General features: G+C 43.5%; 1 protein-coding gene across 2 annotated transcripts; it reads left to right on the top strand.

Moving 5' to 3' along the window:
- The first annotated feature begins 14,271 nt into the window (after window positions 1-14,271).
- Window positions 14,272-205,607, top strand: ADAMTS17 (ADAM metallopeptidase with thrombospondin type 1 motif 17). Of its 2 annotated transcripts, XM_075100680.1 has the most exons (24): window positions 14,295-14,444; window positions 15,115-15,479; window positions 25,486-25,651; window positions 41,646-41,818; window positions 53,176-53,259; window positions 53,820-53,977; window positions 60,260-60,303; window positions 89,305-89,410; window positions 109,366-109,506; window positions 110,826-110,976; window positions 125,256-125,357; window positions 127,075-127,220; window positions 132,284-132,450; window positions 135,045-135,172; window positions 145,787-145,907; window positions 148,422-148,496; window positions 153,964-154,044; window positions 161,832-161,989; window positions 166,115-166,274; window positions 168,273-168,408; window positions 181,360-181,564; window positions 185,987-186,139; window positions 201,914-202,091; window positions 205,280-205,607. In XM_075100680.1, the coding sequence occupies exons 1-24, from the start codon at window positions 14,375-14,377 to the stop codon at window positions 205,429-205,431; spliced, it is 3,420 nt and encodes a 1,139-aa protein (XP_074956781.1). In that variant the 5' UTR covers window positions 14,295-14,374; the 3' UTR covers window positions 205,432-205,607. The 2 variants fall into 2 exon arrangements, with proteins under 2 accessions (XP_074956780.1, XP_074956781.1); XM_075100679.1 differs by lacking the exon at window positions 148,422-148,496 and having other exon boundaries at window positions 14,272-14,444.
- The last annotated feature ends 15,010 nt before the right edge of the window (window positions 205,608-220,617 follow it).

The raw sequence follows: 220,617 nt of genomic DNA, 5'->3' as shown, positions 1-220,617 counted from the left end.
GTTCCTTATTCTTTCCATTTCTGCCTCCCTAGTCGGGAAGAGCACAGAGGCTCCGAATCTTCCCATGGGCAAACAAACATACTGGAAGGTGTTTCAGCCCAAATAATGAACTGTAGCAGAATTCCTTGGTTTTATTATAGGAATTCTTTTTTTTTAAGCTTATGAGTAAGAATAAAGTAGATGGAAAACAAATCGAACAGGGATATGAGAGTTTTGGCTACAAACAACTTGCAAACTGTGAAGAAAAAAAAATCTTGCTGATTTAGAAAGAAAAACACCATCTCTGCAGGCGCTTCCCCCAGCTGTGGGTTTGAAGAACAGCAGATCATCAGTGGGCAGAAATGAAAGTCCATGCTGAGAATAAGAACATAGCCTGGTTGTGAAAATGCCATAGAGCGGGTTTGGTGGCTCTTAGCTGCTGGGGAGCCGTTCTGTATGGAGCAGAAAATCAACCAAGAACGTACCTGTGAGCTGATTTCATTGGTCGTGTTCAAAATCACTGAAAATGTCTGTTCCCATTTCCCAGTCAGTTTTGTGGGCTCTCTCCAGCTCGGTCTGTGCCACATGCAGCCAGGGTTCTGTTCCTTGCCTATAGAGTTTGAGTTTTGGCTGCCCAGGGTGCGGACCTTGAGGAGGATGAACACTGGGGACTTGTGGAAGGTCGCACAGGACATCCGTATTCCCACTGAGAATGTGATTTCTGCTTGAGAAATTTATGAAATCTACCTGATGCCCATGCTTTAGAGACAGAGAGTAACTGATGTATGTCAGACAGCAAGGGGGCATTGTGAGTGACCAGCATCACGGAGAGGGAGCTGACCTTTCCTGAGCAGTTTCACGAATCATAAGAAGACAAGTCAGCAGAGGGCTTGGCCAACTCATTGCACAGGTTTTTTTATGGACATATGTGTGAAAGGCTCATTTACAGGCTGCTTTCTCCAGCTCTTTAGTGGGGAACGTTTTCTTGCGCTGTGTCCACATTTCTGCATGATGTTACTTGGTTTATAGAAGTTGCAAAATAAGGTCAGAGCAGTCATTGCTCACTCCAAGAGTAGCCAGCACCAAAAGCTTGAGAGGTGGACACCAAACCAGCAGCCCAGGGTAATCCCTCTCCCACTCCGATATGACGCAGAGGTAGGTTCGTGTCTGAAACACGCTTTGGGGGAGGAAGGGTGTTCCCACGAACAGTTGCAGCTCCAGATGTTCTTGCCACTCGTGTACAGCAACCAGCTGCTCTGTGCTGCTGGGGTTGGGCACACCTTGAGTGAGGAACTTAGTTCAACCTTCGGTTCATTTCTTTGAATTCCCGTTGCCCAGCTCGTGTTTGCCATCCTGCCACTCAGGTTTTTGCTCGCCTGCATTGCTACTTAACCTCATCAGCAGAGGGTTCTCCATGCCCCACCTCTGTTCCGACCTGTAGAAGCAGCAGCGTTTGCACGTACTGCTAAGGGAGCACGCTGACCTACTGAAGCGTGAGCCATTTGGTGTATCACACAGGAAAGGGGAAACTTCACAAAGTACTGGAACATAATGGGGAAAGAGGAAATAATTGGCCAGAAAACTAGGACTTCTGCCAGAAAAAAAATAGTTTCACTTTCTGTCCTGTCATCCACATGTATTAAGATCTTAGGCAGCAGAAAGAAGGTAAAGCCCTGGCATTAATCCCTTGTCAAAGAATGGGATTCCCAGTCAAGAAACTGGAGCTGATCAAAGCAATGTAATCTTCACCCTAACTGACTACAGAGACGTTCAAGTAGGGCTCTGAGAGTTTATTTAACTGAAGTACCCTCTGTGGGATTTCTTCAAGTTTCTAGCGTAATAGAAGACAAGACTGAAGGCACAGGTCTAAACTTCAACATACAACTCCGCAAATACAAAGTCATAACAACCCATGTAGGATAATGTTGTTGATGTTCCAACAGTCCGAAGATTTATGAAAATATCTTCTATTTACTCAGCTGGAAAGAGCCCTGTTCTTCTGGAGTTCTGTTACCCCATAAAGCATTCAGAGGAGACCCCATAATCATTTCAAAGTCAGAAACATTAAGTGGAATAACAAGTATAAACCCTATCCAGAGTGACTTTGAAGTGCAAGAAGCATGTCCTTGTAGCCATAGAATATTACTCTGCTTTGAGCCAGGGTGGGAACAAACAGCTCCCATGCAGTTGGTTCAGGTGCTGAAAAGGCCATACTTTTTCCTACCACAAAAGAAGCTGGTCTAAAAATGTTAAAGTTGAACAGTGACAGGAATTATTAAATTGCCACTGAAATTCACAGGAGCTTTTCCCATGATGCTGATAGGAACTGGATTCAGACACCAAGCGACCAGATAAAATGATAAAGGCAACATGGCACTGTGTTTTCCAGCCATCAAGAGCTGGGCACAGCCCCAGTGTTTCCTCCTCCTGTATACCAGGGCAAAATGCTTCCCAGAAAACGAGACTTTCTGTCTGCAGGACACTCACATGAATACAGTTCTGCCTTTGCCTCTGCCCAAACTGGGCACGTGTCTCTTGAAAGACATCCCAGGGAAAGCAGCCCCTCCCCTTTCAAGCCAGAAACTTCACTTTCAGCAATGAGTCTGCCTCCTGCGCTGCTCAAAATCTCAGCAAAGACTGGGCTCCTGATGCTAAAGCCTGAGATCCAAGGCTAAATTTACCAGGAGGAGGCAACTGACGAGCTGTGGTTATCACAACCACCTTAGCGTGTGAGAGCGCTGCTGAGCTAAAGGAGAAAAGGGAGCAGAGAGAAACTGGAGCAAAACGGCTGGGGCAAGCAACCATTTAAACACAGAACTGACATCACCAAGAATCATAAAGCAAAGCAGTTACAAGGCTAGGAAGAAAAAAAAAAGCCCCAAGAGAGTAAGGAGGAGGAAAAAGACAGTAGTTCAGTAATACTGGGGATCAGCCCTTTCCAAGCAGCAGAAGCCAGCTTTGCCTGGACTCTGAGATTAACTCTGTAGCCAGGACAACTCCTTTTCCCTGAGCACCAGCGGTTTCGGACTGAGCCCAGCCGATGAGTTCCTAAGGCAGGAGCAAAGGCAGCAGGATCTGGGAAACACTCCTTTAGAAAGTTCCCAGTATGTGAGTGAGGGGGCAGGGAGGGAGTCAGCTGGGGCTGGGCCAGGGTAGCCACAAGGCAGAGGCCAGCAGCCCTGCAGCTGTGGCAACAGCCCCATGGTTCACCTCTGTTTGCTGGACAAGCCTGACTCCCCACTGAATCTCAGCATTGGTTTTGTGCTTTTCCTGGCTGACTGAGGCTCCTGAGAGTCCTCGAAGAGCTCCTAGAAGATTTGTGTGCTTGCTTGCTGCAACAAAGAGCAGAAGAAAGCTGCTAAAAGGCCTTTCCAGTGCTTGCCTGTATGGGCAGGTTTTGTGGTTATGTCCTGTGCTGCATACAATGCCGGAGAAGCCCTAGTATTTCAGAAGTATCTGTGGGAAGCAGGAGCTAAATCTTATCAGGTTGTGCTAAATCTTATCAGGCTGTGCAAATCCTACCTAGTTCCTTTGCTATTTTAAAGGAGGAATTATTCAGCAACCAAAGAATGTTTCATACATCTCCCTATTGCAAAGGCTAGTGAGGTCAGGTGGCAGTTGCATGTTTGGAGCTTTTTTTGACCCCTTCTAATCTTTTGGATCCTGAAAGGATAGCACTTAAGCAGAGAACACGACACTGTAGCAATAGCCCTTTTGCCTGAAGTGAGGGCTATTCTAGAGCCCATGCTGTACTGCAACGCATGCACGCATTTATTGAACTTGGAAATTGCCCCACACACCCACTTCTGTGCTGCTTTGAGTTTTCTCTCCTGCACCCAGTTGTGATTCTGTTCTGGCATAAAATCAGGCAAGAGGGAAGCCGGCATGCCTACCCCTTCCCCTGCTCTGGCGCACGTGGCCGACATGACGGAGGCTAAACCAGCACCACCACGTCCCTACGCTGTGGATTGCAAACATGGCTGCTCCATCTCTTGTGGGCAATGATTTATTTTTTTTTAAACATTTAGGGATTTATCCAACGCAAACGTTGGAGTTCAGCCATGGCTTGTGACGTTAGCCTCATGCCTGATGGACGCAGGATCCCAGCAGCTCCACAAGGCAGTGGAGCGGCCACCCTGCAGCTGAGCACCCTCCTTCTGGGCCACGGAAGGGCCACACTTCTTTCACTGAATGTCAGTGAGAGCAAGACAAATTCCTGCTAACAGACTGTTGAGACCAGAGAAACCTCTATATTTCTTCATTTTACACATCAGAGAGGATTTTAGTGCCTGCCAAGGGAACAGATGCTCCTCTGTCCTCTTCCATGATACAACCGTAGGTGCCAGTGCGAAACGCGCAGCAAATAGTGCTGCTGGTCTCCGGGCCAAGGCAGCCGGTGCCGGGCATGGAGGAAATGTCTCACGTCTGGGAAGTAAACATACTCGGGCCTTCCCCCCGGTTCTGGCTGAGAGGTCCCTTGGGAAGGCCCAGAGCAGCACTGCTGGTCTGTGCGTGCTGCATGCAGCGGTGAGAAAGCTCCGGCACCTGTGCCATGAGCAACCGCGTGTACCGGTTACCTGGTTATTGCTGCAGGGGCCCACGAGGTGGCAATAGCAGGACACTGCTCCCCGCTCGGACACGGCTCCCAAGTAGTATTTTTGTCCATCTTTTTGCCCTTTAAAAACAAAGAGAGTCTACTGAAAATTGGGGTGCAAAAGTGTTTCTTGCAACTGGTTGTTTCCACTTGGTGGGTCTCTAACAGCGAAACGAGTGTCTGGTACATCGCCAGTGAAAAAGCTACAAATTTTGCTGAGAGCGAATGTTTGGCACCAGCCCAGAGGACCCATGTGTCGGTGTCCTGAGGGCTGGCATCTCGCTGGATGTCACCAGCGACCCTGTCCCCGGAGGTGCAGCACTCTCCTGCTGACTCCCCTGGTGCCAGAGCTGTACCTGCCACGTCTGGGGCAAGGGCTGGGGAAGAAAGGATGTTAAATCTTCTCTGCTTTACTGCTTGTACTTTTTTGTATTGTCTATTTACACTATGTATTTGTCAAGCCACAGAATCTGCAGGTGCTAGTAAGTGAAGCCCCATTCTCATCTGGATCTTTAATGTCTGTAATGCAACTAAGGATGATAAAACTGTCAGAATAATGAGGGTTACACTGCCCTTCCACCATAGGAGACACACTCTCCACCCCAAGCATAGGAGGTGCTCTGTGTTTTGCACTATTGCCAACAATAAAGCAAAGCTCTAAGGGTAGAAGGGTTTGGGCCAGGCTCGGTGTGTGCATGTGCAAGGGAGGGAGCAGTGGGATGGCACCTTCCAAACACAAAAGGAGGTGGAGGCTGAGGAACAGCTGCATCTTGAATCCCTTAAATTCAACGGGGGCTGAGTATTACAGCCAGATCAACCCAAGGCTTTAGGAATGCAAAAAAGTGACTTTGGGTAAGAAAACAAACTGTGGCCACAAATGAGGAGGGCACCCTGCCCCATGCACTAACCCCAGCGGTGCTCAGCCTGCCTGGTGCTGTTATCAAGACAGGATGGGAGCCTTCTGAGGGCAGCTGGTCCCCAGAACACAGTCCATCACCTTACTGCTGAGTAGATCAATCAGAGGGGGGGAACACCTGCGTTTGTGGGCTGAGGGCTGTGAACAGCCTTCAGCTGGCAACATTCAACAGAAAACATCACCTGGCAGCATCCCCACACCAACAACTTTTACAAGGGCAGAAGGATGAATCAACTGTGTGCTGGCTGGGTGCCAGAGAAGGCAAGGTACAAGACAAACTGCTCAGTGAACAGGGCTGTGTCACCCTGACAGGTATGACGTGCAGCGGCACAGACTGAGCTTTTGGTTTGTGCTCCAAGAACATTGCCCTAAAACACCTCCAAAACCACCACAGCGTGCTGGCAGGAGGCACCACTGAAAAGTGCTCCCTATTGAAACCTGTTCCCAAACTTCTTTAATGCAAATTAGTGGTCACTGCAGCCCCAGGTTGAAGCACTCATTAAGCAGTGTCAAACGCTGGACAAACTGGGCTTTTTATAAATGCAGAGCAGAGACAAACAATTAAGACCAAGATCTAGCAGTTCTAGGAATTTTCCACCGAGGACATCCCAGGGGCTGGGGTGGGGAGGGGGGCACAGTGCATACCTCCTCCTGTGCTGCTGCTGTGGCTGGTTCCTACCAGGAGGAAGTTCTGGGCTTGGGCTCTGTGAAAGGCACGCTGAGGAACCCAGCGGCTCCGTAGCTGTGCCAACCCCTGGATGGAACAGCCCACCAAGCCAAGCAAACAGCCTCCGTGCTCCCACGCTCCCCTCGAGCCTCAGCGGGGAAAAGGGATCTGTTGGTATAAACCAGCTTCCTTAATGCCATCTGGCACAACCCTCGTGGTCAGGCTGCACTCAGCTATGACTGTGCAGAGAGCTGGGAACTGATTTTCTCTGATAGTGGGATGAAGTGTTTCCTTGTGCTCTCTCCATGCATGGCTGTGGATGAACAGGAGGCGCTCAGCAGCTGTAGACTGTGGGTGGCAGCCCCCACAGCTCCCATCTGACCCCAGATCTTCTCTAGGTTTCTTTTTCAGAGCCAGGAGGCAGCTGGATTTGACTTGACTGTCCCAGCAGAGATTGACGCTTCGAGGCTGCCTGTCTGGCACCCGCTGTGCGTGGGGTTTGCCATGGGCTGGTACCCAGCTGTTGGCACAGTTTCCTCCATCACAGCTCGCAGACGGTGCCGGTGGGACTCCTTACTGCCAGCAGGTTAACTGAAACGCATCTCCTCTCATTCCTTGTGGGTGTCCAGCCCAGAAAGCCTGAAAGCAAGCAGTTATAAGAGTCCTAGAGTGACGCTAATATTTTGCTTTTATGAACAAATACTTGCAACCAAGCCAAAGTCAATTGCCAGCTCTGTTGGGAGAGAGGATCTAGCATCAGAGGAGGATCCCAATTCTGTTCTTGGTTCACTGTACAACCTTGCAAATAACGACAATATTGGCCCCAAATGGACTGGGATGAGGTATTGGTGGCTGTTGTTGATTAAAGAGCAGGATGTGTTTCAGACTCCAGAAGGGTTGCTCCCTCCAGACCTCGCACTGGCCCTCCATCTGGCCGGTTCTTACCTAGTGACTCCGAGCAGACTTTGCTGACGTGGGCAGGCGGGTTGCCTTGCTCGCAGTGAAGGGAAAGGCAGCCCTTGCTGTGGCTTAGAAGAGTGTGACTCGCACAAACTCTATCAAAGTGCACAGCGTTACGGATGTGGCCGTGCAGCGGTCGCAGTACATCCTCCCTTGCCCTGCTCCTTTCTCCCCTGAGAACAAAGATGCTTTTGCTGCTTCAGGTCAGCTCAAGAGCCCAAAATGTGGGGCTCTTTCCCCACGTAGGTTCTCTAAGTGACCCCTAGGCTAGACAACTAACATAGATATGTGACATCAGTTGACCAAACATCCCAGTTTGCATCTTCAGGCTGGAGAGCTCATACTAAAGGCTGTGGGACAGCATGTGCTGGAGGCTGAGTGCCCACAGCTCCTTCCCTGCTGGGGGTGTTTGTCCTCCCGGGATAGCGCTGGGGAATTTGCTGACTCAGTTGGGGGTGAAGGGGAGGGAGCGCAAAGACTGAGTGGTCCAGAGTGGGGGGAACTGCAGAGGAGCCAAGTCTGGGGAGAAGGCTAGCAAAACTGTATTATTAATTTTTAAAAGCTCCAGGCAGTCAGAGTTTTTGGGCTGTGAACTCTGCACTGCTTCTGACAGTGGCGTTACAGCAATGCTTCTGCACAGCTCTCATCCAACGTGGGAGCAACTGGGAAAATTTGCACAAACTTGTGTAAAGGATTGGTCCTGTGGGGAAAAGTAACTCTGAATGCTCTTGCACTGTTGATTCTATCACTGCTCGTGGATAAAAAGTGGAGGTTTTTGATTGACGAATTTGTGTAAAAATTAGTTCAAATGGTTTAACAGAGCTTTGCAGGCCGCTTGGGAGCAGCTTGAATATGAGACAAAAAGAAGGGTTAGACAACAGAAGTCCAGAGCAGCGCTAACCTGAGCACATGGGCTTGGGGCTCTTTCACTTCCTCAAGAGAACAGGGGTGTTTTGCTGGCCCAGGCTGGGGGGCCGGTGCAGCTGAGGGGCCTCGGGGTGCAGTCCTTCCTCAGCTCTGTGCCACCATCCAGCGGTGCTTGTGCCTGGAGGACAGCCCTTTCCACCTCGGCGTATCCCCCCCAGTCATGGCCCTGCAGCCCCAGCGGGCTGTGAGGAGGGGCACCCCAGCCCTGCAGTGCCTGGTTGTGGGCCCCCCTCTCCGGGGACGCGAAAGTGCCTTGCTGGCTGGAGGAGAGCAGGCTCCTGTGCCGTGACCCACCTCAGAGCCCCTGCCACAGCTCTTGATGAGGGCCCCTGACCCCCGGTAATCCCTGCTCATGGGGATATTGAGTTTTCTGTTTGCTTTGCAAGTGTAATTGGCCAAGACGCTGTGAAGGGAGGAGAGAGTCCTCAAGGGAGAGGTGTTAAAGAAATAGGAAAACATTATTAAGAGTGTTTTAAGTCGGCAGTTTCCCTTATTAGTACTTTCATGATGGAAAGAAGCCACTTTAGGTCTGTGCAGTTCCACTGGGCCACCACGTCCAGGCCCCTGTGGACATCCACGCCATGGGCTGTGCTGTCTTGTGCATCCCCTTGGCATCACCTCTATCTCTCTTCCAAGCCATGCACCACCTTCTCGGCTTACAAATCTCCTCTGACTTCTTGTGCCCTGCTGCAAGGAATATGCAGAAAAGGAGGAGCCTTATATGAAATATTCAGTTTGGGGGGGTGTGTGATCCTCATCCAAGGCAGGAGTTGGATACAAAGAGAGATGTTTGAGATGAGAAGGGGAACACCAGCTGAAGGACAGTGCCAGGGAAAGAGAGAGGTGTTGCCTGCATGAAGGGCTCTGCTGTTGTCAACACGGAGCATTCAGAAAATCTGCCTCCACACCAAAAAAAGTCGATGGCATTTTTTTTTGAGACAGGATTATTTTAAACAATCCTATGATTGGGGACCTCTTCATGTTCTCCTGGGCAATAAGCCTCTAGGCTTCTCGCAGCTCACATTTCCCAGCCTGTCATGGGGTCAAACATGGAGTGATGCAGTTAAATGAGAAATCAGTCTCATGATTGCAGGAGCCAAGGCCTGGAGAGGGAAAACCCAAACAAACCATAAAACAGAACAAAAGAAAGTGCCAGCTATTCCCAGGTTCCTGATAACATCATCAGAGGTGGCAACACTGGACTTCATAAAAAGCCTCGCTGAACTTTAGGGTCAGCCTCAAACAACGACAGCTCTTTCCTTTGTCCATTTGTTCCTGCATGCCTGGGGAGTGACGTGTGGCTGATTATTATTGCCTGGGCGATGGCTATCTATGTGCAGCTCTCAGATACCAAAGAGACCCTGGACTAGCCTTGTCTGTGTTTAAAAATCCCAGCATGGTCTGGATGGAGGTGGTGGTACACTTTCATTTCCGACCTCTCTACACAAAGCGCTGCCTGCACCGGAGGGAGCAGATTCTCCTGGCACCCTGCAGCTGCGTTACTCAATTGGGTGCATGTTCTTTTATATTCCTGGCTTTCCTCACCCACAGTGGCACGTGTGCGATGTCATTCTCTGCTCCCGACAGTGTTGTACCCTGGTCTCTCCAAACATCTGCGCCAAGGTAGTGAGATACCCTGGGAGGTTTCGTGCAGACAGCAGTGGCACCAGTGCGGGGATGTAGCCATCTCATGGGGGCAGGTGTGAAGCAACTCAGAATTTCAGGAGTCCATTCCTCAGCCCCCATCTCACAGGAGGATTTTTCCTCTCTTTTCTCTGTATTCCATGGAAGTAGGATGTTTTTTCCCCATTGCAGCTGAGTGAAGCTGTGAGGCCTCTGGAGACAGGCAGAGGGGAAGTGTTTGCAGAGAAGATCTCCAGGGAAAAACTCAGACAACACACTTGCTGTTTGTGAGACAGATGCATCTCAACCCAAAGCAAACTCCCTCTGACAAAAGGGGACCCTTGTCAGCCCATGAATAAAGCTTCCTCCTAGGGGAAAGAAAGTGGTGGGTCTCCTGCCAGGGACTTACCTTAACTAAAGTAGGCTGCCTGCTCCCATGGGGACACAGGTGCTGGTGGCTTGGCTCTGTCCCTGGACACCGCCAGGATCACAGTCACTTTATGCTCCTTATCCCCAGGAGCTCAGGAACAGGCTGTCCATTTTCAGCCAGACTTGACAGAGGTGTCCCAGAGGGAGTTTTCCTCTCGCAGGGTCTGGACAATTCAGGCTGCTGGGAGGAAAAACCTCATAAGTGCCTCTGCTGAGAGCTGCCTCAACGGTACTAGACATTGGAGACTCCACATAGAATCATAGAATCATTTAGGTTGGAAAAGACCTTTAAGATCATCGAGTTCAGCCATAAGAAGCGAGTCCAACACGAAGCAGCACAGCTTTAAACACCCTCTGCCTAGGGAAGGAGCTTTTGTCAAACCTCTGGCTCACTGTGAGAAACTGATCTGTAGGAAACGCACCGCTGGCACCTATAGAACTACTTGTATTTATTTGGTTGAATCTTTTAAATGACAAAAGAGCTTTCCTTCGTCCCTACTTCTCATTAAACGTCTCTGGCTTCTTTGCAGGGGCATTTGCAAGGGTAAGAGCAGCACCCAGCCAGCCTGGCCAAACCTTGCAGCGTGAGGGCTGGGGCAGCCCCAGGCGGGGAGGAAACCCTCGCTGCCCAAAGACCCCCGCGAGGTGAGGAGCTGCGGGGAGGGCAGGGAAGGCACCGCAGTGTCCTGGGCGGGAGAGCATCACCCATGACGTTGGGGCTGCCTGTGTGGGACTGGGACAAGAAGGGCTTGGAGAGGGGTGGCTGTAGAGAAGGGAGAAGGCTGAGTAATGGCCAAGTTAACCCTTCGCACGCTGGCATTTTCCAGGCGGCAAGCCAAATGACTGCTCGGGAAGATGTATATAACACATGTCTGCAGTCTCCAAAGGGTTATTAACTGTACAATAATGGCCATGGAACTTGGCTTCCTCGACGTACATTTAAAATTGCAAAAAAATAAAACACGGGTTTCAGAGGGGGAGAGGGCTTGTTTCCTAGAACTACGGGGCCAAATCTGCTCTCTGTGAACGTGAGAGGAGGAGAAACACCCCCTCCACTCCCCCCCACTCCCGGGCTGGGGACAGGGGAGAAATGCAATCACAGGAGGACCACAGCCCCTTCCCACCACACGCGTTATCCTTCATCAGTAACAATTTCAAGACATTTCTGAAAAGCCCATGGTGTTAAATTAATAAAAAAAGTCTGTGTCTCACTAGAGCTTTGGGATTTGGATTCAATAAAAACACTGCTGCTCCTAAGACAGTTTCCTCTTTTGTTGTGTGGGTACCTCTGCGGGGGCTTGTCCCTTGCTCCTGGCTCCAGCCCTTGCCAGCACCAAGGCCTGCCTGTGATGTTGCCCCTGTTGCGGGGCGTCGCAGCGTCTTGGGCCCCTGCCCAGACACTCTGCAACTCCGTGATGCTCAGCAGGGACGAGCCCTACCCCAGTGCGGTCTGTGCCAGCCAGCCCAGCCACTGCACGAGTCCTTCCATGCGGTAAGTTACAGACTTCTCTTTATTAGTGGCCCACTTTCCCCACACTGTTAAATGTATTCTTTCTCTGTATTGTTATTATTTTTTGGCAGAGGACTTTGGAAGGTGAAAGGATCTACTAAAAAGTTAAGCAAATCTAAACCCCCTCGTCAAACCCTTTTGAGGGAAGAGATGAGGCACCAGCTTCAGTCTCTTAGCAAACGAAGACGGCTGGTGGTCTGGGTTTAAACATGACTGTTCGGGGCTCAGGCCAGGTTTGGCAGCTCACAAATCAAACTGCCTCTTGGTTCTCAGGAGTGGAGGCTTGCCACGGGTGGAAGAGCTGTGGGGGAGCTGCTGCCCAGAGCTGCTGTGCCAGCCGGGGCCCTGGCCTTGGAAAAAAGGCGCTGAAATTGTTGGTTCACAATGGGTCAGGAGAGAAATTCAGGGTCTGAGGTTTTGTTTAAACCATGTTATATTACACTACTCGTATACAGCAAGGCCGTCCCAAACTGAGTTTTTGTCTCGCTTGAATGGGTCCTGAGCCAGTCCTTTTGATTTGGTGACTTCTTGTTAGAGTGCAGACTGAGCTTTGAAAGAGACAGGAAAAAAACAGAGCTATTAAATCTCACCTGATCTCATGTTAAGAAAGTGAATTTGAGCCATAGGTCTTGGCTTTGCTTAGATTTTGTCTGCTGGGAGATGGTTGCAGGTCCTCAGTTTTGCTCTTGCTGCTGACTGCTGGTAACAATCTCCACGTGCCACCACACTGGAGAAAGGAGGAGCTCCCCCGAGACCGCAGCAGGAGGTGGGACGCGTGCGTGCACTTGTGCCCGTATGGCGCTGCAGAGGCCCTGCGCTGGGTAGGTCTTGCCGAGGTGCTACGCCGGCCCGGCGCGTGTCGCAGGGTGTCCCTCGGTGCCCGGGAAAAGCACAGCTGGTGGGGCTGGGAAGGGCTGGAGGCAGCTCTAGGATTCTGGCTCTCAGACAGGCTCTCTACTTGTCACAGGAGCAGATCTCAAGTAAAACATGGTTCTTGTTGCCTGTCCAATGCCTGAAAGAGAAAAAAATGGTCTTAACCTGCTCAGCTCTCTTACCAGTCCTTTGCCTGGATTCAAACGGCCCTTTTCTTAGCACTGCCCCAGTCACCTGCTCTCACAGGGGTGAGCATCCAAATCCAATTCCCCTTGCCTGTGACTCAGAGCCATTACCGCTGTCAGTACAACTCTGGACAATTCTGGTGTAAGTGCTGCACTGCGATCTGCCAGAGTCATTCACACTCTTTTATGGGTCTTCCTTTGAATTCTTCTGCAATTTCAGTAACAAAGTCACAGATTTTTGCAGAGGTTTAAACTCTAGGACACCGCTCTGCTGGGCCACAGCAGTTTAAAGCTGCTAACATATTGGGTCTTTACAGCTTTCCACCACTCAGCCATGCCAGGAGAACAGGATCCGATCCAAAGCCCAACAAATGCAGCAAGAAATCTTTCTGCTCTTGGAAATCACCCTACTGCTTTCAACAGCCCCTGGACCAAGCTGACTTCTCCTGACCCCTGGGCAGCCGAGGACACACAGGATGTGGCCCAACTATCAGGTAGGAAGGAGCTCTTGTGGCTGCAGGATCCCAGTGAAATGGGAATTGGTTGCACCTGGGTGAGGATGTGACTGTCCCCCGCAGGTGGAGTGGCAGGGAAAGGGAGCTGGCAGGTCGCTTCCTCCTCATCTTCCTCTCCCAAGCAGCCCTCTTAACTAGCTGGAACAACCTGTCCTCCCTGACTGAAATTAGTGTCCCCTTCTTGTCTACCATTGTAAAAATAAATTTTTATATTTCCTGAGCTTTATGGGCTTTTTTCTTATTTTCATCCATGTGATGAGCGCTTCCAGGAGTATGTAAGATCATTGCCTAAAATCTTTGTGCACTCATGTATGTTGCCAACCTAATTTTTTCCCCTGATCTTCAGAATGCTGGGATCAATACTTCAGACGGCAGCGGAAAAGGCTGCAGGTAACGAGAAAATGAGAAAAATCTCCTTTCCCATGCGGGTGCCAGAGCAGGGGCACGGGCTGCCCAGAGAGGCTGTGGGGTCCCTTCCCTGGAGACATTCACCCCCCGCCTGGACGCGGCCCTGTGCCCCTGCTTTGGGGGTGCCTGCTCCAGCAGGGGTGGGACGGGGTGAGCTCCAGAGGTTTCCTTCCAGCCCCTACCGTTCTGTGATTCTGTGAAATGAAGGAATGGGTGAGTTTTTCAGGAAAGCTTCTGTGGCAGCACCTAAATTCTTTCAGTAATGGAGGAAAGGAGAAAGAAACGCAGAAACGCGATGGAGGCACCCCCCAGCCGGCTGCTTTCTGTCAGACCTGCCATGCCCCTTGCTAGAGAATGTCCAAGGGCTTCATGGGCACCAAAGCCTCGGAGAACTGGCTGCAGAGATGCCCACGGGGCATTTCATGGGCACGGGGCGGGGCGGGGGGGCGCGGGCCCGCGCGGGGGGGCGCGGGCCCGCGCGGGGGGGCGGGGCAGGAGAGGGCGCCCCCTGCCGGCCGCCCCCCCACCCACGTGCACCCCTCCCCTCACAGCCCGGCCCTCCGCCCAGCGCCTTCAGCTCGGCAGCCAATGGGAGGGTGAGGGGCGTGGCCGGGTGGGCGCCGGCGCCAATGAGGGCGCGGGGCGGTGGGGAGGGGCGTGGCCGGGCGCCCACCACGCCGGGGCTGTCGGCGGCGCCGATTACTTTTTCCGAGGGCGGGGAGGGCTCACTCCGGGCCGGGCTCCCGCCGCCGCCGCTGCTCCGCGCTGGGCCCTGCCGCTGCCATAAAATGTTTGACGGCTGCCTCCTGCCTCTCGTGTTTCCCTGCCTGCTGCTGTGGGGACTGGACGCCGGCACAGGTAGTGCTTTCCCTTCCCCTGGCTCCCGGCGCCGGGCGTCCCCTTCCCCGGCGGCGCTGACAGACCTCGCCGCCGGTCCGGTGGTGGCGGTGGGGCGGGCGGTGGGCGCCGGCCCCAGGCGGCAGCGTGCGGGCGCAGACCGCGGGGCACGCACCGGATCCCCTGCGTGGCCGCGGTCCCAGTCTGCAGGATGAATTGCTCCGGGCTTTTGTATTTTCTTTTCCTGTCCTCTCGCTGCTGCTGTAACGTTTCATGTGGAAAGCTGCTGACTGTCCTTGGCTGCGCCTTCGGCTTGCTCTGCTTTTCCCCTTCTCCCTGCAGATTTTTATTGGGGTTGGTGAAACGCGATGCTCGTGTCTGAGCTATATATTTTTTTTTAATGATACAAGTAGCTTTAGCGTTTGCTTTATTCCTCTCTTCCCCGCACGTTTTTGTCTCTAATACATGTGTGTATATATACGGAGAGGGAGAAATAAGCCCCTTTCCTCCGCTGGCTCCATTGTCTCTGCAGCCCGTTCGCCGCTCCCCGTGCATGAGCATCCGCGGGCTGCCCTTGCCCCGGCAGGACGGGGCGTCCCCGCGGGGAGGGTGGGGGGCCTGGCGGGACACCGAGACCCCGGCCGCCCCGTCGGGCCGCGGGCGCCTGAGCCTCTCTCCTTCTCGCCTGCAGCTGGCGGAGCGGAGCTGGAAGTGGTGATCCCGGAGCGAGTGGCGCTGGAGAAGATCCACCTGCTGCCGCCCGCCCTGCGAGGGGATCGCGGCGGCCCCCGGCGCCGGCGGGCGCTGCCGCGGCAGCGGGCGGCGGCGGAGGCCCTGCTGCTCCGCCTGCCCGCCGCCGGCGCCGAGCTCTACCTGCACCTCCGCCGCGACCTGCGCTTCCTCGCCCGTGGCTTCGTGGTGGAGCAGCGGTTCGGGGAGGCGCGGCGGGCGCCCAGCCCCCGGCGGCGGCCCCCGGAGGAGCGGCTCTGCTTCTACACGGGACACGTACTGAACCGCAGCGACTCCTTCGCCTCCCTCAGCACCTGCGCCGGGCTGGTACTGCCACCGCGACCCGCCTCCCCTCAGCGCGGGCCGCCGCCCCGACCGCCCCGCTCCCCGACCGGGAGCTGCCCGACCCCCCCGCCCCGCTCCCAGCCCGGCGGAGGCGGGAAGCGCCCGTTGTCCGTGCCCGCACCTCACCTCAGCGCGGGGCTCCTCCTGCCCGCCGTCCTGCCCGCCCCCCTGCCTCCCCTCGCCCTGGCGAGCGTCGCCGCGTCCCCCCCCCGACTTTCCTGTCAGCCGCCCTGCCCCGGGGAGGCGGGAAGCGCCCGTTGGGCCGTGCCCGCTCCTCACCTCACCTCAGTGCTCCTCCTGCCCGCTGTCCCCTGGCCTCCCCGGGCACTGCCGAGCGTCGCCGCTGTCCCCCTGTGGGTTTTCTGTCTGTCCCGGCTCTCTGCTGTGGGAGCTGCCCCAGCCTCAGCCCTCAGCCCACAGCATGCCCGCCCTGGGTGGGCGGTGGGGCCCGAGGACGCTGTAGAGGAGCGTGCAGGCTGATGGACACTCCTCCTGTCACTGTGCCCATGCCATTTGGCTGGTGGCTGGGTCCCACTGTGAGGAGTTGATCGCCTGCCTGTCTGTCTCCGTCCTCTTGCAGCTGTCATGGCCTCAGCAGTACAGCCTGGGGCTTCTTGGGTCTTCGGCTGGCCCTTTCCATCCAGCTCGTGCAATTGGTGTTGGTGGCTAAGGGCGTTTCATGGAAGCTGTGGTGTAGGGACACCTCTAGCATGGTCGGAGGAACCATCCCACTTGGGGATGCTTTTCCACCTCGGGTATCAGGATTTCTCCACCGATGTTGTAGCGTTTTCAGGTGGCTCCACAGGGCCTGGGATCTCCTCCGAGGGCCCTGATAAGAAGGGGTGATCCTTCATGGGACAGCCTTTGTGTTTCTCAGTGGTGAAAACTTAGATGCAAAAGATGATGGCGAATTAGTAATTATTCTTGATAACTTGAAAGTACTTCGGAAAGTCACCAGGGCATTCAGCGTAGACTCCCAGTGCATAGTCCTGGGATGTGTGCTTAACTTCTTGGTACAGTCCTGTTGATAGAGCTTTCGTCTTCAACTTTGCAGTAAGAAGCCCTTTATGTGCTACGCACTTGGGGCTTGGGCCTTCATTCCCAAACCATTTGAGGGCGCTGTGCCTCAGGTTTAAAATAAAAAAAAAACAGTGGCTCTGAGATGCTTCGTATTTGAGTGGCACTGTAAACTGAGCTGTGTACCACCGAGGGTTTTCTCAGAGTTTAAACTGGTATCTTTAGGTCAAGCTTTAAATCACTAACAGCTCTATGCTTTTGTCACTAGGCAGATTTTGTTAATCCCGTTCATGAAGTGCTGGGCTTCCAAAGATACCTACTCCGGCAGAGCTGAAAAGCACAAACAGGCAGAGAAGGAACCTTTTTAAAAAGAGGAATGTAGTTGTAGGCACAGTATTAACTGCCTGAGATCAGGGAATGGAGGAGGGGGAGTGAAAAAGATTGGCGATATTCCCAGTAGAAAAGCTGGAAAAGAAACAAGACTAGTTAGTCTTTGTTCATTACTCTGCAAATATGAGCGACAATACTGCAATATCTGTTTGTATCGTATGAATTCTAAGCGATGACTAAATGGACGTAACTGAGCTAGGTGAACTTGGGATCAAAAAGTGGCCAGTTGCAAAGCTGCTCGTTTGTGGCACCTCTGGGGGACCAAAGCCAGTACCAGCACATGTGTAAGAGGCAGTGTTGGCGAAGCACTGCTCGCCTTTGCCTGTGGATCTGGTCCTGGGAGTGCTGAGAGTGGTGTGGGCAGATGTCTTGAGAGAGATGTGTTTCTGCGTGTTGGGATACTCCTTTCCTGTTAAAGGAATCTGTTCATTTAATCTTCATTCAGATAATCACCAGGAAAGGGAAAAGGGGTCAAAGCAGACACACGCTACATATGAGTGAGTTAAGGTTTATAACACCCTTGTGAACAGAAAACTAGAGAACAGAAAAGTGTCTTTAGGACAAACCTAAACTTAACATGAACCTCATTAAAACCATTTTGAAACTGCTTTGCTAAATTGATCCACATCACCGTGTAGGCAGACCTTATTTTACCTAAATTGACCTTTTGGCTTAAGTCTATTCTTAAACATGAAACGTATTGGATTCTAGCCTGCTTTCAATGTTTATGCAGCCTTTTGCAGTGGCCACGCTAAATCAGCATACCTGTAGTGAAAACTATGCAAATTAGTGGTAAGATGTTTTCTGGGATCAGAGGGATTAAGAGTGTGCCTCAAATGATGTAGGAAGTCTTGAATCTGCCATGAATGGAACTGAAATCAGGTGACTGGAGCCCCAGTTTTTTGCCTCCTAGTCTGGCAATTTAAAATACCAAGACCAGCACTACAGCAGGTTTTGAATTTTCCAGTTGCTTCCTTAAGCTCTGTTTGCAGCAGAAAGAACAAGGCTTTGCCCTCATCAGCAGCACAGCTTCACAGGTGGGGTACGGACAAGGCCTGCATGCTGGGCTGGAAGGAAGACCTTGGTAGTGGACACCTTGCAGCCCACCTGTCCTTGTGCTTGTCTCCTGAGCAGTGCTACCACTGTCGTGGGAGATTTCCTGAAAACTGTAGTGTGGGAATGCTTGTTGGACTCAAACTGGATGATCAGGACATCTCATTCAGAAAAGCTGGTTGCTAAGAAGTAGAGTAGGTAATAATGCTGTATCCTGATCTCCAGCTGGCTCAGGCTTTGTTGTAACCGTATTCCTCAACCATGCCATAAATCACACAAAAAGTGATAAAAAATGATCAATGCAAGTGGAGTTCTAATTAAAACAATCCGTGCTGCAGCAGAATGAAAACTGAGCTACAATCAGACCGAGCAACTGCTTCCTGGTAACGATACCAGATTCCCAGTGTGGCATCTAAAGGTTGTATTTTGGTTTTTACACTCTGCTTGCAGATGCTGCTGTTAACCAGTGTGTGGTCTGTTGTAGTCTCCTGCTAGAGCTTGCAATTCCATCAGGAAGGGTAGCGACACTCCTGTAGCTATGTCAGGGTGTAGCACGTTTAGGACTGATGCACCTAAGGTCTCATCTGCACAGTTAAAGTACCGCACGTGAGGATACTCCAGCCCTCCTGTCCCTCTTGACAGGCTGGGAATTGCACTGTAGAGGAGAGGTACTACGTTCCTGAAAAGCGCTATGGCCTTCAGCTTGGCAGGACTGTATCCAGTCTGGAGAATGAAGTTGTGTAAACGCTTGGCTTCTGACCACACCACAGGCCTGAACTGTCCCGTGCTGGGCAGACTTAGGCCGGAGCAAAGTTCTGCAACTCGTCTGACCAGCACTAGAAGACAGTAGGCTGTGCAGGGGGTTGCCTCTTTTGGAAGGTTCCAGCTTTGTAAGGCCCCAGTGTGTGTGTCACCTTGAGTTATGTAGTGGGCTAAGGTCTCTGCTTCGAAGTCTGAGATCAATTCCTAGATGACATATGTTAGGTCTCCCTCCAGCAGGGAAGTTCCAGTTTCATCAGCACATCCCAGAACTACTCACCCCTTGCTTTCAGGTGCAATTTCACAGTCAGTGTTTTGACTGTTGCTCTTAGTGTGCCAGCCTTATTCTCTCTAGCAAAGTTTGGCAGAGCAGTGCTACCTTCTGTAAAGCTTTTTCGATTGAAGCCTGAGGAGCACAGTAAAGGCGGCCCTTTCAGCACCATGATTTGGGCTGTGACTGCAACAACACTTTCTCTGAGTCCTAGCAGGGCTTATCAGTCCTGTGGACCCAAGATAAGGGAGAAAGGCAGAGTCCTGTGCCCTTTGGGGAGGCTTCTTCCGCACTTGTACATTGCAGAATACTGCCTCAAGCAAAATGTGGGATTCCCAAAGACCTCCTTTGATGTATTAATTTTATACTTTCTTTTTTAATACTAGAGTCACTTTCACATGCTGAAGTGCTGGACTGCTATGCAGTATGTTGGACTGCAACCTCAGTACCTAACAGCTGGTGTAGGCTTTTCATGTTTCTTGCACCTCAGTTTTTGAAACAGTTACAGTTTTAAGAGGGTCACGGGTTCATGTTAAAATGAGCATTAGGTTTTGACTTAGAAATGAACTTGAAAAATCTTGCCTGTTCAGGAGCCTTATCTGAAAAAATCACTGGGATGTGTTTAGAGGCAGAGATTTAACTCTAAGTAACATCTCTTTTTCGTTTTGAAATCTGGAACCTCTGACTTTCGGTTCAGGACTGCTCTTTGGTCCATCTCTAGTTAAAGTGGATTGTCCTTCTCAGGTGAGCTAAGAGGAGAGGTTGTGGCCCCCTCCTGTTCAGGCTCATTCATTTAACTTTTTCACACCACATTTTCATCTCCTTTGAATTCAGTGAGACTCCAAGTGGATGATGTGCATTACAAGGGCTTATGGAATGAGGACAGTCATTTTCTCATCATAGGATGGAATAGACTAATTGAAGCTACACCCTAAGAAATACATGCTGGGAGCTGGGAAACCTTAAACGTTTTGCAATATTGTCTCATACAATCAACACAGAGAAGAAAAGGGCTTATTTTCTTCCAAGCTTCATGTACATTTACCTTTGCTGAACCTCCTGCATCTCCTGGTGAGCCTGTTGAGGTGTTTCTGAGTGGTGGCTCCTCGTTCTGGTGTGTCCCCTGCACTTCCCAGTTTGGTACCATCCATAGATCTTGTGAGGGTGTAGATGTAGACAAGCTTTGGCAAGTGTGGGAAAGAAGAGATGATAGAGCATCCCCTGGGACTTTGTGTCAGCCAGGTGTTTTCTTTTTGGGCAGAGGTGCTGTAAGTCTGGTGGAGGTGATAAGGGGAAATACTTCTTACAAAGTCATGACTGTGCATGTGGGTACTAAACAAGGTGGAATGCCAGAAATGTATTTTCCGGTTAGCTGCAGTTCCTGGGGAATTCTGCCCCTGCTCTTGCCCACAATGCTGTTCACCAGTGATGTTGTGGGACAGACACAAATGCTGTTTGGATGCATAGCTTCCTCTAGGGTCTCTGAACTCCCGCTGCTTTCCAGGTGGATGTAAGTGCCTACGCAGGAACTGGATGTTTCAGTGTGGTTTTGGATCTAATGTGGAAGGTCAGTCAGGGCAAAGGGAACTGAGTGGGTTGGACCGTGGGCTCCAGGGAACGAGCAACAACTCAGAGGACTCCTAGTGAAAGATTAAATCATATGTATCCTTGTGAAAAAGAGGAATAATACAGAAGAGGTCACAATTTGTTGCTTTTAAGTCTGACTCTGGTTGTAAACGGGAGAGAAAGCAAGAAAGATGGACCCTTCCAAAGAGTACTTCCCTCTGACGGTTTGTCCTGTTCCTTAGGTACTGTAGGATGGTGAATGGTGCCTTTGGAGGTGTTTGCCTTTCCTCATTGACTGTGGAGGGAGATGATGCCTGTTTCAGAGCAGACATCTGAAGCTCTGAGCTCAGTCCCTGTCCAGTGGTAGTGAGTGTTTTCTGCATGCAACAGGGTGGTGCTGCCCTTCAGGTGACTGCAAAAGCTCTGCTGCTGTGGGAAGCAAGGCAGTGCAGGCATGCTAGGATTATAAGACGATATGATTTCCCCCGAGGAAACCTTCAGCTCTGCTGAATTCTCTTGCCTGGGAGAGGAGCTGTCTGGCTTTCATCCATAGCTGGTCCTTGAGCTGAAAACTTAAACCTCTTAAAATGAACGTGCTGGGTTTTAGTGCTGGGATTTTCCTTCCCCTTCCACAGTGGTCAAAAGGGAGAGCACGCTGTGGTTTCGTTTAGGAGATTCAGAGGCCAAGGCAGGCTGGAACAGAGGTGCAGTTAGATATTCTTGGGCATGATCTGCTCTCATAACTGAGTGTAAACCTGAAGCGACACTGGAGCAATACCTAATTTAATGCTCTTGTTTTAAACTTGCTTGAATTGCACTTAAATAATAGCTAATGTAAAGATGAAGCTTGGTTAATAAGGACAGGACTAAAGGCCATATGAGGTTTATTAAACTGTGTGTATGTTGTTTTTTGTTCTTCACTTTAAATATTAACTTTCTTTGAACTTTGAGGAAATGGTTAAACTACGATTTACAGTGTAACAGTTGAGAAATTGAGAAGGGGTTGGAATTTGTCAGATGTTTAAAATGGTCCTCTTTTCAGCGTGTTCATATGTATGTAACTAATGAACACTTAGGAGCAAAAGAAAAATCTGTTAAAGATTCAGCATTTCACAGATCTCGTTCAAAGATGTTGTGAAAATAAAAAGGGCTGGAAAAACAGTGTAACTGTTGGAGAGTATTAATGTGTGGGAAGGTCCAGAACCACGTGCAGAGAACATTGAAGATTTGGGCTCCTGTCCTGAGTTAGCCCTTGAGCGGTTGTAGCTCCACCAGTACTGCCAGGGGACAGAGACAGAAGAGTGAAGCCAGCGAAGCAGGACAATGTGATTACAAATGCTATTGTGAGTGCCAGCAGTACCAGTCCCGATGTTACCATTGTAATTTAGTGATATGGTGTGAGGGCCTTCCTCCTTCCCCTGCTGTCACTTAGCCTGAGAAAAGCTCCCGTGGCAAGGGGCATAAGGTGCAGAAGAAGAGCGAACTACTGGTGGTACAAGTGTAGGTGGGGGAGTGAGCAGATTGCTCGAGTGACCAACGTATATATAAAACTTTGGATAAGAGCACGTGAAAATATTTTGGTCGTTTGGAGAACAGGGCCTTTTTTTGCTAGTGAGCATTGTTGAGCTGACTTTTAAAATCAGGAAATGAAATATCCTTAATATGAAAGATATGGCCACTGTTAAGCACAGTGGTGAGTGGGGCTGTAGTGGGAAGTGTGGACTGTTTATTTTAATCAACTTGTCAGTTTGGTTGCCTGCCCTTTTGAGGCTGAAACCATTCCAGCCTTTCCTGTTAGCTGAGCTATGTGATTCTGTCAGCTACATGGCCCTGTCATACTAACTGTAAAATCCAGGTTAGATTAATAATGCAGATGACAACGAGCTTCTACGCCCCTCTGAATTTTTGGGCTCCTGTTGACTCCTTTGTCTCAGGTGCTCTGGGCTGGTGGGGCTGGGCAGCAGCTGCTTTCCTGGGCACAAAGCAGTGCTGGGGTCTGGCACAGTGGCAGGTCCTGCTCCTATGGGCTCTCACAGTGAAAGAAGGATGACAGGGAGTATCCCAGCTTTTGATATCCATCTCCCCAGGCAAATGTGAATTGGCAGATTCAAAGCACTTTGTTTAATTGGAATGATTTCCAGAGATGTGGGAAAAATAGCTCTGACAGTTACATGGTCTTCTGTTTTACTTTATCTTCAAAATCCAGCTTTCTGCTGTCCCTGAACATCATACAGGCTAGAGAAGAAAAGCATAGAGGATTGGTCTAGTGCTGATGTCTGATACCTCATGCTGAGATTAGCACAGTATAGTATCTGGTAGGGATATCTAGAGGCAACACGAGGAATGCATTTCTTACAGAAACAGCAAAATAATGACCAGAGTATTCAAGTTACCAGGTCCAAAACATCTCATCTGGGCCAACAGGTTTGAGGACCCTTTAGACCCCAACTGGCAAGTTTAGGGAAAATTTTAACTCCCTAGGAGTATTTTACAAGCCCGATCCTGCAAATCCTTGCTGCTTGAAACTCTACTTGGCTTGTCAGATTAAACTTGAGATTGCTTCTTAACCTGTTCCAGGGTGAAGACGCATGGCTCTTTCCCTCCATAGGTTTCACAATTCCAAAGCAAATGTGAAACATAAGTCCTTTCCAATGGTTTAAATTATTTTCGCACTTGATGCCAGAAAGTTGGGATAATGTCGGGTGGTGATGAAACTGACTTCTTACATATTTTTGGCACCAACAAAAATGGTTGGCAGTGTTTCAGGAGCTCTGGTGTGGCTTTTAGTACCATGGCACCAGATTTACAACCCTGCTTCTAAATAATTAAAACCTATATTAAAAAGGGGGCTGGGGCTACCTCCCAGCTGGAAGATTGGAACAAGGAGGGGAAGTAGCGGAGAGCATCATAAAGGAGGCTGGAAGAATAAGTCACTAGAGCCTTGCTGTCTCTGAAACAGTTCTAACAAAGCCCAACTTTTAATTTAAATGAAGAGGCAGCCCTTTTGGAAACTCCAGGGCAGAGTGGGTCTTGTAAACTGGCATGCATTCTGTAGGGCCAAGAAATAATGTCAATTTTTCTTTGTAAATGGGAGCCCTTCTGGGAGGTGTCAAGGCATTTTATACTTAATCAGTGACCTTGAAAGACCTCAAAAGAGGAGTCCCTTTTGAGACAGGGGACTAATTGTTAACACTGTGCTTTGCAGCCATGGCAGAGACACTGATTTTTATTTTTTTTTCCAAGTGCACTTTTGAAATCAGTGACCATTTCTGAGAGATCCTGGTTTCCCCTGAATGCTGTTTAGTTAGTACGCTGTCAAAAGAGGAGAGCTCTCATTTCTGTTAGCAGAAATTCCTCTTGCTGGAAATACTAGGCCAAAGGGATTTCCTGGGTGTACGTGAGGACTGAATTTGGCAGGGAGGTGTGGAAATGTACAATATACAGTATGTATGTAATGTATATTATAAATCATATTAATACAGTCAGCTGTTGAATATATAGTATTTGCATGTACGTGCAGAGCATTTATTTGGATGGTTGCCTGGCTGGCACAGAATGCAGTGCGGGGGGGGGGGGGGGGGCGGGTAAAAAAATTTCTGGTCTCTCTTTATATGTATAGGATGGGTGTTACAGGTATGCAGCCTAGCAGGACCCCTTTGTAAGCTCCTGCACCTATAAGGTGTACCATAGGCACAATTTGATGCCTCCTGGTAGGCCAGGTGAGGCCTTCTGTTTGCTAGCAGAAGTTGGATCAGACCTAGAGAGCTCTCCCAAGGGGGAATATGGCAAAGAGCTGTATTTCAAGACTCCTAATTGCAATACAAACAATCATTGGATTAGTACAATGAAAAGTAAGAAAGAAACCCTCATTGTACATATTCGCTTTCTCCGGTGTGTTACAATCTGAGAGTTGATTACTAAACCTGGAAGCTTTGTTAAGTTTTAAGATGATATCTTTGCTTTCGCTCTCTTCCTTTTATGCCAGGTGAGGAGTGGAAAAGGCATAAAAGAACCTTAAAAACTTTGGATTGCAAGCAAAGGAGGGCTCTCCTGGGGCAGAAGCTGCCTTCCAAGGATGTTCTTGCCAACCCTGGTGTAAGGTCTGGATTTGGTGCAAGAAAGGCAGGAGTTTAGTGTGATGACCTGTAGCCTATGGAGCCTACTGTTAATTAGGCAGGGTCTCTGCCATCCTTGTGTTACTTATTCCAGAGATGGTGGAAAGGCTCGTAACTGGGAGGATACAACAGTGCATTCCTGGCTTGATGCCTGAAACCCAGCCCATGGCTTGCAGGGAGAGCAGCGCTTGCTATGTGGCCCCTGTTGTACTCAAGAAGAGGTATTTGGTCCCCATATAAAAAAACGTGGGTGGCTCTGCAAGTTATACTTACGACATCACTTCTCTTAGCATTGTCCACAAGAGTGATGTACATAGGCGGTCTCCTGTTTGCAGGCAATCTCACCTCTTCGCTCTACTGAGATAGTAAATGCCATTTAATCACAACGGAATTCTAGCTGCCAATTGGAAAGGCGATCATGAAAGGATTTCTGTTAATAGGATTTATTTGTCCTCCCGTGAGCTTAGCATCTCATAAGACATACATGTTTATGCTCTGGTGCTCTGGCTGGAGGGAGAGGAAGAAGGGAAAGGAAAGGTGTTGACAAGAACCCCCCACCTTTTTTTTTTTGTACATGTGCAGTGCCTTGCACAATGATATTTCTAAATAGCGCTCAGTGACATAAAAAATAAATGAGAAGCAGATGAAGTTATTTAGTCTGTATTATGCAGACTGAACACGATCATAATCACTTTTCATTTCCTCACACTGTAAATAATGATTGCAGTGAAATGGTCTAGGTTCAGAGTTGGGTTGATAGACAAGGTTAGGATACCAAACTGTCTGATGGGGTTTTTTTGTTCTCTTTTGTGGACAGGTTGGCTATATCCAAATTGGATCAGAGCACATGCTCATACAACCAGTGAATACATCAGAGACCTCATTTAGTGGAAAAGAACACTTCATCAGGCGCAGACGATCCACAAAATCAAGCCATCCCATGAAGGCGCACATTCCTGACGAGCACTGCAAGGTTGTAGCAGGTGAGCTTGAAGTGGCTCAGGAGAGTGGCCATGAGTATGCAATTACATTTTTAACTGTTGTTCTGCCAGATATGTCTGTATTTTGTAATTCAAGTGTTCGGGCAGCTGGAGCTAGTGAAAAACGGCATGCGTTAATGAATCCTTCTGCTACTTCAGGCAGAAGGAGCCACAACACAAATATAAAAATTGTTAGGACATATGCTGTAGCATTCAGTTTGTGACGGGTCAGAGTAAACTCTTTTAACCGTGCGATGCGACTGCTGCTTAGGAAGGTGTTAACAATGTATTTAGCAAAGGTCTGAATTTTGAAACTGAAGTCCGTGGTGAGGGGCACTTTTTTGTCTCACCCTTCCACTAGAGTTGTGCCAAGTTGGCACGGATAGACTGGTGATCCTCGCAATTCAGAATGCGGAAAGTGTCGCTTCAGATACTGTCATACAATTTTGTCAGAAGTATCATCTGTGGAGTCCAGCTCTAGGGATCCAGCTCATAACAGGATGAAAAGATATCTGGAGAGGGGAAGAGACTTCTCTAAAACAATCTACTTTCTTTTTCAGCTTCTTACATGTCACCTTTTTTTACTTCTGCCTAGCAGAGCACCCCATCCATAGCAGAGTATATCAGGGTACATGATCAACTGGGCAGGCTTCCTTTTTGGTGTGTGGTTTGGTTTTTTTCCCCTTGCTTTTGTATAGGCTTAGGTCCATTTGAAACTGCCAGATGTAGTTGAGCAAGGTAATTTTTTTTTAACTAGGAACTTGATTTAGTTTTTTCTTTCTGGTGTTTGAATCATCAAACTTGTCCTATAGCATAAAAGCTAGAGGTTTTTTTGTTTATTCGAGTGGCAACTTTTAAATTGTTTTGCTTTAAGGTTTTGTGAGATAAATTGAACTTTTTTTTTAACCCCCCTCTTGCTTTGTGTCAGAGGCAATGAGCTTATAGAAATAGCAAAGAAACTTTTAAGGTCTTAAGCTTTCCTTGGAGATCTGTGAACTCAAGTTTGAGGTCTGAGAGTCCAGAATGTGTTGTCAAGTCATATAGATAACCCCAGGCTAACTTAAGTCTAGTTAGATTGGATATTGAAGGAGCTGCAGCTGTGACAGCAGGAAACCCGTGTGAGTTAGGTGGTGGAGTGCTTGAGCAGTTTTTGTCTGCCATCCTGGTATCCTGGCTGTGGATAGAGTAGCAGCTGAAATGCAGATGTGCCTTGTGTGTGTGAAGCTGCTCTGGGCCAAACAACGACCTCTCAAGCAATCTGCTTAAATAGTTTAGCAATATGAGGCATATTGCTTCAATGGGGTTTCTGTAGTATAACAAGAGTTGGGAGGTGAACCAGCTTCCTGAGAAATGGCAATGGTTTAGACAGTAATCGTGTGTCTGGCAGTTAGTGGTAGACATTCTGCTATGCTCTGCATTCAGTTTCCAGTGTCACGCTGACACACCTTGCTGGTGTTAGGATCCTGGGCTTAAATCCTATAGGTCTCTGTGGGTGTGTGAGGTGCTGATGGCATGTTCCAAACTGTCAGTCTTCAGCTGTGACCCAGCGTGGCAATGTTAATGTTGTTTGGGTTTTTTTTAAATTAAAAGTTACAATTGTGGATCTGATTTTAAGCCCTGGAGTCTCCATTGGAATGGGGGACTAATAGTAAGGAGATCCAGTTCTTTGGTGACAGTCTTCCTGTCAATATTTTTTCTCCTGTCTTATATTCCTTCAGTCAAGGGACTACAGAAGGTCAGTAGCATTACTGTATTTTTGCAGTTAAAGAGTGTGTGCCTGTGAGCTGCTGCAAACCTTGCTGGTGTTCTAATGCTTAGCAGCTGAAACCTTGAAAAAATGCAGCTGTCTCGCACCCTTTTCATTTTGGGGTGGGTTTTTTGTTTGGTGTTAATAATAAAACAGCTGTTGACATTACTATTTCCTATCTTTTTTTTTTTTTCAAGAGAAAATGTACAACTATATTCACTGCTCATATCCTGTCTTCTCCCATTTTTAAAGCCAAACAGTCAGATTGTCAGCTAGTATAAACTGGTCTAGTTTTTGGCTTCTTTGGAGCAACTGAATTTTATCCTTTCTGTAAATCTGTCTGGGTGGGTTGCATAGAGGGTATTTTTTATGAACTCTGCGAAATCTCTTCTTTAGGTTTCAGTGTGCCTGTATATTCTGTTCCTTTTATTCCTCTCCTGCCCTATTACACCACCAATATTCCAGCTTCTGATTTCTCGTGGATGGACTGCGTGCTAAATGGAGGCAGCAGGTCAAGGCATCTATGCTGTATTCCTCTGGGCTGCCAAAGGGACAAAATGGGAAGCGGAACTGGCAGGTTTAACGGGTACAAGAGTAAGACCCACAAGTAAGGGAACACTTGAGTGGGCAGGAACAAGCGCTGCTGTTGGACATAAGAGGCCATGGCAGCAGCCGGAGGCACAAAAGGCTTCCTTATTGGGAACAGCAGTGGAAGCAGAGGTCTGAAGGAACTGACTGTGGTAGGCAGCCATGAACTTAAATGTTGGCCTGTATCTCTTGGTTTTTGTGTTTAACTGAGCCGGTGTAGCAGCAGAGATGACCTTTGCTTGCTCATAAAGTTGCCTCCTAGCTGGCACTGCTTGTTGGTAAATCCTATAGCCAGGAACTTTTTTTCTTGTGTGGACTTTGAACTCTTAGTAGTTCAGCGGGTTTATCATTCTCATGGGTTTAGGCTAAGCCAATCTTCTTTTTGATTCTGGGAGTACGAAATCTTGGTTCTGGTTAGAGTTACAGATCCCCTATGTCTCTTTTTAGAGGAAACCTCAGAATTCAGCACCACTCTGATTTCCTAGCCAAGTACTGTAGGTGCTGCAGCACTGTGTTTGTAGAAAATGCATTACAGAATTGTTACACTGTAAAATAAGGCAGCCGTTAGTTAAAAGCTGAGATGAACCAAAATCAGTCCAGGAAATCTGCTGCATCCTTTTGCCACTGAACCTTCTGACCTTCTGTCTAGAAGCAGGGTGCTGCTTGTCCTTGGCAGAACTGAAACTCCCTCCCTGAGAAGAGGGACTAGAGGAAAGGAAATGGGGGAGACACTGGGTAATTACATGGGATCACAAATGGAAAGGGGATGTGAGTGAATACCAAGGTATCAGAACTGTAAAAATAAGACATTACAAGGTGAGACTGAAAAAAGTGTTCCCAGTAGCACCTGCTTCTTCCTGATGGCTTCTGGGGACCCACTACCTTCTGCTCTTCTCTGCTTTGTCAGGAAGGGAATATGACTAGACCTCACAGCTGCTGAGATCTTCCCTGCAAGCTTTGTCCTCCTCAGGTTGGCCCAGAGGTGATTGACAGGCAGGTCCTGAGCTTGGGGGACCTCATGGCAAGGGCTAGGTGGACCCTTGGTCTGACACTATGTGATTGCACTTAACTCTGTCAGCAAAATTAATTACATATCTGTTGGGTTCCTAATCTGTGGACAGCTTGAGGAATGAGAATTCCCTACTGCAAGCAAAGTTGTTGAAGTTCTTTGTATTTGTTGGGTTAAGAGCACACACGTGCATACGTGCACGCACTGCAGCTGTAGCTCAGCTCATGCAAAGGTGGTGGCCAGGCCTCAGGGGCTGAGCGTGTATCTGAGGCAGACTGATAGTCTGATGTAAAATTTATTTAAGGCTATGGATCTTGTTCTCTGACTGGCTTTTTTTTTTTCCTACCTGATGCTAATTGAGGGGCTAAGCTATGACTGGGTTTGGGGAGAGCAAAGCACCTGACTGCTGCACGGTGGGGAGTGCTGCTTGCTCGTGCAAACAGCCACTGCTTCAAGTAGCCCTGTCATAAAATAATGAAATTGCTCATGGGCTTTGCTACTTAATGGCAGACTCCTGAATGTTTTTCATTGTTGCGGGAAAGAAATGTAAGTCATGGCTGTTAATAGGCTTAGCACATTAACGACCTAATTGACTCCTGTCTGGTTTGGATTAACTTTTGTGCACAAGGAGTTCAGAAACAAAAAAATTAATCCTCTCTGACACACAAAAGGTCCATTCCTAATGAAATTGTGTGGAAATGATGATCTAGGGGTATGCTTCCAGAGTTTCTCCTGGGAAAAGGTGTCTTTACTATGGTATTCCACCAACATTGGCAGGGTGAAGGACCGATCAGATTTGTAATAGAGGTTGTTTCAAACTGGCTTGTAATTTGGCTCACCTGGGCAAAAAATTGGCTGGAAAGAATGGAGGTTGTAAATACCTAGGAAATATTCACATGCTAGACATTTAATATACACATCCTGTATTGTGGAACAACATAGAAAAATAAATGTTTGTGTAAATACAATATAAACTGAGTATTTTTCGAAGCCACAGAATTGCCACGCTTGGGTGTTTTCCAGTCCTTTGCTGTTCTTGTATTTTCTGACCAGACAAGAATCGCTTCTAAAGATATTTTCTCTTTAAAATTTTGTAATTCAGTAGCACCTGGCATGATCTGGAGCTATCTGAGATTAAAAAAATACAAAGTATCAGATGCTGAACTTTTCATGTTAGTTATTGATCATGTGGTAAGAATTTAAACAGGGCTAAATTGTTCAATGGCAAATTTGTATTTGCAGCAATGGTCCTGTGATATATGACCTTAACTGATTGTAATGACTTGTGTGAGTGTTTGTAGGGGGAGGAGGAACGCATTTCAAGAAAGCAAAATTAACTTAATGGGGAAGTGCCATGTGTCAGCGCTACTGAGGGGATAGAGAGCACAGCTTTCCAAGAGCATTCTTCTTGTGTTCCACCCAGAAGTGTGGTCCTTTCCTCACAGACCCCAGGGAAACCGAGCTGAACAGTTCCTTGGGGCTAGGTAATGCTAGCAGCCTGGTTTGATAAGTGGTTGTTAAAACATCAAAAACAACTTCTTTAGTCTAAGTGGTGTAACATGTCCTACAGCACTTGAAATTATTTTTAGAGCTGCAGGAGAACTTTGTGGGAGCCAAATTTCTCCTGGAATAATCTGTATAAGAGGATTAATCTGGCTGTAGTCAGGAGTAGGAAAGTACTTAGGGTCTTGCATGACTGGATCTTTGAGATTTAAATCTGAAAGTGCCTATGAATAGGTTAAAAAAAAAAAATCCCAGGTCTGTGCATTCAGGGCTGATGTTTTAATTCCTTTGTTTAAATTCTGAAGTGCTCCAGCAGCAAAGGACAGATCCCATCACCATGGGCCAGGTGCTATTGTTAGTTATATGATATGTGTGTACGTATTATTTTTATCACCTGTCATCCAGCAGGAGAAAGAGTTCAAGTCACAATGCACATTTCTGCGCAGGAATGAACACGAGCCCCTGTGAGGCAAACAGAAAACCTATTAAAAGCTTTCCAGGTGCATATTCTGTGAGGGGAAGGAAGGAAAGGTTGGGTTTCATTTGCTCTGAAGCATGGTGTCGTTAGGAACATGGGAAATAGCTTCACACCAGTGATGTGAAACACTTCTTCAGTTCTCATCTCTAGACACTGGGCTCCATCTGGGGTACAAACCTGCTATCACACACTGTTCTGATTTTAAAGAATTAGTTTGACTACTTTCTTGTCAAAGGTCCTGGACTAGTGGTCTTTCTGGAGAGAGAATGAAGTCATAGGGAGTTTTGTTAATATACGTAAGTAGGAATTTCTCTACAGGTGAGCCAAGTGGAGAGAGGAAGATCTCTCTTAATGCATCCTACATGATTTTTGCAGTGCCTTCAGGTTTGGCCTAGACATCCATGAATAGACTCCTCAATGTATTTGTGGGGACAAGAGGTAGTTGCAGGGCTAATCTGTGCTTTGATAGTATCTGCGATTCCCACCAATCTCTGACCCTGTAAGAAGAGCTCTTGACAGAGGGGAAACGGGCAGACCAGAGGGGATTATGGGGGAGCTGTATTGTCTCCTTTATTAAACCCCTGGGGCTAAGAAGGGGGGCAGAAAACACCTGAGATAGGGCTTCTTTCATTGTCTTGTCTCTCTGCGGTCTTATAACATATACAATAAAGCTGTTTCCACGTGACGATATCCACCACACCCTCAGCTGCAGTAAATGGAAATACTTAACGTTAACTATCATGAAACAGCAGTAGTTTAACTAATTTGCTGAGATCTGGTTGCATATTTTGTGTTTTCTATGATATCAAAGTGTATGGATAGGAAAAGTTTTTCAGTTTTCCTTGGTGAGAGAAAGTATCAGTGTTAAAGACAGAAACAAACCATGTTATGAAAGCATAAGAATCTCCCCTAACCATGTCATAAAACTTCCTATTTCTTTGGGAAAAGTAAGTTCTGTTATAACTTTTCCAAAGGTCTCCAGTGATGTATTAAAGTCCCCTTACATAGAAGGGATTTGATATAAAATACAGTCCAGGAGCATGAGAGAGAGCAGCTTGTCTTTGGAGGGAAGGTTGTTATTTCATGTTTATGGTATAGACCTCATAAATTACTCTTAAACGTGGTTTTGCTTTAAACCCTTTTGTAAATTTAAGTGAACCAGTTTTCATTTAATGCAAATGTGCTGCACAGAGAGATGCATACAGTGAAAAACCAGGAAGATCAACGTTTTAATTCGCAAAATAACAATGCGTTGCTTCTCTGTATAGTTACTTCTCAACCCATTTTAACAATTGATCAAAGCTGGTAGTGATTTAAGTAAGTGCTAGTATGCAGGTATCAAATGTAGGGAACGCTCTCCCCGAACAGGTATAAATCCTAAACACATGTTACTGCTACGTTGCATTTCCCCATCTTTAATCATTGTCTCTTAGCTGTGCTTTCTCTGCAGGTTTGACTTGGCTTGCAATTGCAGTTGTTATGGCCAAAACCCACGTGCACTAAAAATAGAGAGATGTAATGCAACCTGTATTAGTCCATATTTGGAAGCATCTGTTGAAGAATTAAAGCAAGGATTTCAACAATGGGCTATACAGAAGATGTAATGTGATTAAGTGTTTGCAAGCATAGAAGTATTTTCTGTATCAGAAATTCAGCACTTCGCCCATGGGAGTGTGTCTCACTTGTGTGGATAAATCCCTCGGTTTTTCCAGGTCCCTGGTCTTCCAAACAGGGAGTCTGGGTTTTTCCTGTAAGTGTGTGATTGTTTCCTTATGGCTGATAACCAGCAGCCTTTTGGAGCCACTTACCATTCAGAAGTGTCCTTTTCCATCACAAATGAAGTTTTATTGCCAGTCTGTTCTGGATGAAGCCCTCAGCATGCAGGCAGCATGGATAATGTGGAGCAGGAGGGACTCTGGTTTCTTCTTCCGGTACTGTCAAGGTGCAAAAGAGGCAAAAAAAAAAAGAGGACATGCAAATATGCACTGTGTAGGATCTCTTCCCCTTCCAGACCAGCCGCGCACAGTAGAGCTGTACTGCTTCTTCGCTTGGTTTCTAATAAAACTTAGTGCTAGTTTCCACTGGAACCTAATGAAATCTAAACTGGCAGGTGGTAGTGAGCTAGGTTGTCTAGTGTGCACCATCCTCGTCTTGGGATGTTCACAGGTATTCCAGTGGTCATTCTGGCTAGAAGGGCAGAACGGTGGCTCTGGGGAGACTAAGGTACATTGCTTACCTTTTAGCTGTCTTTGTTTTTTTTCATATTATCAGAAATCATAGCTCAGGGTTAGAGCCAAGAGTTGGGAATTGGGACTCCTTTGGCCTTGATTCCTAATGTTGTTTGACTTTTGACCTTCAGCAGATCCCCTGTGATCTCAGCTATAAAAGTTCCCAAGAGTTGGGCACCTACATGTTTGTGTGGCCAAGATGGGAACATTTTGGGGCCAGTCTGCCTCTGTTTAAAAGCTCTACGCTTTCTAAGCCATACATGTCCCAAACTGTGAACCCAAGACTGAACACACAGAAAATTTGAGGTCATTTAGACTATCGCCTCAAGCGGTTTATTTGTAAATTAGGGCTAGTAACACTAGGCTGCAATGGTACCAAGAGCCTTTGGATCTGAAAGTTGCTCTGTAAACCGACAGTTTCTTCCTCAGCTGATTTGTTCCCTGGGTAGTTTGACATATCTGTATACATTAGAGATTAAAAATAGTTGTTACGTTACTTTTTACTTCACTTTGACCTGCTGAGCCAACACCATTACGGGAGATGAATCTGTATTATTTCCTGGCTTTTGCAAATCGCCAGAAGTAAATTGCTCGGGCTTTCAAGGAGGTCTGTGCCACCTCTTTCAAGGTATAGTTGTAATGGTGAGGCCAGGCTGAGGTCTGGAGCCCCTGGTTTGGTGAGTCCCTGAGCTCTTCCAGCCTCAGCAGAAGTGATTGGCGTTCAGCTGCCAAAGCCCAGGATGGGTTGGTAAGGCTGGCAGTTGTAAAAACATTTTTTGGAAACTAAGCACATTCACTAAAGACTCATTAAAATAAACCTGGAGGCCAATGATGCCATTTTTTCACAGTATGACTGCAGCCAGGCAATTTGTAGTCTCTAAAGCTCTGAAGTGGATTAGGACTGTGCTTTGTGATTGGTCTCAGATCTGCTGAGTTTGTGACCAAACCTGAGGAGTCTGAGTTCAGAGTCTTATGTACATCACTCGGTATCACTAGGACCTAATTATATTTGTGTTACAGGATCTTTCCCCATGGCCCCAAGCAAGCTGGGGCCTTTGTGTGTCTGTCATAAAGTAAATCAATTCGGCTTCAGAGAGTTTACAGTTAGTAACAGAGCAAATCAAATACAGGATGAGAAACTGAGGCACAGAGGTTGAGGGAGTGGCAGAGCAGGTATTTCCATTCCTGCTTTAATAGTCTTAACATTAAAGCAGGCACAGTGAACATGGCTTCATGTACCATTATGTTGTCTTATCTGACTGTCTTACACGGGTGAGTCCTTGTTTCTAGCTGGATGGAAAGCCTACCATGAAGGTGTCCTTTTAAAAGGGATGAGTCCACGTAGTTTGGGGGGGGGCAATCTTTGAAATCCTGCTGACAAACTGAACCAGGGAGCATACAGAGATCATAGCACTTATCCTGTGCTGCCTTACAGGCCTGCCATTAAAGACAAAGTCCTGATGCCTTATGTTGATGACCCAGTATATTTTGCAGAAGAATAAGGTTTTAATCAATGTGTCCAAGCCACAGACTAACTTGGATAACAATCCTTGCAATAAAATCTCCGTGGTGTTTTGAGATGCAGCACTGAGTTCATGACTTCTGACTTAAATTCTTGTTTGCTGCTGTGCCAGACGAATAGTCATGAACTTGTTATTTGGTATGAAAATGGCTCTGTGTGTAAAAACAAAAAAAAAAAACCAAACAAACAAAAAAATCCAAACCAAACAAAAAAAACCCCAAAACAACACACAACAACAACAAAAAAACCACCAAGCCCCAACAAAAATCAAACCAAAAAAACTCACCCCAAAACAAAGCACATTTTTGGGAGGTAGATTAGAGAGCAATCGATCATTCTGCTGTGCAGAGATTTCTCCTGCCATTTGATGCATGAGTTTGGCTGCCATTCAATCAGAAAGAAATTGGAGGTGAATAACCATTTTGTAGGACAAGGCATTAGAAATGAGAGGACAACTGTCAGTCTGTAATCAGCAGTGATTTGCATGAGCAACCATTTTTAATTCCTGAACTTCAGGCTACCCACTGGCATTAGCTAGGTCTGGTAAATCTGAAATTCTAAGCTTTTAATGGAGGCATAAAAGACCAGTGCACAGGGACAATATTGTGCTGTGTCCTGACAGAGGTGAAGGGGCTCCATGTTCCCATGGCTGGAGATATATTGGGGAGTGCCAGCAGTGGCAGCAACTCCAACAGCATCTGTTCTTCTTGGCTTTCTTCTTCAGTCCTTGCTTGTGTCTACTCCAAGGTGAATGCCACAGGAAAGGTCGAGGAAGCAACTGTGGAGCAAAGTCCCTGGAGCTGAAGTGTGGTTTCTTTCCCCACACAGACGCCCCCTCCACCCCCCTGCCTTCAGGATGTCAGTGTTTTGAAAAGAACCTCTCTGTTGCCGCATGGATGAAAACTGCAGCTGCAAGGTAGCCAATGCACAGAGCTTTGGACATAAAGCCCCCAGGAGGCAACGAAGGGATGTTTCTGGTGGTGTCCATGAATTTTGAACTGGCCCCCTTTATGGTGATCTCATAGCTCTGAGCGTCCCATGATCTGTGGTTGCTCTTTTAGGTCAGGCTGTGTTAGCACGTATCCTTCAGTGAGCTGACTCCTGCAGCAAATGTTTTGTCATCCTGGAACTCTCAGAGCTCTAAACCCATTCAGATTTGTCTTGCTTCTAACCATGAGCAGCTTAATCCCCAGGCCAAGCAAACAAGGATGCTGACTTGTACATCTTGTGGGCATACACCATGGTGATGCTGTGCAGTCAGTCTTTTGAAGTAGCTGTTCAATAAATGGCTTGGGAGCAGCTCTGCTGTCGGATCCAAACATGAGGAGTAGATTGATTTAACTGTATCATACTTATCTTGGTGTGTTTTTAAATAATAAACACTTCTCTGTGTTTCAACACACCACTCCTTGATCTTAATTTAAACTAAGAAGGAAGCCTGCCTGTATTCTGCTTAGTTTTTCCTTTTACTCTAGTCCTGGGATGCAAATGCTGCTGCTAACTTCCACTTTGTGTTTCACTTCCTTCCTGGGCTCCACCTTGCCGCCTTGATTTGAAATGAAATCAAGTCACTGGGCTAGATTTGAAAATTTCTTTGAGATTAGGGCAGCTTCTAGATTAAATAGCAATGTCTAAGAGACATAGATGCAGTATAATGATAATTTAAACACAGAATTGGTAGCCTTTTGAGAGGTGTTTGTATCCTAGTACTGGTACCAGAGAACTCTGCGGCATCCTGTTCCTCTGATAATTGAGCAAACTTGCCCTTTCTCTGATTGACATATGGTTTTAGGTTAACTAGTAAGCACATACCTCAAGAACTTCTTTAATTTCTGGACTTGGTTTGTGTGCAGGATCTCCTTTTACTTTCTCCTTTGCTTGGAGAGGTGATGATTTTTACTTTTAAGTGAAACTAATAAAACCTGCCTAATGTCAGTACCAGTGAAAGATTCTCTAGAAACTCCTAGGGCACAGGAAAAACTAATATTTAGCTGGTTGCCCCACTTGCATACTCTGTCCTTCTTTTTATGCTGCTGAAGTAACAGCATAAAGGAAAACAGAGCTAGCTGTCCATGTGAGGACATATAGAGATGTTAAAGGGGTCTTGGGTAGAGGGAAGTTAGCAGAGGGCTTCCTGAGGAAGAACTGGAAAGGATTTTTAAGGCAGCAATAGAAAAAGGCTTCTAGGGAGAAATCTGGCCTTGCAGAAAGGACTCTGCAATTTTGCTTTTAGTTGTGGCTTTTGTTGAACTGCATCCAGAAACTTTCAGGAGGTTTAACTAGAATGAGGTAGCTAAAATTACAAAGGGGATGATTAGGCAGACAGAAAGTGGAAGGCTATAGGAGAAGAGGTTGCTTTTCAGATGAGTCTGGGAAATACTGTTGGAAGGGAGACAGGAAGAGCAGGAAGGCACTCTGCAGTTATGGCAAGAATGTGCCAAAAACCAGACAGTGCTAGACAGGTGTTTTGGTGTGTAATAGGAAAAGGTCATTTGGGGTGGTTGCTTCAGAATTGTACGTCTGATGGGTTGCCATAAAAAGCACTGAACATAAGGAGTTATCTATGGATGCTTCAGAAGAGCTCTCTTGTGCTTCTGACTGCAGTAGGGACTATGTTTTTTTGCCATTCTGAGGAAGATTTCAGAGACTGTTGGACTGCAGAATGTGATACGATCATGTTGCTTTGCAGGTGACTAGCCAAGGAAAGTTAAGAGCCTGTAAATAAAAGCCAGCTAATGAGCTTTTGCAGTGTTACATCCATTTCCTACTGAGGATCTGTGGGTGTACTGCCCTTCTCCCATCACCTAACACTCCTGAATTTGATGGAATTTTTGTCCAGGTAGACTGTAACACACTGTCAAAGCGACTGGCAAAAGAATAACGTCCCTTGTGTCTAGTCACCCGCAGCATATACATGCTGTGTTGTAGATTGACTGTTTCAGCTCATATTTCACATGAAATTGTCTGACCTCTTAAGCGGGGAACACCTGACTCCTAAAATAGCGTGCAGTTTGGTTATGTGTGCTCCCTGCAATGTAAACTCCTCTGACAGGCTCCTGCCCATGTTTTATGGCCTCTCATGCCTTCACACTAACACTTAACATCTGCACCACAAAATTTGTAACATCAGTTTGTTCAAATAAAGAATCCACCAAGCATTTAATCCTTGTTTTAATGGCTGATGTTTATTTTAGTTTGGGGTTTCATGTACTCGTGGAGGGATTCTCTGCCCATAGTCCATAAATCACATGGGGCAGGAGCAAGACTTCTCTGTGCTGGCCTGTTTCCAAAGTGAGGCTCTAGAGATGGGGGGTTTTTTTTTGATACCTCCATAAAGTTGACTCACCTCGGGTATGAGTTGCAGATGCGTTTAATGAGGATTTTTACTATTGGTTTTGGATCTTTTTCTCCTCTTCATCAAACGTCTGCGATATAGGATATGTGTATTTCTTTTGTTCTGTTTGTGATGGTTCATCCATGCAAATGATAGTTGTGTTTTTCTGCATGTGCTTGATTATGCTGGAAAATTGTTTGCATGTGTGGTAGGCAGGAAGATGCAAAAAGAGACCACTCTGAAAGTAGCCCTCTGCAAGGAGAAAAAGAATAAAGAAAAGTTACGGTATAGAGGAGCTACAAACTTTAAAAAAAAAGGGGGGGGGAACAAGACACGTGACACCTCTGTTCAAGTAGTTTGTGTTGCTTTGCCTTACCTCTTCTGTAGTGTGTCGTTGGTGACCACCTGAGCTCTTTGTAGGCTCCCTTGAGTCCATTACATGTTGCCTGTTTTAAGTGCTCCGTAAGGTTATGCTTGGAGAATGTGAGGGAGAGGATGAGAGTCAGAGCCCAGATTCTCTAAGTTAGGTCACCTTGGCTGTGTTTCCAGGCGAGCCTGTGGAGTGGTAGTTTTCCACACACAATCTCTAATCCCTACCACCCAGTGGAAAGCAGCCAATCCACAGCTTCAAGTAAAACTCATGGAGGAATGGGGGCCAGAGGTTTTGTGTGAACCAAAACTACCCAGCAATTTGCCAGGAGACCCTTTATGCTGCTGCTCTCCAGAAATCACACCTTCCAGAGTTTTGTACAGCTGCCTTCTGCAAAGAGGTGCCGAGTGGAATCGGCAAAGCCTCGCCAATTCCTTCATCTGCTTCTGGAGGAAGGACTGTGCTGGGCAATCCTATGGCAAACGACCATGGCATGACCTCTTCTCCCTGGAGTGCAAGCTGCAGTCTAGCGTAGTGGGTTTCTCCTCTGACACAAGTGGCTTCTTTTCCACCAAAAAGGAGATTTTTTTGAAGTGAAAACACAGAGTACTCTGAATTTGTTTTCTTCCCCTTAAGCCTTTTTACACAGCTCATTCAATGCCAGGCCCAGACATTTGAGTTTAGGCCTAGCCCCCCATAATAGCTACTTCTTTCTAGGTAGGAGATTTATACCAGCTGAAAACTTTTAATTTATTAGGGATTTACCAAAATAAGAAATTGATGGGGTGTTACTGCATGTGGGGTGTAAGTGCTGTTCTTTCCAGGAAGGTTCTGATTGCTAGCAGCAAGACCCAAAAGGTCAATGTTCTTACTGGAATAATTGGCCTTCTCTTCCTTTTTCTCTGATTTCTTACCTGGTATTTAAATGATAACCTTGAAAGTACTGCAGCTAAAGATGCGTGGCTGTGCAGAGGGAGAGATGGATGGATGAATGGAATGGAATGAATAAACAAACAAACAAACAAACGTGGGAGCTTGTTCGCAGAAGTTTGGTGAAGTCAGCTCGATTTCAGGGTTGGCAAACCAAAGGTGCATTTGTCTTTTCTTCTTTCCGATATAGTCACTCCATTTTATTTTACTGGCTTTCTAAAGCACTTAGAAACATTCAGAACCCCTGATCTGTGGCAGCTTTGTCATGATTGTGCATTTTTCTGTAGCTGTCCTGCAGTCCATGTGAAAACAAGCCTCAAGTTGGTTACTTTCATCTCTGCTGCTGGTATGTAGCTTCCATTATTTACGAGCACGCCGAGTTTTCATCTTTTGCTTGTCCATGGGCTCCTGTCTGTCTTTTTAGACCCAGGGGGATATTTCCAAACTCTTTTTAAAAAGATTCAAATCAAATTTCATGGTTGTTTTCTCAGTTTAAAATATGTACCAAGTGATGACAGTTGATGCCTTGGGCAGAAAAGCACGTGCAGAGCTCTGCTGGATGACTGCTAGACAACTCAGGATAGGGATATGGGATGGACATGTGCAAATGTGCATGTTGACAGGACAGAAAATGTGTGAATGAGCAGAAGGCAGGGAGTCCATTTCAGGTGCGCTTTGGGGGGGCTTACAGCTGGTGGAGTTTATCACCCTGAATACAAGAGGGTCAGTCAGGGAAGACTGATGGTCTGGATGTGAGTGCATTTACCACCCTGGGAAGGAAGGGAAATTCAAGCTGAATTCTGTAAGGGGGCTGGTAAACAGGCTGTGGGAAAACAGGATCGGTGAACGCTAACTCCCACCTGCCTGCTGCAGAATGGTGCTTTGCTGAGAGAGGGTTAAATCTACAGAAAATTAAAAAATGATTCTCTGCTCTGGGAAATGAGCAGCATGTGTAGTGTGACATAAGAGGTATCTGTCTGATCATCCGTTATGGTCTATCCCTGGTCACTTTTGCATTGAATGTTGTGTTTATGCTGTTTCAGGACCTGTTTTGTGTTCTGCTCTCTTCTTCATTGGAAGAAATCAGCATTAATACCAGATTCAGTATCTTACCCATAGTATATTGCAGGCTGGGCAGTGAGAATATGTAATTTCAGTGAATCTTGGCAGTTTGTTTCTTGTTGCAAAATAAATTTGTTTTAATGACTTCATTTGTGTTTTTTTCCCTTTTACAATTGAAAATACAAACAATTTTTTTGTGACTGCAGTGAAGCGAGTAGATTCAATTTCAGATCTGAACTTAATTTCTCCTTTGTTCATGCCTCAGCTGCTTTGCACAACTGCCTTTGAGCTGTTAAACACATTTCACCTTTCAGTTTAGAAGAGGACAAATTACAAATACATTAGCCCCTTAGATTGGAGGAAGGGAGGTTTAATTTCTGTGTTTTAATTTTTGTGTTGACAGTAGCTGAACACTGCTTTCTAGTCCTTAGAAGGGGTCCTTTTCACAGGCTCTTGTAACTTAAGTATCAGCTGAGCTAGGGAGTCCTCTGCTTTTGGTACACATGCTGCAATAAAGAGGCGTGTGAGCTCTGCATGTAGGTGGCCGGCGACTACAGCTGCTGGTGCTGACACTTATGCCAATAGCAATAAATGAGCAAAGAAAGCTTGAGAAGGTCTTATCTATCCTGACCTTCTGCACTTCTGGGTTTCATCCAGAGACTTCTGCAGTTGGCCAATAATGCATGTTCCAAAACAATCTGACCTAATTTAAAATTTTTAAGACTCTAGCTTGTGTTCTGTTACGTTGCTCTAGTAATGCTGGTAGCAAGTTAAAATGCAACTGATGGAAATATTGACTCCAGGAATATCTTACAACTTCCATGCCTAAAGAGAATGTGCAGAGTCTAGAGTGAATATTGCATCCCAAAGCACAGTCTCCTATCTTGAAGTTTTCTTTAACAGATTTTTCCAAGCAAGATTTCCAATTTCTGAAATTTTTGCAGGAGCATGACTCCTTGGTTTGAATTACCATTAATCTTTTGCTTTTCTGGACTTCTCTTTTTCCCATCCTCTTTCCTATTTGTGTGTAATCTAGTGGTCTGATACAAATCTGCACACAGAGGTACAGATGTACTTGCAATGGAACCTCTTGGTTGCTTCTTTTAATCAGCAAAGAACACTAATTAAAGGTCATTACAGTCTGAATGCACAGAAGAATGTTTGTTGAAAAGGGTACAAATGTTTCATTATGATCTGCCAGCCTTAATAAGTGTTTTAACTTTTAGAAAAGAAGAGACAAAAGAAAATTAAATCAACCAGTGACTGGAGGGAGAGAAGAAATGCCATTCGACTTACCAACGAGTACACAGTAGAAACTCTGGTGGTGGCAGACGCTGATATGGTCCAATACCATGGTGCAGAGGCTGCCCAAAGATTCATCCTCACAGTTATGAATATGGTAAGTAGGCACTTTACTCTCAAAAGAAGAAGTAAGAGTAAACAAATCGTATCCAGGGTAGGTTAAAGCTGGCTTCCTTGACAGCTGAAATGGGTAACTGTTTTGACCTTGAGGTATGAGGAAGGGTTTTGGTTTTCTTGTGTTATGTGCCTCTTCTCCCCCATCTGTATGATTCCAGGTGTTTGCCTAAGGACATTGCAATAAAATACTTTTTTGAAACTGAAATAGCAACTTTTCAGTTAGGAAATATTCCATAATTATTCAGGAGTGGTGTTTTTCGACCATGTTTTTTTGTACTGCTATGGTTTACCTTGGAAGGGAGTATCCCAGTGTGGATAGATGGTCTTGTCTGACATGATGTTTCTTGGATTCCTGAAGATTTCCGTGGCACACCTGTTTCCTAAGAGATATTTCTCTGTGGGTCATTGTCATGGAAGTCAAAGTGTTAATGAAGACAACAGTCATGTTAATTTCCAGCAGAAAGACTGGTCAGTTAGAAACACTTTTTATCTCTGTTTTTAACATAACACAATGAAAATGGCTGCCTCCCTTGCTGTAGAAAACATGACAAACTTATCACCGAATGACCAGCTGATCCCATTGTCTTTACCTCAGGACTTCTTGTGCTACATGAAGTGGCACCGATCATACCTCTGAATAGTTGATGGAGTTGGGCTTTAGAAGCATTCTAGAAATTCTGCAGAGAATCTGCCAGGAGTGAGGAGAGCCTTCTGAAATTGCAAGCTCATATGAAGCGTGGGTGTTAATTTGTTAGCTGTCCTGATAGTTAAGCTTTCCCTCTCAGCTGATAAGGGGACACAAAGCCTCTCACCAGGAGTGCTCCTTCGCTCGCTTGCTGGCAGTGCCAATAAAGAGATAATGGCTAAATTGGATGTGGACACTGAAAACTGCTCAGAGGCGGCAGGGGTCCTTCCAGAGGCATTTGCGCAAGGAAGTCTTGGAGGAAACTTGTATTTCCCTGTGCCCATGCTATTGTGGCATCCAGTTTTCCTGACTACTGCTCTGTTGTAGTTCACGAACAGCAAATTGGCTTGCAAAAAAATAACACTTCTTAATGGTAATTGACTGGTCATGCTTCCCAGTGAAGAGCTGAGTGATGCATGCTCAGTGCATAATCCGGCTATGGGACAACAGCTTTTTAAGAGGTCTTGTATTCCTTTATCAAGCACTGGTGTGAGGGAGCCCTCCGGTAGTGAAATGCTTTGCTGATTAAGTAGGGAGTTGTTTAACAAGTCTTTTCCATTAACAAACTGCTTTTCTGTGTCCCTTCCTCTGCCTTTTATTTTGCCTTCTAGCATTCTCTGATAATAGTCACTTAGTAGGGCTTCATTGTGTCTCTACATTTATGTGGATGTGTTTGTAGGAAATGTCTGCATGCAACAAATCCATTCATGCCGCCATCACTTCAGGGTCTACTTACTGGCTTTCTTGCATTTAAGGATGTGTTTGCTGGGGGCACAAGAGCCTTGTTCTTCGCAAAGGTCCTCCACCTTTAAATTCACATACCAGCTTTGCAGCGAGCAGGCAGAATGTAAGTCATATTCAGCTCTGAACAAATCTGCGTCTCAAGTCCCTTTTTGAACTAACAGAAATACACATTCAGATGTAACGTATGTGTCAAGGTGGAGTTTCTTTCTTATGTCAGATGCTTGGGACCTCGAGAGGGGGATGGATGCCTTTTGTTTGCAGTGGCAGCCCAGGGTCCTCCTAAAATCTGTTCTGCACTGATTCCTCAGTGAGATAATAAAAATCTGCCATTGTGCCCCACAGTTCTGCTGGGGCTGGGACAGGGCATTATGGCTGTGAGAACTTTTAAAACACTTGTCTAATCTTTCGTCTTGATGATCCAAGTGCCAAAAGGTCAATTATTTCAGTGTAGCCACTAGTGCATCTCTGAGTTGTGTAGCTTTATCAGCCTGTGAAAATTGGTAGGGTTGAATACACTGATATACCAAGGCCTAAACAAAAGATGGCCATGAATACTGTTGTCTCTCCAGGCTGAGGAGTGCTGCAGAACATCTCAGCAACATCAGCTTGCCAGGTGTGAATATATATGTATGGAGAGGTGCTGATAGATGGGTTGGGTTCTCTAAACCCATTTACTAAATAAATATTGAAGCTTAGTTTCCAATGGATTTGGCTGATGGACTTTTAAGCTAGGTTCTGATGCCGTAGTGTGAGCTCACCCCTTTATTAGACACTAGAGAATGCACATGGAAGAGGAGTCTTGGCTGAGGAACGCATTTATCTGACATCTCCCAAGGTGCAAAGTCCAGCTGAAATGCTTCCCACTGTTAAGTCATTGCTCCTAGGGTCTCACCCGTGTGGTTTTTCTGATGTCTGGTAGGATCTGAATTTGCGTTTCAGCTTTTCAGCCTTCAGAGGAGCACCGACAGAATCTCCCTCCTTTGTCAGGCCACCTACATTCCCACACTTGCAGGAACATAAGATCTTTCAGGCCTCTACCTCCTGAGGAAATTGGTTGTGAGTGGCTGGCAAGATCAGAAGATACTGAGGAATAATAATAGGCAAGCACATAGATGTCATCATTGCATAAATCCTTTATTCTGAGGCTATAAAACAAGGTGAAATCAAAGGGGGTTTTAACATTCCGTTTACTCTGATGAAAGCTGATCTTCATCCCAGTGAAAGAGGCTGAAGAATAACTCAGAAAATATGTTGCAGGAAGAAAGGAAGGATAGTCATGTGGTTTAGGTAGGCCTTAGCTGAACTCTTCACTCAGCCGCACTTTTTGGTTAGCGCTGAAGTAGCCATGGTGAATCTTTGTGTGGTGGTTTCTCATCCGTAAAACTGTGATACGAGGAACCGCACAACCCTAACTCCTAGGGCAGCATCTGTTAGATCCTCCTCTGGTGCAGGATCAGTTGTGCTCTATGTAACCACGCAAATGAAGGGCCCCCTGGCTGCTTGGGAACTTTGGTTGCTGCCTGCCTTGATACGACTTCTGTCAGCCTTCTGTGACTGTTAGTTCGAGGACAGGATTCGCCCCATGATATTAGGCAGTGCTTATTCAGCTATGCTGCAGGATGGCGGGCTGCCTCTAAAAGAAACCAGAATGTTAATTTTGGCTTGGATGCTCGCATTTAAGCAAATAGAACATTACTGGTCAGGGGTATATTAACTTAACTCCTCGCTGTAAGCCATTACGTTTACTGTCAAACCACAAAACAAGCATTAAGAGGTCTTATTAATGCATTTTATATTTATAGACATTTTAAATAAAGTGATCTGCCTTAAAGTATTTAATAACTATTTATGTTACAAGAATTTCTGAAGGGAAAAAAGTCAGCATTACAAAATACTGTTTTATTGCTCCTTTGGTAAATGAGAATCTTAGGGAAAAAAAAACCCACCACCCTCCTCTAGAATAACAGCTAAAAGCACAGCAAACCCTTTTTGCAAACCAGAAATAACAGGTAGTACTTTGTATAGCAAATGCTGTGTTTTTAATGATATTCTGTAGTTCTGACCATCCCCTGAACAGAGAAGAGATTCACATCAAAGGCACTTGGGGTTTTTTGACTGTCGTTGGAGACGTGCAAGTGCTTCCATTTACTAAACTAATATTTGAAGTTGTAAGACAGATTTTTCCAAGATCACGGAAGAATTTCTCTCTAAGGTACTCTCTAATGCATGAGTAGGGACAAGCATGGCTCCAGGGCTTTGAGTTGACTTTTTTTTTTAAGTCACCACCTCTAAAATGGAATCTTTTCTTGCTTTCTGGCAAGGTATTTGATTCAGCACGATTTTGCTAATGGGTGATTCCTGATGGCTTTGTGATAATGTTAAAAACAAACAAACAAACAAACAAACAAAAAGCCGATAAAGAAGTTGTCAAATGCCACCATGTACATCTGCAGCCTTAGTGAGGCAAGGAGTTTATGAGCATGCTCAATGTAAGGACGTGGACAGCGAGAGATATAAGCAGAATTATAGAAATGCAAATCCAGCTTCTTAAATATAGGTATTGATTTATTTTTCTAAGTTAAACTCCCTTGTTATTCAGCTTTTGCATGGTGTTGCAGTGTTTGCATTTCAGTTCTTGTCTCCCGTTTGCATCCTTTGGCTTGAGTGCATCTCCCGTTCATGACCTTCTTCAGTAGCCACCAGTTTTTAAAACTTCAGCTAAGTTCCAAAGCAAAGTGCCTTTGTGGTAAAGCATGCTTGTTTTGCTCACCCATTGTGTTAGTCTGCATCTGGCAACTCTAATTTCTCATTGCATTTCGTCCCTGCGGAGGCTGTTTGGATGAATGTTCTGTTTCTTATGAAGTCCTCTGTTGCTCTTGCGATACTTCAGGGTTCATCTAAACTGAACTTCAAGTTTTTCAGCCGGCAACCAGAAGACCAGAACATTGGCTTTCTCTTTTCCTCATCCCTGCATTTGTGCGTATAGCTGCCCTTTTGGACTCTGTTCAGGAGCAGGTTCCGAAGCATGAGGCGTGCACTGCTTTCCTGCAGGAGTTTTATGCTTTTGCTTCCTCTGTGTTTTCTTTTCATCTGAGAGAAATGGCCAATAAGATAAAAAGGAGATTCTCTGTCCGCATAGACAGACAGACGGGACTGGCCTCTATTGTAGCTGGTCTTCATGACTTATGCTTTCAGCTTCCTGGAGAAAACTCCGATTCAGATGCTTCTGAAGCACATGATAGATGAGGTATGAGACCCTTTGTAAAGTTCTCTCCGTGGTCATAGTGTTTTTAATGATGAGGAGTGACTGGTTTCAGCTCGTACGTGAACAGCAAGTTACGAATGTTGGCTCCTTGCAGTTGTGCAGAGCTTACTTTGCAAACCAAGTCCCACTCAGACAGACCCTCTGAGCAATTAGGGACAGAGATGTCTGAACTTCCAAGACCGCAACATAGCAATTTAAAAGCTGCTTTCTATGGATTTGAAAACCTAAAAAAAAGCTGTTGTTTTTTTTTTCCCACCTAAGTGCATTTTGGGGGATTTTGGAAGAAATTAGAACTGTGGCTTAGTTTTGAGCTTGCCTTTTTCTGAGAAAACATACAATGAAGGGGTAAGTTACTGTAGTATGTGTTAGTTCTGCAGCTGTTGCTAAGCCATGCGATTAGTGTGGAAGCTCTTTGCAGCAGCAAGCAGTAACTTGAAGTTAGTGATCTTTTGGATGTCATTAAGAGGGAACATTTTTATGTTGTTCTTTAGTTATAATACTGGTTTACTCTCTGAAGCCTTATTTTACACTCTGCAGATCGTTTTTCATTTTGGATTTCCCCTGTGAGTTTTTTGCTATGTTAAAGAAGCAGATAAAATCATTTTTATCATGCATGCCTTGATGGATTTATATCTCTGTGCTCTTGGGGGCTGGCACATAAAGGTTCCAGAACTGCCACTGATAATCTGCTCCCTTACCCTGATCTGGAATTTTCATGATGGGAACATGGACATAAGGGAAAAGGATATAAGTGTTTGATCACTGCCTACAGATTTCTCTTTTTGCTCCAGCAGCCCCGGGAGAAAGAGTTATGTCAACTGTATCTTATAAAGAGCCATGAATATGTTCTTTTTCGTAATGTTTAATGGGGTAATTTGAAAGCTTGGCTTTAGGTGGGTGTTAGAAATCCTATAGCACTTTTCAAAACAAGTGAAAGACAACCTCGGTAACCTGACTAATGCTTCTGCTGTCCAAACGTTGTCCAGCAGCCAAGGCAATGGGGAGGCTCTCGCCTGAGTGCAATGCTTAAGGAAGAAAAAAGAAAAAAGTCAATTTACCCTCAGGGTTGCTGTTCTGAACTCTAAAACATCTGAGACACACACGTCTCCCTCCCACCATCCACCTGCAGAGGAAGCTCTTGAGAATTAAAAAAAAAAATTAAACCGATGTAGTTTGGTTCCTCTCTTAGCCTAATTCCTCATGTCTAGGTTGTGCTTTGTGCGTGCTGGAGCAGGCCTGGACAGCTCATGCCAAAGCTGCATTGATTCTGTCCTTTCCATGTCAAAGCTATAAGGAGAAAGAAAGGCAGGAGGAATGCAAACGGAGGAGGAGGAGGAGGAGAAGGATGGTTCAGGCTTTAAGCTTTTCTGTTTCTTCTAGGTCATTCTGTGCACTAAAGCTCTGTCAGGGAGATGTCAGATTGGCTTTATTCCTTTTCTTGTTCTTCTGTGCTTCTCCTTCTATTTTTCTCTGTTTTGTGTGACTCTCTACCATACCTCTTTCTGTTTCCAAAGCGCACTCTCTCTACTTTTGATGACTTCTCACAGAATGGAAGTCAATACAGTGTAGAAGTTCACCTGCAACAGGGCAAGCAGTGATCATGACCACACTTCAGCCACATTGACAACTTTTGGCATTCCTTCCCTTCAGCCTAGAACCTCCATTGCTCTTCCAGCCAAGCTACTTTCTGACACTGTGGTGATGTCCTAGAACAGTAACCTTTGCATTTTGTTCCATGGCGGTGTGTTGGCAGGCTTCATGCAACTGATGCTTGTCTTCCCAGCTGCCTTATTTTATTAAAAGGTCCTAAAATACCCCAAATAGTTTTACTTTTCCCCTGTTGGAAGTGGTCACAGCAGCCTCAAGGGTGTGATGCAATTGCAGGCTTGAGGGAGGGTGGCCCAGGGTACTGCGAGTGGGAAGGGAGGTGTCTGTGAGTCAGTCTCTTTATTAATGCATGTTATCCGTGCAGCAGGAAATCTTGAGAACATCTGCACTAGGAAATCCCATTCCTCCTCCCCTGGTACCAATTATCTTGGCCACCTCACTTGGCACTGTTAGCTCGTGTGCTGATGATAGCCAGTTGGGCGTGGGGTCTGAACAGCTTTGACTCGCCAAGTCTGTGGGTGATGGTTTCCTTGTTGGCTGGGTGAGAAGAGCAGAAGGTGGTCTCTGCCATGACAGAATCCAATTCCTAGCAGGAAAGACCTATGGATTTGGATTCTTTTATTTTAAAGACACCTGCATTCCATGACAATGCTTCCTTTGGGCACAACCTACCTCATGCGGTCTGGTTTAACATCGGCTGTGTGCTGCCAAAACGGCTGTAAATAACCTGTGCTGAACCCAGCCTCATATTTTCTCATCAAGTCATTTAAGGTCTGGTTGTCTTCTCACTGGGGCTCCTTCTAGCCTTAAAGACAGTGATTTGAGACCGTTTGGGTTTTCATTTAAAAGGATAGTGTGTTGGGCGCAGCTGGCGGTGGGGGCTGCAGGGGCCTGTCTAAGGAGAGACCCCGGGGCTGCCCCGTGCGGACACAGCCTGGAACTGGCTCTGCAATGCCCACACAGCTGTAATGCTCTGCAGCGGCCCCACCGCAGGACACAGTGGAGCCCATCAGCAAAGCTGTTGGGGCCTCTGTGAAAACATATTCAAGAACGGGCAAAAGGCTGCATAGGCAGCGAGGGAAAAAAGTGTGAGGAAAATCCATGTGAGCAGCCAGGACAGAGCAGAAGGAGGGGCAGGAGGTGTTCCAGATGCTGGAGCAGAGGATGCCCTGCAGCCTGTGGAGAGACCATGCTGGGACAGGTGGGTATTCCCTGAAGAATATTGTGGCCTGTGGAGAGGAGCCTGCGCTGGAGCAGATTCTCCTGCCAGGAACTGCAGCCCATGGAGAGGCCCCATGCTGCAGCACGGGAAAAGTGTGAGGAGGAAGGAGCTGTTACGGGCTCACCACAATTCCCCATCCCCCTGAGCAGTTTGGAGTAAGGGGGAAGGAGGCGGAGGAGTCAGGAATGGAGGAGTGAAGTCGAGCCTAGGAAAAAGTGGTGGGATGAGGTGAGGGAATCGAGTTGTTTTAAATCCTCTTTGTTTCTCTCAATATAAATTATTTTAATTGGCAATAAATTAAATTTTCCCCAAGTCAAGTGTGTTTTGCATGTAACGGTAACTGATAAGTGATCTCCGTCTTTTTATCTCAAGCCACGAGCTTTTTCATCTTATTTTGTCCTCCTGTCCTGTTGAGGAAGGGCTGTGAGAGAGGGGCTGGGTGGCATCTGGCAGGCATCTAGTCAGAGAAGCTCAAGTGCCATGTGGCTGGTTGTTTCTCAGTCTCAAACTCCGTGTCTCCATTTCACAGCCCTAGTCTGGGCTAAATTGCTAAAGTGTAAATGGTCTTGCACTGTTTTAATTGAGAAGGTCCTCTCAGTATAGCGATGGAGCCTATACATCCCATACTCAGTCGGTTAATGAATAAGAGCTATTTGGGTGGTGATGTTTGCTTGTGCAGACCAATTTGCAGGCACACTTTTAGGTCTGTTTTCTGGCTAATTTGCCTGCAGATCTTAGCTCATTTTGAAAGACAACTTTATTTGTGGGTGGAGTGTGAACAGTTCCCAGCTAAATCTATGTAGACCCTTCTGTATAAAACTTTACAGGGGACTTTTTGCTAACTGGAAAAGAAATAGAAGAATCAGCAAAGGCAGATGAAGCTGGAGATGTTTCCCTGCTCTTGAGCTTGGTTCATGAAAGAAGATTGGAAATTATAAATGTGATATTTTGACAGTGTCCTGTGGCTCTGGAACGGGACCATCTTAAATCACAGTGCTAATATCCCCTTCAGCTGAGCTTATTATGATCACACTTTAAATCCTAAGAAACTGTGCAGAGTTGTATGAAACAACACCAACAAAAACGATTATTCTTCTTCTGGCAACTGTCTATCCATCTCTGAGGAATTCTAAAACTTCATTAAAACATTATTTACCCCAACGTGTGGGTATTGTTAGCTATCATACTTTCTTACCTTTTAACAGTAATAAATCATCTACTTAGAGATTTGTCCTTGTGGTTAAACAACTCATAAGCATGGCCAGAATATGCACTGCCACTTCTGTTTGCACCACATCTTCAGAATTCCACACACTGTCTGTCCTAAAACATCAGGGGAAACACTTCTTGCTGATACACCTGGGTTTGTGCCACAGTGATAATCGGCATCCTGTCATTATCAGAGCCTGGCAGGCCAGCGCGCCGTGGTGTCAGGCAAGTTACAGGATGTTTACCTGTACACATGTTGAAGTACTGATTGCAGGGCAAAGGAACCAGTCCGACTGCATTGAAGCAAGCATCTCCCTTTTAATCCAGTCAGAGCTCATGGACTGAAAAGCCTAGTTCAGCCTCCAAGGCATTCAGAGTGGGGGATGGAAGCAGAGCTAGCTGGAGCAGAGCTCTGATGAGAAAGGGTCTGTCTTCTCCAGGTGGATTGTGATGGAATGCTTTAGTTGTGCTGAAGTACAACAGCCGCTTGTGCCAGTCATGCTTATTTAGCAGAGGGAGAGGTTATTTTTCCTACTGAGCAACACAAACTACCATCAATCTGGGGCTTCTTTGGACTCGGTTTAAAAGAATAAGCAAACAAAGCTTGAATAAACAAAGAAAGTAAAGCCTCTTTTGCATGCCTGGTGTCTTTTTGGTTTAGTATCCAATTGTTGCTGCGGCTGGCTAGGTTGGGCTCTTCTGAGATCAGTGATGGATGCAAATACAAATGCAGTCAAAGTTATCCTTAGGACAGAGCTTGCGGGAGAAAAGGAAGAGGGGCTTCAAAATGACATGCTGAACTCTCCAGCAGCTGGTTAAGCTATGCATGTTTTGCTAACGAAAACTACCTTTTTGAAGTTTGGATCTCTGCACTGGGTCTGGAGGTGGGCAGCTTGCCTGCTCTGATGGAAAGGCAAGCACCAGCATCCATTCGGCTTGATTATAAGAACCTGTTTGCTGTACTCTCATTTTATGAGTAGAAGCTTTATGGGATGGTCAGAGCTAGCAGTGAGCTAGGCAAATCAAAGGTGTCCATCACATGCAAATGTTTGTTAGTCTCTGTAGTGGTATATGAGAGATTGACTTGATCGGGATGATGCCCCACTGACCCTCTCAGCTGAACGTCCAGGTCTCCGTTTACACATAGGTCAACTGTCAGAGCCCTTTTTTGCAAGTGTCAAGTTTGTCCCTGCAGGTCTGTAGTGAGAGGCCTTAGCTACTCTACCAACAGACCCCTGAGCTAAGTAAATAGTACCAGCACTTGTATGTGTTTGTATACCAGCCGCAGGGAAGATAAATGGCTTATTGTGCTCGTACTGAAGGTCAGTGGGTCAAATACTGAGTAGCGTCTGTCTTGCAATCTGCATCTAAATTATAGGAAACATTTACGTGTGTGCTTAAATCCAACCCCAAACACTAAAGAGCTTAAGAACACTCTTACACTGAGTACATTCCTGAGTATTTGCACAAATAGGAAAAATACCAAGCATTGAAAACATAACATCCGACATGTGTTCATGTCTTGGGTTTGTTGTAGGAAGTTAGCTGAGCCTGGGTGATATTTCTAGCCAAACGAGATATGAGTAAGGAATATAGCTTACCTGAGGCCAAATCCTGCCTCCCATTAGTCAAGAGTCTGTCTTCAGTGGTCTTGATTTTGGTTTTTTGACTGAGTAGGGAATACACTATTCATCCAAAGGTTATTATGGGGTATTTTAAACCTTTTTAAAATAAACCCTTCCCTCACCTTTTTTGATTATAGTCTAGTTAAAGCATTTGTACATGGAGAAATGGGTGGAATAAAATTCTGGCATCAATTAAGATCTTATGTTCTAACCTATAAAAATGAGGTGAAGTATCTGAGCTGGAATGCAAAATCTGGAGAAAGTAGTAAGGTAGTTTCCGGTGCTATTTTTGTATTTCCTGAGGCTTGTGTCATTATGTGCTGCCTTATTACTATTCTCTTATATAAGATATGAAAATAACAGAGGGAAATTGCTTTTCCATTCTATTTCCTGAAGTCTAAAACACACCATTATTTCATCTTGCATTCAGATATCTCTGATATTTAAATGCTGAAGATCCATATTAGTTGGATGCTTCGTAACGTATGTCCGTGTTCCTGAGACTTTGGGTTATGTTTAGAGTTCCTTGGGAATATGTCTTTCCCTTGTTGCTCAGCAACCCTTTTCTCTTGTTTATTCCAGTTAAAAGTATTTTTCTTTCTGTAATTAGCTTGTGTATTTTTGGTTTGTGGTTTTTTTTAATGTTTTTTTGTCCTCGAATGCTGAATCTTGCTCAGATTAGTCTGTGACAAATTGGTCAGGTGGTGAAGTCAAATGCAGTATGGTAGGAGCAAATCTACTGTGGTTTTGCAAGCCTTTTAGCTGCACTGTAATATGTGGAGCTGTTAGAGTGGTAACACAGTAGTTCTTAAAAATTCTTTGTTTTGTTGAATGTAGTAGCACAACCATTTGGGTTTGGTTTGGGTCAGCTTTTTGAGGGACAAATGTCTAATTTTAGTCACAGTTAGTTCCTTCAACTATTGCTAAGTCTTGGTATTGTTACTGATATACTGTGGATGTTTTCTTTGCATTTTAACAGGTGTACAACATGTTTCAACATCAAAGTCTTGGAATTAAAGTCAGCATTCGAGTGACCAAACTAGTCCTGCTCCGCAACCGTCCTGTGAGTTCTAACTCATTTTTACCCTGCTGCTATAACTGTACTGTGGTGGTCTCACAGGCAGAGCAGGAACCTTGTGCTGGGGGGAAATGGGGCGCGTCTGGCCACGTGATTGCAAATCTTAAGTAGTGCCTGCCACACTGCACCAGGCAGTATTAAAGGTGGGAATTACAGGGGGCTGTGGGAGTTTATTTATCCTTCCTGGTAAATCTTTGTCCACTTACATCTGCGAACCAGTCTCAGGAGTTAACGGTTACAAAGATTAAAAATTATATGGCTTTTGTATCGAATGTATAACTTCCACACTTACGAGACTTTTGAACGTAGTGCTGTATTAGAAGCTTATGACTGCTGCCAGCGGATGGAGTTTGTTCTGTAGATCAGATGACAGAAGTCAGTGTGGATCCCAAAGTCCCTAGTTCACCTCTCAGATGAAGCTGGTTTCGCACATTCATTCTATCGCGTCTGTCTCTTTGAGCCTCTGATATTTCATCAGAGGTCTAATGCTTTATGTAAAAACTGCGACTGATGTTCCTTCTTTTGCATCCCTTTCTTTCCAAAAGGCGAAGTTGTCTATTGGGCATCATGGAGAGAGGTCTCTGGAGAGCTTTTGTCAATGGCAAAATGAAGAATATGGTGGGGCAAAATATCTCGGTAACAACCAGGTTCCTGGCGCAAGGGATGACACCCCTCCTGTGGATGCTGCTGTTTTTGTAACCAGGTATAGTGAGGTTTGGTTTATCCATTTACTTCAACCAATAATGGCCCGTAGTCAACAATGGGGTTATCTGGTCTAGCAGTAATCCAAGAAAAAGATCTCCTGATGATGATATATTTGCTACCTATGTGCTGTTTGGGTGGCTCAGATGAAAGTGATTTGTCTTGTTTCTGTGTATACTTAACAAGGTTGTGCAAAAGCATCTCCTCCTGAACCAGAGCGCTGTTGTAGCCAGGATACAGGCAAGACACAGCTGTAACACAGGTGATACTTTTTTTTTCCCCTCACACCAGCTGGTATAAGTGATAAAAATGCGAAAGGTTTTGGAGCATAAGCCCTTCCTAGAGAAAGAAGCTATGGACGTGAGAACACAGCTGAGAACAAGTGCTCTGTGTGTGATTAGGTATGAATCAACTGAACTGTCTGAGAGGAGAGAGGGTACTGACAGTGTGTCAGTAGTGGAGAGGTGGGGAGGGAGTGATCTCCTGGAGAAAGTGAGAGATGAATACCATAAACTAAATTAATTTCTCTCTCTTTGCCCTAGGTAATAACCATTTTAACACCTCTCCTGTATCACAGCTGAGATAGAGGAGGGGTGTCATTCTTAATTTGTATGTTTGATCACTGCTGCATTTATTTCAGACATGAAATAATCGGTGTATGAATACTTGTGCAAAACTCCGTGCAGCCTGCAGCTCTATACCTACTGATGTATCGAACGCATCAGGATATGACCCAGATAATAGGGACCACACCCTTTTTGCTTACTTTAACCTGTAGGCTTCTTTCCTCTAACTTGACTATGAGAGCTCAACCTCACAATACAGTGCAAGTCCCGTGTTCCTCACCGTCGCCATAAATTCTGAGTAGCAAATCCATTGTCTCTTAAGCTGATTGCATACTTTAAGACATAAATCAAGAATGCATTGTTATAGAAATGATTTCTGAATAATTTAAGTGAGCCTAAAAATATAGTGGAAGATGGATGCTCTATGTGCTAGAAAAACTCAGCCTCCCATCCGCTTCTTCCCCAGTTTGAGACAGGAAATGTCTGTACTGCAGTTCGATATTATTTACTTCTTTCACCTTTTTTTCCTCAGGCAACAATTTAAGTAAAAATACATGTTTTTGCATAAACTGTCATTCTGATTGTAATAATCTCTGTGTTAATAGTCACACTGCAAACTATCCATGGGATTTTGGTGAGTGTTCAGTAAAATAGCTGCCGAGCAGGGCGTGGGGCCAGCAAAGTTCCTAAGAATGTCACAGACGTGTGCAGCTCCCCCAAATCCTCTCTCCTCTGTATTCAGTGTAGTCCAACCAAGCACTTAAACAGATACTTAACATTTTAGACAGGGTGAATAGTTCCTTTGAAGTCAATGGGCTGCACATCCTGGTTATAGTTAAGCATGTGCTTCATTGGATCAGGGCCTAAATAAATAACTAACATTTTTGTTAAACTCATCTGGGCATCCAGTTGTCCTGCATGACAAGTGAGGCATACAGAATCACTTCTGATGTGCTCTAAGCACGGGGTGGAGGGAATGAGCGGAGCATTTAATCTGTGCAGCCTCTCTGCAGCTTATAAAATTGAATGCATAATGTCAGGCTAAATGAGTTGGACTCAGGCATCTGAGGAAGAATTATAGAAGGAATTTGTGCAAAGAATTGTTCAATAGATTTTCAGGGTTTTGCAGTCAGGTTCTGTTGGGTTAAAAACTAGATTCAGATTTTGTGAGAAAGTTCAGGCCAGGGAGCACATGGCTGTGCATAAGAACAGCATTTTTCTTTTTTGATAGGCCAGCAGTGCGTACTTGTAGTCTTTCTCCTTCCTTCTTGCTGTGTCTTGTCATCCTTAACCCATCCTGCTTCTTGCCGCATAGAGGATGCTGCATAGAGGATGCTGCATTGTTTGGAAGAATTCTGGCCCAGCAGCCTGATTCCCGCATCAGGGAAATGAGGTTTTCTACTCTTGGCTTTGGAATTGTGTGTGTGTGTGTCCCTGGACCCTCCCCAGACTATACAGATGGACCAGTGGTAGAGGATATGGGAGCAACAGCATGTCCAGCACAAACAATTGCGCCAGAAAAAGCAGAAGCTGAATTTTCAGCAGCTGCAGCTGCTTTAGGACTAGAAACAGATTCTTTGGGGTCAGCGTCTGAAGAAATCCCTCTGGTTCCAGTCTGGCTGTGTTCAGTTGAAACACCAAGGCATGCTTGCCTTTTGAAACTTCACCTCTAACTGATGTTCCCCATATACCCATTTGTATGCAGAAGTAGATTATGTAGGTGGCAAATATACCTCCTGTGGGATTTTAATAGTATCCACCTGATTGAGTTCCAGGTAGGAGGCATCCTATGTCTGTGAAATAAGGTGTGCCGTTGTCCAGTTCAGTAAATAAATGAGACTAGTGGGAATAACCTGTTATAGCCCTGAAGGTCTGAGTGTAGTGTTGTGGTCTCTATAATCATCAGACCTTTCTTGTTTAAATTCTGGTTTTGAACTTGCAGGAATTCAGATTTCTGGCACCTAGGGATAGTGTACTTAATATATTTAATGGGCAGCTGACCAGAATAACTTCTGTCTGCAGAATCTGTATCTTAGTGACCTTTCAATGAGGCATGTCTCATTTGAAACACATTGTCTGTCTTGATCTTGTGTCTTCTGCATTCCTTAGGAAATCTTCAGACATTCTGATGTCCTCTGTGCCTCCTGTAGGTGTGTGGGTCCCTTATTAGACTATAGGTGATATGATAGCAGAGGGAAGAATGGCACAAAACTGATAGGAACAGAATTCAGTGCTGTCATTTAGCAAACCAAAGACTTGGTTTTTTCCTGACATACTGGTGTAGTTTTTCCATTTGCAGCCTGCTCCTCCCTTCCACATCTCTCCAGCCCTTTGCCTTCCCATTAAATGGGCAAATGAAGCAATACCACGTGCATCGAGGAGGCGGGGCACATAGTGCTACTAAATGTATATATGGATGTGCAAAGTTTTTTTTGGCAGGTTTTTGACTGTACCAGTTTCCTCTGTCCTTTAGCTTGATGACCTTGCAGGGTTACACTGGTCAAAATATGTCATTTGAAGGACACTGGGAAGTGGCCATTAAACAGAATACTTCTTATTCGTGTTGCACAGTTCAACTACTGTCCTTCTTTCTTACAGGAAGGACTTGAACTGCAGAATTTAACTTAGCACAGTTAGGTATTTTTTTCCAGTTCGTGTGAGCCAGATGGAAGAGTGACTATAGGAGGAGTTCTGAGCTCTTCCTTTCTGGCTATTTTTATTGAACAAAACAACTGACTTGTTGTCATTTTTTTAGAAGGATTATTTAAGCCTGCTAATGGAAACACTCTGCACAGTACCACAAGTGATAATGACTGAGAATTTCACAGGTCCCTAGAAGATGAGAACACATGGCCTGCTTCATTCAGTCAGCGGCTAAAAGTGAAGAGTAAAGTTGCCTCACAGCCACAGAGTGTGATTTCAATATATTATCCAAGACTTAGTGTGATAAGGTCAGATCTTGGATTTGAACTGCAGCTCCTGGAGTAAGAGTTTTTTTCCAAAATAGCTCTATAAAAGATTCTGCTAACAGAACTATGCCTCTGTGATAAGAAACCCCTGCACGTGCAATGAATATTAGGATATCTTTTTTCATATCCTTGGAGTATCATTACAGTGTCATTCATGTCAAGCTCACAAGCACTTCAAAAAATATCAAAGCAGTCAAGTGGTAAGAGACACCTGTGATTGAAACCTTTTAAAAGCAGATCAGGTTCGGTGCCATGACAGGGCTGTCTTACCTCACAGGTGTGATGAACCACAGGTGAGTCAGATCTTTTTAAGGGCTTTTCAGTCTGGCTCCCCTCTAATTGTCAGGAAAGGACTGTAGGACTTAGAGTGTACAGGTTTTGTGGTGGGGTGACTGCTTGCCTTTGGAAGAAGACCGAGACCCACTGAGCTCATTTGTGACTGAAGGTTTGGATGTGCTTTTCTGTTTGGCCACAGAGCTTTGGGGTAAAATGTTTAAGATGATTTAAAGCCCAGCATTTTGGTACAAGATCTCTGAATAAAAGGGTGGTGTCTCTTGGACTTGTGTTTATGACAGTTTAAAGGATGGGCTGAGGAGGTTTCATACTTGCAGGCCCACATGCAGTGAATTGGGCAGCTACATTCAGTTCTTTGTGCTGACCTGTTTCAAGTCCTTCCCTGAGCAGACAGCATCACAGCACTCTTTTTACAGACAGGGACTGTTCCACCTCTGTAGGAGAGTCTGCAAGTTGTGCTGGATCATTTACGAGACCCCTCATTTTATGGCATGGTGGTAATTTCTCCAGGGAGCTGCCTGAAAGCGCCAGACACCTTTCTGTGTAGAACACAGAGTGCAAGGAGCAAAATTGCTGTGCTTTATTTGCAGAGCTGGCCAGCCCCTGAAGAGAGATGCTTTTCTAGCAATGGCCTCCTGCCATCTACTAATAGTTCAGCTATCTGTTGTCACAAGAAAAGCATCTGTTTGATTTACCAGTTTATATAACATAATAAGTCCTTAAATAAACCTCCGTCAAGTTGGCTCTGAGAACTCAGGCAGGCGTGCTTGTGCCAGCTCCGTCAGGAGACTGTCATTACTCTACTTTGGAAAGGCTGGAATGCCAAGGTGTCGAGACACAGTAAGGCTGTGGTGAAAAATGAAAGCTGGGGCCAGCGTGTGGTCGCAGCTTCCGATTTTTGCTTTGTTCCTATCTGATTTTTTAACACTTTGATGGTTGTTACTGTTTTTCTGCATTGAGGCATTGTTAGTTTTCAATGTCTAGTTAATGAGAGCTGGTAATAGCTGTTGTTTCTCTGCCTCCAAGCCCCTGACAACTTGATTTGTGACTTGCAAAGGTATTCGGTGTGAAGGGTTTGGGTTCATCAGTCACAGTCCTAGGCGTTAGATCCCTTTTCCTATAAACTCTAGTTTCATATTTTTCTTCAAGAAAATTTGATTTTTAATATTACTCTATTTTTGTCTTAAGTATTTTCTTTTTTCTAAGTATTCCTCTAAGTATTATCTTTCCCTAAGTGTTTTTAATCTTCCCCCTGCCAAACTCTTAAACTCAAAATCCCACCGGGGACTCAGGCATTTCAAATGACACACTCCAAATGTACTAATAGGATTCTCTCACTAGCCTCCCCACAGGGTGAGGAAAGCCATAATGACAGAGATTACGGTTCCTCAGCTTCCCTTGGGTTAAGGAGCTTCTGAAATGTTTTAGCACATGTGATGCTTTTCTCAAGCTCCTCTTTGTAGCGGATAGCACTGCAAAGCAGGTCTGGTTGAAGATAGCTCCTAAAGTTTAGGTCTAAGTGCTTATTGAAGTGTATTCAAACCATTAATTTAGTTATAAAATACTTTTCCTCCCACACTTTGTTTTTCTGTCCTGAGGAATCTCATTTACAAAATCTTCTCACGAGAAGTGTCGTCACTTAGATGGTGAGCTTCAAGGCTTTTTTTTCTGTGTCCCTGGTTGATTTGTGGGTGCCAGTGGCATACATAGTATCTCTTCCTGCCTTGATGAGATCTGGGGAGACTGGATGAGATGTGGGGGAGTAACAGAGACCAACTGAAGTCTCTTGAACCTCTCTCTGTTGGATTCAAATCATAAAATGGCAGATCTGACTGTAAGACGTTTATCGGAAGCCAATTCGCCTAGCTGTTACCTGGCAAATCCTGAAATTCTCTTTCTTTTTTCTTGTCTACATCCATCTCTCTCTGTTTAGTCCTGCTTCTTTCTTGTCCTTTTCTATTCCAGTGGAAGAAAAAGAAAAACTGAAGAACTGAGACTTTCTGGGTACACACGATCAGTTCTCTGTCTCCAGGCAGTGCCCCCCCATATCTCCTCCTCCCACTTTTGATGGTGCTGTTGCATCACAGGGTGTCTGCCTCTTTTTTCTTTTTTTTTTTTTTTTTCCAGTTCTCCTGTAAAAATAAGAGGTTCAATTTTAATCCAGTTGCTGAAGAAGTCTGACATCATAGAGTGAGGCAGTACTCTTCTATATGCTAAATCTTAAATCTATTAAATTGGACAGTGGTGTATGGAGCTGATTCACATAATTGCTTGTAATCTCGCAGTAGCAATCAATGCTGCTATCTCTGTTGTCATCGTGTAGACTGCACAGCAGTTTTTAAAAAAAGCAAACCTCAACACCCATGATGTATGAGTCATGCATCACTGCTTTTTCCTAGCCTGAAGTCTGGAGGCACAGACTACATTTCACTTCTGTTCTGTTTTTCTTTCTAGGACAGATTTCTGCGTACACAAAGACGAGCCTTGTGACACTGTGGGTAAGTCAAAGAAGTAGGGGAGGGTATTTTGATAGCCACCGCTATGCTAATAGGGGCTTTCGGGGCAATCTTTCATTCTTTGGTTTGCTGTCAAGTTGCTTTTGCTATTCTGTATATCTTTGTGATGCAAATATAGATTAGTTGAGCAAGGTATGAACTATAAATAAGCCATTAAAGATTAACCCCTTCTAAGCACTGGAGGTGCTGAGTTCAGGAAATAATGGAGCGGATGTAGAATCAGATAATTGGAGATTAGGAAACTGTCTTTTGGTGTGTCTGTATAATGCTCCTTTCAGTGCTCTCTCACCTAAAACAAGAACTTGCTAACTAATGAATGTATTTCCAATTGTAAGAACCTGTGTAACACTCCAGATCAAACTGGCACTCAGGCACCACAGAAGAATACCTCATTGTAGGAAAGCCAAGTTAAATCTTCTTTTCTGCCTCCCGCTCCTCCTACTTCCTAACTGCCTTTAATCTTATCCAAACCCTGGATACACAGGGTCCTTACATCCCACACATTAAATACTGTATTTATTTCTTTATTTAACTTTGGTAGCAGGAGCCTCTACTGTATCTCTTCTCCTGGTATTTTTTTTAATCACCACAGTAGCAGCAGTGTTTGGAGGCATAGCTCAACATCCTCTCCAAGACGATTCCATGATTTTTTTTAGACTTGCCCCAAAGTCAAGCAGCCCCTTATCCTACATTCTATGTAAACTTGGAATGGACCCTGATTTTCAGCTGATCTTACACTCCAGCGTTCAGAGAGACACTCGCAGACTAGGAATCGCTATGCTGACAATAGCGGGTGATGAAGAGCATGGGGGAAAGTGCGTTCAGCAGGAGCTCAGAAACTACCTACAGAAGTCTCATCTCAGAATGCTGGTCCTTCCCTCTCTGGGTTGTGGACACTGATCAGGTGAAAGGGGGAAATACAGAGCTGAAAAATACATGAATTTTCTTTTCAAACACGAGCAAAAACTGGCCTCTACATCCGACTTTTCTTTCTGGTCAGAATCCCTTACAATGCATTTATTCTACGTCCAGTGGAAGACACGCTTCCACTGAGGAAGGTTTTTATACTGTGTACCTGCACCTGGAGATGGCTGTGGTGAGAGACTACAAAGAAGTTTTTAAAAAAAAAAAAAAAAAAGAGAGAGAGAGAGAGAAGCTGATGGAAGACACATGCTGACTAAGGTCAGAGCTCTTTCCATTTTTAAAGACAGTATTGTTGAAGATCTCTATTCAGGGAATTATATTACCATAGACAGCATGACTAAGGAAATATTTTTATGACTTCTTTTCTGTTCTTACACTACCCAAGTACTTTCTTGTGCTGCAACTTGCTGCAGGCTGTGGTTGTAGTGGAGAAAATGGAAGATGAGAGCAATAGAGATGAAACTCATTTATTGCTCTTTCCAGCATAGTTTTTCCAAGATATTTAGAAGGTGAATGTGTCTGGGACAAAACCAGTCTGGCCTCTTTGATTTCTTCAATCCTACTTTTCCTTCCTTCTCCCCTGACAGTTTCATTGTGTGGCAGCAAAACACTAGCATCTTCGCTAATGCATTTTCTGTGCCCCACTGTTTCTGTTGTCTGAACCCAGAGGCAGTGTGCCTTATCCCTGAGTACGGATGAAATCCTCCATCGTGTGATACCGTCTTTTCTTAAATGCTGTTGAAATAAGTAAATACTTTGGTAACATCAATTTGCAAGCATTATTGCTTGTACCCAAACTGGTAAGTTACTGCAGTCGCTTCAGATCGTCTATAGTTTAGGCCCTTATCTCTGTGTTGTATATACTGGCAGCGTATTTTGAAAGTCATCTTCAAAACCGTAAAATGAGGAACTATTCTGGTAGGGCTGCAATTTGAATGAAGTCTGCCCAAGTTATACCACACTGATATCTCATCTGTCCCTGCCTTGAGGAATAGTTCTTATGCTTAGTGGCTGGAGGTAGAGCCTGAAGAAGATAACCAATTCCTCTGGTCATCAGCTAGCTAAGGTGTAATTCAATGGCACAGTATGAAATTGGAATGCTGGTTTTTGATGCATTCCTATCCATAAAACAGACACTTCATGTTTCTGTGTCCTTATGTGTGTCCTAAACCCGTAGGATAGTATCTGATAATTATGGACAATGTGTCTGATGCCCTGAATATATTATATCCTTGTGATTCATATACCGATCGTCGTCTCTGCCTTCTGTGGATGGATATAGCACTGTATTACCTTCATTCACCTTGCTCTGCCAAAGGTATTGTATTGGTGATATAACTATGTGATTTTTCTTTACTGATGAAAGTTAGCCCACATGTAATCGTTTGTATTACAGATGTGAGACCAGAAGGGAATTTGGCCTTGTTCTGTCATTTGCATGTGTGTCGCAGCAAAGGAAGGATAAATTAAGGAATGTACTTCTGTGGCATACAACTGGTTTGAGAAAGTGGTTAGTGTTGGCGGTATTAAATTTCAACTGTGTGAAATATTCTCCAGTTTTCCTGTTTTGTCAGAATAGGGAAAAATAGGTGTCAGTTGTAGAGAAGTAGGTTTTTAATAGCCACCATTCCGTGCCCTGTATATACACATGGGTTACGTAAGTAGCAACGTAGCATGGCATTTACTGGGGCTTAATGTGAGTGCAACAATTAAAGTAGGCTGATGCCCATTGGTATACTCTACTGGCTTATGAGGAATTATGTTGATATTTCAGCCATCTCTATTGTTGCCACATTCCTGTTCTTCACTCCAGCTCCCAGATCATCCCCTCCAATCAGCAAGACTGCCTGCAAAAGCAAGAAGCTAGTCCAAAGTGTGACTTTGCATTTGGTGTTGATGGTGGTGCTGAGGTGGTAGCACTCCTCAAAGTTCTCTAGAACAGCAACTTGCTTTCATTTCTTGCCTTGTGCTTTGCTTTTATATATGAAGAACAGGGTATCAGCAGATGCATATGTGTTTCTATACCTGCTTAGGGATGACATTGGCCATTGCAGTGTGGTACATTGCCGTCCTGTAAAGAAAGGAACATCTTTCTGGTGAGCAGGCAGTCTCCTAAACTAGGAGACTGAGGCTACTGCTCTATGTAAGGCAGAGAATCTGGACTCTAGACTCATGATTTCTGTTCCCAGCTCTGGCATTTACTCATTGTGTGACATTTGGCAAGCTGCTTACATTCTGAATGCTTCTGTCTACCTCTGAAATGAGGATTTTGAGTGCAAAGCTACAGGAGATTGCATGGCTTAAGCGGTTCTCATATAAAGCAGTGTGATGTCCTTGAGTATATGATACAAGTCCAGAATCTAATGTTGCTTAGTCATGTTTAAGAAACTGTAAAGAATTTATTAGATTATGTGTACCAAAATAAAAGGACTCAGAGTGCTATAAGGAACGGGTTTTTCAGTGACAGTGCCTTGATTTTCTTTACATTGTGAGAAATATGGAAGCAAAACTTTCCCTGGTGGAAGTACTGAGGCCCAGCTGTTGTTCGGAAGTGGGATTATGAAGTTTAAATGGCTTATAAGAGGTGTTCATTTGTGCTCAAAAAGATCCATACTGAAAAACCTGTCTGGAATCTTTGCCTGCCATGCAGACACAGAGAGAAAACAGCAGCAGGAGGTTTGTATTTGTATTCTGGCAGGGGCCCCTCACTGAAACCAGTTGCTCTGGGGACTTCGTTCAAGTTTTCTTGGCCCAGCTGCCAAGGTAGTGTGGAAGGTTACATAATGGCTGAAACAAGTTCAAAAATGGTGAAAATATGTAGGTATGTCTTTGTGGGGTGATACCCCACTGGCTGCGTCAAGAAACAGAACCGCATTTGTTTAAGAAATAGTTTGTTAATGCTCATTACCCCACTTGGTTGTGTAAATCAGCTCTAAGAACGAATGAATTCACAAGGAGGTGGACAGAGGAAAACAATATGCCTGTGTGCAATACATTTGCAACAATTGTGTTTCAGCAGCCTGAGTTGCGGGACCTCTGATGTGCTCTGCTGTCTGAGCAGGGGCGGTTCACTTCGTGCGACGCAGCTTGTCACACACCAGTCAAAAAGTTTGCAGTCTGCTGCTGCTTCAGACTCATCTCTCGTGATGTGACTCTAACCAGATCTGCCGTTTCCTGCAGAAAAATCTTTGTTCCAATTGAGCTGCCTCTAAGCCAGCCAAATTGAGAGTTTAATGTCTAGCTATTAATATCAGGCTGCAGCTTGGAGCCTTGCACGTTGTCAGAATCCAACCTTTCTGTGACATAAGCAGATTGAGAATGCCCCTTTCGTTCAATATTTCCACTGCTAGTGCCAAATAAGCAGCTTTACGGTTAGTTAGGAATGATCCTGCATATTTCAAGGCAAAGCTTGGCCTTGATTCCTCAGTGTACATGTTACCCCCGATCCAAGCTGAAGCTTCCCTGTATTCAGCTAATAATAAAAGTGGGGGCAGTGTGGAACTGGGAAATGGAAAATGAGAATGTGTCTTAAATATCCTTAAATTGCCCTGGTTAAAAATGTCTTTGCCTCTGCTGCAGTCACATATGCTTTTCTGTGGCTTGATGTTGGGGAAAAGAAAGCAGAGTATAGTGTATATACTGCAGATGGGCAGGTTTAGTTGAAGGAATGGCTGCCTGGAGAAAACCGAGCATCAGAGCGGAGGTGATTGAGAAACACAGTTTTCCAGACTGTTTCCACAAGTGAATCAATGTTTTGTGAAAAACATTCCCATCTCCTGGCTGGCTTTAATTAAAGGGCTCAAAGATAACTTAGAGTCCTGAAGATTATAAATGCTTTCATAATTTGTGTCCTTTTTCTTGAGTCTCCCAAACACAGATAAGGGATTGGGGAAACCGGGATTTGGTTTTTGCACCGCTGGGTGACTGCACAGATGACATCCTTCTGCTGTACCAGTGTGTTCGTATCCTCGTCCTTTCCTTCTTTCAAAAGGGTGTAGAGAGCTAAGGGTGAAAAGTGCTATCACAGAGAGCTGCATACTATGGTGCTGTTAGCCAACTTCCCTCCCTTTGTAGCTACACCCTGCTTTCTTCCTACTGAGTTTATCACAGTAAAGTGTTTCAAAATATGATCAGGTTTTTCAAATGAGACATTTGGTCTATGTCTCCAAGTAGATTTCATGCTTTTCTTTTTTTTTATTCCATGTAAAACACACGAATAAAGGACCGCACATTTTTACCTTTTCCTTGGCCGTTTCCTTGTGTAGTCGGTGGCCTCCTGTCCACAGCAAGTAACAGTTCTGGTCGGTCCTGCCTGTACTGCGTACCGTTCCATTAAATCTTCCTCCCTATGTAATATTGATTCCAGTCCCTTAACAGTGTCACAACAGAGAATTAATCCCCAAGGAAAGGGAAAAGACTAGCTGGTTTGCTGTGAGTGGAAAAGAAAAGGAATTCTCACATTAAAAACATTTTCCATAGTGGTTCGTGTTGAATGTTTCTGTATATTCCAGGGCGGGTTTTTATTTGATGCCAGAATAAATAGAAATACCTGCTGCTTAAAACAATTCATTAGAGAAGCAGTGCCTGGCTTTAGCAAAACCCTTGCTGGGACTGTCCTTCGGACCAAAATCAAACACGCTTTAATGCATTAAAATGAACATACTGTAGGTTAAAATGTCCCTTAAAGAAACACTGTCAAGTTGATTTGGCGGTTGTGAAAGGAAGGGACCTCACAGCATTGCAAATTTTTATGTCACTTGTGGCTGCGTAGGGCAGTGCAGAGTCAGGCTGCTGGCTTTATGAAACCAAAGGGAGCCACGGTACGGTGCAGTGGAAGACTTTTTCCCTTGCCTTTTGGTTGCTAGGGAATAAATGCTCAGCTGCACAACCCAGACAGTGCCGAACTGTGCTATTGGGCATATTCATCACTACCATCTCTCAGGCCCCACCCTACCCACAGCGGCCTTCCAATTTCTTTTCACCAGCTAGCAATCTCTCCTCTTCCAAATTCCCACTAAAAATTTGTGTGCCAAGTGAGTGTAATATAAGATTGCATAAATTTTAATAGAAGCACTGGGATGAGCAAAGCCAGTCAAGTAATCAGGAATTCCTGCTGCCGTAACCCTTGCTCTTTCCCTCTTCAGTGTCCTGTGTGCGCTTTTCCTTCTTTCTTGTTTCAGGGACACAGCTTCAGCCAGGCTGCTTCGCATGTGCACAGCTGTTCGCAGGCTCACAGCTAAAGACCAGGGGAAAATCCTGCTTACACTGGACTCCGTGAGAGTTTTGTTAGTGATTTCAGTGGGGTCAGGATCCTGGTCCTGTTCTTACATGTTGTCTGAGACATGCAGCCCTCCTTTGGACCTCTGTCAAAAAACTGGCTGAGGCTTTTTTGTAGAGAGACTAGTTGGTTTGGGGTACCCGAGATATCTTTGGAAAGCCTGGTGTCCTGAGGATGGTCCTTTGTACTTTCTGAAAATCAGTTGACATGTCTATTAAGCTGTCTGTTTGAGCATTCAAAAATCACGGAAATATTTAAAAATCTTGCAAAGAAACAATAGTCTGTGAGAGCCAGAAAGTAAAACTCAGCAGAAACCACAGTGAAGCTGACCAGTCTGCTTTTGGAAAGACAAGGAAAACAGAAAATACAAACAAAGGCCATATATACACAATCTATTTCCCTCCATCCAGTCTGTAAAAGATAAAAAAGCTGGGCATGCCAGTTTTAACAGACTTCATATTTATTGTTAAATACATCAACTCTCTCATTGATTTATATGAAAACTTAAAATGTGTGCAATGTAGTCGGTTGAGTGAAGTGCTGATATTATTTTATAGAGACTTATTTTCTGGTTTTATTGTTACGGAAAGCAGAACATTTGAATTTCATTTGCCTTTGGATTTGTTTTGCCGCTCAGTAGTTGTCTTTAGGTTTGTCTTTATTCATTCCATATACTAAAGGCAGTGGTGGATTCTTGGTCTCCCTGGCTGAAAAATTACTGTCTTTCAGGAAGAAACACAGTAGCCAAACACAAGATACTGTCCTTAGTTTGGAGCTTATATGGTCCCGGTGTAAGGTCTTTTTGTAGAAAAAAGCTGATTGATCAGTCTGTTCTGTTTTTAAAATTATTTATCTGTGAGCGCTATCGAGTTATTTTCTAGTTATCTCAACTTTTTTCTTCATCTTCTCTCTGTTGTTTCATGTCTTGGGAGCAAGAATTAACTTGTGTAATTAAAATAAATGAAAGTGTTTAGTGGAGAGAGGGTTAGTGACAGATTTTCTGTACGTTTGTCATTATTCCCTCTTCCATGTGTTTCCTAGCTCTGAAGTATCACAGACCCTCAGCTGCTCTCATGATTAACCCCCTTCGCTTGCCTTTTTGCCAGGGGTCTATTTCTCTTTGGTAGTAGTTCGGAGCTCTTACAAGCTCTTGCTCAATTTTGTTCCTTCATGTTCTCTTTGTTCAGCTGGGCCTGGACACCGAGAGGCTGCTCTCCCTGGAGAGGCCTGGATGGTCTGTCTTCCATCACGCTAACCGCATGGCTTGCCCACTGAGGTCGTGGCATTTCCCTGCCTTTACTACACTTTGTTCTTTATAAACCTCCAGCAGTTCCTTATTAGTTCTCCTCCATACATCATTCTCCTTTTGTGGCCCCAAAATGTGTTTCAAGCACTTTTATTTTCCAATTATTTATCTGTCTGTCTTCTTAGGAAGCACCCATCCCACAAGATAAAACAATAGGCCTCACAGTGGTGTCGTAAGTTTGAAGCGAGTTTGTTTTCATTAATTTGGAACTAAACACAGTCAGTGGGGAGAGGAATAACACGCTTCCTGCTCTGTACCTGACCTTTCATTTCCTCCATCATCAAACTGCTATTGATAATTAATGCTCATAGATATTTAAGCTGGCTTGCTGAAATACATACATATTCTTTGTCGACTGGAAGGCAGCATGTCCAAACTCTTCTCCTCAGCTTACCACCCTGCTTTTGTTTGTTAGCGTACGTTCACTGATCTTAAATTTTGCTTTTTTGTTGCTCACTCAAACTCTTCAGTCAGGCTTTATGCCAGAGCTTTTGTCCTCCTTACTATGACTGGCCCCAAAGGTGGTGCAGGATGTTTAAGCTTATCTTAGCTTGAAAACTTTACCTTCTCCCATGGTTTTATTAAAGGTTCATGGTAACGTGTTTTGATAAATACAAGAGAAGGACCGTCTAAAATTCTGTGGAAAAGAACCATAGTATTCCTTTATCAGGCAGCCTATTTCTGAGTAAATATCCTTCAGGCCACCACATCCTGTCGTTGTACAAGGTGGGCGCTGATCACTGTTTGAGTGAAAGATATCTTTGGAAAACTCACTGGCTGCAAGAATTGGGTTACGGTACTTTCTCATCAGGCACCTAGGAGTCCAAACCAAATCCTAGTCTAATGTCAAATCGGTGTGTAACTAAGCTCCTTTCTGTTGCCTTTAGTAACAGAAGAATGTCATGAGGGAAAATACTTGCCAGGACTTTGTTGATATTTATTCGGATACTCTGACTTTATTCTTTCATTTCAGCTCCATGTCGTAACTCACTCTATGCGCTAAATCATTGTGCAGTTTGAGCGGTACGGGTGCAAACATGTACTGCATTCCACTCCAGGGCCATTTATGTCTGTATGAAATTATATAGACATGTACAGAAAGCACCTGGGAATTTCAGTCTCCTAGCTTAAAGGCCAGATACCTGCATAAGATACTCCCTTCCTCATCTTTTTACCCCTCACCCCCCTCCTATGTCTGGGGCTTTGACAGGCAATCATTGTGGGGAAAAAGACTTGTTATTACTGTTTTAACTAACAGTTCCCAATGAATTTATGTGGTAGTGCCCTTCAGAAGCAATTAGGTGAATTTTCCTGCTAGCATGGAGTAAAAAGCAATCAGAAAAGTAATTTTTTAATGTTGCTTTTTCTTTTGTGCGATAAGTACTTCTTATGTTTTTGCTTCACCTGAATATACTAAGCTAGAACTTCTGAATTATAGTTTTATCTCCTAGACAGTTTTCTGCCTTGATTATTTTCTAAATTAGAGATGATTTGGGGGAAACTGCCTAAGAACCGAGGCTTTGCTTATGGCTAAATACCATTTAATCACGATTTAAAGAAATCTCTACTGTTTATCTCTGAAAGTGGTCGTTGTGTTTGCAAACAGACAAGCTGAAGGCAGAAGCCTAATTGATGTCCAGCTAAGCACACGCCGCCAAACAACTGTCAAGAAAAGCTCTGGAACTGCTTCTTGCTACTGTGTGTGTGAAGCTGAGAAGCCTTTGAGGCAAACATGAGCAGAACAGTCTCATTATATTAGGTCTGTGGACAGACCATTTCTGTCTTCTGGGGTTTATAGTATTTCTGCTGCTGTCTCTCCCCTCATCCATGTAAATGGAGGCTTGCAGATTGGAGATTTTACATGCTTTCTGCACTGCTTCACCAGCTTCACACCCCAGCTCCATCACTTCCCCTTGCTGAGGATTTGTTCTCTGGGGATTCTCGCAAGGATGAACATAAAACAAAAAATCATCTCTTCTGCTTTCATAGCTCATCCTGCTTCCGCCTTTCTCTTTTATAATATGAAGCTGTGGAAAGAGAAATGATGTTTGTTTTCTCCAGTGTCAAACCTGCTGTCGGTACACTATAAATAACCTGTCGCTTGCTTTTATCTGTGCTAGAAATGCCGACCTAAGATTCTCTGCAGCAGAAAGCAGGATTTGCTGCTATGACATGCTTTGGACCAGGTGGACAGGGAAAACATGAGAGTTATAAAAGCATTTGCTCATTGTTTCTTATCCAAGGGCAGAGAACAGGTTTTTCACATCCCAACTTCCAATCCGGTGCCTTACCCGTTAATTCCCGGTGCGTCCCTGATAGACCCGTGCCATTAAACAATACATTGAGGGTTTTTTGCATTTTATTTTATGTGTAAAAAAGGAATTTCTTGAGAGGAGAAGGAAATGAATTTGTAAACAGGGCTTTTCCTCAGTAAAATTCAAAGCTCTTTACCAAAGAGATCAGAACTGTTATCCCCGTTGTACTGAGTGAGGAAATGAAACCTAGAGATGTGAAGGGACAAGCCAAAGGACAGAGCTGGCTGGGGGCTAAGCCACAGCTCTTGAGTCTCAGTCCAGGCCCCTCAGCTGGAGGCAATGCTACCTCTTCTCAGGCCTTCCCAGTGGAAGCTCAGCTTCTCTGGGCAGCAGCCAGTTCTTCAGGTCAGTAAAATAATGGTTCAACCCTTCATCAGGCCAAAGGTTTGTGTTTCAGTTTTCCACTGCCTGGGTCTTTGTCTTTACCTCTGTTGACACGTTCCAGCCTGGTCAGTTTGCCGCAGATTGCAGCCACATATTTTTTAGGAAAACTGACGCATTTATAATTGAGAAACCTCTGAGGTTTTTCTTCTCCTCCTGTCAGACATAGATGGCTTTTATCCAGTTGACTGCTTTACAGTGCCTTTATCCTTTTCTGGCTTGAAAACATTTCAGATAGTTTCTATTGTTTTATAGACCCCGTAGCTAAAAAACCAAGCTGTGTAAAAACATCTGTACATAGCTGTGCAATAGGCTACAGACATGCAGGGTAATAAGGCATGATTGCATTCATTGTAGCATTTGCTCCACTGGATAATCAAATAGAAGCATTCCAGTTGCACACAGGATATGTAAGAGTAAAGGAAGGAAATGAAGGACAGTTGCCTACTGTACTTTTACATTTCTTTTGTCTTGCAGCTGCCAAGACTAAATGCAATTTTGAGATCAAGTTTGGAATAACATAGAGATAAGATTTTAATAGTGATAACCAAGAAAACAGCACTGGGAAGTGTGCATAAAACTTCCCCCTTCCCGTCCCCAAGAAGGAAGTGTGATTTGCACTGATTTTCATTTGGGTTTTTTTCAACTTTGGTTAACCATCTGGTAGCATGACCTAGTATAATACCTAGCTTATTTTGCAGGGTCTCTGGTCCTGGAAGGATTTTGCTACACCAAGTGCACTCAATAGATTGAAAGTCAGTTTAATTCCTTGGAATGTTGTTGGTTTTCTTCCATTTCCACTGCCTCCGTGCGAGCTCCAAGCCTTTCAGCAGTGATTGTGCTACACATAATGCAAATAGGAATTGGGCATGTAACAGGACTTTGCACCACTGAAAGTCTTCCTTGTGTTTACCAGCGTGCTGAAAAGGCAATAGGAAGTGTGTTCTAGCTATGATCCAGTACAAGCACACTTCAGGACTGTAAACGTTAATAGCAGGTGCTGTGGGAGAAGTGATGAAATTTTGGGCTGACCCAAGAACGCACAGACCATGGTTTGCCATCATGTCTGAGAGAGCAGCACCTCCACTTTGTTGACAAAGTCAGTATTTTACAGGGACAACTCCCTTCATGGTTAAATCTGCGCTGTATTCACAGCTCAGCAAAACTGAGGGGCTGAAGATGACTGCTTCATGATCTGTGGTCGCAGCTGTAATTAAGCATCTGAAAACACAGTCTTATTTTAAGAGGTTCTATCCCACGCTTAAGTAACAGTTACAATGCAACAAACTCTTAAGTGATATAATTGTATTTAATAGTTTCCTGTCTGGAAGCTGATCAGCTGTGACAGTTTTGTGCTATAGTTGTAAATGAAAAAGAGTAAATATCACCTACTCAGAGGTCTCAGCTAGGCTGTTAGAAGTGGTGTAAATGCTCTCTTGCCCATAGTGGAAGTGAATTTAAACTTTAAAAGCAAATTTATCTGGATCCCCTACACCAGAAAAATTATGCCATGTAAATAAAATTCCAACATATTTCAGCATGCTCTCTTTTAATGCTTTATATTTGACTGTCAGACAAGGATTCTGTATGTCAACACTGTGAATCCTGTCGTTTATTAAATGGTAGATCATAAAAAGTGAGTGATCAAGGAGCTAAACTTCCTTCAGTGGTTGTTGCTTGTGGAACTAGAAGAGACATTTAGAGAAGCACCCAGGAAGCTGAGAAAGAGGATGAAGCAGTTATAGAAGACTAAGATGATTTACCATATAATTTTGCATTAACGTGTAGGATTGTGAACTGCGGCAGTTCAGGGGGACACAGGATGCACTTGCATTACAGGGATGGCAAATGTCAGGGCCCTGGGTGCTTCCCCAGCCCTCCTGGGAATTTGGCTGCCTGGGCCACCTTAGGTAGTGGCTCGGGTGTCTGCCTTTGAGGGAAGAACTTCAAGGATGCTTTGCTAAGAACCTCTCTGCTCACCTGGCTTGGGTGCAGCGGGACTGCGCCTTTGTCTGTGAGGCCACTGCCTCTCCCTGCCTTATTTATGCTCGACTTCAGCTTCCCTTCCCTCCTGGAGCAGCGCCTGCCCTAGCTGCTCCCTGAGAGCAGACTCTAGAGAGGGACAGTGCTGAAAACAGGCAGTAATTGTGTCAGCCATCCCAGATGATCCTTTTACTCCACAGGGGAGCGTGGATGGTAACTTCATAATTTGCTCAGAACTGATGCCTTTGGGATAATTCTGGTCATCTTTTGACCTCACCTTGGAACATCTGGTGTGGGGATAATGCTCAGCTAAGGAATGGCCTGCTGAATCAGCAAATTCGCATTTCTCTGTTCAATGTCCAGAAATTCCAGAAGTATTCTTTTAACCTCATTTCTTGGGAAAGTTTAAACGGGTAGAGGTGAGCAGAGAGGTGAGCAAACAGGCCTAACAGATAAAAAGAGATAAAACAAAGCCAACATTCTAGGAAAGGAAGCGAGATCATGGCTCATCTTGTTCAGTGACTTGTTAGAATTCTTGAAGACTCTTCCTGCCAGAACAGACGAGGGGAAGGGGGAGGTGCAGTGGGCTTCACATTCCTAGCTTTTTCCAAAAGCTTATGGTGGAGTTTCATTGCAGTAGTTAGTGTCTGACGTTTGTGGTCATGGAGCATGAGAAATAACTGGTGTCAGTCGGAAAAAAGTACTGATAAAAGGTCCGTTACACTTCTGCCAATTCAAAATTTTTAGTCAGATGCTGCAGGGAGCAAAGGTTGCCTCTGGACTTGTGCTTTTTGAGAAATGGATAGGCTGATAAGGTCAAAAATATGATTTTTGCATTTTTGCACATTCTAGGGAGGGAAGAGGCATTAATAATCAACAGCACTGGTATTCAGTGAACGATTTCGGTTTTGTAGGATCTTTTGGCTCTTCAGCTGTCTTGCAGATTGCGTGGGTTTCTAGATGGGAAATTACACCAATCTTCATTAATCCTGAGTGGATGCAATGTGGCCCTTGTGATCAGTGGCTCTGATAGGCTTAACTTTTAGTTTTCTGCTTCCTGTGAGCAATTACCTATTTTGAAGAGGTATAATGATTCACTGGGTTGGGATACAGGCTAGAGAGAAATTGGTCCTCATTCTCTGTTTATTTTTGCTTTCCGGTTAGATCAGTGCAAAAATATGTGAATTTATCTGTGTGTGTGTGTTTGCATTTCTGTATCCAGTTACGTGAGCTTATGTCTTTTGTGATAATGGCCATTCTGGAAAAAAATTGCTGTCTCTAAATGCGTGGCAAAGGACTTTGAATTTTACAAACCTGAATTTGCCCATGTCTTCCATGTAGAAAATACTGGGGTTTCCTTGTCAAGTTCTTGCCAATTTATATAGAAAGATGACTGTGTGAGATGGTAAAATTTTAGCCTAATTCTCACTGAGGTGTGTGTATTTATATGCAAGTATGTGGATATATAAACCGTCCTTTGAACCCCTGGAATTTTATTTGGACACAGGGGCTCTGTTGTATACACTTTTAAATTTCAGGTTCAGAATCCTATAATCTGCAAGGTGTTTGTCTGAATTAGTTTGACAAGTCTTTTTTAGATCAGCCGATAGAGATATGTTGAACTTATTAAAATAAAAAATTTAAAACCCATCCTACACCCAACCCATCAAATCTTTCTCCTTCTGTACTCTTTCAGCATGATCTGTAGAATGCTGAGGATTTCTGTGTTTGCTTAGCTTGGAATTAGCCTTGTATTTCTACTTTAGTTAGTAGTCATGAGCAGTCAGCAGGTTGAAGATATTTGTTGGTTTTGTGTAGTTGTCATGCATTTTTGTGTAGCCATTTTGCCTGATCTGTTTGCATTAAGGCTCTGCCTGACCATAATTAGACTGCTGGGTACACATTAATGTTCTGCTGGGATCTACTTGTTGGTTTTAATAATGTCATCCATCAAGCTCTAGCATGTACAGCAATATTTGTGCTGTAGTAGACAAACAGAGAAAACACTGCAGTTATTTATAAGAAGACTGGTCAGTAAGTTAGGTCACTCTGTGTGGATGTTTTTATTTATTGGAAAGTTAAACTGATGCTCTAAAATGCGTCCATCCATCTAATCAGACTTTGTTGTTCTTGAAATGAGAGAAAAGTAAAAGATTGAAGTAGATTTCTATTTAGAATTTATATTTTATGTCTCTGTTTAAGAAACCTGTAGACTCATGTTTCCTATCTCCTATGCCCTAGTTCATCTGCTTTTCTAGCTATGCCTGTTAGGTGGAGACAGCACTTTCTCTCTTAGTCTTGTCTGGGTCCAGGTATGGATTAAATTCTTGACTACACCTCTCTCGCCCTATGTCTTGACTCCTGATCAGTCTGGGAAGTACTGGTGCTCCTTCTAATCCCTTTGCTGACCTCTTACAAGTGCCTGTTGCCTTGGACTTCAGAAAAGCAGCATTGTTCACTGGAGTTGCTCTGTCCTTCCGGATGGTTTTCCCTGTGGTTCTTGCCTGACCTTCTGTATCTGGACAAATACTTAAGCAGCATCTGAAGTGGAGATGCTTTCCTGAACCTGGGCCTCAGATCCTGCATTACAAGAATATTGCTTAGGACTACTGACGTCCTCAGTTTTGCAATTTTCTTTGAGATGTCAGCTGCTCCTGTCTAATAACTTAATTATGTTTCCGTTTCGTGTCTCTTCCTCCCTGTGTCTCACTTCCTTCTCCCATAGTGTTCTCTGATTTGCCCCAGATTTCTTTCTACGTGTTTATCTGTCTCCCTTGGATCTTCCCATTTCCCTTCTCCCTCTGTGGAGCAAAGCGAGAAAAGGTTCTTGGCACAGCCCTCTCACACGTTCGCATTCTCTGCGATGTCTCTCTGAAACTGAGGAATGCAGAAGGGTGCGACGGTCTCGGCTCAGAGCAAAGGGCCTTTCCACGATGGGCCCCAACTCTTGACTGCTGTGGTTTGTGTTGTGGTGCAGAGGTGTGTTTGCTATGATTGTTCGATCCTTGGGATTTTCTTGTCTGAATGACAGATCTAAAAGTGATAACTTTTGACTGAGTGTCTCAGAACAATCCCTCTCTTTTCCATTTTTATCTGTTGCTTGTTGCATTTTCAAACATGGGAAAACTGTAGTCCATATTCATTCAATGAACTAGTGCGTTTACTCCTGCACCGGTGTCTGTGAGCTACAACGTGGTCTAAATGCTGAACTAAATAAAGCTTTTTGGCTTTACGCTGAAGTAAAAAAGACAAAGACTGGCCTTCTGGGGGTGGGAACTAAGTAAAGCCATGAAATGGCTTAATGCACCTTCTCCAAAGCCAGTGGTAATACTTCTATTGATTTCAGTAAGATTTTGGTGAAGCCCATGGTGATTATGATAGCTGGTACATTTAGATCGGATGTAATACATATTCAACTTGTTTTCTGTGAATGCCATGAAGCTGTTTATGCTATCATTAATCAGGTGGCTTTGTTAGGAAATGCATCTCATTACATGGCAGCTGACGGGAGGCTGCTGCCACTGGGCACCAAAGCAGGGTTGTGCAGAAATATCCTGTCTGCGTAGCTGGGAAGTACAGCTGTTACTGTTGGAAATTCTCTCCACCAGCCGCTTACCGAGTGGGGCTTGACAGCTGAGAAAAGCCCTACACGCCGTGGTGCAGACTCAGCACGTAGTTTTCGGTCAGGGACACACAGATTTGATTCAGACCTGGAAGTGTCGCCCAGACAGAGTACAAGCATGTAGGAGCTCCTGCACTTCCCAGGGGTGTTTTATTTAGAAGCACATGAGACTAGAAGAGGCAGTTCTCCCCTTGTTGGTCCTGATACTTTAGCACAAAGACCTAGAGCAACACCATGAACACGCGTGCATGGAAACGTCCCACTGGCTTCTGCAGGATACTGTGACAGTAAGTTTCTTTAGTGCTGCCTGCAGCTGCAGTCTCCTGGTGAGCCTCACGTGCTGTCATTTCTGAATTCGGACTATAAAGGCCTCAGGAGTGGGACTGTGCCTTAACTTGTGTCTGTGAGGCACCAGGGACTCTTGGGGCTGCTGTCAGTCATCGCAAGGAGCTCAGCAGTATTCATCCAAATTTGTGTTTTCTTTCACAGGAGCTCAAGTCTGAACACGAGAGATTTCTTTTTTATTAAGTGTGAGAAAAGCTCATGCTAGTCTTTTGCTTAGTGAAAATCTCTCTCTAGCTTGTGTTACTTAAAAGGTGACATTTTATTTTTGAGTAATGTAGAGAACAATGTACTAAAGAAAGTAGATTCAGGACATATTAAAAATATCTCTAGCTACATTACCTCTGAAATCAGCCATTACTTCTCTTCAGTCAGGCTGGAGCTGCGATGTGTTTGTCTGCGCAAAGTACCGTGCGGGCCTTTCCCTTCCTGTGGGGTAGAAGTCGGAGCTGACAGCTCTATTTGGGAACCCAGAGGAGGGCCCTTTAGGGTAATAGTAATTTTAACCTGATTTGGGGAGTGTGCGTATACAATGTGTGTGCTTTGTGCTTATGTCTGTCGACCCCAATGATGGTCTTTCCCTAACAGCTTTTAAACCCATTGGTCAATTGGAGTAAAATTTGAGGATATGGATCTCAGAAATATTAGGCTTTTGGAAGTTTTCTGAAAACTAGGAAACTAGGTAGAGAGGAAAGCTCTCTCCCTTTGATGCTGCCATTGAAGGAAATATTGCATCACCCGCATTTATGTGGGCAAGTGCAAACGTGTAGGAAATCAAGCCATTAATTTTGCTGTAAGTTTAGGGGTTTTTTTTAATTGTCACCAGAACAAATGTGCTGACTGCGGTACCACGTGAGGAGCGAAGCAGAGCCATGGCACTGCCTTAGTCTCCTCTTCCTGCCCACCGACGTGGAAGGATCATTTTCATTCCCTACCCCTGGCAGCAGAGGTGCTGAGGCTGAGGCATCAGGGACCAGCTTCATTCTCTTGCATGGTACAAGCTTTTCAGCCTGAGTTCTGACTCCAGCAGAGTAACTCAGCCCTATTAACATTATCAGGCACAAACCCCAGGTTTGTCAGTTTTCTCAAGTCAGGCAGGCTGTGAGGTTAAATCAGCACTCAGCAAAGAATTAAAACAGAAGGGCTGAACCAAGAATTGCTAAATAAGTTGATCAGTGCGTGTGTTGGCTGGCAGCTTGACAAAGCGAAGCCAGGAGCTTAGACAAGCCCTGTAAGTCAGGATGTAGGAGCTGTAATTGAGAAGTATCACAGAAGCAATTTGGAAGAGCATCTGTTCAAAGTTTGATTACTGTGAATCATCCCGTTCTGCTGGCCTGCTCTGCTAGTTGCCTGAGCGGCTTTTGTTTTGCCAAGAGAACAGCTTGACACGCATACAGCGCCTAAAAATAAAATATACTTTATACTTTTGAAACATGTTAATATTTAAATTCATTCACTTTTTGAGAGTAACAATTGCTTAGTCATTCTTTCAGAGCATGGAAAGAATTTAATTGAGAGCCGTGGAAGAATGCCATTCATCAGCAGCACAGGTGTTCGGCCATCTCTAAAACTGTCCCATTCGGCAGAAACTCTCCAGACACTGAAACATTGTTCACGATACGCTGGTGAATATTGTTGAACGATTTCAGGACTGATCCTTGCTTGTGAACCCAACCCCGTTGAACCGGCTGAGATAGGCATGCCTCAGTAAAGCTCCTGAAACTGTTAGAAGTATCTTTTAATTTATTTGAATAGCTTCATGAGTTTCTCAGTGTTTGCAATTATGAGAAAGAACAACTGGAACTGAATGCTGGACCCTGACTGTTAGCTCTTAAAGCAGATGCTGTTTTGTACAGAGACTCCAAATATTTTTTCTGATTTATTGCCAAGTCTGACCTTGTCTCTTCATTCTGGAAGGGAGATACTGAGGAATTTGAAGGCTCCAAGATCCCTGCTGCTGAATTCCATGTTCCTCTTTGTTTAGCAGTCTCATTAAAAGCTCTGATTTGATCTTTTTCGTGATTCCCCTTCATCGTCTCTGCACTCAGGCCCTCTGTTGAAGCAGATGGCTCAGATGAGTTGCAGGGACAAACTGACAAATTCAAAACCAGAAGTCACAGAACTCATCTGAAAGAGCGAGATTAAAATATCCTCAAAGCTGGTTTTGGAACCCTGCACAGTTTGCAAAGCTGCAGCTATCGCAGGCAATGCCAGGGTTGTTTTTCCATTTCTTGAAAGTTTATAAGCTTCAGATGGGAGCCCGTCCTGAGAACAGGAGGGGTGTTGGCGGACTAACATAGGCATGTGGCAGAGTGCTGAGCATGGGGCCCGGTAGCCCTCGAGCACTTTGCTTTCTGATGGCAGAGTTGTTTTTTTTTTCTTCTGGCAAGTTATTTATTCCTGAAAGATGCAGCTTAGGGGACACTGAAACAATTCTTGAGTTCAGGCCTGTTCCACTGAACAGGACAGGCCAAAATGAAAATATAGAAATGTTGCAATAATTTTGATTTTTTTAATAACATTTGAGAAAGCGAAGGATGAGATTTGTGAAGGCTGTTTAGAGAAGGAACAGGTGGAGCACTCTCCTCTTGTCAAGCAATCCAGCAGGTGAGAGGTGTGGACTCATTTCTATTCTGCATCTCCCTGCTTCAGCTATTGAAGTGAGAGGCATTCACACAGCTCCACAAATGCTGAATCCAATGCTGAGTCCTCCTGTTGCCTTGGCAGGTTGCCTGTATTTTGTGTATTATCATGCTAATATTTGCATGCGTGTGAGAAGGGAAGATTCAGAATCACAGCATTATGATCGTGCTTAATTCTACAGTGGACAGGACCAGCAGGCTCATCTCTGCAGTGCAGTCTGCATCCAGTTAACAAAATGCGGCCAACAGAAGGCATTAGAATCCAAATACCTTTGAGCCCCAGGCAGGGGTGACCTTCAAGGGCCAGAAGCCAAATCCTGATTTAGAGTTTGGTTTCACAGTTGTTGGTGATTTTTTTTTTTTTCAGTTCACAGTTACATGTTCCTGTAGTCTTTCAAAAGCATCAGATCTCTCCCGTCTTCTGCTGGATCTGATTCCTTTTCGGTATAAGATATGCTTGAACAACCACGTCCCCTGTGCCTGTCTCTCTTTCTTTCAAGAGTTTGTATCCCACTGATTTCCACTGCTTGTTTCTAGACCAGTTCTAAAGCTGTCCCTTCCTTATGCTACGTGCCCTTTTTTTGCTCACACTAAGGCACAGGCCTCCCTGCCTGAACACTTCAATGCCCTCATCAGGCCTTGTTGCAGTCCAGCTCTTAGCTTTCCTCAAGTGAACCCATGATGCCAGAAACATATGACCCAGGACTGTAGATCCATTTTTTCTCCAGCACTAAGTACACACAGAAGTCCTCAGAGAACTCATCTTCCCTCTGATCTTATCTCCTGCCCTCCTTGACCCCTGCCTCCCACAGAAGGGACTCCCTGTTGCTTATGAGATCAAAGTCATGTTTCTTGAAGACTTCTGGCAAACCCATATTATCTTCGTTTGCTACATTTCTGTCCCAGTCTCCTCTCAATCCCCAATCTCTTCCCATCTGTCTTTCCCCCTTGTTCACTATATTTGAATTATGCCAGGCTTCTGTATACTTCCCAGCACTATGTGTTGATTCATCCAATCGATCAGTCCCTCCCCAGCTGGAGCGCTTCCCTTGGATCCACCTACCTACCTCTTCCTCTGCGTTTCCTCTTAACAGGAGTACAGCTGTTGTAATATATCTTACTTTGGGTAATTAAGCCCATGTATTTCTACGTGTGTGCATGAGCATGGAGAGTTTCAGCACTGTGTAATGCTGTCTATAAACAGGTGGTGAATTAGCTGTCAGGGTTTGGGAATCTACATTTGGGAATGGTGGTTTGATTTGGACTAAATATCCAAAACTTCATATTTAATTAGAAAAACAGGAATGCAGACAGGAACTGTGTTTTTGCCTGTTTGAGATCTGTATTCAGCAGCAGCCGGGGCTCCTGTCGATGGGGAGTGTGCGGGAGAAGCTCTCTGGAATGTGGCTGTTAGCATATCAAAGTAGAGTAAACATGTAGATGATACCCTGCTTCCTCGCTCCAGTTAATTAAGCCACTCCTCATGTCATGTTAGATGGAGAGGATTTATTAATGTGCTGTCGTCTAGGGAAGCAATGGTTTGCTCAAAGGGAGGAGCCATGTTAATGGCACAGAGGATGTCATGCTTTACAAAGAGCAGATGTCAAATAAACAGGGTATTTCTTTTTATCTCCTTTGCTGAGGTCTTAGATCCCAGTGCTTTATTGTAAAAGCTTAGAAAATTAGGTCTAGAAGGGGCTTCAGGTGGTCTTTTAATGCATTCCTTTGCTCCAAGGCAAGATCAGCGATACCCGTGTCACTCCTGATGGATATCTGCTCTATGAGGCTAACCAGTACGCTTGTTTCCAGCTTTCCTCGAATTACTGTGAATGCCGTACCTCTCCTCAGGTATGGTCAGTGTGGTGAATATTCATGCTTGTGATCACAAATCCTTGTTGAATGGCATTGGGAAGGAATGTGGCTTTTAAAGATGTCCGTGCCAACCTCTGGGGGTTGCCAAAGGTTTTCTGCTCTTTGCTGGTATAATGCAGTGTTAATAGCCTGTCTGGCATGTTTTTGAAGGCCTTACTTAAAGCCTCTTCTAGGCCAAAAGGGTGTTAGAACATCTCTCAGCTTTCTTCATCTCAACGGATTTTGTACCCCAAGTGACTTTTTACTAGCTTGGGTGAGGACAGTTATCCCTAAAGTCATGAGAGGTCTCGATCTCTAGGGCTTTCCAACTGCCTTGGCAGCCCCTTGCACACTGGGAGAGGCTCTGCTTAAATCAGTGAATTAGCATAGTGTAAATCCAATGCAAGTAGCCTTAGAATAAGGCTCTTGACATCTTGGGGAATGTCTGTGTGTGGGCAAGTTAGTAAAGGAGCAGATAAATTATTCACCCACTAAATTTAGAAAACCACAGGAGGATTCCCAGGAAACAACAGAGCCCCACAGAAAGACTGAAGGCTAAGGCTGAGAGTTGGCCATGCTGGGAAGGGATTCCACATGCTCCATTAATTGCCGTCCCGCAGGGTAATTAAACAAAAGGAAAAATAAGATAGCAAAAGTGCTCCTTTAAGGTCTAATATTTGCAGAATCTTGCCTTGTTTGCAGGTTGACAGACATGAAGAGGTCTAGCCCCACAAAGGCCTTTTTATCAGAAAGGTATAGATTAGGGCAACTTCCATAGACAAACCCTGGATAGATGTCAGCTAATCTGTTTGAAAATGGGGGTAGCACATTCCTGCACAGAGTTCAGTGTGGGCTGAAAGAGTCAACTGAGAAGGTCTGTTGAGCTTCAGCGTGCCATGGCTAAGATTTGGGTGTACCTGCGTGAATTGCAGCCATTTCACAAAGGCTAAGGCACACATTTGAACCTGTCTCTCACAGTTAAAGTCCTTCCTGGTCTTGTGAAATGTTATCCAGGGCCAGTTGCTAGACCTTTGGGTGCCGTAGCAGTATTTAAGTACCAAATATCTTTAAGTATTCCCAGTAGTCAGAAAAGTATCCCCTGTAAAAGGTATTGTGTATTTCATTCATTTGTGCTATTAGGACTTTTTGTTCTGAGGAGTATTACATTGTCAGCTGTAGAAAAATCACAGCGAGTGTTGTATCAGGGAGAGATTTTATTTGTTAGTCTTTCAGGGTGTGTGTAATGAAAATCAAGAGATTCAGAAAGTAACTATGCTCTGTGTTTCAGCTATTTATTTTTCTTGCTGGGCTTTTGGGATTCTGACAGCAGTTGTGTATACTGGAAGTGACAGTGTTTTCAGAGTTACAAGGAAGACGAGATTTTATTGGTCACTACAGGACAACAGTCATTCCCATAGGGGAGGTGTCCAGGCACAGAGTACACTGAGTTCTGGGAAAGCATTCTGCATCTCTGCAGGTCGTGCTGGTTTGGAGGCAAGGAACAGAGTTTTATAGAAGTCATGCTGAAATTTGGGATAAGGTAGAGTCTCCAAAGTAAGGAGAGGATTCTCTGATGATGGGCACATTTGCAACAAGTTGGCTAGGTACAGAAAGTCAGGGTCTGATGTGTGTTCTCAGAAGTAGTGGTGACTTCTTGTGTGATCTTACCAGTTATTTGAATGTTGTTTCTTAGCTCACTTTTCTATAAAGTTGGTGTAGTACTTGCCAGATTCTTAGTGAGATGGGGGAATATATATGGGGACCTGGATATCAGTTTGAAAACCGTGTATGAAAACAAATGTGTGCTGTAGAGTCAGAGGAGTGAACCTCACGTGCCCTTAGCTAGAGGTCCCTTTGGATTCCCAGGAATCCAGATCATCATCAGCCTGCAGAAATGGCATGGGCTTACCAATGCTCAAAAAAATTAGTGCTGGAAACTACTTCCTCCACTACTTTCCTCCACCAACAAGAAGTAGGGGAGTTGTATACACGGTACAACTGCCTGGATGGTATTCTAGCTTAAATTCTGCAGAATTACAAACCCCTTCTGAGGACTTTGACTATTCCCTTGTTATCTGAGTGCCTACCCAGTCCTGTGTAGAGTTTTGTTTGCCTTGTTTCCTCAATATGGTTCAACCACCTCCCACCCTGGAGGGAATTTAAGCTCTCAACAGGGAGTGGATGTTCTGCTACTCAGCAAGGCCAAGTGAATTTAACTAATTTCTCCCCTAGGCTCATTTTTGTCTCTTGTATGGCACTTGTATGAGAATCAGACAGACAATGGGTCATATTATCTGTCCTTTAAGTACCAACTGAGGAAAAATGGCATCCATATTGTCAGTGTAGATTTCTTTCTCAGGCACATTCCGGTTGAGCTTATTTCGTATTTCACGTTCCCTTGAAGAATAAAGCCATACTCACGGGGAGACCCATTTGAAATAGGCTATGGCCGAGTTCTTGCAGTGTCTGGGAGCCTGTTCCATCGGACAGTCCATGGCATCAGAAACTCTTCCTTTATAAATACTTGAGTTCAAAATATTGTGACTTGCATTGGGTACAGCACTTGGCATGATTGCTAACCTGTTTTCGTACCTGATTGTAGCTGTCTGCCATGCACTGGATGGCTGTACTATAATTCCTGTACTTGTGGTTCATAATGAGTGTATTGTTTCCAGTGTGGGTTTCATTAAATATAATGACAATGAAAATTATTGTGAAGGAAAACAGTTTCCATACGTGACTATTAAACTCTAATGGAAACCATGTTGTTACTGCAAGATTAACAGAAATTGGCATCTAGATGACTATCCAGCATTAAGCCAAATTAATCTGTGCCACTAAAATTGCGTGTGTGGCTTTGAATTAGCACATTCTCATAAAACGAAGGAACAGCTCAGCCTGTTAGCTTCTTCTGGATGATCGCTGTAAACCAAACTTGGAGCTGGAGGCTCAGTAGAACAGCGATGGTAAAAACCTTAGCCTCTCTGCGTTGTACATGCTGGAGAGGGTCCTTCCATGGACACCGTTCTTTTTTCGCCTGGATACTGCTGGCTTCTTGGGACCTCTGTTTATTCAGCTGTAGAACAGGGATTCTGTTATTACCTATCTTGGAGGCAGTTTAGTGGGTACTTATTCTTTAATGCTTTTAAATTTTGGAACTTTTTATATGTAGGCTTTATAGAAAGGGAAAGTATTTTTCATTTTTAACTATCATAAGCACTGAAAGATTCCCTTGGTGACTGACTTGATGTGTAAATACAGGCAGGGCATCTCTGTCAAACATATCATTGCAATTGAACGGAAAACAGAGCATGAATCACTTCTAGGGTTTCCTGATTTTACTTATGTAGGATGTTAAGAGTGGCTACAGGAGTGTAATTGATGGCAATGTGTGAGCTGCACAAATTGAAAATCGTAGGAGGATGAGAAAAACATCAGCTCGACACCGAACTAGTAATGGTGAGGAATGGGAGGTTTGCTCTGTGCATGTGGATATGCAGTGAGTCTCCATGTGTGCCAAGCAGACTTCAGGACTTCAAGTTTGGCTCCCTTCCCAACAGCAAATACATTGAGAAGAGGAAAGCTAGCCAAGTTTTAATCAAGTAAAAGTTCTGTATCCAGAGGTGGCTGGCAAAAGAAGAGATTAAAGTATTAGGAGTGCAATGAAAACAAGACATTAGAGAGTTGAAAGCTGGAGTACCTGGATAAACCACTTGCTGAGTGAATATTCCACAGCCATCAGAAGGAAGCCCCGGGTGTTTCGCATAGGATGAAATGTGAACCCACGCACCAGAACTTGTCTTCTTCCAGCTTTGGCTATCACTGTGGCAAGTATGTAATATCCTAATGCCTAGCTGAGCTGGTAGGATAAATGTAATCATTCCCCTTAGAGATATTGCTAGCAGAGGGCTCATTAGCTGGCAGAAAGGCCAACAGCTGCAAACTGTTTATGTATGACAACTTTTTGGATAAATCTGAGTTTACACAGTTGCCTGTGTCCTAAGGTTTGCTGTGGAAGTGTAGATAGCTTTGCATGTTCAAACCCAAGCACAGAAGTTATGGGCTGTAATTAGACAATTTCTTGTGAGAGAAAGGAAAAAATCGTCACACTTGCTAATAGTAAAAATAGTAACTGGCTTTCCTTTCCCTCTACCACTGAATCTCCTGCCTGACCTTTTTTGATATTAAAAATAGATTTGTGGTAATTGCTGGCTGTTAGTAGTGTATCTGGAAAGATAAGGACTTTTTCCCCCTGAAGAAAGCCACTGTCTGTGTATTTGCATAAGCACAGAAGTGTGCTTTTTAAATAATAAAAAAACCACACCAAAACAACAACAAAACCAATTCAACTTTCATCCCTATTTTTCATTTTCACACACTTGTCTCCCAGACAGAGCCAGAAGCAAAATTACCAAAAAAGAGAACTTCCTCTTATATTATTCCCAGCCTGGGAGAACCACAACATGCCAGGATTTTCATTAACATACCTGAATTCATGAAGTTTCTCTCCGGTTCTGCAGACTTGAAAGGCTCAGATAAAAATCTGGAATTTTAAGAGGCAAACAACGGTTGCCATTCATCCCAATGAAGAAAATAAATCATATTAATGCAGCTACCAGGACATTGTAATACTGACAATGATAGTTAAAGATGTATTTTTCTCTGTGTACCAATTATATGGATCATTGTATTGGGTTACAAAAAAGTTGTATGGTGGTAATGGTTCAGATATATTTGCTAAAGAACTGTATTATGTTTGCAGATCAATAGCATATTTCCTATTCACATTCTAATGAAAGAATTAATAGTAAAATATATTGGTCCAAAAGAAAATTATTGTCTTAGGAAATAGTTTGATAGAAAATATATATTTCAAAAACATTTTTGAGGCAAGCTTTTTCAGGCTTAAAATGTTATAACAATTTGTTATAACTGACTTGCTGTTCCAGAATGACTCTTGCTAATAAGCACTCAGCAGTTCGTGAGCTGGACTTCTTACCAAGTTCGTTTCATGTACTGCAAAGTTTTCTGCTGTCTGTTCCTCTAGGATCAGGAGTTTCCCTGCCCAGTCCACTTCTGTTCCTGCATTGCCTGATCCCTGGGCTCTGCTGCAACAGAAGTCTGTAATAGTTGTAATAATACACTACTTTTAGATGTCTGCATTTTTTAATTGGTCGTTGCAAGTATTACCAATTGGCTGCAGAGGTCTCACATTAAGCATTGAAAGTAACTAATAAAAATAAGGTGACTAAAGGTCTATAACTGAGCCACAGTCACTTTTTCAGTCACTGATGGATGTACAAGCCCTCAGTCATCAGTTTTCCACCTTTGAATGATGAGACTTTTAGCACAGAGCAGTGTTACTGCCAGTCAGTTTCAGTGGGGATTAGAGACACTAAACGAAGACTTCAGAAGAATTACTATTTGAGGTAATGTATTTGACATTTTAATTTACATTTAACCTTTTTTAATATATTGACAGAACTCCAGACTATTCTGCTACACCACATCTCCCAAACAGGGAAATATTGCCCCCTTCCATCTCTAAGTGACAGCAAACATTGACTCAGCTTCATTTTATGAAATTTATCAGAAGGAAATTAGCATGGATCGTTTCAAGCTAAACTGGCTTGCCTGATTGACCACGGAGCTTGAGATGCAACACCGTTTTATTGTTTCTCAGTTAAAACGTCACGTGTCAGATAGCGTTGAGATATATATTGGCACTGGTTAAATGGAAGATAAAGGCCGAATAATCAGGTTTAGCAGTAGAAATTAAACACTTCCAGTGAGAATCCTGTGCTGGTCATTGCTGGCGGCTCTACCTAAAATTGCTGAAAGGTAATCAAAATACCCCTCCCTATTTAGTAAAAGTGTATTTCAGCTGACTTGGGTCAGTTTATTACGAGCTATGTTTGCCTCATCCCCAAAAGGCAGAAGGATCTCCAGGAGCAACTTTTGAGAAGCTGGTAGTTGTGCCCCAGGGTCACAGCACACCGCCGTGGGAAGAGCCTGGCCGGTGCAAGCCGATGAGTGGCGGCAGACTCAGCAGCCCTCACCCGTTTTCCTCTCTCACAGCTGCGGATCAGGATTACCAGCAGCTGATGGGCCATCACAGGTTTGTCTCCTGTGACAACACAGTGTGCTCCAGCAGAGAGGCAGCTATGGAGTGGATTAGCAATTTGGCATGATGCATCCTTCCTCCTAAGTAACCTGTTTGTGTATGAATGCTGGGAGAGGATTTAAGAAATCAAAAATGCACAAAGGCACAAATTTAAAGAAGCAGAGGATTGGCGGAGTCACCTAATTGTTCCTTTTCCTCTTCTCTGACTCAAATATTCAATTTTTGCTTCCTTTTAATCTCAGACCTTCTGCTATTGGCTTTACAATAAACTAACATTTTGCCAAACAGTGTTTTCCTTCTGCCAAAAGTATTCTCAGAAATTTCTGATCCCAAGTAGGGTTGGAAGCAAAAGGCTGTTATTGGTGAGGGTATTATTATTTGTAAGTCACCATAAGGGCGCACGGTAGCAGATATAAATCAGGAGAAATATTTACTTCCTTTCCAGAAATCAACCAGAAATATTTTGTGATCCTTAAAAGAAACAGAAGGCATGTTTATAGCCCAAGACACGCTGCAGACACCTACAGCTGAGGTTCTGTTCTATGACCTGCTCATTAGGCCATCGGGTGTGTGCACTGAGGTTGCAATCTCTTTCTTGAAGTAATATTACTTCCTGAGCAATTCTTGACATCCTTATGACTATTCTGTGAGTAAAAAACAAGTCAATTTAGGAAGAGACCTGAAAGCCAGCCTTCGATGGTCATTGATTTAAAAAGATTATATCTTGATTTCAGTTTTTGCATGTGGTATGAATCTGGCCTTCCACAGTCAGCACTTTTAAAGTAAGCAAATGTTAGTGTCTGATTTCTGCACTGCCTTCACTCTGCTAGTCCTGAATGAAAAGGCTATTGCCCATCCCTTCATTCCATGCAGAATCCCCCTGGAAACAAATTTTCCTATCCATATTGTTGTCAAATCTCATAAAAACAGAAACGGACTTATGTTTACGCTGTTTGCATCCTGATAGGCACAGCTTTGTCAACTCTGACAGAAGAAAAAAAACCCAAAAGGGAGATCATGTCTCCACTGCATGGTTGTGGTCTGCTTGTTAAAGGCAGCGAGATCCTAGCTACTCCTCTGTGAGAGCAGTGTTGCAGTGAGGAGATAGATTCCCTGCTTTCTGTTAAATATAAGCAAATATATCTGCTGTGAAAACATTGAAAGGCATTTGAGGAAGGTCTTTACACTTCCCCTTCGTCCAGCATGGCAGAGGATGTGTGAAGAGGCAGGATGAGCTCAGCATTTAGGTTGCTGCACACTGTCTGGAAACCTCGTTTTGTTTGCACACCTGAACTGTTTGTGGCTTTTGACATGTGCCTGTTTAGCAGTGGATGACTTGTATAAATAGAGGTGTCCTGAGGCTCTGGCTCTGTCTTTAATTTTTGTGCATAATTCCCAGTGGCTTAACTGTGGTTTCTGATGGCAGACGAAACAAAATCTCATCAGCACATTGTCCTGCGCGTGGCCTGTGATGCCATCGCAACGTTTCCAAGTACTGTGGCACTTTCTGCGGGGGACAGTCTGGATGCAGGAAGGGCATATGAGGACTATTGTTTTTCCATAGCAGAAGTTTAATTCCTTTTTGACTTCAGCCTACAACCGTTTCTGGTGCCCACACAAACAGACCTGTACTGTGCAATTGTCCATGGGATCAAATCCTAAATTCCACTAAGTCATAGGAGACTTCTGCCACCTACTTTGGCTTTGTGACTCACCGTCAGCGGTTTGCCAGCTTTTCTGACTCTGCTGCTCTTGCTTTCTTTAAGGATGAAAGTAAAGGAAAATGTAAGAACTTTTCAGAGTCTCTGTTTTTATTGTTTTATTCTTTCTCCCCAGTTTTATTCTGAAAATCGGGAGAACACTATTTAAATACTTGTTAAGGCTGCTTCACTGCATCTTCTAACATTGTAGTAGGGGGCATTAATAGACAAGCTTAGATGATTTTTTTGTGCCTGTATGGACAGTGAAATAGATTTTCCAATGAGAGCAGGGAAGGTGAGTGTGTTTAACTTGTTTCCTGTCTGACAAAATTCTAGACAGATTTTTCAGTAGGATGGTGAACTAAATACTCAGATGATTTTATGTGCAAACTCTTCTAATATTTTTCATACTGGGCACGTTTTTTATCATTTTGGTTGAATTAGTGCTGTATGTTTTGAGTGAACAAGCTGTTTCGCTGATTCTGATGGGAACATTCTCTGTGTTTCTGTTGCAGGAATTGCTTACCTGGGAGGTGTCTGCAGTGCCAAGAGAAAGTGTGTTCTTGCTGAAGACAATGGTCTCAATCTGGCATTTACCATTGCACATGAACTTGGGCACAAGTAAGAACTTGTCCTTGTCTGTCTTTCTTTCTGGTGCTCCTGTAGCATACTTTTATTTAATGCCACACAAATGAAATTACTAGTGTGGTATGCTTGTTATGATTTCGTAAATCTAGCAGATTGATAAATAACTTAATTTTTAGGAGGCTTATGTAAATATTCAGTTCAGTACACATAAATCTTTCTATTTGATCCTCCGCTATTTTCTACTCTGTTTTGATTTTGAGTAGCACAAAGAGGCCTCATTCTCTTAAATGATTTATGGTAGTAGTTAGAGACAAATTCTGCTTCTGTTTATGCTGTAGTGTAGGTCCACAAAACCAACATCAACTTCAAAATCTTTGAACTTGCTATATTTTCTCTGAAGTTCAGGTATTTATGTCAAGGATTTTAATAGTTAAATACTTTGGTAATGGTTTCATCCCCTCATGTGAATTAATCTATTGTGGCTGAAGTTGTAAACATCAGTACTTTGGAAATGCCCTCAAGCAGTATTATTTGATCAACAGAAAGAAATCCTATAACTTATCAGCCTAGTCACAGCTAACTAACACACTTTGAACAATGACTGGAAAAAACAGCACGAACATGATAATTCCTAGTCAGACAGGAATTTGCAGAATGAGATTACTGGGTACTTCCTGCAGGTGACTTTGAAGGCTTTTTAAAGCTGCCTGTAAGTATCCCATGGACAGAAGAAAACAAAACTGACGGGAAGAGTCACCTGCATCATCTTAGTGCAGTTAATGACTTAACCCAAAGGTCAGCATCCACATTAACTGCTTTCCCATGTAACATACACTTACTCATTATACTTATGACCTTTTTTCCCTTTCCATTGACATCTCTCTGGTTGCACTGTGTCACAGTTAGACTGTGTAAGTTACACCTTTACAGATTTTTATATATATATACACAAACCCCTATGCTGACTTAGACCAGGAACAAATTTATACAGGGGCAAGGTCTGTACCTATGAGATTTTCAAGTACTCCTTCCTTTAGCCTCTCTGGATGGAAGGTGGGAAAACCCACCATTGTTCCTTTAGTAAGAAGCTGTGCATAAGTGTTGTCTGCACCCTTCTGTCTGTTGTATCCTCCTTTCTTCCAGTAACAAGTATTCGACAGCTAAGTCAGAGCCAATGTATCATGTTCAAATTCTGGCCAGTCTCATTCCGTGACAAATAATTATTTTATGGCAATGTATTTCAAAGTTGCATGGAGGATATTTAGGTTACTACCAAAAATGACAAGACGAAAATGAATCTTCTGTTCACCCTCCAGTGACACCAAAGGCAGCTGAGCCAAACCAAGGGTGGTTTCAGCAGAAATGAAGGACATTTGGTTTTGGTTTTATTTAAATTGCATGCCAAGATGTTAAACTGAGCCTAAACGTAATAACAAATTAACCTGTGGGTAATGTTAAGGGAAATTCAGCACTCATCTTTGGATGGGCCAAGAGCAGGAGGGAAAAATACTTGAGCTGCAGAAAATCCAGCTGTGTAAGAGTGAGACTGGTCTGCCCTGGTGTTTGCCAAGTTTCCCAGCAGAGCTGTCAAGCTTCTTTCTAATAATGTCTTGCAAAAAAAATCCACAACATAAATAGGGGATGTAATGCTTTTGGATACAGCTCTCCATCCCTGCAGAAAATAGCAAACTCCATTTTCTTTTCTGAGTGCAATTTTGGTGGTAAGACCATAAAGTCCTTTCTCTGCTGGTTTTCTTCCTTTGCCTCCATCTTGGAAAACTGCTTCAAGAGGTGGGAATTAGATGTCTAAAGGGGTTGATAAAAGGTGGCTTACGTTCAGTACTCTGGAGGATTTGGATGGTGAGTGTGGTATTGTGCAGAGAATCTTCTGCTTCAGGAGAGGCATAGGTGCAATTGTGGGGAGAGATGGAGAGCTTAAATGAAGAGTGCAGGTGAAGAAGGACAGATGATACAGGAGACTGCATTTTCTAACAGAGCTGTCTCATGAGCCACTTTACTGAGAGGGAAAGAGACTGGAACAGGCTCAGGCAAGAGAGACTGGGAAAGTAGTTGAGTACTGGAGGCACTTGGGGGGGGTCTGTAAGAAACAGACTTCTCTGAGAAGGCAAGTGGGCTGGTAAGTCTCCAACTGAAGGAGCTAGCTGGGTTAGGTTAGAGAAGCTGCTGGCAGGAATCTGCTGCCACAGGTGTTTGGGGTAGATGTTCCAGGTTAGCCTGTTTCACAATGAGTTGCAATTCTCTATCACACACTGGAGCAAGCCCTCCAGCCCTTCTGCCCCCTCTTCCCTTGCTTAAGCCCAGCCGTAAGCATGCATAATCAAACCCCAGCGTGCCAAATCAAAACAGAGGGGAAAAAATGCTGTCTATCTCTCATCACCCAACCTGAGCATCAAATCATCCTTCTATACTGTCATCCACCAGTGGCCTAGTTAATTATTTCAAAGTCTGGCCAATTTACTGGTGTCTTTCTGGCCCCGAAGTCAACAGGAGTCTTTTTGTTGACCTTACTAGGTGTCAGGCCTCTCCTTATTTGTCTGGTTTTGAACTGCAACAGGATGCTCTGACCCTTCCTGTTTCAGCATGTCTTGCGCAAATGGAAGGATTCTTTGCACACTTTACCTACAAACTTGTAGTTTTTCAGTGACTGTGAAATGTAAGGAAACACATTGCAGAGATCGTGACAAAGAAGCTGGCACGAGCTTCAGGTTTAAAAATGAAAACAAAGGAAAACTAGGTGTAAGTTTCTTAATTAAAAAAAAATCCTATCAATTACATAAATATTGGCGAAAATATAAATTTTGGAGAGTCGTCATTGTGAGCTTTACTGAAGGCTGATTTCCTTATGACCATAAAAAGCTGAGATTTATTACTTCTTGCTCTAAGACTAACAAATGTTTGTGGAGATGACAAGACCAGCTTGGCATTCACAGATAGTTTCTGATGTAGACTTTGGAAAAAGTGAATGGATTACAAATTGATGTGTCAGATTCCTAATCTGCCACTAATGTCATTTGGACTCACTGCAAAAAACACTATTATGGACAGCTGCACTGTGAAAACATGGAGACATCATTAAATAGGTCCGTTAGGGTGATGCTTATAGGTCCTATAAAAGTTCATCTTCAGGTTTAACCTGTAGAGTGGTTGTTGCTTGATGATGGGGTGAATGATTTAACTTTTATCTGTTGTACTTATATCTTCAAATCTGGAGCGATAACGTTGGTCCGTGGATGCAAAGGGAGCATCCTACAAAGAGTCCAGGAGAAGAATTGTGCTGTTACAAAAGGGTGACAGGCAGTGTAGAGATCACTGAATATGTGGTGAGGCGGCAAATCATAAACTTCTTACCATACAAGACAGGACCCTCAGCAAGCCTCGTTCCTGCATTTGGCATGGTCAAATGTGGATGTCTTTTAGAAAAACACACTTTAATGTAACTACAGTTAGTTGGTTTTTATCCGGGGATTGCTGGGTGGAGTACTGTGTTCTGACCTTCACAAAAGGGAAAACACAGAGATCACTTTTGTCTCTGAAGTCTTAAATAAGTCCCAAGTTTTCACATTACAAACAGCTTAATATGCTGAACACTTTCTTAGTCTTATCTTTCCTCAGACTAGCAGGGTGACTCCATCAGTAAGAGCTTGAAAATACCCTACTGTTAACGGGATCCTGAATGGTGTTTCCCTCCTGCTCCATGAACTGGACCAGTGTGAAGCTGATCTGAGATTCATACCCCAAAGACCACCCTGAACAACTGTGACTTTTAGAAAAATAGTGCCACTTCCCCCACCCCTGGTTCTCTTTTTTGCCTACAGCATTGACATTGTTACCATTTTCAAGCCATTCTCCAAAGAAAAAGGCAAATAAGTTTTTTAAACAAAAGCTGGGATTCATCCTTATATCCGTTATACCCTAAATGAAGCGGGTGGGCTGTAGCCAGTGGTTTTTCAGAACAACAATGCCAGCTTTGTTGCCATTCCTGTTTCTTTCAACAGCCTCAGCTTTCCTGTTGTGGGGTGGGGGCAGGCTTGGGTGAGGAGGGAAGATTCCCATTCATGAGCTAGCGGAACCTGGCACTGCCTAGATGGTGAGAGAATAGCCGGAGGTGGTATGGCTGGAAGCCACGCCGTGTCAGATGCCCTTAAGAAAGTGAATCAAAATCAACTGACAATAAGCAAGATGCAGTCTCTTGCCAACAGTCTGAAACCGCATGGCCTCAAACTTGAAGCTAAAACAGATGAGGACAAAAATGAGTCCAAAGGTAAAAAGCCTATAGTGCACAAATCAAAAGGCTCTGGATTTGGAAGCAGGCAAGAGAAGAGTTTAGAACCGTCAGGTTTCTGTCAAGTATGATGTTTTGCTTTAAATGTAAAGTACTGATAGATGTAGCTTGGTTAAAATTGCTTTAGGGTGCATAATTATTTGCTGCATAATTACATATGGCCTTGGCGGTGTCTCTCAAGCAATAGTGGTGTTGCAGGTGAGGGAAAAGCACTCTCACAGTGTTCCCTTTCTGGCCTGATATTTATGCTAATAGACTTGTGAATAAACTTACCTCCCTGCTGTGTCTAGTGCAGCACCCAGCAGAGAGATCCTGTCATGCAAACAGTTGTAAGGTAGAATTCGAAAATACTGCAGAATGAAAGGGAATGTGTCTTGAGCAGATCCAAAAGGTACAGAATAATGCCCTCTGACAACACATACTAGCAAAGCCAGGTCAGTGGGGTGCAAGCATACAAGCTTAATTCCTAAGAACCAAACAGGAAATTAACAGTCCCCCTTCTCCCCCGCCCTGCAATTTATAAGCTTTGGTCATAATGCATTTTAAAAATGAAAAGTTTCACGTGGAAGCCGAGGACCACCACAGTAAATGGGACACAGATCTGAGCAGTCAGATAGTGCTGCAGGGTTCACACTGTACTGATATAAAACTGTTTCTTGCTCTTAAGCAGTCTGTTCCTTGATTCCAGTCAGCGCAGTGCTGGAAGCAATGGAGCCAGCCAGCCAAATCATGGCGGAGGTGCAAGAGGAGTGGTTCTGGAAACAATATAAACATGGAGGGAACTTTGCTACAAATGCTCTCATTTTATCCTGGGATTATAACATTTAGGTGCAGGATGTGGGTGCTGAGAAGATGTATTGAAAGAAAAAAACCAACCCTCTGTCTGTTTTTAGAGCCGCTCACCATAGCCTAGCCTTGAATGCACAGCTCTCCCGATGTAGGCAGCTGAGTGTAGGTTCTAGCCTGGCTGACTTTAACCCTGTTTTTCAAAAAAGTTCCCATCTGAGCTGCTGCTTCTGTTCTCTGTTGCTCTTTTGACCGTCTCCATTGTAACGATGGCAAATGTAAGGTTTTCTTCACAGCATTTGTGAAGAGCTGTTTTTTAGAAGTATGAGCAAAGCAACCAGTAGGATCCTTGAGTGTTGTGGTGCTGACAGAGATCAGTCATAGAAAAGAAGGCAGACCTTGCAACTGCTGTTTGATGTGTAGCAGAGGCCTGAGTTAGTCTCGCGTTTATCAGGCAGGTTCTGCCTGACCTGAATTTCTGTGGAATGTTTTTCATTGCTGTTGCAAAAGTACAGCAATTAATTGCCAGGAAGCAATCTGTCCCCAGATTACCTCTTACCTCCCAAAAGGCATTAAAACCAACCTTGCTAAAGTTGCAGAATCAAACATGTAGAAGCACCGAAGTCTCAGTTTCAGGGTTATCTGGACAACTTCAATTTTAACTCTAGTCCCTCTGTCCTGTGAACGAGACCAAACTTCTAAGCGTAGGGTAGTATTTCAGCATGTAGTTAAAGACTTTATCTCAACACATGCCCACAGGTGTCTTATTCACTTCTGTGCGTGAACATTTTACCAGAGAGAGACCTTGCAAAGAGGTGCCCATCTTGTGGGCCTGTAGGGCAGTATCCACTTATGTGATGGCTCAGGGATGCAGCTTGTGGCTGACAGGATCTGGCTTGTGACTGGATAAACCTCTCCAATGACACTGCTGGCAGCTTGGATGTAGAGGCCGTCTTGTGGTGGAGAGCTGTGGCGTGGTTCTCTCTGTGCCTTTGTAAAACCCTCTGTGGCTGTTTTGACCATGCTGCAAAAGACAATGTGTTGGAACTCACATGTCTGCATTTGTAGGGGTTGAAAATCAAGGTCGGTTGGATCCCAAGGCAGACGGGAGCCAGAAGCAATCCCATGCAAGCTTTACACTAGCAAGCTCAGGTACTAGTCACTGCATTGTTGCACCAAGGCTTCCTGAGTAGCTGGGTAGTTTGATTCATGCAGTTACTGCCCCAGCTGTATTCTACCAGTGCCAGCACTCTCCATTTTAAATCTCACAGGAGTATGTCACTGTTCCAGTGTATTGCAGTCTCAGGATTACTGGGAGTGACTGACTGCCATGTAGACATACCCTGAGGCTAGCCAAAAATGCTGGCAAAAGTCCGTACCCACCCTGGAGTTGCTAATTTTATTTTCTGCCATTTGTGTTGTAAATCTGTTGTGGAATGTCTCTCTCTGTTCCCAGGCTCCCTTTCCTTGTTCCCCTCCTCCCAGGTTTCATTCTTCTCCCACAGATAATTGCAAGCACATTTTCACAGCTAAGTTGCCCTTCTCTGTACAACTCCGAAAGGACATAATGGAACACTGCCTATTTCATCATATATGTTTGTACATCAGAATCGGTGTGATCCAGTAAAAGCAATTATTTAATAACATATTCTGGTTTTGAGAGAGAACTAGGTATAGCCTAAAATTTCAGGACATGCTTGTTCCACTTTCTGTAATGTACTGAGGAGTCTGTTTTAGACAAAATAAATTATTATGTACCTAAATAGCTTGATATTAGTAGCTTGATAATAGCTTTCTGAAAGTTGTGGCCTAAGTTAGTCAAAAGGAAGCAGAAATCAAACACAGATATAGATCTAAACATGTAAAAAAAAATATCAGTGGAGACTTCTGCAAGCACTGATGGTTTGACCTGAGGAAGAGATAGTGATGGAGCCACCACTAAACAGAAGGTATGTTTGCCCAGCGTAATACAGTACATGGTACCTGGGTAAGTTAATTTGAATCCCAGAAGTAGAATATCCCTGTTGTATTAACCTCATCTGGGCAAGTTTTTTTTGCAGTGACAGTAGGATATCACATAGAGGAAAATGACATACGGAAATCGCATACAGAAAAAGAAGATTGGGAAGGGAAATGGAGAGGTTCGAGTAGCATCATGTTCCAGACTCTGAATAATAGGCCTGGTTTTAGGTGGGTTCTTTTAGTTTTGTGTAAAACTGCAAGGTGTTACAGGTGTGGTGACTGAACCTGCTGATCCTAGCATGGTGATGGAGTACTTTCCTTCTATCGTGGAGATCTTTTCTCACCTTTGTGTCTTCCAAGGTTGATAGTGTATTTACAGTATTGGGATGTAACCATATTGGAACTGGGTGTGGGAATGTCCACCTCCCATTGCTTTCTGGACTCTTGTGGCAATCATTAGTGTGGTTCTGGGCAAGGGTTTCTATGGTTTTACTCTACGCTTTGTGAAGGATGTCTGTGTAATCCCTAGTGAAGCAATTATCTTGCAGTCCCTCTAATTTCTTTCCTTTTGGGCATCTTGTACAACTTTACTTAACATAATAAAACTGCACCAAACAGGCAAACGGCAGTCATTTAGAAACTCCCAGACAACACAATTTTTGTTTAATCAATAGCTTTGTGGCTTTGCCAGCTATGTCTTTCTTTTTGAAGGCTATTCTGCTGAGTAAGCCAAGGCCATGTTAAATAGCTGGGCCGTAATGATTTGGCAAATCTTGCATATGCTTTCTGCTACAAGGGCTCTGGTTTCATACTTCATTGGCTTTGCTGGCAGCAGCCTTGTGCACCCAGTGACCCAAAACATAGGGACAGTACAAGTCCCCATTGTGCAACGTCTACAGTACACACCAACGCAGGAAACATTAGGTTTGCAAGTGCCATTTACCAAATAATCATTTGTTTTTATACAAGGGCAGGAATCTAGCTGAAATATTTACTTTTCCACTAGCAGTTGGGTTCCAATAGCCTGTAACCCGTGCTGTCTGCCTGGCTTGCTGAGTTCAACAGGTTCCAGGTGAAAATGACTGCAGAGCTGGGGAAGGTGATAAATCTCAGACTGTCACTTGGAAAAGCCTTCAGTAGTAATTCAGCAGCAGCAACGCCAGTGGAAATGTTGTTGCCTCTAAAAATGTGGTTCCCTTTACTGTTATGTCAGTGGAAGGCTGCACTGTAGTGGAACAAGGTTGGCTGCCTCTTGGCCAACAGTTGTGTTGGGAAATAAAATTCCACAAAAAGAGTTCACTAGACAAACGAAATAAACAGGCCTTCTTTGTTCTCGCTGATCCCTTTCCATTTGCAAAATCCTCCCTACATCAGATGCCGGGCCTCTTTCCATTGCTGGATCCAACCCAGCAGGGAGTTTTGTCATCTGTGTCTTTACTTGAACCCCAGTTTCCAAAAAAAGAGAAGAATAATTCACTGTTTTCTCAGTTTTCTGCTTTTGTTCTTCTTTTACCTAAACAAATCAGAGCAGAAGGAGTCTGACCATAATGGTTTGTTCTCACTGCTTGAAAAGTTTCCTTCCTGTTGGCCTCTAATTAGCTCAGGGTGTTGGGCCTTAAAAATAAGTATCTTTTCACTATATGTTGTTTCTCTGTTCCAAAGTCCACTGAGACACTTGTTTTGTATGCCAGATCTTACTCACATGTGGGACAGTTTGACCTTTCAGAAATTTCTGATGTCCGCCTGCTGGTAGCTGACTCTCGCCTGCCGATGAGAGTCCAAAGCCTGCCTGTCTTTTCCACCTGCTACCAGCTGGGTCCCCTTCCTACCGCCCTGCCGCTCGCCGGCATCGCTCCGGAGACACCTAATGACGTGGCAGGTTTCTAATCTAGCGTTTTAAATTGCTTCTTATTTTAAGTAGTCTTTATGCTTAGGAAAGGTATCTTTCCTTCAAAGGAAAAGCACAGCTTCCTTTCTTCCTCTCAAAAACACAACCTCAAGCACCTTTTGATGGGTAAATTCTTTCCTGTCTAGTGCCTCCTTTTATCTCAAGTAAAGCTGCTTGCCATGTAACATGGGACAGACTTAGCCCAAGAGGGCGGAACTCTTCCCTAGTATCCATCATGAGCCCCCATGGTCATTGATGGTCAATTTTTGATAAAAATGCAGATTGCCTGGGTTTAGTAGCTTTAAAGTAATGTGACAATCTGGGCTTTCCTGCAGAAACATTATAATAATGATTTTGTCTTCTGCTTTTCTGCTTGTGTGCACAAGCATCAACTCCCACCTACTCATTTTAAGTGTCACCATCTCCATTGGCTGTCTTTTTTTACCTCTTTCTCCATTGTTTCACTCTGTTATTGACACCTTTTCAATACTAATCCAGATATGATCCTGAGGCTTCTCTCCAGTCATTCAAAGAAAAAAACCAACTTGTTTATTTAGAAAAATGTATTAATATTTTCTTTTTATATGTTAAGTCCTACAATACATACCTGTAGCTCATTCTGAAATGTTTATGGTGCTTGTGGAAGTAACCTTACCAGGTTTCCCAAATGCGTTATTGCAGGCAGCACCTCTGAATATAATGAATAGAATCACATGAGAAAAACTACTACATGGTGTCCAGAAAGCTGTCATCATTGAAATGACATGCATGCTGTGCCTCTTATCGGCTAAAGACCCTCTAAATAGACCTCTTATGAAGATAACAGACCTTTTTGTTTTGTCTTCACATTAATGTGTTCAAGCTAAAGTCATTCAAAGCAAGAGTATCTCTTTTCAAGTTGCTTTTTACTTTCTTCATGTGGCATTCTTAGGCAATCTGAAACCAAACTTGGCTTCATTAGCCTTGAGGTTTGTAGGCAACCAGGCACACCCACTACCCAAAGGATTCAGTATTGGTCTGAGCATATCATTTCCAAACTGCTTTGATACCAAGCCATAATTTGCAATGTTCCTGTTTGATATCAAGTCTCTCCTTGCTGACCAAATGAGTGAAACTAAGTGAGATAGCTTTTAAAATCATTTATGAACAGCCAAGGCCAGATGGTTCCGGGATTATGAATTATTTTCCCAGCTGCACCATTATGAAAAATCCCAAGAGTTTAGGGAGCTGGCATATAGGAGGAGCATTGCTGGAAACAAACTTTCCAGAAGGATGGGGAGCACTCCTGAGTGATGGAAGTGGCTGTGAACAGGATACCACTGAAAAAGCCATGTCCTTATAGCAAATGTCTTCAACTGAAGCAAATGTCTTCGGCTGAACTACTGCAGACTGATCCATAGCTAGATTATAACGCAATTAATAGAAACTTGGAAAAATTAATAGAAATATAATACAGTTAATAGAAACGGATCATGCATTTCCCGTGCAACGCTTTTTTCTAGGCAGGTTTTTTTTTTTTTCTTTCCGTGCTTGCAAGCAAAAGAGAGCACGCAGGTTTGTTACTCTTCACTACAGTCACCTGCCACTTCGATGAATCAGTGTAAGAGGGTCACATAGGATGGATTTCTTCTTGCCCTGAATCTGCAAGCCCACAGTGATTGCCAGTGTAGACCAAGAAAGAAGAATAAAAGAAAGAGGCTGAAAAATATTTCTTTCTGTGCAAAGGACTTCTGCAGCTCTGGCAGCCATAAAGCATGTATCCACTGGCTTGTCTGGGGAATTCACAAGACTTGATGCTGGTAGAATTATATATATTACAGTTACTTCACGCCTCTTTGTCTTTTGATGTTGGCCTTCTCCTCATTCCCACCTCCAGGAATGGAGAATTCATCTCCGAGTGTGGGGAAGGCAGCCAGCATTCCTGACTCCTGTAGTGCATTCCCCAGGCTGCCCCGCTCCCCCAGCGCGCGGCAGTGGGTGGCTTCCTGATGGTAGAGTGTGGGACATTTGTGGTTACTTGTGTTGCACGTATTTGGCAAATGTGCTCCACCGTCTCTCCCTTCTCCTTGCATTTTCTTTTAACGATGTCTCACGTTGCATCTCTTTGTTCACTTTTGACCCTCAGTCATTAATGCAGTTGACTGGAGGCTTTCACTGGTTTCGCAGGAGTTTTAGGAAAGCGCACTCGAGTGATTGCATGCAAGAGCTTCCCCTTAGGTTGGTAACACTTTGAGTGACAGACCTGTCAGCTGTTCTTACTGAGCTTTTGTCTATCTTTGCTAGTGGGTGGGAAATCCCACCCAGCTATCCCAGGGTTTTGTCTCTTTTCTACCCTACAATTTATGTTCCCTTTTCATCTTCTGAGAAAATGCATGTCACATTTTCTGAGGTCTCGTTCTCACCCACTTCAGGCAGTGCTGAAAGCGAACAGCTTGTTATCCTTCAGCATGTTACTTCTGCGATGCACCAGGGTGCTTTCTGCGTACAAGGAGCTACAGATGGAGCACAGCAGCCTCTGCTCACCAGTAGAGAGAAATGAGCAGAGTCTTTCTCTGCCCACCACTGTCTCGTTCATAGTCACTGTGCTCCTTCTACAGCAGTCCCCTGCTTTCTAAACCAGACTGAGGCAAGTGAGAGAGAGAGCATTTTTTATGTCCGAGGAGTGGATTAAATCTTGTGGAGGGCAAGGAAACAGCTCCATGCATACGTTTTCATAGGGTTGTTACCCTTTGGCCCTCAGATAACTTTATCCTTGCTCAAAAGTGATCATGACAAGTAGCCAGTGTTTCTTCATTGATAGCTTAAGAGAAGTGGTTCCCAGGAAAGAGTCACTGATGCATGTAGTACAGAGTGTGTGGTTTTTGATACATGTGTTGTATTCACCCCTTCAACAGGAATTGGACTGTTAAAACAATCCTCGACTCTTACTGATACTCTTGTGTCAGGAACCTCTTGCCTCTGTGTGTTGTTGGCATGTGTCGAAGCATGTGAAAGGGTTTAGAAAAGCTGAGCATCTGAGTCAATGGCTGCTGTGGAGATGGGGTAGTGCTCTAGGAATGTAAAGTGGCCAGGAATCTACATGCTGTGTGACCTTAAGGCCCACAGGGCCAAAAAAGAAAGGCTAGAATGGAAGCCATTGTGAGCTCTCATGAACACAAAAGACAGTGAAATTATTATTATAAGCCTAAGTGTGGTGAGCTCCTGGTCCTGTTGGGAGGGTGTGAGGGCAGAGAAGCTGCATGTTTTTTAGCCCTGGGCATGTGATTGGATTTACTTCATGGGCCTCTCCTGTGCCTCCGTCGCCTCAGGTGAGTCCCTTCTGCATCAGCACAGTCAGACTGAACTACTATGGCCACTTCTGAGTCCTTAAGCAGTAGGGGAGCAGGCTGTTAGGGCCATTACATGCTAACCCCTGATAATTAGGTTTTCTACCTTACTTTGCATCTTTAAAAGTCTTCCTTCAGAGAGACAAGGTTCTGAACAGGACAGGACTCCACCTGTGCTGGGGGAGTTGGTACTGAATGGTTTACACTATGCTGTGTAATCACAGTCCTTTCTGAGTCTGAATGCATACTGCTGGAGCTACCCTGGTTAACAGCTCTCATTTAGACATTTCTGTTAGATACTCCATGGGACTTGGAAAGGAGTGAGCATTAAGATCAGAAAGAAGGAGGATGTTTTCTTGAGGTAACGCTGCCTCTTCAATGTGGAGTTTCCACCGAGTTTATTTGCACATATATTGATCAACTTGAGCTTTTTCTAGGACTTTGTGTTTGGTGGAGCACTCCTTTTTCTGCCAGATGGTACACTACCCTCTGCATTCTCAGAACCTGCTGATTCTTACCAGAAACATGGAAGCTTTTTCAGGAAAAGGCTGCTATGCTGGGACCACATCCCATGTCCTACAAATTAGGTGCGCTGGAGGCAGGCCATTGGAATGGTAAGTGTTCAGTTGCATCGCAACTGGATTCCTGCATCTTACCAGAAGTCTTGGAACACATCAGGCAATGCCTGCCCTGCTCTGAATCAGTCACTCTGCAAAAGAGGCAATGATTCTCGAGAGAGAGCCGCGTGAGCCAATGTCGCCTGGAAAAAGAAGTAAATAGTGTGGGCACGTGATATTATCGCTGGGGAGAAGATCGTAAGATGATTCACCCTGTTCTTTGTGGCCCTGGTCTAACTTCCATCCAACCATATAAAAGGACTGTCACTGATGTCAGTGGGGTTTGGCCAGCTCTGTTACAGGTATCTAGGACCACGTGGGCAGAAGCTTTTAGATGAAATCTTTGGGCAAGTAAAAGGCCACACTGCCTGTTCCTGCCATTTCAGTCTCTCGTGTGTGCTATCTGTCCCTTGCGGCACACGCTCATACTTGCTGCCTTCCAGATTCCATGGCAAAAGAACTAATTCTTTTTAAATGAAAACCATATCATAAAGGGCTGGATCTGTCATGCAGCTGAATAAACCACAGCTTTCCACACTGTTATTCACCATAGGCGTTTGTGTGTTCTCACTCGCTGTTGTTGATTTCTTGGCTGTTTGTTGGGTAGATAACCATATAAAATATCTGGTTACTTCATTATTGGAGAGTGACATACACTTGGTTATGAAAACAAGAGTCCAGTAGTCATGGCTCCCTTTAAATGTTGTCTTTCCTATAAAAAAAGAAAACAAAACCCCAAACCAACAAGCCAATAGCTCAGCACCTGTCCTGAACACCCCTGTTCTAGATAACATTATGTACATAATGATCATCTTTAATTACTTCAAATGCTTTAAGTAGAGTCATCTCCTCCTCTTCATCACAGCTCCCCAAAATACCACCTGTCAGCTTCTGAAATAGTCAAGTTATATTTAAGTGACTGCGTTTACATGTTTGAAAGCATAAGGTGAAAAAGCCTGTTTTCCATTAAGCCAACAGTTTTAGTGACTGTTGTTTTTGTAAGGAGGTTATGCAAGCTGTTTCATTGCCTCCTCCCCAGCTCAGCTCACCTCAGCGTGTTTCCCCGGTATTTGTTAGTTTGCCCTCCGTCCAAGCCTTACTTGGACTCCCTTCTAACCCCTCTGGCTGTCTCTGCCTCTCTTCGGCTGCTCTGCAGATGCATCGCCTTCCTAGGTCACTCTCTTAAACTTACTGTCCTCATTTTGCACTGCAGCTCCTATTATAATTCCAGCTCTGAGGAGCAACCCCATTTCACTTCTGCCTTTGTTATGCCTTTATTCTCAACTGGTTGGAAACCTCATAACTTGCAAGATATCAGCATTTTATATTGAAATGTTAAACATGTTGAACCAGTTCAGAAATAGGCATCTTTCCAGTGATGCAGCTTCAATTTCAAACGTTAATAAAAATTCCTAACATTGAACTCGATTTGGGACTGGACAGCCCACAGGCTTGATTATGTGATATACTGTCTCCCACTTCTAAGTTGCTGGTTCAAATCCAGCCCAAGTCAGTAGCTGCTGAGAACTGTTGACGTACATTCTCTGCTTAGTGACCTATATTGAGTTGAGTTTAATGGCCATGTTTAACGCTCTCAGCTGTCAGCCGTGCACCCTGTATAACCTCCTTCCATACCAGCACCTTCCTTTGTGGTTGAGATTGGATGGACTATGGAGATCGGACTCCCTTCTCAACCATTCACGGAGACCCGATAGGAAGTGGGAAGGGGGAGGAATTTTGTCCTTCAGTTATGTCCTTCATTTGGATAAAGAGATGGCATTTGTGCCCACAGCATGTCTAAATAGCAGGCTTTCCATGGGCCGCAGTCATCCTGCCCACACTGAAATGCCAGAGTGGATAAATTAGCTCCCCTTCTCCCTTCCCTCTCACATCGCGTGAGGATGTTGTCCGGTCTGCCCTCCCTTTGCGTTTATATTTCTCCAGTGGGGTTTAGAAAGAAATCTTGTGCTTAATCTTGGCTCTGCAGTTAATGCAATCAATCCTGTGTCGTGCAGAGGTTTAGTAAGCAGCTGGGGTGACAGCCAGGTCACCTTGGGTAGCCTTGCTAGTCCTGAGTGTCACTCGTTTCTAAAGCGAACCAGTGTTTGACTCACCCTCAATTATTTGCAGACCAATGGAATGGTTTGGCTTTCCCAGGGAGGCTATGGAGAAGCTCTTATTAACATCCAGCTGAAGTGCTTATTTGAAACAGAGGGATTGTAGAAGCTCGTGGTGTTTCCACTTCTGGGTGTGTTTTTTTCAGGCTTCACTTCTTCATAATTCTTTCTTTCACTTGCTACCCTCTTTCTGCCTTTTCCTGAAGAAAAACTCTTACTGCTGATGATATTTTCTATCAAACTCGCCTCTTGCCCCTACTTCATAATGTCTCCCCACCAAAGGGGGAGTTCGTTATAATAATCCTGGGGATTTTTGAAGTGGTCTGTTACCAGCCACAAAGTTGCAGCTGTCGAAAAAATTTAAAGCGTCTCCTAAATTGGTTTCCCCCAGCCCTTAGCGTTATAACTCAGATTTGGGGGTTTTCAGAGGAAACCTATTGAGAGTCATAGTGGTTCTGATGAAGATTTGTATACATGACCTTAAGAACTTGGAGGTGCAACGCACAGTGCATTGAAGGCAGGAGGAGGCTTTCACACAGGCTTTGGTGCACTTTGGCTCAGGCTTTTAAATAACAGGAAACTTTGGAAAACACACCAAGGGTAAACAGAGCAGTTTAGTTACATTAACTGTCTAGCAGAGAAGCTCCACTAATGACCGAAACAAACAAAGCAAGTGCATTTATTTAACATTGCTGTGGGAGAACAAATGACTGTTAATTGCATTTAGCTAAAAAGGGTTACACAAGAAATTGGCCGGCTCAGGCCCAGAGTGTAATTCTGGCATCCTGACCCAGTTCTGATTGCTGTGTAGACTTTGTTGGAGAATGGTGTCCTGGAAAGGAGCATAGGCTTCAGAGAGGCCAGGGCTTTGAGACACTGCATGCTATTTTTTATTCATAGCAATGCTACTTTAAAGTGTGGTTCTGCAAAAATCACTGTCAATGAGATCTGTTGTTGCTGCCTTCCTGTGACTCCCGATAAAACTTGCCTTGCTGTGATTATGTTAATGGTCAGAACTCAAACTGGTCAGTCAGCTTGTTTCTGGATTCACATATGATAAGGAACAATAAATATGCTGCAGGACTCCTTTGGTGATGTCTTAGTGTCTTTGACTGATAACCAACGCATTATTTATTTTAGAAAAGAAGCTGGGGTGTGAAACCAGAGTCCCGTTGTGCTTACTCTGAATAAACATAGAATGAAAGGGGTTTAAGGGCTGACAGTCTAAGCTGTTCTTGTTTGCCTTTGTGGAAGCTCATTGTCTCCAGGAGGAGAATGATGAGCCGAAGGCTGAAATTCACCCTGTGCTTAGAATGGAGCTAGTGGCTGTGGTAGTAACAGCACAAAGGGTAATCGAGTCCTGCTCCTCTGTAATGGCTCTGCTGGCTATGCTGTGTAAAGGACAACATGCAACGTGTGTTTGCTGCTCCTGGTAAAATGAACAGTTATGACTCGGAGAACACAGGGGGCATTGGTTTTGTGGGGTGATGTGGTGCCATTTTGGCATTCCTACTTCTAATCTGAGAGCCGTTATTATCAGCTCTTGTTTTCAAGTTCTGTTCACGTTAAGAATAGAACCCCTTCCTATGGCAGAATATTCCAAGAGACTGATTATCTGCTTCTAATACCACGTGAACTTCTGAATAGCAGGTAAGATTAGATGATCACAAAGAAAATGCAAAGTACTCAATCAGCGCTTGCCGTGCTGTTTAGTGCAAACAAATAATGCTCTGTCTGGTTTATTTCTGTTAAAAGGAGGGGGACTATTCATTAGTGAAAGGAATCAGCATGGCATTACATTTACTATGTGTTTAGGAAAAACTGATCCCTTTGATGTAGCTGGAGACCCTTGAACTTCAGAAAAGAATGTGTTAGCATTCTAGGGTATGCCTTAGTCCTGCAGGTCATTTAATCCTTTCCTCAAGTGAGTCATTGTAAGGTAAAGGAGATGCTGGGAAAAGTTCTGTACTGCCAATTAAAACAGGCTCCAAAGGTGTTGCTGGTTTCATTCTCTCAGAAACTCATCACAGAGAGGCCAGTAGAGGTTGCCTGTGTACCTCGAGGCCAGATCCCAAGCTAATACATACTGGCATGGACCTTTTGACTTAGCAGAGCTCCTTTTCTTTATTCCAATAGCTCAGGCACAATTCCTTTATGCTCACAGGTTTTTAAAGAATTTCTGTTAAAAAATCAGGAATTATTTGGAAAGGTGTCAATATCCACACATGTAAAAGTTGAATTAATTTCAGAAGAAGCCTGTAAATAACTTTTAAGATGTGAGTTCTGACTCAGTCTTTATAGAGAATGCATTCTACCTGTTTCAAACACCCCTGCAAAATCAAAGCTGAGTAATGAATGTTGTTATCCTCAGCGTTTCTTCTAGGCAGCCATGTTTCATGGGGTCAGATTTAAAATAAAGTTAAAGTCAGGGGTGTACTAATTAGTAACTTTTGTTGTTTGCCAACAAAAAAAAAAATCTTACTTTCAAAAAATTTAACAAAGAATAACTGAAGTTAATCAGAAAGCTTAATTAAGGAACGCTAGACCAAACACTAGTCTTTTGTGGAAGAGACAAGATCAGGGAGCCTAAACCACTTTGGGAAGTCAAGAAGATGGTTTGTTTTCACCTTTTTCAAGTGGAACAGCGGAGGTGCCAACCAGGAGGCCGTCCGGGAAGCTGCCAGAATGGAAGTGCTGCCAAGTCCCATCCCACAGAAGCCCTGACAGAGTAGAAACCTGAAGTACCCAACTTTGAGTCTCGGCACTGTGGCAGTCACAAGGCAGGCAAGCTGACAGAAACCTTGGAAACCTGCCTCATTTCCATTAGAAAAATTAACATGATTGCTACCTTCTAAACTGGCATTTTTGGGCAGGCAAACTTTCCTCTGGAAGATTTCCAGCAAGCTTGCATATCTTGCTTCGTGGTACTTAGCTCTTCCTTTCCTGACTTTTAGGAATATGAACTTTAGATGGGCTTATTTGCATTGGAGGAATACAGCTGGAACTTTCTTCCTAGCATGTGAAGAGTTTGCTCTGCGTGTAGAAACAACATGGGTAAAATACTTGGAGTGAAATCCAGGCTCCATTGAAGTCAATGGCAAAACTCCCATTCACTTCAGTGGAGCAGGAATTTCACTCTTTACTGTTTTGAAGTTAGAGTTACTAATAGACTGTTAAATTATTCCTGCGTGCATCAAACAAAATGTGCTTGATGTTAATGTTTCTGCTGTGTTCAAAACCCACAAAGGTTTAAAAACAAGAAATAACTATGAACTTCTGAGTCTAAAAGTTATGTTAAATGTAGTTTTGCTAGAAATAATAATGTCCCTGGAGATAAACCTAAAATAATAGACTCCACCATACAATCTTCACTTTAAGCTAAAAATAGCATAGATGGTGGTTTAATCTAAGCCATAATTATCAAACTGCTGAAGACAGTTTTGGTTCATTGCAACTAGAAATGTATGTTGTGTTTAGGCTTTGAACAGTTGACTCCCAAAACTGGAGAGAAGCAAAGCCAAGAGCATAGTCAGAAAGCAAACAGGAGCCTCTGAATTGTAGAGAAATAGCATGGATTAAAAAGTCCAACACCATATTTAGAGGGACTGCTCCTGGCTTGCTCAGCCCGGCCAGCCGGAGGCCTAGCGAGTACCTATTAATCTGTGTTTTGAGCCCCAAATTGGTGACTCTTATTTCGCTAGAAAGTGACACTTGGCCACAGGAGGCACCTTTTGTTTGACAGCCATTTTCCATTTCATGTTGGAATTGAAAGGAGAATGTTAACCTTTCAAAATGTTATTATGTATGTTTTTTAAAAATTATTTTAATGATCATTTCAAAGTAGGATGGAAAACCCTTAACTCCCTTATGCTGCCAGGCAACATGGCACGATGGACTGAGTGTAGGACTGCCAGGCAGGATTTCTGACATTTCACTGATGCAGCAGGTGAACGTGGTCACATCGTTAATCCCTTCTTTGCCACCATGAGGGCTGTTCACAAAGGCTTATGTCCAGCAGAGGAGTCTCACCTTCCTGTAGTGGCAACAGAGATTTTCTCTGAACAGTGATTTGCTGTAGCAGCCCAGTGGTTGAGACTCCACTAATGAGAGAAGGATCCTAAGTGGGAAGTTGCATGGAGGGTAAAGTAATACTTTTCTATTTCTGAACACTCTTTGAAATCCTCACTGAGCATATTTGAGTTCCTCCATGTATGTTTATACTACACAATCTGCTGTTTGTCTTGCCAAGACTGGCATGGGGCAGTCTTGGTGCTTGTTGGGACAGATCTCGCAGAAATGGGGGCTTGATTCTGCCTCAGGCTCCTACCTGAGCATTGCTGTTATGGAGCCCTAGACTAATTTATGTTGGAAGGGCTGCTGGAGGTCATCTGATCCAACCCACCACCAAAAGGAGGATCAGCTTCAAGGTTAGATGAGAAAGAAATTGTACAATACCACAAATTTAGAGAAATGTTTTTCCTAGCAGTGGAGTTATTCCAAATTCACACTGACACAACAACAAAATTGGCCCATCTCTAGTATTAAGTTGTTGAACATTCTCTCAGTATGATTATAGGGACCATATCCACCAGATTCGAGAAATCAATCCAAAATTTTCAATAAATGCTGCCTTTGACAGTCTAGCAGATATCCTTTAGCTGTGTTATATCACTTCTCCAGGTTCACCTCTCAGGAACCCTCAAATAGTTACATTTCCTGGTAGGAAAGTCCATAGGAAGCACATTTAAAAGTTTCAAACAGACAAATACAAAAACCTTTGTGAAATTAAGGCAATGGATAAATTCAAGCACCTATATTTATTCATTAAACAGGTGCCCAGAGCAGTAGGCGAATAATTCTGTGTTATTTGTGCAGCCTGGTTTTGACTTGTTAATTGCTAAGAGTGTCGTTGTGAAGTCCAATGGGAAATGATAAACCCACATCATAACTTGATAGTTTTTTTTGTCTTGTTTTGTTTTAATCAAACAGCATGGGAATGAGCCATGATGATGACCATCAACCCTGCGCAGGGAGGTCTCATATTATGTCTGGAGAATGGGTGAAGGGCAGGAACCCAAGTGACCTTTCCTGGTCTTCATGCAGCCGCGATGACCTTGAAAACTTCCTAAAGTAAGGATTGTGCTGATTGTCAGAAATCCTATCAGACAAGAATCCAGTGTATTATTTGAAAGTGAAAGTCTAAACAATTTTCCTTTTAAAAAAAGTGTGTGCTTGTGTCATTAGGGTTTGCAAGTTTGAGTCTGTCTCTATACAGTAGCCCCTTTGAAACTGTGGTTTGCAGAGAGGCAGAAGAATTATGTGCCCTCGTCAAGGTACTGATAAATTCTTAAAAACAACCCCAGATCACCTTCATTTTACAAAAAATGCCCTTCATGTTTGCGGTGACAGAAATGTCTGTATAGGTGGCCTGAAAACATCATCTCAATTGAAGGATGCTGCCAGCTTTGTGCTGTGGCTTTTACTGTCATTATCATTATTAAATAGCTTTTATTTTATGGCAAATTTATTTTGCCTGGAGGTAATTCTGATGTGTTTTCTCACCCCTCAGTGAGTGTTGGTCTTAAACAGTTCACTATAAATTTCTTTCCCACTGCATCCATATTTCAGTTCATCATGTTCAACACTTTAGAAAGGATTTCTGTCCTGCTGCTTGTTAACTCTCATGTACTATAGCAAGTACCGGAATTCTCTGAACTCTGTAATTGTGGTCTTGGACCTACAGTGCAGCTCCCTGACAAACAGTGTCTGGCACAGTGGTCAGTGCTTTTGTTGCTAGAAATGGGTTCAGCATGGAAAATTCCACACTCTGGGGATTAGAAGTGGGAGAGAAAGGAAAATAATGAAAGAAAATGGGAAATCTACTGTTACATTAAAGGTATGAAGCTGAAAAAGAAGTGAACTCACTGATCACTGGTCCCTGATAGAGGGGAGATGACAGTGCTATTCCAATTTGTAAAAGATTGTTGTGAAGGCAAAGGGAAAAGTCTTTCCTTTATGTCTGTGATGGAGAAGAAGTCAAGGGCTTAAAATTCAGTCAAGGGGATTCAGGTGAGACACGGTAGAAGACTTTCTAGCTGTTACTGTAAGGTTTATGAAGCTTTGGACTAGATAGCCTGAGGGCAGAATCGAGTCTCCATCAGATTTTTAGGAATAGTATAGGCAAATGTTTAACTCAGAATAATGTGAATATAGTCAATTCTGCCTCGAAGCCTGGAGCCAGGGATGAGTTCCCAAGGTCCTTCCTATCCATAGTTTTCAATGATTTAGAAGGCTTCCAGATATATACTGGGAAAAATCACCACTGTTTCCCATGAGGTCATCAGGTTCCCTGTTAAAGAGAGGACCGCCTCTCCTCTACAGCAGTGATCTAGCACTCAGGTTCAAAGGTGCTTTCCCTTAAAGGCATGTTTAATTCTGACACTCCACAGGTCCAAGGTCAGCACCTGTTTGCTGGTAACAGACCCCCGAAGCCAGTACGCGGTGCGGCTCCCTCACAAGCTGCCTGGAATGCACTACAGTGCCGATGAACAGTGCCAGATACTGTTTGGGACCAATGCTACATTCTGTAAGAATATGGAGGTAAGAGCTCATGGGGTGTACCTGGAAACAAGGTGGGAAGTGGAAATAAAGCTGTCACACATTGGGGAAGAAAAGGAGTCTCTAGTTTCCTTGGAACTACTTAACGGGATTTTCAGCATGTTCAGCACTGCTGATACAAAACCAGTCATCAAACTCCCATTGACCTTCATGTCAATAGCACATACTTCTGCAGCCTTCCTTCTTTCCCCAGAGTGGTCTAGTTAATCTCCTAGAGCAGACCCAGAAAAACTTTTGTTTGTACTCGTTCTTAATTTAGGGAAAGTTCCCTTTTGACACTGTTTTGCTGAAGTACTCAGTAGAGACTGTTTTGCTGGATGTTCAGCTGAGATGAAAGTCTCACAAGAGTGCTTGCCTACTTCTGCAGACTCAGCTACTTCTACAGAGCCAGCCTAGATGACTGTCTGGATCTTTCAGTAGACCTCACCTTCAGACCGTTACGACGTCCTTAGGAGCTGACTCTAACTCTATGCCAAGGAAATATTAATGACTGCTTGTTTGATTAGGCCATTTATTGGTTTGTGTGGAATGAGGCCCCTTCCTGTGTATTTTCTAAGCAACGTGATGTTTAGTCAGGATTTGGGTGCAACATGGCTTACATCACGTGGTTGGTTGGCAAAATGGAAATGCTTATTTTTGGTGTCTCTAGAAGTAGGTCATATTTGAGATGAGGCTGGCTGACTTGTTCTCTGGAATTTAGATGGCAAAACTTTTCCTGAGGTCTTGCATGTAATTAGATGTCTTCATTCTGACCAGAGCTTGTCTGCATCCCACTTTAGATAGAGACTGGAGAAATGCTTACTTTCAGTGTGGCCTCAGAGATATCCAGAAGAAGTCATGAAGCACTGTGTCCTGTCACCAGCACCAGCTGGCAGCGTTCTGTCTATATAGACAGGCATGAAGCAGCCAGGTTTCTTGCTGTCATTAACTAGCCATTCGTGTTTTTCAGTTGTCCCTCATTCCTGTTCTGAACAGTCTCAGGATCTTAAATCAATGTTCACAAAGAAAATAATAATCAGTGATAACTGAGGTTTCTAAGTGCCAAATTACTAAAACTGTTGAACACATGCAAGTCCTGGGAACATGCTCTTAGTTTCACATTTGCTGTTTTATTTATTTTGGATTTGGAAACTATCTAATATAAAACAATAAGAAAAGAATCTGGGTAGGTTGTATTTTCCAGCCTCATCAAGAAAATGCAGACCACCAGGACTACTGTACTGGAAGCAAAATATTAGAACATAGGTCTGTAAAGGAAACCCCAGATCTACCCAGGATGATTCAAGTTCTTCCACTTGTGTGGGTGTCACCCAGCTTGACTGCTATTGGAATAGATATTTGCTATTTCCCTTATTGTGATAAAAAACATTATGTTTCTGGATAATCCAGTGCCTAATGAGAATGTCAGCCTACTGGTAGGTGGTCAGCATTTCTCATGCAGAAATTGCATGTCCAGCCTGGAATTGCTTCAGGGACGAGTTGCTTGCCAGAATGACAAGCCAACAGGCACTGATCTTCTCTGTAAGATGTGGACGGCAGGTGTTTGTGTCTCCCAAGATTTTTCACCGGTCTTATTATTTGACATCTTTACTGTGCTCTTTTCCTCCATCACTCTTTCAGTGTCTCCCGAAGAAAAGCATATTTTGTAAGGACTTTAGTATTTTCTACTGCAAAGCCTTGTAGAACTTCACCAGATTAAAACCAGTTTGGAATCACTTATGTAGAAGTATTCTTCTGTTACAAATATGTCTTAAGCATTAGCATTCACACTGTGAAGCTTTGGATCAATTATGTCACGTGCTATTAATTTAAGTAAATATTTGCATCCTGTTACGGTACTCTGAACTGGCGTTTGAAGGCAATGGAAGGAAATTCTTTAGAAGAAATGATCAGCTTTAATTTTTAAACCTTCAAAGTCTGTGTTCTTTTCACCTTTGTGTTTCTCATGCCTCATCTGCACAATGCTTGTATCGTAAGTCTCAAAGCTGTCTACAAAAATGTGAACCAAAAAAAAAAAATTGGCACTGGTCGTTGGCATTAGCTGTAGAAATTACTGGCAAATAGAGCTGTCTCCTCTTTTAGCCAATGGTAATGTGGTATTTTTAATTCAATAAAGTATTTTAAAAAATCCAAATGTAAAAGTAATAAACATTTGACAGTAAATATTTGTTACAAAAAGGAAATAAGCTTCAGGAAATGAGTCCCCTCAATCTTTTTATGATTGCATGTGTCTACTGTCTATTTTCTTATTTAATAGAACAGTTACATTCTAACATTTCATTGGAGATAGTTGAGCTACATAATTACATCAGGCAAACTAGAGGACCTGTATTCAAAAATGCCATACAATCTGGTTGTAGAGCAAACTTCAGAGATTAGATTAATCCAAAATTTTGACATTTTTGAGAAACTGCAGAAACTTTCTGTGCAGTAAGCGCTTTCCCTTAAAGGCATCAAGGCCCACATTTTTAAAGGAACGTAATCTCCTTTGCCTTCACGACGAGTCAGGTGCCTAAATGCTTGGCAGTGGCTGGACCTTAGGCACTGGTCCAACTATATAGTTAATCCATGAATATTAAACCTTATCGGGGTATTTCAGATTGCATCTCCAAAATTCTTCTTCCATGTTTGTTTTTAATGATAACTCAGATGCCCTAGTATAAAATAGTAGCCCTCAGAATTATGTTTGCCAAACCAGCTACCCTGCAGCTATTCTGTTCCAAATTCGCAGAACAAAAATGAAAATATATGAGGTAGGCTCAGCTTTACATAAGCTATACCTCTTGACTTTCCTTTTTCATTTCCTTGGACACTGCATCTACATTTTAATATACTAAAATATTTAAAAATGAACTAATTAACAGCATGAGTATATGATAATTAGCTTAATCATAGCCTATTGTTGTAATCTATGACCTCCAAGATGTATAATTTAGGACCTGGTTCTGTAACATCAGTGTTAGGTAAGATTTACTAGTGCATGTCACCTGTTTAAGGAGCTTTAGAATCAGGTTTTTAGGCTAGATGCTTGTTAGGCAGGGAACATTCAATTTCTATTTATTTGAAAAGCACCACTTCTATTATAATTGTGTATGAATAATAAATGTCAAGATTACCTGCCAGCGTGCTCTGCATATAATTTTGTTGGTTTGAGATACAGCCAGGTGGCTGGTTGTGGGTTAACTTTAACCTGAGTATTGGGTGAGTCCTTGCTCATCATAAGGGAAGTAAGTGTTTCCATGGCTCCGTGGAAGAATTTGTTTTGATCTGAGGAACTGAATAAGAAAATAGAAGTTGGGCAGTTCTCAAGTGGGCTGATTTCACATATGATAATGAATATCTCAAGACCCTTCAGTAATTCCCCCTTCACATCTGAGTTACATAGTTTTCTCCGGTAATATGCAAAGGGATCAAAAAGCACTTTCACGTGGTGCTTTCTGTTAATCTTTCCTATTGCAAATGTTAGGCATTGTCTGATCAGTGAGAATGTGTACCTAGCAGGACATACTAATGTGCTTCTACCGTACCAGACCTGCTGCCTGTTTCCAGGTGGGAGGCTGTGCAGTCATGCTCCTTCCAGTGCTAGAAGAGCTTTTAGCTTAGCCCACCTAAGAGTTTGCACAGTGACCTTTATTTCGAGGAAGATAAGTTGCTTTTAGCAGAAGTTAAATAGAAGACCATGTCATTCTCAAGCTCTGAGCAAAATCGTGATACGAGTTGGGGAAAAAAGTAAACAGCAATGCACCTTTGACACCGCGTGGTGCATCATCAGTGTGCCCCAAACACAGGGATCTTTTGGGATTCTGGTTGCTAAACATTGACGCGAGTGCAGGGCTGACAGGCCAGGTCCTGCAAATTACCGGAAATTCAACCTGTCTGACCCCCGTTCTTCAGATCCACCCTGCGCTATGAATCGAGTATTGTGAATTCATTTGACCCCTACGCAAGAGGAAGCAAAAAGCTTCAACTCCACTCAAGCGATGAAGGCTTCTGCAGAGAGCAGACTTTAACTCTTCGCTGACCCCTTTACTTAGCAGTGCCATCAGTGAGAGGAGTAGCACAGATGGTTTATGCTGAATCTCTCACAGAGCAGAGATGGTGTTTCTCCACCAGAAATGCGTAAAAACGCATTGTTCGTAACCTCACATGAAAATATGCTGTGTTTAATCAGAACGCTGGGTTTATTTTTCAGACTGGCATGCCTGCAAACAGAGGCTTTTGCACTGAAATTATATTTATGGAAAAAATGTGATTTCTATCTCTTGTATCCAGTGTTTGGCTTTTTGGTTTATATGCCTGTTGGCTTATTTATTATTAACGCATTTTTGCGGGTTTTTACATAACCATTATCTTTCAGTATTGTTTTGAGTCAAAACTGTTCTTAAACTAAAATGGCATGTGGAAAGAGATTAGCATTGCTAGAGAGTTTTTTCTGAAAAAGGGAAACTCAGATGTAACTGGGAAGGCGAGTTTTGACATAACACTGTTTTTAGGAAAATTAAAACAGCTAGAATTGGCTCTACTGTTTTTTCTTAAGTTCAAGTTGGTTTTTAACCAACACAGGTATCTCCCGGTATCTACAAGCTACAAAGCAGCAGCACAGAACACGAGGGCAAAGTTGATTGTAAGCCAAAGGAGACTGATTAGATTTCTGGGCTAAAATGGAAAAGGAGAAGAAGTAGAAAACAAAGTAAATGAAGAGCAACCATTGTAATAATGAGGTGGATTTTACTTATCTCTTCAGTTTTCATATTTGATGGTATGGTGGTGAATATAATTAAGCAATTGTGGGTCTCTCTGTGGTCTTGATCTTGCAGAGAGACTGCTGGAGTGGACTCTTGGACTCCATGCATGGGAATCAATGGGTCTCTGTTTTTTCTTTGCAGGGTCATTTGCAAGAGCCAGACAATGATAGTGAGCCCTATTATTTAGTAATGTATAGAATATTTACAAGAACATGGTAATTAGATTGAGAGCTGATTTATCCTGAAAATAATAGGTTGCTTTGTCATTTTCTGTACAACCAGGAACTTTGTCTGCATAACTTTCCATGACACACTCTGGCTTCTGCGTAAATATAATAATAATAATAAATCTCAAAGAGGATGGGTTTGGTTTTCTTGAGGCTTCCAGAAGAGAAGCCTGGCAATTCTAAAACAAAATGAGAAGATTTTCTTTTTTATAAGTAAAGGTAACAATTTACTTAATTGCCATACTATATTTTATAGTTTTCCTAACACAGGTTGTTAAAATTCAGACTATTTTCACATTGCCTGTTTCATATGAAACTGAAGTGTCCTATTTCACTGCTTCTGTATGTTGCAAAAAGACCTTTTTCTCTTTATTTTCGGTGGAAATACTTTTTGTTTAAGAGAGAGAAAGAAAGAGGGAGAAGCAGAGTTCCTGCCTGGGCAGCACAGCCCAGTTTACAGTTATTGGAATGCTTCAGAAATTTTTGTACGTGTTTCAGTTTGGAAGATGGTCAAAACACATTCTGGTGCAGTGGTTTAAAGCAAAATAAAAAGAGAGAGGGGAACCAAAATAAAATTATAAAAATACAATGTGGAAATTTAAGAATATAAAAATAATAAACTCTTAAAAGTAATACAGAGTGCCTATTAAGAATCAAGCACTTGAGCTTGGCAATCTTACATTTCTTATTAAGACACAAGGGGAGGGAGAAAGAATTAGCGTAGCCTTGTGATGTGGCATCTACAGCTGAAGTTTGAACTTAACGAAATTAGCCAAAATACGATTGAGTATCAGCCTGAAAATAGTGTATAACAAGCTTGAAGGGCATTCAGACCTCTCCCATTGGCCTTCTGGGAACTTCCCATCTGCAAAACACTTCAAGAGAAAACTCCCATAATCTTCACAACCACATCTGAACAGTGTGTGTACACATCTATATTTATTTTACTGTCCCTTTCTTCTCTTTTCCCATGGCCAAGAAACATGATCCATGATTTCATTCTTTTAATTTCCCTTTTTTTTTTTTTTTTTTTAAAATGGACAACGCTGCCTGTTGTTTAAAAAATCATACTTTTTGTATCCTACAATCAGGGCTTAAGGCCTGAGGAGTTCACTGGGAGTTATTGAGTGAACATTACTCAGTGAAGAAAATAAGAGATGGATGTTGCAAAGTACAAGGTCAGAATTTTAGGCTCTCAGTTGCAAACACAATATTAGATGGGAGTGGTCAGGTTGATTACAAAACTTACCTGAAGCTCTTGCCCTACCTTCAGCAGCAGCAGATACCTTCTCCTGAGCTAGATTACAGCCTAATACTGTGAACTCATAAGCCTTTTCTTGGTGGGGTATGTCTAATATGAACCTCAGAGCAGCACTTAACATATGGCATGTACAATATGACGCTAACAGAGCTGCTGTGGTTGTGACATAGTTGATTAGCTACAGCTTTTTTAAGCATACTGAGGTAGAAATTGGTAATAAGTCAAAGTATAAAATTTGTAACATTTAATTCAAAGGAGTGACTCTGTTCCAGTGCCTTGTACCTCGTCTCTACTTCTTCCGTGTTTGACCACGTGAAGATACTTCCATGATTTCTTCAGCTGATGTAACATGTATATGTAACATATTCTTTCATTTAAGATGCTGAAAACGGGGCTCAGCAAAGCTGAAGAGCACGTACAGCGAGAAAGAATTGTGTGTTGGTGGGAAAGTGGATAAAGCTTATCTTTGTCTACTTCAATTTCTATGTTTCTCTGAATCGTAGACCCACAGGAGCTACTTTCATGAATGCCCTAAAGGCACTGAAAGGATTAGCGTTTAGCATAGGCTGCCTTGCCATAGAATTAGTTTGTGGTCACATGAATGCTATCTTTCCAATCTCTTTCTTTTGACTATTACTTTAATTCCAGGTACATGAAAAAATAAAGTAGAAATGGTGCTTTGCAAAGAAATACTTAAGACAGTGAAGAAGGCATTTAGTTTGCCTTGAGAGCACCAGAAATAGCTAAAACTAGAGACAGTGTTCTTCAGTTTCATTTTTTGCTTCCCAATGTACAGTTAAAAAAAAATGTTTCTACTCACTTGTGCCTTCTCTGGCAGTATGGGAGCCTTCCGCTGCTTGTCTGGCAGAATCCATTCTCAAAATACTGCTTTCTTCTATCTCCCCCAGACTGGAACAATTTCCAGATACTGCATTGCACATTTACAGTATAAAAGTAATTAATTCCAGTTTAAATTCCTCACAAGAAAGGGTGAAGATTTTGCAGTAGGCCAAACCCCTCTGAAAAGAAGACTTTTTAAGGTTTCTCTGTCTCTTACCATCTACCCCTCAGAGCCATCCATAGAGCAGTTTTACTATGAGACATGATGGCACGTGGCAAAAGATCCCTGCTGCATCCGCTCTAGAGAGGTCGGGGCTCATCGTCCCGTCTCGAAGTGTGTTTTGGGCAGCTCTTGAATAGTCTGGCTTTGCTTTTGCTAACATTGTCAAAACATGAGGAGCTCTGGATTTTTCAAATCCTTCGGCTTTCATCTGCTGTTAGAAAGGCTATTTGACTGAAGATTATAACCAGTTAATTTCATTCAGACCTTAGACATGCAAATCTGTCTGTGGTGAGCAGTGTGTCATGGTAAGTTACTGTTTTGGAAGCTGACAGATATTTCGTCTTTCTCCCTGAAAGACGAAGGGGAAACATTTTTATGTTTTAATTGTAGATCAGAAAAGCTCTTGGTATCACTCCATCTATATGTAAGGGTACATTTCATATGGGATCCATGTGTTGGCACTTGGAGTAATGCATGTCGAGCCATCTAGCTCAGAGAACCAAACCCAGCGTGACATCCTTCATGTTTGCTGGGTTCAGTTTGTTTTGTTTTCTCTGATACAGAACATTAACAAATCTCGGAAATGACTATGTTGAATTTTTTGTACTGTTCTACAAGAAAAAGAGTAGCACCGGAAACTAGTTAACTCTCAAGGACCATTTCCTTAAGAGTTCTTTAGCTGTCAAGGGCCATTTCCTCAAGAATTAAAACAATCTTGTTGATTTTACACACTCGTGTCTGATGTTAGTGACTTTCCACTCACAGAAGTTTTGATGAAGAGGCCCTTCATTGAGTTAATGGAGCTACATTGACGAAAAAAACTAATCCAAAGGGGAATCAACTCCAAATTTGTTTGTTGGCTCCAAGTGGGCAGGTTATCGGTCCTGCTCGTCTAAAAAGTGTAATGTCCACATGTGTTTTCTATGTTCTGGAGAAACAAGGTGATCACCACAGAGTGAAAACAAGGAAATGTTTTTAAGAAACCTTTTCTAGTTGCATCTAAGAAGATCATATGATTGTTTTTTATAACACAGGTTGAGAGGCTTTCTGTCCAACAGTAAAGGCATCCATTCTGCTTCATCATTAATGAATAAAATGACACATAATAAATTTATGGGGTTGTGGCCCAGTTTTGTTAATATCAGTAGTGGCTATCAACTGCTGCCTGAATATTCTAGGATAGGCCTTGTAGTTCTTTATTAAGCCCTCCCTTGACTTTTGGATCAGGTCTGTCATGTGGACAGATAGATATTTCCACTATTGGACCTACGACTTGTTCCTTGGAATATAGGCTCTAGGAAAAGTCAGCAGCTGGCCACTGATGCGTGTTTCCAAGGCCACAGTTACCTTGTCTGGGGCAGTACACGGCTCCTTTTCTAAAGTGCCTTCCAATTTTACAGGATTCAGATTTTCAGCTCTTTTCATCTAGTTTTCAACAGCAACAGGCTTCATCAAATAGCAGTGGCACACAGCGGTGCTCGCCTACCTTGTGATCCATTGTAGATTGTCATTTGTTTATGAACCCAAAATTAAAGACAGTGACAGTGTGGAAATTGAGGTCATTGTTTTTCTCACCTTGTGTAAAGAATTATTCCTCAGAAGCATGTTGTGAGGCTCCAAGAACATATACACAGTGTTTGAAACAGGAAAGCGTGTGTACATTGTGTGTTCGTTGTACTTAATAGGTGTTAATTAGAATTCTGTTTATAAGCATGCTTTCTCTCATGGTTAGCTATATGCCAAGCCAAAACCTTGGCAAAATAAGAGAGATCTGATACTTTGTTGAAAGCCAGCCTATTTATAAGCGTGCCTGTGTGTTATGTGGTCTCTTACTCCTCTTCCTTAAGGATATTTACTCTTTCTAAGTCCTTCTTCATAATCGCCTCATTTTGACAGCAAAATTGGTTTCATGGTGGTTTAATTCTGCTGCTAGAAATTAGAGGTTCCTCTTTCCAGTGGAAAATAAGCAGCAGGAACAAATTCATTCTCAGGAGAAATAAGTGTTTCTTTTTTTGGATGAATCCAAGGTGAAGGAGTGAGTATGTAGGGAAGGAATTAGCTTCTGTTGAGTTGTTCCCTGGTGGGAAGGATAACTTTATTCATTGGATTCTCTTTATGCTTTGGGGAGTTGGAAGCTCCCCTGTAGGTAATAATCTGAGGCTTTGAGGCAGAGGAGCATTGCGAGCCCTCTCTTCTTCCTGAGACCATATGAGGTCATCGGGCAGAATCACGCTGATTTTAGTATCAATGGTGATGCAACAGCTAACCCAGAAACAGGCAGACTCTAGACTTACTGCCTGTGGGCAAAGAGCTGGCTGGATTAATTCTGGCTTCTGGCTTCTCCTCCTTTCCAGCTGCAGCACTGAGTTAAAGAATCTAAAATAGATTGCTTCCCTAGAGCCGCACGTGCGTGGTCATAGCGCTTCACACGCTGCGAGTCGGTGCTGGCACATGTGTGGGATGGAGTTACACGTAAGGTAAACACCGTCTTCAGAAACAGTATGTCTTGTGAAAAACTGTGAAAAGCTGTGAAAGGTGGGAAGGCCCACAGCCAGACATGTTCCTGAGAGTATCCCAGGAGTTGTTCCTGTTTTTAGCCTGAAGTTTAGCCAGGCTCAGTGTGAGCCTGCGGCTGTGACACTGAGCAGAGGACTGCAGAGCTCCAAGCGCATTTTTGCTTGTCTCCCAGCAGACTTTCAGCAAGACGCTTAATTCCTTTCTGTTCCTCATCTTCCTACCTATAACAGAGGGACAAAGCTTCCTTTATCTCCAAGCTCCCAGGAGTCTGTTTAGATTGCAAGTTCTCTGAGGAAGAGAAAACATCTGGCACAGTAAGGCCCCTTTCTCAAATAGATGCCGTTATAATACCTATAATCGGAAGCGCTGTTCACCTGCCGAGGAGATATCTCCTAGCTTGGGAGTTTCTGGACTGTGACCTCTCTTCAGGACTGGTTTCTAACAGCTGTGCAGACAAATTATCCTATCTTCCAGGCATTTTTGAGAGTCTAAAATTTGCACCTTTATTAAAATTCCATTTTTATTTCCATTTTAAAACTTTATTTTGTCTGTATCAATTCCTTAAGGGTTCAGTTGAACAAGCATTTAAATTAAAATAAAAAAAAATTTTTAAATACTAGTTTTCAACAACCATCTCGCTTTTTTAAATTTTATTTTGCTCTTGGAAATATTTCAAGCTGGGAGCTGATCCAAAGAGGACCTTTCCCCACAGACAGTTTCAGCAAATAATATTTTTCCAGTAGAAAATATCTATCGTTGGAAAATCCTAACTGGCACTTTTTGAATGCTGGTGGGAGGACTTCGCAGGCAGAGACCTGCCTTCTGAAAGCTGGTTGCTGAATTTACAATTAGCAGTAATACGCTCTTTTGATGGCTTTCTCTATATCAGATGGCAGTTTCTATATCTATATAAGTTCTGAACTGCCACTCATATACAAGCAACCTCCGTTCAAGTCCTGCCATCTCTCACTTTGATACTTCTCCACAAAGCTGGGTATTTAACTATTTAAAAAGTCAGTCACTGAGACTGGTGAGCTACAGGACTGTTTAATGGGGAATTTTGTCTGGGTTTCTATTGTAGCTGAGGAGGATATACGATCTCTTTTGAAATGAGCTATTAACATGATAAAACATCTTGGGAACATACAATACCAAAGCTGACGGTTTAATCTTTGCTGGGGTATCTGAATGCTGCATTAAATACAGGGGACTGCACTAATGAGTGTTTGAGCTTTGTAGTGGTATGGCACTAGAACACAGAGCTGAAGCGCAGTTACCAGATTTTTCTGTAACTGTTTCCTGAAATATGCTTTGCATTTAGTGTTCGGAATCAAACACAGGGATACTATAAAAATCCTATGTTTTCCATACCTCAAAGATGGGAAATTTCAGAAAGGTTGGTGTTGCTAAGAGAGATTTTACCTTTATTTTTCTCCCTAGAAATATATGCACGTGAGAGCATATCTGTGTATATGTGTATATATATGCACAAACATATACATATACATATATACACACATACACACAGGTATGTGAGTATTTGCACCCTCTGTACCCTCGGCTGGGCTCAGTTCTGTACTCCTGCTGGTACAGACACACCTGTCTGAGGTTATCTGTGCCCATTGCTTCCCTCAGGCCCGGCTCATACCTGGGCACGTTAGGTGCCTTTATCACCTTCCACATTCTTGCGGGCTATGAAGGAATTCTGGTTGGCAACCAAAATTGTACAAAAAGCTGCTTCATTTTTATGACTTTCTGTTTCCACCAGCCCTCTTCCTCCTCCCAGTTTTACATCAAAGAGGAGAATTTAACCCTGACTGATTTACATGCAGCTTACGATCCAGGGACTTGAAGCTGAAGCTTAACAAATACTGGCCTTGCATAATGCACAGATATTTAGCAACGGTGCTCTTCTGTGTCTAGAACTATTTCTTTAAGGATGTAGTGAATTCCACTACGTCTTCAGCCAGGACGTCTTTCTGACAGAAAGCAGAAGCAGAGGGTTTCCTTCTGGAATCACGGGGCAAAATTTCTGTCTGGGTCATTCCAGAGATCAGGCTGGAGGGTTTCTTATCACATTCTGCTCTGAACCTTTGTGGTTATGTGTAAGAGAGGGGCTGAAGCCTAGAAAAGTGAAAATACATGCTACCTCCACCCTTCATCTCTGAAGCTTCCCTTCGTTTTATGTATCAGTATTCCCCAGCCACAGTTTGAAAGGAGGTGCTGATGGTGCTTTCACAAGATCACTGTCTGCAGTCATCAAGGGAGAAGAGACAGCCCAGGCTGTCAATTAATTCCTGACCTTGGCTTAACAGTAACAACATTTATAAGTCATCAGTAGAATAATTTGTAGTGGCAAAGAAACTTTTAGAGCCTATAATGTTCATAGGCTGCCTTTAACTATGTCCTGCAGCTACATGTAGCGTGTCCTGCCACTCCAGCTAGAACCTCCTATGGTACCTTCCACTGAGGTCTGTGACATGCCTTTAACATATCTTAACTGTTTTGGATCCTTTTTAATCATTCCTATGTGTAGTTTTAACATAAAGAACCATCACCGTTAGATCCTAGTGAGTTAAACCAGGTGCAAGGGTGCTGTAGCTTTGCAGCTGGGAAAACAAGCGTCCTCTCAGAGCTCTAAGTTTGGCATTCGGGAAGAAGCTTTTTCAGTTTACATGGTTTATCGCCTAGATTAGCGTTCTTTCTGTAACACTTGTGGACAGTTAATTGATGTACTTTTTGATTTTAGTCCTCTCCAGGGAAGGTGGGGTTTTGAGAATCTGGGAGTTGCGATGTGGAACAATTGATTTCTCAGTAAGCTCTGAAATCTCTGGCTTGTGAATTCTTCAGCCTCAGTATACCTATCTGTAAAACAGTATGTGATGTCCTTATGGCTAATTGGTGGTTAAGTGCTTTCGGAGTTCTGGGTAAACCACTAATTAGTCACAGTCATTTAGTCAAAATTACTAAAGTCTGATATTTTCCCATATGCTCTATTAGTTCAGGGAAAATGTCTTGAAAATTTGTTGATTTAGGCTTCCCTGGTGTATTTGCTGTTGTTTGTTTGACAATGACTTTCTGTGTTGTGGTTAATACAGATGTTGCTGAATTGTGCCGTCTGCTTCTAGTTTTTGTGAACGTTCTTTTGGTTTAAATAGTGCAAAATCCTCTTTCCAGAAAGAAATGTAGAGATAAAACTGGATGCAGATACTGCTGCGATAACTATTTTGTTTCAGTATGTTCTACATCATCACTCTTGGTATTGGGATTTATCTCGTCTGCACCCTCTGCTGTACAGATCCATTTTATATAGACATACCAACGTGCATGTACACAAAACACACGCATCCACGGTCTCTTACATTACATTGTGAAAGAACCATAAGGTTGAAGTGTGTTGACTCAACTGTTTAATGAGGTGCAATAAATCTTGACAAGACCAGCTGGCACTTGAGTCAGGCTTCTCATCTTTTTACCATTACATCGAAACGTGAACAATAGTGGAAAGAAATGTAACTCTTCTTTTTCTTTTTTTGGTACTCAGATCTGTAGCACTGTATTGAAATCATCCACTTTCATGTAATGCAAAGCACTGTAAAGCACTGTGGATGCTGTGGAAAATGTTAACGATGTAAAGGCCCCTTTTCCTGGTTCTTTTTCTGAAATTCTGAAAATGTTATTGGTCTGACAGCTCATGCAAGTGTGGCCAGCATTAATGTCCCTGCAACACACACTGGCTGAGCAGAGCAACAATGTTGAGTAATGATACCCAGAATGTGTTTCGAGTCTGATAGCGAGATGTGCTGTACCTCTAGCTGCTCTTGCCCTCGCATCTCACTCTTCACCTTCTCTAGCACACTGGTCTCCAGCAGCTGCTTCTCGCCACCAAACCTTTACTGACTTTGCCCCTGCTTGTCACCAAGTTCCTCCTCTGCTGCATGGCACACCATGAAAACCTTTCCCCCTCATTCTGCCTTAAGATCTTCTCCCAAGGGGCGTTGCTGGCTGATTATAGCTACCACCAGATCCAGCAGGGCTGACTGCGTTTCATCATGCTTAGTTACTTGAGCATCTTTTTTAAAAACACAAGTAATTAAGCAGCTCGGACATCTAAGCATGTGTCGTGGTTCCAAAGCACCCATCTTGGCCTCCCATAAAGGATTCCTTTTTAATGGACCAGATTTATTCTTGTGAAAAGAAAGCTGTTTAAATAATGCACTTCTTGTTTTGGGTGGGTTTTGTTCCTGACAATGGCATCCATCAACCTCTTTTATGTTCTCAGCCCCACCACTTAATGCCAATCTATCCTTAAAAAATAATTGCTCCAAAACAAACCAGATGCCTCTGGGTTCACTTGAGAAAGGCTGCCTGAGCTTTGCAGTGTATCCCATAATGACAGCTGACATCTCCAAAAGTAATAACTGCACCTCATTGCTTTGTGATTACAGCATTTGATGTGTGCTGGGCTCTGGTGCCTGGTGGAAGGAGATACATCCTGTAAAACAAAGTTGGACCCCCCTCTGGATGGCACCGAATGTGGCGCAGACAAGGTAATCAAAATGCTCGGTAGCAGTCAGTTTGTTTTTTGCAGCATTGTCTGTGGAATAATGTTTCCAAGATGTTCAGTATTTACCATAAACCCATAATTTTTTACTGATTCTGCTACAGAAACTGCTCAATTAACAGCTGGATTGGGTTAAGTCTCCCCGATTTTATGTTACGTGTATTTCAGTAGCCTCTGGAGACCTCAGTAGTCAAGTTCTTGTGGTCTAGGCATTCTACAAACACGGCAGGAAAACCCCATGCCTCACTCCGCTAGGTGCACAAGCTGAGTACCCTGCGAGTCCTGTTAGGTAGTAGCTCACTCCTGTCACTTCTGTTCATCGCTGCTGGTGGTGTTTCATGAGTGAGGTGTTTTTTTCAGGGTAAGCTAAGGTACCAGCGTTCTTGGCTATGTCTGAGGTAGAAAGAGTGGAGAGCATTTAGGCTGACATTTGGGGAGTGGAGAAAGATGGGGAAAGAAAAAGAGGCTACTTGAAAAACTTTATAGTTCTAAATATACTTCTAAAAGCTCAAAATGTGTTCAGCTCAAATGCAGTGACGTTCAGTTATTTTTGAAGTATCTTTAGCTGTACTGCATGTGTATACTCAGATGACCGAGTCATATATGGACTTTCCAGAATCCAGGTCGATGTAGCAAATTGCTGCAAGAAACACACAATAAACTCTCAGATTAGTGGATCTCCCTCCAGTGAAAACCACCATTCCAGTAACTGGCTTCAGTGCCATAAGGGTGGGAGTTACTGAGGCCCAGCTGCTGCCTCCCAGCTGACCTACTGCGCTAACAGAATTTGACTTAAGCCAACATGTTTGGCCTCTGGAACGGGCTGTTTTAGGTGGTACGTGGTTCATAAATGTGTGTGGTTGATTCTCCCAGTGCAGCTGATAACTCGGTAGGCTGCAAAAGAACTTGACTGGCTTGGTAACTGCCAGCCCTCTACTTGCTAGTTTTGGATTCTAAGATTTATTGTATGGTGTATGGTTGGGGAGGTAAGAAAGGGTAAAATTAAAAAGTTTGTTACTAAAATCAAAGATTAAAGACCTTTTCTTTGCTTGCAAATAAAGAGAAACAATGACAAGAAAAGCCGGGTCCTGGAAAGCATGACAAGGAAAGGGAGACAAAAGATTTTTAGATATATGTTTTTCTAACTGCAGGAGTCCTGGTGATTCTTTCGTAAGGCTGCTTAGCAGCGCTTACTGTATCATATCCTGGACAGAGCAGGAGAATAGGCCAAGTTTGCTGCTTGGTCAGGAGCCAGCACAACCTATTAGAATCAAAGGTTGTTTGGAGCTTTGGCCAAGTTATGTCCAAAATACCTCAATTATTTTGAGCACACTGGGAAAACTGCTGATGAAGACATTGCTTCGGGGTATAATTTCTTGGACTTGGTTTCTGTGGAGCGTGTGGCTTTAGGTCTTAGCACTTAAATAATTATCTGCTTTATAAAGCAAGGGGATCAATTCTGTGATTATGTTTTTTTAATGACAGAACTCCCTTCAGGGGTTCGTTGAGGGTGACGCTTAAATTTCTGTGTTCCACCCCCTCCCTTCCTCCTCCTCCCACCGCCGTCTCACTGAAGCCTTGAATCTCTAGAAACTTAAACATGGACTTGTAATCTCTCAGACATCCTTTTAAGTCCACCTGTGCAGGAACATTTGCAAGATCGGTGCTTCTTTCCAGCCTGTGCTAACACAACTGTGTTTCAGTGGTGCCGAGCTGGGGAGTGTGTCAGTAAAACCCCCATCCCTGAGCATGTTGATGGAGACTGGAGCATGTGGAGTCAGTGGAGCATGTGCAGCCGGACGTGTGGCACCGGAGTGCGATTCAGACAGCGGAAATGCGACAATCCCCCGTAAGTCTTCACATCATGCTGATTTCTTTTTGCATGTAGCACTTAGACAACCCTTGCTACAAGAGTACAGGGAAGAAATGGGCAGCAGTGCTGTGCAGAAGACATGACAGGTTTCTTGTTCACAAGCAGCAAGGACCAGGTCAAAATCCTGGAGTGGCTCAGGGTGAAGCAGGTTCTGTGGAAGTGACTTGAAGGGTTACCATTGGAAGTGGCCCATTGCAATGGTTCAAACATAGATACAATTGAATTAAAAACGTGTGGTTTGGCGGAAAAAAAGATGCTGTGTTTCCTCTCCAGTACTGCAGCGAATGAGGAGGGGTTGATCTGGATCTACAGACCAAACTGGGCCAATATGTCTTAGAGATCAGTTTTGCAGGGAGTGCTGGCTCTGGGCTTGGGAAGCGATAGAGTGGCTGACGGTGCTCATAGTGTCATATAGCTGTGTTGGTAAAGCACCCTGAGATATTCTGTACATCAGGATGTCCTGCATATGGAAAGGAAAGCTTTCCTGCATGCAGGGTGCAGTGGGTGCTGTTTAGCTCCTGCACAGTGACTACAAATAAGCCTATGCTCTCTGCGTGGGCTTGCATTTTTTTCTGATTCAGGAAGAAGTCTAAGTGATGTTATCTCCCACGTGCCATCCTTCATCCCTCAGGTCAATCGAGGCACATCTGGAAGTCATCTTTTCTCATGGGAGGCCTGAACAGGTTACCATGGTGGCCATTTAACTGACCACCCCCATTTGTGTGCATTATAACCTCTGAGATGAGTGAGGGTGCTCACAATCTTGAGAGCAGCCCTCCAAGTGGTGTATCTCTAGCTCTATTCATATTTTAAGCTTTTCTCCACAGACAAAGCACAGGTAACTTTTCTTCTTAAATAGGGGCTGAAATTCTGGCTAACCACATAGGCACTTGGAAGACATGCCTAGATGATGGGTAGGCACATACTGGCTGCTGCTGAGCTGTATTCATGTGCAAAGGATATTTTTGTTTATTCCTCTCCTTAAATAACACTGAACTGCAATTGCATGTCTATTATGTCCAGGCTTGATTTTAACCAGCTCATTTTCCTGAACGAGGGACTGAGCTGGTTTCTTTGCTGTCAGCTACAAAAAGTCTCTTTAACCACAGTGCTGACCAAACCTAAATCCATTCATCATCATTCCTTAAATTACAGGAAATGCTCCTCCAAGATTGCACACTGATTTTAAAATTCTCTTGCTTATATACATTCTTGGCTGGGGATAAACACGTGATCTTCTTTTGCTTCAAATTCCTGGCGTCAGCCCATTCCTGCAGCTGGTTTATTCACTGTCCAAAAATATTGGCTAAGGGATTTATCTTTTATTTTATGTATATTTGGTCTTGGGATTTTTTTTAAACTGGAATCTCTACTCCTGCCAGCTGACTTTTCAGCCTGTGGGACTATCAGTATTTTTAAACCAGTTGCTTCACTGTTTGATTTGGGTTTTTTCTCTATGTAATTTCTCTGAGTATTCGCATGCATTGCCTCCAAATGCTTGTAAGGCAGTGTCCTGAGCCAGTTTGCACGTGCAGACTTTTGAGTTGTAATGCCTTGTGTTCCTGTCTCAGCTTTGGACTGTTGTTGTACAGTGGGATTGAAGAGAAAATCACTGGCTTAAACAGAACATCAGAATGAGATCCCCACCCCTTCTCCAGTCCCCTCTTGTCATGTAAAAGGGTCACAGTGGTATAAATGGGCTTTGATTTCTTCAGTTCCATTAGTGGGTGGATTCTCTTGGCGTAAGTGTAGTGGAAGATGGCCGTGAAGTTGTCTACCAGGAGATCTCGCACAGTCACTGTTTCAGGCATGCGTCAGGGTGGGCTTGAATTATACTGCTTGTTGGAAATCCCAGGCAGTGCTAGAGCCCATATTATACAGGGCTTGGGACCTGGGATTACAGGTGTCTTTCCCTTCAGATTCTTTTGCAGAATCTGATAGAGATGATGCCCAAAGTCTTGGCCTCAGCATTTGGAAAGGTGGAAGGGAGACAAGGATGAAGGCACAAAACTGGAGTGAAGCAGGAAAAGAAAGGTATATGAACAAGAGCCAGGTAACAGTTTGTGGGAGACCAGAGAGAGTGACTATCATAATTTTTCTTCATCTTCCATGACGAAAACCCTCATTTTCCTGTTTAAATGTGCCAAGAGGCCTGTAATACTGAAATACTGTTACACGGGTCAGTTAAATAAAAGATTGCTGTCAGTAATCCTGCATTCCCTACCCAAACAGTAACAGAGCAGAACACAATCAGCATGACAGAGCTATGTCTTGTCCATTTCGTTGACTGCCTGTCCATATCTGTTTATCTGCTTGTTCCTAAAACCCTTGAATAGATACTGTATATTCCTCTAGTGTTTCACTAGAGTTAGCATAATAGAAAGCACCAACATAATACCAAATAAAGTATGATGCTGTTGGACAGAGGGGAGCTGAGGTGGGAAGGTCTTGTTGGGTATATTATTTTTTGTTGGATTACTGGGAGTAGAAACATCCTCCAGATCTGTAGGATGCTCTGTTGTTTTGTGGCTGATGAGATGAGTGCATCCAACTCCTTAATTTTGGGACAAACTACATCAGGAGGACGCAGATCGTTTTACTCCCTAATTAGAAAGGGAAGACAGGTCAGGCTGCTGAAGGGCCAAGCAGAGGAGTACAGGCCAAAAGGCGCTGCGTTCCTGCAGCTCCCACTGCCCCGGAGTGGTGGGTCCTCAGGAAGTCTCTGTCTCCTACTTGATTTGGCTGTTAGTTTAGTATTGCCAGTGACCATTATTACCAACAGCGAGAGCTGCTTGCTTCCAGTCTGCATTGGCAAACTCGCAGAAAGTCCCTCGCAAGTTCATGACATGTTAAGATTAAAGCCAAAGCAGCTGCTGATGAGCACAGTAAATAGCAGTCCTGCTGTGTCTCCTGTTCCATGGCCATCGGCTCGATACCCTGCTCTCAAGAGAGCTCTCTGTTACTCTTTGGGTATTCTGACTCCTTGTTCATGCACACATAAGCGTGCACAGAGTCACATTCAATGGCCAGATCTCTTTAGCCGTAGCTGAAGTGGTGGTGCTGAAATCAAAGTTGGTGTATCTGATGTCTTTGTGGGAATGCAGTGTTCACATGAGATGAAGCCTGTGTCATGGTTTTAGTCATCTGGACTGAGTGTCTGTCTCATCCAGTCTAAGGCAGCAGACACAATCCTCCCAGAAGATTTCTGCATCAGTCTCAGCACATCTGCTGCCTTGCACGTGTCCGGCGCAGAAAAGAGGTGTGAGCAGTGCAAGCGGGCGTCTGTTCAGGCTGTTCTGGTCACCCTCTGTGATGTTACAGTGTCATTGGAGATCAGCATTTCCATTAAAAAAAAAAAACCAACCCAAAAACACTTTCTGAGATTAATGGAGCTACTGTAAAAATTTGGTCCAGGCTGAAATTTGGCATAAAGCGCTTCTATGCAGAATCAAACATTTCTGTTGCACCAAATGCTGAATTCATCAATTCCAGCACAGCTAGGAAATCAAAGACCCAGTCCTATAGCCAGCATGTAAGTGCACAGGGCAACTTGTGCTGGGACCACTGACACAGATAAATGATATACAGTGAGGGCCTTGGTTTCTAATTAGCTGAGTGATATAACCTGATGTTCGTTGCTCTTCTGGGAGGGAGGGGGGAAGAAGCTTTTGGAATGAACTGCCATACTGCTAAAAACTGGAATTTGGCTGGAGTTGCCTTTTATAGCCATCTGTTAAAGAAAAGTAAGAAGATGACTTTATCCCTCTTTGCTGATTACAGCTGGGGGATAGGTGTGTGACAAATTCAGGAGAGTATCAGCAAGTAGCTAAAGAAATTAACTGTTAGGATGGCAAAGTCTTTTGCTCGCTTGGGTTTTTTGTTTGTGTTTTGTTTTGGTTTGTTTTGGAAAGAAAATACAGGCTATTGTTGAGAGTTTGCATTTTCCTTCTTCTCTGGGGAATCATAAATAAGAATAAATAGATTTTGCAGGTGCTTAATCCTGATGTTGGATTAGTGGCCTTTCCTGCATGTTTGAAAAACAAATGTGTAAAATGGTGTGGTTTTCATGGATGCAGATTATCTGCTGTACAGACTTTTTTTCTGGACACCCTACTTACCGTACAGGCTATAGCTACTTCTATGTTATTTTCGTTTCAGACTGCTGAAGACAGAACCTTAGAGCACGTGTGCTGTGTCCCCATTGTTAGGAGTGTTTGAGGCAAGGGGCAAAGCGAATGGTGGGAAGAGAAAGGTGAAACATTCCAGGTTGTCTGCCTCTGCCTTGGGTATTTGGTGTGGTCCTGGGCACAGTAACGTCACCATGGTGCCATTAAGAATATAAATACTTAATTTTGGTATTTGTGATGGAACCACAAATTATATTCTGAACTGCCTGGCTGTGCAAATAGAAATAATACTTAGACTTTAGGTGTCATGCTCAGCACACCTTCCAAAACCGAACCCTCACAAGTCACAAGCTAAGAAACTTGTCCCAGTTCACAGGAAGAGTTAGTCAGAGCTCAGACCTGTTGTCACGGCAGAATCCAAAGTTTGGGAGTGCCTCCTCCATCTGGAAATAGGTTAAGGCAGGAGTAGATTGCTGTGGAAGTCAAAGAAGAAATATAGGTCAGCAGTGCAAAATTAGTCACATCCCTTGGTTCATGGTCAGAATTCAAACAGCTGAACACTCCATATCTTCTTAGAAGGCTGCTTCGTGCCCACAGGTGAATAGCATTTTGGATTACCTGTGTAGGCAGCTCCTAATCATTGATCTATGTATGGGATACTAAAAAGAACATGCTTCTGAAGTACTCCAGAGCATCTGTTATGATAAGCCAACTCTAGATCCAGAATAGGGCTTGAATAATTTTCTGTCAGAGCCACTGAGAGCAGGCTTTGCCCTCCAACAAGGAACATCTGAGAGGAAGGATCCTTCCTGCTATTTCAAGAGTTGCCTTGGACAGGGAAAAGTAGGCGAAGGTGTGCCTATGAGAAGTTGTGCTGTTCCTGCTGACTCTGGTCTGTCTCTCCTGCAATAGCCCGGGGCCAGGAGGGAAGAACTGCCGGGGAGCCAGCGTGGAGCACACTGTGTGTGAGAACTTACCCTGCCCTAAAGGTGTGCCAAGCTTCAGGGACCAACAGTGCCAGGCTCATGACAGATACACCAACAAGAAGAAAAGCCTCCTGACAGCTGTCATCGTTGATGGTAGGTTTTTTCATCTTCCTCTGTAATTCCTTGCTGTTCTTTCACTGCAGCTTCCCAACGCATCTTGATTTCACCTGCAAGACTCCCGTTTGTTCGTGAGAAGGCTACAGTATGCCCCCCTTAGCTACAGCTGAAAGACTGATTACAATTAGTTGTTGTTGATGATGCCCTGATGTTCTTCCAGCCTTCTTAACAGAAGATATGGAGCAGTCATCTTTTTGTAATGCTGGGGGAGAGGTGCCTTAACCCAATTCCCAGTGTGTCCGGAGGCATTTGCCAGTCAGGCAGGTGTTTGGGAATGGGAGTTTAAACATTAGAAAGGTCAAAATAATTTGGAACTGAACATTTTTGATGCATGTCAATTCTGCGCATTTCAGCACGATTGCCTATCCTACTTAGATTCCTTTAATGCTTCCTTTGCTGGATCTTGCTGTTCATCTACACTTCATCTACTTGGGGGGATATGAAAAAGGATCATAATAACGTCCTTTCTGCAGGAACAAACATCTTTCACTGCACTCTGCTGAAAAACAGACATGGCTGATTTAATTTGGTCATCTTAAAGACATGCCTGAACAGATGAGGGTGGTGTTGGAACTGATACCAGAAGACCAGACATTGGATAAGCCCTTTCCTGTGCTAGCACCGACAAATTAGGTCTGACGCCAGGACAAGCGCACAGACAGCATTTCAGTTCCCATAGCAGATCCTCCAAGAGCACAATTCCTTCAGATGCCCCAGGAGACAGGCTGGTTTTGCTTATTGTTCCGCTCTGCCCCCCTTCCCAAATAGTTTTGCTGGGTGTACGCACAATGCAGAGCTACCTCCCTGACTAATTTCAGTCACAGAAAACACTCCCAGTTTTTTCCAGGGGTCAGCTGTTTCACTCCTTTCTCCATTTCCAACCAGGAGCTGTGCATTGCTGAGGGTCCTGTAAATAGGAGAGAAAATTTTAAAAAAGCAGATGATTCAGTGATCATCTCTGATCAGTGCTGCCAGAATTAGTAGCATATCGCAGTGGGAACTTAATTCAGCCAGAAAAGGGAATATGCCATTTTTTTGCCACTTGAAAACTCATCAATCTATTGCTGAAAGATAATAGCCAACATTGTTCCTGCTATTTAGCAAAGTCTCACTCACCTGAGCCATGTTGCCCCAGTTTTCATGAACGCAAATTAGAAACCTCTCCGGCCCTGTTGCGGATCTCACAGCTGCAGAAAGAGAGGCTGTCCAGAGGTGGTCAGACTAGTGATTTCCTGCACAGGCTGCTCTTTCAACAGCTTCCCCAGCTCCTCTGTTCACTGTGCAAGTGAAATCAAAATCCAGCCTCTGCAAATTTGCTTTGCGTCAGACACAAGGCAGGGAGTTTGAACATCCACAGGATATGCCTGTAGTTCCTCTGCCAAGCAAGACAGATGGACAGAGGGCAGCTCAGCTTCACACCTGTGTCGCTGTTCCTTGAAGCAAGTTAGAGCACCCATGCAATGTTCTCCAGTACCTTTTTTCAGCATATCGAAGCACCACACTCAGAAGCGTTTCAATAGACACAGATTGAAACCAATCTTGAGCTGATCTCTGTGGTGCTTGAGCTCTGCTTACATGTACTAGTGAGGTGGGAGCCGACTGCAGGTTTTTGATTGCACTGGAAACTTAGAAAAGGCCTATGCCACTTCGCTTAATGTATTGGCAAACCTTATGTCTGATGAGGGGAGGTACTTGACTCTGCAGAACAAAACATGTGTCCATTCGAATGTCTATTTGGATTAAGTCTGTGAATAGCAGAGTCAGCTCCAAAGGAAAAACATTGCATTGCCTAAATGTCTGTTACTTAAACATAAGGCAAATGCAGTCAGCAAACCCTGACATCTGCTGTGTGCTGCCAGTTAATAATACAAATCTTTGAAAAAGCTTTTTTCCTTAACTCCTTCTCTAGTAGTAGCTTTTCCAAAGTGAGGTCTAAATATATAATACAGTGATTGCTATTAGCGTGGACAAAAAATGCAGCTTTTCTCTACTGATGTATTTCAAATTAGTTTGGGGGTTCTTTAGATATTCTAGCAGCATAGTTTGCTGACAGAAATGTTTGTAGGACTGTAAATATCAATTTAAGGAAATAGTAGGCAATATACATGCAAGAATGCTTTAAATTTATGTATACAAGTGTTCTTACTGGCACACTGATAAAGAAGTCAGTCCATCAAGCATAGAAATGGACTGGAGAACTTGTTCTTCAGTCACTGGCTGTAGCCTGAATTTTGTCCGAGTTGCTCGCACAGTGGCTTGGTCATTCATATCAGGCTGATGAATGTTCCCTGTAACAAACATCTTCCGTTCACAAACAGATACATGGAAGTGTACTGACTAAAGCGTATTCTGTGTCTTAAAAGACCAATCTCATCAATGTGACCCTTTGAATATTAATATTTTAAAGTGGGGAAGTGACAGGCCTAATTGAAAGGCTCACGTTCCTTCAAAGATGAGAATATCAACAGATACCTTTCCAAATGCATTCATATAGGGATTGCATCACCGTTGCCTCAAACGCTTGTTCATGCTGTTCCTAAAAGCAGTTCCTTTTGTCTTTCTTTTTCCAGATAAGCCATGTGAGCTCTTCTGCTCTCCGCTGGGGAAGGATTCCCCTGTGCTGGTGACAGACAGAGTCCTCGATGGTACTCCATGTGGGCCTTACGAGACCGACCTCTGTGTACATGGCAAGTGCCAGGTGGAGTAACTTTCTGTTATTTCATTTGTAGTGTTATGTGTAGTCTGAGGCAGCTGTGTAAATCCTAGAAGAACAGGCATGCACGTTGGCGGCTAGGAGGCTGTCACTGAGGTGAGAGGACAACCGCCTTTTATAAGACCCATTGCAAGCGCTCCACAGCCCTGCGTCTTGGTCTGAGAATTATGATGAATGCCCAAGGTATAAGATTATTACAGAACAGCTGGGAATGTTCAGTGATCACATTTGCTTGCGTGTAGTCAGTAAATGGCTTGGGTGGAAAGGGGCTTCTGTGAGGGGAGCAGATGGGAGCAGAAATCTGGCTTGTGTAACTGCTCCATTTTGGCTATTAGAGGAATCGCTGAAAAACACTGGTGCTGCAAACTGGATTGCAAATTATCACTAGCCTGTTACAGGTGTTACATTGCCAGCATCATGATGCTTTTCAGGTCTACCTGGTTCCTGCCTAGAAATATTGAGGAAGATTTTCAATACTAGTTTCTCCCTGGCTCCTGCAGCTGTATGAGCCAGTAGCTTCCTCTGTGTGATTTTTCTTGACTGTATTCTGTACAATGCTAAGGTGAGTTACTGTAGGGGCCCATCAAAACCGCTTGAAAGGCCTGTTTCCCTTGCAGTAAGAAAAAGGTTCCCTTCCTCCTACAGACTAGGTTTTAAAGCTCCATACAATAGATAATATAGGTTTAAAGGAGAAGATCCTGCAGCCCAAAGGACAGCCCAAGGCAGTTTTCTATTGCCTCTCATCTGCATTGTCTTGCTTGGGTCATGCAAAGAGCAAACCAGAGAGAGTGTAGGGTAGGCTTCCTTCTACTGTACAACAGTGGGACAATCAATGTCTCCTTTGTTGTCCCTGGATGGACTGTCCAATCCCTCAACATGCTTGTTTCCTTCTGTCTCCGGTCAGACAAGTCAAGAATGCAAATGAAGAGGACTCTGTTCAAGGGTCTTCACATTTGGTTCCCTTTTCCTGGACTGAAGGTGTGATGGCCTAGAACCGTTGCAGTGATTATTTCTGTCTAGCCAAATTACATATGGAACCAAAATTAGGTGTGAGTGATATTTGTAATTCAAGTCTTCATGGTTTGCTGGGCAGTGAGACAGTTTGTAACGCAGCACATTGAACATTTAGAGAGGCCATCCCTCAGAGCTGGTATTTCAGATTCTTTGGAAATTTAGCGGAGTTATGCAGAGCCAGCCTAACCGGAGATTTAAGGTTTGGACAAGGAAAGGGAGACAAGAAAATGTTTATTTAAAGATCATAAATTAGAGGAAGTCCTTCGGAATGGATGCTCCTAGCAAGGTGTCACAGTTGGATTCAAGCCGTTTGCCAAGGACACTATGACCAGGGCAGGCACTTACTGGTTTTTCTCTCTCCTAATCATGTAGCATGTGTTCAAAGGTTGCTACACACACGTCAGTGATGTGAAAGACAGTTGAGGTGGCTACTGCAACGTTGCCAGTGCTGGATTCTTCCTGGTAGTTCTCCCACTAAGTTTATCCTCATCTAGATTTGTATCCTATGCCAGGAGTTCCTCTTTTCAGTATTAACTGGCCTATTGTATCCACCAGAAGAGCTTTCTAGCATCACCCTTTATTTCCACTGACCTCACTGGAGATAACGCTGGTTTGATCTGGGGGCACAAGGCACACCAAATCGGGCATTATTATCTGTAAGCAGTGATTAAGCACTACCGATTTTTATTGCTTTGAGCCTTCCAGGAAGGAAGATAGATGAACACGATATTCACCTGAGTGTAAGAGAAGCTTTGGGGGCATAATGGAGCTTTACTAATAGCAATGCAACAAGATAAGTGAAAAATCTTTGATTGGATTGAATTTTGCACTTCTGCGGGAGACACTTCCCACTGTCTCCTGCCAAATGCTGCAGAAGAGGCATGTTTAATTCAGTCCTCCTAATTTACTCAGATGAAGAATCTGAACGGCAAGTTGCTGGGGAGCCAGCGCAAGTTGGACTCTTTATACGCTCTTTAATACAAAGTGCTTTGCATAGAGCCAGGTTCATGGTACATCCCGAGTTACTTAATTTCCCCCTGTTTTCAGCTGTATCTGAAAAAACTAAAAAATCCATTAATAACCTTTTATAGTAAGGCCAGCTGTGCACCTCCAACTGTGTGCCATTGACCATTACACAGGGCTGGCTGGCTTTACTGCTCCAAACATTTGTATCAGCCACAAATGGTAAATCAGACATTATGGCAATGTACGTTTTCTTCTTCCAGAGAGGAGCAGTAGCCAGCTCCCTTCCAAATGAAAACCTTTATGAGCACAGAGCTTTGGAGGTACATCATGAAAAGCAAATTGCACTCTAAGTCGGGGGCAACTGCCTTTAACTGTGCAGAGAGGTGATGACAGCTGCAGAACATTCAGTCCATTTGCATCTGGCTGAGAGAAAATGCAAAATGATCAATTCAAGCTGAGCAGATTTGAAAGTCTTGTGAACTCATTTATAATACTCTTCTGCCTTATATGCAGTTCAGCACTGAGAATTGCCATATGTGACTATGTACCCCATTTGCCACAGATACTTGTCTAGCTAGCTGCCTATTAAACCAGTTTAATTGGCATATTTATTTAATTACTCTTCTCCTTATTTCTTTACCCAGTGTAGACAAAGCCTGGCAACAGGCATTGCAGGGGGCCTGGAGAAGACAATAAGTGCTGAAATCAGAGGGTGGTATTACTGTTATTTATTTTCTTGTGTAATCCTAGTTAAAGGCTCTCAAAGGCAGGAATGACACATTGCCTGTGTAACAGACAAATTAGCAGTAACCATTGCCTGCGAACATCTAGTCCAGGAAATGTAATAGCTCTTTTCCCTTCAGTGGTAGAACTCCTAAATGAAACTTATGCATCGTTGTTGGATGATGAATGAGTGTCGATGATCATGGCAAAGAAAAAACTGTTCTTGCAAGGAGAGGGGGGTTGTGAGAAGGGAAGCAGGGATGGATTCTTTGAAGCCTCAAAATACCCTAACTGTATTTGGGCACTAAGGGAGGAGAGTTTTCTTTCAGTTGTACTTTGTGAACTTATTACAGTTTCATTTTAAAGCCATGAGCTGAGCTCCAATCTAAACAGTGTGAATGAAGCCTTTTGGTGTCAGCCTCGCTATCCCTGAAGCAAAATCATCATAAGCAGCGGCATCCCTGTATTTATCACTTACACCTGAAGGCAGCTGGAGTGAGTAAACTTGGTTAATACTTTGGTCGTGCACAGAAGCACCAGAAAGCAAAGTCAGCCCTAAATTTAGCGTAGGGGTTCCTAAGTAACCTAGACCTTTTATAATCTTGCTCCTTGTCTTCGAGACAAATCATAAGGTCTTCATTCAATTTTGTCCTGTCCTTGTTTATTAGAGTTATTTTTGAGGCTGAACATTTCCTTCTTGATAGTGATAGAAGTTTGCCAGAATGATGACAAAATAAAAGCTATATAAGGGCTTCAGGGGTTGGTCCCAAAAATTGAAGCAAGTGTTATAAAGTTGGGTCTTTAGAAGAAAAACTGTAGAGTTACGAGAAATGCACTTATCCATACCATCTTCTGAGCAAACTATAGTCCTTGTTCAATGTGTATATAGGTCTTTGGTTTTTTCTTCTTGAAATGCATGTAGTCTTCTAGCAAGGACAATTTCTTTTCTCCTGAGATTTTTCAGAGACAGAAAATCTGTAGCAGGCTGGAGAATAAGAGCAGCCTAATGCACCTGAGGAGGAGTGTGAGTGCTCATCTAGGCTTTGCAGCCTCTCTCTTGCCTGCTTCCACAGTTTGCTTTCTCTAGCGTGGTTATTGCAGTCATGGTGAAGATGGGGAAGGACAGTGCAACCAGCAGCTCAGATTCCTTTTATTTTCTCATATTTCTCTTCAAATGACAAGTGGCTTTCAGATAGAATATTCCCTGAGGGATTTATTCTTCCTCAAGACTGTTCGCTATACGTTTCCTGAGTCAACATCCACGGAAGCAGTGCGCTTTCTAACCTCTTGCAGTTCTTCACTCTCTTTGTGCTGCTGATGTTAATAGAAAACTGCTGGCAGAAGCAGAGCTAAAAAAGGTGTCAGATGTCACACAGCAGTGGTGTGGGGAACAGACAAGCTGCTCAGCTGGTGGTTATGACGCACACGACTTTGTGCTGGTTTTTCTCAAAGGTGGATTAGTCTGAGACTCATGATAGCATGAGAACTTTCCAGTGGGGACTACAGATTGTACTTCGGGGTGTAATCTAAGGTCTCTCTGGAAAGAGAGACCTCCTGTATAGCGGGACCGGGCTAGAGATCAAGGGCAGTCTTTGCTGTGATTTAACAATTTAAGAGGTGAAGATGTTTTCGCTCTACAGTTTTCTCATGAATGTTTTGTCACGTCGTGTCTACTTTTAACTTGCTGGTGAATCCACAGTACATTCAATGATGACAAGCCACACACTAGGCTGTCCTGTACAACAGAAATATTATAGAGCGACTTTCTTCCAAGGCAACTGTCATACAGTATGAAAGGCAAGCACAAATTTGAAAATAGACACATTTTCAGAAATAGTTTTTGCAGATTGGATAGGCACTGTCAGGAGAGGGCCACAGGTCACAGAAGATAAATTGCAGTTGTCTACTGGACCTGTTGCTGGAAACAGTTTTCTACATACTCAGTACCCACTTTTTGTATTTGATTGATGCAAGTTGTGGCTTTGCCTTCTTACTTGAGTATTTTCTGTGTATTATTCATATCCCTTCATTACAAACTGTGGTACAAGATGTTCCAGGCTGGGTAGCTTGTCTCCATACAACAACTTGGCTTAACACTGTACTTTGATAAATTATTTAGTGTATGTGCACAAAATCCAGAAGGATTGTTTGAACTACAGAAACCTGATGTATAATTGTCTTTTTCTCAATTTTGGGGTCTGTAGCAATGTAATCTGAGGCCAAAAAAGAGTATCAGGGCTTTTGGCGAGTAAGGCATAGCAACAAAAACCAGGACTGTTGATATCTTACTACTTTTTAAGCGTACTTTACAGTGGGATATGAAAAAAAAAAAAAAGCCATTTCCCCCTATTTTTCTTTTATGTTAACGCACAGACAGCATATAATAGACAATTAATTGTTATCTACCTTGGAGGCTTTAGATTTTGCTTGTGGCTTGAGCAGCCAAGAATCAATTGGAAGGGAGGCTACAGATGTATCGTATACTGGTAAATGTATATTATTTTCAAATCCAGAACTGAGAAGACAGATGCATCTTTCAAAGAATAGGGACTTGATACAAAATCCTCCGGTATCTGCAGCCAGTTGGCATTTCTACAAACCAGGGCAGAGGCAGGGTGGAACCAGCTCAGAGGTGTCAGTTCAGATGAAGCAGGTTTGGAAGATTCAGAAAGGGGTAGCTACAGAAAGCGACCAAAGAACAGAAGCAAGAGTTCCTGGGATGGGAAAAGGCTTTGTATTATTTGCATGTTCGCTCATATAGCCTATGCTGCCTCCAGAACACAGGGGTTTTGCCACATAACCTTCAAGCTCTAGATGTGAAAAAGTGGTTTTCCAGAATAAGTGTATCTAGCACCCCCAGGAACTGCTAAGGGATTTAAACACAAAGTCAATGCACAAGTGCAATTGCGTACCTCATGCAGATAAGATAATGCTAATTTAAAATAGGCAGTGCATATCTCCTGTTCCAGCAGAGCTGCTCCAACACAGATAAAATCTCAAGGCTCGGGAAATCACAGGAGGGTATTTGCTGAACTACCTTCTACGTGGACTCCCATCCATCACACAAAATTTGTTGTGGAACAGATGAACTGCTGTGATTAGGGATGTAGGCTCACCCTCCTGTACAAATCCTGACCCATAATCCTCCACAAGGGCAGTCGTGTTTAAAACAAAAAAACAAGAATTCTCTTACCCTCAGATCTGAATGTCAGTTGCTCACATATGTACATTCCTGTTTCATGTGGTCCATCCCTGGAGGTATCAATGGACACTGGATATTCTGGACAAAAAATTGGCAGTGTAGATGAATCTGTCATAACCAGCGTGCTCTGTACATGATTAATTGGTAAAATGGCACATGTTGCATCAATATTTATATTTGATCCATTGAGACAGCTAGTTAGTTCAGCATATGGGAAACATTACAGTTTTGTGAGCTTACAATGTCATTTCTTACACAGGGTGGTTGTATATAACAAAAATAATTGTGTTTATGCAGCAAAACTTACTCACGCAGGCTGTATCAATTGAGCTCTTGCGCAGCCATTGAAAATGCAAATAAAAATATTGTTTAAAAATGTCCGAGCAATACAGAAAATAGTTCACACAGAAGAATCCAAATGATGTGTATTCAGAAGAGAAGAGGGGTTTTCCTATGCTGGAGCCAGCAGTGACTGAAGCTGGAAATACCACCCAATAAGCAGTATATTCGGATGTTTAATTATAAAAATGAGAAGAAGGGGGAGGGGAGGGAAAGGAAGAGTAGACTGAGATAGCAGCTCAGAGAGAATGAATTTCATGCCTTTGGCTCTGCAAACGTGTAGTTACCTGCCAACTTAGAGGTCAATGGATAGTTCCAAAACATGGTGTCAGAGTAGGAGGCTGCCTGGGTTGAAGATCATTAAGAAACCGGTGGATATAGTTGTGACTGTGCATGCTGAGGACTTGAAGCCCCAAAAGACTGTCTTGAAGTCTCTTGTCAGCACTCCCATGTTTTAATATGGGCAAGGGACTGGCTTTGGTTAAGATCTGCTTCCTCTTTGGCCAGTTGGTGCTGTTCATAGCAGTACTGCAGCACTGCAGGCTTTCAACAGCTAGTACAGGCAGGAGGTAGAACTCCTGGGTGGTGTCAACATCAGTCCCTTTGCAGAGTTATGATATCACTGTCCAAATGCGTGTTGGATGGTACAGGGAAGCTCCAAGAGTCCAAGAAGAGGCCTGACAATGGTGAATACTCCCACAGACTACTAAGCAGATGGTGTTTACACCAGGCTGGCTTTTTACTTTTTATTCTTCCTTCTGAATGCAGACGAGCTCCAAGTGCCCTGCTCACTCCTTAATGGGTCATCTTGGTAAGAATACAAGACTGCTTCCCTTCTCACCTATCAGTTCAGGACTGACGGAACTGAACGTATCCAGCTATTGCTGGATGGACTTGTCCATGGACTCAGTCTGCTCAGCTGCACGACAACTCTTGGGTCAGAAAACACACAGGATGTTATTTGCAAGGTCTTTCTTTCCTCAGAATGTAAATCTTCACCTTTGTCCCTTTCTGCTTCTTAATTTAAAAAAAAAAAAATCACCTTTCCTTGGTCAGTATGCTGGACTGTACAGGAAGCAGAACAAAACAGGTGAAGATCATATAACTCTCTTGAACTATTTGGGTTTTAAGGGATTGTTTCTGCACTTTGAAAACTTGACTTTTGAGCAATGAAACTTGGGATTTTCTCTTTGCGTACAGTTAATTAAGACCTCACTTTTTTGAAAGCTTTCTGGAGACTGAGGGCAGCTCTGTCTGTTTTAACGACTGCCAGGATAGCACATATAGCATACAGTATAACGCCAGTGAGAAGGTTACAATGTACATACTCGATAGATCTTCCCCCTGGTCTGGTGGGGCTCAGGCATAAGCCTCTGGGCCCCAGTGCTGGAATCTCAGGGACTTTCTCACCTTGGAGACAGCTGGACGTATCTCTCAATTAACGGTCCAAGGACTGCTGGCAGATACTTTCCTCCCAGGAAGGGTGATGCTCACTGTGTTTTCCTTCCTTGCCCTTCCAGCCCTGTCTCTTCCCCTTTGCACTCATTTGAAGAGTGGCACTATTTTCAATGTGGGGAGTTTTCAAAGGGTCTGCGTGACCAAGGTGGTCACTGTAATGTGTTTCTAAACAACTGTGCAGCTTTTGGAATCCATCATCAAATCTTAACAAAAGCTGTTTCATTATGTACTGTTATCAAATATGTTTTTACTTTGGAAATGATTGGAAGGCTTGAGGAGGGGGAAATGGGCTTTAATGTTTATGTAGACAAGAGTAAAGTGCTTCCAAGGTATTTTTCCCCCATAAAGTATCAAGAACACACCAATTTTCATCTTGAAGCCAAGAAAGAAAACTGTTTTATTCTCTGAAAGATCTTCCCTTGTAAGAAGCCATTTCCTGGCCCAGACTTGATGGGGACTTTAATCCTCAAGCCCTGGTTTAACAGGAAGGTCTGCCCTGTGGATGGGAGGGATGGTGCCATTGAAGCGAAGGCTGCAAGGGCCACTCCCAGTTCCTCCACTCACAGGGAATTAGGGTGAAATGAAAGGTAAAAAGCAGCAAAAATTTTGGGAGGTACATTTGTGGATTCAGTGGGTGGTCTTTCCATGCCTTTAGAGAGGGTCTCTCATGTCAAAGTGTGTCAGTGACCTAGTTAATGTGGGAGAAAATGGCTTGTCTTGATCCCCAGTTTGAGAAGAGAGGGGACTTATTCTTTCGGAGTCTTTGCTGGCTCACACTGGTTTACATTATGTGGGAAACTACAGCATAAATGCAAAGCATGTGATTGCTAACTCCCCATTCTTTGCCTGCCTCCGTTACAGTCCTACAGACTCCTCATGTAGCACTGGGAATAAGTGTGGTTCAACACTCATTATATTCCCTTTATTCATTCGTGTGCTCACATAGTGCTAATAACAATGCAGTACAATAAAAGATAGCGCTAGAGTCTTAAATTAAATGCAGCCTTTCCAGTATCTCAGCAGGGTGGCAGGCAGGCATATATTTCCAGCTGCCTTTCAGCAACCCCATTAATAAATCGTATTTATTTTCCTGGAAGGAGAACTGCTGGGACATCCTTCTGTTTTGGGGGCAGAATCACATTCAATATCCCAAAATTATTTGTTGGACACGGGTGTGAAGTTTAGACTTGAGAATTGCAACTGCCAGAAACTCCATGGTCGTCTTCCTACCTTCCTTCAGCTCCCATTTATACAGGTTTTTTCCTGTCATTCTCGTCCACCAACTTACATGCTGGTCTAGTTAATGAGCAATATTTCCCTTGTATATGTTTAGGATGATCATCCTTTCTCAGCATGTGTCTGTCTGTAATGATTTACCCAGACAAACACTGCATCAGAACACCTCTGAATGCTGGCAGGCTTTGATCCCTGTAATGCATCTGGACTTAGGCAGTGGCCAGTGTCTTCTAAATCATGGGGAACATTTGAGTTGAGGTCCAAATCACATTGCTTACACGCAGACAGTCTCAGATAAACAGCTCAAGTTCTCTTAATATTTCCCTGCTTACCCTATTTTTCAAAATGTTTGTTGTTTTGATTGTTCCCTAAGATATCTCTCCAACTCTCCTCTGGCTTTATTATAAGAAGGCAAGAAAGGGAGAAACCCAACGGCCTTATTCAAATAAGTATTATTAGTGACAGTCCTGCTAACTCATGTGCCAAGAAACTGTTTATCTACAGAGAATAAGTCTTCAACTTATTTTTAATAGTAGAATCTCTGCTAATAACTTGCTTAATGACAACTCTTATTTCAGTAGAAATTTATGTTTTAAGAGTGAGTTGCTGATTATTTTGAGGGTCTTACATGGGCAGAAACCAATTTTCATAGACTAATGGCAGTAAGTCTTATCAATCTCAAGATCTGCAAATGTGCTATGGTCACCATCATAATGTGTGAATAAGGACAATCTCTATAGCTACAGGGAGAATACTGTGACTGTTCTAGTAATACCTGTCTGTGGAAGCAAAGCTGCAGATTTTTATTGGAAAAAGTTTAGGTAGGTATAGAAAATTATGAAAATGCTATTTTAAAAGAAGCTTCAGGTGAAATTGTTAGGGTTTGGTGGTTTGGTGGTTTTTTTTAACAATTGAATGTCTAAGCTTAATGCAGTGCAAGCATATGGAAAATTCCATAATTGTGTAAACAATCTTATGGTAAAGATTGGCCAAATATGAACGTGACCTGCTTCCACTGAAGTACTTTTGCATTGCGGGTATATTGAGCTATTTGATTGATGAGGTCTTTTTCAGGTATTGCAAAAGTGTAATCAGAACTGAATGTTACACTCCCAGTTAAGATCCCGATCCAAAGCAGAGCTCGTTCAGTGAGCAGCACTGGAACTTGTAACAGCAATCTGAATTTTTGTGTGGTGAAGGGCTATGACCAGGATTCTGATCAGTTGGGTTATTTTTCATTTAAGGAAGTCACATTTTTGTCTTCTCTAATCTTAGTATCACAGTAGTGATCCCTTTCTCTGGGGTGCCTTTGAGCTCCTCAGGTGGAAATTGCTATACAAACTGTATACGTTGTTTTAATCTGTTGTGTTTGAAGGAAGTTAGAGTGGGTTAGTATTAAAGCTATGATGACATCTGGAAGAACTAGAGTTTGTGAAACTTTCTTCAGTTAAATCTTCAGAATCAAAGTTCGTGCTCTTAGTGTTAGAGGAGGGGGTTGCCGAATGACCCACTCAACACTGTTCCAGATAAGTGCTCCCCTGATTGACAGTGTTCTCTTCCCGTTCAGGTTTGCAGTCAGATGTCTTAGGCCTGACCTCAATGTTTAGAGATACTTTAACCTTGCAAACAAAATAATGGGGACCTCTGGTTGTTGTCATTAGAAAATTGGCTGCGATGGAATCATTGGCTCAGCTGCCAAAGAGGATCGCTGTGGAATCTGCAGTGGTGATGGCAAAACCTGTAAAGTGGTGAAAGGCGACTTCAACCACACCAAGGGGATGGGTGAGTAACCCTCAGCAGCATTTTAGTGGAGTGGGGGTTCTCTTAACTGCTTGAGGAGAGTTAAAGAGTGGTAGCACTAGCTCTTCTTCTTGGATAGCACTGGACTCATCTGCTCTAGTAAGCATGTAAGAAACACAAAACAAAACCCAACTCAATTCGAACATGATACTCTGTCTGCTTCTTATTCAGTTGCCCACATACCAGCCATTGCCTCTGTCTGAAATTCAGAATGAAGTTGTGTTTCTCATTTTTAAATGCTACCGGTACTGTTGATTTTAAATCAGTGACAAGATCACAGTATCATTTCCAGTGGGAGGGAAGTCTGATTTCAGCACCATCTTTGAGCTCTTTGAGAGCTCAGAATGATGCATGTTGCATGTTGCATATGATTCATGTTATAATCAGGATATCTCAGCTAAATGAAAGAGCGCTCCCCTCTGCATATTTTTACTGATTCCCTGCCAGCAATAGTATCCAGTATAGGATACAAGAGTTTCCAGTCGGACTTGAGACTTTCCCCTCTCTTGTTAAACATTAATGTGAGTACAGCTTGGGGTTTGAATTAGTCCTTGTTCCAGACTTTCTGTATTGTGCTTCTGAGAAACCTGTTATCACACATCCTAATGAGTCAAAGGGAGGGAAATCCAGATTCAGGATTTGCAAGCTGCTCCAAGAGGAAGGAATTGTCCAGAAAAAAATATTCACATTCAGGGAATACAGCATTGCCATTTCTGTAAGGAGAAATACATTCAACACGTGCTACTCCAGGATGGAGTTAGCAAAGCACATAAAGATTCCCTTTAAGCACACGCTTCAATTCTGTTTAGTTACCAAAGCAGCATCAGTGCTTAGCTGCTTCCATGAATCAAGCTCTCAGCACTGAAGTCTGAGCCTCTGATTTTGTTCATTGACCTCTTCCTCTGCACCCTCTTCCTTCTTATCTGTGGAGCCGGCTGTGATCTGTCACCTCCTCTGAGATGCAGGTAGGATTTCCCACCTCCACCACATCTTTCTGGAGCACATTTGTGCTCTTGCATTGCTAGGCCAACCTGTTGAATGATTTCCTGCATTATTGCCTTTGTCTCTTTTGTCCCAGTTATTTTCCGCCTACTTATGTCAAGGCATTTGCATTTGATGCAAATGGTGGGAAAAGTTTCTCGTTTCCTTGAAAAAAAACTATTCTCCATTTCTGTAGCAGATTTTATAGCTGTTCATGAACTTCTTAATTGCTTCTGAGGTGTAACTATCTTTTATCTTTTCCGATGAGACTATGAAACATCTTGTGCAGATAAATAAGAAATTTCTGGATCACTGTCAGGAGGTTGCACCTGTTTCCAACTACTCAGACTGCTTGAGGGTGGTAAGGCTGTAGGAACAGAACAGTGTCAGCCGTAACTGGTTGTCTGGCTGCCAGGACGCTACGGAGGCTTTCACTCCCAGCACCCTGTAGCCTAATAAGAAGAGATGCCTGACTGAATTGTGGTCAGCATTCAAGCATTTGTTGATCCTTATCCTTTGCTGATCATCTCAGAAGCAGAAACCTGTCAAAATGTTGCTTTGTCAATGCAATGTTTCCACCTTTACCTATCTCACCTAATCTGTAAGACAATTGTTTTTACAATTATAATCTCATAATCATTTACTAGATGTTTTGATTTATTAATTTTAAAGGGAATTAAATTTTATTTGGGAATACTTTTAAAAAGTACAATCTGTGATATGCCAAGCAAAATCATGTTTGATTTTTATTTTTTTTAAATTATGCTCTTTTACTGAGCATCCTAGCCTACTAAAATGAAAAGAACATTTAGTCTTTTCATTGTTCACTGCTCATGTTTTCCTGCCTTTGGGTTTCTTTTATGTTAGACACTAAAAACAGACTCGTTGGTCTCACTTACCATTTCCAGGCCCGATTCTGCAAACATTTTATGGGTTATGAGTTACTCCCTTCAATTTCTATTCATAGACTGCTCTTTCGCAGAATCACATCCTCAGGTTAACGTAGTGACTCTCATGCAGTAGGCAAAGCTCCAGGGTTGGGTCTAAGGTATCACAAGTGAACATGAGGTTACTCAAGAAGAAAATTGGCCTTTTTTCTTTAAATTGACATTTTAGCACATAAGTACAAAAATCTGGCGAGAGCTGGGGCAAAGGAGAATACGCAATACGACTGCAGTAACAGATTCAGAGTTTGGATATGTAAATGATTGCACGGGTCAGCAGCAAATCCCCACAAACTTGCTGCGACCCAAGTCAAGGCCAACACACTGAGTCAAGTATGCTGATGTATTATTTCAGAAGGGAATAGTCTTCAAATATCAAGACATTGATTGTTTTGGAGTGGTATCTGTTTTGGGAATTGCAGCTGCAACCTTTGGGCCAGATCCTCAGCGGCTCGGCACGTGGGACTCCGCTGACTGTGAGATCGGTCCCTATATGTCCTGTGATTGCAAATTATATTGTCAAGCCCTATTAACTGAACTAAATCCATGCCAACTCCTTTCTGTTTCTTAGTAACCAATAGTCATTGTAAGAAGGTTTCGACATGTGTGATGGCAAAGGCAAAGGCTATTCCCAAGTGTTTCTCGTGTAAGATACTTGAATGCTTTTTGCAGTGTCAGTGGCTGTTGGTGACATCCTTTGGTGTTGGTTCTTTGTCTTCTTTTGGTTGGATTAGATGGGAAGATTGGTATCCAAAGCCATGGATAAACTTCAAGTCGTTTTACTATTTAGCTTGGTTTGTCAAAGGTATCAAGCACAGATGCTTTCCTTTTAGAAACCTATCCGCATGAAAGAAAGCCAGATTTTCATTAACCAAGTAAAAAGAACTGGGCCTATTTCTTTTTTTTTTTTTCCCAACCTTAATGTCACAGATGAGGTTCTGCCACCCTGGTGGGGCTCGATGGTGGACTGTTCGAAGTGCCTCATAGGAGATCCAGCAGTCCAGATCCTGCCACCTGTTATCCAGGATGATCCAGCTGTAAATGAACTCTACTTCTGTTTGGGGGAGGAGGTCAAAAGCCTTTATTGTGATACTAAACATCACATACACTTGTGTGCAGCTGGCTGTTTTCAGTAGGCCAACTGAATGCACTGTTTAGACTGAGGTTTACTTTTGACTGGCAGCGTGCCCTGTACCTATTTCTACAAAATAATTTTTCAAAAACAAACACAGACTTGTTCTGACGTCCATCTTTGTCTCCCTGCCACTGTACAGGGGGCCTAGAAATAAAGGACAGCTCTTTGGCTCGTATCTGTTGGGTAGCTGATTTATCACTGACGACTTCTGTCCGGACTCCAAGGCTGGCCTCTAATGCTCAGAGACCTGCATTGAGAATGAGACCTGCATCTGTCTCTCTCGATTTTTCTCAGCCGTATCAAGATTTTCATTGCTGCCCTTTGCTTGTGATCCAAAACAAGGGCCACAGATATTTGGATTTTTTTAATGACAGAACAGAATAAGGTGAGATATGCCAGTTGTTGTAACTATCATTTTGGAAAACGAAGAGTGTATCTTTGCTAGCAATTTTTCCTTTTAAGATGGTGAAAAAGCAGGCTTTTTATTGTGTACATTACTTGTCCAGCACATATTTAAAAGAAAGAAAGGATGTTTGAACAGTGGTGCTGTAGTGCTGGCTAGGAGCATCTTTAGCAACTCTTTTTTTGTCACTAGGGTGTACATCTAAATGAGAAAATAGAGGCCTGGGGCTAAGTCTGGGATGTCTTACAAGGGTTTAAGCAGAATGTGCAAGTTAGAAATTCCAGCAACCAACTTCACAGCAATAGTAGGCGGCTTTGAAATCTATCCATGGCTCCCCAGTGAAATGATTTTCTTCCAATGAGCTATCCCATGGCTGGAAGTAGACTGATGGAGGAATTACTCTCAAGCTAATAGCAAGTGAGAATCATCACAACTATTTAGAAAATGGACATGCAGTTACCACTGGACATATTTCCACTCCACTGCAACAACTAGCACTCAGCAAAAGGTGCAAGGTGGGAAGGTCCATGGAAACTGAGACACCCAGCTGGTTTGTATTCCTAAAACATTGAGGAAGCTGTGCTGGCCATGACCAGCAGGTAGGCAGGGCAGTCTGATTTCCTTGGCTTCTCCCTTGAGATCTTTGTTCAAAGCACTTTTGGGAAGTTTGATAATGGGATGAGCACTGTTGACTTTCTCACACCTGATTCTCGTGTGTGCACAGGGTTAAGTTATGAAGGTACAGTGCCCAAAGATCAGTACTTTCAGCCATGGGATAATCTTTCCTTTACCTCGGAGTCCACCTCTCGTTGCAGTGTGAACCAGGAGAACAGTTTTGTAGCAGATCAGTGACATTCTGAAGTTCACGCTAAACTTTCTGTTCTTTCTGGGAATAATAATAATAATGGCTAACAATGGATTTTCCTGTGTGAGCTGCTTTCCTCTTGCAAATCTCTCCAGCATTTAAATGAAGATACAGTAGCCACTGTTCACATATTAATCTCCTTGATGACAAAGCCACCTCTTTGTTCTGGTGTCTCTCCTAATACGCGTTACACCATATAATTTGTATCTAGGATTTGCTTCAATCACAGTCTTACATTCCTGAGACACTGATGTAATGCAAATTATCCAGAAAGATTGGTGCGTGCCAAAGTAACTGTTCCCAAGGTGGAGTATACTACGTACAGCACTATAAATTATCAAATAATGAAGTTCTCCTGTTGTACTTTCAAAGCTTCATCTTAACAGGCTGATTTATGGGTGAAATTACTAGAAATACTGCCTGATAGTTGCCAAATCTCATCAGTCTTTAACCAGTTCCTCATTTAAAGCAGAACTTTAAGTCCAACCTTGCAAACCCCTGCATTGCAGACAATTATCCTAAGACCTAACAGATCTTTGAGAGCCCTTGACTCAGGGCCAACTCTGAGACTTTTTTTGGTCTTACTAGCTGACACTTGATAATCTTTCTGGCAATCTGCTGTTACAGTTTGCTTAATAAAATGTGCCTGGAAAACAATGGAGGTGTTTTCTGGTGCAGTTATCTCAAAGATCAGGAATATTCTGTGACCAGAAGCCTCACATTAGCATTAAGGACCAGACTGGAGTGGTGGTTGTGATCCGAGTTTGTACCTGTGGCAAATTTGCATGGATGTTATCTAGTCTGTTTGCAATAGGATTTGACGAGTAACTCACACATTATTGCTGGAAATAATGAATGAGAGTGTCAAGACACTCCTGGTGGGACATGCCCAAGAACTCTGCTTCACCTCTGAAAGGACAGGTCAGATCCATACAATGGCAAAGTGGTTCGCAGTTCACTAACAGGAGAGTGAAGGTCAGCAGTCGGGACTGTGCCACACGACCTCAATGAGTAGCACAGTGTTTCTTCTTATTCAGGAGCTGTGAATATAACCCCCCCAAAGCCATCAATCAGGATTAGAAATTACATGAGGAGAAAAATCTGGTATAAGACCAAGCTAAACAGTCTCTAGAACTAATACATTATTAATAGCTTACACTCCACTATTTACCATTGTAAAAAGTAACATAAAAGTCAACTTTTCCACGTGGTGTTTCTCTCATGGCACAGTGATGAAATGAGAGCGTATTTATGGCACTAGCTGAACCTCAAGCATGGCCCCGCAGCTCACTCACCTCTAAAGCAGTGTGACACACTCCTGGCTGCTGCTAGGTCAGGGGACGGATCCAGAGTTCACTGACATTAGTGACTGCCTTTCCACTAAATTCAGTGCAACTTTTCATCCAACCCCTGCATGATTTAGCTCTGGGCATTTGTATCTGGCATGTGATTCAAAAGATAAATAAGTAAACAGTCTCCCAGTAGGTACATTAAATCACCTGAAACTTGGGCATGTTCCAAACTGGCTTCCTAACAGGGGTGTTCAGGTGTGTCATAGGGTCTATTTCCCCATGACGGACTGTCATTAATCACACCTTTGCTGTGTGCTCATGTCTGGCGGTAATTGTCGGTCGGGTTTATATGCAGATGCATGGGGTGCAGTGAGGATGTTTGATTTCTGAAACACTCTGTTTTGACTGTAATTTGGTATCTCAGCTGATGAAAAAACAACTCCTGGCAATGTCTAGAATAAAATCCAACATCTGTTTGCTTTGATTTCATAACAGATTTCAGTATTGCCTTAAAAAGATTGACCCTGGAAGTAATGGTTTTTCCCAGTAAAACCCATGCTGCAATAGCGGATGGGAGAGCCACTGCTCTGGCTTCCGTACACAGGCATGGTTTGCAGCTCTGCTCTCCCTCTTTCTGTTTTCCTGCAAGAGATGACTGACTGTTTCTGAGATACCCTGAGTAAGGGAGAAGTAAGTAAGGAGGAACAAGTGCACAGAGAACTGAGCTGAAGGGTCGAATGGGAAGTGTCATTCAGATACAATGATCAGGGAAAGAGGGAGCGTCTAGCTTGGATCAGCTGTCCACCCAATGCACCTCATGAAACCCAAGAGCTCGCTCAAGCCATATTCATAGCACAACAAAGGGGCTGGGCACTCTGCTGGTTCACACAGGTAGAAATGAATCCACAGTCTGAGTCCCAAAATCCCCTTCTGTCTCAGTCCATGTTGTACTGGTAACAGAATCGCTCACTCCTGAGATGCACGAGGCTGTCAGCATCCACCTTTGGGGCCCCCCATATCAGTGTAGCAGAAGTGCGACCGTTCAGCTGCACTTCCCCCTAAAACAGCTCCCCACACATTGCTGAGTGCTAGAGGGGTCGCTGTTCCTTATGGCAGCACTTCTCCAACCCATTGCTCTGGACTCTAGATTTCCATAAAGGCAGAGCTGATACGGAGCAGTTTCACACAGCCCTTTAAAGCAAAAAAAGGGATGAGGGAAGGTACAGGATAAGCTACTTAACATCCAAAAGAAAGGGGAGAGCAATAACCTAAAAGGGGTGCCAGGTTATACACTGCAAAGTAAACTGGGTGGCCAATTAGAAGGAATCAAGTCATGGTTGTGATGAGATTAGTGTCTTTTACAGGGGCCTGATTCAGAGTCCAATGAAGCCAATGGAAAAACTCTGCCCTAATGTTCCTCAGCTTTATAGTTTAAAGGCACCTCTTCCACCCCACGGAGCGACTCCATAACTCCACATGGCTCCACAGTGGGGGAAAACAGGCTACATTTCCTTGTAGCTCCTAATTATTCTTACTGTTATTCTGTTAGTCAAAAGTGGTATAATTGTGCCCTATTACTGGTTGTTGAAGGAAGCATGAAAAGACCAAGAGAATTTCAGAGAGATAAAAACCAAGAGAATTCTATAAAAAGATAATGGGGTGCTGTAAAAACACTCAGATGGTCTAATTTGGCATGTGCATCTGCTGGCAGCGCTTAGAGGTGGCTGGTGGTCAGCCCTTGAGAAGCTTTCTGCTCTGCTGTTGCATTAAATCTGAGCTGTGGAATTCTGTTTAGTAGCCTTATTATAAGGAGAACATTACCATAATATCCTCCAGAATTTTCATATGAAGCTGAAGTGTAACTAAAAACAATTTTTTAGTTGTCCCACTAATTCCTGCTGTGTAATTTTAGCATCATCAGAATGTTTTGTGGAAGTGAGTCCTTTCTGATACTGATCACAGCCTCAAGCAGGGTTTTTTTTTAGAGAGGAAAGCAGGAGCATCTATTGGAAGCTTCGTTTCAAATCACAGATGCCTCTTCTGTGATGTGCAGTGTTGCTCCTGACAGTGACACTTCACATCAGCTCAGGAACAGTCCTCACGCATCCCTGTCAGTACCGCCGGAGAGCCAGGGTGATTCGAAGGGAGCAAATCTAATTAGGCCCAAGCACAAGCCTTAAGTCACAGTTAAGCAGCACACGTGCATTTCCTTCCCTCTTCTCTGGCTGAAATGTTAGTCATAACCATGCATGTCACAGCAGTGAAACTTGGCTGCCAACACAGGGATCTCATCTGAAGTGTTTCCCCCGGTTCCCCAACCTGGGCAGGAGTTGATTTTTTCATGGTGAGATACTGAATGATTGATGCCTCTGGCTGCCTGTGGCATGCTCTCATCCATCTGCTCTTCTGTTGCCATAGGTTACATCGAAGCAGCTGTGATCCCTGCAGGTGCCCGGCGGATCAGAGTGGTTGAGGATAAACCTGCTCACAGTTTTCTGGGTAAAAGACAAAAGAAAAAATGTTTTGATTCAAAACTCAGCTCTGTTTTCTGTTTAAACGACCCTTCTCTAAATGACCTGTAAAATGACAGGTTTATCGTTGCTGGGACGTGGCTGTTGATTTCGTTCTTGCTGCAATCTCTCTCTGCTTTCATGGCTTGGTTTCATGACTTTTGCTTGATGTGACAGTATGTGACACTTACAGGCCCTGTGCAACCTGAAAGGACCAGAGTATACTTTTACATATACTTTTACATAGACAGAAGAGTTCCTGAACAGGACTTGGCACTGGGTTGAACATAGCTGCTAGGAGCACTCAACACTCTGGGAGGGAGTGGGAAAGAGAACAGTGCCTCTGGAGAAAGGAATGGCAGAGATACTGGTAGGAAGGCGCCCAGCTCAGACTGGAGCAGAGGCAGGACAGGGCAGCTGATATCCCTCAATAACCTGACCATGAGGTTGCCTGCACCATTTCCAGCAGCAGCAGGTTTTCACTTGATGCTGTATCCAAGACCTGATCCTGCACTCTGAGATGGGCTAGCTGCAGCCTCTAGTCCACTTGCCTCTATTCTGCGAGGCCAAACAATTTGTTTAATCCTCTTCTAATTTCTTTTTCTGCATTCCTTTCGAGGCAAACAGGTGGCTTCTCCTCTTTTCACTGTTGGAAACAAACTTTTAGACATGGGTGATGAGTCAGGTTTGTGTGTGAGGTTGTTGTAGGGCAGAGTCTGTCGACTAATTTGCTGTCCAGGTCTTAATGGCTTAGATCAAGGATTGAAAGGGTATTTGTAAAATGCAACCAGTCAGCCACAATATACATCTGTCAGTCTGGTCTTTTGCCTCTTCCCTCCAGCGTTAGGGGTGTGTGTTTCTGTGTCACTACCGTGCAATAGATGAAGGGCTTTATCTCCCATCTACTTCTAGGGGAGACCAAGTCATAGAAAGGCTAATGCCCCATTGCTCTGAATTCACACAGGAAGCCTGTGGCAGAGCAGGGACTTGAAGGAAAATTGTCCAGGGCCCAGAAGAACACCCAGAACATTGAAACATCCTTTGCACACTCAGAGTTGCATGGCCACACTTAAATGGAGGAATTCTTCTGTCTCTCTTAAGTTCTTTATGCTGTGTGGGAAAACAAAAAGATAAGAGAAAATTCCAAACTCCCTCCTTTGTTCAGTGGACTTCTGCAGCTCATAGGTCCCTGCACCGTCAAACCAAAGCTCTTCTTACTGTGGATGAGCTCATTAACACATGATTTTTGTCCTTCCATATCAAACAGTGTTTCAGCCCTTCCACATGCTGATATTCTCATTGCAGTGGTTGGAACAGATGCATGTTCCAGCCACCCCTTAGCCTGGGAAGTATTAGGTACTGTTTTCACTTGTGCATGTTCTGGTTCCCTCAAAGTGACCTTCTCAGAGCAGAGCCACTGCAAGGTTTTAGGATAGAAAAGCACTCTGAAAGATGGATTTGCTTCCAGAGATATATCAAACCTGTGGTAGGAACTCTTGAGAGGATTATGAAGCTTGTTGCTCTCTGTTTCATGGAAGGGAAAACTGAGGTGTTGCAACTTGCTCATGGCTATGCAGGGAGTCAGTAACAAAGCTCAGACTAGGACCCTCGGTTTCTGGTTTCCATGTCTTTTGCTTATAATCCTCCAGTTCTGCAGCCAAAAGGAGATGTTAATATCCAATACTGGGATATAGGGTGCCACTGAAAGCGTTTACATAGTGATTGTGTCTTAGGATTTCAGATGGAGTGCCACTGGTTTTCTGTCTTGAGATGCTACCAAGGTTGGTAATATCACTGGGAAAGATGCTTCTGTTCTCTGCCTTTCACTCCAGATTCAGGGGGAAAAACAGGGCAAATCATGTCATTCAGCTGCCCTTAGGTCAAAAGCATTGGCATTTGTGCCACTTCTTGGTAGGAAGCACATATCACTACTGTTAGTATTTCCACTAATGCTGCAGCCAGCGTGCTGGGAGGGGATTACGCCTACATGTAACATGTTTGACATAGCAAAGCACTTGTAGAACAATGAAAGCCAGTGTTTCCTTGGGTTTTGCAAATACTCTGCCTTCTGGAAGCCAGCCTTTTTATTTGTCTGGGTGGGATTTGCACAGGGTATTTGTCCAGGGCTTGGGCTTTGGCAGATAGCTGCAGCACTGAGAGTCTTACATGGAGCTAGCGACTGCCCATCACTGTGACCACATAACCTTGGCTAAAGCAGGTATTTCCCCACTGGGTGATGGAGATTAGGATTGCATATATTTGAGAGCAGGACTTGGCCCTGTGTGTATCACATAAAGATAGACAAAAATCTGAATATCCAAAAGCTTCTGAATGCTTTTAGCTCTTTGCTTCATAGTCAGGAGCCAGGAGAACCTCCCTAAGCTTTTCAAGGTTTTTTCTTTCAAGGAGCACTGGACACAAAGAAAAGATACCCAATGTCTTGCTAACCTAGGCTGAAGAATAGCAGCAGGAGTTTTCCAATAGGACAAAAAAGATGACCAAGAAAACAAAATCCAATCACTCTGATAGTCCTCATAATGCATTGTAAACCCAGGCCTGAGTATGGAAGGATATTCTGTTTCAATTACACTGACAAAGTTGAGTCCAATCAGGTCCTATTCCCACTCAGAACCGGGTACAGCACTTTGGAAATGAGCCCAGTATAATTTGGAATCATTATTCCATGTGCTGGGAGCAGTGCCTGAAGAATTTCCCTCCACCTACAGGCAACCCACGCTGGCTGCCTTGGCTGGCTGCAGCGCTTAAAAACCACCTTGAACAGGAAATGCCTCGGCAGTTTGTGTCCACAGGCTGGGAGGCAAGCTGGAGGGACCCAAGGTGGAAATAAAGATCTGACTAGATGCCAGGCTTAGAAATAGATTGGTCAGTTCCCGTCTTCCAGCCAACAAGAAAAAAAGAAGTTATGGGTTGTTGCTGGGGTTCCTTTTTCTTTTGCTCTTCTACTGTACAACTTTGAGCCAGAAAAAGCTTAGAGATATAAAGAGAAAGACCTGCCCATACAGACATAGGGTCCCAGAAGAACTGCAGCCAGCTGTCCAAGGCAGAATAAATCCTGTGGGCGCCAGGTTAAATCAGTGAGGTCTGTTTGGCAAAAGGGCTCACAACGGCTGCTTTCCTGTTTAGGCTTTTCCACCACGGTCAGACAAGTTTTGTCAGAGAAGACTGCGTATATCTTTGTCTCCTCAGCTCCTGCCACTGAGCCCTCAGGGAGGTTGGGAGAGTATTCTTTGTTGCATGCTTTGTTTATTCTCTAAAATGGCAGTAAAGATACTTGCTGTCTTGCAAAGTGCTTCTGCAATGCTTGGATGAAAAGCACAGCATTCAATAAGAGCAAAAGGCCTTATTCACCCCACTGAATTTAGTATTATCATCTCTGGGGCTAGGCAGAGCCAGGCCTGCCAGAGTTCTGTGTGACAAGAATCACTGGAGAAAGAGCAGTACCCTGTGTCTAAGAGACATGGGGGGGTTTATAGCTGCAGCATTGATCCCTACTGATGGGGTACTTGAGTGCAGTGAAGACAAACAGTGGCAAAAACACTTTGGCCCAAATACTCTGCTGAGTCTCCAGTGTAATTGCTGCAATCCCCAAGGAGCACCTTTGGGAACAGAGCTGTTTCCACACTCTCCGGCTCCTCAGTCACTAAGGGAGCAATGCCTGCAGCAATCAAAATCAAACCTTTCCCAGAAAAGAGGCCCACAAAGATTAAACATTTTGTTTTTCATCAGTGAGCTATCTTCCTTTGATGGTGAGCTGGAACCAAAGCATATTTTTAGTCATTCAAGCTCTAATACGCTGTTTTGAGCATGTGCCATGGTATCTTTGCTAGTCAGCCATACTGCATGGAGATAGTTTTATCTTGTCCACAGCTTTGATTAGTTGTGTTCACAGCACCTCAAGGCCAGTGTGATGGCTGCTTTGATCTGCCTGGAAGCCACTAGGCTTTGGCAGAGGAAAGCAACCCTCCTTCAGAATTCTGTCTGAAGTTTGCAGAAGGTACTTTGTAGATCGAGGAACAAAGCAGGAAGAGAAGTAAGCCGCAGCCAGAGTTATATTGCTGTAGCATGCAAATACCAGGACATCATCGTACCCCTAGTCTATGTGCCAGAGACAACTTCCCGCAGGAAAAACGTTCCCCCACATACATCCCACTTGTCCTGGGGAAACCATACCTGCAATTTCCTTCCACCCTGATTTTGGAACCCCTGTTGGGACCATGATAGCTGTCATGAAGGTTGTGTGCAGCAGGACAGAAGGATGTTCCACCTTTCTCCAGTAACTCCTCAGGATGCAGATCCTCAGAAAGGCACACACAGACGCAGAGGACCTTGCAACCTCCACCTGCTCCAGACGTCCCCAGAGGTTAAACACTACAAATGATCATGAGCTGGTAAACTGAATGTGCTCTGAAATATTCCTGGGCACTGAGGCCAGTGGTCATGGAGCATCTTGTGTGTAGGCTTTCAGCCCCCACTGAAGGGAGGCTGCTTCCATACTGCTTATATTGGGAAGGGACCGTGGAAAGTCCTGGATCCTGAGCCATGCTGGGAGCTGTTTGGGAGAATTCAAGTTAACCTGGGCCATAAGGTATGCTAGGGACCATTTTAACAACATAGAGGTTCCCAGGTGCCTGGGAACATGCCTGTGCACTGTACGTGGAATAGTCTAAAAACAGGTTTCCACTGGAATCAGTTCGGGTATTTTCTCTCGCCTTCGGCAGACCCGCTGGGATCTGTGGAGCCAGGCACTTGTCCTGTTGAGCCAAATGGAACAGTTTTTCAGGAAACCCCCTGAAGATAAATCTAAGAGGGATTTCCTTCCTCTTAAACCTCATTTGAGGAAGGGATGAGCTGGCCCCTCATTTCTTGAGGGAATCTTCACTGTAATACTGTATAGAAGGTGTAAGACATGGCAACTAGAATAAAAGGAAAGTCTATGCAGAACAGCCCAGTATCGCTACAAACACTCCCACAGTAAATGAGACCCAACTGTTAAGTCCGTTGTATTGTACAGTTGACAAGAAGTCCAGTTCCTTGTCTCCTAAGCACTTAGATATAGCCTAGGCTCACCTAGAAGGCTTTGCTGGCTATGGGGACTTGATCCAAAGAGATGACAATGGGAGATTTTCCTGTTGACTTGGAAAGGCTTTAAATCAGCTCCACTTACCTTCTTGCAACACACTCAGTTAAGTGAAACCCAAGGTGTATTTTTTACTGGAAGAGAATAAAATGGGCATGAAATGCTGACGGTTAAGGAAACGTCTTGTTAAAGGCTTAACCAAAAGACAAAGTTAACCTTGGACTAAGGAAGCCCAATAACACTTGGGCTATTCTTTCTGTCTGATGTCAGGGCAAATTTGATCATGGTGCATGGATCTCCACAACGGGGCCTGGGACTTCATCTCTGTTAAAACAGGGTCTGCGAATTTTCTCTTCCCTCAATGCACCGCACAGACATCTGAATAACTGTGCTTCCGTTCTAATGTAGAAAACACGTAAATCCCTATATCAACTTGCACTGACGAGTCAACAGTAATGTGATGTCCTTATGGCTGGAGCTGCCTTTCAGTGTTTGAAGGATATCAGTGATGCTGATGCAATAGGTTATGCTGGAAGAAAGGACATGTTACTCTAAGTATCTTTTCTTCTGAATATCCATCTTACAGGGCTTCCTTCTGCAATAGACCTTTCTTTGTTGACACATAGAGACACTTCCTGACAGGACAGATGTGATCCTACGGTATCTGACCTTACGCATGTGTGTCCAGCTCATGGACTCTGAAAGGAAGGTGGCTGTGGCAGGCTGTTCCTTGCCTGCTGATGTTTTTTATTTATGGCCTAGTTTCCATCAAACCCAAGGGTAGATTGTATCTCCCCTGCTTCTGCCTTTTGAGAGCAAAGAAGACATCAGGAAGTATCCTGACCATAAGCTCTGCTTATTTCTGATGCTGGAGCTTATAATGTCTGTCCAGTTTTTTAACCCCAAAAAGCCTCTGGAATAATTTAGAACAACATACGGGTTGTTCTAAATTGTGCCTGTAGCTAGTGCTTGCAGGTTGGAATATCCTGCTCTCCAGGCTTGAGCACAAGGGGTATTAAGCTCATCTGCCAAGTTCACGTTCTGTCCACTGACCAGTCTCGGCTTTGTAACTTGACTTCTCCGTACAACTATGACAGCTAAATGTTAACTTGTTCAATGTTTGCATTATGGAGCACACACAGACTCGGGAGCGGTTTTATTTTGCACTTGCAAATCCTCATGCGTGTATCAACACAGAGGTTTGACTGATCTTTTTCTCAAAGGAAGTTCAGGAAAATAGAGTTTCAAAAGCTGGTTCTGCCTGGAAACTAAAAACTAAAAAAAATGCAGACTTGTGTTGCTTCATTGGGAAGGAGAGTTCAGAGATAAATGGTCTGTGAATTTTATGTTAATGCTTGAAGATCAGAGTAGGTTTCCGTATATACCATCTGAATGAGAATCTCTGAACCCAACTGGTGCCAGACCAGTCAGTCTCTGGATGGGCAGTCTACATAAAAATATGCAGCTCTTGCCTTGCAAACCAGACTTCAGTTTACAACCACTGGTGCTCTCATACTATTTCACCCCAACTACCAGTTTTAATAGCTGTAAGAGTATAACACTGCAAGTATGTAAGTGTTTTACCAGAAGTATCTTCAGGTCATACTCAAGCAGCTACTCTGTGGTATTTGTTTCTTACATCATGTCTGCCAATTTCATATATGTGTCCAAATTTATGGCACTGTCAATTTTTCTAAGATTAAAATCTAAATAGTTAGATTTGAGAATAATCCTTAAAGTGATCTAAGTGTTTATTTCCAATAATATACCAGATATTCCAGGCATGTTCATTCTACATATAAGCCTACATGTTTCCTGTGTAACCTTTGACAAATAATATTGCGATTATTCCAGGAAGAATTATGGCTCTGACTGTTCTCTAATTATGCTCTCTCTTTCCAATCTCCACTCTGCTCAGCTTCGATAAGGAAAATGGGCTAGTAAATTTTGCACTTTCCTAGTCAGTCACCTCCACTTTGTGGGTCTTGCTTGTTAGCACAATGCTGTAGTGTTTTAGTATTACTTTTAAATCCAAATTAAATCTCTCTTCACTGAGAATCAAAGAAAAACCTTTAAGTTGTGCAAGCTTCCCTCTGCAAAAGCAGAGCTGTATATGTAACTGAATTCAACAATATGCCAGGAGTATCTGTGGCTTTTGGACATGCTCCTGAAATAGGTCAAACTGTGGAAGACTTCTACCATTTAGTCCTAAATCAGTAGTATTTTTTCAAAGACAGTGGGTAGTTATCTTTCCTTCCTTTTATTTCCTTTGTAACTCCTTCTGCACACTCTTTTTTTCTTCCCCTTAAATTTTCTGGCAGTGGAAGGGCACAGAGAATGCCTAAAGGTTTGAAACTGGAGAACATTGCTTATTCAGAAAGCAGAAAGTAAAAATTTAAGTAGTAAAGCCTTTGAAAGACCAGTTCATATGACTTTATTTTTACTTAATAGCAATGTTAATATAATTAGAAATGCCTTCATCAACTGAGATACAGAATATGCCCAAGTTAGAAATGTTATGACGAGTCAGCTATAATTATACCTTTTTTTCTTTTAAACTGTCTGTTACAAGGCTACTGCATCTTGTACTTCAGGTGGGCTGAGACAGAAGCTCAATAGCCTATACTGTAATTACAAATTTGCTTACATCTCATTCCATGGTGTTTGATTCATTCCAGCTTTAAAAGATTCCAGTAAGAGATCCATTAACAGCGACTGGAAAATTGAGCTTCCTGGTGAGTTTCAGATCGCAGGCACTACTGTCCGGTACGTGCGAAGGGGTCTGTGGGAGAAAATCTCTGCCAAAGGACCAACTAAAATACCACTACACTTGATGGTAACTTTATATCCTTTGTTTGTGTTTCTTAAGTGATGCAACATATAGGGTTGATATTCTAGCTGAAATTTAAATTTTGATTGTTTGCTTCCTCAGCAGAGCTTTTTAAAGGTATGCTGTAGTGCTCTCTCTGAATTCTTCTGCAGCATTGCAAGGGCTGGAGAAACCCAGATCCCTACTTAAAAACAAATGATACTCTATTCTGGGAGAGCATGCAGTGTCCCAGTAGACTAATGTCCAGTACAGGATACTCCTGTAATGTGTCGCAGACAATGTGACAGGTCCATTCCGGAGGTTGTAGGTTTCCCGGGGCCTTATTTATTTCATGGACATACCTACTCACGCACATGAAAGGATATTTACTAAAATATCTTGTCAGCTTGTGCCAGAACATATTCTATATTTAAATACACTTTGGTCTAACAGAAGAGATGTAGATATGGCATGAACAGATGACACGTGTGAATTTGACCCTCTGTAGTGACTTAGTTACACACAGAAATGTTCCTTGTTTTCTTTATATTGTTTTTTCAATTTTATGTATTTTAAGGTATTCTTGAAAGTTTTTCCTGATGTTCAACATAGACCTTCTGTTAACGAGGCACATCATTTTCTAAACAGTCGTAGGGCTGCTGTATGAGAACATGAATGAGAAGTCCACAGGGGTGGGAAGAACAGGCTTGTAGTCCCAGTCCTGTCACTAACAGGTGATGGGGTGACTCATGAGCCAGTCCCTTAATGTTGGTGGTAACCTCGATGTTTTTATCCAGAAGATAGCTGTAATAATGCCTGTCTCATATATGCGTTAATAGTAGGAAGTCTGTAGAAAGCTTTACAGTTTCTATAGCAAGGTTTGCATACAAACATAGGGTATTTTAATGTATGCATTGTTTCCTGTAACTTTTTTTATCCGATTACATTTTTCTGTGTGCTGTTTCTTTTCCTTGTGACTTTTTACCACATTTGTTCACTGAAGGCTATCTGTAAGCCCTGCTAAATATCAGACTGTCCCTTTCCTCACCTGAATTTTTTGGCTTGCTGGTGTTTCTCGTGCAGCATTTCATGGCCCAGTTTGAAAAGCTCAGAAGTTGCTTGAACTTTTCACGCACACACAAAAAATAGTAGTAATGCTCCACTTTGTCAGTACTTTCTCTGTGTCAAAATATGCTGCGTAGGAACATGAGGTTCTTTGCTTTCTCAGACAGATGAGTGAGTTTACCAGACCCACACACAGACCAGTGTAAAGCTGGATTCAAAGAGGTTGCTGCTGATATAGTCAGTGGTGCAGGTTTGGGCACAGCTGCACCTTCCTGACCCAGCCATGTAATTCAAGGTCTGCCCACACAAGGGAGGTGTATACAGGAGCCTTCATCATCAGAAAAATCATCTTCTGCTTGACTCTACCCTTAAAACAAGTCTTCCTTCCTGATACCAGGACTCTGACAAAGTATCTTGTACTGCCAAGGTCTTCCTAGCCTCATGCAAGAAAAAGGAGTTGCACAGGAACCATTTGTGAAGATGCTGTGCAGGGTTTCTTTGCCAGCTCTTGCAGCCTTGCAGGGTGTTACTTAGTCGAGGTGTACTGCAGTAAAATCTGGTACCATCATTTTGTGAACTTCAGCATCAGTGGAGCTTTGTTTTTAAAGAAAAACTCATTTCCCCTTCATTAAGAACTAAGTAACTAACATAGGAAACTAGTGATTACGAGGTCCTCCATGAGTGTCCTTTCCAGGTACAGACTGGCATTTTCAGCAGATATCAACAGAGGAAATTTTCCTTCTTCACCTTCCCCCCCCCCCAAAATGATTAAAAAGGAGAAAAGTAAAAGTTACCAGACCATTAAAAAAACATGTGGCTTAAAATCACTGCCAGTCATAAACAAAGCACACGTGAAGTCTTTTCTTCAAATCAGATATTAATCTTTTCCTTGATACATGGTAGTGGGTTTCATTCTTTCAACACAAGAAAGGCAGGATGGTTACCAGTTACCTCTAAAATAGAAAACTGTTGTTCAAACAGTGGTGGAATACACTGGACTGACAAAGAGCCAGAAGCTTCAGTCAATCCATTGTGACCTGCATTTGAAACCAATTATGCACACATACACACACACCCCAATTATATATGGCTACGAAATTGCATGAAATTGGTTTCATATGGGCCTTTAGATTCACTAGTCTTGCACCCATATTGAGATAATAAGGATTTCTTTTTAGGAGCTGGTTTTTAATACTTGAGGCATTTCTCCAAGTGCATTGCTGTAAGTATATTTCTTGGAGAAATTAATGTTTGTGTAACTATGCCTGTGCTAGACCTCCTCTTGGCAACAGAGGACAACCAAACACTCCCAGAGCATAAAGATGCTTTATGCAAGACTGATTGATCAATTCTGTAGAACAAGCTGTTTGTATCTCATGCACTTAAAGAAAGCCAGAGCAGGTCTTGCGTTCTCTGCCTCTGACTGCCTGGTATTTTGAATTGGGTTTAAAAAAAAAAAACATTCATCTTTGAGACTGTAATGATGGCTGGTTAGTTTTAACTGTGGTATTCAGCTCTGGTGTTAGGCTCCCTCTGCAGCTGAAGCAAAATCATGTCTCAGTTCCCCACGTCTTCTGGAAGATGCTTTTCTGCCCAGGGTTATGCGCTGTGCAGAGAAACTCAAGGGTGCGGAGTTTGTGTAGCCCCGCGGTGTTCACTGCACAGACCTCCAGGATGTCAGCGGCTGCAAGCTGGACTGCTTCTTTCAGCACATATGGTTATTTTTTTGGTTAAATGAGCTTATGACAGCTTTAGTGAGATTATTGGCTAAGCAGGAGTGATTTCTGCCAATCTGAATGGGAAACAATTATTGTTGGGAGAAAATAGCACTTGCAAATTTGCATTACAGTAGTACTTCTATGACATTTGTTAATACTGTGGTAATTCAGATTCCATCGACCTCATACTCCATTGGGTGTTTTCTAGTCACTTCTGACTCGAGCCAGGGGAAGTGAGAACCAAATGAAGCCCACTTGTAAATCAAAACAGGACCAGAATTGTCATCTACCTGTGGTGAAAAATTAAGCCTTTTCCTCTGTTCCTCTGCCTTTTTTAATAGTCAGTGAGTTTGGGAATAATAACACTAGAGACATCACATGTGACTTCATGGGAAATAATCAGCGTGCTCTTGGAAGCAGGTTTCACCTTCCTCTAGCAATATGCAGGGTATGAAAAATATACATGTTGCCAGCAGCTGTATGATGTGGCTCTTCCTTGTCAACCTCAGGTTTCTGAGACAATAAAATCCTGCTCCTACAGCTTGCCAGCAGGAATAGTCACGCTCACTTTGAGTGCCACCGTCCCCAGGAGGCCTGTGGCTTTTTTTTTTGCATTAGTTGTTTTTACTTTGAGAAGGTTCAGCTTGTTCCTTCAGATGTGTTAATAAACATTTCTGCCTCCAAGCTATGGACTGCTGTGGCCCAACTCAAATGCAACAGTAAACACTGCAGCTGACAGAACCACCCAATGGTTGAAGTTGAAAGGGACTTCTGGAGGCTGTCTGTCCAAACCTCCTGCTCAAGCAGGGTAGAGCAGAGCAGGCTGCCCAGGACCATGATCTGTAAAAAGTACAGTGTTAGCCCAGAACTTGCCCATTCCCTACAGAGGTCCCCAAACATAAGCCTGAGTCTCTGCATGAGGCTTGCAGACAACTTGCTTTCTAGAAAACAAGGGTAGGACAGGTATGATGAGTGACTTTTTAACTCTAAATGCTCATTAAAATAGTTGTTAGGTGAAAACTGCTAATTTAATGCTTCCTGTTGTCTTACTATTTCTCTTTCGCTAGCGGCCCGCCGATTACATTTGAGACTGAGACAAAGTCATGCACCAAATTCCAGGTTTAAACACCTCCATGACTGTTTTAAATATTCACAAATTACGAGCAGTATTGCTCCCGCAGGTGCCCTGTTTTACCAATACCACTGTAATTTCAGGTTTCTAGATAAAGATTTGGTTGCATTTCATGAGGTACTTATATTTTAGAAATACTGGCCTGAGACCGCATTTCCAGCATTACTGTCTCTGCAGTCTGTTGGCTTTCCCAGTACACAGTGTGTTGTAACAGCCTTTCTTTTCCTGCTGAACCAGGTGCTGTTATTTCATGACCAGAATTATGGAATTCATTATGAATACACCATTCCTGTAAACTATACTGCTGAAAACAGAAGCGAGCCAGAAAAGCAACAGGATTCTTTGTACATCTGGACGCACAGCGGATGGGAAGGGTGCAGCGTGCAGTGTGGAGGAGGTAAGGCCATTTGGAAGCTTGGTGGGACTTGCTGTGCAGGGTTTGCAGACACCAGCCATTAGAGAGGTGCCTGCAGAAGACAGTGTTGCCAAAGCATGAAGGAAACTGGCCATGGGAATGGATGTTGCCATTACAAACTCAAATGAGAGCTCATTCTCACCGGCTCTCCCAGCTATCATCCACATCCCCACAGTTAATTTTCACCCAGCATTTTGGCAGGGACGCTGCTTTGTCGGCTCGTTACCGTAGGCTGCAACTGCACCTGGATTAGTGCTCCGCGGATGGCTCAAGGCGCTGTGTGCAGCCCCATATCTCAAGCCTCCGTCACATTCTTGGAGCAGAGTTTTCACAGGTGTTCAGGCATGTTCACTGAAAGACACTTCCTTCCCCAGGGATGAAATGGGGGCAGTGCTGCTGTGACAACTCCTGGAGATTGCGTCAGACGCTCTTAATGCGAGCTAGACCTTCTGGGACTATGTGAGCACATTGCAAATCACACTTTTCAGATGATCCCTAGGATGTGTTGAGACAGATTTGCCGAAACCCTGGGGGGAATTGATGCCTGTGAAACCAGAGACTGGTTTGTCAGCCACTGTCCATTGAATTTTCAGTGCTGGAAGAAGTAGGTTTTTCCCTGAGGAAAATGGATCACTTCCATGCATTCTGGCCAGTCTTTCTTCACCAGCAGACCCAATTATTTATCATATTATATGACACCAAGTAAGAGTGCTCGTCTTCAAATTTGAAGGCTCACTGCTCTCAGTGGACTGAAACTGTGGATTTATTTTCCTCTGTAAATAGAACTCATTTAAAAATGGAGACTTACTTTTACTCATGTTTTAAAACAATAATTTCTTAGAGTCATTAAACCCTCACATGAATGAGCAGGAAATTTGTTTCTGGCCCTTATGATTTGAGTTGCAAGCCTGCCACATATTTGAATCAAATCAGTACCTGGCAACATGGCTCCCACCACCTGTAGCTTGGATGGCAACGGATCTCTTATATCTTGGTTGTCAGATGCTTTTACTACTTACCCAAGCTGGGAAGGGCCTTTTCCCTTCCATACAGACCTTTACAAATTTTTTATTAACAGAATTAAAGTTATTTTTAATGATCTGCTGCAGATCATTAATAAACTCAACTTGGTGCAGACTCGGGGTTAAGAAGAGGATCTGAGAAGCCAGAGTAATTATCAGTGAGGCAAAGTCACATGGTGCAGGGGTGGCATTTTCCTTGTCACATCTGGTCATTGTCATGCTGCCCCGTGGCACAGCTTTCCTGATGTCACACAGTAGAAGGCTGAGCCCTGAGGGCCACACTGCTGCGTCTCAGTGAAACTGCTGATGCACAGATTACATGAGAAATGCTGGCTGCTCCTGAGATGTCTCCTACTGGCAGGGTTTTTAAGCCTGGAGGACCAGAAGATGCCAAATAATTTATTTTGGTGGCTTAATTCACCTCTGTGAAATACAGACAAGCCCAGTTTATCACCATTGAACCCCAGTCACTCCTTTTCAACCTGACTCATCCTGAATGGGGAGCAGCAAGGGGCAGCTGTACTGTCATTATCAGTCACTGAGGGGTGGATGGTTGTGTGGCCTCAGCTTACATAGCTGGAGCACCTGTCCTAGGTGATTACAGGGCACAGCTACATGGGGAGGAGGAACCAGAAATGAAAGCAAATTGTTTTCAAGATTGTTTTCACATTAAACCCAAGAAAGAGAAAGCCCAACGTGCTGTTCCTGTGAAGCAGTGATTTTTGCAAATATTGGAAAAAGATTGGTAGCTTTTCTGAAAAAAAAACTCAGAACAATACCAAAGTAAGACAGAAGTGGGAAATAAGATTGCTTTCAGAGGTGGTGGGTCTGTGCAGATTACATCTGGCAGAGGTAGTAGGGACTTCCTCGCTTTTGAGTTTTGGTTAATGAGTTGACATGGTTTTGTTCTTAGTCGCTGGTTTCCTTTTTCAGAGTTGTTTTTTCATTTGACTTGTAGGTGAACGGAAGACCATTGTGTCCTGTACTCGAATTATTAACAAGACCATGACGCTGGTGAATGACAGTGACTGCCAACGAGTGAACCGCCCCGAGCCCCAGGTCAGGAAATGTAACACACACCCCTGCCAGTCACGGTAAGGAGTTAAAAAATAATAAAACCCAATATCGTTTTCCTTCACAAATCACCCATTTCCAAAGCCTCCATCTCGTGAACATGATGAAAATGTCTAAAAGTATTGAGACACTTTGTTAGCCATAGTAACCAGCTGTAATATTAATTTCCTTGGGTTGAACAGGTCAGATTTTCATTACCTCAGGGTCCATTTAATTTGTGGCCGCTAAGGCCAGATTCCATGAAAGCTGCCTTCATGCATTGTTTGGGGATGGTTTTCTTTTCCCCTTGGCTGCCTCCTGGGTGACAGAACAACTTGCAGTATAAAGTTAGATGAGAGTACAGTGATTACATATCTAACCTTTTATTTTTTGAATCAGCACAGAGTAGGGTCTGATTAATTGTCAAACGGTGCCACAAAACAACCTCACAAACAACTCACAGCTTTTAAGCTACTATAGCTGACCTGCTGTGTTACATGCCTGATCTGTGTTAGCATAGTCCAGACTGGGAGCCTTTAGGTGAGGAGCATCTCTTCTTCATGTGAAGTTTGTACAGTGTCTAGCAACACCTGCGTAGTTTTGGAAACCTACCTGAATCTTGCTGAAGTCAAGAAATTGTGATGAAACACATTTTAGATGCTTTCCTCAGTAAGGGCGGTTTTTTGCATCAGTAGGAGTAGAGATCTAACAGTAATGAGTTCTAAAAATAATAAAAAGCTCTCTCTTTAATTTGGCAAGCACTTTTAGCTGAATTAATTTTGATCTGCATTGTCTAAAAAAAAGACGTTTCTGGCCAAAATGGCAAAACACAGGAAGGCAAATTAATTTGTTCAGTTTGTTTTCTAACAAAAAAGTTCACTCTTGCCCTGCAGTAATGTTTAGCATTGCAGAGTAGCGTAGACGCCCCACTTTTGATAGTAGTTAAAACATAAAATCAATTTAGGATAAATTTCAACAATATCTAAAAAAAAAAGGCATATTCAAAACAACCTGCTAGCTGTTGCATCTTGTATAATCTGACAAACCAGAGGAACATACCTACAAAGCTAATCCTGCTGGCAGAAACAATAGGGAAAATGAGAAACAGCACACTTCCTTCTAATCAGACCTGCACTGTGATTAAAGTGCCCTGAAGCAGGGAAATCCAGTGTCAGGCAATCCATCAATAAGGCTAGGCTGTTTCAGGTTTCGTTTTCTGTCTGCACTGCCTATTACTGCTGCTGTACAATATTGTGGCCGTATTGCTTTCAGTGGTACTGAAAGGTATGATGTGATACCCCATGTGGTGTATAAGGAGAACCAAACTTTCCATGAGGAAGTTTCCTGAATTCAGTGGTGTTGGGATCACTGGAGTCATGTCATTCTCTCAGAAAGACAGAAACAAGGAGCATATGCTTGTGTTTCTGACCTGGCTGGAAATATTTCTTCTGGGCCTTGTGTGAAGCCAGTGGGAGGGGATTGGAGTGAGCCCAGGCAGTATATGGAGGGGTTCCGGGTGGCCGAGATGAAGAAAAGCAACTTACAAAGCTCCAGAAGAAGCAGGTAGCTTCTGCCTCTACTAGCCAAGAGCAGCAAAGGGAGGTCTTGGCCATCAGGTCCGGTAGAGCCAGAAGCCCACAGTGCTGTCTCTCAATGGGATGGGATCTCCATGACCCTGAGCCCTTGGAGAAGTCTCCTCTTTGTTGCACACTTTCACCATGACATTGCTGCTTGTCCAGGGCAGTGAGAGTGTGTTAGGTTAAACCACACAAAACCTCCTGAGAAAGGAATACTCTGTTTTATATCCAGATTGTGTTCCTTTGGGGATTCAGGTCCAGCCCTTAATGTTATTCCAAGGTATCTCTTCTTCTGTATGGAGTTACCAGGCAATTTATAGCCGCAATTTAGCACATTTTCTCCCCAGGAGCAATTACTACTGGCATGGTGACACTGTTGTTGGTCGATTTTTTTCAGAGCAATGACAGCAAACCCCAAATGTGCTTAGTACCCGGAAAGGCCACAAAATCCTTGCTGATGATCTGATAGACCACACTCCCTCGCTCCCTCCGTGTAGACCACGCTTTCACACTTAACATGCTTTTGACTGGAAACATTTTCAGAAGCACATTCCCTGTGCCTCTGTAGAATTTAAATTTCCACTTGCGTTTGCCCACCCAGATATTAGAAATGCATGCTTAGCATATTCTCTGACCAAGAACATCTTAAAGAAACCATTCTCTTTCACCATGTCAATGCTTTTTTTATGAGCCCTGAATTTGTTTTAGGGTTTCAAGTAAAATTATTGTAGCATCTTGTTACAATACAGTCCTTTCCCATTTCCACTCAGACCTAACCCCTTCACCTGAGTCCAGAAGAAGGAACAATGCTTTCCTTTCTGTAGTAAACCTGCTCTGTTTTGTGCATTTTGAACCACATTTACACTTTTACTTAATATTTAAGAGAATTGTCTCACAGGGAATTTATCTCTAGAGAAGGGTCTTGTGACCAGCACAGGGCCAGGTCAGAGGGCACTCAGTCTGTTTCTCTTTTGGATGTTTTGAGTGACTTTAATTCACTATCCCACACTGTGCTTCCTCTCTCAATCCATGTATAATCTGGATTGCAAACTCTTTGGGATGGGGTGAGGTCATGTTGTATAAATGGAGGAAGAGGAGGAGGCTATTGCTGTTGAGGTTGTAATGAAAATAAAAAAATAATAACCCACACTATATATGTAAAGTGATCTGGAGAAAAAAAAAAAAGGGTATGATATTAATAATAGTGTCTTTCTTCCAGCACGATCCCAAAGTGCTTTGCAAATTATATATCCCTTTGAACTTCAGCCACCTCTTGGGAGAGCCAAATAACATGGGGCAGGGGACAGTAGTTTCACGAGGCCAAGGAGAAGATTAGAACTTCGCAACTGCAACCCAGCATCTGAAAAAAACAAAGCAGGATTGAAAAAAGGATTGGATACACTGACATGTTTTAAAATTAAACGTCAGAGAAGAGAATTTTCTTAAGGGTTTTGTTGAAACTGGCAAAAATAAAAGAATCTTTCATTCTTTATTATTGTTACTCTTTCACCTTTTAAAAAAATGCCTCTTTTTCTTCCTATTTTATTTTTTATGTTCCTTGACCCTCTTTTTCCATTAAATTCTTTACAGCTTCCTTTCCTGTCCCAACTGCACCCTATTAGCACCTCTTTATTCTAATCCTTTGCCTAGCTCTTTAGATATTTTTTACAAAACCCTGCTGTAACCAGATGGAATCTGGATTCTTGCATACGGTGCGTATGGGTTGTTTCCAGCACACTGAACACCAACCCAAATATATAGGCAAACCCAGCACTCATGTTGGCACAAGACTCAGAAATCACAGATCACATCAGCTGTTATTACTGAAAACATAGGTCGGCCAGTGGCCACACACTTCAACATGCGTGGTTGGGTCTATGAATATGAAACTGCTCCCCTCTAATGCAGGAAAAGAACCAAAAACACATTAAATTTCCCAACTGTTAGATTTGTAATAGCCTGTATGCAAACACTGTTAATTTTGCTTCTTTTTACTGTAATAGATTTTAAGAGAGGTTGAGTCCTTTCAGGGACCTGCTGAATACGAGGTGTTCCTACGCAGATGCTTAGCAGCAGCATAAAAGCCAGAAACCCGTGCCTTCATCTATAGAAAACCATAGGAGACCTGAGCCCTTATTTTCACTGTTTAGGACTTGAAAGTATCTCGTGAGCCCAAGGGTTAGCTTTCTGCTACTACCAGCAGCGTGTCACAGGCTTCTTTCCATAAACTGATTTTGCTCCGCAGTCTCCTTCCCTCACTGGAAGGCTCTCCTGTGACCTTGCTGTTCATGTGGGTCAGGATCTTTTATTTCCAGCTTTAATTATTCATTGTTATTTTTCAGCCATTTGTTCTTGCATCAGCTCTGTTCCTTTTCTTATATAGTACTTTCCCTCCCTAGCTCTTTGCCTTGGGCTAAGTGCCATATGATACAGCAAACCAGTGTATCTCCTCCTCCCATCGTTTTGCTGAGCTAAATCCTTTACCTTTCTTTAAATTCTTATTGGATCAGAGACTGTGCATCAATTCTTCATTCCCTTGGTCACTGGCGTCACCTTCTCAACTACTGCTTTAATTTACGTTATTTAAATTCATAATTTGAGTGTATAGGTGACCAGAAATGTATGGAAAATCCCAGTCTCAGTCCAGTCTAGCCCCTACACAGTCACATTTATACTCTCCTGTCTTCACTGGCAGTAACTCTCCTGATACATGCTTTGCTTTTTTCATGTCTGCATCATATTTGTGGCTTACAGTCATTCTAGATGCTTTCCTCCTCATTTGTTTCAACATATGAATCCTACTTTAACACAGAAATGCTTGTTATTAGTCCCTAAGCACACAACCTTGCACTGTATGCTATTAATTTTCATCCCACCTCAGTTATTGCAGTACTCAAGGTTGTTCAGTTCTTCCTGTATGACACCCTAACCCTCTGTTGCATTGATAGCGCTCCTAGAATTTGTCTTGTCGGCATTTTCCCCTATTTTTCAGCAGTTTTCTTCTTTTTGTGCCAAGGTCATTAACGAACATACTAAATCAGATCAAATCCAAGACAGATCTTTCAGGAAGTCTACTGGTAACTAATCTAAATTCCTTTCATACGTGATATTCCTCTACAGCACTACACTGTGGCCGGATCTCACCTACCATATGAATTATGCATTGTTATCCATGTTTCCCAGCGTATCACCAGTTTCTCCAACTTACATAAGCATTTCCAGTGCAGCAAAATGAGTTCTTTGCTGATAACCAAACAGAATAAATCTACCACATTGCCTTTGTCTGGAAAAACAGTTATTTTAATCAACGAAATACAGCCAACAAGTTTTGCCTGGAGGAAACCAATGTTGCATCCATTTATCACTATGCCCTTGATTATTGTTTCCCTCCAAATCCACTCTAAAAACTGGCACGCTGCTGAGGTCAGGTCTGTGGTTACACGGATCGCTTCTTTCTTTCTTTCTTTCTTCTATTCCCCTTACACTTTTCCATCTGTGGACTGGAATCCAACACCGTGCTCTCCAAGGGCTCATGCACTGCAGTGATGCCCACTGGGGAGAAAATAAAGCCAGTTATAAGAGTCAGCCAAGGCCCCGGCTGGCTCAGCACCTCGCCAACCTGCCTGAAAGGCTGGTGACTGCTCAAAGCACAGTGCCTCAGCGTGCAATGGTTGATAGTGCCCATTGCTTTGATTCCTGGTCTGATTCAAGCTCGTGGTGCTTATTTGTTAGGACCCTTGCTGTCTGAGAGTCCCCCTCCCCTTTAGACTCCACCATATACCTGTGACAGTGCTCTGTTTAACAGTCCAAGAGTACAGAAATCAGTCTTTCTCCCTGATTCTGGTCTGTTTGCTCCATGTTTGTGTGTGTTCTCGTCACTGGTAGATGGGGAGCGGAACAGTTTTGAATTTATTTTGTGAAGTGAAAGTCTCGCAAACAGTAGAATTTAGGGGGCAGCAGAATGACGGAAAACCCTTTGAGAATGTTAGCAAATTACTTGCAGGGCTGTATGGAAATTATACTAAACTGGAGGGACATATGGGAGTGTCTGTTAACTGAAGGGACTGAGCTAGACGTTTAATGGTTCCAAATGGGTATGTTCTTTCATTAATGCAGTCAGACTCTTTTGGAACCCGTACAAATGTTTATCATCCGTAAGGTTCGATGGCAACAAGTTGAAAACCTTATCTGTGCCTTGTGCTAAGGAACATCTCCTTTGGTGTGTTTTGAATTTGGTTACATGAAAAAAAGAAAAGAAGGAACAGCCATGGGGAGGGTTTCGAATCATTTTAGCCTGGAAATCTGGCATAAATAGCAATGTTAGCACCCTCTGATCCAAGGAGGCACCACGTAAGAGCTCATTTTGAAGTACTTCCCAAAACTGGAGTTGGGATCTCTAGAATCAGTTCGAGCTTAATGAATTTGCCAGGACTGTGCTGGACACTGTGCAAGACACGGTGGCTGCCGGCGGCTGAGCGAACGGGCAATGCTGCGCCCTGGTGGCTGCTCTTCAGGGAGACCGTCCTGGGCTGCTGGCGGTGGGCAGCTGCAGCAGGGCTCCGGCAGGTCTTGCAGGAGTAGAAGCCAAATGCTGTAGACCAAAAAGCCTGAGACTCCTCTGGGCACCTTTGTGAGTGGGTAGCTGATGGCCTGTTGTGGGCACGTCTGGTTATCGCCATCCACTAGAAGGAGACAAAATCACGCGCGTGCCAGGTTGTAGGCAGCTCATCAAGTACAGCAGCAGTCAATCAGTAGTTAATTAGCTACCGAAAGACAAAAAGGTATTTTCAAGCAAATCCAGCAACTCAACTCAATGAAGCAATTCTGGAAGAGAAGTAAGAGAAAGTTTGGGAACAGGCAGAGAGGGGAATGAGGAGGGCTTGTTAGCTAATGCGAAATGCATTTACATCAAATAATTCAAGATGACTTGCTAGAGCAGAAGTTACTTTGGCATTAGTTTTCACACGGAGTCATGAGACAGGTTTCTTAGCTTTGGTGTAAACCCCCAGGCTGGCTTACATCACAGTTTTTCCCATTATAATGTCTGACTCAACAACCTTATGGTTGAATATTTCCTTGTTTTAAAATGTTAAATGATCTGTGCTTCTTTGGTTGGAAGCTCTGCAGGCCAAGTTCAGTCTTTACCCACAAAGAAGGATTAGCAGGATAATCTAGCAAAATATTTAATTGTGACATTCACTCCTACTGCTGCCTGCTGTAATGCTCTTCACGCTGTTTGCATCCTGTGGTGTGAGCTGAGGAAAAGGCACTGCCTTCCTTGAAGGCAGGGAATGGAGCTGGACACCAGTTGCCCCATCAAAGACACACCAGCCCTGGGTCAGGGAAAGGGTAACTTGCTGCAAAAGGGCTCTGAGAGTGCTGATAATCTGTGCCTTAAAGTAGTGAGGCAGCTGCTGCAAGGACACCTACTTCTACCTATGCCGTGCTGAGTCCTCAGAAACTGGATGATCTGCTTGATTTGGGGGAGGGAGGAGGGAGAATACAATGCCTTCCATTTTAAAAAAAAACTTCCCAAGGTGCATGTAAATTATAAAACATTGTCCTGTGGCTGATCTTATAATTGGTGGGAAATTAAGAAAAAAATAAAGCTGTCAAAATGATAATCACTAAAGAAAAAAAGAAACCTGTGTGAGTGAAAGTTGGCAAGTCTGTTAGCAGAATGACTACTGTACTGGAAAATTACTGAGCACTGTTTATAAAGGCAATCAGACAGGAATGTTAGTCTTGGAGTCCTACTTTCGACATCAGCAGCTGTATTATTCTACTAGATTCCTTGTACTTTTTTCCAAAAAAACCCCACCTTCTAGTGACTGGGTGTGGCACAACCTGTTCCCAAAAGTCAAGATTCACCTGATTATTTTGACCCCAGTATAGCAGAGATATGGTGGAGAGTTTCGGAAGTGTGTAGGGGGAGAAAGATGCAATAGCAGAGCATATGTATTTCATGGAAATCATGAGTCCAGCTGTAAACAGTGTTTTCTTGCTTCTATATATTCAAGCATGAACTTAATTTGATAGCTGTAAGCAAAAAATACCTGTCAGTTCCACGTGACTGATTCTCAGAGATCTTTTCCAATTCTCCTTGCTAAAATTATCCAATGTGAAATCCTGGCCCCACTGCAGGTTGGTCTGGGTTTTGCCTAACATCAGTAGAGCCACAGTTTCACCCAGGTGCCTCAGAAAACTAAGAGCAACTTCAACATGATTTTGCATCACGAACTGGTGCTAAAGACAACCAGTCCTAATGGACATGGAGTTATCCTCACCTGTACAGTGCAACAGTGTGTGTTAAACAAAAGGTGCGCAATAAAATCTCTTAGAAATAGAACCCTCAGATTACACTGCTTTGGATTAGTTCCTGTTACAAGTGCTTTTTCAGACCAGCTGTGTCTTGTTTAGTAGCAAATTTCCTCTGACGCTTTATTCAGCAGTAGTACAGGCTCTTAACTAGTTGTAGTTAAAAGCTGGTTCTAAAATAACAGGTTTAATAAAAACAGAAAAAAATTGTTATTGCAAATGTGTCTTTGGTCACATCCAACTATTCTGAAATTAATTTCACTGCAGCATTGGAGAAGGAACAAAGGTATCGCAATCCCTGTGATAGTGAGGGCATGCGCGAATGTGTCATGGATGTTTCGTTAGTGGAACAGAACCAACCTGCAGGCACAAGTCTTCTGCAGGGCTTGAGACAGAAATAACCACATGAAATTTAATGGGCTGCAATATTTACCCTAGAACATGTAATGGCTTTATGTTATAAGAGGCCACAAATCTCTGAAAAGTGACCTCATGTCTTTTGATTGCACTCCTTCACCCCATCCTTCAGCCTTGACCCATTTTATCTTCATAGCATTTTTTCCCAAATCCTCAGCTATAAGCCGTCATTTGCAGACATTCATCTCCCCGGGGTTTATCTATATAGTGCTGGAGAGAATTTTTTCCCTAGAAAATGTGGGACTCTTAGGCAAGTAGGTAGAGTGGATAATTCAAGGTTAATAACTAATCCAGACCATAGGAAGATCAAATGATGAACCAAACCTCCAAAAGATATTTCAAGTTTGCTCCAGGGGCCTGCCAGATGAGTGTTGCCAAAGCAGATTAGAAGAAGAACTCCCAGTTCCTCAGCAGAGATACTGAGAGGTCAGAGGTTGGGGAAGATTCAGAAGACAAAGATTTAAAACAGCCCTCTCAGATTGCATGTCCTGCCCATCCCAGCTTTTTGAGGCTATAGAAAAACACACCCTTCTGGGCATTTTTTTAGCTAGAAAGACAGCCGCAGACTGGGTTAAAAAATCTGTGCTTAAAAGCTCATCACTTTCTTCCTAAATCTAACCACCAGCAGGGATCATCTAGCTCTTGAGTCTTCTATAGAGGTAAGATTACAAAAAATAATACCATGGATATAGCCGTCTGTATGGCTGTGAGAAAGATGAGTGTGTTTGTCACATAAATCAGTGCTTGTTGGAAAAATGAGAGGCTCTCCAGGGACTCCAGCTAGAGCACTCACATGGGCCAACAGAAGATAGGTTATAACCTGGGAGGGAAAGACCAAACTGAAAAGAAATGTGGTGTCAAGCGATCCCTAGGATCAGTTTACAGGCTTGAAACATAACTGGAAGCCAAATGCTCCATATGATATAGACAGGGCTTAGTGTACAACAGTTAATTGCCTTAGTTAATAATACGGGGCTAGCTTGATGTTTTGAGTTAGAACACGGGAATTATTTTTTACATTGTCATAAGAAAAATACTTACCATTTTTTTAAAAAAAAGAAAAGTAAGTCACGTTCTTAAGCACATCCAGGTGTGTTCAAAGGACCTAATGACAGTGCGGAGAGGAAAATCTGTCTGTAGTGTAATTTAATAGCAACCATAATGTGATACTATTTGTACATCACATTTTTCTTCCCTGTGTGTATATTACTTGCAGATAATAATTATGCTAATACCTTGCTGCACATTCCTTTAGCGAATATGAAACTGGCAGGAATTTTCATATTTAATCACTTTATCCATAAATCCCTTGTCTTTCCTCTTTGGTTATGAACAATGTTATTGAAATATAGTTGCAGTGATTCTGTCTTACAGGAACTAAAAAAGTATTTTCAGCTGCTTAGGAAGGGGGCTTTGGGGAACTGTGGGGGAAGATCAGGGCACTGCCAGTACTGCACATGGGACTCGCATTTACTTGATTGCCAGATCATTTTTAAAGTCATTGAACCAAGCAGAGGTTTCACTGAGAGGATAAAGTTTTGTGGTCAAAGTGATCACCCCTGATGCCTTTGAAGATAGCCTACTTTACTGATACGATTATTATTCAAACATTTAATCTGTCACTTGCCTCTTGGATATGAAACTAAACCCACCACTTTAAAATAGCCTTTAATTTCTAAGTATTTTGATTCCCTGTTAGCAGCAGTCGTCCCAAGTAGGACGGAGTGGGCTGTGAGGTCTCAGAGATCCCTTACAGTAGAGCCCCACCTTACCTGTAACCACTGGGCTCGGATCAGGGATGGATGTAGGGGATCAGTAGCTGAAGCTGGCCATGCAGAGTCATTCTGACAAAAAACCAGGATGTTGTGTTTTCACCACAGGCACAGCTTTGTATTGATTCCCTGAGGTTTGGCTCATGCCCTGTGCAATCATTCTTCTCATGATGATGATAATATTTGTTTTTCTGTGCCAGTTTCCAGTTGCACTCTGTCATATCTGTGCTGAGCGACACTAACTAGAGACCAATGAACGGGGTAGAAACGAGGGGATTTCTCTCCTCCATAAGAGCAACAACATAAAAAAATATTTAAAAAAAAGAATTTTCCTTCCTTTAAGGAAAGTCATAACCTTACTTCTTAAAGCATCTTGGAAATAGCTGGCATGCTGCATGCTGCCCATCCTAAATGCAAGCTCACAGACAGCCTCTGCCAAGAATGTATTTTTATCTTTCTCCTTTGCTTTCAGTCCCTTTCCCTTTTTCTTTTGCCAGTAGCTGTAGATCACAGTGAGAGTACAGTGCTGAAGTGTATATTAGTTCGGTGGAGCCTGTACAGGAACCGTTCCCAGCCCTGTGACTCACATTCAGCTCATAAAGCAAAGTCACTCTTTCCCCCTCCATGCCCTTGTTGAGCGGTTCCTTCACCCAGACAGATAACTCCCTCCGCATTTGCTCTGACAGGGCAGAGCCCAGCTGATATCAAGGGAGCCTGGCTATTAACTTTCATGAACATTGATTTCTGCACTTCAAGGCTATTTTTGTCAGTCTTTCAGCCCTAGTATTCAATTACCCAGATGGCATTTTCCCATTCCATAAGCAAAATACCAAGCACTCAGCCACAGAGTTGCACCAAAACTACTGTCTGGAGAAACACGTTTGGTGTCTTGCCAGCTGTTTTAGCCATCGGAAATTCGCAGATGTGTCAACTGCTTTAATGCACAGAAACATTTGAGCGGGGCCCTGTTCCACAAAAGACAGGTGGCCGGCCTGCCTGATCCCGTCCTGCTCAAACCAAATGGCTTCTGCCTTCACTGTCAACGCAGTCATCAGCGCTGTCATACCAGGTCGTCAGTCATAGCGGCTGACGAATGAATTCATTACAACTGTACCAAGTGAAGATGTTTCTACAAATTGTGCTGAACTGATTTTTCCCAGTTCAGGAACGGAAAGATGGGAAACAGTTGTTTGATTCATTTAGGAGAAGTTATATGACAACTTCGAAAGAAATGTGGTTAATAAGTTGGTACGTATGGTGCTCTACCAGGACGACAGGAGCCTTCAGCAAAATGAAATAGTATTTCTGAGCAGTCTTGTTTTTGAGAAGTCTTATTTGAGCCACTTATCATAATAGACAACCCAGGATTAGGTGACAAGTAAAAGATTCATAGTATAAGGATACTAATCTGGATGACAGTACTAAATAACAGGCTAGAAGGTCAATTACCTGGTGAGAAAGGCACGATAGCCTTCTGGTGCACAGCACCTACAGGGTTATTGTTCCAGTCTTTCACTTCTTCCAGGAATGCCTGTAATTACAGAGAACATGCTCCTCACTGATGGATTGCAGGAAGCGGAAAGATCGATGCTGCTTGTCTTTAGGAAAAAAATCGCCCCTCCCTACATACCTCCTAATTCAGATTCTTCTTAGAGATTTTATTCACTGCCTTGTAGCCCAGCTCTAACCACCGTGGTGCTTCCAGCACTTGCTGGAGTCAGTGGGAGCCTTTCAGCTGGCCTTACCCTCAGCTGGACGACAGCGGCGTGAGGTTGCCTCATTCCCCTGGCATGCCCACGGACAGAGACTGCCCACAGCAGCAGCACGTTCCTTACTTGGAGGAACCCAAACACCTCACACCGTTTGCCTAAGAGCCTTTAAAGACATAACAAAGCAAACAACAAAAAAAAGGGCCATGTATTTGTTCCCATGGCTTTGATCAAAGGGGAAGGAAATGGCAAGTGAAATGTGCTTATGAAGCAAATGAATCCCAAAGGCTCAGAGAAATGATGGTAAGGGAAAGGGAAATACCCCCCACCCCCACCCAGACTGGGTTATGGCACATCCTTGTGAGCTACGGCAGCTTTGAAACAACATCATAGGATCCTTTCTATAGGGAAAATCTTGTCTTTTTAAGTACTTCCTGAGCCTTGGCAGTTAAATACAATTCAGATTTTCTAAGAATGATTATTCTTAGAAATTATTCTCCATTTTTGAGGCCCCTAATGCCATGAACTTCAAAGATATGAGATTCCAGTTAAACATCCTGGAAAGCCCAACTATGAAAAGTGAAGTCTCACTGGCAGCTGTGAGAAGGTGAACTAAAAATGAGGCAGGAGACGTCTTTGCATTCTAATAGTCTGGGATGTAGAGGATTTGCATGCTTTGAGGTCATATAATGTAGGGCTAGAGAAGCTGACTCTGGTCCTGGATGCGGGAAAGCCGTGCTGGGCTAGGTGTCTGGCTGTAGCACCATCCCAGTTTGTACACAGCAAGTATAGGTTCTCTGCACAGTGAAGATGTGCGTGCAGATGTTGCAGTGGTTTTCCTGGGTACCTCTCAAAGGCAACAGTATTTGTGGGATAGGATAGTCTGCAGACAATTCTGTCTGTATCTGGGGTAAAAATGCAGCCACATTATAGAGTCTGGGGGTTAAAGGCAGCTATGCAGTGCTTGTGTTTCTGTCTAGCATGGAGACAGGAGTGGGTATTCACTTTATACTGAAACTTTTCTGCTTTATACACTTCAGCTCCCAAAGGTGATCAGGTGATCTGAGTGTGACAGCAATACAGCACTGTCGAAGAACCCACAAATCTAGGAAATGTTGCCCATTTCTCACTGGTTTTAAGTGAAGCATAATGTTTTGTCCCACTAGTTTTTTAACATTCCTTCTCTGGCGCCTTCCCAGGTGGGTGACTGGCCATTGGAGTCCCTGCTCTGCTACTTGTGAGAAAGGTGTCCAGCACCGGGAAGTTACTTGTGTTTATCAATTACAAAATGGCACCTACGTTAACACGAGAGACCTCTACTGCCTTGGCAACAAACCAACAACAGTACAAAGCTGTGAAGGACGGGACTGCCTTTCTATCTGGGAAGCATCAGAGTGGTCAAAGGTAGGAATGGGATTCAAGAAAAGAGCCAGACTGAACGCAGCTCTGGATATACTGTGCTAAGTGCTTAAAATTAAGCATGTTCTCGTGGTCCGCATACTGAGTGCCTCACGGGACTGGGCACTGGGTAGGACTGTCATTTGCCGAGATGATCAATTTGGAGCTGCGGTGTATATTCCATACCGGCCGAGTTATTAAGGCAGGTTTTAGATATCATGCTGTAGTAACTATATCCTTCTATCTGAAAATTCTAACCAGCAAGGAAAAACTGACCTGAGGCCAGAAGCATAGTAACCCACCAGGGCTTCTGTCTCCATTTAAATGCAATATGAAACAAATACCAGATTTATCAAGCATCTGCACGTTACAGAGAAGGTTCAATCTTTGGGCCTTACCCATCCTTCTTTTATGTAATTCCAGGAACATGGAAAAGCTGGTTATACTTTGTATAAAAGGTGCATCTCCACATAATTGCAAAGTTAAGAAATTGTTCTCAGATATTATAGATGCATTTCAGATATAAATGATGTGTGGTCTAGACAGTTCGCCTGCATATGGTTTAGCAACAGAGTGAACTGGGAGTATGTCTACGGTTCATGACCAGGACTCAGGTAATACAGGGCAACTTTGTCTGTACCTGGTGAGTAACGGTCCTAATAGGATGTCCATGTTAGTTTTGATATTGTATTTGTTTGTTAGGCTCATCTGAACGATGAGAAGATCCTTTCAGTCTTGGAGCAGTGCTTACAGTGCTACCAGACTTATTCCAGACTGGCTGTGTTATGGGACTATCCAGCAGCAGTCATGCCTGTAGGAAGGATCTTTCCTTGTTATTCATCTCTATTTTGAAACAGTGAGCTTCTGTTTAAAACATTGTCAAAGAGCTTTTGCAAAATATTATTGTTAGAAATGTGCTTAAAAGTCACAGAAGCTCAGGATACAAGGGATCTTGCACCGAGGAACAGTGTCTCTCAACAAACACAATGTGATTCCATTGTCCACCTTTTGAACAGGAAATCTTTGTTTGGCAAGTGAGATGATAAGTGAGAGTTGCGTTTCCTTTCAGTAGGACACTCTATCTGTTCACTAACGCATGAGATTTGTTTCCTTTCTGAGTTCTTTCGTTTCCAAAGATGTGGAGAAACACACCAAGGTTTTAATAAGTTGTCTGATAGGTCTTTTGTGTGTTATAGAAGTAACACCTTCAGATGATGCCCTCTTTGTTTCTTATAGCTGGACCAGCGGAACTGTTTATGCCTGAGGCTGTTCTTATGGAGCAGTTTCTACCTGTTTTACAGGCAGAATTTTTACTTGGGCCTTTTGTTAACAACCCCTGCTACTTCCCTCTCCTTTTCATGAAATGAAGTCAAGTTACAGAAGACTTTTTCCAGAGTGGAAATCTTCCATATTTGTGACCACATAACTCATTAGCAAATACATAATATTTTTAGATCATTTTTTTCAGTAACTGGCTTACTTTTCCTTTAATAAATTTGTTTACCTTTTGTTGTGTCTGTAATGGCCTACTCATGATTTTGAATTCGTTCTTGTTCTGGCACATTTCTGCTATTATGTAGCACAGTTGACTCCAGGACACATTTGATGCTCTGCCAGTTTGAACACTTTTCATAACTAGGACTTTCTTCAGTGGTAATCACTTTAATCCTTAACATTTTAATCTGATGTTATGGAGTAAATATCACAGTAGTGGTGTCATTTTATAAATACATTTTCTCATGTATGTTTTTGAACGTTTTGGTTATACAACAAAAAACAGTTGACCACACTGATGTCTGGTCCCCAATCAAAAATGTGTGTTTTCAAAGCAAATTCCAATGCAATCCTCATTGTGGAAAAAATTAAGTTTCCCTTTTATTGCCAAACACTTGAGATTGTTTTGGACAAAGTACTGCTCAAGCCATTTTTAATGACAAAAATAGACTGTCAGAAAAAGATGACTCTTTCTACTGTTAGGGAACAAGAGTAGAAACAGAGTTTGGATTTCCTTCAAATAAAGGAGCTGTGTCTTAACTGCAAAGTTGTGTTGCTCCTTGGCAAAACCTCGTGGGATTTGACTAAGTAATTTGTTAATAAAGTAAGACCTAATGATCTCAGCTGGACACTCAGGGACTGCACGTATTCATTTGTAGGCTGCTTTGTTGTGGAATCTCTGTAAAATCTATATGTCGTGAAATTCTTCATGAAAACAGAGGACTTGAGGAAAGAAAAAAACTCTTAAAGAGGGTGATTTATATGTGACCACCAAAGATCTGTTGGAAACCTTTTGCAAATGCTGTTTTGTCTAGGAAAGTATATGCAGTATTAATCTGTGAATGACTTAAAAGCTTGTGGGAAGAACAAACAGTTGGTGTTTTTCCCAGACTTGCTTGTAAAACCCACCTAGAGATTTCTCCTACTGTGAAAAATACTCCCACTTCAGTTTGATTTACTTTGAGTAAATTGGATCATTTGAAAGATCTTATATATTGTGCTTTGTAGTTGGAGATGAACGAGTGCAACCCTGAGGAGTCCACCCTGAGGACTGAGGAAAATTATATATAATTGGGGAAAGTCTATACAACTTGGGGCAAATTCATGGCTTTAAGGTACCATTTAGGGAGCTCCAGCCTGGGATCTCTGGCAAGTCTCGCGCTCTGAGGAGTCCAGCAAAGCAGTTTCTGGAGTTCCAGAAAGCCTGGAAGAATTCATCCCCGTATCTAGCAGAACTATACAATTGTGCTTGTTGCAAAGATGTTACGTCCATCCGTAAGGAGGTCACGCCATGAGCAGCACATAGTAAATTAAGTGGAAGGTTTCCCAGATTTTCAAGAAGTCACTTTGTAGTGCTCTGAAGTATTTAAAGGCATGTCTGTTTGCTTGCCAGCTCATAAACGCTTGTCATTCATGTCCTTAACAAGGCCAGCGGGTCAGAACTGCCTGGGTTGTATTTTTAAGACGGTTAGACAGGCATGCTGAGATTTGTCCATCTGATGTAATTTATATCAAGCTGACGCTTGTTTCCAGCATAGACCCCCTGGATGGAGAAGCTTCTTGGAATATGTTCAAAAGACCTCACAGAATATCTCATATCTTCACTATTTATTCAGTGTCAAATCAACTGTCTTTTCCATGCTGATCCCCTGAAGGGGAGAACTTGACATGCTGGAGGAGGTTAGTTTTTATCTCAGTTGGTACAGATATCATTTTTCCACCCACCTGTCCCCAGTGGCTCTTCAAGAAAATTTCTCACTCTTAACCACTGCAGTGGCATGAAAATGAAGAGGGGAGAGACTAGCTACGCTGTTGTGTAGTGGCATGTACGTACATGGCTGTGACAGCCGCCACAGATCTCTTATTACCGAACTGGTTATTTAAAACAGAAATTCTGTTTCGGTTCATGCCAGCGTCCTTTTCTCACCTAATACAGCCACTGAAATCAAGACAAATTCTCCAGTAAAACAGAATTTCCAGCCAACCATTGGCAGAGGTAACAAATGGGTGACCAGATATCCCTGCTCTTTAGAAGCTACCTCCATTGCGCCCAGGCACAAAAACATTTGTGGATGTGATGCTCACTTGCATGAATGTTTGTTAGAGCGCCCATATGTTTGAATCAAGTCTTCCTTCAGCAACTGATTCTAGCAGCTCTAGCAGCCTGCTGTTTTCTCAGAGGACTGCAGACAGTCCCTGCTTACGCTTTTGGTGTTACAAGTCTGTCTTTCATCCCTGCTGATGTCTGTGGCTAGCTTGCTGGCTGTGGGTGGAAGCTGACCGCAACACTGTGGCTCACTGAATAGTGCCTCTCCTGAGCTATCCCCTTTGTGCATTTGAAGTTCTTCGGGACTAACAAAGGGATGAGCATAGGGCAAATCAAGGAGTGTGAAGGTCACGTATGTGTTTCACATGAGAACATGTGTGAGAACTGTGACTCTGCCACAGTATATGCAAACTGTACGGCGGAAATGTGTTGGTAACAGTGGTCTGCTGATTTAAAAATGCGTTTATCACCATCATTTTACTCCCGTGATACATCAAGGGACGTGGCAGTTCTGTGTTTTAAATCTCAGTGTGTCCTTTTTCAGTGTGGATGAAGAGTTCTTAAACACAAGGTTTATGGTTTTTTCATCTGTAACACCAATTCTAGCAAAATGCCAGCCAATATTTTTCAAAGAAGGTTGATTTTCAGAATTACCATTTCGTAATTACCATTTTTCATAAGTAAAATATTTCACAAGCAGATATCGCGCTTTTCAAATTACTCTTTTATATTTGAAAGGAGTTTAGATTATTGGGAGAAAATCTTACAGGTTATCAGTTTCCCTCTGTGTTCGTAAAACCAGCTTTTCCTTGTAGCTATGTTACCAAGCTAAAAGTTATCATTTCTAGGCATCATGTAACAGAAACCAAATACCTGTTGCTTTGCAGTGCTCGGCAGACTGTGGCAAGGGGATTCAGAAAAGGACAGTGACGTGCACAAATTCTCAAGGAAAATGTGATGCAGCCACCAGGCCAAGAGACGAGGAAGAATGTGAGGATCACACGGGCTGTTACGAATGGAAAACAGGCGATTGGTCTAAGGTACCAGGGAACGCTACACGGTATTTTCTTTCTAAGGGCAAAGATGTTTGGAGTGCTGTGCTTCCGCGTGCTGTCTGTGTTAATCTGCAGTTTAAATACTTGGAAAGGAAGGGTTTAATTGGTTTTGATTGGAGGTTTTGCTGAGATTTAAACTTTCCCCTTGTGCCATTTATAACCCAAACATTGCAACACAGGCTTATGGACATGACCCTGCAAGTTTTAGAGATGTGTATTCCAAACAGGATAGAAATGGGTATTAATTGACAGCTTAACCATCCAAAGGCAAAACCTGTACAAGATTCCTACCACAGGTGGACTCTTGTTATCAAAAAGCTACTCTATAAACAGTGCTGAAACTGCTTTCCATCTCTCAAAAAGCAAACCCTGAATAGTTCTGGCTAGCAGATTGAATGCTATGGAAAAGAATTCATTGGCAGCGTCTTCTAGGAGTGCAGGGAGCTAAGGAGGTGTCCCCTGCCCAGCCTAGGCAAGCTAAAAAGAAAACAGCGGAAGGTTGGTTTCCTTGAGTGTAAGAATGTGTTAAAAATTTTCCCTTCGAGTTAGGAACTTAGTCACTGAGAAAAAGTGAAATCTCACAAGGAGGCTGTGGTGGGAGTTTTGTCTCCCTCAGAGCATCAGTATGGAGCTGAGAAGAGAGCTGGGCCTTAGCCTTCTTATCCCGCAAGTGATAAATCCGAAGGTTTGGGAGAACTCTTGTTAAACTGAAGACTACTGGGGGGAAGCGTGAGGAACCCCTAGCAGAGTCACACAGAAACAGAGGATCACTGAGAGCACTCACAGCTGAATTCTGTTCCTCTGCCTCATGCAGGTCCTGCATGCAGAGTCAGACAGCACACTATTTTATTACCACAGATGCAAGACTAGAGCTGTGCAGCTGAATTTCAGGCTAGTCTGGGACCTACACAGCATAGTCTAGTCCTAGACTTATTCCAACCACCTGAAATGAAAGCAAGCTATGAATTTAGAGGCAGAGCCAAAACCATCAGTCCCTTCCTCTGGGCTGGATTTTACCTTCACTTAGGCCTGTCTGAACTTAGTTTCTGCAGTGACATCAGTGGAATTAATTCCCGAATGCAGTGGATTAAACCAGAGCAGAGTCTGCTCTGTGTTTGCATTCTGATCTTAAAGTAATAGGTAGTTTTGCTTGGGAAGGAGGCCTGGCAGTGTGAGAAACTCAGCCTTTGCCAGTGTTGTTCATAAAGCATCCTTTACGTTACTGACTTCATGTTTGCATGAAGAACTAAAATTTCCCAGGAATATTATATTCCAGTTTGGTTTTATCTTATCTTTGTAACTGTACTGTTCTTTAAACAGAAAGCCTACTTCGTGTTCTGGAATGTACGGCATGTGCAGAAACCACTGGGATACAGTAGTCGCATTTTGCTTTCCAAAAACCCAAGCTCCAGCAAGCAAAATCCAGTGAAACAGAGGCCCGTGATGGGCTTATCTGCGATTGCAATTTTTTTACATTGTGATTAAAAATTACAAATATCTGTAGATATACTCTGACATACATACATGAATTTAATGGTGTCAGTGCTGGAGAATGCGTTAAGAACCTGCCACATACAAGAGGTCTGTATTTATGCTGAGCCAGGAATTTGTGTCACAGAATGTTTAGAGTATTGAACATTATTTTATTCATAACTTGGCACACAGAGCCCATGCAAGCCGGCCAAAACAAACAGTTCCTGTGTGTTTAACAGGTGAAATAACATTATTTATTTATTTGTGGAATTTTAAAACATCTTGGCATGGAAATTGACCCGGATGCTCTTTATAGGGAAGAATATGAAATAACTGTGTATTCACTGGTTACATGGATTGAAGGTTCAGTATTATATGAATGGTTCCAATCTGATAAAGATGTTGGCTCACTGCTAGGAAGGCTGCAATCGTACATCGGTCACAGTAAATAGTGTTGTTGATGGATTTAGTGTCTGCATGTGAGCAGGACAGGATCAGTGCAAAATCAGTTGTTATTTGCAATTCTTAACTCAGGATCAGGATACTCCCCGTGCAGACGGGCACAAAGGCTTATGTGCTGCGTATGTGGCCTGCTTCTGTCTGCAGAGAGCTTGTGCCAGCTCTCTGCTTCCCAGGAATTTCACCCTGTGTGAGTCCAGCAGGATGTTCTTGGACTTAGATTTGGTTTATAATGAGCATTTAAAACTGTAGACATATTGGTTAATTCTGACTGGACACTTAGGTCACACAATTAGATTCTTATTCTCTGTGCAGAGGGGCAGACAAAAGGCACCACTGGACTGGTAGAAAAGGGTATGGGTAGATATAATTCTCTGAAGAAAATATATCGTCCCAGAAACCCAGATAGCTGAAACGTTTGGTGTGGAATTCAATTCTTTGCAAATCCTGAGCGAAGGATTTTCATCATGAGGATCCAGCAGCTTTAATGCAGGGCTCACGCTTAGGGGAACAGCCTTTACAGCTCTCAGCAACTCCTCTTTGGTGTTGTCCAGCTTCAAACGGTTCCCCCTTTAAGGAGAAACAAAGTCTGCAGCAGTTAGATTATAGTGAACTCTTTAAATTTCATACTTCCAGGGTAAAATTCCACTGTAAAACGTTTGTTGCCGGTGCTGTAAAAATCGCTGTGAGAGAGCTTTGTGCTGACTAAGGTGGAAACTTTTTCTATTAATACAAATTGATCTCAGAACAAGCAACAACTTCTTGTAATTAATGCATTTGTTACATATTGTTAAGAATCATCAGGGAAGCAGGATTTAACTAACAGTAGTAATTATCACAGATTAAAACAGAGGGCTTTGATGCTTTATGTGCAAACAGCTTTCATGGTGGCTTGGCCTCCAATCCCTAATTTCCCAAACCAAAATCGTTTGAAGATAGCAGGAAGTCATGTAAGAAAGAGGCGAAACCTCATTTAAAAAGTTAAGTCCAGATACAACTTGTAAATAGAACAGGCTGTTTGGCTGTAATGGCAGACTGTTATTTTTATGTTAGTAGTAGTAGTATTTATAGAATACATGGACTCGGTGCATGGGAAGACAGATTACTTCCCTAAGGAGCTCCCAGCCCTATATAAGTAACTCGTGTCTGACAGCGATGGACATGGTTATCCTAAATAAGGTCTTAGATCCTGTTGCATTCAGAAGGTGCAAGAAGGGACAGTGGTAAAAGCTTCAAATCTAAGCCAGAAGAGTTGTGGTTTTATGTTCTTAGGCTCTGGATCTGCTTTTGTATAGAAGAGGGGAGGGCTGGAGGCATGGGAATGCTGATCTTTAACCTGCGCCTACCAGCCAAAACCTTGTCCACTGGCCTTAGTAACGGTTCTGCAGCCATTGCCTGTCCATGATCTGAAGAGGAGGAATTTTTTTTCATTTGTTGTCAGGTTTATTTGCAGATGGTCTTTACTATGTATTATAGCTGTGGAAAGCCTTTGGAGCTAATTGAGCAGATTCAGCAAGCAGCCTTGGCTGTGATATTTGTATATTTGCAATGTATTTGCAGCATATTTCAAGTGTTGCACGATGAACCGATACATCTAGTTCACTTTCCAAACACATAGGGCCAGGTCTGTAAAGTTATTTCGAAGGTTTTTGAAGTTACCTCTGTTAGTCCAGTGCTTGAGATTAACTGACTGCCTCCTGTAATTCTAAAGAGAGAGTATTGTTCTGCTACTAAACCTCCCTTACCGCTGCTACTAAACTTCCAACTTCTCTGCACTCCTGCAACTCCTCTCTTAAACCTCTTACCTTAAAGTGATATTATTTTTATCATTTAACACAAACGCAGCATTGACATGATAAGCTACATAACTAAACTGTTCCTGGCCTGGGAGTCTTTGAACCTAGTAGCAAGACAGATTGCACAGCAAGAGCCCCACTGAAGGCGTTAACCTGAAATCTTTTTTTTATTGTTGCCTGGATTCTTCAGAATTGCAATTCATTATATCATTCTTTTTTATATATGATGCAATATACAAATAGGAATCCAAGCCATCCTCCCATTCAGTCGTTTCTTCCAAAAGGAAATTCCACATCCAGTTTGCATTCAGTTAAAGAAACAAACATCTCATACACTCTTTCTACTTTGAAATAGCTCCTCCTTGTTTGAAATCTGAGCTGTTAAATGTTCTAGCACTGGAAGTGTTTTTACATTTTTGTTGTAGTTGTGCTAGTCAAAAGAACAAGTTGCTCAGTTTCCCAACACTTGCCTCAGACTCCTAGGCTGCTGAAAAAATGCCTCTTGATGCTTTAGCAAGACAGTAGTTCGTTCTTTCGTGATGAATTGCCTTTTGCTGACAAACTTTATGTCAAGGATTACATTCCTGTGAAGAATGCAGGCAGCTAGTGAACAGAATGTGTCTTCATGTCTGTGGCTCTCTGGGAAGCTTAGCAGGACGCACAGCCTGAGTCTGTACCGTGCGCCTGCTCCAGGCTGCGCTCGAAGGGATCGGCTGCGGGACTCTGACTTGGCATTGAAGTCTACCTTGACTCACGCAGCTGAAAACATATGTCCCAAGCGATGTGGGGGTGCCTGCTGGCCTGCTGCAGGGAGATGCGGGCTTGAGGTATTGGCTGGATGTGGTGGCGACAAACCTTGTCAGCTGTGCTTGAGGGTGAACAGCGCTAGGGAATGCTTTCGAGCTACCCAAGGCTCCCCCTGCCGAGTCCTCAGCTCTCTCCCCTTCCGCTCTAGTAGTAATGTAGCAGGGAAAGCTCTCAGGTGCAAGTGCACAGGCCAAGGCTGTATTTTTTTTAGTTCCTTTTCTCCAGTTGACTTTTCAACTCTTCTAGGGTATAACTGCAGACACAAGATTATATAGCAGGAGCAATTCTCCAGAAGATTTTTATGTATTTTTCTTCATTTCCAGTTTTACTTAATTGTTCCACTATTTTGTATGCCTTGACATACTCTATTTCTGTCCTGTGACCGAAGTATTGTATTTCGAGCCAATGGCACAGAATGGTTCAGGGTTCCCAACTTCATTTTTTTGGCTCTTCTCCTTTTAACTGGTATTATATCAAGGAAGGTAGAATTACAAGCAAGATACACTAGCTCCATCGTCAGTGCTGACTTTCACAAGGGTGCATTTTCAGCTTTGTGGGCAGAAGTTTAAACATGCAGCTTCTGTGCCTCAGGCAACAATTTAGCTCATTAACCTATTATATTACATAGCCCAATGAAAAGATTTTTAGAAGGAGAAAGATACACAGAAGCCCTGTAATATATTGGCTTTGCCATATTTTTTCTTTGCAGTTACGGTAGATGCTCTCTAAATGCTAAGGCCTATATTAATCTCAGATAACCCAATGTAAATCCAGGGTAACTGACTCTCATTCTTCCCTACAACCTATTGGCCACAAGCCAAGCATCTCACTCAGCACGGTGGGTCATATATCAGTCTCTCTTACATTAGTGTAAATCCAGATTAATTCAGCCACTTAAGTTAATGCAGGCTTATGCTAATGCCATGCAGATCAGAATCTGACCTGCCAGGCTGTGCAGGACCTTTGGGTCTTGTGTAGGAGCCATCACAGAGACGTGCTTTCAGGTGAAAACAGAAATATGTGACATGTCAAGCTAGGCTTCAGCTAGGAGAGAAAGTAGAGGAGAAATCTTTTTCTACCACTTTACATCTTGTATAACCACCTGGCACAACTTTCACTGGATTCAGAAAGACTGTACACTCCAGCAACTGGAAAGGTCTAGTAAGGATCAGCTTGGCAAAGGGTGATGTTAAACAATATTCTTGTTGCCAAATAGTGTCAGTAGTGATAAAACACATCTGAAAAATTACCTATAGCTACCTGCCCTCCCTGGACATCGATAGCTGCCAATTTCTTTACAGCATTTTACTCAGCCTATGAAATGCTGGTTCTCATCCTAGGAGAATATTAACAGTAGGGAGGAAAAGAAATCTAATTTTCTATAGGAAAAATACTGGTTTTGTGCCAGACATTGAGGTGTTTCATACTGAAGATCGGCAGTCATTCATCACTGTGGGTGGTAACAGGGATTCTGTAATTGCAAATTAATGGTTTTGGCAAGATTACAGTAGATTGTATTCTGTAAGAGATAAAACCTCTAGCCTTGCAGTACACCAAAAAACATGTTGCGGTTGTTTTTTTGGTTTGGGTTTTTTCTTTTGTGTTTTTTTTTTTTCAAAAATACTCTACGATCTTCCAGTGCCAGGAAGGCATGTTTTCTGCATTCCAAACGTTTGGGAACGTCAACAAAATCCTCTATATGACTCGCTTTTAATGATTAATTCACATTACGTGGTAAGAAGAGCAAATCAAGGACAGCTGTGGTTTGAGAGGTATATTTAAAGCTGATGTAAATATAGAAGCAAACTGTCCTTTGTTCTAACATTCATTACAAATTCATGGCTTGACCCACCATCTGTTTATGATAAGCTATGGACAACTTGTTAATTCTTCATAAAGGTCATAACTAAGTTCATCTTCTACCTTGGAGAAAATAACATTTCTGGTTGAATTTGGAGAAAGCTCCGCAGGAGGGATGGTTGCTTAAAACTGCAGTTGCACATCATGGCTGACAGACCCTTTCCTGCCGCTTAGTCACTTTGGCTCAGCAAATAACTTCATGATTTATGGCTGCTCACGTGCATTCAGCACCGCAGCTAGAAACTGATGTTGGAAGATCATCTGCAGGCCTCACTGATGCAAATTAGTTGTTCTCAAGAAGGTGGTAGGGTTGGATTTGGCAGGAGAAGACCCAACAAGCTTTAGGTTTCAAACCCTTTGCTCCTCTGGTCCTAGGCATGACCAGAAGCCAGAGCATCAGAGTATCCTAAACCTAACTACTGCCCCTATGGGCTGCTCTAAGTTGCACTGCTAGTTGTGGTTCCCCATGGTCTCTTCCTCTGGCGTGTGATTACTGATGTGCAAACCCCAGCCTTTCTTGCCAATAGCTACCCCTGGCTACAGAGGGTGTCAACAAATGGCCCAAAATTGCTTATTTGCCAGGGACACTCCTCATTTTGACAAAGTTGTTGCCAGTACCCTCGTAAAAATTTCATGCAGCCCTTTAGAAAGGAAGGTGAAAAGCCATAGCTCTGCATTTCTGAAGCAGAATGGTACCCTCTTGTGTTACGATGAGTTAAAACCACCACCTTTACTTTAACCGCCATTGAGGAAATGCATTGAATAAAACAGATCCCTGTGTGAGAGAAAGCTAGTGTTTGTTTTACAAAGCAGAAACTACCCGTCTCTTCTGCTGCAGCAAAATCCATTTTGTTTATAATACTATGGGCCAAATCACTGGCCCACCAAAGTCAATGCCAAACTCCCAATGACTTCGCTGAGTTAAGGATTTCAGCATAAAATGAAGATTCTGGCACATGGTTTGTGGTTTACAAAGGACAGAGCTTCAAGGCTATTGGGGTTTTTTTTGTCATTTTCATGTCAACACAGGGCCTGCTGGAGTTTTCTCTGTTCCCTTTATGATTTTATTCTACGAACTTAAGTAAAATGCAGAATCCAGAATCCTGAATCCAGAATAAGGGTTCTGAGAAAAAGTCTTAGATCACTGAAGTAAAAGCCTCAGGAGGAGAGACGTGAGGGGAGACATCTCCATGCTCCTGCTGCCATTTCACAAATCTGTCACCTCGCGCTGCTTAAAGCCCAGCCCAAGGCCCTTCTGTTGCCTTGTGCCACCAAGTAGAACTGATCGCTCTGTTGGTGACAAACTCAGAAATGTAGTTTTCATACCTCCACTGGAAATATGCATTTTAGGAAAGAAGGGAACATTTGTATGAGTTTTTAACTCGTATTAACTCGTATTAACTACAGAATTCTGCATGGTCCTGGGTCCATCACTTAACTGATTTCACATGACTGAGTCCTAGCCATCTGACGGGTAGGTGCCTTGTTTGAGATAGATATTAACCTCCGTTCATTTAGTCATTGTAAGACAGGCAGCTCCAGGTAGTAGTTTCATCTCCTTTCCTTAGTAAAGGCTGAATTGCCCCTTGACGTGGTGATCTCTGCCTGCTGACTGCAGAGAGAACAGAAGCAGAGCTCGTTCAGTAAGATGAATCCCACCCCTTTTGCACTTCGATTTTCTGTCCCCCCATTTGTGAAACATCTTTAGCTATGGTCTGGGGTGTAAATATTGTATAATGGCACTAAAGCAAATTGAGCCTCTATCTAGACTTGTGCTAACTGCTAGCCCCGATCGATGCAGCTGTAGTTGGAAACCTAGGCATGGAAAGTGAAGAGAAGCTGACAACAGTGCTGGCTGGGGACTGGAAGCTACAGAAACCAAGTCCTGCTCATGCCTTTGAGGCAATGACTGCTCCTTGTCTGCACAATAATTTGCACAGCTCACCTCTGCTGGAGTTTCTAGGCACATCCATAGTGCAAGTTATTTTGATGGTTCCTTAGTAAAGGAGAACGTGCTGCAAAAAGACTATCAGTGTTTCGTTTGAAGTGGAGCACGTTCTGTCACAGTGTTACTGTCTCATGTTCCAATACAGCCTCCAGTGATCCTGTTAATTGGAAGAATAACTTTTCCTTTTTAAGATCTTTATTTAAAAGCCTAGTTCATTAAGTGCTTTTTTGTTGTTGTTGGAAAATTAAAGCCTCACACCAAGATCACTGGATTGGAAATGGAATTCCATCATGACTATTTTACTCTTTTTTCTAACGTGAAAAAGAAATAAAGCATGCAAGACAAGCCTGTTCAAGTATTAGCATTCATTTTCTCTGAGCTACTCTGAGTTGTTACAATGGCTAGGATCAGTTTTTAAAAATATGAACAGTAGCTGATTCACCATTTAAAATTTGCACCTCTCACCTGAAGAGATTTTTGCCCCTTGAATCCTTACAGCACCCAATATGTATCACTAGCAGGGACTGCTATAATTTTGCAGTCTTTCCAATAGCCTTTTGAGATTTGTAATGGCTACTGAGGCATTAGGTGACGATCTGCCAGAACCTCTTTAAAGAGCAATTAGTATCAGCTTGCTGGTGATTCCTTGTTTGACTGTGCAGAGAGATGAAATGTGATGTTGGTGCAGCATCATACATTTCAAAGCTGAGTAGCTCCCTGTCCAGAGAATGCTCAGGCAGGACTGAGATGGTAGAGATGAGCAGCCTCTTGCTGAAGTTAAGCAATCCTAATGGAGTCCTTAGTTTAATTACTTTTTTAATAAATTGCTTTTAGGTAGCATTGATCATTAACTGACGAGCCACTAAAATATGTGATCAGTGGAGCTTCAGTTCCCAAGATATTCTTTCAGGCTAACGTCTGCAACAGTATGTGGCTTGGTGTGGGACTGTAGCTCATATCGCCCATAAAAACATTGCTCAGCGTAAGCAGCGCACGCTGCTGTAGAAGCAGGGTGAATTCTCAAGCAGCCTGAGCTGTTATGTGATCCCACGGTTACAGGGTTGTCCCTTACTATCTAGTTTACTTAAAATTAACTTGATTATGCCTTTTACATAAAATGTTTTTCAGCATCATTTCCTTGCGGTTTTTCAGGTGGAATAAGCTATGGAGTACTTCCACTTTGTACCTCCCACAGATCCAAACATTGCACACGTGCCGCAGGTGGCATGCTAGAATATGGCAATACTGTATTGTTTTGCATCTCTGCTTGATCCTGTTCTTGAAATCCAGTTTGAAAGCTTGTGAGAAGTAAATTCTGCCTGATTGGTATAACGAATTAAATAACATTTCCTCATTAGCATCCACCTGGGCTGCACCGCATAAGTACTTAAGGGCACTGTCACTACCCAGAATATTCATGCATTCAGCTCTTAATCTCTGAACTCTCTGTACACAATGGAACTTTTCAGAACAGCAAAGCCAAGCTTGATTATGCAGTGAGATGTGCTGGATGTACTGGTCAGGTCTTGTTCCTTAGGGTCATGCAGTTTGAAAGCACAGCTGTAGGCAGTTTGCAAAGATTGCTTCTCTCTCTTCTTTCTAAGATACTGTCACAGCAGCCATGAGCATTTTCTGCTATAATTTATTGTTTCTTCCCATACTGAGTCAGAAGGGTATGCATTTTCTCTTGGCTAAATTAAACAAATCAGTCATTTCACAAAAGTTTTCACATGAAAGATTGTTGTAAGCAAGACCAGATATGTTCTCTTTACAGATCTGGGGTTCAAAAAGAAGAAAAAGGAAAAAAAAAAAAAAAATCAGAAAAGAAAGAAAGAACAAGGAAGCTTGAAAAACAGCTTACAGTTTGCTTTGGGCTAATTAGATCTTATCAGATCTAAGACAGAAATTTCTTTCTTTAGGATGATGCCATGGTGAAAGTTGACCTGGTGTTTATGAAAGCTTATTGCATGCTGCTTTTCAGCTAGAACTATAGAGTTTAAATTAGCGATACTCACAAAAAGCCTGATGTTAAGGTGTCCGGAGCACTGACATTCAGAGCACACACATGTGTACTATTAAGGTCTCAGGAACGGGGTAATTACAGGACATTTGTCATTCATCTCAGATGTCGTGTTAGAATGTTATTAATACGAACTTGTCTTGCTTTCTTTCTGACTTTCATAGAAGCAAGAAATAAGACCCCTGGGGGGAAAAACTCTCTACCCTATCCTAACGCCTTGAAATACTTGAACTCTGAAGTCAGTAAAGCATGACTCTGCCTCTGAATATTGGAGCTTTAACCATAGTGTTATCCTTGGCTTCAGCAACTTTCAGCAAATTGGGGACAAACTAGTACCTTTAAACATCAGATGACTGCAGACTGACGAATAAAGAAAAAAAACATCTTGCCTTCAGCTTAGTTATGACAGTCATCTTGAACTATATCTCCCTCCAACAGATCAGCCTTCTAAATATTGGAGTGCATTCAGGATTGGCTGAAGGAATGCTATGACCTTCTGCTCGAAAAAGCAAGTCTCTTAAAACAGAGACTAACATCTCTTAGAAGTTAGAAAAGTGACATTTTTAAAGGTGACACGTGTTATGAATGCATCCCTGCCTAGCCAGCGGCCCTCAGCTAAGGCGTAAGCTATGCTTCATTATCCCATTCAATCCTGAACAGATCAGAGCCTGTGCTCTATGGTGGTAAATCTGGACCTTTTCCTGTCCCCATTAAGCCTCAACACAGGGCTTCTTTGGACTGGTCTTTCTTACGCGTTCCTCCAGCTGCTCAACAGCAGCCCTGCCCTCGCTTCATTCATTCTTATTCCTCTCTCTTTCTCTGGCTATCTTTTGTAGATCAGGAGTTGATGAAGTCCCTGACATAGCTCAACACTTACTGTAAATTCATTCTATTTTAATACCTAATATTCTCCTGAGGCATTTGCTTTCAAAGCAATTAGGCATCTGTCAGCACCTTTGGTGGATTTCAAGCTTTCATACCAGTATCCTAAGGTAGAAATAGCATTCCAGTTGAAAAATCATAGCTTGGTCTTAAGGTTGGAGTTTTTCAGTGAGTAAATCTTCTTTAAGCTGATGAATGCAGCTGCTGCCTTGACAATTTGTGAGTTTATTTCCTTCTGGATATCCCCACTGGCTTGCATGTTACTGCCAAAGAATGTGAATGGAGGCATTTTTGTATTTCTTTTCCCTTCTCAAGCGGTGTTTGAACTGGGAATTACAAGGGCTCTCATTAGGTTCACTTTTTGTAACTGTTCATTAACCCCCCTTTTCTTACAGTGTTGAACAATCCTTTGATCTTTGCATGTGGGTGGATTCCCAGTTTACAATGGCTCTATTGTCAGTTTAGTGCACCGTGGTTAAACTACATGAATTCTGCATATGCGTTTTTCTGATGGTGATATCACTGGCAATGCCTGGTGGAAGGAAAAAAACACTTCTTTGTTTGACACCAGCATCTCCATTCAGCCACTTGTCCGAGCCCCAGCTTCCCAGGCAAGAAGCCTGTGGGTTTTCTCTCAGTAGGTGCGTAGCAGTTCAGGTGGCAGACAGAGATTCACGCAGCTCCAAACCAGGTTCCAAAACCGGTCCTCCACATCCACAGATCACTTTACTCCATCATGACATCAAAACGTGTGTATCTTGAGATACACAACGTCAATACATCAATGCTTGTAAGGGCTTTTCTGATTCTCAGAGTATGTTTCAGGGTATGTTTGTTAATAGCATTGTGAGAACTCAATATTTGCCCAAAAAGTCCAGCGTCCATCAACAGCATTTTTCAATACGATCAGCACAATTTCACTGTGCAGCACTGGAGCCTCCCTGCGTTCTGCACAGTGGAACTGTACCGGCTACACTGAGCTGTAATGGTACTTTTGCCCCTGCAGCCCAGGCACACTCTGCCACAAGCGATATGCTCTCTCCGGCAGCTGTTGGCTGCCTGGAAGGGCTCTGTTTGCAAGAAGTCCACAGCACCTTTCCTTACTCAAACTCCTCATAACCTGTGCCCGAGCCTGAGGGTCCTGTGTCAGGGGGCACAGAGTGACTCTAGCCCTGAAAATTGTTCTCTGGATATGCTTACTTGCTCCATAAATATTTGGGAACAGAGAGACTATAGCAATGCGTTTAGCTGTCCAGAGTAGGAGGGAAGGTATTTATGGGAATTTGCTGTTCAGTTGGAGTTCGATTTTTATGCCTCTTTTAATGATGTCCTCTCTTCATAGTGCAGCATGAGTAACAATTCCCCCTTTGTATGTATTTTGTATCTATTCCTATTTCCTATTGAAATTCCTAGGAAAGAGACTATCCAAGTACAGAGTTGAAAATTTCGTCTTAAAATAAGCCAGATGTCCAACCTTCCTTTAGCTGCCAAGCCCAAAAGAGTTCAAGAAAGATGTTAAAATCTGTCTTCCTGGCTGTGAAAAACTAATTGCATAGCATAGGTGATGATCCCAGTCTCCCAGGAGAAGGAATAAAACTGCTTCGGGCAAAAACTCTGCTGTTATATGTCTAAGGATTGGAGTTGGCAGTGTCTGTGGAAAAAAGTTTCATTGCTTGCCCTCCTTGCTGGTTAACAAATGCAGAGACAGGAACACAGACAAAGGCAGGTGAGTGTTTGTATATTGGTATCTGAAAACCTTATTCACCTTATGAGAAAAATGCTATTTTCTTTCTTCCCTTCTTTTTTTTTTTATTTATTTTTTCCCCTCTGCTAAGAGCATTCATAAGCACAGGGAATGCCTAAAAGCCAGAGACAGGGGTTTCAGGCTCACTATATTACAATCACGTGAAGGAACCCCATGGCCTCAATGGGTTATTTTATGCTTAAGTGATAACAGCTATTCTGTTCGTAAAATAGATGTGCAATTCACTCCCCTTGCAAAAAGTTTTGTGAGGATTAAGATTAGTAAAGCCCTCTGAAGGCTGAAAGTGCCATTGAAATCCTGAGGATTAGAGGTTGCGTATGACTAGTGAAGTGGAAGGGCCTAATAGTTGCGTTTATCCGGATAAAAGTTGTTAACTTTAAATCCAAATGTAATGGCCATGCCTGACTGGCTTCCAGACTGGTGGAAGTGACTGAGGGCACACAGTGCTGGGGAAGAGCAGACGGACACCCAAGACTAATGAAATGCCTACATCTCACTGCAGAAGCTCAAGTAATGAAGGTGGTTTAGATAAGGGACTTCTAACAATTGCTTTTTGGAACAGTTCACTGTAGGGCATACGGGGAGGGGCTCGTTCAGCATAGCCCTAAATCCCATAACCACTGTTGAGCTGTTAATAGACGGTGACCAAATTTTGATGTCAAGTCAACATCTAAAAACCCAAGTGCAAAAAATCTGTTGTAAACTAGTGTGTTGACCCTAAACTGAAATAAGAAGGATGAAAAGGGAAAAAGCCAATTATTTATTTAAAAAAAGAAGTTCCAGAATGCCTGTAAATTTTTCATATAGCATGACTGCTACCTTCCAAATATGATAATCAGGTCATGGAGAGGGCTGCATAGCTGGAAACGCAGAGGTAAACTGCACACCAGTGGCAAAGTCCAAAAGGAATCTGAGCCAGAGGTTGTTCTGAATGGAGAAGTTCAGTCTAGAGAAAGGCACTCGGAGAAAGAAGAAGAATAAAGAGCAGGTGGAATATAGGAGAAAAATGAAGAGAAAAGCAAATACAGATTTGCTGAGTACACCAAATACAAGAAACCTGACAATAAACAGTCGTTAATGTGAATGACTTTGTTCGAGTCTTTGTTATTTTTGACAACAGACTTCACTGATCCTACAACTCCTCCTGCCGAGAAATAAAGTGTTCACATTGTGCAAATATATTTCTGCACTGGGTTGTCTGAAGCAGGACTCCATCAGCCCTATTTTACATGGTCCTGTTAATCTGAGGCCATTTATTATTGGGCCTTTCAGTGATTCACACAGGAAGGAAAAGCTTCCTGTGCTCCAGCCCAGAACAAGGCTATACTTCTTGTGTCAGATGGTCTTTGAGAAGAGCAGGTTTTTTTTGGTGATACTTACAGGACAAAATAACCACAGCTTTGGCTTCGCTGTGCCCTCCCCTATAGATGGGAGAGGTGGAAGCCTACGTGCATCCATGAGTTCTTTTGACCCTGGGTCCTAGCCTTACAAGCATCCACACTGCACACACATCCTTTGTCCTTGGACTTCAGTCCAACCTCAGTAGTGCTCATCTTTTGAGCCACTTTAATGTTTGGCACGCCATTTTTAACAAGGACCACTCTGAGGCAATAGTGTTTTTCACAGAGAGAACTCCACTGCCCTGACTTTGTTCAGAAACACCAGAGGACAGAAAACATGATCGTTTTTTACATCATCCTAATTATATCTCCTGAGTTTTCCCCACCTCCTCCTCTCCCCACACACAGCTTGTGTGTGGCTTTAGCAGAAATAGGAATCTTACCAAAGTCCTGCAACCCATTGTTTCTTTATTTTAAATACAAGTTTCTTTTATTAACTCCAGCTGGTGCACCTCACTGTGCTCACTGTGTTTGCTTTATTAAAATTGAACAGCGTGCAAGTAGGACATTGTAAATCACAAGCGACTGGGCCAGGGGAAGAGGGAGGGAGAGGCAGGGACTCCAACTGTATGACAACAAAGAGAGCATATAAACAGGCTGGGCCTCCTGGCTAATAGAAGCCAAAACCCGTGGAGTACAATTTGCAGTTGCTCCCAGGAGGACAGACAAGTGCCAGACGGTTAGCAGGGGTAGATGAGCGTGAATACTTGAATACCTGATGTGTTCTCCCATATACTGGAACAGAGCTTCTCTAGAGGTCTGGGCATGCAGTAGGAGCTGCCTGCCTCTGCTGTAATCCTTGGTTTTATCTTGTATCAGTGCCTGGCAGTGGTCGTCTTGTCTGTGGAGGAAGCCTTGTTAGACAATCCAAGTCTTGGAGAGGGCTTTTAAGCCAAGGCAACCAGTACCACTGGGTCACTCTTGGGCAGGGGGGTGGAAGCTGCTCGCCTGTAATGAAGCAGTATACATTTTCCAGCTTTGCCTCTTTGTGGCTGGTGGAGGGAATTGCACCTTTGCCTGCTTGAACCTTGTGGGCATCCAAGGGACAGTCAGTGTAGGTGGACTCAGAGCAAGTCCAGACAGAAAGACAACAGCTTCCTTCCCTGTGCCAGGGCAGTTCCTCTGCTCACAGCACTCCCTGAAACTGCAAAATCATCATGGATAAATGCAACAGCTCTATGAAGGGTCCCTGGCTGACATGATGCCCCCGTTGTTGAGTCCTCAGCACTGTAGCGAGCTGCCAGTCTGCTGCACACCTCAGCTCTGGCAGTGATTTTTCTGGTGTATGCATATATGTGATTTTGAGGCTACTCGGTTTCGACCATGTCTCAGTGCCTTCTCTCCTCCAGTGCTCCTCAACCTGTGGGAAGGGCCTCCAGTCACGAGTGGTGCAGTGTATGCACAAAGTCACCGGGCGCCACGGCAATGAGTGCCCTGTCCTGTCCAAGCCAGCGGCCTACAGGCAGTGCCACCAAGAGGTCTGCAATGAGAAGATAAACGTCAACACAATTACCTCGCCCAGACTTGGTGAGTGAGGGGCGTTGGGGGGAAGGTGCCGCCTGTGAAGGACCAGACAAAGCCCAGGGTCCCAGTGTGCCCAATGTGATAAAAGTGGGGCTTCCAAGGATTGCCCAGGGCCAGAAATTAGGGAGACCCCTGCAGTCAGACTCTAGACTAAAGGTCTAGTGTGAATAGGTCCTCTTTTATTCACCAATCCCTGTCTCAGACTTTGCCCCAGCTGGAGTGCTCAGCACTGGAGAGACCTGAGAGACCAAGAGGAGCACAAAAATGGTGGGTGATTGATTGACTGATCACAGAGGGAAGGAAGCTGGCAGGCGTATCTTTCTCCATCACAAACACCTTCACACACTGCTTTCACTGGGGTGAGTGTAAAGTACAGTAATTTATTTATCAGTGCCCCAGGAAAAGTACATGACCTTGACAAGTAGAGCATCACTGGCTTTTTTACCCTTTTCATTTGCTGCCACGAGAATGTGGTTTGATGAATTAATTTGCCCAGGGAGGCAAGAGAGCATCCAGCCTCTTTCTGTGAACCCTTTGATTTTCTGTCACTGTCCTCCTCACCCTCCCTGCATTCCGTGGGTACCTGGCTGAGATGAGAATACGGTGATAAGCCTTCTGTTCCCCAGAACACCTTAACACTGTATTTAAGAAATGGCCCTAGTTAAGAATGCTTCTGTTAATATAAAATTGTGGGAATCCATGTTTTTCAACGTCATATTTGCTCAGTTCATAAGGAAATAAAAATATATTTTTCCAAACTCCAGCCCAGTGTGTTCAGCCACAGCTCCAAGAACCAAGCTGGTTTCTTTACATTTCACACATCATCACCAGTAAGATGAAGCTAAACTACGCCATCAGCTACACTGACACAGCCTCATCGGTGCCTCCCATTACTTTTCAGTAGAAGAGGCTGCGTTGTAAACAATGCTGCTAGGAGCTTACCAGAAAGATCAGCCTCCACCCTCTCAGCAGTGCCAGTCTTGTAGGCTAAGAAGCCTCTAATACACATGACAAGGCAGAACTGCTAAGTAATAGAGGACTATTTTCTAATAGTCCAGTATTAAATAACAGTTAAACTAGGACTGAACTTGAAGCTTCTGAACTGAAATTTGTTTCCCAAAAGTTTAACAGATGTTTAAAAGAATATGGGAGATTTTATTCTTGCAAATGCAGTCATACTGAGGAGCTTCTAACCTCTTTTGTTTAAGAACATATGAGAGTACTTCCCAGATACTTTAGCACTAAGAGCGTAGTGGAAGAAAAACATTTCATTTGAGAAGTAAGCCCTTGATACACTGATGAGACAAGAAATCCATCCTAATTCACATTTTAGGACAAAGCAATAAAAAGCTCACGTGTTTAGAAGACTAAGGAGGCTCAAGTCCCTGCTGAAAGTAATCTGCAAGTAATTTGGGATGCTTTTGTCTCTAAACCAGGCTTGGAATCACCAGGGCCAGAAACAATGATATTTGATATTAGCAGAAAGATATATCATTGAGTGTTTTGCTCTTCCTGCTTATAAACAAATTCTTACTGGATTATCTTTAAACAAAATTTTCTGTGTTCTGCAATGGAAACCTCACCAAAAAAGATTATACAGAAAAAAATTCCAGTAGTCTACAAACGCCATGCTGCCTTGTCCCCACTCCAGAATGTTTTTCATCCCAGGTAACATTTTCAGAAGTATCTACGTGTGGAGTTCACCTCACCTGACTCTTACATCTGTGCCCAGTGTCCTTTAGTGATGACACGATCAGAGGGGGTTTATTCTGTTCCTCAGGCGCCTGACCCGTGTTGCTTCCTGCCTTACTTCACAACCTATGAGCGACCCTGGACCTCCAAAATATTCGAGTCCTAGCCTTGTTTGTGGCTTGGTCTCTTTCTGTTGCATAAAGTCTCTCATCTCAGATGTTCTTGCAAGGTGTGTAGTTTATTCAGCTACATCAGCTTTTCTGAACGCTGTGCCTGGTTGGAACCAAAGCTAGTGGGGAGTGCTGCGGGTCTAACCACCTCAAAAAGCCCCTCCACTGCTGGCACACTCAGAAACACCTCTACCCTCCCGCCATTTAGGATGGTCACTTCCACTCAAATTTTTTTTTCTCTCAATCATTTTTTTTTTTAAATTGGCTTCACGTTCCATTTTTGCTGGGACAGTGCAACTTCATTCCAGCAGGTTCTGTGAAGCTTTTGCTTCTCCTCCAACTGAATGAAGCTTCAGTGATAAACATGCCTACCAGTTTTGCTGCCATCATTTTCTGGTGCTTGGCACTGAGACTCGCAGCTAAATACAGGATAAGGGCCTTTCCTGGTTTCATGCAGCAGAGATGAGCAACAAGGGACTCAGGATGCTGCTGGGTCAGCACCTTTCGATGTTCTTTAATTAAACCATTTTTCCCAAGCTCAGAGGCCACAATATTCATTTAGAAGGTTTTCCGATTGTCACAGCATTCGTAAGGATGCTACATACAATTTATATTTCACATACCATAAAAAGCACTCACTCTATGTGTGCATTTTTATCAAGTGTACAATTTCGCTAGTCTTACTTTTTTTATAAAAGCACATGTGACCCTTTAATGATATTGTGAACAGATTCAGCAGCAGCGTCTTCATGCTGCTTTAACCCCCTGCACAAACCTTTTGTCAGTCTGAGGAAGTTTCAGCCACCCAGCCCCTCCTCTCAGTAGCTAATTGTTGTCCTACTGCTCTTGCTAAACTAAGAAGTACTATTTTTACTTGCTATTAATTTAGCTTTACATCCATCAAACTGGGTTTGATTTTGCTCGTCTGTAAAAACGTTTTCCGCCGAGAGGATGATGGCCACTCCCGAAAGCCTGTCCTAGCAAAGCACTCGCCCTGGGAGCACGCAGCCTCCCACCAACTGCTGCGAGGTGTTCATGTGCTTAAATCTAGGGCAATGCTTTAGACATTTTCTTCATCTAGGCCTATTTGTCACTGAGACAAAATAGGTACAACGTGAGGAGGCTGGTGCTCCCACAGTCATGCCCAGCTACACCCTTGCACTAAGCACTTCCAAGAGCCTGATATTTCAGTAGAAAGAACATCTGCTGATCTCCAGTGCTGACGGCAGGGTTGGCCCTTTCTTCCCTCATATGCAGTGATTTTGATCACACCTGCAATGCTGTTCTCTGGCTAATCTGCTAGTTTCTCCTTTCTTTTCTTGTCCAAAGCTGCTCTCACGTACAAGTGCACAGGCGACCAGTGGACAGTGTACTGCAGGGTGATCCGGGAGAAGAATCTGTGCCAAGACATGCGGTGGTATCAACGCTGTTGCCAGACTTGCAGAGACTTTTATGCAAACAAGATGCAGCAGAAGAGTTAATGAACCTGTGCTACTTCTTAGAGTATTACAGCTATTTGTATGTAAATCACGGACTAGTAGGTCTGAGTACTGGAACTTCATGCGTTGCTACAATGTGGTGGATTCCAAAGCATACCTAATAAGACTTGAAACTAATTCTACAGACTGGATACCAAAGTAATCCACTCATCCACCTTAAAAAAAAAAAAAAAAACAAAAACAAAAAAAACCAGAAAGAGTCATCTCAAGGAGCCAATCATTTTATCTTATTTTGACATCCTTACATTTTTCATTAATGCTTTTTACTTTAATATATTAAATCACCGGCCACTGGATGGCTTGCTACCATTAAAGAAAAGGACAAGAGTTGCAAAGTGATTACATTGACTAAGGTTATGGGTACCTCCATGGAGGGAGGCCTCTGGCAAAATAATTCAGCAAAGGTAGAGACATTACTTAATCTTTTAATCTTGGCTTTCATCTGATGTTTTCTGTTCCCAGCAGTTATCCCACTGTGGAGTGGGCTTGGAGGGACACACGTAAATGACAGGCTTAATTTAAAGAGAGGATTTGCTGTAAAAGCTTGTGAAAACTGATAGCAGAGGATGGACAGCTCTGAAATTCCTGCAGAAAACTCAGTACAATAATATCCAACATTCCAAGTCATATTTCTTAGAGCAACTAATAGGGTCTGCTCTTCTTTCTAATTTTAAAAAACAATCCTCTCTCTCTTCTCCACAGAATAATATAGTTTCTTTTATGAAACCTAATTTTTCTCTGAGCTTAATGAAATGGAAGTGCATTAACAGCAGTAGATAGCTATTTTTAAGCAAGAACCATTTACATGAGATGGGAGAAGCCAGAGATTGTTTCATCCAGTAGAACCCACTGGAGGATTGCTTGGCCTAATCTCTCTCCAGGTCTTAGAAGTCAATCAGATAATGAGACTGAATTTATTTTTTTTAAGACAACCATGAAACTGGATAGGGTTGGTACAGAAACAGGATTTGGAACAACCTTTGTGTGAAGGATGGAGTGGAGAGCAGAACAGGTGTTTCCTATCTCTTGGCTCTTGTATCCATCCGAGGTTATGTAGCCTTTTGAATCAAAAGTAGTCAGTGATAAAAGACATTCAAAGTGAAATCCTGAGCTTGTTGAAGCCATAAGGCTAAGACTTTCATTGCCTTCAGTAAGGATTGGGTTTTACCCCCTGTATTTTAATTCTTCCTGTCTTACTCTTGTGGTGCTATCAGACTGGTGCTATCAGCACTTAGCAAGTGCTGCGTATATGATACTCCCTTCCATGTCTCTGCACTTTAAACCAAACGCCTCTCTGAGATGTGAGACTTGAAACAGGAGCTCTACCCAGGGCAGAGCTTGTCCCCTCCGTTAGTCATACAGATCGATGTCTCTCTATCATACCTTGCTCCAGCACGTATCATTTCCCTTGCCAGGGTCCAAGGTCAGTTGTGCAGTGGTTAAGTTACAGACCACTTTTCAAGATTCGGACAGATCCGTTTGGATGAATTGCAGCTTTGTACTCGCTCTAGAACCGTGTGTTACTGTTTTATTCTTTGGAGATGAGTGCAGACCTAAGCCCAGCTACTACCCCCAGCCCCTGGACCAGTGTGAATTGCAGCTCACATTTGTCCTCAAGTTGTCTTTGTTGCTGTTGTCTCTTTTTTTCAATGCAAGGAGGGATGAAGACTCTTAGTACCTAACATATCTTTAAAGCAACTTTTTCTTCCTTATCACAATCCCTTCAATATCCAGAACCTCGCTGGAATGACTCATCAGCATTTTATTAAGAGCAAAGTTTTTCCAGCGCAGGGACCTAATGTTCCTCAACAGAGTGATACTGTGTGGGCTTCACATTTGCATCTGCGCTCATTAGTGCAAACAAGCGTGTGTGCACACAAGGGCTGGCCTGTATGCACAAAGGCACATTTGCACACAATTTTTTCTCAAGTGCCTGTCTCAAACAGCTCTGCTTTCCGATGCCCCAGCTGATTTTCTCTATCAGGGAAATGATTCCAACTTGTTTTTTGTTGTACTGGATGTTCCTTTGGCATCTTGTAGTCAGGATCAGACCTCCTCCTTCTGTTATTCCCACCCCGTAGCCCAAACGCAGAGGTTGTGTAACTGCTTAGCAAATAATCAATGGAAAATGTTGCTGGCAGGTGTGAAAGGGAAGATTTAGGCAATACCGCGGTGATGTTCAGTTAGGCAAATTAATCAGTAGATGAACTGCTAATGAGAATGTCCCAAGAGATCAGACAGAGCCCAGAGGACCTAATTTATATTGGTAATGCACAGTGGTAGGTTTTTTTCCCCCTTGCCTGCTGTCGTACCCTGCAGTAAGGCAGCCCTGCCTGTACAGCAGGGCTGTGACTGTCCTGGCTGCCTCCCTGCCACCACAGCCACCTCACAGCAGTTTGGCTGAGAGGGGTCCCCTTACATCCCTCGCTTCGTTGGGAGTTTGCTGTTTTTCTTTTGATGGGCAACATTTGCCCATGAAGTGGCCTGGCCCGATGAAACGCCACCTCCCTGCTGATCATTTTTGGCATTACTAATACTCACGTTAGGCTGTTGAAGGATTTGCCACCGAGCTTCTCTGTTACCTTGGAAGAATAGTATGTGCATTTATTATTAATGGGAATCAAAAGTGCTTTTAAAGAGCAGGGCTCATTTTTCCTTCCGGTGCTGATCTGTCACCCTCTCTAGGCCAAATGTGGGCTCTTAGAAAGGTACATAGGAAAGGAAGGATTTTAGTTCTTATGTTTTTCACTAATAATTCACTACTGGCCACTGTCCAGAGCAGCATACTAGGCTAATTAGACCTGTGACCTGTCCCAGTATGCTGGGTCCTGGACTTCAAAGGACATTTGGGTCCAAGTTCTGGGTCCTACCTAAGGAAACATGAATTTACAAGGAAGTCTTTCGAATGTCTGAGCACTGAAAAAAACACCTCATTTGCTCTCACAGCCTACAGGTTAGGGTGCATCAGCCTCTTCTTTTTTCTAATCAGAAACCGACATTAATTAAAAACTGATGGCACAACACAGCTCCATTTTATTACATTCTCTTACTTCATACGGTGACAACCTTCCCATTTTATAATAGCCAGAAAAATATTAATAATTTAAAAAGTTTAATTCTGTTCAATACTCCTGCACTTCTGTTTTGTATCATTTTATAGGAGCTTTACTATGAATTTACAGCTATGCTCTGCCCTCAGTTACTACATACTGGTGAAAAGAAAGCTGTTTGTTTCCGTGTATCTATGACAATACTTTTTTTAGTTGTTCGTAAGAGATTGACGCTCTTTTGATTACAGTGGTGGTATTTCCATATTGTAAACAATACTCTGTACTGTTACTAAAGTACTGTACATTTCTAGTTGCACAATTGTGTTATTGAGTGTAGATTCTCACTATCTCATGTATGGTGCTATTTTTTGTTGGTGGAAAAGAATCTTAGTGGTCGATTATTGCTTGATATTTTATTATAATACAGGGATATATTCTCCATGGCAATAATATCATTTAAGTTTTTCATTACAGAGTGAAATGTATATATTTTTCCATTAGCTAATTTGCATATGTACTGTATCCATGATAATTTTCTTTTTGGTGCTGGTTATAAATAGAAAAGATAAAAACAGTCAAACTGAATGGAACCAGTTGTAAATGAAAACAAAAAAAAAACAAAGAGGGTCATTCCATTTTGAAAAAATTTGAGTATGTTGAATAATAAATTTATTTTTTCCATAACAACTTTAATAAGGTTTCTGAACATGAAAAAAAAATATAAAGCAAATTAAATAGCAAGCATGAAAATTAAGAGAAAGGAGTGAAGCTGTAAGTAGTACATTATGCATCTGTCTAATACCGGACTGAGACTGGCATTCAGTTAAGTCTAGGCCAACTGTTTGATAGCTGTGGTAGGTGTAAAAGGTCATTTGTCACTAAAATTCTGGCATCTCAGAGTTCCCAGTGTGCTAACAAAGAAAGAAATGATGGGTCTTGTCCCGGTCGGGTTGCAAAATAAAGCACGGGGAATGTTAATACCTGATTTATGCCTTGCAAGGTCTGTGGTTGGTGACACAACAGTAGAAAATGCCTGTCTGGAAAATGTGAGCCAGGCTCCGTTTGGGGTATCGCTGTGTATGCCTGAGCAGGCTGTGGGGAAACTAAAGCTTATGCGTGGGGGGAGGGACGTTTTGCAAGTGCTTTTGAGAAAGGTTGCTTTCAATGTATGTTGGAGCTGACACGAAGTGCAGCTTGCTGTATGTTTAATGGTAGCTGCTCCACAGGTGCAACCTGGTCATGAAGGCTACTGAGCATGTGGAAATTTATATTGGAGCAAAATTATCCCATCCGTTGGAAAGGTATCTACGTAACCTAGCTGCACACTTCCCTGGTGTGAAATAAACAGAATTACTTCAGTGCCAAGTGTTTTGGATGTCTTTGTTGTAGGCACTAGCCAGAATCTTTGTACTATTCAATTCCCCCCTCAGCATGGTGAAGATGTTTTTTTGCAGACAGCTGCACACAGATATGCCTGTAGGATCCTCTCCCATCCTATCTTACAGAGATGCCACCATCCATATCCCATTCCAGCTCAATTCTTGTTAAAAGGATGCTTCTTGGCGGTGGGAGCAGCACCTTTCTAAAGCAGCCTTAAAAACAAGCCAAAGTACAGTTGGTGTGAGAATCCTCCCCCCAAAATGATTTCCAGAAATGGAGTTTATACTTATATTAAAAATAGAACTCATTTACTGATCTCACGCTGGCTTCTTGGTAATGGCACAACAGTGATAGCTTCCTAGTTTTCCGAGGTAGCCTTAGGAGATACCAGCCCAGCTGCAATCATACACATGACTGTTAACAGCAGCAAAATTGTAGAAACTCCATCCAAGTGTTGCTGTATATTAACACATCATCGTGTTTGTGTATTGCCTGGAGTCAACATATGATTGCAATTGTTGACCTGTTTAAACAATAAAAAATAGCTATGAGCCTTTGGAAGCCAAAAGGCTTTACATTAAGCTGGGATATGGCAATGGATGGGAGGGGTGTAAGGAATGCTGTCATACATTTGGCTTGAGATTTTCCTGGTATGTGCCAATATCTCTTCTATAAATCCAGTAGGCTTATACACTTAGTTTGCCTATTTTGTATGTAGCAGCTTGCTGTTGTTCTCTTGTTCCTAATCCCCATCTTCTAACCAAGAAACCAGATGATTTGAAGCCATTGTCCTTCCCTGTGATCTCAGTTGTCTTTTTATTTAAGACACCTCAGCCAAGATCATTAAAGGCAGGTGGGGTCAGATGGCTCTGGCACTCTGGCATAAAAGTACCAGGAGGAAAGTGTAATCTCTCTTCAGCTTCTTGGAGTTCAGTTCTGCCTCCGCCAACTCCACCTGCCTCCTTCACTCTCTTGCAAGTCCTGGTATACACAGCCGCCTTAGCTGTCTCGTGGTCCCTTGCAGCAAGCTAACGGGACCCTGCTTTCTCTGGAAGGAAATTTCTTTCCAAAAAGCTCGACATGGATCCCCTTACCCCAGCACGAGCCCCGTGCATCACCCAGAGTACTGCTGTTGGAGGACCTTGCTCCGTTGGTAGAGTGCATGTGCCTTTCCGCTTTCCCCAACACCTTTCCACTGGGAAAGGTATGTCTTCCTCTGACTGAAGAGTGTCGGCACAAACACCAATATGCTATAGAGTTCCAGGCAGAGAAGAACCGTGCCAGATGAACTCACGTTCAATGCACTCACACTTCTGACAGTGTAAGAAAAGAAGCCCTGGCAACCTCCTTGCTGGCAAGTTACTTGCCTCACTTCTTGTCCTGCTGCTGTATGAATATAGTGCACCCAGAAACAGGCAGGCTGCGGGAACCGCTCCTGAACAACGTTTCTTCTGCAAGTACTTGGACCTGTGCTGAACGTGCTTGATAATACTTCTTCATACAATTTGCGCTTCAGCATCCTTCTGTTTATCTTGATTTGCAGACAGGTGAGTTAGAAGGCAGGAGTTCCTCAAACATTCCTAATGCACAAAGACCAGTTGTCTTTTCTGCGTGCAGGGTTTTTTTATCCTTTTATCACGTCTGTGGCTTCTCTTCACACTCTTTAGAAATGGGCTGGTCTGCCTGGAGACTTTCCAACATCATAGCTGCCTTGGACAAGCAGGACTGAAGCATCTTCACTTTGGATGGGAAGAATTGTCTATTTATAGAATGAGAGCTTAAACAAGAGAGTATATAAGCAGAGAGGGTCCACAAACTCCCCTTAGCAGTTACTACCCCAGAAAGTAATCAGAGGGTCTCCAAAGCTGACCTCCATGTGTCTAGCATCACCCCTTCTCCTTTCATGCCACTTTCATGTGACAGGCCCCACGAAGAATGCCTGGAGGCTGCACTGTACCACATTTATTATTTTGTCAGAGCTGCCGTGTCTGCCAAATGGTGGCCAGACACTCAGACAGACTTTCCCAATTAGCAGAGTCCTGCAGCTGATGTCTGGGGCTTGCATATGTGTTCCCTGTGCGTTACCACAGCTGAGACGCTGGCCAGGTCCACATGGCCTGGGGTAGGTATCTGCCTCGGCTGCTGGGCTGGCGAGAAGCAGCTGGGCTTTCTTGAAAGTTGTGGTTTCCCTCGGCTCCTCTTGTTTGACTGTGAAAGACTCCTGTTTGGGTGTTTCATCCTTTCATCCCTCTGTGGCCTGGGTGGAGCTGGAGCCTCCAGCGTGACTTGTCTGGGTCATGCCACAGGCCTTGGCACCCTCCTCGACCTCAGGAGAGAGCGACTCTGCACGCTCGCCATGGTGGAACTCGCAGGATGGCTGCGTGTGGGGCCAGCTCCTGGTATGACTCAGTCTCCAAGGTGAACCCTTGCATCCTCGGCACCTCCAGCCTCTCCCGAGCCTCAGGGACTTAGGGCAGTCTCCGTGTCACTCCAGAGATGCTTGCCTTGTCCTTCCTCCTCTCTTCCCCACAGACACGCTTCATGGCCTTGCCCTCCCTCCATGATCTCTCTTTCCCCTCTTGCTGTGCTTGCAGCTGCGTTGTGCCCCACAAGCTTGCTTTGAGCCCGCCAGAAGCTTCGCCACCTTTGCAGTTTATACAAAATACCTTCCCTCATCTGCTCAAGTGCATTTATCCTCCTCCCAAAGCTTTCTGAAGAAAAATATTTTTCTCGTCGTACTCCCGTAGTAGCCTTATGTCTCTCTTCACTCTTGCTTTCTGGATGGTTTTTGTTCTGAGGTCTTTTATAGCGATTCAGTGTTCTTTGTGCAGTGGCACTAGGAAGCTGCAACCACACATGTGGATGCTGGAAGGACAAGCCCAAAGAAAGGGTCCTTCTCTCAAGAGCTTGCAGACCACAGGTGGTCCTGGGGACAAGGCAGATTCCCGAAGCAGTTAGCTGGGGTTATTGGCATCAGCAATCTGAAAAGGCATGGAGATGAGCATAGGCCACTTCTGAATCGAGTGAGTGAGCCTGTGCTGCAGCTACCACACTAGTAGGGGAGGGAAAGGGATACTCCCCACTGGTTATATATCCTCAGACACATTTTTTGTTATCGGAAGTAGCAAAGGGTAAACTTCACATCACTTCAGAGATGCCTGTTACAGAAACCGGGCTGCAAGATCCATCCCCAGGCCTGGATACTGCTCAAAATGTGGGCTGGCAGAAAGGGAAACGCTCATTTGTTCAGCAGGAGGAGAGTGCTGGTAGCACGCCAGGCTGTACGGCTGGCTCCGCTACCCCAAAAAGCATCAGCTGTTGAAAGATCATTGACAGTTTTCTGTAAGGTCACTGCATACTACAACATCACTGTGCAGCCATCCTGGAGACAGGCAGTGAAACTGTTCAGGCTGTCAATGAATCGGTGAAAAGGGGGTATCCTCTAGCAGGATCTCTAGGTTGCACAAAGATCAGTGCAACCACGGCCTGGCCACCAAAGCCAGACAAGCAATTCCTGGGCTGGTTTTTTTTTTTTTTTCATTTTCTTGGAAAATACATTATTTGAACATTTTGAGCTTCCATTTCCCCAGCTCTGTATTTTCCCCCTTGATTTTGTCGCTAATGGTAAAAAGACCCAACCAGACTGCAGCTTTGTTTGGCACCAAACTTTCCTCCTGAGATGATCGCACAAGAAGTCTTTTATCACTTTGGCGGCTCTGTGCCAGAGCTGCTTGTGGTGGAAGTCGCCGGGACTGTAACCCCCGGGCTGTCGTGGAACGAGAGTCAAGCTCGGGCTGTCAGCAAGGCAAGTTGCAGCAGTCGGAGCCCCTGCCAGGACACGTCAGTACTTCTGAGCGTGCTTCCCCTGGTACTGTTCTCATTAAGGAAAAGGTATGAAATCCACATCTAGATTGAATTAGTCCTTTAAAAAAATTAAGTGTTGTTTAAAATATAAATCCTGTCCAGAATCATGGTCTAATTCCTTAGGAAATCACTATAAATCGAACCTCCCCTGCTCCCCACTGCCTAATAACAACATGTCACATCTTGGTTTTCTCACAGAGCTGATTCACCTTCTGTGCCACTGGAGCTGCGGTGGCTTCAGCGCCATCACCTCTGCTTTGTGCCCAGGTTTGTGTCGAGGAAGGAGGATCCTGCTGAACTACCAGACTGCTGGTCTTGCTCGTGGCTTCTTCCCCCGATCGTTTCACAACACTGGCCAAAAATACCTTGAGGAGCGGACTGTGACACTGAGCCCAAAAAATGCTGTGAGTTGCATTTCCCAGAGGGTAAGGAAGATTCCAGCCCAGTTTTTTCCCACCCATATTTTGCTGAAGAAACAATTTTAAAGGGGAAAAAGTAAAACCACGTTATTGTGTAAGCAAGATGGAAAACAGCTTTTTGTGGGTTCCCAGGTATTTATGTGCCGTTCTCTCTGCAATGTTATTAGCAACAACATTGCCTGTGGCTGGCTGACTATTAAGTATGGATGGTTTTGCAACAGCTGTGCGCACAGTACCTTCCTTCGCAAGCACTGCCTTTTCCCTGGCTGTCCCTGTGGTTCGGTTTATTTGTACGCAAGGCAACTGTGAGGTTATCGAGGCTGTCTATCAGCTGTACAAACTCACAGCGGAGTCAGCTCTGTGTGTGTGTCCCTTTCTGAGAATTATAGCTTTTGGGTAGTAGGCGCTTGGGCAGCTCCTATGAGAGACCTGGTCTTCTCTATCTCTCTAGAGAAATTGCTGCCTACATTTATACTATAAGCTATGGGGTATCTTTAACCATATGTATAAGAAAGAAAGAGCATTTTTGCTTGTTTGTTACCCAGCCTCCCCATAGAACGGTTCTAAAAGCAGAAGTATCTTTTGCTATGGAAAAAATTGACAAAAACATCCTCATATTTGTCAAAATTTTCTTAGATGTTTTTCAGGGTATCACGAAGGCCTGCCAGACTCCTCCCCTGTCCTCCCTTGCCCACCCCAAAGACTTCCATTTTTGGCAAAAAAATCTCAAGTTTCAGATTTTTTTGACCAATAATGACAGCCAAAACCCAGGCTCTTGTCTCTAATTTTCCACTTAATTTTTAAACTATCGTCTGGCAAAACAGAAATATTGTTTTGATGGAAAATTTTCAACCAGCTCTGCTCATTAGTTTCTGCCAACAGGCAAAACAGTGCATCTTCCAAGAGAGGAGACTGTCCGAAGGGCCGAGCATCATGAAGCAGCAATGACTAATGCTTCTCTCCCCAGCTCTATGTCCCAGCCAGCACTGTGCTCTTCAGCAGGCCTCAGCCCTTAAAGACAGCCGTCTTTCTAGAGATGTTTCCAGCTGAAATCTCTCTTGGCAAGTCAGCTCAGCGATTCAGGTACTTTGCCAGGTTAAAGGAAGATGTGGGTGGCACAGAAGGATCTTCTCTGACCGAAGGACCATGGGACTCAGAGGAGCCGTGTTGTGCATCTCTTATCTGCGTTGACTAATATTCGGACCCCTCCAGGCAAGTACCAGTTGGCAGGAAAGAGTGGGGAGGTGGGACCTAGTCCAGCTCACCTTCAGAGCAAGCTTTAGTGCGCTGTTGTTTAATGGAGCTGTTTAAATACACCAGCAGCTGAGCCGTGCAGAGCCATGAGCAGTCTCCATGAGGACCTTCAGGGACAAGATCCTGAAGTGGCTGATGGGCTGAAAAGACACAAGTCACATCATTGCTGTTCATCTATTAGCCATCAGTCCATGGGGAAGAGGTTTTTCACACTGAATCTGGAGCGTGAATTCAAGGGGAGCCCAGTTCCTCTCGTTTCTTGAGTTTCTGTGATGAACTGGGAGACAGAGAAGGAAAATGTTCTTGCAGAGGGGGGCAGAAGCTAAATTTCTGTATTTGGCCTCTGCAGCCAGAGGAGCATCTGCCCATTGGCTACATGGGCAGTCTCCTCAGGGGATAGCCATCCCTCACCAGTCCCTAATATTTGCAAAGTGCTCTGAGATCTTTCAGTGAAAGACCTTTTAGATGTGCAGAAGTTTAAAGCTCTTCTCTGACCGTTGCTGATTTTAGAGGGTTAAGTTAGGAACAGGAAATACAGTGACTAAAAGAAAGCCATTAATATTAAATTCTACCCTTTGCCAGATAGTCCTATGTTATCTTTGCTCTTTCATGAAATATTTTCCAGTTTTTCTTGCAGGGCATTCATTACAGGGGTAGCAACTGAGGAGCTGTAACTTGGCACATCTCCACCTGCTTTTCTGTAGCAGCGCACATTTGTGCTCTGGGATTTGAAGAATTTCCTTTGACTCTAGAATTGATATGCAAACAGTCAGCTGTACAGACATCAATCTGTCCTGTAGACATGCCTTGTGACCTAAGAAATAATACAGGTGGTCAGCACCATGCTGGTGACTCCTGAATTTCTGGAGCAAGCAGACTCATTTCACTATGTCTAGAAGACGGGAGGTCCTGTATACACCCTCCAGTAATGTAATCTGCTGTGCTTGACTGATCGCAAAACACCCACCAAGATTTCCCTAACAAAATTCTTGATTTTTGCCAAGGAAAGCAAAGATTTGCAGGGAATGAGAGCTGTGACCTTGCCACCTCACAAATAGCTTGCAGATCTCAAGATGCTCATCTCAGCAGCGAGATGCTCGTGCCAGAGCAAACGTAGAGGCCTGTGTGGTCAGCGCACGCTCTTCCAGCATCCCTTGCTTTGTCTCCTCCAATAGGCATCAACTCTGTTGTGATAAAAGCAGAAATGGGCCAACTTAGACTTCCCCTGCCTGTTTGCTGTGTTGCTGTAAGTCACGCTATGTATAGGTGCTGCTGTGTGACCAGGTATGGAATGAGGCATGTTAAGATTAGGAGAGAAATAAGAACCAGGAGAAATGAGTGTTGCTAGCTGCATAACCCAGCTCATACCATCTCTCCCACTAGTGATTTCATCACAGCCTCAAGCTGCGTGCTTGAGCTGCTGTGCATCCTGTGGGCAGTTAAAGCCTAAGGGAAAAATTTCAGAGAGAAAGAAATGGGGCTTCAGAGAGCCCCGTAACTCTAAGCAAGTCGTTCTGTGGGGTAATCCCCATTTCTGTTAAAAAGAAGTCTTTCATATCCCATTGATACTTCTCAGGTTGCAAAGAGAGCCATTCTTCTGCTCCTGAAGGCCCTAGCTGCAGACACAGCCTTGGAAGGGAAGCTGGTCTCAGGGCTACGGCACAGGAATGGGAAGCACGAAATCTGGCACGAAGTCCTGCTCCCATTGAAGCCAGTGGGATGTTTGCCATTGGCTTCAGAGGAAGCCAAGATTCAGTCTGCAGCCAGATTTGCTGGTGTGTCAAGCTATGCTGAGAGCACTACCAGAAAGGGTTCTTGGTTTCCTGATAAAGCTGTTACTGCCTCAGCTCCTCGGCTGCAGATAGCTGGTTTCTCACCTCACATTGTCCCCTGCTTGCTTCCATGTTTTCAGATCTTATTCTTAGGCCAGAAAGTCTTTGAGGAAGAGGCTGGCTGCATGGTTTATGCCTGTTGTATTGTCCCATGACTAGAGCTCCTGGACATCCCCACCAGCAAAATCACCTCCTCCATTGTGGATTATGGACAGTGCAAGAGAATGGCATAAAGCAATAGCACGGGGCTGGGGTAAGTGGCTTAAGTGAAGTTAGACACAGGAGATTTGCTCCAGGTAAATAACTGCCTTTTCCTTCAGGCAGCAGCTTGAATTAGCTCTAAAATTAACTCTGTGTAGTTCAAGAGAGCCTGAAGAAATTGTAATGGTGGTCCAGGGATGGGCTTATCTGCTTCACACCAACATGAGCTGTTGGGAATCCTGATTTTATAAGCACCCCTTTTTCTCATCTCCTTTCTTTCAAGGTTAGGTGGAAGCCAAATTATATTAGTGATGAGCCGTTGTACGGGTACTCATGAGCCTGACAGTAAACCTCTCCCAGATTATTATTGTTCCCCCTACTAATAAGCCAACTCAAAGTTTGCCATGCTGCTGTAGTGACACAAGTGTTAAGTAGTGCGTTACGTAGTCCTCCCTGGCGCGTTACACGTCCTCACGCCAGCTCTTGCAGCCCACACAGCATCCACGTTTGGCCAGCGTTAGTGCCCTCCTCTGAAAAGCAGGTGAAGGAAGTGATCTCAGAGCAGACCGAGATTACTGTGTTATACCAAGCAGCCCCATTTTGGCATATACAGGTCCCGTTGTTTTTATTTGAATGAACACATGGTGGAGCCTCTGTATGCCAACCAAAAAAAGCATTGCAAATAATTCTTGCTTTTTATTTATTTATATTTCTCCCTGATCAGGACGTATCTTCCTATTCATTGTGTGGGTTTGGTCTCTACTGCCCCTTTCCGGGAACATCCGTAAATGCATCACATATATAAAAAAAGACAAGAAGGTTTATCTCCTGGACAAAGAAGCTGCCCTGTCTTTCCTCACCTCTCCAGATGCAACATGTTTGACAGCGTCTTCTCCTTCTGGCTAGGCATAGCTTGTGTCCTCTGGCCATCTGGGACTTGGTCTCATTCCTATGACGCTTCCACAAAGACCAGCTGGTGGGAGCAGCTTTCTGGTAAGTTGAAACCATTGCGATATAATTTTCCCCACAAGCAAGGAGTTTGTAAAGTGTAGATGCTTAAAGTTGAAGTAATGTTGATCATACAGAGATCCATAGCTAAGGGTATTATAATTTTTTCCAGCAAGCTGAAGCAAAGCTACCCAGAAGTTCAGCACTGGTGCAGGAGCACACCCCAGTGTTACCTCTTTAGGCACAAAGCTTTTTACAGGCAAAAATACTCTTTCTTCTAGTAATAAATGGGGAAGAACGAGGAGGAAACACAAAGAAAAAAAATTATGCAATATTCTCTCCTGATTACTTAGCCTAGCTCTGCAGCACTATTTCCCATCTTGCGCATCACTCTGAGGTTGTTCCCCAAATGTATCTTATCAATAGATCCTTTCTCAACTTAGTGACTGCCTCTGAGCCAACTTTTTTTTTTCTGGTTTAGTGACTGGCACAATGTTTGCATGAACTTTAAACTATCAGCTTGTTGCTCTTCTATTTTCCTTGCTAATATGATCCCCACCAGCTCTCCTGTTTCCTAGGGCAAGCACAATCAAACAGAATGAATCGGAATAAACAGAGAGAATTAGTGCTCATTCTTTCTTAACAACATGCCTGTAGGTTTTTTTCTCTCTTAGCAAATTCAATCCAGCTATTTTTGCTCATGTTAATTCACTGTAGCTGCTATCCACAGGCTCTTGGGTTACACATAACGACGAGATGAGGGGGAAGTGCTTTGTGTTTAGCAAGACCTCAGCATTTGTGTGTTTTTAATTTAATGGGGCAAGAGGGGGTTACCTGATCCACTGCCGCCTGGTTCTCTGTGGTATTCATTCTGGTCCTGTAAAGTCCCACCTGGGACCACAACAGAAAGATGACACTTTGTACTTTTCATCTGCTCGTTTGTCACTTTAATTCGCATAATAGTTCCTCTTCCCCCTTCTGTTTTTTCCTCTTGTACTTGATCTGATTTCAGCACTCCAAGAGGCAGCAGAGGGTAGTGGCATGGCTCCCCCGGTATCCTGGCAGATTTAAAGGCTAAGCATCATGGCCAACATACTCCCATGCACCCATATACCACATTGACGGTCTCCTCGTGGGCATGACCCCAGAGCCAGCTTCTCATGGAGGAGACCATGGCGAAACTCCCTTCTGGTGTCCAGGCCATGGACCTTCAAAGTATGCCCTACGAGGTTGGTGTCTACTTGGTGAGACTGGACTGCGGGCCCGTGAACCTGGCCCCCACCTCAGCAGCATCCCAGGCTGCCCACCTGCCACCTGTGTGGGCATGCAAAGGGCGAGGGCTCCCGCAGCCACAGAGGGTGAGGTCTGTCTGCAAGCCCTTCATCCCAGTCTCCTGGCTGCCTGGGCACCGTGCCTGGGCTGGAGATTGGCTGCGGGACAGCTCGGCGCGCAGCTCAGCTCTGTACAGAGGGCTGCTCGCTTGTGCAGAGCGGGGTGTACGCAGGCATCGCTGCAGGATGGGGCCTTTCTGTTACACGGGAGATGTGAGCCGTGCTCGCAGTTGGCAACTGCTTTGTCTTTGACCCATGCCATGGGACTCTTGCTTGAAGAGAAGGATAGAATCATAGGATCATTAAGGTTGGAAAAGACCTCTAGGATCATCAAGTCCAACTGTCAACCCAACGCTACTATGTCTCCTAATCCATGCCCTGAAGTGTCACATCTACATGTCTTTTAAATACCTCCAGGGATGGCGACTCTACCACCTCTCTGGGCAGCCTGTTCCAATGTCTGACCACTCTTTCAGTGAAGAAATTTTTCCTAATATCCAATCTAAACCTCCCCTGATGCCGCTTGAAGCCGTTTCCTCTTGTTCTATCGCTAGTGACCTGGGAGAAGAGACCAACACCCACCTCACTACAAACCTCCTTTCAGGTAGCTCAGCATTTGGCCCTTGGCTTTTAGAAGACTTTCCTAGCACTAGCCTCAAAATAAGTGGAAATGCCACCCTCCCCCTTTGGACCAGATCCCTGTGCCAGAACAAGGTCTATGGGGTTTTTTTTGTCTGCTTATGAAGCTTTCGATTTGACTTTTTTTATTCTTGTCATTTAAGAAGGTCCCTGGTACTATGATAAAAGCCCACACTGCCCACTGGGGCCCCTCTCCTCATGGTGAACGTGGTCCAGAGGGAAGATGAAGGTTTCCCCAGAAGCACATACC

The sequence above is a fragment of the Phalacrocorax aristotelis genome, chromosome 7 (assembly GCF_949628215.1).
Source record: "Phalacrocorax aristotelis chromosome 7, bGulAri2.1, whole genome shotgun sequence".
Taxonomy (NCBI): Eukaryota; Metazoa; Chordata; class Aves; order Suliformes; family Phalacrocoracidae; genus Phalacrocorax; species Phalacrocorax aristotelis.
The sequence above is the reverse complement of the archived record's forward strand: the minus strand, read 5'-3'. Positions and strand labels throughout refer to the sequence as shown.

Bases quoted from the DNA above. Each gene is read 5' to 3' on its own strand.
- ADAMTS17 (XM_075100680.1), top strand. From the start codon at position 14,375: ATGTTTGACGGCTGCCTCCTGCCTCTCGTGTTTCCCTGCCTGCTGCTG. The intron at 89,411-109,365 runs GTAAGAACTTGT...TTAATCAAACAG, and splicing joins GCACATGAACTTGGGCACAA to CATGGGAATGAGCCATGATG. The intron at 186,140-201,913 runs GTACCAGGGAAC...TCTCTCCTCCAG, and splicing joins AAACAGGCGATTGGTCTAAG to TGCTCCTCAACCTGTGGGAA.